Below are 253,937 nucleotides of genomic sequence, written 5' to 3'. Positions count from 1 at the left end.
TAGTCTTTATCATGTTTTCGAATTAATTAATTTTATTGTACACACCTGCGCAATCTAGTAAATGGATCTCAACCGGCAAGAGCCGCTGCAAGTGTGACGATCACATCGCACACCTCGATGATGTTAACGGGTGTTGAATGACATGGAAAAAAAATAAGAAACATACAAATATTTTTGGAGAATTGAAAAAAGAAAGGAAAGAATTATAAGAAAATAAAAGACATCGACGAATAAAAAGTATCAACTTTTATTTCACCTCCACCTTCGACTAATTACATATACGCGAGTTCTACGTACGCGGCGTATAACAAGTACGCGTACAAAATTTTGAAATACATGCGTATCCATTTATTAATAAAATTGTTCTAAGAAATCTATTGATATTACATGAGAGTCAATAATCAGCTGTGACTAATGTCTGCGTACACATATCTATCACGTGTGTTTTTTTTTTAAACAAACTTTACACGACGATATAAAATACATAAATATGTGTATAGGTAACACAACGTGTTGAAATTGAAAAAATATTTTTTCGTTACGAGGAAATTTGTAGCATCGTTGTCGACTGTGTAATAACGCCAACACTCGTACATGTCCGCAGTATATGTATACACATGTGTACAGCTAACCTATACGAATTTACTCAATTTGGAACATGTTTTAGCTGTTATATTATCGCTGATTTCCCCTGAGTCATGTTTGCGTGTAAAGCAAAAAAAAAAGAGGAAAAAAATTGAAAAAACAAATTTAGAATATTGGAGTGCATATATATACGTTATCGCGGTATGTATATTTAACGAAACTCGTGATGGGCGCGCTATACCCGCGTGTCATATACGTATAATGTATATAATATACATATAATCGAATCGCGACTGACAAGATTACAGAGGACATATAATACGCGAAACGCGATCGAATGAACTCTGATAAATAAATAATCAGACGAAAAACAACGGGAATACTTTGGTCGCGAAGCGATACAAAAATCGGCGTTTCAAGTACGGCAAGTCGCAGGTGAGAGAAGGGAAAACCTCGGGCGATCCCCTCGAACGGGCTTCCGCATCGAATGCACTGTATACATGACCATATACATTCGCGCACACGGAGTACGTCGTACAAGCGTCGCTATTATCGTTTGGTCGCGCATGCACGAGCATCGGTGACGCGTCGCGGGATAATAAGATGAAGTCGTGCAACGGCGAACTTTGTATACGTTACACCGTAGATACTCGGCATTACCGTATAGTATACGTTTATAAATACAATGATATTATAGACTCCGCATGAAAGCGAACGCCAAAGTCAGGCCGCACCTTCGCCTCGTCTCGAGTCCGGGTGACACCGCGACCGCAACTATACGGGCGTAGCGAAGCTGCGCGTATCTCGCACCTCATGCCCCCCCATTACGGTTGCGTTACTGCAGCAACGAACGCCGTTACAAGGCGTGCGAATATCGCGAATAATCAACGACTCTTGTATTACGCCAAGTGTGTTCGGGTATACAACGTACCTACGTACAACGCGTCTACTCGCTACTTACATCGGCAGATGTGCGCAACGTCGTGCATACGAGCGTAGTAGCGATCGAGAGAAATATATAGCAAAGCGTGGCTCGCGCTGCACGTGCGAGCGAGTGCTTTACGGGCATGTATTCGGGGTGTAAATGTGTACGGGGGGGGTCGAGGGGGGTCGTGGGGGGTCGAGGGGGGCGGGGGGCGTCGGTCGGTATGCGTTGGAAAAGGGAAAGGGGGTCCGGTCACGCCGCGCATTCGACGAGAATGTGTTTATTGGTTAATTGCATCATTCTTGTCAAGAGTCCGACTGCCAACTGGCTCGGTCGTCAATTGATTCTTGGTATTGCGTATACGTGTGCAGCGGGAGAGGAGGGGGGGAGGGGGTACCAGCTCGTTCCCGCGCATGTATCCGTATTGTACCTACCGCGGATCCGTGTAGACTGCACCTTTTGGATCGCGGGTTAAATGTACGTGCGCATCTTTATACTATATGTATATATGTAGTAGGTATTTAGCGGTATGTGTATATATGTCGTCGGTTCGCACGCCGTTCCACAATGGCACCACTGCCGTTTACGGTGCGGATCACACGTGTATAATCTTAAGAAGTTATCAGCCGAGACCGGAGAGTAACGTACGGCACACATCCCCATTTACGTATTGTATACGTATATGTGGAACGTACTCATATAGGTATACGTTCTTTGAGCGGCTGTGAGATGAGCATCGGTAAACGATAATTAATATACTGGTTTTGTACTTAAGCAGGGCGCGGGTCCCGCTGCCAAGACGTCTTTACAACATTGCTACGTTTTCTCGATTATTATACATATTGAACTTTTCTGAGCGTACGGCAAGCGCTCGGAAACATCGTTCGCGCGTACGTCGAGATATACGTGTGTGTGCGCGTATACGTAAGGTAGGTATGCATACGAGCGGAGCGTCTATAAACTTGAATTTACCATCATCGACGTATGTTACAAAGCTTATTATATACCGCCGAAGGGAAATCTATACGGGGAAACTTTGGCGCGATATAAATAAACAAGATACTTTAACGCCCAACGTCGATAAACAAATGTCGTAACACGTGCAGGTACAACACCGCGTATACATGAATATACACATATGTACATAGTCGGAGGGAAATCTACACGTTACACGTACGTACGGTACATACGTGTATATGTAATCTTCTGGGACACGCGTATTACACGTAAAATGTGTACAGCTACACGGATGAAATGGAGAAAAAACTTTTTGCACCGGTACGTGTGTATATTGTACGTATACGTATGTACGGTGGGAAATATATATTCGCGTGTATATCCGTGAGTCGAGAAACTTTTGGCGCATCGCCGGCGTTTCCTATGCTGCCCCCGCGCGCTGTGTACGGGAAGGTCGGAGGGTTTGAAAAGAATGTTTCTAATGAGTAAAGGTGGAGGTGGCGGTGTACGGTGTAAGGGATGTATACGGAGTGAAACGCGCGTTACATATATCCATCGAAAATGGCGGACGGGGAGATTGGGTGTATCCCACACCGTATGTATATGTATATATATATATATATATTCCAAAAAGCGTATGTACACATTTGCGCGTTATATATACATATAGGTATATAGGTACATATAGATGTATGTATCTATATCCGTTCGGCGGGTAGGATGTACCCATCTGGATGTGCACACAAGAGAAGGGGCGGTTTTGTGTACCCATCCCGGGGCGCGTATATCCAGCCATCCAGACATCACCGGTTCGGTATATATATCGGAACTTACAAACCCGCAGCGGAGTGTAAGAGTCCGCGGATATAGCTGCAAGTTTTTATACACCTTGAAGACGCGGAGAGGCAGGTCTCCGACGGCGTATTTTCTCCTCCTTTCTTCCTACTCCCTTTCGTCTCGTTTCGTTCCTCTTCAGCTGCGAGCGGAGCGGCGCGAGGTTCTTTACGAACGCCCGGTCGCACCGCGTGGCGATGCGGAATGCGAAATACGGAATACGGAATACGGCATACGGCATACGAAATACGAAATACGAAATGCGAAATGCGAAACGCGAATGCTCTTCACTGATTTCTTTCTCTAAATATGGCCGCCGTCTTCCCCTGCAAGCGTCGCTCCTATACACGTATTAGAAGCGGTGGTACGTTATACGACCACCAACACCGAGAGAAAATTTCTACTCTCTCGGTCCTCCGTCGCGTTCCCTTACTCGGTCGTCTTCGCCGTAGTCGTCGTCGTCGTCGTCGTCGTCGTCGCGGCGGTAGTCTTAGTCGTCGTCGTTGAATCCACTACTATCCCGCTCGACCAAAGGAAGGAGAAAAAGGTTCTACCTGATTGCCAAGGCATCTTAACCTCGGGCCTCTGCCCGCTGCTTTTCTCGTTGCGGAGCGTTCGCTCCGCGCGGACTTTCCTTCCGTCGACGTTGAAAGGCCTATAAGAACGCGGGAACGAGAGCCGGGGCCAATGTTGAACGTTAAAAAATGCGAGAGACGCCCAGAGCGAACGAATAGGCGTATCGTCGGACAAAAACCCCAATGAAAACGGCGGTATCGTCCGGCTCGAGCCAATGGAGCTCGTCTCTCGGCAACTTGGCAGCCGGTCGTTCGGTCCGCGCGGAGCGATTCCTTTATTATGCTTTATATACCCCCGGTGACTGGCGCGGCCCGTAGCGGCAGCCGAAGAGAGAGAGAGACCCGGGGCAGGTAGGCGTCGTGGCAAAAACATGCACGAAAGGTTTCCGAACCTTCCTGTTCCTGACCCCCGGCCCCCCGGCCCGGGGGCCCCGGGCCCCTCGAGTCCCCGTACCCCGACACCCGACCTCCGCCGGGCACCGGGCAAAGCGAAGCGCGGCCGACGTGGAACCAATTAATACCGAACGAAATGGCCGGGTTCGAGTTACTCGGAACGCGAGGAATTTTTACCAAACACACTCGTTCGCGAAGCGAAACGCGCGCGCCCTCGCCGCCCGCCCGCACGACGATAATATCCCTACGTCGCCGTTGTCGCCGACGCTTCCTTCACCTACTCGTCCCGTTTACCGAAGTTTAGGAACGCCTAACGCGCGACGACGAAAAATACCTCGGAGACTCTGAAAGTCCGAGGGGCAGCGACGACCGAGAGGCAAGGGAGGAGAGGGGAGAAACGAGGGAGCGAAAAAACCGCGGCTGAAAAATTTTGTCAAATACGGAACGAACGTCGAGAGTAGGCGCACTACTCCTCCTCTCCCTCGTATCCGTCGGGTGTTACGGAATATACTCTCAGATTCAGGGATATCGAGCAAAGTGTGGAACGAGAGAGCGCGGGGGAGAGATCAGGCTCCGCGGGGGCCACGAAAAGCCGAGCGTATACACACGGCATTCCGGTCTGGAACTATACGTATATAGTTACGGGGGTCGTTTGGCGAGCGTTAATTAGTCTAAACTAACTAAGTACTATTGTCTCGACTCGCTCGTTTGCGCCATTTCAGTTTACTCGACGTGTTCAACGGGTTTACGTCTGAACAAGTGAACGCGAGCAAATATACGTGTATATATACCTACCTACCTACCTACCTACCTACGTACAAACTACCTACTGGCTGCTGGCGACCGGGTCGTATATTTTCTCGTAGGATGAACGCGTCATTCCATCTCTAGCCCGCTGTATACGCTGTACCGACGCGGTTATACCGCATCATATGTGCGACGAGTTTATTACAGTTTATACGAGTCGAAATTTCGGTGGCGTTACGCGATATTGGTGTGTACACCTAAATTGTATATATACATGCATACACACGTATATGTTTACACGAGCACGCACGCTTGTCTCTCTGTATCGCGCTTTACGTTGTACAGATTCCACACTTCTGTAAATCCAACGTTTTTGGCGGTGGTTAGGTCGTCCCAGATATAGTCATACGTTGATTTAGTCCATATTTCCGTACCTACGTAAACTTTCAGGCGGGATATTGCAGCTGCTGCCGCTGCCGCGATTGTAGGTGTACTCCGGTATACCTGCGTACGTACATCTATAGCGATGAGAGTTCGGTTTAACTGAATAACGGTTGATTGCGTCCAATTATTGGCATTGTATTACCGCTGGTTCAATCCATTAGCGTAAACTCAATTAACAATTATCAATAAATACATCTCTAGCTTATATCCATAAATATCCATGCATTACAAGTCTACGGATATGTAAACGTAAATTTACGTACGTTTACATAGGAAATGAACGTACATGTGTGTGTACGTGTATATGCAACGATGTTTTATAAGAACGTGATCGCGACGCGCGATTAAATACAGATATCCTTACAAATTTTTCCTCTCCTAGACTCAACTAATCCTCTCCGTGTACATATAAAATAATCCAATATGCGCGTCACATTATATGTATCGATATACCTGTCCCCGCGTATTACCGTATAACAACGTGTATACATATAACACACATATAGCACGTCGTACCTACATAATACTTTGCGAGGATATTATTGTAGCTTTTGTTCAATTGTCCGGTAGGTATACATACATATAATGTGATCGGTACGAAGATGGAACGAGAAAAAACGATAGGTATCAAAAGCTAAACGATCGTATGTTCAATTTTTTTTTTCATTCCCATCACCAAATATGTACGCACAAACACACTCGTTACAAAAGTGGATATATAACGTATAGTATATATATATATATATACATATGCGTGTTTTGTACCTTATTTGTTCCGCCTAAAACGCGCATCGGGCATCACTCACCGCGCGTGTTTAAATTATTCGAAATAAAAAGAGAATGAATGAAAAAAAACTGAAAAAAAAGAAATTGAAATTAAAAGGACAAAAATGAAAAAAAAAGGGGAAGGAGAACGCACGTAACGCGTATCGCGTTTTATACATCGCTTTGTATAGGTATATGTACGTGTACGTCGCGAGGCGCGGAAAAGAAGGGCTGTATAGATATAACACGCGGGAGTTCAGAGTTATATTCGTTCACGTGTTACGACACACGGCGTGCATTCATCGCATATAAAAATCTAAACGCATATATCACGAGCGTTGTATCTATACTTAGATATCTGTACCGACGTGTAACCGTAATATACCTGAATTGTATATACGTGTATTACGGACATCGTAGGGTAGGCATGAAACGCTCGGCCGTTTAACGTTATTATACATGTATGCACGTACAGTACAGCCGATGCGGTCGGTAGCTCAAGTTCGAGTTCTGGGTTCAGCCGACGACCCGCGAGTATCCGTAGTTCGCGGTACGACGTAAACTCCCCTCTGCAAATCGTCCTTACGGTATAACAGCGATATACACACCACCCTGTACCCGTGTACACGTGTCTCCTCTACAACGTAGAAATATATACACATACACGTACGTACGTTGGTGTGTGGCGTACACGGTGCCTGTACAGGTATGTAACGTACATCCTGGAAGCGCTGTTCCGTAAGCAGCTTTCGACGCTGTACCGCCAAATGGTGTCTTCTCTCTTAATTATGAACGCCTTGTTTTACGCGATTGCGGCCTTCCCCGCGGTGCTGATGATGCTCCCGTTGCCGCTGCTGCCGCTGCCGCCGCTGCTGCTGCTTCGCGGCGTGTAACGAGGTATTTTTTTTTATAATTTATACAGAGAACTGAATATACCTTACGCTTTATATACCCACCATCTGGGTTAATTGGTATTATATTCATTAAAACGGCGCACAAACAGCGCGGGTCAGATTCTTTAATTTCTTCATTTTTTTTTTTTTCTTTTTTCATTTTTTTTCTTTCCTCCCCTCCTTCGTTATCGTTGTTATTTTTCTTTGCCTTTTTATTATTCCATTAGCTTATAAACATTTTGTTCTTGCCGAGGAGAGGCAGAGTTCCCTTCTCGTTCGACGCCCGCCCAAATTAATTTCATCGGAGAGTTTTCGCCGGTAATTCATCCATCCGACGCCATTAATTTTGGTGTACAATGCTGACGTTTTTCACGTAACAGGTCCCGCCAGACTTTCTTGCGTGTACATCTGATGCAATTACGCGAAACTACTTGATTTTTCGAATGTTATCCGATGCGACGACAACGATAACGAGGGGGATGCGTGACTCGAGCCGCGGAATACCGTGTAAATGATCGGAAAAAGTAATTGAAACGAAAAAAAAAAAAACAAAAAAAAAAAATCGTCGAACGAATGAAAAAAAAAAACGCCCCACACGTGACGATCGACGGAGGTGTGGTGTACAGCCGATGCGATTGTTTCTCGATAAACGTACGACTGCACAAAAGGCTGCAATTTTGCCCGGCGGATTAAATATCACCCCGGCCCGTTGTTAGCCGGATAAGTACACAGAAACGGTGTATTATTTCCCACATGAGACCCTGCGCTAACCATATTAATATAGCTGAATGTGCAGTATAACGATCACCCTGCAGCCCTCTCACCACCGCCAACTTTTTCCCCCAAAGCATGAACGCACATTGTGTGCACGTTGATAGTCTCGAGAGGTCTGGAATGGCAACAAACATTTCTTCTTCAAAGAAACGTGTGTGTGTGTGTCGTATAGTCGTATATATATGTATATATATATAGGTATACGTATTTACCTATTTGTAAAACGAGGGATAGCTAGCAGGATGCATGGTCGCATTAAAGGAAAAAGGCGAGGTACGAAGGAACAAGGAATGGCCTTATATATACGTATCTTGGGGACGACGTATAACTGCTAAATAAATACATACACCAATCGACCTTGCGAAAATTACCGAGAAGACCGAAAACTCTAGCACTGCGGGCAGGCAGGCAAGCAGGCAGGCAGGCAGGCAGGAAGACCAGACCCCCTCGTCATCTCTTTCAGCACATAAGACTTGAAGTGTACGCTCTTCAAACTTCGCTCTTCAAATATATTACTTTTTCTTAAGGGTTTCTCAATTGGGTCTCTGTTTTTCTTTTGCTTACTTCGACGTGTACGTTACGTGTACCTGTACGGGTATGGTGGTTGTTTTTTTTTTACCTTACTTCTTTTCCCACTTTTTCTTACTTCATTTTTAGTAACCCCATTACTTTTTTAACCGACGCCGGTTCGCAGACGTATAGGAAAAAGAGTGTAAAAGCTGCATGCGTCGCTCATTGTACTCCTTCTCTTTTATTATGCATATAAAACGTGGATTCTCGTATCATTGTACACATAGGTATATATACCAGATATACGCTTCTAGAAGCTGCAGTTTGCCGAAAGCATTGTCCAATGCAGCCGTTTGTCATTTTTCTAGCTTATTATAACCACGGTTTTACATTTTACGCATGGAAATAGGGGTACGAGAAATTACAGGGATTGTCGTAACGTGAAGAAACATATCTCCGCCGATATATCCTTCGCATCGTGATATTCAACGCCTGGATTTTTTTTTTCTATTTGTATTACTATAGGACTTATATAATCTAATTCAATTACTTATTTATGCATTTTCCAACGGTCGTAACCATGCGGATGTAAAAAAAAAAAAAAAACAACTCTAGCCGGTGTGATAAGTATTTTATAAAACGGTTCGGCGATCGAAATAGTTGTACGTATATATTTGGGAAAATTTCTCCTATTACTCTCTGCATTCGGATCGGGTCTGCAAAATTGATCAAATTTTTTAGACGTGTAAAAAGTTTATCTAACTCGACGAGCGCCAATCATTGTCCGCCACGTCAAACCGAGTGGCTATGATATTTACCATTCGTCATCGTGGATTTTCGGTTCGATGCCGTTAGGATGTGAAAATACAACTGATGCGTGCTAAACGGGATGAAATATGGAATCCCGAGTATCATTATTATACTTCGAATCGACATTTTTCTTCTCGTTGAAGTGATTTGAAATAATCGTACAGCCCACTGACGTACGCTGTGTGATATTGACTACTTTCGAAGCGCAGTTTCGTGAAAATTGACTGGAATTAATTGAGAGAAAAATAAGTTTGCTGCACCCCGGCAAGATCGCATGCAGGAAAAGGTTCTATTTCATATAGAAACCTCGACAGAAATAAGCGACGATAGAAAAGTAGCGGGCAGATATTCATCGGGAAATTGGATACAAGCGAAGGAGCGAGCTTCGATTTAGTTTTCAATTTTCGAGCGTCAAGGTGTCGTGTATAATCGACGATCGAGTAAAATATATATATATATATATATAAGTACCAACTTCCGCCGGCTGCATGTGCAGCGTACCCTTGCGTGACGAGTTTTTCCTCCGAATAACATGCGATGTGCAGAGCGCGGAGTTTCATTTCACACCATTTAAAATACCCGTGTCCGTTCGCAGATGCCCCATTATATCGGATGTGTAGCCTCTTCACTCCGTGCTGTATATTATATCAGCATTTTCAACGGTTACGCAGCAGGCCAATTAGCCGCAGTATTCTGCTTCGAGTTTGATGCCCAACGTCTATTATTACAGATAACTTTGCACCCTCTTCTATTCTGTATTTGGATTGTAACCGGCGACAGCGGAGTGAGAGTTTTTTTTTCGTGATTTTTTTTTTTTTTTTTTTTTTTCTCTCTCCGTTAGATGGGCGGGAGCTTATGGCACAAAGTGGTCCATGACGCAGATTATGATCGCGGTGGGGTTCATCCGTCAGTAAAAGTTGAGGGTGCGGAGAATTGTCGGGAGAATGTATGGGGATTATATACGTATGCGTGTACGTGTATTGTGTACATCAGCGGGGTAAATAGATCGGTCCAAAAAAGTTAATACAGATATCAGCGCGAATATATTCCTGCATTCGGACTGAGTGAATAAAAAAATCATTGTTTGCCTAGCGAAATCGTTTCACTGACAATGAATCAATTAGTATACATAACTGCGTGCGTTTGGTAACTAAAACGTGGTTTTATCCGCGGTTGATAATTCATCATCCCATGTACTTTACGGACGAAAATATAGTATTGTTCTGTTGAATGTGTGAAAATATGGAGAGTTTTGCTGTCTTGGCTAAACTCGCCGATAAAAATTGAAAAAAAAAAAAACAATGATATCGTAAAAAATAATTCAACAGCAGTTTTCTTTTTCACAGCGGACGAAGCTTTATTGTCGAATTTACGATATTTGGATTCATCTCTTTTTTTTTGTCCTCTCTTGTTCAACGAACGATTCTGTTATTTACCCGTCAACAATTTTATTTCACCTCCAAAACAAGTGCGGTACGGCAAAATTGATGTACGCGATATAGATGCGCGTAATGTGTTTTCGAATCTGGTAACACTTTGCGCGACGTTGTTAATTTTTGCTCATCATTCATTTTATCGTACATTGTGAATAATTGTGGACATAAGAGAATGCGGTTGTATTCATCATTGGAGCAAGAAATATCCGTTGTTAATTGTCCTTGTTAAACTGCGCACTTGAAATCGAGCCAACTTGCTTTGTTCCGGTGCGCTAAACTGCAGATAGCACGTATTTTTCGGTGCGAGACTGCATTTGACGTTGTGTGCACAACAGTCTCATCGTCTGATTTTTATGTTTGTACTCGCGCAGCGTCGGTATTGTTTAATTTTTTTGTTTTTTAATTTTATTTTTCACAGTAAATCGAGGAATCGTTACACCCCAGAGCACCCGAGGGCTGAAAAAGCCCTCGCCTTACTTTTTTTCTATTTTTTTTTTTTTTCTCTCCACTGGTTGCCCCTGTATTGACGCAATTTTTTTTTTAAGAGAAACGTTACGTACGTCACCGCGCTTTTTTGAAATCACCGCCATCAAAAACGGTGCCATCACGTGACGTGCGCCACCAGGTTCAATTTGCCAGTGCGCCGCCCTGCCATGATGTCAGTTTCTCCTGGATACTTGCCGTCGAGTCAGTCTAGAACAGTTTCAAGCCTCCATTTTGTATCAATGTTCCAGTACGTTGTTACATTTCTACTGATTGTAGTTATCATAACGGTCCAATGTGCCCCTATAAATTACAGTTCGCACAACTGTGTCCTGCGAGTCAAGAAGATTAATAATTCCGACGTGAATAGTCGCATTGTACATTGATATTTTCTTATTGTTGCTGATTGCGAACACTTGCTGTCGACTGTCAAATACTTGAGAACGATTTGCCATACCATCTATCGAAATTTGCGACGGTTGTTTTCTATCGGATCGGAAATCAATATTCGATTCGAAATAAGATGAATTTGTTCGAGCTGGTTTCATCAGGGGGAATGGTACGGTAAAATTCATTAACGTAATCTAGGGAGGAGAAACATAATCTCACTCGCTATTGCTCAGAAGTTGGATAAAGTGGTGAAATAATGGCAAAACTGATCTATATTTCCGCAGCGGTGTCACAAACATCAGCATTTGACCGATAGCAGACATAGGATCGTAGACTCCACCGGAAAGCAAGCAGAGCGTCTTATCTATTGTTTGTTACTATCTCGATTAAACTACTACCCCACTTAGTGAGGAGACCCTGTACGGTCATGTCTTTTTGTCGTAAGTATTGTGCGATTTTTCATTTTAGTATTGCTTCAGGCTTCAGTCTGCCCAGGCATAGCAACAATTTTCTCAACTTTCATTGTGATCTGTTTCCTTCATGCAAATTGATGGTTTGAAATATATCATGTGGAGACAATCAGTTTTGAACACTCGCATTGTGTAACGAGTAAACAAGTATCTTATCGTCATAAAAGAAATACTGGAATAGTTTTACAGCATCAATTATTAATGCATGTGCATTCGTATACAATAGGGTGGGTTGAAAATTTTTTTTTTTCATTTTCTTAGCATGGGGGCAAAATTTGTACCTTATAAAAAAAGAAAATTGTTTCCACCCAATGATTACTCGATCGATTGCATGAGTAGATGATTTTGGCTCTCAGATTTGGATTCCTGAGCTGATTATACGTGAGATTACTCTTGAAGAACCAAAAAAACATTCGATTTTTGAGCAAATTATAAATCATTGTTTTAATTGAGTTTAATATACTTTTCTTACGTATTTTGACCTCAGGAATCCGAATCTGAAAGAAAAATTCATCTATCTCTCAAATTGACCGAGTTATCGCCAATTTTCAGCTTTTTGGGGCCGAAAATAAAAAATTGATTTTTTCATCTATCTTATTGTAAATTTAGCTCAGGAATCCGAATCCGAAAGAAAAATTGATCTATCTGCAAAAATGACTGAGTATTCCCCATTTTTTCGCATTTTTTGGCATAAATTTGAGGATATCTCGAAGGGAAAAAATCGTAGCTCAATTTGGACAACGGATTCGTGTTCCGGAGGTCAAAATACATAAGAAAAGTGTAATACAATCAATTTTAAAAAATAAAAATTTTTGGCCAAAATTTGAGATTTTTCCAAGGGGTACCCCTTACGATTTTTTCAGATTTTGGCCAAAAAATTTTATTTTTTAAAATTGATTGTATGGCACTTTTCTTATGTATTTTGACCTCCGGAACACGAATCCGTCGTCCAAATTGAGCTACGATTTTTTCCCTTCAAGATATCTCCATTTTTATGGTAAAAAATGCGAAAAAATGGGGATAACTCGGTCATTTTTGCAGATAGATCAATTTTTCTTTCGGATTCGAATTCCTGAGCTCAAATTACATTAATATAGACTAAGAAATCAATTTTTTATTTTTGACCTCAAAAAGCTGAAAATTGGCGATAACTCGGTCAATTTTAGAAATGGATCAAGTTTTCTTTCAGATTCGGATTCCTGAGATCAAAATACGTAAGAAAAGCATATTAAACCCAATTAAAAAAATTATTTATATTTTGCTCAAAAATCGAATGTTTTTTTGGTTCTTCAAGAGTAATCTCACGTATAATCAGCTCAGGAATCCAAATCTGAAAGCCAAAATCACAGAACAGGGACAGAATTTGTTTGAATCGGGATCATGCGTCAAGTGAGTCCATCTCATAAATTCGCTGATTTTTGAAAACCAAGCACACTTGCTTCAAGTGACGATAAGCAGGTCAAAATATGTAACTTACGTTGATAGAAATGTATAGTTCACCGCTAAATTGAAGCTGTGAGGAGTCAGCTCTAGTTTCAATCGATATAATTATCAAAAAGTATTGCTGTGTATGGAAATGCTTCATCGGCATTAAAATAGCTATCTAAAAATAAACATCAGTCACGACTCTGCTGTATTCCAACACATTTCGTCTATATAATTTTCTGCAGGCTACTCAATGATATGATATCTTTACAACAAAATTTGTTTCAGATAAGAGATACTCTTGTACTTGATATTTGGTGAAAAAATACATAACATTATGTCATCCGTAATTATCGTTCTTGGATGCGATAAAGACCAGAGGAGGAATTCAGAAAATATTGCACGACGGCTGAATTGGTGCAAAAAATGTGGTGTGGTGTGGAAAATATGCACCAGATAAGCTGCTCATATGTGCTCTGATAGCAGCGTGATCATAAACTCGGAATAATTAAATTGCGACCGAAGCAATATTAATTACACTAATGATGTGGGACAAAGCAGATAAGAACGTTGGAACTGAGAAACGTAAGAGATTAATTGATGACCAAAGTGCCATATACTATCTGCCAACGCAAAAAGTGCGATGTTACTTTCGTGTGTTATTAGAATCCTCTTCAATACTTGAGCCAGGAAATCAATTGACAATCGTTGAATCTTGTAACTCTTCTAATTAAAAGGAATATCATTGTTGATACACCTCCAGTATAGATAAAAGACTTACAACAACGAGTCAGATACTCCTGGATTGAACGTTCTAATAGCGCCCTAAAAGTAAAATTGCAGAACAGACAAGAACTCGAAAAGTGTTATCTTTTCGATACGAAAATGTAGATTTGCCAAAAGATCTGCTCAGACAAAAATTTCACATCCAATTCATTCGCAGCACCAACGAGTGAAAAATCTTTTTATTTTCCCGATAATAAATATTCTGCTATCTTTGGTTAATTCATCTAACAATAATATTATTTATCCTTTGATGTTTATTGCCTTTGAAAGTCTCTACGAAGTTATTTGAAATCTAGCCATAAATTTGTTGCCAATTACAAGTCGCGGTGATACGGTGGAAAAAAACAGCAGAAGTATCTCAGTGTTTGCTGAACCTCACAAATAGATCCATTATTTATCTATTTAATCATCTTCTAACAGGTTATTTTCTTATTTTTCAGACAAAAGATAACCGACACTACTAGAGCAAGGCTAGATTTTGAAGGCAAACGTCATCGAATGAAGGAAGGAATCGCAGTCAGGAGATATAGAGACGCATAATCGGATCAAGTGCAACGCGCTATTGCTTACGTCAAAAACATCAAGAAAGTTGTATACGATAACGAGAAAGTTTACGACACGCACCCCCAACCTGACAAGTAAATGTTATTTGAATTTTGTAAAGCTCTTCCGTCAAAATTTATTCAAGGGAAAGTTGTCGGCGAATGGCGTGCTACTGGTGAATTGTATTCAGCTTCGGAACATAAATGAAACAAGACGTTATCGGAATCTGAAATATTCATATTCCTGTAGAGCTAGCAGTCCGCATCGTCTTTCTTTGAATTATCTTCTCTCCAATCTCCGAGCACTTCTATTTTAAAGGTTGTAGCATGAATCGTGGTACGGTAACCCCTGCTTGGATCTGCGGATTTGACTCGCCGATTTCTCCGCCCGCGCCGTTAGTGGAGTCATATAAATTCAGCGTATTATTACCTTCACTCGACTAGACGCAATATACCTGTAGAATAGAACGTAAACTCATTCTATTCGCAAAATTTTTAACCTTTAGGGAGGTATGTTTGATACATGAGCCAAAGGAACTTATTTCGACCGACTTCAGAATATTTGGAGTCCAGCGATTGGTCGAACGCGCATAAAAGTATGAGCTCATTCTATTCGCAAATTGTTTAGCCATTAGAAATCTTCGATTTACAATTTATGCAAGGGTAACATCTTTATCACGCCCGTAGAAGAGTAGACGTCCACCGATTGGACGGCGAACGCCAATAAGAGTATAAACTCATTCAATTCCTAGAATTGCAGCCTTTGGGGAGGGGATATTCGATACATATGTCAAAGGAACTTATTTCATTCGACTCCAGAAATATTTGGATTCCAGTGATTGGTCGAATGCGCATAAAAGTGTAAGCTCTTGCTATTCGCAAATTGTTTAGCCATTAGGAATCTCCGCTTTACAATGTATGCAAGGGTAGACGTCCAGCGATTGGACGGCGAACACCACACGAATATAAAGTCATTCAATTCTTAGAATTTGCAGCCTTTGAGGAGGGATATTTGATACATATGTCAAAGGAACTATGATTTCATTCGACTCCAGAATATTTGGAATCCAGCGATTGGTCGAACGCACATAAAAGTACAAGTTCATTCTATTCGCAAATTGTTTAGCCATTAGGAATCTCCGATTTACAATGTATGCAAGAGGAACTGATATCTCACGCCCGTAGAAGGGTAGACGTCCAGCGATTGGACGGCGAACACCACACGAATATAAAGTCATTCAATTCTTAGAATTTGCAGCCTTTGAGGAGGGATATTTGATACATATGTCAAAGGAACTATGATTTCATTCGACTCCAGAATATTTGGAATCCAGCGATTGGTCGAACGCACATAAAAGTACAAGTTCATTCTATTCGCAAATTGTTTAGCCATTAGGAATCTCCGATTTACAATGTATGCAAGAGGAACTGATATCTCACGCCCGTAGAAGGGTAGACGTCCAGCGATTGGACGGCGAACGCCAATCAGAGTATGAACTCATTCAATTCCTAGAATTTGCAGCCTTTGAGGAGGGATATTTGATACATATGTCAAAGGAACTATGATTTCATTCGACTTCAGAATATTTGGAATCCAGCGATTGGTCGAACGCACATAAAAGTACAAGCTCATTCTATTCGCAAATTGTTTAGCCATTAGGAATCTCCGATTTACAATGTATGCAAGAGGAACTGATATCTCACGCTCGTAGAAGGGTAGACGTCCAGCGATTGGACGGCGAACGCCAATAAGAGTATGAACTCCTTCGATTCCTAGAATTTTCAACCTTTGGGGAGGGATCTTTGATACATATGTTAAAGTACTAATATTTCATTCGACTTCAGAATATTTGGATTCCAGTGATTGGTCGAACGCACATAAAAGTACAAGCTCATTCTATTCGCAAATTGTTTAGCCATTAGGAATCTCCGCTTTACAATGTTGTAAGGGTAGGCGTCCAGCGATTGGATGACGAACACCAATAAGAATTGAAACTCATGCAATTCCCAGAATTTTTCGCCTTTAGGAAGGGATCTCTGATACATATAATATGTCAAAGGAACTTATTTCATTCGACTGCAGAATATTCGGAGTCCAGCGTTTGGTCAGACGCACATAACGGATTATAACTTCATGAGCTAATTGTTTATGTATGATTAATAAATTCTAAATTATACGGGATTTGATGTTAATTCTTGTCAATATGTACTCGTATGCACCTTTCAAGCTCTGTAACTTGAAAACTATTGGTCGTAGAACTAAAACTTGTTGTAACTTTTTTATAGCAAATTTAATGCCTTACAAAAGCCTGATAGGCATTTTCAGCAAAAAAAAATTGTTTGATACCGAAAAATCGTGTGGAAACCCAAAAAAAAAATTTCTCCCATCATTCAAACAGAAAATTGAACTTTTGGATGAGGGAATTCAATCATCCCGACGTTCTTTTAATGCTCACCAGCATTGAGGACTGTAAAATGTAAGGTCATTCGTCGTATTCCCATAATTATAAAGTTACGAGCATTTCTATAAGGCCAATCTTTGTCAAATGAGCCGCCGAGTGTGTTCGGAAAATTGAGACGAGCAAAGTGGCTACATTATTATGATTTCAACTGCAGAAGTTCAGACCTCGAGAAAAAGAAATTCCATACAGCCTGAAACATCTGCAAAGGTATTTCTATTCACTTCATAACTATACGTGCGGCACTTGAAATTATTGAATAGAATTCATTGTTCATTGTTCCCTCGTAATTTTCTCGTCTTATTATCACCTCCGTTACCAGTTTTCAGAGTTTATACAATGGGATTTTTGTTGTGGTCCTGGTCGCTTTGCGGCGAAACTTTCTAACGATGCTCTTCGGTACATTCGAGTGAGACCGCAACTGTTGCAGTTGCCTGATGTCTCCTGCTAAGATACAGAGACTCTGCCCTGCCGATAGCGGATGAAATAACGCATCCAATTCCATTGCTATGTGTCGAAGCACAGCTAAAAATCTTCCGTGGTGTCGGAGAGTCGCAAAATTTTTCGGATATCATCGGTATACGTACACCGCGAAAAACTAAAAAAAAAAAAGTAAAATTCATCAATCTGCCAACAATATCAACCATTGGTTTTTTGTAACTATTTTTCAAACCGTATCGTGTGCAGCAACTTGTTACGAGTAATGGAAGTCCATGACGAAGACAATCTTTCTATTCTGCAGATTCGGACCACGATTGGAATCTGAGATAGGGAAATCTTTCGTAAGCCTGACAAAATTCGCGATAAGAACTCATGTGTCGAATTCTCCAACAAACGAGCACATAATCGTGATTTGCGATACCCAGTCAAGAAGTTCGCTCTGTACGCGGGAATGGACCGATTCCCCCCAAATTTGAGCGAGTCATCGAGACAGTCAACGATCTGGTTCTTTTTACACGAGCTTATTCATTATATAAGATTCGAATTCGCCTGGTAGTTGAGTGACACTGGTGATCTCTCGTACCTGCAGGTAACAGCCTACATTTCTCGTTTTATTTTTCATCTTGCGCGCATGCGTCCTACCTTTCTTGGCTCCTATACCTTGTGTTCGTGACGGTAGTTTTGTGTGTGCGCTCTGCGAGTGGGTTCCGCTCAGAGCGGTTGGTTTGGTTGAACGTTTCAGTCTGTCCAACGACTCGTCATCGTTCGGTGTTGTATCGTCACGGTGGGCACAGGTGCCTTGTGCATTTACCTGTGTATACGTCGTATCGCCTTTGCCCAGGGGCTTTCCTGTTATTCCGATCCACGCGAAATAGATCATTTTTCGATCGTTTTGCTGTATATATGTACTTGACACGTAACCGAGGGTATAAAAGTTAGGATTTTTTTTTTTTTTTTTTCTCTTGTGTGTGCTCAAGGAGGTGTTCGCTAAGGTGGTTATTATTGTTGGTTATTAGATTTGTTTGTTTCAACTGAAAATAATATAAAAAAAAAAAAAAACAAAAAAAAAAACCTCGGTCAGTTTTGGATTGTAAAAGGATTACCACACAAAGTTACCTGAACGCCAACGAAACGACATCGGCTCAAGGTGAGTTTAAACGCGTGGTATATATTTTTTTTTTCTCGATTCTATATCTTCCTGTTTTTTTTTCTTTCTTTTAAATAATTTTCATACAAGTCAGACACGCCTATTTGTTGTAACGTTGAAAGAGTCCCGCTGTTTTTCGTCGAATGTTACGTGTGTAGCTTGTGGTATTTGATCATTAAACATTTCTATACATAGTTGTTTCCTTCAGCCAATAGATAACGTTTTTATTTCGCGGTGTATCAACTTCCAGATTCACGCAATGTGCGTATGTAGGTATGTATGTATTCGGTAAACTGTGAAATTCGCAACGCGCAGGGTTTTAAATCTGGTTCGCCTGTTGTTCTTTAAAATTTAAAGGTAAAAAGTTGATGAGCTCATAGGCCGCTACGTCATTCGACCGGTGATCACTCCAACTCTTTATTTCTTTATTTTCCTCCAAAATTATGCCAAGTCGCGCATAGAGGGGCAAATTCTAGTCATACTTTCGAATGCGATATCGATGATAATATAACGTAAATTTCAAATAGCGAATGATCATTACCCTCACAACGTTAGATAAACAGGTCGCGTGGTGTTCGGAGCATCGTCCGTTAAAATTATCGGTCTTCATCACTTTCTATTTATCATTGTTGAATGAAAACCTTGCTGCGAAATATAATTGCAATTGACCGGCAAACGGAAAATTATCAACTTTTCAATTCCTATTGTACCATTCCTTCAACTGCATGGATTCTCTATCGTTTAACGTCGTGACCTAGAGGTGCGTATTCGGTGTTATGATCGGCGTCAACGTACAACGTGGTTGTTTTTCTTCTTACATTTAAAAAAAAAAATTTTTTTTTATCGTGAACCAAGCAGTTTTTACTTCATTCAATTGCGCTGACATACACTGCAGTGCACGTGCGAGTAACGAGACACGGGAACATTATGATAGTAGTCAGCGCTGTAGGACTCGATTACGTATTTTTATTACTTTTTGACTTCTCCCTGACCTACTTCGAGTTAATTATACACGCGTAGGTATTCGCGGACCTTTTCTTTGAACTTCTGATACAAATGAATTGTGTTTTTTTTTTTAAAACCTAAATCCAGAGTTAACTATCAAATTAGACTGTGTGTATAAACAAATTTTCCACGGTCGATACCTAAACGATGTTTATATCTCACCGGATGATCTAGCCTCACCTGGATCTATACATAGAGGTATACCTCATCAGCTATGCCATGCCATCAATTAGCCTTCCATCGAGTCGATATATGGAAATTTTATCCAAAGATCGATCGTCGAGGCAGACATTTCTGCAATAACGTTTTACGAGCGAAGTGGAGAACATGCAGTGAGAGAGTTCAATTCTCGAGTAGGTAATTCCGTAGAATCGTGACTTTATTCGCGAAGCGCGAAGCCTCGCGATGTACAAATTTCAGACTAGCAAAACAAAATTTACCACGATGACTCAGGCGCGCGGACTTTGAGAGAGAACCGAAAGATCGTTCGCCCACGCGAAAAAATTTCCAACCGAGTCGAGTGTTAATCTTTATTTTAAATACCGCGAGTACGTAACTTCGTCCCACTGTATGTTGATGTGAAAAGTTATCATGTCATAAGCAATAACACGTATTACGGTTCGTTTCTAATCTACATCGAGAAAGGTTCGTCCACATGGCATGTGCTTTCGGATCCTTATCGAAATTTCTTGGGGGTGAAAATCGAGGCAGTCTGACAAAAAGTAAAACCTCACTGATAATCATGCACATTAGAGTGGCGTCATCTTTTCGCTTTTTTTTTTTTTACTGTAAATAATACCGTTTTCTTTTCATTCAGTTTTTGCAGACAGAACGAAATTCTAGAAAGCTCGTTATGATAAATAAGGATCATTGAATCGTCAACTTAGACTGCTGCATAAATTTAAAAGGCGTGTGAAACTTGGCATTGCCCAGGTAGAAATTTAATCTTGGCAGAAGCTAACCGCGATCTAGTTATGCTAGTTCTTATCTTGGTGCGGCATAGCTTAACTATACTGCTGCAAGCTCGGTTTGTAACGCTCATTTTAGCTAGCAGCAGGTTGAATTACTTATCTTGGGCCAACCTTCGTAATTTAGCTAGTACCAATATGATCAATTCAGGTTGTAGCAGGCTTCGGGATTTTTAGAGGTAAACGTGAAATAAATTGCAGTATTAACAATCCACTATACAGTTATCATTTATGTTATTAACGTTTATTATCAAAATATACTGAAGAATATTATGGTGGAGTAACAAGTAATAAATTATGGGTATTATATAACTGCAATAAACTTTTAAACTGTGAAGAAAATGTCTTATTCGCTTATATCACTTTTTTCGTCAATCTTCTCTTTTCTGGTCCGATTTATTCTGTAACCTTCCCAATCTTTTGAATTGGTAAAGACTGTTCCTAGTGCGGCATAGACTTTCGATTCGACTGCATTTATCCGGGATGTTAAAGTTTCTGCAGGTCAAAGTAAAATTGTTTAAAGTTTATAGACACTTTCAAAAGCGAAATATCTAAAGAAAAGACATAACGCAGAAGTTGTATCAATTACAGTTACTTTGTAAAAATGAAAATATTACAATAATTACAAAAACATTTAAGAAAGAACCACATGGAAAAATGAATCAGACCGGTCGGAAATCATTGAACTTAACCTCTAAATTATTGTTACGAATTACAAGTCAAGAATAATGAACTATCAAACTTTTCTCCACTAGTAATTATAACAGAGTGAATATTATTTTTACTTACCAGTTTAAATTTGGTCGTTAATCACGTTCAACGAAGAATATCCACAATATAAATATGAATATGAAGTAAACAAACACAGAAAACGTGCGTAACATACCCATCGCTTGCGCATTCGCTTCGCGCAAATTAGCATAGCATAGATACACACCGTATATAACAATGGAAAATTTATAATTGCGATATAATTGTATGGTTCATATAGAAGATCTATACGTGTATGACGGTATTAACCAATACCGTCCTAACCAACAAAAATACAAATTTGAGTCTTTAACGTTATTTTATCATTTTAACATTCACTGGATACGTTCATCATATAATAATTCGATTTTTTTCAAAATGTTGGCTAAGACGTTATTGCTTAGTATCATCCATATACCTTTATAAATCGAATCATATAAAATAAAATTGAAAAAGATAAATACGTGAGATGCGTACGTATACTACTTTTATCGATGAACCACGTGTGTACTGAACATTTTAAACATATACATATATGTCACTGTAAGCCTAACCCCACTTTTCGCAAAAGTAAAGCTATCACGTATACTTAGGTCGCGGCTAGGTACAATGCAAAGGTAATAACCAAGCAACATATCTCGAAATCCTGAACTGCAATTGTACCTAGCAGCAACCTAAAGCCAATGTCGCAGTACGAACCTCGCAAGCCAATATTAAATGAGGCTAGCGGCTAGGCTGAAACTTATTCTGCCAAGATAACTTTCTACCTGGGTGATTTCGACAAACATTCGGTACAGTTATATGGAAATTTGAAGAGATCCGCAGGAGCGTTGCGATCTCGCGAATCCAGAAGTAGGTCCTGCTTCTATGAACACCATTATGCATGAAACCTATACAAATTTATACAACGGTGAAATTCACGCCGTCGCGCGATTACCCCATCTATATAGAGCAAATATCCGAATCGCGTGACATTTTCGCGGTCATCTTTTATTGGGCTCTTTTTAATTCGACGTGAAAATAATCCAGTCGATGCGACGAGTCTTCATTTCAGAGCGATAAAATTTTTATCCAATTTCGAATTCGCTTTGTTCGATTTTTGAAGGGAAAAGAAAAATTATCGCTGTTTTTTTTTCTTGCCACATACGAACGAGATCTTATCGCCTGTGTAAGCTGCGTACAATGATTACGGTTTGTCACGTTCTTTTGTTCCGTTCTTTGACTCCACTGCAAGCCATATTGTAGTACAGCGTACCTTTCGAAACGTGCGCACGTTTGTCTTCATTTATACAAAGCAATTGTTCGATCGATAATATTTTTGTTTTGTTGAATAAATTTTATTGTTCTAAAAATATATACTCGTCATATCATTGCACACACTTGCCAGTGGTGCGTAGAACTCGAACAATATAATACCCAAAGCCATTTGCAATGAGTATCCGTATGAACATCGTCTCTCCATAATATTCGATGGAATTAATCATCGTTCGCGCACAACTCGATGTCAATGAAACCCGATGCGTAACGGGCACCCGTTGCGATTAGTCTATAACCATATGCGACACGATATCGACGACCGTATTGCATTACGAAAACAATTAGTCGCGAGCTACGCCTCCTGCACCGTTGCACCCACACGAGAAAGTTATCCCAGTGTCCGCCGATAGATAGATAGATAGATACTCTTCGCTTTGATACTAACTGTCCTTTATACCCACGTCTTACAGTTGAATGTAACTATGGGTAGAACGCGACGTACGTATACCTACTTACATAGGTATGCGAGTCGAGATTCTTCTTTGCGACGTGCTTAAAATTATCCTCCAGTAAATATCTCTCAAAAATCTAATGCTTCGATACTTCACGTTGAAAGCGAACGACGCAATTCCTCCGGTTGTTCAGGGAGATATTTGTGAAAATCAATAAAACGAAATGTCTTTTTTTGATCCTTATTCGCACGAAGACTGCAAAGTTTTTGATGGCAATTACTTTCTTCGTCAAGGATCAGAATACAACGTGTTAATATGGAAACACTTTTGCTCTCCCCGTTAAATTTTACCTCCCACGGTGGTATTTTCTAAAATAATTACGTATACGCTAATTAACTCTGTGCGCGGTAGCAAAATAATATTTATTCAATTAAGTTTATTGCGGATGTGCGGAGTTATGACGGACTCCTCGACATATGTACATCTAGATATACATATATAAAAGCGTGAGAATCGCAAGGAACTCGGGTTCAAAGTCGAGAATGTATAAACGGATGGAAATTTAGATACATAGATAATTGAACAAAGGTATGAGGGGACTAGAACTTAAGCCTAAGCCCTACCTGATTCGACCATGTCGGGATTTTTCCTACCTGCACCTCTGCCATTGTATGTACATAATATCCTTTATGGTCGGATCGGTATAGCTGGTGGCTCGATGTAGCCGGTGTGGCAGGTTGAAACTCCGAAGAAATTTATTAAATTCTTATACCGCCGAATGAATGGTAGACGTAGTTGATGAAATGAAAACGTGACTTACACACCCCGTTAATTTCGTGATCCGACTACTACGTCTCGTCCATCACAGATTCAAAGAGAGATTTCATCGTGCGCCAGCGCTGCAGTTCGTAAACCAATGTAGTGTCCAGGGCATTAGAGTTCTCCGTGTGTATGGGAATATTTTATGTACAACACCAAACCCACACATCGGTGAATAACTGCACCACGTATCTGACACACCGCGGAAATCGTCGAAGCTCGATACAATGACGGTGAGCAGGTGATTTGCATTCCGTTCCTATAGTTTTCGTTGCGCATGGAGAAATTTCCGGAACCGGTACTCCATTCAGACCGATACACGGTGGACGTACCTACTATATTTTTTTGTCAATCCGGCGAACAGCTAAAAGTATACTTTCTACTCTGCCCTTTGGTGATGCATATTTCAACGAAACAGCTTGAACGACCCTTGCAAAGATACGCGGAAAACGGACGTTGTTCGACATCGCGTATTATAGGGTCATTCAGCTCGTGGCGCACGAGAACAAATACTTAACGATTCCCTTCCTCCTTTCGTATGCGGAATTCTTGCTGATTCCGAGACACCGTACGAATTCATCCATTTCGGTGGGCATATACGTGTGTACATATCACCGTCAGAGACGTGTGAGGCTTTCGACCTCCCGCCTGCAAAGAATTTATGCTTACCTACTTTCCGGTTGTAAAATAATTTTTATTCCCTGTTTCTCTTCCCTATTTGTCTTCATTGCGTAACGATCTTACAAGCTGTCTTCGACCGTGTTTAGAACTCTTTAACTGCCTTACGTACGCCCAGCTATAACAACGTCACTCGTCAGCGTCAGCGTCTGCAGCTAGCTAGCAGAGGCCACTACACCACCCTACCTACACCCGTGCCGTGCACCGTAGTCGTGGGTTAAACAGGTTCTTAACTCGCTTACGACGATCACAGGAAATCTCTGACCCACTGTACTATATTTGTCCTCACTCTGAACTGTCTTGAAATTAAGGTTTTGTTACTTTCGTACGGCTTCTCATTTTTTCCTCTCATTTTTCTTCGGGCATAACTTTTCTTTTTTTTTTTACCGGCTTACAGTTTCGTCGTCAGTTCGCTGCAGTTGCAGAAACTTGTTCGTTTCTCAAGAATTCGGATCGTCTTTTGATGGGTTTGGAATTGCTCGCAGGCGAATCATATACATAGATGGGATACAGATGACGATGTTTTACCCGATGACACGAGCACGAGAATCAATTTTAATCCCAATGTACGAAACACTGGAAATTACGTGCAAACCCATTACGTGTACAAGGTGTAGGTATTACGTCCGTGTTCAATTGTTTCGTAGAGCAGCTAGACGTTTTAAAACTTCTGCATAACGGGTCGGCAACGTTCAGTTCCGCCTAGAACCCACCTCGTGCAATGTACTTCGGAGACGACGGGTCCTTATTATATACTGTTAGATAGACTCGCACCTTAGAAAATCTCGGAGGAAAGTACAATTACTGAAAAACGCTTCGACATCATTCAATTTCACTTGCTAGATGTAAGAATCTGCACGTCGGCATCGGATAAGAAGAATCCTGTTTTCGGTGCTAAATTTTCGTCCACTTTCACGACTAGGTACAAATCGCGTGTAAGTAAAGGCCGACGTCAATTCCCGATGGAAGTTTTTCCACTCTCGACAGTTCAGCTCGCCAGTCTCACGCTGATTTAACGAATTGTTTCGGTATTTTCGACCATAAATGACGTGGGACCGAGGTAATTATTCATTAGGATACGGTAGGCTTTCTCTTTCTCCGAAGGTAACGGTACTGCTAAAATCCTTCCTAACGTCGGGTTACCTGCTCAAAGATCCAACGTAATTTCGGAAAACTAATTTCACCTTCAAATTGCGCCGTATGAATTTTTACCATCGGCTACGTAGCTGTCAAATTAGATTGGCGTACAGGTGAGCATATACCTCACGCACGTGATATCGGCGGTGTCGGGTGGGAGGCACCCGTACAATAACTTCCGGCTGTTCGACGGTCACGTGCAATTGAGAAATTTGTCCACCTTAAGCTGCCACGTGGCTTAGCGGGCATCTGCAGTCAGCTGATTCGACACGTTGTAAATAATTCTGTTTTATCGAATTAACCGGTGTATAGGTATTCCGGATCGAGCAGTCTGCAACGGATAGAGACGTAGGAACGTCTGCCCGAAATCCTGTGATCCGCATTAGAATGATTAAATTCTCCGTCAGCTCGACACGGTAGAAGCTTTCGCACTCCAGCGTTCGTCAATCAATCGCGACGCGGAACATTTTGAACCCGAGAGGTCTTCGAACGTCGGACGCGGTGAAATTTTTCGCCGACTAAAATCGATTATTATCGTAGGGCGATTCAAAGGGTAAGAGAATTTTTCAGATCTCGCAGCGTCATCGTGAATCTAATTTTAAACGTCGAGCTTTGTAAGTCGTCGCAGTGAATTGTTCACGAAATGTATTATGATCGGAAATAAAAAAAAAAACGTCCTAGAAAATGGGCAGGAGAAAAAAACCTCCGAAACTCCAACAACATAGGCGAAAATACTCTAATAGCTAATAATTGAATGAGGTTGTTAAATTTTTGGTCGGAGTCCTCGCGAAGATGATAAAAATCAGGGGTATACTTTTTCGTCTGCGTTATTATAGCGAGAAAGCATTGCATAATTATTGTCCAAAATGACGTGGATCGCGGAATATGATGCGCAGATAAAAAATTTGCGTGTTACAAACGGTGGTTGCAAACGCACGACCCACTTTTTGCGATGAGTCTAATTGATCGTGCGTCTCTGGCTATTAATTAGAATTCGCGAAGCGGACCCGGTTTTCTTTCCTCCGGTAGGTATATAGGGTCGTTCAGGTGGATAAGCGGATTAGTCATCGTTCATCACTTTTAATAGGCGCCGCGGTTTTACATCGTATTCTCGTAATTGTTCCCACAGTATAACGTAGAAGAAAAAACGAATTCATCTCATTGCTGCAAAACGAGGTATAGGTACACAGGTATATACGTATCAGAGAACGTGAAATATGGTCCGCTCTCCCTTTCATACGGTATTCGTATTATATACCTTGGTTTCCACGTGTGTTTCTATTCGGTGACGTGAGTCTAAATCACCATTTTTTTCTCACGAAAAGTTACGAAGTCAGGTAGTGAAATTTATTCCAACGATCTAATTAAGCCCCGTTTTCGAGAGGATCGAGGGGGGAACTTAACACGACTTCAAAGTCTTTGGATTTCTGTAGTGTCTCTAGATTATACTCGAGAAGATCGTCGAACAGACCGAACAAAGTTGACTTTTTATCGTCATTACTTTACCCTCTGCGAACATGGCACACGGTAGCGATAAATTGGTCTCGTCGCCGCTCGCAACCGGTGGTCATAATGATGACGATTGGCTTTGTCACGCAAAGTGTCGCGCGTCTATACGAATTACCTAACGCGTCTGTATTCGTAAAAACTTGCCCTGTACGCATTTCAAGGATTCCCCGTGCGCTTCGAAAAAAGTTCGCGTCCGATTCGACCCCCGAGAAATCACGTCCGCATTTCATCGCAATCGTTTGCTCACAATTTCGGGATAGCAGAATTGAAATTCCAAATCCTGGAACGAGTGCAGACGGCATTCGCGGTTGTACGAAACAGAAAACTGTAGCTACATATACATATACGTAGATCAGTCGGTCGCATCGATCGGTGTTATCCCCGACTTTGTTTCTTTCATAGAAAAGCTGCCTCGTTACACAGAGCCGTTTAATCTCCTGGCTTATGCGACATAAACGGATCCGAGGAGTTCACTAGTTCACGCGTTCGCGAGAATAGAGGGGATCAGGTGAGACCACAACCCTGCGGTATAAGGCAGGTGAACGACGATTAGGGCCATCGCGGTGCCCTCGTAACGCTGCACGCTCGAAAATAGAACGACAATTTTTATATCGCACATCATCTGAAAATCTCATTTGAAACTTTCAACTCTAAATTAGCTCAATTGGTAGTCGAGTCTGTTGATTATTACGTTGAAAAGCGTTGGTTGTCTCATTGTCAGTATTTCATAGACGTTGGGTTTCGCCGCCGATGTTGCCCTCGTTGTCGCCACATGAAACGTGAATAACGATCACGGCAACGCGTTGCCTTTGTTTGTTCCAAATACTTGCGCGATCGGTGTGATGCATTATTTCAACGTGAAAATAAATTTCGTCATCGTCGATTGTCTCGAACAAAAAATCACGCGGTGTCGTTTTAAGGACGCGCGATATACAAATACGAAGCTTTGTTTTGTGAAGTTTTTCTTCGTCAATGGATCGGGAGAGTGAATTCTTTTTTTTTTTTTTTCTTTGTCCAAAGTAAAGAAGAACGTGGTCGCTTCTTTTTACTTGTTACACAGCCGCGCAGAGGTAGACGGAAATGATTTACAAGCGGGTACCACCTCGATTCACAATTCATGCTCCATGCCACGCACGATCGCTCGTAACTCGAAGTAGTGGTAGTACAGTGTCATCTTCTCGTACGAAGTGTTTGTGTACCTGTTTCTCCTATACCTGCATAGGTATACAGTGTAATACATTTCTTATAGTATATATACTTTATATCGTGCGTAGGCGGATCTTGGCCGCGTTGTACCGCTACCGCATTTTCACTCCAATAAATAAATATCAGCCCGTATATATATTCCCAACTGTTCTCCCCATCGCTATACCCGACTCTCGACTCTTTCTCCCCGAAGCGCGCCATTCGGTACGGTATACTTGTAAATAAATTCCCACAAGTTCACGTCGAAGAACACGCGCGTCGGAATGCCTCGGTAATAGATCTGGGAGGGAGGTGACACATTTATGGACTCGCTATCACCGGAATGAATTTATCTCGCGTAGAGGGATAAAAAAAAAAAAAAAAAAAAAAAAACCTCAGGTAGCCAACGTGCGATGTTACCAGGATCGGAATAAAACGACTTCTCAACGGGAAACGCCTCGCTACGATCACACGGAACGAAGAGAACTTTATAAATCCATTGTGCAACGCTCAAAGTGCAGCACAATCTATAGTTACAAGTCTATTTAGCTACGGTGACAAGTATAGCCGAGGTCGTTGTATTTGCACCTATACGTAGGTACAGACTGCAGGGTACATATAGAAACTATAAATTGAAGCAGAGCGAAAATATCTTTAAATTGCGGCTACGTATCGCCCCGCTATATGGATACAACGCAGGCTATGCGCGCTCTTTCAAACGTCATGTTCGAACAGACGTGTGTAACTTCGAAGGCTCGGGCATGTCCTTATTGTTATAGGGTGACTTATGGGTCCTACCGCAAAGAAGTTATCCATCTTTCGTGTGTGCTCAACGTATGTACCATGAGAATACCGACAACCTGAGCAAACATCTCATAAGCACACAACACACTACCACGCTTCATTTATATTCAGGTATATGATCTATACTTCGATACCCATACGCGTCGCGGCGTTAGGCGAGGCTCGCAGAGACGGATAAAGGTGAGATCGAAGTGGTGGACTGTCGCTAACTCCATTCCCTCGTGTATGCGCGTAGATGAGGTATACATCATCTCGATCCACATCCAAATATTTAACGGTGAACTGTACCATACCGACCCTCGCGAATCGTATATAGCCACGTAAATGGTTAACTCTGACGGAGGCAAATTTCGAATGACGTCATTTTCTTCTCTCCTTGAGGCGATGTACATACATATATATATAACGGATCGTCGAATCCGGGTGTCGAGGTTTTATTCAACTGGATATACTGCAAGTCCGCATGACGAATCGGAACAATTAATCATCGCACGTGTACCGATATAGGTACTCCCACAGCATCGGTTTCGACATTCGTCCGGTTTACCAAAAAAGAAGAAACGATCCTCGTGCGCCGCTCGACGAATAAGCGTCTCGTGACGAGTAATTACCGCGATCCTATAAATTGGAACGCTGCAGCTTCGTTAAACGTAGATATAATGTCAGTTATTACCGTTGTCCTTAGAAATGTTCTGTTGCTATACTTACTATAGCTGCACAGGCACCGTAACTCGATATAGGAAAGCTCGCGAGGCGATCGGTATGACCATGTGACAACTTCCGGTTCCGGTTAGTTATTTACTATCGTCGGATTATACCGACTCGCAATCAGGCACGAATCGCACGGTGTGTCCACGCGTGTGTTCTAATTACCAACGACATTTATGTGCACGGAATCAACCCTCGCATCGCGCCCTTTCTTATCGCTTATTTCATCGGATCGTACCTACGTACGTACCCATTAGTTGAGCGCGTCAGAGGTTGTCACTGACCCACAAATTTGTTTTAACCGTTTGTTAGTGGGTCAGGGTGGTTGCGAATGAGAGCAATCGCCACGATGGTGCGGGGAACAAATTGGGGAACGGATAAACAAAATTCAGAGCTGTCTGCCAATTAGGTAGACTGGGCATATATCTGATTTGTAAAAATCTTTATTTTTGCAATTAGCTTTTTCAACAATTAACCGGTACGAGGGTGTTCATATCACATTATGAGATATGCATGTGAATCTCGTGTCGTGAATATTATCTAAACTTTCCCTCTGTCGAGTACTTTCTATCCCAACTTCTTATATGGTTGGATTATAGAGTACAGTACAGAGATCAAATGTTACTGAAAAGTTTGCCGACAATGAGCACTCTTCCTAAGTTTAGAACGAACCAAAAAAAAAAAAAAGAAAAAATTACAATGCACTCCAGTTTTGTGAGAGAACTCCTATGCGGGCTCGACGTTAAAACCGAAAATTGTATTCGATTACTTTCACTCGAAATTAATTATAAACTTTCTGGAGAACTGAAATTATACGGCACATTTAAAAAACCAAATTTGCTTCTGAGGTGAAAACTGAATGTATCCCACGTGGTTAAAATTTCATCCGAATACGACGAGGTACTTGAAAATTATTTCAAACTTTATGGGAGACGGGTGAAAACCTCATAGTTTTTTTTTCGTTTCAAAGTCGTTATAACTACCCGGCCCAAATTTTAGAGCAAAAAAAAAATATATCTCCGAGTAAGATTCGCCTCTCTGTTCGACGACGCGAAGAACGATGTACGCTTCAATGACGCGCGTAGAGGGTTGAAAGTCACGCGAGGTATACCAAAGAAGGTTCACACCGCGTCCTTTCGCCCAATTAATTTCACTAATGTCTTACGCAAAGGGCTCCTCGCTATCATTGCGTCATAGTCGCGTCGACTTCTCGGTTCGTCGTCGGCTGGTTTAAATTTAAAAAAAACTTGGCCTCCGACCAAAACTCTCCGCGAGTATGTATATCGCAAGTGCAGCAGCGCGAAGACTCCTCATCCGACTTCGTAGGTACCGAATACGCGCGGAGACCCCAACTGACGACCAATGGTTCGTCTGACCGCACAGGGCGATCTTGCAAACGGCTGCGAACAAAACTATTATTAGACAAGATTTACTTCGAATTTAGAAAGCTCGATCTATTTTTTGGGAAACGCATTTTGGACTCGATCGAACACACGGAACGTAAAAAAAGCTGGATTCCTCGGGCTCGAATCACACGCGTTTTACACTTCTATATCGATGGAGGTGTCTGCTAGGATTCTACCGCGTCTAATTCAGACCGGGACGTACGTCGGGCGTCAATGAATGACTCGCTAAATATAATTGCCAGTCGAGTTATACTCTCGGACTGATTTACAATTAGTGGAAATAGTGGCACGTACAGCAGAAAATACAGTACGTCGAGTGTTGTTACCTGCACGGGTGAATCTAACTACTACTACTACTACTTTCGAGTGTATCTTTCGCTAACAATAAGTTTGCTCATCGACTGTCTACAGCGACTCTACTTGGACTCGGGAATCTGCGGTGGTGGAACGCAGCCAGACGAGAAATCGATAACGAGTGAACGACGCTACGCTTTAATTTAATACAAGCCTAATTCGATGTGGATTTTTAATTAATTCGTACAGGTCTGCGGTTTGGAAATTCTTCGCCAGATCTATCAAGGTTCATCTCATTTGTAGTCCGCTGGCTGTGAAACGGGTCGTGACGCGCGAGGGTGAAGTAAATTGATTTTTCATAATCATGATTGAAAGAAATTATCGGAGATCATGTTGATTTATTTACGTGTCATGTATTTGGCTCGATTGGAGAGATCGTGGACGAATCGAGGTATAATAACTTCGTTACGATCCGCGATTTTCGCGACAAACAACGAGTCACGTGTGGACGCTTTGTAACTAGTATCGTAGCGTTACATTTTCTAGGTAACAACGCGACGAAGCTGGGAATTCTATAGATAGAATTGCGCGTAACTCCTGCCAATTACTAAGCTGCTCTTGGCATTGGCTCTGGCATTGCCAACGCGAACGTTTCCTGCTTCCAATTTACTTCCACTTCGCGGTTGTTAACGCTATTAAACCAGTGGTCGATCCAGTTCGAGTGCAGGCTATACGCCGTATCTACAGCTCCGCCGGCCTATAGCCGGATATTCGTTCGAGGGCTCTAATTCAATTGATAGCTGGCCGGCCATCGTGTGGACCCTTGTTCGTTGAACTTCGCGGATCCGTCCGCCACTTCTACGCTCTAATTAATATTATTCAAACTCTCGAACTGTCAGCTTCAAAAAACCCCCCCCATGAAAATCGTACAGCGAGAAAATCATTGTCGATTTTGCTTTGGAATCTTTCTTCCGAATCTTGAATCTCGAGCGCGAAATGCATGAGGGTCATATTTTCCATTCCCACCGTGACTTTATCGCGTTTGACAGGGGTGTGCCGATACGTCGAAGCCCCGATTATCTGCTCGGTGAATCGGTATGGCACAGGTATACGGTATATGTAAGTAATGCAATAAAATAATAAAATCGGCTCGGGAATACAACGATCTCGAAACGTGTGCTCGTGACCATAAAACAAGCCCACGCGAACAATTATTATTGAGGCTGCACATTCTCTAACTGGAATCGAATACGATTTTACTTTTCATTTGTACACGATGTAGGTATGTAGCTTATTATACCTGACACACGGAACGCGAAACAGCATCTCGTATATTGTTCGAACGAAACATGGAGACGAGAAGTAAGAACGCTGTGAAATTCATCCGAAATCAGAGTGCGACTAATATCGCCGAGGTCGACGTTCGGTACAATCGGTGCAGTTTCGCTCCAAATTGGCCATGTTTTTTTTTTCTTCTTTTCTTATTTCTTCAACTGTACGAACTTTTCTCTTTTTGCGTACAAGGGAAAGCCTTTTGTCCGTTGCTCGTGAGTTTTTCGTAGCAATGATCGGCTCTGCACGAGTGATATTCGTGCTTGGTAACGCTGACTGTATCCTATAACTGCAGAATCGTTGAGCGATGACTTTCACTGGGTCCGGAGACAGACGGACGGACGGACAGCTTTGTACGTAATGGGTCGGTTTGAAAACCACCACCGAATCGACTTTTGGATCGTTATTACAGTTACGTACATCGTATAAGCCCGTGGTACAAGCGTAAAGTAGTAAATGTCACCGCCGGTGTTACCCACTCGGCGGTCGTGCCGTTAGCTGCAGGATTACGGGACTCGTAGACCATGGAATAGATTTTCTTAGAAAGGTGAACGGTCGAGTCCACGTCACCTTATTATGGTTCTCAGTAGAGTTCACGGTTTTCTTCCTCGTGGGTTTAATTTTTCATTCTTTTACACAACCGTTTACTCGGGGTGTACATCGTATATGTATAATGTGGAGCTATTGCTACGTTGGAAGCTCTTGCGGGCCAACTTAAGTCACCTACTTTTCCGCTCAAACGCCCATGAACTTCTTCGACTAATCAAAGCAGCGATGAATTTATCGACGAGTCTGAACTTTCCAACAGAAGCAGATTGTTATTGTATATATGCAAGTGTTGCCTCTAATAAGCATTACAGTTGTACATCACCCTCGTATCGCTTCCATTTTCGCGTAGCCTCGAAGTTGTGAACTCGTAACATCTAATTACAAGTTTATTATACCCCAATGAACGGCATCATCGGCAGCCAATTAATGAACTCGTGTATTAATTAAAACGACCCGCGTCCCCCGCTACATCAGCCGTATTTAATATTGCTAGTTAATATTTGACTCGCTGTTTACGTTCTCGTTTACAATCCACTTTAATTAATTCGGAATTCTTTTAATATTTTACTCTACTCTTCCGTACGGTCCGGAAATAGCTGAGAAATTGGTCAAACTTTTAAATTCCCTCACACTATACGCCGACTTTTCCTACACTCCGAGTTTGATACAATCTCTCTCTCTCTCTCTCTCTCTCTCTCTCTCTCGATGATCTGCCCGATCCTCGAATACCCGTTTTACCGCATCCAACACTCTCACCTCTCGAGCTCCGTGCATCAGACATTCACACCGTGCATTCACTCGGAGTGACTCATTCGCATTCTGGTGGGCTTACCGCGGCGCAAGTTCGTCCCGGCTTACGGTTACCCGCGGCAGTGCGGTAGTTTTCAGGTCGACATCATCCCGGTCGCATTGGCTTATTCTTACGTTAGTTAGAAATATCTCGGCGACGTTGCACGGCGCGGCATCGCGACCATACCTTTCCATTCGGCATTAGGCAAATATAGGATGAGAGAGACTCGCGGTTAGAGGCTATTTCACACGTTGTTGCCCCGATCTTATAGCCCAGACGGAATCCAACGTCGATTCGCACGGTATTATCTCCGTTCGTACCTCTTCCGTTCCATCCACACCCCGGAGGTACAGCCGGGAGCAAAGATCCGAAATTTTCCCAAAAGTTGTATTATTATTCGCGAACGACCGTCGTCTTCGTTGTACGTACGTACATCATATATCTTGACCTGAACTCGTTGGACTCGGTGCGGGGCGCGTGGTTTCGCCGGATAATAATTCCCTCGCCCTTGTTCCTGCGAAGCCATCGACGTTCGACATTCGAAGCGCCTTCGGAGTGATTTAGGACTTTGGGGAATCGCGCGCCGCGTTGCCTCGCTCGAAGGAATGCGGCTGAGGGCTTCTCACGGTCGAATGTGCGCCGCCACCATATCGACATGGTATACACCTACTCCCCGTTCGCCTTACCCAGCCTTTCTGCCACCCGTTACTAGTCATAGTTATTACGCTATTCTTCGTTTCCGTCCCTACGTTCTCATGCCAAGGTCCCACCGGCGTCGCTATACTCGTTTCACGTAACGCGTAGGGTATAATTATAACGCGTATATGGTAATTTCTGGTCTGTGACGCTTACGGAGTCATCTGACCATGCGACGGTGCATCCAGTACTTACAGCCCGCGTGCCAGCTAACATCATCGCGTACATGCATGTATACCTATGTTCGCCAGCGACGTGCGATTCGCTCTTCCGACCTTGGGAAAATCCCCTTTTCGACTACTTACTTGTTAGTCTTATGTGTATCTTATCTTATAGGTCTCGTGTTTTAATTCATTATCATTTAATGCTGCCGCAGCGCGACTCGTTTTGACAGTGTCATGCGGAATTATACCAGTTTCGAAAATTATTTAATCGCTGGGTAGAGCGCCGTTAATTTCACGTGTGACCTCCCACTGTACCGTTCGAATTGTTGTTTTCGGTCGGAGATATACTACGATAAATTATTACAAAGCACGACCGGGTAATCAGACGGCTGATAATCACCACATGTGTCAGCGGTTAAGTAATCGAAATTGAAGCAGCGAAACCGGTAGCCGAGAGTCCGAAGCGAGATCTGCTTGGTTCGTGAATGAATTTTGTACGTTATACGTATTCGCATTGTAATAAGTTCGACCGAGATTATATGCGAAACACGGGGAAAGTCTGGAATCCGGTGAATGCGCAGGAAACAGGTGATTAGTAATTAGAAATCAACTCGCGGTCGAAAGTGTGTTCGTTCCCTGACAACGACGCCGCGACGACGCTACATTTTCACCATTGTATTGTAAACGTATAGCCGCGGTCTCCTGCGGTTCGAGGTAATTTTCACGTGTGACTCAAATCCACGACGAATCCCTTCGGAGTTCTCAGCTACGAAAATTTCGGGAGAATTTGATCGAGCGACTGCTTTTTTTTTTTGTCACCTAATTTTTGGCTCGACGTGTATTTTCACACGGACAGTCGAACATCCTGAATCGGTGAAGAGCGAAATAAATTTTCGGACCCGTATACTCGGTCATTTGTGAGAAATTGTAACCTGAGCTCGTATAAGTCGACGGATCTATATAGTTCGCCACCGCGACTCGCTCGCTCGCTATCTTCAATCGCTGCTCGATTCTTTACTCTACCTGCGGATGTATATCGTAAGTTTTTTTTGCTTCGATATTAGGTATACCGCGTCTGGAGTCGGCCGAAAAAATCGTTACTCTAAACCAAAAGTCGACTGCGGTCGTGACGCGGTGAGAAATTCACGAATCACGTTCACTGTTATCGATCCGATCCTCCAATTTTGTAACGACGTGTATCGGTCGTGACGATCGACGGTAGAAGGGAAAAAAATTCGATCGATCCGAATTCGTAATTAGCGAGAAATGTTTCCGCGAGATTTTGCCGTGCCGGTTAGAGTATCGTTTTGCACAGAGCTTGCGCGATATTGCAGTGTAACGGAAAATTGGCTTTCCTTTGAAACTGGCGTCTGATAAATCTGTGATGAGGACGCTCTGAGCGCCAGTGGAATGAAGGGCCTCGGTCTCGAGAGGACGAGAGAAAAGAAAAAGAAAACGAAAACGAGCAGACGAGGGGTACGTCCCGTCCGCCCATGTTTTATTCACCACCTTTCTTATCTCTCCTCGTTTCTCGTTACATGGGAAAATCTCGAAATTCCGACGAGTGGCCCAACATATGCGATGACGAATAAAAAATCTGTACACGCTCGTACACCTGTGTAGTACGTATATCGTACCGATAAATATTATTCTCTACTAGCTGGACTGTTTGAAAATTTTTGTGAAACCTTACTCGTAACGCGACACGCGAAAAAGATCTCGGAGAAAGACAGGCAGAGGTCAGAGGTCGCGAAAGCAGCGGAATACGGCGATCGCGACGAGGGTTGCCTGGGTACGATTCGTGGACACGTGACGACGCATGTACACACGTACTTACATACGTACGTATCGATGTATGTGCAGTACATACGTGTTAACGATGTAAGACGTGCGCTCCGATAATGATGCGAAACGTGCAGATAACAGTTTGACACGTCGGAGACAGGTACATACGTACGTTGGTGTGGATTGTGACGTGCTCCAGATATACCTATTTTTTGATCAATTTTTTCAATTTACTCGCCCACCGTTGAAATTTGACGAGAATCAGTTTTACGATAACCTCGATACCGCTGTGCAAATAATATCGATCCATTTTTGTTCGATTTTCTATTATTTCGCCGTGTGTATCGATGAATAAATTTTCTAGGTATAAGGTATACTTATACTCGGAGCTACATCGACCCCCACGCGGCGAATGAATTCTCGTTCGCCGCGTTCCTTCATTGTTTCTCGAAAGTACATAAAGTACTCGTAGCGTGCGGTTAGCACCTACCCGTGGTGTAGGTATACGTCGCGTTTCGAGTTCCCCGGACGCTTGAAATTCTCATCGCTGGCAAAAGGCCTGAACCGTTCACCAAGTGCAGCTGCGTCTGTTCGTCGAGTTCCGACATGATTGGCTTCTCTTTCTTCCCATATTTCTTTTCTTACTTTCCCCCCCTCCCCCCCCTTACGTTGCTCGTCAAATACCCAACGTATATATAATATCCTCATTCTTCTCCACTACACGATCCTGACGACTTCCTGCGCTTATACGTTTCTCGGACTGCCAGGGAAATGGGCATCGCGTCCCTGCACTACGTACGCCCGGTCACGCGTCGATGCGACTTCGGAATCTTCTTTGCATCTGTTCACGGACTCGGATCACGATAAATGGCCTTGATTCCGTTGATATTACTCGAGAATTGTTTGAAATTTTTAACTTTCATCAGACGATCTCTTCTATATATATATGCTTACTTTTTACATACACTTGTTTCTATTTTCTAACAAGTCTTACTAATTTTATCATACATGCACATCTGTTGCACAGACCGTCTGAAATTTTACAATTATAATTACAAGCTTATAATTATAGTTGATGAATATATTTTTTAATTTTTTTTTTTTCTCTGATCAGGAAGCACCCATTCTCTGTCACTGTATATCTGTAAATAATCTGTCAATCGGCGAGCCTCGGCTAATGAAAAAAATTTCGGCTGATTCGCGTCTGCAGGATAACCCTCTTCGAGTATGGTGAGCTCCCGGTCCCAATCGAGTACGTCAGCTGTGGATTCCAGGAGCGAACTTCCCTACAGGAACTACTATTCAACGAGCGAACTTCCGGGGGAGGGGGGTGCGGGCACCAACAGCGGACCGGCATCCCTTTCCATGTCCGTTGATATTCACAACCTGGAGAGATCGTCTTCGACTCCCGTGGTACGACCTTGTCCGCCGAGTCCGGATCCCGAGGGGCCTCCGGACGACGTTGTTCTCGGTGCCATCGGCAAAAGCGACCCCGAGGAGGAGGAGGAAAGCTACGAGGGCTTCGGATACGGGGACGGAGACTCGCCGGGAAGTTCCGCACCCTCGCCAACGAGGTCCAATCCCCCACGGTAAAAGAAAATCGACAGTTCAAAATTCACTTCACTCGCACGCACCTTTTGACTCGCGTACGTCACCTTCCCCGATAATCCATTGCCATTGCCACGTACTCCTACGGACGACGCCCCTTGTCTCCAGTCTGACTCGAGTCTTACTTATTTGTTAGTCTTTGCTACGATGTATTTTGACACCGGAAACGGTGAGAAGCCGTACCAAATATGTGAGATGTGCGTAGACGTAATCGTTTCGCTTGGGTAACCAGAACATGGGATTAATGTGTTGTAGACCTTTTCGTTAGTATGGCTAACAATAAGCTCACTTAGCGGGGGATTTGGTACGGTTGGTAAAAAAATATGGAAGAGACGTATTCCCGAGATTTGATTAAAGATAAAAAAAGATAACAACCGGGGGGGGGAGTCGCGGTCGAATGTCCGGGTAGGTAATAAAATCGATCTCCATGTATTTCTGGACTACAGTGACCAAGAATCGCATATCAATTTGAACTCCGTAGCTTCAATCATAATTCACTCGATACCATCGAAATACAATCAAATCGACGAAGCTCGATAGGATCCACGGAAGACCTTGGTCCACCCGCGTCACGGCCTTGTGTACGACCGCCTCTTATTTCCGTAGTAAACAGAAGGTATAGATATAACATTGCTAACGTGACGTGGACAGGTAATATACGAGTATAAGAAAACATGGAAGTTGGACACACGCGTAATCAGACCGACCGGAACAATCCTAATGGGTCTTTGGCACAGCAAGATCATAGTTGGAAACTGCAACTTGGACCGTTGCGCAGGTGGCCTCCAGGGACGAATAAACTTTTATTCAGTCGACGTGCTTGAAGCACAGAACAGGTACAATGCGGCAATGGGTCTTATCGCACTTGACGAGCGTGAGAAACGCCAGAGCAACGCGAAGAATAATATCTATCGCTTATACATATGATTATGGTGTACGCATGAGTATATATACATATACATATTTCCATCCGTCTATATGTACGTAAAGAATACGTGTACACGTGGGTATATGTGCACGGGTATTTACCTGTAATGTATTATCGCGAATACTGGGACGTATATTATACGAGTGCAAATATCCGCTTATGTAATACCTGTAACGGTCTTAGAATATACTTCACGGGAAAAGGCGGTCATGCAAGACACGGGATACAGGTGCCGCGGAAATGCTCTACGAATCAATTTCGCATACCTTTCTTGAGGTTCTCATACGCGCAAAACGGTTCAATGGAGTTTCAAGTTTATCGAATTTCAACCGCGTGTACGTTGAAAAAAAAGAAGAGACCGATTAATTGCATCGCGGTGCGACGTTCGTTTTTTGAAATACATACCTGTACTCCGCGCAAGATGAATCGTGATTAAACAGCCCACGTTCGTTGCAACGTTTTTTTTTTTCGATTTTTTTTTTTCTCCAAATCTAATCGCTCCGTCCGCAGTCCCATGGATCCGAATCTAGTTTTATAATAGAATGAAGTGCGTGGGGCGGTTTCGTGTCGCAGGTTCAGTGGCAAGGATTACTCGGAAACACACATCATCTCTAAGGGACGTGATCGGAATTTTAGATTCCGAAGAAAAAGAGAATTGCAATACGCTAAAATTTGAATTTATTGTGCTGTGGAGTTCAGCTATCTACTACGTAGGTGTAACCTTTACGAAGTTTTCTATGGGAGACGTTATTCGACGCTTGGAAAAATAAATCTCTACATTTATGCGCACATGCTTTTCACTCGATGCAGCGTTTCTGTCATTTTTTCGCTTTCGTTTCAACGCAATCCTGCGACGATACGTGCGTAATGTGGTTTTGAAATACGACTGAAAAGAATTTCTTCACCGTTCGATTGTGTGGGTATTAATTTTTTTCTCACAGTATTGATCGTTTCCAAACATTGGGAATGATAAATTTGGTCCAGTATTCGAGGTCACTTGGCAACAGACGAAAAAACTAAACAAAAACAGTTTTACGCTCGCGATTCAAATTTTTTCCGCTCAAGATAGATCGAACGTTCGACCGCTTTCAATTTCATCTTTTATCCTTGAAAAGGCATTGAAACGGCATAAAAGTTGGTATTACATCGTACCGTCGTCCATGTCTAATCGTCCCAACGCGCCAGTTTTGTGATACAGATATACCGGAGTAGCTCAGCGGTCTGAAAGAAAAAAAAGAACCGGTGCTTCTGAAAGCCAAGTGTCGTTGCAAATTAATTCACCGTGTTGATGAGATAAGGCGTTGCTTTTCCGAATGCTTCGTTTAGTTTCATTGCGAAAAGAAAAAAAAAACAAAGTCGTCCCGTTCTTCCAGTACATTCTTCAGCATTCTTGAGCAATGAGTATTTAAATAAGAGAAAACAAAAATATAACAAAATCGAGAATGCTAGCTAGATGGAAAATTTTTTGCAACGAGATAAGAACGGCAGAGGCATGTACCGCCGTGTACGTCGTTATACTCAACGAGTATAAGGAAAATTCAACCTGTTCAGTTCGTAACGATATGTTTTTTTTTTTTTCCATTCTGTTCCAACTCAGAGACGCAAGAAGTCCTCCATGCAACATTGGCAGGAACTCTTGGCTGAGGACGTCGTTGAGACGAACTCCACCTAGGTGAGCAATCATGAGCACTCATTTTTTTGTCTTTAAATCGTGACCTTAGTCTGGAAAAATTTTACGCCAACTTTTCAATTTTTTTTCATTCAGTAGTTTGACCGTAGAATATACATATATTTATGATCGATATACGTACGGCAAAAAATGAACACAATAACACCGAATTCCTCATTTTTACTTCGCCGGAGTTGAGTGAGGGAATTTATCTGGTGTGTATTGATTGTAAATCAAGTTTATTGCCGTTAGTAGCGCAGAGGCATGGGGAGATAAAATCTAAGACGTAATTGATTTCCAGCCATATGCAGGAAGAAGGCCTACCGAATAGGCGCTGGGGCTCCTTCAGACAGTAAGGAACACATATACTCAATATACCTTTGATCCCGTAGAGAATCTCGGAACTCCCTTTTTACTGCCTTTATAACCCCGTACAATTTTACCAGCGTAACCTTATACGCGTATTTATACACCCTACTAAACCCGGCTCAACGACTTGCTCTCTCCGACGTTTTGTTGTGACGAGAAATTAATGAAATCACGATCTGATTACTACGATCGTATTTTGTACGATCGTAAATGTACATGCTTACCAGCTGCTTCATACCCATAAATCCTAACGCCCTACGAGCGATCGTTTTCAAATCGACTGTCAAAATTTTTCTCCATCATATTTTTGTTTCAATCGCGATAGGTAACCGGTGTCGATGACCGCACCGCGGATCACAATTTGCGATTTATTCAGTTTTACTATTCCGTCATCCAGTTGTTGTCTATGATAAATTTATGCTTTTTCTGCGAAGAAGTTATTCTTACGATAGAAATAGGTCAATTATAACTGAGGGGAAGGAATTTGATCGATCGGAACACTTTTGAATTATGAAATTATACACCTTTCAGGCAGTTCCGTGGCATGTAGTATCGCGGTAGCCCTAAAATACTATATTGCTATGTACTATTTTTGTACCGCACTGTTGTATAATTTAATTAGCCGGTCGCTCTTCTAGCCTTTGATTGCTTTTTCTTTTTCTTTGAAGTTTTATTTGGTTTTTTTTTTTTTCTGGTTCTATTTAAAAAAAAACCGCGTTGTATCGCAACCAGGAGCACGATGCGCATGCATTATAATTAATCACGCGTTGCATCGGTGTATTTCATGAATACATGTGTAAAATAATATCGATTTAAAACCGAGTGTTCGTATTAACGTGGTAATGCTGTTTTATGCGTTGGGTGTATAATATATGTATAGAAATATGTAATCAGGTATTACTGACATGCGGCAGCAGCCCGATGTCGAATGATTCTCACGTTACATGATACGCTATTACCGAATGTAAAATTGCTGCAGACAGTAATAATTTATAAAGTATACTATTCATACACTGATAAATTTTAATTGTCAGCATAATTAACGGGGACGTATATATAAGTCAATTGCAAAATCGATGAAATTCCTCCCTTTTGCTTTCGAACATGATTCAATAATCCGATATGTTGAAATAAAAGTTGATCGTATCTCGATATATATAAATTTTTTTTTTGTTTCGAAATTGAGTAGAGGCGTCAGTTTTTTTTTTATGATTCAGAAAATTTCTTTCGCAAATACCATAGCTGCACGCGTAATGACACGTATGGTAAAATTTTTATTACGATGTGAAAAGAAATGTAATTATTTCTGGCCCACTGTGCATCTGTTCCACTCGTATTATAGATACAACTAATTAACTAACGCATGCAACACTTTTACGAGCAGCTTAAATTAATTAACGATTAACATTCGAGCGCCTAGTTACCGAGAAAGGTATAATACCGAAGATTAAACGTCCCGTTTAGCAAACGAGTTCGCAGCCATTTTTCATAAATATTCATATCAGTAATAACAGATATGTATCTACATTATCGAACGCATCCCCTTTGTTTTAGAATCAGAAAAAGTTGTCGATTCGGTAACTCCTCTGTATGAAACAGATATAGGCAGACTCGCAGATAATATTAACATATATAATGCTTTCTAGGAGCAGTAAGCAAATGCAAGTGTCTAATTGCTGATGAGATTACTTTTATTAACTCAGTATTTGTAACGTTTATTTTTCTAAGAGTGATTAATACGCAAATTCTTCGTTCAGTTTTTTTGCTGAACCATTTTCTCTTATACGGTAATTTTCATTTTAATTATGGTTTTTGTTTTCAGTTCTGGGAACAAGAGGCTCAGCTCCAACGCTCAGGCCAGGTGAGAGCAAAAAACAGGGTAACTCGTATGCGTAACGCGATGCAATTTAAAAGTAATAAAATAAAATAGGTAACATCGGTCCATCGCTTCTTTCCTAAAGCATTTCATTTTGCAAGGGTTCAAAAATTCCCCGGTAGATACGAATAATCTATTCTCCTTTTTCAACAAATCTTACTCCTTCGTACGAAGCTGTAGCTTTTTTCGATGGGAAAGTGATGAAAATCGAATGAAAAATAATTTCTTAAATAATACCAGTTCGATCGAAGCCTCTGTGAACTTGTTTTTTACACACACAGTGGCTCCGATAAAATGCATATGTGTTTACATCCGAATCAGGTTAAAGATATTCCGATTTCTTCGTCATAGAACATAGGGGCTCCGATGGATCGATCGCATGCTGAAAAATATATACGCGTTCGCATCTGCCATGTGTAATATTATTTCATCCGTACGGGGGCCGCCATAGCGCTCGTCTATTAACCCACTAACAATAATAGCCGCCACTGTACAGTTTATTATTTATGTGATATTGATTCGCGTGCGGTATACTATAAACGTTGGTCAGTCGGCTTGGTCAATGCTCTACTTGCTGCCTGCTACTGTCGGAGTCGGCTTCTGCTGCCCGGTACTCCAGTTCTCTTGCTTTCTATAATTCAGCGGTCTATAAATATACGGGGAACTCTGTGTGTTAACAGTGAATATATTTATGGGAGTATTCGAGACACGCTATGGGCCCGTACGCGCGATAGTTTTATAAAATTTTCGGAAAAACTCATCGAAATTTATAACGTTATTTTAAATGGGATATTTTCTTTGCATGTACGGTATTCGATTTGAAATTCGACGTTCGTGCATCGCGAGCCCGCATAATCCTCGGCTACCGACTGCGGTAAAACAGATAGATTACTCACCTGAGTTGATACCAACAGCGCAGTCTGCGGTGAATGGCGTGAAACAACCGTTGTTACAATTTATTTATTTATAAGTTTTTTTTCTTTGTTGCTTCCGATGGTAACTAACCGATGACGAACCCAGAGTTACCGATAGTCGACCGACTGATTCGACTTCTGTTGAAATCAATATTCGGCCTTATCATTTTTCGGGATGCGCGAAATACGAATTGCGTTAATCCGCCAAGTTGTTAGGTGATGAGAACCAACTCTTTGCGTCAAAAATCTAATTACATTAGTAGTTTTACTCTTCTTTCAGTCAACTATTTCGAAGCAGTAGTTTCAACAGTTCTGGTAGAGGATCGACATGCGATACGGCGGATGAAATTTATAGCGACGTATCTTTGGAAGATGACTTCCTAGGTCTCAGTCACAAGGTGAGTAATTGCCATTTTTACGAATAAGGTGTGGATGAAAATTATTCATCGAATTCGATATCCGAATGAAAGATATTCTAAAAATGGCATGACAGTCTAGCCTTCCTAGGTAAGCGCCTATGGAAAAAATGTAATTCGTTTCCCTTGTGAAAAATAATCCAATTTGCGGAGACGAATATTGTGTCCTGTTACGCTACGCTACCATTATCATCACACCCTAGAGAATTTCACGCTATCTTCGGTCAGACTGAAAGCGATTTAAGTTACATTTGGTATATCCCACCGAAGCGTGAAAGCGACGTAGATTTTTTTTTGCGATATGGGCACTGCAGTTAATCCGCAAAGTGTATTCCATTCTTGCAACGGATACGAGGGTCAACGTACCGAGGTGTTTATGGTAAACGGCAAAGAAAGGATCAAACACTGCCCTGGATATGCACACCGACGTTTAATATTTATTATTTAACATTCGCAACAACGTTCAGGCGTCGAGGTTGCGTTGTATGTACGATAGCTGCGAGGAGAGCTGCAGCTGAAGAAATCGTCTAATTAACGGCGCATCGATCGAGAGTAGAAAAATGTAAATGCGACATACTTTTAATAAGTGGCTTGTACAAACGCGGACATAAGCTTCGACCTCCTAGCGTCGCCGACGGTTTGGAATGAGGAGATTATTCCCCTCGACTGTCATGGTCATCGACGTCCGTAAGAGACGTGAGGGAATGTAATGTTGTTCCGACAGAAAACGATCGGGACGACTTTTACCGGACTCACATGATGCTGCACCGACGAAGACTGCTTTCCTTTCGGATTGCGTTCGGTCTGTATTTCGTTCCAAGATACACGCCTCGCTCGTACCTTTCGATTCGCCAATTTTTCATTCAATACGCACGTCGAAACGTTCGTGTCTGCAACACACCCGGCGAACACTTCTCGACAAAATCATTTTCGATTCCATCGTACGAGAATTTTTAATTTCTCGAGCACTTTATTGGCGTTACGAACGTACAGTCTTGTCTACCTGAGCTCTGCCCACGCGTCGGATATACCCGAATAACCCGTGTGTCGGATTATCATACGTACTCGAAACGATAAAAGCAATCAAGAGCTGCGATCCGTGTGAGCCGCGTAAAGCATCGGACTACTCTATCCAGTCCTCTGAGTCTTTGGGCGGTTCTCGGTAATCTCAGTTGGTACCGGTCACTCGACTGGGACGGACGACTTGCAACCGTTCTTTCACCGTCGACGCACGTGGATTATATTGGATTTTCAAAGGTGCAAAACCGGTGGGACTTCACCGGAACAGTCCAAGCCAACGTCGAGAGGAATGTGCGAAGGAATTTCAATTCGACGATAAACGCGAGTTTCGGTGAGATCGACGTCGATGGAATCGCATCGAAATCGGCGAACGATTGGTGCTTCGTTTCAGTGGTACAAATGTGTAGTCGTTCGAAGTACGGTGCGGTGCCTTGGTGCGTGACGTTGAACGACGAGCACTCCGTCTCCCATCGGACCGGAGACTTGGACAAAGGAAGTTTGAGATTTCAGAGCGATGAACCAGCCTGGCGCAATTCGAAATAGTAAAAGCGCAATGTGCCAGTGAGTGAAATAGAATAGCCGCGATTTACGTTCAAGGGTTGGTAAGCACAGTTAATTGACGAAATTGAGGAATCCGTACCGATGTTCCCGTTTCGAGATGCTCCAATGAAAAAATGAACGTGGCTACAGATATCCGCGGTTCAACCCGTTTGTAAAACCCGCGAAAGGAACAATATTTTTTACGACCAATTAACTATTGTACGTTAATTGTTAGAAACACTCGGGGCTAATTAGTCTGCACGTGCTGGTAATTTCGGTCTCAATCTCCTCACTGTATCGTTACAAGCGAGTTTCAAACGTTTACCAAATTCTTGGCTGTTATTGATTATCGCACGAAAGTATGAACTGCATTTATATGAGACAATTATCTTTTCGCTCATGCAACTACTTTTTAAACTGCTTCGTTTAACGTTGAAATAAATTCAACCTTTGCATAGACGAAATTCAAAGAAATGAAACGCCTAATATTACGGAGCGAAGATTACTGTAATGTTTGCGATCTGCTAATTGGAGTAGGTGAGCGAAGAACTGATAAGATTACAGCGTGCGTCAATAATTCGATCAGTTCTCTATATACACACCAGGGTGTTTCATTTTTAGGCGATATTTTTTCTCTCTCTTTTCCTACCCGAAAATCTGATACTTCGTCGAAGAAAAGGAATATCCTTGTTGGAAAAAACATTCCAAATGCATCAGTGGCTTTGCTCATCCAAAAATTCGATATCAATCTATGATATTATACACGAAGACGTTTAGTTAGTTGTTCTGCGTGTTCACTCGTCTGTTCTCCGCAAACTTCACGTAGCTACGGTTTAATAGCCTTAAAATAATCGTGGCACCATCTATTTTACGCGTGCTCCAAAATTGTTCGTTATGAAATTGTCTCGAGAAAAAACAACCCGGTCGTAGAAGTAACGCGGTTATATGGGATCAAGTCCGGGCAAATGTTGCTGTCAGTTTTCTCGATCAACAGGAACACAGCCGAGTTACAACAACCCACCCCATCGACCCCGTACGCCTCATTATACCCCCGTCCATCCACCACCGCGACAGGATCGTCAGCCATGTCCAAATTTTCCCACCTATCCGACTCACTGTCCGAACGATCGATTCCAAGATAGTAAAAAACATACACATGGCTCGACGATATTCACCAGCATTGTAATAATCGTGATCATCGCCTGCGTCTACTTTTACTATCACTACGTGCTGCCCAGAGATCCTTTCGGCAGCAACAGCCGCCCTCCTCTTCGCGGGGTTCAAACCACGACCGTTACCCACTCGACGCGATCGTCCAGGGTAAGAAATCCTTCTTAAATTGAATCGGGAGTTGACCGGAGTCTATAATTTCAACTTCCTTGGAAGTGTGCATCGTTGCCGATAACTAAAAGACCGGAAACGTCCGCATAAATTACCTTTTGTCATTCGACATTTCCGGCCCTAAACGAAATTAAATCTGAGTCGACAAGTCCTTAAATCTCGTCCATAGGGATATGGCGCGCCTGTGGATGAGGTCGACGAGGACGAAGACGACGATGACACCGTCGCTGACGATTCCTCCGGGTATGTGAGCTTCGATCCTTCCTCGCGAAACAGATCCCAACTTCCATCGGTAAGGAATCCCATCGAATTCGAACCGAAATCTTTCCCCTGAAAAACATTTACTCGCAATCTTGGCTCGGCTTGACTCGGCTGGGGTTTCTCCGTGATAAAATTTACGATAAATCTTTATCTTTATCCTCGCGCAGTACAGAATCCGAAAAGATACGAGAGCGAACCAGTCGACGCAACCTTACGTCCGTTTCCCGCGATTGACGATCGATTCCCCCACGAGAAGTCGGAGTTATTCTTCGGAGGATGAAAATATTTCCGATCACACGAGTAGGACGAACCCGAACTCGAACAGTGCGAATCGTTCGACGACTAGAAACTCTTCGACCTGAGGAGCGATTTTTGGCCGATCGGTTATCGGCGTCGGACTTCGGCTTCCAATTAATCAACGGATATTATCCATTCTACGCGGAATAATTTGTGCAGCGGAATGCTTTCTGAACTCTTCGAATAACGTTCTCCCGATCGCACTGGTCGCGATGGTTTCTGTTGCAGTATCTGGGTCATCGCTCGCACGGGAAACTCACACGCAGCCAATCACCCAGATAACATTTTCTGAACGTCGCTTTTCGAATCCAAATTATGTGGGAATGGACAATTTCTTCGAATGCTGAGGCGGCGAATGATTGCGTTCACTTACAAAATGAAACTTGGTTGGATTTCTCACTGTTTTTCTTTTATATTTCAACGTGTATTCAACCGAGTTTATACGGAACAGATTATTGTATCTACAGATCGCTTACTTATTCTTAGCGGTCATCGGGCACGGAAGAAAATATTTACATCCCGCATCGCTCAAAAAAATCGTATAAAGTTATAACACATCGGCAAAATTATCCGCAAATATATGTAACGCAGTAAAAACCAAACGCAGATATTTGTTCCTTTTTATTTCGAAATCGCGAACGTACCAACTGCTAAAAACTTTTCGTGGGTAATTACCTCACGAGTGACGCGTTGAATCACGTTGGTTGTGTAGTACATCCGACGTAATTACAGAAATAACGACGGACGTTGAATTCGAGGAGTGAAAATATCGACGAAAGAAGGGCTTAAGTTTGTTTTTCGAATTTGTCAGTTGAAACTCCCAGCAAGTGGCCGGGATCATCTCGAGTCGATGATGAAAGGCAGCAATTATCTTCACCGTAAACCCACCCGTTCTTTGTCTCGTTAATTTTCGTATAATTAACATTCGCTTACGGTCGTCATTTCGAGATGGTTCGTTTCAACGAGCGTAACGAAGTGCCGAGTTATCCAGAATCCCGTGATATCTAATTACGAAGGCGATGTTGCGGAGCAGCGAGTAGCAGGCCAAGCGGGTCACCTTAACAATTAAAGAGACGAGCGTAGTTGAACGCGAAATAAAAAGCGACCGCTAAAACAACCGAGAATTGTATACGACGAGAAAAATTTTCTCTTTCGATTATTCCTACAAATTTGACAATTCGCGCGTGATAAATTTTCAAGCACCAATATTCGCCGCCGGATAAATCGAATCCGCGCAAATTCAGATCCTGATTTTTTTTCATTTCCTTCGTACCCCTCGCATTTCTTTCGAGTTCAAGAGGCCGTCTGAAATTTCCGAGGCGAACGGGGCGCCGAAATCGTTCGCGAAGCACGCGGATTATGGCCTGCAAAATGCAGCAGGAAGGTTTAATAAATTGGAGCGGATGGCCTTTCCTCAGTTTTCTCATTTTACTGGGCAGCGTTGGATACACGGCGTGGACGATGTACAAGGAACGCGCTGGCGAGTCCTAGAGAAGGAGAGGCGAAGAGAATTTCCAGCGGATGAAAAAATCGAAGAAAAAAAAAAACAACATAACGTGAGAAGCTTTAAGTAACAGTAAAAACATACCTGATGAGCCGCCACTCTTCGATTAGTCGCATCTGAAATCTCCGTGTAACGTACGCTATAAGATTATTAGGACGTATACGATGCTAAGTCATTTCTGCATCTAGGACATGGACGTCATTTGCGATTTGATTTGCAGGTTCAAGGCAATAAGTTCTAGAAATTAGAGCGCAAATGCGAATTATTAGCGACTCGTACCTGCGCATCTTATTTCTCAATCGAATTGTCGTTTTCACTCCTATATTCGTGGACTCGTACGGAGTGAGCGTAGGGCGTTTAGTAAAAAAAAAAGGGGGAAAAATTCAACCGGTTCGCAGCGCGATCGCGTCTGTGCAAATGACAAATACCTATACAATTATTTACCTAAACGCGCCTGCAATCCACAGCGACGTATCAATTGCCGTCAAGCCGACGGTAAATATCTCGCAAATGTTTACCCTGTAAAAAAAAAATCGATTGGCTAACGTTATTGCATCGTTTGACGATATCGAAAATTGAATATAACCGCACCCCGATTATTGTGCAATGATTCTATCGGACATGACGTCCCGCCAATATATTTTCAACATCCACTACGCACCAGTTCGGAGCTGACTTCTCCGAACGCTTTGAAATTGTATATTTTCATACTCCCGTTGTGCGAATGTGTCTACGGCGTATACGTACACGTATAATTTATAATCACTCGAATTTAGTGCTGGTATATCGGAGCGCACAGGATACATGACTCATTGGGCACGCACTCGGCAATCGGAGGGTCAACAAGGGTCGACCGACCTGCAGTAGACCAGCCGCGATCATCATCCGCGGGAAAAGTTCTCAGTTACGTCTGCGTGCTAGCGAGGCTCGTACTACACCGTATACCGCGAACGGGTGCCCTAACGATTGTTATTGTATCGTTCGCGAGTCGCTTGGTGAAATATTCTTCGAAATTTAGGGGCATATTTTATCGTACCTACAACCTACAACCTATTCGTTTACGCCCTTGCGGTTTATCGTACCTACGCAACGCTGTAATCGTGTCCGATAAACGTCGCGCGCACCCCGACCGAGGGAGTGGGCGCGTCCGTAGGCAGCTCGGTAGCTATTTGAATTTGAAAAAAAAAAAAAAAATAGAAAAATAGAAAAAAAACACAGGAGAATAGAAAAAAATTATTTAAAGAAAGTTATACGGGTGCGGAGCGCGAACACGTGCAGTGTTTCACATCTTATATGTTACAGCGGGACACGTGAACGTACGTATTGTAAGGCGGGGTACGATGCAAATATTATTCCGGGTGGTGTTCGGTTTGCCCGATAACTGTGCAGAAATTGTTCCGCCCTGAAATAATTCGCTAATCGTCGTCCGAAGAAGAAAAGGAAATAACCATTTCGTTCGACAAACGTCGTATACGTTCGATAAGCCGTTGATCGATCGGTTTTTTCTTCTTACATCTTTCATTTTCTATTGTACGAAAAATAATTGCCAACTGTTCAAGAAGTCAGTCTTAAGGTGATCTTCAAAATATCGTATCCTCTGAAAAAGGTTACACTCTATCTCCGCATTTTTTATTTTCGTTTTACTTGTTTTCCTCGATCAAAGTCATCCGGATCTTCAACGCCCATCTTTTTTCATTCGACTTGTGCAGCGGCTCAAACAACGCGGCTATTTAATCGTCGTTGTAACGGAACACGTGCAGACGGAGCGAGAACTATGCAGGGATTGATTCATCAGCGGAATATTATTACGTCGTATAAAACCAGCTGAAATATATGGGGAATTTCACGTGATTTCGACGAATCGAAAAAAAAGTCACCCTCTTCGAATTCGTTGTGAATTATAACGAAATAAATTTACGAACGGTTCGTTGGTAACGTAGCAACGGCGTTGATCGCGATAAATAATAAAGTGCAAGACTTATAGTTGATATGGAATAATAATGGCGCTTGAGAGAGCTTGCGGCATAAATAGCCTTTGGTCGACACAACGCAACGTAGGATATACGTACGTAACGTACGTACGTACGTATAGGTACGTATCTCTACGTATGTTGGTAAGTCCAACGCGACTCCGAGCAGAAAGGTTTCAGTATCGAAGTCGCGAGCGTCGCGGCTCCGCGGTGTCGAGTGCGGCGTGTACGCGTATTTTAAAAGTCAAAGTACTTTGTCAGTCTAGCAACGCGTGACAACGGATCGTTGGAGAAAATTTCCAGTTCGAATTAACGAACGCGCATTTTATTTTTTCTTTTTTTTTTTTTTTTTCTCAAATCACATCGCATCGGTATACAAAATACGATCGATAAGCGACGCAAAAATCCGCTATACATGTTTTCAAAATTCATCGCCGACAAATTTCGGAAGAAAAAAAAGACAAGATAAAATTAGGTCAGTGTGCGAAGAATAATGTGCAGGATAACGCTGATGCGACCGAAGAAATGAATGGCGGATGATTTTTAGAAAACTTGAGATATTTTGATTCTTTCGTACCATCGCTGAACTTACAGCGACCATATTTTTTTAGATCGCATGGAGCTTTGTATCGCGGTATGAAATTTCTCGAGTGCCATGGCGTCTCAGTTTTCTTGGTCGTTGGTTCGCAGTGATTCCTGAGCTATTTTCGTTACCACGCGTAACTTCCTTCATGCGGTGAATCCGCGAACGCGCGTCACCGCGTTGCGATCAACCATCGCGGCGGACTTGTATTATACGTATATCGTTATTCGCGATCCAACGACTTGAATAAATTTATTGTCAAAAGGTGTAATACATTGGACTATCCATGTACACATAATACGTGATATATACCACCGTATGATAAACTGTGCGCAAGCGCTAATTATTGTCATAACACACATCGCAGCTGCTCCCGATGTTGCTACCGTTGTGCCTGACTCGCTGTAGGAATATCGTTTTGTTGTCTACGGAAGAAAATAAAAATAAAAAATAAATACACCCAGTTCCGCGGTACGCAGGTATATAACCAGGGGTGGGGGGGGGGGGGGGGGAGGGGGGAAAAAATAAGCTACGTACCAGCGAGTTAAAGAACTCCGAGGAATGTCTTATACGGGTTCGAAATATCGATGTGCTGCAGAGTAAGCATCGCTTGCTCACTAGGTGTAACTACTCGCGTAACGCCTGATGTACAAAGAGTGTATATTATTGCGAAACGTCAACGCGGTAGAGCTGACCTCAACTGAAAGGAAAAAAAAAAAAAAAAAAATTTGTAATTCCAGAAGCTTTAATTGCACTCGTAAATATCGTAATCATTGTAAAATTGCACCACTCATCCGACGCGTTGTAATTAAAGAGACGCCCATACGCGTTCGGTTATCAGAATTCACGAGCTTCTGTGAATTGCACATTCCACGAACGACGTGCGATTCATTTCTCCCCCCGCCCCCCCTCCTTGTTTTTTTTTTTCTTTTTTTCGTCGTCAAATCGCACCGTAAACGTAACGCGTATAGTACGCAAGTTTTATTTCGTATATTTATAGACTGGAATTACGAGGTATAAAATTAATTGTTGACTTCACCCGACGATATCAATTATTCACCATACAGGCGTGTATCGAGTTGAATATCGACCGGTTCGTTACCTTATCCCCGAAATTTGAATAAAATTAAACAGGATTTTTTTTGCTCTCTATTTCTTTCACACACGCTTTAACCAGAGCAGTGTTCCCATTTTTCTATATATTTGAAGGTGACATCGCTTATGCTTTCAGATAAGAGTCACTGCATAGCTTAACTTGAGCTGGGCTCTTCGATTGTTTCTTATAGATAAATCGAACGGATATCGGTCACACCGGAGAATATATTTTATATCGTAATACAGAAACTCGTTGATACCAATTTATGTGGTGCTTCGCTTCGATTCACGTGACAATTGTGCTGCGGCGTGTACGCTTGTACCGTGGTACAAATTTCTACCCAACGTCCCAACGAGTGGAAGAAAAACTTTCGATAAAAATCAAGTCGAAGATAATAAAACAATTTTTCGAAATTACACAACGCCTGAACAAGTGAAAATAAAGGAACGAAAAGGAAGACGGTTTTATTTGCGCGTGTGCGTGCGTGCGGGTTTGTGGCGGTGAATAAGAGGAAGAAATTAATAATATATCGACCACAATCACGCGAGCCGTACGTCTCGGAGGAATCACACGGTGTCGCATTGCGAGGGAGCGTCGTCTTCGTCGTCGTCCCTGCCATGCGGTGGTGGGGCGCAACGTTATCGAGTTGTGTAAAAAAAAATGACTGAACCGAGTCCAGACGATTAGAATAGGGAGGGTGGTGCGGCAGCGTCTGAGAGGAGATTGGATGTACCGACGAAAGTGGAGAATATTGCCTGGAAGAGGAAAAATATTTTTATTTTTTTTTTTTGTAAAGAGATACAGCGGCGATGAACGCCGTTGCGGTTCCCGTCGATCTGCAGGAATCGGAGCTTGAGAGCCTCGAGAATCGAAGACGTCGCGGAATGTCCGTCGACCGCGCTGCGGGGGCGGGTGCGGGTCTTGAGTACGATATGTGGGAGGGTCAGTTTCAATTTCTCGGACCCAACGGAGCCCTCATGGCGACCAGTCCCGTTGGACAAAATTTCGGAAGACATTTATTCGACGAAGATTCACCCTTGAACTCGCCAACCGAAGGCTACAAAGTATCGAACGTCAATCAGTGGTGCGATCATCTCAACGATCACGTAAGAATTCATCTTCAATGATCCGCACCGAAACACGACCGTATACCCTCATTCCCCATGGATTATTTTCGCTTTTTTTTCTTGTCATTTCATTTTCTGTCCGTTCATCGTTCAGGTGAAGTTCAGAGGAATTTCAAAAGCTTGAAAGCTACGGCGAACAACATTCACACGTGACGCGTTCGCTTCGTCTATCTAATTTTAGAACGTTTTATGCAAATCTATGTGTAGACGTTTTCAGTTTGTTTCATCGCTGATAGGACACAATATTTCATCTCCCAAAAATTTCAGATAATTTCAAATAAAATCTAGGGGGCGTATGAACATGGCGGTTCAACATTCTTCGTTTTACGACACATTCCCAAGCCACGGATGATTTGAGGCTTTCACTTGCTTTTAGATAAAATCCAGAAGGTCACCTCGAAATTTTTCCCTTCCTACCAGCTGTCGTTTACCTGTATTCGACATCAATGCGTGACATGTACTCGTACGATGGCAGTTATACTTGACCAAAATTAGATTAGATAGATGATTTCGTGAGAGAGGCCATGTTGTTAACTTGGCAGCAAAGTGTGTGTGGCACTTTTCCAAAAGGATGATCAAAAATAGTCGATTCACAAATGTCCGCCATCTCTCCAACGGACTATTCGAAAAAGTATTGTATATTATAATGTTCCGACGATTGTTCCAAAAGCCCCTGGCATTTGTTAACGAAGTACATACTTTTATTCACAGACGAATATTATTTATAAAAATATACACACTATACGTAAATATTGTACCTAGGAGAGCTGACTGCAGCCACATTTTCCACACATAATATACGAAAATAGATGCACTGCGGTAGAAAACAGTTTTCGAGACACCGCAGCTCAGAACTATTACGTACCGTCTCGGTAATTCGTAAAATATTTCTCTATATTTTTATCGTCACCAGGTTCAATTACTTCAAGAGAAAATGGACGCTTTGTCGGACACCCGTAACGCTGGAGAAGAAAGATACGCCAGGGCGAAACAGGAAAATGCAACCCTTCAAGCTAGGGTACTCATGCTTGAAGAAGCGCAACGTGACGCGGAGACCAGGGCCGAAGAAAGACTCCAGGTGAGAAATGAAGTGGAACAACAGATCTAAAAATAATATCTCTGATCTAATTTTGTAGAAAATTTATTTCTCACGTGGATTGCGATAAGAAATTTTTGTGACTCGAAGTGTAGGGTTCGGCCAGGTTTTTCGAATGTAGATTTTACGAATTATTAACCGAAAGCAATAGAGATTTGGAGTAGATTTCTGTCATGGTTGAGAATCAGCTTTATTTCTTGGTTTAGCGAAACCTGTAATACTTGAAAACTGGAAACTAAACCTACCAACAAATCCGCTTCATCCAAATCTGGCTTGGAAAGTGAACTTAAAAAAAAAATTTAATCGCATTCATTTGTAACCTATTTTAAATCGTTTGCCCCCCTTAGCGGACTGTGTCCTAATTTTAATCGGATTATATGGGATGACATGAGCCATTATACAAAACTCTATCCATCCTAACGTGCACGCATGTAATACGTTATTATATACGTAACGTTCTACACGCGATGCGAAATTAGATTTAAAGTATAACGTGTATTATCAGGATATGCCGAAGAAATTAGGGGGGGTTCCAACATACTATACTGCTTCTTTGTGAAACCATAGAGGTATACACATGGTTGTAAAGACCGTATTTTAATAGACACCCGATATAAATTAGAAGTGGACAAACTTTTCAGTTTTTTTTTTTTACAATGATAAGGAAATTGTGCCTTGTGAAAAGCTTTGGCTTTAGGTAGAACGGGATGTGTGAACTGATTTTGCGTCGAATATCTAGATTATGATTTTTTATTAGAGACGACAAGTTTTATATCAGTAGCATAATTCATGACAAAGCGATTTGCAGCTGACCTCGTTTGTCCACGGATTGCTCAGAAGACTAACCAACTACGCTACGTTCTCTGTATAATAGAATTTTGTCGTGACGTTAGACACCTCTTTTTTCGATCGCATTTATCTGACGACGTTGAAGGTTCAACTTTTTCAACGAAAGGGTTAACGGCTTCGCTCGGTACTCGACTTGAAGAGAATTTTCAGAAGTTACGCGTAGCGCTGATTCCAAAGAAATTTTCGTGCTTATTATCGTACCGAGTCAAAGCCGAAATGATTCAGTTCGGATCTGCATTTTATCGTGTCATTCCTCGAAGAAAATTCCCGATCTCTGCCAAGAAATTATGAATCAGATCCGGTTTCAGTTTAGATGTGACAATTATTTGATTTCCAACAGTACTCGGTAATGACTTTTGCGCTTCATCTGAACCAGATAATAAAATTAAATCAATATAAATTATTCCAGTGAATTTTATAAAGTAAGCGAACTGTGTGATTTTGTTTCACCCATATAGGCCGAACAGCGAAGACACAGAGAGTGGGCCGGACGTTTGGAGCGCGAGCGTCAGTTGCAGCTTGAAAATTATGCGATAAGATTGCAGGCCGCCGAAGTTGAGAGCACGAATCTCCGGGACGAATCCGTTCGGTTACGAGAGCAGCTGGAGAAAGCACGCGCGGACAGGACCAGTCTTCAGGAAGCGGTGGAAGATGCGCGCCGAGATGCTCAGGAGGCCCAAGAAGCCGAACGAAAAGCCATCGCGAGAGCGAACGAAGCTCAATCCCTTTTAGAGGCAGCCCGCGAAGAACTAATCGCCAGGACAGAGGACCAAAATCGACTCGAGGAGCTCGTCCAGGAGGTGACGCGACTCAGAGCTAGAAACAAAAGTGAGTCCGCAATGCTACACGTTTTATCGTCGGACCAAATGCAACCGGCTCAACGTGGGCAGATAAACCATTTCTCAAAAATTCCTATACGCTGCAGTCGCGTTGTTTCGTCGATTGGTTGTGGGCTGCTAAAACCTGATCCGCGCCCACGGGTGTCGCGGCTGAATTACATCGTCGTTTGACCGAGCACACGTTCCGCGAGTCTCATTCGTTACTTCGCAAGACGGACTTATATCTGATCTATTGTTTTATATTATATTATACGAATTGAAATTTATGTGACGAGGATCGTTTTTCGGCAATACCATGCTGTCTTTCATCATCGCCGGACCTACTCGATTCCAACTTTATTTGGAACGAGGACGAAGTACTTCGTTGAGTTTCGTGCGTTTGGTCCGCATTCCCCGGAGGAAGACTCGCATTCTGATATAATGATTTTTTCTAATCACCCCAAAGGCCTGGAAGAATGTCGCGACGAACTTCAGGCGGCGGCAGCCCTGCAGGTCGGTCGTGAACTTTTGATGCTGAATCCCTGTACCAGGGAGAATCTCAACGCCGAAGCAAGCCTGGCGGCTGAACTACGGGAAGGGATGAGTCAAGATCAGGTAATTCAATGCCCTTGCCGTTGCTCTTGCTCTTGCTCTTGCTTTTGCTATTGCCACGGCCCTAATTCTATTTGTCATTGCCCCGCCCTTGGCCCAAATTGCAAAGAACTATCGTCGAAGAACCGCATTTACAAGAGTAGCGGGATCGTTGACCCGCTTTTTTTTAATAACCCTCGTACACCATTTATCCACGCTGGCCTTAGCCTTGGATCTGATTCGAAACGAAAGAAAAACGGAACACCAAAATGGAAGAATTTCCATTCTCTGATTGAGTCTCGGAATAATTTTCCGAAAACCGTAGCATCTAGGGTTACGATAATCGGTACAAAGCCAGAAAGGAACGATAAAGCAGTTTGTCTTTATCAGTCCGCTGACTCCATCAGTCTGTTCCGATATGAACCGTATGAGTTTCACATAGAATTTTCTCTTCAAGGGGCTTTTAAAGTTCTCCTAGATTTATACCAGACGTTTCAAAATCCAGTTATGTGATTTTTCTTCAATTACGGACACGTTCTTTATCGAATATGTTGTAAATATAAAACTGGTAAAAATTCATTTAAATGAAATTGAGATATTTTGATCAGGTAGCTGTTATTCCGAAAGCCATCCATAATTTTTTTTTAGGAAAATCCTCGACGAACGAATTAAAAGATTAAGCTGCTTTTGTGATTAGTCAGTAGCGCTTAGTTTCATTCATTAATCCAAATCGAGTTAGTTTAATGAGCTAATAAGAATAACTCTAATCGTGAAATCGTCTCTGAGTCTGAGTTAATCAATTTCCATCTAATTGAATTATAATGAATCATCGAAATGTTCAATCTACTGTTCGGGCGATCTTGAATTCCTCATAAATACCAGTTATAAATCATGCATTTTGGTCAACCGTTATTGCGCTTCATTCCCTGAAAATTTGAAAGATCGATCAACAATATTCAATCGGTGTGATATTCGACAACGTGGACTTTGAACTCTTGTGATAAAAAAACGCCAAAGCCCCTTCGGAACGGGAACATATTTTCACCATGATAATTGACCGGATAGTTCTTTGCAATTACCAGACGCAAGGCTTTTCAAATATTTCCTTTTCAAACTTCATATGACATAAGTATATACACCAAGCTTATAACGCTATAGTTCATAAGATGGATATACGCCGCTTTTATTGGGAATGGGAAAAGGAACTGCTAGCCGTAGATCACTGGGGACAAATATTTTCAAATACCTTTTGCGGGTAATGGTAGTTGCTGAAAATTCGCTATCCGTATGTAGGTATACGTAGTTACAAACCCTGCGAATCTGCAGTAGGGACTCGCTCGACATCTCGTTGCTAAAATAGTTCCATTAATCGAACAAAATTGTGTGCACCCACTATTTAATTATAAGTTTTGATGACAAATATCTTCTTTCGAAGATAAAAAAAATTGATTAATAAAAAAAAACAAAATAGATATATAAACTGTCGGATTCGTATATGTATGTGATAGAATACGATGTAGGGTCATTCAATTGTGAAAAAATTATCAAATTTTTTGTAACATTTATTTAACATTTTTTTTTTTTTTGTAACTCGATACGGCAAATTAAATTTTTTATATTTATGATTCTTTTACTTGATTTTGTTATACACTTTCGATCGTGAGCCGTCATGTATATGTTCGTGTTTGTCATCGTTGTTACCTCCGATTCAGATCCAAAATTTTACCATCATTTCCAAATCACGTGAAAGAGAACGTCTGTATTATACTGCAGTGTTATCGGTTGTAGTTTCTTTTTTTTTTTTCGATTAATTTATCTAAGATTCTTTGAACATTTTTATTTTTTGGGTTTATTTCTGCACTTTTGCATCTGGATGATTTGGTAACCCATATTGAGCTTTTGCTTTTCATAACCCTGTTAAAAAAAATATTCAAATATTATATTTTGAACCCGTATGGTTCCTCCATCGTAGAACGAGTACGACAACTCACTTCCTTTTGGATTTTATAGTTGTTGTTTGTAGTTTGCCTAAAAAATAAACCCCTTCCCTCACCCACCCAACACATTTTGAGTGTAATCAGTTACTCCGTAGCTGAATTAATTCTTTCCTCCAAAATGCGCGTTTGACATGAGCATATGTTCTTTCACCTGCGATCCTTCTGTATCATTACCTCATAAACGTTGCGTTATAATTCGCCGTATAGATATACCTGTGTTGGATTCTATGAATTATGTTCGATTTATTTGTTTCCTTGTTTCATACAGACGGACGGACAGTCGCACGCTGAACAAGGCGAGCCCTGCACTGTTTCCGAGGTAAAATTAATTTTTACAAATAACGTCATACTAAAAACCTTCAACGTATTTCCGATACCTGCTTGTCATTAGCACGAGTCGATGACAAAGAAAAACCTCATCAAATTATTTCTCGTATTCTTTGCCGTTTGGTTAAATTGATTTTCATCAACGGTTTCAGTGACTGTCGAATCAAGAATGTACAAGTATATCGTGTTGTTTCATCGCTTTGATTTATTTCAGTTGTTTTTCAGGAAAGAACTGTTTCTTTCCATTAAAAAATTTTGATCAATTGCCACGTCTTTTAGGAATTTGTACAGGGATGTAAATTTTGGATCGATCGACGATCCTAAATAATCCAGATTTTTCAGTGGTACCGGATACGAAGCCTGTTGCATGTCTGCGCCCTCTGAACCCAACGCTCAAAAATCATGAAAAAATCTTCCCTCACTATTCCTCCAAATTCCCTGAATGAAATTAATTGTTGTCCTTGGTTTACCATAATTATAATTACACGATGTATTCACGCACTAATCTCTAATACGAACAAAGCTTTCAATTTTTCTCGATGTAAATACGCACTATACAATAAACGAACTGGAATTTCGTCTGAAAATAATTCAAAGACAAAATCGTCAATTTTTTTTGTTCTTTCATAAATAACCGGTGGTCGACGGACATTACAATCTACTAATGGCCTGATTGCTGACACTAATGCTGAATTGGTTACTGAATAATTGTTTGAAGTTATAAAGTATAATGAACATATTTCAATTTTAGGGTACTTAACTGCAGTGACTAACAAAAAAAAAAACTTTGTATCTTCGACTTTTTTTTCTAAATGAACCAATGTAATAATTTTCAGATGAAACAGGCCCTAAAAGAGCAGCAGGAAGTAAATGCCCAACTGAGAGCGTATATCGATGGAATATTATTAAATATTGTTGAAAATTATCCGCAATTGTTAGAAGTTAAGCACTAGCGCGTCTCCTAGTCCCTATACCATTTGCCCATTCATCTCATCTCATCTCATTTCCACTCCCGACAAAAGAAAAAAAACATCCCCTACCGCCGATCTGATCCCTCGAAAATCCTACATCTTTAAACTTTAATTAAAGTATAATTTATGTAATTTATTTGATCGCGTGAATTCGTAGCTAAGATATTATCCCATATAAATGAATGTTTCGAGCGTGATATCCGTCCACACGAGCGCGGAATATACCGAATTGTCATAATTAAAACTGTAAGATGATTTGAGGAAAAAAAAAAAACCAGAGAAATAGTGAGAATATATAAATATATTATGTACATGCAACCTACTTCCATTTATTTTTGCGATTATTGAAATATGTACGTACATACTTTTGTATTTGTACATCTGAAATCTATACACGGTGATATACGTTAATTGAACTTTGATCGAACGAAAAATGATTGGATCACATTATAAGTAACGATAGTAATAGCGATAATAAAATAATAATCCAAAACTTTTGCCCTGTTATAAGAATTATAGAGGAAATTCTTTTTATATGCATGTTATGAAAATCTAATGTTATTGTATGTGTATAATGTATAGTTATCAATGAAGAGGTATATGCCACCAATAATTAAATATCTTTTTATATCGCCGCGTTAATTTTTATTTCGATTTAACCGAAGGACTGACGAAACCTCCGTATAGTTTTATCGTAAATAAAAAGAAGAACAAATTTTCAATAATTGAACCGTCACGTTTAAAATACTATGCAGAACCCAGAACACTATCTATTTTACATGGATGAATAACTAAACATATACATATGTGTCTATATGTAACTGTGATTAGACAGGGTTTTCGTGTGCGGCTACGATCATCATCTTACTATAGCACGTTACTTAATGTCAATAATTTAGTGAATATAGTTTATGGTGTATTAAAGTTAGTATTAATAACGTTACGAATATATTTTCTTATCATCCGCATCGTTTCCTCGTATTGAAAGTAAAAAAATAATAAGAAAAAAAAATAAGAACGTAAGTTGAATGCAAAAGATAGAATAAAAATTTAAATACGTATGCTGCAGTATCCTGTGTAAAATTAAGAGAAAAAAAAAAATTATTTGAAACATTATTCGCAGCATGTGATAAATGATTTCAATTCAATCTGCAGTTGTATAAATTGCCATACCGAAATTAATTTTTTATTTTCAAATCTTTTAATTGTCAAATTACCAGCATCTCTCCAGCCCTGTTCAGATTTACTTGTTATGAATAGGTTTCAAAAAATATTTTCGATGAATTGGGAATGATGCAATTAGATATAAATTATATATTAACGGAATGCGATGATTGACTGAAGAAATAACGAGTTCATAAAGAATTGTTATACATATGTATAAATGAATAATATATCATCGTAATATTATCATCCATACGATTTTGTAAATAATATTTTGAATCGTTGAACAAAACTACGGCTCAAATACGACGGAAATTTTAATTATAAATAATCATTGATTGACGATATAGATATAGCGTTAGACCCCCACGTATATAATAATCAACGTTTGAATGTGAAATTTCTCGGTATGATGTATAATCAAAGTCAAACTTCCCTTGTTATTTGTTAGATAATCTTATTTGGTACAGCACCTCATCCGTATATATTATATATTAAACACAACCGTCGATCAAACACTTAAACTCTTGCAGCTTAGTGATCCGGATTCTTGAAACAAACACCTGGAATTCAAGATCCGATCGTATGAAAGATAAATTGAAAATTTTTAATAACTGATCCATACAATTTGTTTTACCTGTATTACTTTTTTTATTTGGAATACCGTTTCCAACGTTGAATCGTTAAATTTGTCAATATCGGAATTTATCCGTGTGTATAATATTGGCTATGCCATTGTGTCTATCAATGATTCTGATGTTTCGATCTGCCAAGTTTCTTTTCCTTTCCTTTTTTTTCAATAATAAAAAACGTAAATGATGTCACAAGTACGATCTTCGAACTTTTTCCGTTACCTTCTTCCGAATTCCTCGCTTAATTAAAATATCTGCCAAAGCGTCTTCAATTTTTATTTTTCAACGTAATTCACGAGTGAGTAGCTCACGGATGATTGACGGCAGAATGACTTTATTTGCAAAATGTTGCCTTGAAGATGGCATCGGAAAAAGTATAATGGTTTTCTAAAAAAAAAAGTACATCGATATAAGGGTTCGAACGAGGTTTAAAATGAAGCCCTTCTCCGTATGCATACTTGTGCTAGAAACCGTATCAAATAATTCGAATTAAATTCATCGGATTTTAAAAGAAATTGAATTATCGAGGTGATTAAATGATGGTTACGTTTACAATATAAACGTCAACTTTTATTGAATCGTATTGCTTTATCTATTAATAATATGGCCATTAAATTTAGTGTTAATGATAATAATAATGATGGTAATTATAATAATATGATAATAATAATGATAATCATATTGATGATAATCATAGGTCGTATCACGAGTACACCTAGACCTACACCTATGCACGTAAGTATTTCTATATTAGAGAATATTTCACATTAATACACTATAAATAACATTTCTATTTAGACGAATTAATGGAAAACAATATGGTGTAGATAATTCGTTGGAATACCGCAGAACTAAAGGAAGCAGAATTAGAGGACTTCAATGATCAGTAAGGAAGGCATGCAGAATCTAATCGGTAATGTCGGTAATAAATCTTTATAAATGTTTAATCCTATATAAATATATATATGAATTTTATATTGCAAATAATTAATTATACGATTTTACGTACAACATATGTATCTCATAGACCTGAAAAAAGCTCGAAACGCCACAAAAGTTTGTATAATGTGAATAGATATATGATTTACATACGATGTACATATACTAGTGGTATATAAATATATATCTACGTACGAATCATTCATCTATAATTTATACGCGTGTAAATAAATATTACACACATGAACCAGAGAAAAAAATACGATGTAAGAAGACTATAATATCGTGAAAAATGTCAATTACATGTGTACGCATATACAATATATATACATATGTAACATACGTATGTGTATACTTAAATCATTTTATTTTATATATGTATACTAGGGTGGGTTGAAAAAAAATTTTTTTTTCTTATTTTCTTAGCATGGGGGCAGAATTTGTACCTTATAAAAAAAAGAAAATTTTTCACATGGGGAAAAAATTTTTCACTTGATTCGAATTTCTCGGTCTACCAGAGAGCCCTAGCTTACAATTAGCTGGAGTCAGGTAGCCACGGGCGCGCGGTTTGTTTTGAGGCGTCACCTCTGCTCAGCCCCGAAGGTGACGTCTCACAACAAAACGTTACGCTGCTGGCTACCTGACTCCAGCAAAGCTCGGGCTCCCCGGCTCAACTTCAATTTTAAATCAAAAAAAGAGCATGTCATTTTTTGATTTTATACGTGAATTACAAAAATGATAGGAAAAAAATTTTGAACAGTGAACGAGTAAAAAACAATCACAATCGACAATTTTTAGATATTTTCTATGATTTTTGACCAAAAAAAAAATTTTATTGCTGAAAGTACCCCACTTGATTAGTTATTTATTCAAAAAACGAGTGGGTTACCTCAAAATATCAAGTAAAAAATTTTTTCCCCATTTGAAAAATTTTCTTTTTTAGCCCCCGTGCTAAGGAAGTACAAAAAAAAAAAATTTCGACCCACCCTAATGTATATCATATATTTTTGTACGAACACGTCATCATTTAAAATCGATAGGGTGACCTTTTTCGACAGTATCAAACCTACAGCATATTATGCATATTGTATATGCGGCAAAATTAAGTCAACTTACACACAAAATTTTTGCACACTGTAAAACTGTGAGAGGAATTAATAATTGTATGATGTGAGAGAATGAAATATCATTATTCTTCATTTTTCTACTTTGCTTGTGTAAATGCAAAGCGACGAGTCACCCGAAACGATCGATCTCACCGTATAGGTAAGTTGTACGCGTCCGTTGAAAACTACACGGCTTTAATTTTATATTTAAACTCCACTGATTTTCCATCCGCAGGAATTCCGTACGCGGGACCGTATATACCCTGCGGCAAACATGTGGGAGTTTTGAAGTGTTAAAAAAATAATAAAGCATCTCGTGCACATTTATGATTGAAGGCTATCGGTACGAAATAGAACTTCGACAACTCGGTTAATGCGCCTTGTACGTGTCCTTATTTTGGTACCCGGTTACGTATCCCGATTGATCGGGGAGGTCTTTGCGTCCTGCGATGCCTTTTCCTTTGCCACTTTCGTCGAAACGCTGCTTGTGCGAACCCGTGTACTTACTTACGTCCGTCAAACGGTCCACCGTCGACGCCGCTTTACCAGCCTGCGAAAAAATTCAATTTTATTATCAAATAACGCATGAAATCATCGCTCGAAACGAGGACCTCAAGGATACTTCGTTTCGTTACTTCATTTCGCTAGATGTATTCTGCACACACCCTTCGGATGAAAAAAATGTCCGGAAGTCACGAGGTAACCGCGTGTTATATGTTGCTATGAATCTGTTAAACTTGTTTTTCCAGACAAAAAGGATATCGCATTGCTACGATACAACAGTTGTACGGAATCACGCGACCCATCGTACAGATTGCGATGTAATGAAATTTTCTGGTCGTTACAAGAGAAGGAACTTTCGTTCCACGTTATTCTAACTCGGGAACAATGAACTTGCGAACCTCTTTTATCATGCAATTCGGCGGCTACTATACGATTAAGAATTATCACTGACTCAACTGCCGAATCGTTTCGCAGGTTTGCTCGTCTGCGGCGAATAACGTGCCAACTAGACGCTTCAGGACTGAAGGGTGTAGCTGATAGATTTATTCATAATTGTGTCAATCGATTGATTCGACGTAACAGTTTGTTCTTAATTCATGCAACGATATTATCAATCCCCAGTCTGCCGGTATACTTCAAATATAATGACGACGGTCTGCTTTTTTTCAGAACTTTCGATGAAGTAAAGTTTATCCTCGCAGCACGAAAATACATCAGGTCTGCTTCACGATAAAATCTGCCCTATTTCGTAATACTTGCGTGAGTTACCGATACACCGAGTCTACAAAAGTCAACACTCCAACTTATTTCTTACGTTTTTTCTTTCAACAACCTTCGCTTGTTTCGCACTTACGAACGTTGTTGCGCTTACTAATTATTCTCCCAATATACAGGTATACCTAGTGCGCATAGAAATGTTTTACTTGGACACATTCATGCAGTCTAAGCGACTCCATGTATTATTCATGTACATAGTTTCAAGCGATACACATGTAAATCCAGCATTTTTTATGCTCGCCTTCGCCTAGTAACGCGCTATTATTTGCTGTCTAAACATTGCTGAAAAAGTAAACCTGAATTTCTCCAGCGTCTTCGATCTCAAGGCACGTGAAACTTGGACGTTGAAAAATTGCGCAATCAAATGTAGCTGCGCTTGGTATGATAATGGATATGATTTACCTGAAGCGATCTTACGATCGACTGTCATGTTACGACGTATAAATCAAACTACCGCGACGCTCTACGAATGAAAATTGATTCTGACGATGATGATAATTGCTACCTACCGCATGCGATGAGACTCCAGGTGCTCCGCAATTCGCCATTTTATTTTTGAGCTCCTCAAGATCCACCTTTTTGTTTTTGGCCAGGTCCTCAAGGTACGCCTTGTACTGCTCTAGCCCTAGCTTCACAGACCTGAAATCAATGATCGATACAAAATTTAGAAATCAAAAAAAATCCACAAGTTTTCTCCGCATCCACATCCCTCAATAAATACCCACTTATGTTTCTTGAAGTATATCCCTGTGTCTGTGGTGGTGATTTTTTTCCCATCGATAACTTTCGCCTGCTTCATCCATTTGTCGCTTTGGCTTAATGTTATCTGTTTCCCGTCACTTTTCGGGTCACCAAATTTGGAAAAGGCCTTGAAACTTGCTGGAAACGATCCAGTCCCAGCTGCTGGGCTCGCGGGACTCGCTGGTCCCGAATTTTCGGTACCTTCGGGCCCGGCTTCGATTTTCAAAGCTGCCAAACTTTCGCTCGGGGGCGGAGCTGCCGCCGCAGGTGCACCGTTCTGACCATTTTCCGCCATCGTATACCCTCTGCAATTGATTCAACGCCGAATTAAAAATAAATATGACAAATTTATTAAAATCTCCTGCGCTACAATGAAATGTAAAGTACAACGCTGATCTCTGGCGCACTTGTTGGTTGAACAGTTTTTGTAGTTTCTCTAGAATAGCAATCTACTTTATCAAATTTCTTACAAGATAAGAAACGTGGGAGATCGCGCAACGGCTTTTGATCGACTGATCGAAGGATTGAAACCGGCGTCTATGAATTTCATTGCATGACAACAAGATAGTCGGGTATACCTGTTACGGGCTAATGAGATCCCGAAAAACTTTTTAATCAACTCTGAGACTACCTAGAAGTGGGCGAGTTACTGTACAACATATTAGCGATCTTTCAACACTCCCAAAGTTGGAGAAAAATAGTGTATACCCTTCGCATCAGTAGAATGAGTATATAGAAAGAAGTTTTAAAAGATATGAAAAACTAAATCAGCCAATTATAGAGTGCAGAACGTCTCTGACGATATGAAACGAACGAAAAAAGGGATCAATAGCTAGAAGGGGGTTGGAGGTCACGGGCTGATAGTCGCTTCACAAAATAGACGTGGTTCAATCCCGGGACTCGAGTCTGACCTCGGGTCGTCGTTTGACCTCGATGATGGATACGTGTCTCAATTTACTCGCGTGTTTAACAATAAGAAAGAAAAACTGATGAGAAAAGGTAGACGAATAAGAAGATAGGTACACATTGCGTTCCACGTGCAACAGCTCGGCGCGCATGATAAGGGGGTTTAATAGCTTCTCGTCACGTATACATCCCGCCTGTTGCATCGTCATATATTAATAGCTCTGTGTTAATCAAACAAGTGATGTTCGCAAGGTTACCTATACTTAATCACGGTTCTGATTTGATTGAGAATAATATACGTATATATTTCGCCCGTCGTCACGCTGCAAATTGGGCCAAGTCGCGTGACGTTTAATGGGATTCCAGAGGCGCATCGCGAATTGTTTCACCCTAATAGAAACGTACGTATATGGATGAATTGCCATACTATATACCATGCATCAGATACAGAAGCGCGTTCGATTACCGGTTTAATATCGCGTGCCACAATTTTGAAAGCTGTTCGAACGAGATTAAATTGAACTGGGTTAGGATATCATACGATTAAGTTAGGTCACGGCTGAAAATATTCGCACATATATTCCAGCACCTCGCCCTACTTGGAAACATTTAATTCCACCTCTATTTATAAACTGAAAATTGACTCTAGATGGAGGGAAGAATTCGTGTACGGGCACGATTATTTTTGTACTTTTAGTACCGTCACAGGCGTGGCAACTACTTTGCTTTCGCTAATTATACAATTAACAAAGTAAGTACAATGGCTAATGTGCTGTCACGAGATACAGGAAACGATCCTCATTATTTCTTTCCGTGTTCGTTAGGTGTTAAACAACAAAAAGAAAATGGACAAATAAAGATTAGCATTCGAAACGAGCAATTAGCAAGGTTTTCTCAAGTCCCGCAACGCCCTTGAATTCTCTGTCGGTTGACTAAAAATTTTATTTTCCTCTTTTGATGTAGCAACGTAGATTTTACTGACGTAATAACTCATCTTGCATAATTCTCACATCTAGTCACTGACCATATAACCATGTAACTCAATACTGAACGTGTAGCGAGTTGCAAGCAATGCAGCGAATTTCTATAATCACCGGGAGAAGTGAATGAATATTTTTTACTTAACATAATCGAACCTGAAAGGGGATTTAGAGGGCTAGTTTCGCTCAAGTATTGTATATCAAATACCTATATATACATTATCAATATACCTATGTATATAATATGTTCTTTTTTCCTGGTGTATATTGATAACGCGAGGTTTTATCACCGATAAGATTACCGGTAAAAGTACCAGGTATAAAATTTGATGTAAATATGCGATAGAAACTGATAAATGATCAATTATGATTATAATACAAGTCTGACCATTATCATGCGTGGCATAAAACGACGGGGAAAAGTATAATGCGGATGGAATTTTTGCATTCATCCGCAGTGCTAACAAACTAACTATAAGTAAACGAATTTCCGTTATAATCCAACGCGCAGGTTGAGGTCGCTCGTACATTCATAATGCGTTCGCGGTCATGTGTCAAATGACGTTCTCGCGGCTTTCGGGTCAATTACGCAATGTGGGAAATAGTTTAAGGCTTAATCTCATAATCACGGTCATGGTGGGCGCTCAAACCACAATTAATAGTTACGCAATTCCTCTTCGTCGTAAATTATAAACTAACTTCAATTCGCTAATCGATTGATTTTTTGTCTTCCCAATTGTCAGCTCGATTCTTTTTCATTCCTATAAATATACCCGTCGTATTGTTAAAAAAGTCAAAATAATAATAATCCTATATACGTCTGTATAGATTATAATTCGCTTCTTGCGTGCGACTCTGGTCATGATCTATATCCGAAAGATACGATTATCACGCGGATATGAGAAATTTCATTCCTTTCCCTTCGTCGGCTGCCGTTTAATTATCCATTGATAGGGACGTGACGCGGCGCGAAGATCACCGAGCATGAACAAAATAGGGGATGATGTCATGAGTCCTTGGTGCTGCTCGCTGAAGATATAATACGACCGATATACTCAAGGACTTCGTTTTTAAGAACCTTTAAAAGAATTATACATGTATATTTTCTTGAAGTTTTTTCGACTCATTATAAATATGCAATTAATTGGAAGCAGCTTTCGGTTGGTCCTCAAGGGTCAGGGATATAAATTTATGTTCTGATCGCGCGTCGTATATCTGCCCATGAATAAAAGATGCGAAAAATTTGCCTGAGGTCTATACCGCGTTCACCGGTTTGCGAATAATTATACTCTTAGCTGCCGTATGGTGATCCTGAGTGACCGCGAGTAAGAAAAATGAAAAAAAAAAAAAATCTACGTCGATCAGAGTTATTTCATACCTATAAATAGGCAACGCTAGTTTCGGATTGTGTCATCGGTAGATATGGAACCGGAAAAGAGAAGTTTTTGTTCACCGCTGCACGGCGGTGCTCGTCTAGCTCCCGGGTTTAATGGAAGTCTGGCGAACAATTAACAACTCCTCCACACGCAACGAAGGCATCAACCCTATCAAATCTTGACCAATCGCTCACGCGTGCATAAAATAAAATACCGAGCTAAGCTATACTCTGTCGAGTTTGTTCCCTTTTCATCATGCATAGGGTACTCCAAACGAAACTACAAAAAAAAAAAAAAAAGGCTTGCCGCGAGACTGTTAAATACGAATGGTCCTCGCTGCAATTCGCTAATTGGCACAACATAGAAAGCATAATGGGTACATGATATTTTCCCGCTCCCGGTGATCCGCTCGAACGAATATTCATGCATAAAACATGCTCTCCTGTGATTTACAAACAGCGGTTGAGGAACCATCAAAACATCGTAGTATTACTACCACGGTCGAAAAGTGGGTTCGAATTATGAAAGTGGTTTGGAAAGGCCACGCGCTCCCCTAACTGTAAGGGGTGAAGGAGAGGGCGCATGTGCCATATTGATCAGGTTCTCCTCATCCATGTGCTCAAGTTGGACGATGGTATTGCTCGAACGTCTGGGTATGTGAGAATTTATTACAAGAGCTGAATCTCTGCACGGAAGAGAGAAAACGTTACGCAGACGCACGCGGACGTTTCACATTTACGCAGACGCTCTGGTCGATGGACGCTTATGTTGCAGGGTGAAAAAATGCGAAAAATTTTGGGGAAAATTGATCACCCGAGTGTAAATGAAATGGGAGATGATCATAACTGCGTGACAAATATAATCTCCCATTGATCGTTGAAATGGAATACCGTGGTGGGTTATCGTCGAGCTTTTATATTTTCCCACTTCTCAACTTTAAGATAATTTCTGCAGGTACGCGAGAAACCGCGATGTAAATAAACAAGGTAAAGGTCGATAAAACCTGTTGACGATTGATTCTCCTCTATGCACTGACAATGAGATACCAGCAGGCCTTCCGTGTTATAATGTAGTTACGTACATCTTTCAATTATCATCTCACTCGTAATCGACGCCGAGGACAACAAAACTTGATGGTGTAATCATCACGATCTTGTCTCCAAAATCTTTCGCAACTTGACGACTTTTTGCAGATGAATAATAATCAACTATCAATTTGATTCGTTAATAATTTTCGAATGAAAGAGTCCGTTTGTCATTGTACAAAAAATAACTTTTACATCCTCGAGTTGCGTATCAATTTAGCGCCAGAGATTACGTGGCTCGGACCCAACCGAGTGTTGCTCGCATCTCGTTTTGGCTGTGCGTCAAAATAACGATGAGAAGACACCGTGGCGGATATAAAACGTCGAATTCATTGCTAATGACGCACTTCGTAAGTAAATGCAGAGGTGAAGATATGTAGTTTTGAAAATAATGTAAAACTAGGAGGAACCGATACAGACGATCGTCCGGAAGATGCGAAGTTCGAAGATTATACCCGAGGTCACCCACAAACTCACTTTTTTTTTTAGCTGATTTGACGTTACTGCTGCAGTTTTCGATAAATATACGTGAACGGAAAATTTTCCAATTACCAAAGTCCTAAATTCAGAATTGCCGCGTCGCGCTTGCGATTCCGTCTGGGAAGAGACTGATCCGCACCCGTTCGTAGAATTGCGGCCGTCACCCCCACTGCCCCAACATCATCGCCGCCCCCACTAGCCCTGGTTGCTCCCTGCTTCTCGTTTGCAAACTTGGACGCAATTTGTCCGGATTTAAAAAAATTGGGCATCCCATCTTTTTCTTCGATTCACATGACAATAAGGGTGACTTTTTACAAATTTTTTCCCAAACAGATTTAATCTAAGGTTCTGAAATCCGAACAGAAAAATCGACGCCCGTCATCGTGGAAAGATAAAGATTTCGTCTTATCAGGGGATTCTAAACTTTTTTGCGTATTGTGACTTCGAGGTACAATTAATGGTAGAACTTTCTTTACTATGCCTGAGATACTCTGATATTGCCAATTTATGATAGCGCATTGACTGAAAACTTGTGAAAAACTTCAAAATTCACAACTATTCACACACGCGACCTAATGAAATTTGAACAGATGCTCAAAGGATCGATGTTTCGGTCAGGTGGATCTCACCTAGGATGTCCCCCATACGTAGATATGAGTGTATCACACTTCATAGGTTTTCATTTGCAACTACAAATTAGTTGTTACCACTTATTTTATGAATGTGCAGAAGAAACAAAGCGAGAATATGTTTTTCGTCTCATTAATGTAATTAAAAATGTTTACCCCAAATGTATGAAATTATTAATGCAATAGTACGTTTCTCAATTTGGTATCAAGATCATGGATGAGTCAGCCGAATGATGTGCACTATAGGTAAGAGAATCGATCTTGTCGGAATAGAATACCTATTTTCGTTGAAAGCCAAACCATTTAGCAGGGGTAAAAAATACGAAATTATTGAAAGGTGCTCATTGCCAATAACGATCTCGGTAATTGACTGATTGTGAGGTAAGTTCCAGGTTGAAATTCAAAAAACAAAAAATTCATTAGATATTTTACTCGTTCTTCATCGGTAAGAATATACATGAAAATGTCAGCGTCTGTATAAATCGTGTAGAAATAACCTGGCAGCACTTTAGCGGGTTTTCAGTGCGTAAAATAGGACGCTCAAGGGTTGATCTCGGACACTCACTAATTATTTTTGGCACCTGAAACGCCCGCTGTAAAATTCTGCAATCACTTCTTGAGTTGAATTCAATTTATTCCTCAACTGTTCGATGACCAGATCCCATAATCATTTCATTTTTCTGAATGCGAAATGCGCAGTATAGTTTTCTATTTTTTCGAACTGAGCCCACTTATTTACGAGATAAATTCTGGATTAAAATTGAACGTACTTTACATCTGATCATCTGACCTGAGCGAGGTATTGATGGAAAATTCTTCTGCGTAAGAAAAGTTGTAACGCGACACACGGTGAATTATACCTCAACTTTGATAAAACATAAGCTAAACCTTTTCCTTTTTAGAGTACAACAATCATATTCATTCAGTAACTTATTGAATTCTGCGGCTGAAATTATGAATCCGTTCTAATCAGTCTAATAAATGTTATTTTGAGTTAGTCTACACTTGAAAATGGTGCGTTTTATTGATAATCATAAACATAGTTTAGGTATAAACTGTAACAACGATAATCATTGGGTGATCATATAAATTAACTAACAATGTGTTGGTGCTAATAAAAATAATCACTTGCTTTCCACAGTTGAATCTTTTACTATATTAGCGGTCAGCAAGTTGCCTTTTTCTCGTAATTTTCTGTCTAGAATTTGCTGTTTTCTCTCCTCTTCATCTTTTTGTAGCTGTTCATGTCTTTTTACTGCAAAATCAACTTCATCTGTTAATTGAAGAATCTTAGCCTGTAAAATGATAAACCAGGTTCTAAACACATACAACTCTGATTATAATCATCACTCTACCAAGCTAAATGTTTGATATTGTCTACTATGATTAGTGTGCTCACCGCATACTCTCGTTGCTTTTCAATGCGAGTCTTGTGTCTCACGCCTATTGGCGTTGGCCGACCGTCTTTATATGAATAATCGGGTAAATTTGTTAGGGGCCCGTACACATTAGGATTTGCAGTGAGTCCTTGTCTGCAATAAATGAATTCAAAATCATGTTTAACAATGACCATTATTCTAATTGATACTGTTGCACTCAATCATACCTTTGTCTCCATTTCTGGTCCATTTGTAGAGATGAAGATGTTTGCACATTTCTCATGCACAGTCGAATCAAATTCCCTTGTTCTGAAATGTACAATGTACGAAAATTTTGCAGATGTTTTTCAAAATAATACAAGCAGCAAATCACAAATAGGAAAGATAACCTAAAGATCTGAACCTCGATTGGCAAGAATTCCAATACGCACCTAAGCTATGACTGGATCTAACGAAAGTCTTAACTAACAGAGCCATTTCGAGCGAGTATGCACTGATCTCTGCTAGATCTTCGATGCCGCTAATTATTACTAGCAAAATTCAAGGTAATATTCAGCTGAAAAATAATCGAACCCGCACGTATGATCCATCCAAACATTCATGAGAGTATGTAGCTTATTAGGCTGTACCCACAGAGGGTACGTGTAGGTTGGTAGGCATAGAGGATCCCTAGGTAGGCAGCGTTGACTAGTTCAAAGACTGTTTGACGATGCTTTTCTTCGATTATAGGAGTGATTAGGCAGCAATTTCCTATCATAAAAAACCATAATTATGGTATAGTTTTAATTGATTTATGACAAATTATGATTGTTGAATTGAATGTCGCTTCACATTATCAATATTCGAACCCAAGGTGATCCTTTTTTTTCTAAAAGACCGTATTCAGAATGTTCTCTACTAAAATTTAGTGATTTCAAAAGAAAAGAATTGTACTATTAATAGTAAGCAATGCCGACCAATAATCGTATTTCTGCTTAAATCGAAGTATTAATTTTATCATTTAAATTGTCCATGTTATCAGAATGTATACGTATAGGTAGCTGATAGGCATCCAAATTCGCAATTCCTCCATGCGCTGTTACGCGGATTGATCTTTCGGTGTTAGATTTCGTCGCGCAGTTTTCACAATTTACTCTGCTCGGTTTTTCCGATGCCCCCGCATTTCCTGATCTGAAATATCGTGTGGTGGTACAGTCACATCCCGGGTAGTTCATAATTTCACCTGGTCACGCGTCAATGCCAGAAATGGCTGGAAGTTTCGTAACCCAGTGTAGCAGACGCGCGCTTACTTTTACATAAAAATATAAATTTGTTTAAAAACTCCCACACGTCAAATGGCGACCTGAAATTATCAAAACCTAATAGTTAAGAATACATTTACTTTTTAACAAGCCATGGTCTCGGTGATGCAGCCGTATATGGTGAGTATCTGAACAGTTTTATTTTCCGAGGAAGGAACCGGCCTAGAATCTGACGTTTTCCCTGTCCCACCTTTCCATTCTGTTGCCATTTATCTTCGGTTCTTTTAATGATATTTCTAGGACGTTGAGAGTTCTAGAAGCTACATCGACGAGTTATATTCCCCTGATCGCCAGAAATGCTTAGAGGCTATAATGTGAGTACTACAGGCCGCCCCTTTTAAAGGATCGCGCTAACCTCAAACCCTCCCATCGCTAAATGAAATCCCTGATGTAACCACACTCCAGCAAAACATTCACCACCCAGGACTCATCCATTTTCACTCATTGTAAATACCATTACATATAAACTCAATGTACTCAATCAAGTATTTCTAATAATCATGTATGCCATCTCATTTCCACTAGCGATAGAAACCTCTCAAGTTGTGCTGACACACAAATCATTGTTATAAACACCAGAAGCATGCACAAATTCTGTTACTTCCTTGCATAGATACTCCGAACTACCAACTAGAATCTACAACCAATTGAGTTGATAAATAAATCTTTCTTCAATTTCTACCAGCTGCCTTAAAAACTCTGTAATTGGAAGCAACCGACAAAAAGGTTCGGTAATTGCACAGGGTGTGGTACCAAGGCTGTTGCAGTTGTTGAGTGATACGACTGGAGGAGTTGGAGAGTGTGTTCGTATTCAATCCGCTGTTACATTGGGTTCATTAGCTAAAGGGACAGATCAGCATGTTAGAGCCCTTATCGAACTTGGTGTCGTCCCACCATTACTTCAGGTACTGCTGGCCAGTGCCAGCTCTTCTAACGAAGCAGACAGCGAATCCCAAAGCTCACTCGTAGAAGCCTGTCTCCGTTGTTTACGGACTGTTTTTCACCACACAGCGGCACCTGTCCATGCCATCTATCAAGATCCTGGATTAGTTCCACGTCTGCTGGCTCTTGCTGCAAAATCTGTTACCAATCAAGTCTGCGTTGCTACCATTTTAACTGCTGCTTGCAAGGTACCAAGAATCATTACTCTGGTCGGTTCATGATCACATTGACAATATTTTGTTGGCCAGCCCATTAAGCAAGAAAGTCGTGGTGTTTAATGAATATTCATTGCTTAATGTTAATTTTATGCATAACCTACATTGACGAATAAGTATTTATACTCATCACATGTTAAATTCATTTTTGTATACTGTGATAGCAGACAGCTGAAGAACAAAATGCTCTGTCACGTGGCGGAGCAGTTAGTGCTCTTGCTGCACAGCTGGACTCCCCACTTGCAGATGTGCAGCTCCCAGCCCTGGCCTGCCTTGCCAATATGTGCTACCAAAATCATTCTGTGTCAGCACTGGTTGCTGCAGCCACCACCAACAACTCTCAAGGCAGGTCAGTTCTTTCATGGATTAACACATTTAGTAATTCTTATAACATTTGTTTCTATCATATATAATAATAAATGTCCTACAGTTCTCTTACTCTGAAAAATATTTTTCATACTCGATGGAGAAAGTATTATCAATGGCAATGAAAATAAGTGATGCCCTATGTAAAAGTTTATGTGCATGAATTTACATCACGATTTGTATTGTTTGACCTAAAATAGACGTCTCAATTATTGGGTAAACCTAGTTTGTGCTGTTTCTAACTTTTTGTACCTATTTGATATAGAGGCGTGCCTGTTGCCCTGGGTCAGTTGATGGGTCGCGAAAGAAGTCCACTTGTTCAACTGGAGGCAGCAAGATGTGTTGCGTATATGCATAGAGCTGGTGCTTTGTCTTCAACAGATCCACGAGTAGTATACAGAGCATTGCCCTGCTTGGTGAGACTTTGCCATCGTGAAAGACCACCAAGAGAAAGAGTAGCTGCAGCGGAAACACTTGCGTACCTGACCGAGGTCGACATAGATCTACAGCGGTTGGCATCAATTAGCAATCACCTTATACCAACCCTAGCAGAACTCCTCAGGCCGCATCCCCAGGTATGCAGTATTCAATATTATATACCTTAGTACTAGTAAACGGTGTAATGTGTGAATCTTCCAAAATTTATGTGATCCAACAACATATGTAATCTTCTCAATGTTTAATTTTCAATGTGCGATGTTTGAATATTTCACTACTCAGAGAAATATTCCGTGATTATCTAAGGGAATCAAACTTCAATTGCTCATTTCAGGTGTCTGATGCAACGCTTTCACAAGACATGCGTCAGGCAGCATTCAGAGCATTTGCATCTCTAGGGGCTAATGATGAAGACATTCGTAAGAGGATCATTGAAACAGAAAACTTGATGGAACAAGTAGTCGGAGGGCTTCAAGATCCAGGGGGACCTCGAGTGCGATTGGCTGCAGTTCGATGCCTGCATTCTCTGTCGAGGAGTGTGCAACAGCTGCGTACTACCTTCCAAGACCACGCAGTATGGCGTCCTTTGATGCAACTGTTACATGGAGCAGACAGAGGATTAGAGGGTACGAATCCTAACAACAATAGATGTATATTATATGGAAAGAGTGCCAGTATTGATAATGCGGATGGTTCTATCACGGAAACCTGTTCTCTAGTAGCGCATATATGTTCACATTGGCCACCCAACCTCCGAGATCAATGAGATACATTTTGATCCTTGGACACTAAATTTAACTTAATCGCAATTATTGAACGTTGAAGACGAAGTCCAATTCATATATGTTTCTTAAAGCTCAGTGAGAAAATCGTTAACAAGTTGGTGACATGGTGCTCGAGTCGCGCCATCATCTCAACAGGGATCTGGTGTACTGCACTTTATTCCAAACCGTATTGTTTTGGTACCCGTGGCACTTCGTTGTATGACCTCTATTCTACCATTAGGTAGGGGATTAGAAGGCGAAGAAGACTTGCTAACTGTGGCCTCGAGCACTTTGTGCAACCTGCTATTGGAGTTCAGCCCAAGTAAGGAGCCTATTCTCGAATCAGGTGGAGTGGAGTTGTTATGTTCATTGACGAGGCGGCCTGATCCCGCGCTACGCCTAAACGGTATTTGGGCCTTGATGAATGTGGCTTTCCAGGCAGAACAGCGTGTCAAATCGCAAATCCTCTCATGTCTTGGCACTGATCAAATATTTCGCCTTCTTGCCGATCCGGAATTGGCTGTCTTAATGAAAACACTCGGCCTATTACGAAATCTCCTCTCAACCAAGGCACACATTGATCGCATTATGGCAGAACATGCTGCTCATGTGATGCAAGCTGTTATTCTGGTATTGGAAGATCCTGAACACCCAGCTGACGTCAAGGAGCAAGCTCTTTGTATTTTAGCCAACGTTGCAGATGGGGATCGTGCACGAGACCATATTATGGCAAACGATGACGTCTTAAAAAAACTTATGGATTACATGGTTCGTTATCACTTTACCTGTCTATTGATTATTTTGATTATGTACACTCAACCGAGAATACAAGTATCCTATGTCAGATTTGGGTCATATTTTATTTCGTGATATTTATAAATTGGCAATTAATGTACTCAAAGATCAATATTTGACCTGTTTGAAAAAAACAAATTGCTTCATACTGATAATAATGTCTGAACTTGAAGCAATAAGCCAACAGTTCACTTGACAATCTGACTAAAATAATTCTAATAGGTCATCAAGTTCAACCAATTAACACGGATGTCACCATTTCCTAATTTCTGCAGATGCACAGCAACGTGAAGCTGCAAGTTGCAGCAATCTTTTGTGTATGTAATCTGGTGTGGAGGGAAGAGCCTGGGGCTACACAGCGCCAGGCACGTCTACGCGAACTCGGCCTTTACCGTATCTTACAACAATTACGCCACACTAAGGACTCGCAGCTGTTTGAAAAGTAAACTTTTTTAGTAATCTATCAATCACTGTTTCTGTATAAATATTTGATGTAGAATGATTTTTGATTTGAAAATGATAATTATTCTTTGAACAGTGAAGGTCGAATACACGTTTTCAGGACTTCACTACAAACACAAGCTCCGCATTCTGGATCTTGGAAACGATTTTTCCACTACGATTATTTTTCTCGTTTTATCTCACTCTTCCATCGAGTTTATCTTTGATATGATTTCCTTGTAATGTAAACACTGAATGTAACTGAAGGGACTTGATTATTTGTTTAATTCTGTTCCAGAGTGAAAGCTGCCATGTCTCAGTTCACCGACGCTTGAGCTTACAATCGTCTGACCCAGTAACATTACCATTTACAACAGTTTTTTAGTTATTATCCTGCGAATTTATTAACAACAATCAGGGTCACCGTAAGCTCAAATCTGAACCCAAACCCATGCTGTGATCGTCCTTGTACCCTTATGCTCCCTTTTTCTTAGATTAGGTGCTGGAGATGGTGAAATATCTCGTTTTAAACCCGAACTCTGAGTAATATGTTGTTTTCCTATTTATTTCTGCACAATGATGAGAATGTTTAAATCATTTGAAAATATTATGAATTTGTTTACCGTTATATTTATGTATTCAATGAAAGGAAAGTAACACATGATTGTCTACATCTCGTGTTTGTAAAATAGGAGATTATGAAATGGATCGCTTGGTTGCGCACGACACAAAAATCTGATTATATTACATTTTGCGATGCAGCTATCTCAACATTACCTGGTACACACCTCGAATTGTTGAGGATCGTTATAGACGGGATCGTGAACATGATTACATTGTCTAGAATAATTTTATTGTGATGGATGCACCCTCTCGTATTGGATTTGACAGAGGATCAGTACAGCATAGGGAAAGTTAAAAAAATTTGTAATTAAACTAAACTAATTTAAAATCATAGCAAAATGGTCTCTCATACTTATAAAAGCCCTTTCAAACAATAAATTCCTGTAAAAACTAGGTATATCATTATTACAAAGCAATTATAATTAAGCTCAAAGAAATCTGAGGATACATCGTTAGTATATAACATAATTATCTTTGGTAGGAATGACTTTTAGGTAGAAATTCTTGAAGTGACTTCATAGTACATGATACACTCGAGATTGAATTTCTGCCATTCTCTTACAAACTGCTAATTTGTATGACGGAATGTTCTTAAAATACGATAAATACTTTGATAAGTACAAATAGACATACATACATACAACTATGTATAATTATTTTTGCTTAAAAGTTATATTTCGTTTTGATGTTTTTTTGATAATCAGTAATGGTGAATAATTTGGGACTTTCAAACGAAAAATATATGAATTTAAGGGTAATAACTGACTAGGTAACGTAATAACAGCCAGATCAATCTATGAGATAATGGCATCACTGTCGTTATGAGAAAATTGGACATGACTTTGTCACACAATAATTCATAGTAAAGATTCTCTTTTAAAACTTCAGGTTAAGCAGGTGCATTGCCATCACTGATGAGGCTGTCCATTGCATTGTTAGCAAGTGGGTCTAGCTCTGCAAACAAATCCAGCCAGGAGTTAGCAGCTTTGCTAGATTTGTTTTTGCTAGTCTGAAAAGATAAAATCTACACCTTTAGATTATACAAAAACCCTGATAGTTGATTCAGTTTCTCACCTTATTGTCGCTTGTGCTACTGACAGGTTCTTTATGATGTGTGCCAAAAGTAGCAGCTCCCAAACTCTGCTTCAAAATTCCAGGAGGTAAAAAAGTATCTCCCGACATCATATCCCAATCAGCATTACCAACGACAGCAGGGCCAGTGTTTAAAATCTCTTCAAACAAAGCATCTGTTTCCGAAGTCAATAAATCGAGAGGATGTTGCGACTGCTGTTGTTGAGGATTAAGAAGCGGTGAAGTCGTAAAATCAAAGCCCCCACCACCAATAAATGAGTCCATTGCTAGGTCCAATTGAGTAAGACTTTCGTCCAGTTTTACTTGATCTATTGGTGGATTTGACTTTCTCGGAACTTGCGAATCATCAGCTGTGTTGCATTGAGGATTCATTGTATCTAGAAGATCATAAAATTCCGTGTTTGGAGCCTTGTTCCAGAAACTTGCAAGCTCTTCGTCTTTGCTCGCTCCTTGGCTGGTAAGATTCAACTGTGCCATTTTCAATTGTGTATCGTTGGTCAAATTATCTGAATCTTCACCAATATCCAGCAATTTCTCATCACTATCATTGTTACTGCTTACTTGACTAACTGTTTTGTCTTCAGTTGGTTTAACTTCTTGCGCTTCTTCGATGTTGTCATGATAATCAGACTCAAAAAATACCAACCTGGCATAAAACCATACAAAGTTGTATTTCATTGGTAAGAATATTCAGAAGTTTAATCTGATACGATTCTACTTACTTGTCCTTGTCATCCAGGTCATTGGTACCGCCTGTTTCTTGTGCTAACTTACTTGAAGTTTCTGCAAGTTCTTTGACCACCATAAAATCATAATGTTGATATCCTTTAAAGCTGTTGGCTATAGTTAAATAAGCTTGGGCAGATTTTTTGGTGAAATTCAAGAGGGTGCTCTGGTACAAGACTAGAGCGTGACTGAACATATTGCATCTGGCTGCTGCAAGTAAATCAACCTTCTGCAGGCAATCCAAAGCCAAGTGATCAAAAGCAGATTTACCCCTGTTCGAATACAATTTTGTTACTAAGATTATCGAATGTCTATATGTTATAGTACATAATTTCAAAACAAACTCAGATTAAATACCTTCGAACTCTAGTTTGAACCTTTCTGAATCGCTCGAGTTGCTTAAAAGTGTCTGGGTCAAGTTCCTGAGAAACATTTTTCATCCAGGACAACGCAGCACGATATTCGGTGCGAGCTTTTTCCATAGACTGAACATTCTGTAAAGTATCCTCTATTGCTCTTTGTCGAAAAGTCTCCACCTCTTGGTACAATCTGACTAATGGTGCTCTAAGAGCAAGCCTCTGTTGACCTGAATATGACAATGATTTTCCAACGGCTGACATCATCTTTCCAGCTCTAGTTTTATCCTGTTTACCGGCTTCTTTCAAAAAGCGGCCCATCGCGTTTTCCTCCTGTGCCAAGTCTGTACAAAATATTAGACTATTGAGTGAACTTTGCTTCATCCGATATTGATAAATTAATTGAATCATGCGGTGTTTATCAGTCAATAAGCACTCGTATCTTGCCATACATATATCAATGCATATTTATGACACGGAATCACAACTCACTGCACAATCGTTCTTGATATTTGTCAATTATTCTTTGTAGGTGCGAGCAAGACTCCTGGATACTTCGAAATAACTCTAACTTTGAATCCAGTTCCGCGTCAGAGGCTACAATGCATTCATCTTCTTTTTTACCAAGCTTCTGGGATAGAGCCTGTTTTGTGACCCAATATTGGTGCTGCATTTTAGTTATAGCAGAATCATCAGGTAAGTCGGCTCTTTGGACCCAGCGGTCAAAGGCACTGCCCGACATTCCGGAGGCTCCCCTGTCACTTAGGTCGCAATAAAAATTATGAATTAGACACGAACAACAGCCAGTACTTGAAGTGAAATTAAGGCAAGAATTGTAGATACGGAATGCATATTATATTGGATTTTCAACTTTGTGATCAAAGTTTACATCAATCATAATAAAACCCGCAATTCTCTTGGGAGTCCCCGAGTCTTCAACAAAATGCTCATGTGAGTTAATGCGAAACAAAGTGTCGTTCATTCTTGTCAAAATCAAGCAATAGATCCGAAAGCCGTATATGGTTTCCGGGTAATCTTATGCAAATGGCAGATAGTACGTGTACTAATCTTATAAAGGCTGCCTAGAAATCATTGGGTGGTAAATTAATTCACTTACTATGCGTTCATGGTCAACTATTTTGAGGTAAAATAAACAAAACTTGAAATAATATTTTGGTCAAAAGCCGATTAAATTTGACATTTCACGTGCTCGACGTCTGCTAACTTGACGTCTCTATACACACCACAGTCAGCAGCCATTTACCACGCATCCGCGCTTTACGGTCCAAACCATAGACATATGGCCCAAACCGTACAAATAGTTCCGAAAACATTCGTAGTCCACGATCTACCCTGATTTAAAGGGCAGCTAGGTTAGTTTTTTCGTGGTCCTACGATGGACTATAGAATGTAACAAGGTTGAAAAGTATCATTCTTGAAGTAATTTAAATTTTACTTTATTTTTTTGGTTCTTTGTGCTCCAGCTCCGGGGCACGATAAATTTGCTCAAGACCGAAAATACATTACGGATTATTATACAACAAGCTAGTCGGGTAAAAATGATGTACTTTCATCTTACTGATTTCAAAAACAGACGATTATTCTAATTATTGATTTCCCATATTATTTAGATTACTTCATTAATGCACTTTGTGTTACGGGGATGTAATTGTACTAATCTTACTTTTTACCATTAAGATCATACAAGATTTCAATTATTTCAGTCCATATATGAGTGGACTTATTCTCAGGGCATGACAACTTTGGTTTTTGGAGTTGGATTTGGGATATTTCTTATACTGATTCTTTGGCTATCGGCGGGATTGATTTGCTTGATATCATTACGAACCCAGAAAAAAGTTGGGTTCATAGCACTAGGTGTTGTAGGAATAATCACAATTGCATTAATCAGTATCCCAAGAAGTTCCGAAAACTCAGGCATCAATACCAACAAGGTATAAATATTAATCACAGATTTATTAACTTTTAAAAGAGACCTATCCTATTCATTCCCAAAGTATATTCTCATTTCCACCATTTCCCTTGTGAATTAGAAATTTATATAAAACACTTTTTTCAGCCCTATGATCAACTGTTTATTTGGCGGACGCTACTAACAGTTTTGTTGGCTGGTTCAGCTTTTATTGTATTGTTGGCATACATCAAATTTGAATTGATGACACCGGTCAAAGCTGTCAGACTTAGGAGTTGGATTTTGTAAGCAAGAGTCTAGTTGAAATATTCAATGACCTATCTATTGCTATTACAGTTCTGCTTATAAATAGTACATAAAGCTGCGTTGACTATTTAGAAAAATTATTCCTTAAGACTTTTGAATTCTCTTTACAATTGTAACAAAAGCCATATTATTTTAAGAAACATTAATCTATAGAATTTATACACGTATTTGTACTAAAAACCAAGTCCCAGTATAGCTTCAAACATTGTTATACTGTTGAAACCTGTGACTGATACCTTATCCTTGATCAAAACGTGAATTTTATTTCTTACAATTAAATCAAATTAGTGTCAGATCTTTGCTCTAATCCAAACTTAACACTTACTGTAAATCTATAGCTATACAGAATCTGGAAGCTCACCATTTGAAGCTCTTGAAATCAAGCTTCAAGGTTCGTTGTAATATAGCCAAATTAGCATAACAATGCTGCGTGTTTTAAGGAACTCAGTGCAGCTCTCCTCGCGTGGAATTTCCCTGCTAAGCTCCAGCAATAAGAAATTCGAAATTAACGATAATACCGAGTTTATAGAGAAAGTCATGAATAGCACAGTTCCTGTGATAGTTAATTTCCATGCCGAATGGTGTGATCCGTGTAAAATTCTAACGCCTAAACTTGAACAAATAGTGGGACCAATGGAAGACTTAAACCTGGCTGTAGTAGATGTCGAGTCTAATCCAGAGCTAGTTCATACTTTCGAAGTAAAGGCTGTACCAGCGGTCATTGCAGTCTCTAATGGCTTAGTAGTGCACAAATTTATTGGTTTGATGCCAGCTGATTCAATAGAAAGTTTAATTCAAAAACTGAGGGCAGGTGCTGAAATTGGTACACCTGATAAGAGTACTTAATTCGTAATCATCTTTAACTACCTATAAAAAATCTTTTGAAATATTTAATTTTTCTTGTACAATAGAATTGACCTAACATCTCTGATCTAATCTTGAGTTATAAACCTGTTTGAAATTGTTGGACTTTTTCAACAATCTAAATCTGTGGTTTCAAAACTTGAAATCATAATTTCGGTAGATAATGCATCATTACATTTTCTGTTGATAGATTAAGATGATGGATGTACTTAACACACTCTTGCCTTTCGAATGAACTTTAAACTATACTATGTGAAGTAAAATAAATTCAGAATAATGCAATTTCAATAAAACTTGTGTAGAGTTAATTGTATAAAATACTCAAATATTTTCTGACAACTTCCATGTAAACGAAAAATCTGCACTACTGAATCTTAAGATTTCACATTTAGATAATGTATATTCAACATCGAACTGCTCATGCACACTCTAATAAATATACCTTTGATCGTTCAGATTATAATGAAATTCAACCGAATCATTGTAAAATTGATGGGGTAATAAATAAGTATGTGTGCTAGGAATCTTCGCATTAATTGGTCGTTATCTAAAAATTAAGTTTCCTATACCCCACACCCACATTACTTCATCTTGGATCATATGTTTGAATTTATAAAACCTGGGTTATGAATTTTCGTTCCACCCGGTATATTCGAAATTCATAAATTGGATTCTTTGGTAATTGACTGATAAGAATTTGCGACAACAATTAGTAAATCAGTCAACTAATCATTGCTTAGTTGTTGAAGCTCAATATTCTACTGTTGTAATGTTATTCCAATACCTGACTATGATTTTTTTTTCAACTTAGATGATCCAGAAAGTGAAATAGATTTTTGTTGCACTTTAATTTTTCAGTTCAGAATAATTCAGCAGAACCTTAAAGGAGTGGGATTAGTAATGCACCATAAGACTTAATATCAGCGTAAACAATTTATTAACAATTTGGAGAAGGTTCTATTGAAACACAAATTATTTGCATTTATACATCACATCTCTTTTGAATATTTTGTAAACTTTTAATAAAAATATGTCCACAAAAAGAGACAATCACACAATTTTAGCTATTTACATTATTTAATTCTCGATTCTTATTTATCACCTAAACAAAAAGGTGACATAATGTAGAAAAACATGACAGATTTCATACATATTGTGAAATGGGTAGATGCAATCGCTTCTTGCCTAGAATAAACTAAAATCATTTTGCACGTGAGCAATATTTAGAATTTGATTCTTAAAAAACAGCGACTACTATTACAGTGATCGATTTAAAATAGAACAAAAACGTTAGAGTATTCTGAACAATATGAAACACTTTCTGCTTATGTTGTTCAGTAATTATTCTAGCACAAGCAAAATCCATTTACCTGAAAATTTTGATAGGATAACTATATCATAAATATGGTACAATAATTTGGTATACGTTTTACATTTTTGTGGTTTATATGAGCAGTATTCTTGCAAACCGATACTGAAAAAAAATAGCAAAAGTACCAAACAGACATAAATCAAGAGAAGAAAATGTGACGGATTTCCTTATTTTCTGTGATATTAACTATTTTAGCTTATTCACCGATCACAAGCTCTGATTGCAAGGTTTTAATTATTTAGAAATGTCAGTCATTGCCGAGTGGAGCGATGGTGTTACATTTGAATATTACAACCATCTTCTGTCAGTTGACAAACAATTACGATGGAGGATAATGAATACATTTCACATGACAACGCGATTTTTTTACTGCAACAAAAGTGAGTGTGCTCTTGAACATCTTCTTTTTGATAGATAAGGAAAAGTAGTCAAATTGCAACCTTGTGAGTTATTTTTATTCACCTTACTCATTGATTTGTCTAAGGTATGAACAGAATGATTGGTAAGATACCATTGATAACGATTCCTGCGTTTCCGCATGAATCTTCAACTGAGAAGATTTCTACAACAGTGCGATTCATATTTCAATATACTTGACTTTTACTTCTATTTTTAGCAAAATAAAATCATTTGCTTGAACATTTTTACATACCTACGTTAAATTTGTGATAACCGTTTCTAATTCGATGTAATGAATATTCGCCAATATTCTAAAGTCTGTCTGAACGACGCATTACCTGTAATGTATGAAGTTCTGGAAAGTGTTGTTCAAGTTCTGAATTACTGCAGATGAAATCTCCGAACTATAGAATAATGCCTATAGGCATTAGTCAGTAGTAGTTTTTGTGCAATGATTTTTCATTTTACAGAAATCACACATGCCACCGCAGTGACAATTTGAATGCAATAGCTTTTAAATTCAAACAATTGCGGAATATTTACTAGACGAATAATATATTTTACATGAAAAAAGCACTCAAAAATAGAAGTGCGGTAACAGCAACTAAAGAGACGAACGATACAATTTGAATTGTACTGTTCAGAGCTAGGATAAATTTTTCAGATAACTGTAAAATATTAAAGAAGAATATAAGCTGAATTCGATCTTTGAAACATGATATTAAGTAATAAGTCTTACACAAATAACGTAGCTATGCTTTTGATGTAAGTATTCCGTGACTTATTTAGCAATGGCGATGTATGTGACTATGTTTAAGAATATCGTAATAGGAAATCCCGTGATAAATTATAAGCTAAAAAGTTACCGAAATATCTTAGAATTCTATTCACACTTCAGCACCCAAGTCTTGTACACCCTGTTCAGCCACAGGGACATATTTGTCATCGATTTTGACCAGTAATATAACTTTATCAACGTGCGATCGTCTGTTAGGATCACGATGATTTGGTGACCAGCGATGAACAACGCAGCCTTCCATCCCCCGCTCGGGAACCCAGTGCTGCCATCCTGATCGGCCACCTTGTTGTCTCATCCGTTCATCTGGCCATATAACGTCGATTCTTCGACCCAAATTTATTGCGTCGTACACTTGGTTTGGGTCAATAATCTGCATTTATAGGTATGCATTAAACATGATAATCAAACGCAATATTATTATTTATCAATTCGTATATGCCAACGGAACACTCACTCGAACCCTTTGGAAGACTTCATCCTTTTCTTGTTTGTTTGTAAAACTGGTTTCACATTTAGATTCTGCTTTGATATCCCCACTGCTCAGTAAGCCAGCTAAACTAGCTAATGTCGAGCTTGTTGGCTTTCCTACCGATGCTAAGGAACCACGGTTGCCACCAAGTGAGCCTGTATTTGCTCGGCCGAGCGAACCGCGACCTGCAGAGCCACCGATTTGACAACTTGAATCCATCGACTGAGAACCAGATGTGTTGTGACCAGATTGATTATAACCTGGTGATAATATACAGAAATTTCTTTACTAAATAATTTTGCAAAACCAACAGCAATATGAAGATTTAGCCCAGTGTAGGTGACTAAGTAATAATATTACAAGAAATTCACTGGTATTCAGGTAATATACATTACAAACCGGAATGTATGTTGTATTGAGTCATGGCATAAACTCCTTCGTTGCCAAATCCACCATCATCTTGGGATCCGGTACCACCAGAAGAACATCCTTGTCCACATCTCCGTCTTATCCTGAAAAGAAATTCAACATGAGTGATCGAGATTAGTTTTGCTGGACAAAAAGGGTAAAGTACATACCTTCGCCATAATTTAAGTACGTTGCTTTTTATGGTACCTAAACTTAATGGCCCCCCTAGTATTGAACACAGCTGGTCATTGGTTTCAGCATAACTGGTCATCAATGGCGATACATAAATTGGATAACCAATCGGTTGGTCACAAGAACTGTTAATTATGTTACGTAAGGCCTGCTTCGCATTCTGTATCGATCCACGTTCAGGATTTCGATTTCTTAAATAAACAAGCTCTTGTTGCTGGCCGGCCCAAAGTCCACGGACGCACTCTCGATTCATTTTTATAACACGGAAACTGAGGTACCGTTTATTTAGCATTATCACTTTATATTCATCTATTCCATCATCCAAGACATGCCTGGAATATCATATTAACAGGTCAATCATGCCAGTAATAGCAAAGAGATTCATGTCAAGGTAATGGGAAATTTTTTATATTTCTGATCATAAATTTCTAGTAATTTTAGGCATAGTTATCGTTCGAATTTCCAAATTACCTGAGAGCCAGAAGGCTTGGCGCACCACCAAGTACTGCATTCCTCCATAGCGGATCAGCCTCGTGACTAATAACAAGTCCTCGATCATGGCCTTCGATTGCCTCGTATAAGGCTGCTGTCTCCTCGTATTCTTCAGAGCTCATGAAGTGATCTTGGTGTAACTTTAGGGCCATTCTAACTCCCTTTGCTACTACACCACGTAGGAGCTCGACATCCCGTAGAACCCATTCGTCACGAACTGAAGTTATCCGGAAGTCTCCTGTGGAAAATACATGATTATAACGAGGTGAAACACAGATAAAATACAAAAGTTTACGTGAAATTCAGTATGTACCTTTAAATAAAGCATGCAATCCATACAGGAAAAATTCAACACTAGATACAGTGTTATGAGATGCTGCGCCTAATGCACGGCGCCCTAAGAGGCTTAAGGCAAGACACAGCGACACTAGGCACGAATCTCTTGATCTCTCCAGTAACTATAAAATGTAAATAATGAAGGTAACAATGATGCTACTCCACTGTAAATTACTACAATACAGAATGTGTTCCAGAATTAGAGTTATAAATTACCTTATCACGTTTGGTGGCACAAAATTGAATCCAATCTAAAAAGATATTGCAGAAACTGCTTCGAGTAATACCACTACCACGAAAATCAAAATCTTCGTCAATGTTCATGTTGAAAACTGGATCAAGGTCGACAAAGTATTTTTCCAATGTCGGTTTCAGAGCGTCAATGATGTCGGGATTTTCAAGCCACTGCATTAACTTACTCGATTTAATCGCATAGAAAATAATACTTTTTACATAATAGGTAACAAGAACTTTGCGAAAGTCAAACACTTGCAGCATGGAAACAGCAGAGTTATCAGATATGGAATAGCCCTCCAGTACATACTTTGCGCTGGCAACTTCCCATGCAAGCCAACGTTGACTAAATGCTGCATTAACACTCAACACATTAGAAAGATGACCCATTTCACAACAACAACAATTATCATTGTCTTCGATACCCTCTGATATTGCTTCGACCTGAAAGTAACAAATGACAATAAATTGTATTGTGAACTGCATCAAATTAAAGTTCAAGCAGCCTTTTGAATTGCAAAAAAAAAAGAAAGACTACACTTACCTCTCGTTGTTGGCAGTAAGTCCCTCGAAATTCTAGTCCTCTCAATTGAAATGTGACTAAACCATTGCCTAACTGGACGATGTGAACCAGACAATTCAAATAGTCAGAAGCAAGTAGAAAACAGTCACCTTGGGTAATTCCACCCCAACGTCCTAGTGCTAAATCTCCGTACAAACTATGCTGTAGGGATCTTGTCAGTTGTTCGTAGAATATGGAATTCAAATTGTTATCATCAGCTCCCAAGTTGCGTTCCAAATGTGAAGACATCCGAGTATTTGAATGATCAACTCTCCTAGTTTTGTAGTCTCGCTCCCAGAATTTAACAGGCCGCACGTATGAAGAAATGAATATTGCACTTCCCAGCAGAGGGTTTAGCGGTGTGCTCAAGATAGCAGATATTCCAGCTTGTAGAAACAACATTGCAGAATGTGGCACAGAAAAAGGTTGTGCAAAAGCATGAAATGCGCTGCCCCAGGTGATCTGCCATGGTGCGATGTAAGTGATGACAAATCGTATTTTCAACAAAAGTTCATACACTTTAGAGAATACAATTCCCATTACGAAGTAGTCAATAAGAAACGTCTCACCAATATCTCGAAAATCAAATTTAAAGAGCAAAACCGTAAAGACGAGTACGAGATAACGAGTAGAAGGATCGGAATATGCTGAACGTAGCGCTTTCATTCCACAAATAACTACGATTAGAGAGCCTATACTTTCACCAAATTTTTTGACAATATTTGGTGAACATTCTGTCAATGCACCTAAAAATACAACTGGGTATAAAATATTTCTCTCAACAAAGCACAAACAAACAGAAACTTTTTCGAACCACATAATTTTTGCAGGCTCTTTCACCTCAAACTGTGCATATTCATGACTGCGCAATACAGGTTTTGCCAAACAAAGCCAAGGCAACTGTTTCCTAAGTTGAGGTAGGATATAATGAAGCAGAAACCCCAGGCAACTTGTTATACCCCACAGAACTGGATTCAATTCTGGTTGCAAGGCAGTGAAAACTGTCGAACTATGGATCGCGAAGGAGAGAACCCCAAGAACAGTACATACTATCAAATCATTTTTCAGTCTAGTATTAACTGTTGACCGTAACTTTTCAGGTAAAGGATCGATCAACTCTGAATCAGAAATTTGTTCGCTCACTTTTATTTTGACGTCTTTTTTTGTTCCCATGGATCGAATTTTGATATCTCTGTACTTGGAACTTAAATCATCTTTGCGTGACGTATTTTCTATTATCTTAGCTTCTCTCTCTTCTAGGTACAACTCTGGTGGCCATAAATTCATTTTGAGTATATCCCAGACTACGCTTGGATCAGAGGAGGATCTACTCAAGTGATATGAGGCTGCAACTAGTAGACTAACAAATATAGAGAACAAAATATGCTGAGATGATTTAGGTTCGGTCAAGGCCCCATAAGCAAAACCATACAAGATCAAAACTGTAAGTATACTACGACCGAGACAATAGAGAGACGAAATGAGGCCAGTTGTTGCATTTCCTCCAAATACATGAATGTCAACGTGCTCACAAAGGTACATTAAGAATGTGTTGATTTGTGGAAATAATCCTAATGAAAATACAATGGGAAAACACAAAAGAAAAATGAGCAAAACATTTCTGATTTGTAAGACAACTGCACAATTGGACACTAGCATTCCATACACACGGAAATCAGAATCTGGAAAATTTTCCAAAGATTCTGTGAGTACCAAAACTAAACCTGTACAAATGATGAAATATACAGGTCTTGAAAATGCAACAATACGATTGAAACCATGAGTTGGTGAGGCAGCGTCTGGTTGAACAGATTTCAATAAAGAATACTGACATCCAGCTATAACGATACAAAATATAAATGCAAAAATATCTCGAAAATATTCACGCTGCAAAAGCGAAAGTCCCAAGCTAGCAACAGCCACTGCTAAAATTGTAGACACGAGGGTTTCAAAGATGGTTAAATTTCTGTCCAACAAAGCTAGTAAAGCCAATCGATCAAAATGTACTTTGATGTGAGGTAATTTTCCTATCTTCCATTTGTAATAATGCTTTGATTCTTTGGCTTTAGCGTCACTTGGTATAATGTCCAAGCCGTCGATGAACCTATTCCAAGATAAGCTAGTATTTGTTTCAGCTTCTTGATGTGCCGGTAACGCTAAGACTGGTTCGGCAGGATACGCGTTTAAATGGACACGTGAAATGATCCTTTGGCGCCTATCTCTCAACGCGTCTGTTAATATATGCCGAAATGGGTCTGTTTCAGAGCTATCAAGTACGTATTGATTGGATCCTGTTGTACTCGAAGATACCAAATTTGAAGAAACCACATTTTGTGTCTTTGTTTGGTTGGTTACAGGGCTTGATAACACAGGTGGTGTATCAATAATCACAGTGAGTCCAGCTGAATTTAGAGATAAACTGCTGTAGCTATTGCTCAACGAATTAGTCAAGTCCCAATTCGCATCGTAATGTAGATTTTGGTTCAGTTGTTGGCGTAGTAGGGTGTTTAGAAGCTTGCCATTACCACTTGATGGAATCTGAGAAGTATTGGCTATTCCAGTTCCTTTTTCATCAAACGTATATGTTAACCACCGACCGTTTTCATCGCGAAAACAATGAACTGCACCTTCAGTAGTATCGTTGTGACTCGTAGCCAAATGACAATTATTATTCGAAATCACACTGGCTAAGGCAGTTAAAGGTACTGAATTATCCTCGCGTAAGTTGCTTCTGGGCCCTCTATGCGTTCTATTTGATCGTTTTAGACGTCTATGCCGAGATCGCGAATTTCTTCTTAATTCTTGGTTTCGACTTAATCTCAAATCTGAGAGGGTACCAGATTGTCCTGGTAAGTCCCTGCCGGTACTAAGTAAAGCTGCCAATAACGGAGGCGCTGGACTTGGAAGCAATGTACTCAATTCGTTATTCGAGCCACTGGTTTGTTCGAATTTTCTTTCTCGCTCTCTTCTGACTTCCAACGTCCGCTTGGGTTTGATGACAGGAGGGGCAGCATCTTGTAGGAGTTCTGCGTTGGGCTCAACGGGTATTTTTGCACGGCTCTGCTTTGGAATGGCTCCTTGATGACGTTTACAATCGACTTCAACCTGAGATAGCAGCTTCTTTTTGACCTCATTTTCGATGCTCAATGTAGTCGTACTAGATGAGCCTGAGTCTAGTTCCTTTCCATGTAAATCTGCAACGTATATTGTCATGCATGAAAACATTGAAATATGATAATATTCAGCCGGTCAATATAGGATTTCTAAAATCTGTTGAGCGTTGAAATAATAAATGTGAAATAGATGCAACACTGCAGTCAATATGTTAAACTGTACACTAATAAGGGTACAAGTAGATTAAGGCAAACATAAATCATCGAATACAGATACATGAGTCTTTTCCATTTTATGCATTTTTGTAGTCACTTTTACTGCATTCTACTGTTCTACTTCTCACACACAATTGTGAGAGGCGGTTACAATTCGTCTGGAAGTCGTTACAAATGCGGACATGGTGGTACACAATCCTAAATAGTAAAATTAACTGGATAAAATTAAAGACTCAAACTACAATAAGATTCTGGACGCTAGGTCGGTATATCATTATCACCATTCACAGTTTCAATTGAGTATTTGAAATAAATTGATTATAGCATACAGATTACGAATTACTATATTAATGTACCTCAGCGATGCATGTTTTGTTGAATGCTTATTTCGGAATAATGTTTTGACTACTGTGTACGAGAAGGAAATATTATTGCATACTACGACACAAACGCGGAATGCAAATTGACTTACAATCAGTGCTAGCCGTCTGTAGGCTCTCTGAAGTGTCCGTATCGTCGGATCGAGTAAACATCCAAAACGCTGGCGGCGTATATTAAAAAAAAATATATAATACTAAAAATATTACTTGGCGTACTGAATGATTTCTTGATGACAAGTTTTTGATAAATCTGGATGGGTGATATTATAATTTTAATGAATAATCTCTAAATTCTCATTACATAAGTAGGTCTATCGTTTGTTACAATTAATTTAGTTGCGATATGATCATTTGATTACAAGGACTATTGTTCTTAGAACTGTAGTGAGTTTTCAAGCTGAGATCAAAAGCAGTGAAAATCTTCTAAAATAAACCTTGACTTTGCAAAGATAATAAAAAAAAAAAACATTGAGTAATAACATTGCTTCAATATAGTGACGTGACAGGTGGTGGAGGTTTGATGTTAGTTTTATCTTGAATAGTTCTTAGCAGCTACATGTTACTCGAGTGGCCTTAGGGAGGAGTAAACTCACCACTTTGACTCTGCGATGGCTCTACCTCGGAGTCGGTATGTTCAAAAAGCCAATCGAAACCAGAACTTGTGGAATTCAAGGGGTCCTCAACATTTTTACACTTGCCTTGATGTTTTTCTCTATGCCTTTCACCATCGGATAACTCGCGACTACTCTGACTGGTGTTACTGAATCTTCTTTTATCGTTAGCATTGGCATCCTCCAACAAGGCATCACGTGAATTTGCAGAGTCATTATCAATTGCCGTATCCCCGTTAAATCTGAACAACAATATTAATAAATATTTCAGCTAATTGCAGTATTAGTTGTGCTTTATGCAAATATTACATAAAGTATATTCTCAACCAGCTGAATTAGTTCAATCACGTATGGAAAACCCAAAACAATTCGAAGATCATCCCCTACTCGTTTCTATATTTCGTATCTATCTTGTTGTTACACAAGTATCAGATGGATTCGCAGTTAGTTTTAGATATCCATGAAATATTACCTTGCAAAGCGCTCCTCGAATCCACTAGTGCTAAGACTTCTATCCCTATTAGAACCTCCAGCAACGTTTTCATTGGTTTGTCGCACGAGCAGTGGACTGTATGAATCTCGGCGATTAAATCCTCCAGAATTTTCAATAGGAAATTGTTCATCACTTTGTTCGGCGATTGGATATACGATTTCCGAACCGTAACTCAAATATGGTAGCAGTTGTAGTTGGTTCCGCTTCAAAGTATATGATGGTAAAACCTGAGACAGATTTCACAGTTTAATGATCTGCATTGAATCTCTTTTTCGCACAATGCACGTAGTAAACAAACCATTTTTGTGTTTATGGTTTCAAGGCTCTGTGGATGAAGTGGAAGGTTATTGTCGTCATTAGAACTGGTATTTTTACTGGTGGCACCAATAACCTCCAAGCTTTGTGGATGTACAAGAGGTTGATGCGGCTTTTTGGGAATCACCTAAAAAAATCCAATTAATCTTAACCTTGATCCCTGTGATATTTTCATCCCTGACTTTTGAATTATTTTACAATTTAATGGGTTGGATGAAACTTTGGATCTTCGCACAACCATATTCATTGAAATTCATAAATAGCTATGCAAGAATAAACGAAAAAAGGATAGTGGCAAGGTGGCACCATTACACTCAACCCAGACATACGTACTTCCAATGATTGGGGATGTGACGGAATCTTATTCTTTTCGTTGTCTTCTTTTTTCGATATCATTTCCAAGCTTTGAGGGTGATCAGCGGTTAAATGTGTTTCCAGAGGAATAGAGTTAGAATTAAGTCTCCGCACACTCTGATTTGATTTCCAGTAAGGAAAATCATCTCCATGTTGTTCCAACTCGAGTGAAGTAGTCTGTTTGATTTGGCTTTCAGAGCCAGTTTTACCCAAGTTCCCTTTGTTTGGATGACGACTGAGAGAATCTTTTGCAGCATAACGGGAAAGCTTACGGGAACCAGTTTGATCTTCCTCTGCAATAACGACACACTTTTGTCGCATCAAACGGCATTCTGTAAGTAAGATCGTGGTGTAACAACTCATTTTTACACCACATGCTATCACTTACTTTCAAGAGAAATCGCAAATATATTATGCCAGTAATATTTATATGATGATGTAAACCAACTACTATAGACCATTCAATCGTCATAAAAATATTTTACTCACCACTCAATCTTTTTCTAAGTCGGTCATGATCTTGAGTGGAGAATAACTCAGCCTTGTGTACATTAATATTTGTAACAGTTGCCTTACTGAGTTGCTGAGCTTCCTCGGAACTTTCCGAACTATTTTTCCGATGTATTTCAACTTTTAAATCGATTGTGGAACTAGGTTTATCCCGATTATAATCCGATGTGATGCTATCTGCATCCGCATTTGGGGCATTTGGCTCAATGTAAGAATTGCGAGATGAACATTCAACAGGTGGTGTGTCAGTTTTGCCTAACAAAGAAATTTTAAAATCACTTGACTAAATTATAAAATGGCAAAAATCGTTTGCCACTTTGGATTAGCTATAATTAAACATTTCTAAAATCTAATGCACTTACCATTTAGGACCTGTAGTTCTATACCCAAATCAGCTTGATCCTGTGGTGTTTCCCGACGTTTATTCTGTGATGCTCGTTTCTTTTCACTCTCAGATTTCAGCTGACTAACGCTTTGGCCAGGTTCCTCTAAACATTCTGTAGTATCGTACACACAGTGTAAAGCGTGATTTACACATTTTATTGTTCCAAATAAGGCGACTATTGATGAAGAATATGCCAACCATACGTACAATGTGGGAGGAAAATACTGCAAATATAACAAATGTTCATAATCATTCTAAAGTTTGGCAAACATACTGACAACTTAAGATATTATCAGCCATGGCAAAGTAAGTAATGAGTAAACGATGATCGAAATATTCGTCCAGAGAAAACTGAGGTTTAATATCTTTTTTCTACGTATTCTATAGTACTTTACGCATAGTACTTGAGCTAACATTTTGGGATGTTTTTTTTTGGCCCCCCCCCCCCATAGAAGCAGATTAGAGTAGTTAAAATCAAGCTAACCTGTGTAGAACCATACTATCTACAGAATCTATTTTGAAAATTTAGTTGCGACTTTCTTTAAAATACTGGTATCTTATTACTCAGAAATATTAATAAAGTGAATATGTTGCACCCAAAAATAACGTATGAGACAAGATATTATTGTTTTGATTCGATTGGTAAGTCGGAATTTGGTTTGAGAAGGAGACGTACGATAGCATGATTGAATGATAAACATTTGGAACAACTTACTAAATATATGGTAAATGGTAGGCAGAGAAGCAGCAACCAAATATAAAGGTGGAAGGTATTTGAAAATACGTCAAGATGCGGGTCATAGAACCAACCGCCTGTCAGGCTCGCCCAGACGCCCTGTCGAAGGATTTCTAACGTTTGTGAACCCATCCCAGCAATAACAATTCTCTTTCACCATCTTCTCATTTCCTTATTAACTACTTATGCTATCACTCTTCACATGCAACACCTCTACACTTCCGATAACGTGGAAAACGACATTGTAATTCCGTACTTTACAACATCCACAAGTTTACTTTAAAGCACAGACTCTAATCTCATATCTAATTGACTCATCGCCATCTTCGAGTTTGGATTTAACTTTGGTAAGGATCATCCATGAAATGTATCTCATGAGATGTACGATGCACCATCGATGCAAGAATGGACGACAACCCTATGAAGACCCAACAATAGATGGAACCAACAATCTGAAAACAAAATCAACTCGGTGCAAATATGACACATCAACAATAGTCGCATCACGAATTTCCATTGAAATTTTGACAGCTCCTGTCAATTTTGAATAATGTATCAGTCATTTAACGGCATAATTTCAAATAGAAAGGACCTTCTTGTAGTTCCACCCTTGTAGATGACATTAAGCGGGAAGTTGATGAAGCAACCTTCTTCAATACTTCCCGATTTCGATGAGTTGACGAACATCGGGCGAGTAGTACCGTAGCACGTCAGTCGTCAACGATGGGACCATCAAATTAAACATGGCGCCCGCTAGGTTATTGTCGTGAGTGATAATTTATTTTCTGGTGTTAATGTGAAAATTTCACAGGTTTTCCGTGCCGATGCGGAGCGCGGCGTGTGCGGGAAGGCGTCCCGGCCTCGTACGCCCCGATTTAAATGTAACCCGTCATTCAAAAGCCGATAAATAATATAAATGAAATTGCATAAACAGTGGGTTGTGGGTATACACACCCTGACGCGAGGTCCCTCGAGTATATCTCGGCTTTATGGGTTTCTTCTACAATTGTGACGTAGTTATTAGTTTGATATTGACTCTAGTTCGCTTTTACAAACAAATACTGTGGCTGCTTGGTGAAAATTTTATATTTAAAGATGAAAGTGCCGAGCTTTGGTACAGTGTTTTCTTCTATGGGATAAGAGCCACCATCGGCTGCTCGCAGTTCACTTTGGTAAATATCTTTTTTCCCCACTTCATTTTTAACCCTCATTCTAACTTTCATTTTCATCACGTCACAAAATTACCAATTCTGGTTTTTTTTCACATCAAATATGGAGGTGGATCTATCCCGGAATTGAGGCATCACTATTAATATGCAAATGATCATCATACGTAATTATTATAAATCAATGAGGTCTCAAGATTCTAAAAGTACTTCACTGGTTTGACTAGTTGCAGAACAGTAGAACATTTCAGCAATAATGCATATGATCACTCATTTTTTTTATCGAAAATTACTTATAAGTATACCAAATCCAAATGAAATCATGTCAATAATGGATTATATATTGACAGAACCAGAGGTTTTAAAACCTGTCAAAATTCAAAGCTACTGTACTAATTGCTGATGTTTGTCAATTCCACACCATGGTCTCCTCGATTCCTTACAAATTAATTATCGAACTACCAGTTACTTTGCATACGAAATTATTATTAGGTTTTAACTATCACTCTACCACATTAACTATTTTACTAGTTCATGTAAATCCATAATACAATGATAAACAAACCACCTTAATTTTTTCCTCAAGTCTATAGTTCTTAGTCTAACCTTATGTTTGAATCCAATCACTTCAATAATCCGGACTTCAATCAACTGATACTACTGCTTACAGTCGCTGATAGTACTCCTACTACTTGGACCAATTATTTTGTCTCTTGGTGCAATTCTATTCAAAATGATGCTTGATTTGATTTTACCACATAATATATCTATTCAATTTACACGTGCTGAAGCATCTCTAAGCTTGATGTATATGAATATCGTATTGCACTGTTTCAAATGTTAATTTGGGAATAACAAGTACAGAAGACATAAATAAATCTGTCTTCTATCTTTTCTAGAACATGTGAAATCATAACCGCCTGAGTATTGCAGCACATTAAATTGCTTATGAATAATCAGGGTATTTCATCAGTCCTAACAGAGAAATTTCTGAAGCTATCGATATTTTTATGTAAAGAATCATAGCGGAAAGGCTCGTGCCTTATGCCGCCTGCCGGGCTTTCGGCACGAGGTTTGTCTACTTTGATGGACCACGGACATCCGGACGCTCGTCATCAGAGCGAGCGATTTTCACATTATCCGGAGAATGGCTCCATACGCTACCAGACTCAAAGCAATACCAATTCACCAAGATATCAGCAGACTAACAGAAGCACCAATCACTGGACTAGGTAATGTAAGATGCTACAAACGCATATTAATCAGCATGTTTGGAGCCTGAAATAATTCATCCTGCTTGATTCCATCATCTTGTACAATTTCTGAAGTAGTACATATATTTCTCATCTATATTAATAGTAGTCATGAAATCTTTTCGATAATTCATTTATGTATTCATATTTTTTTTCATCTAATTTCAATATATTCTGAAGTCTTCAAACTAGTATAATCCTTCAAACTAGTATGATTATTGAAGTTAACAGAGGACAAAATTGTTGTTATAATAGCCACGGGTATCCGTACGCACGCGCTTCAAACAATAACATGTCGGACAGCAGCGTTTCTGACACACACAGTGGTGGAACGGCTAGAACCGTATCGCAGCAGACGAGTCCATCTCATGGGACATATTCTTCATCACAATCTCGAAATGATAATAGCTCTAATATTTTCACCGCTCTATTTGATTATGTTGCTCAGGGTGAAGATGAGCTAACACTTCAGAGAGGTGAAACGGTTGAGGTAAATCTACTGCACCATTTTACTCGTCACCCATATGCATACATAGTTACCTTAAGTAACATCATTTTGTTTGTTTCCTACTATTTTTCTCTTGAGAATACGTGATAAACTTCTTTGATTACTAGATCATTAATCTTAAATTTGCTAGATAAAATTAGTGTTACATGGGGTGATTTTATTTTTTGGAACCAGTTATGGAATTCTATGTAAAAGGCACATGCTTAGTATATGCTGTTATTGAATCCCTTTAGGTTCTATCAAAGGATTCCAAAATTTCTGGCGATGAAGGATGGTGGACTGGTAAAATTCACGGAAAAGTCGGAATATTTCCGGCAAACTTTGTCGCTAAAGCGGAAAGTATTGATAAAGTTTCATCAGTGATTGACAAAGTTCAGCCAGTAGAAATAGACTTTGACGAACTACAACTAGAAGAAGTAATAGGTGTTGGAGGCTTTGGCAAGGTGTATAGGTGAGTACCCCCACATTTAAAGTGACCTGTAAGAAGGTTCTGGAAACCTTACAGTTGAATCATTTTCTTTTAGCCTTAGTATATTAAGTTTGATAATGCAACTGATCCCATTGATGGTATTTGACTATTCCAACGATAAAAATCCTAATATCTTACAGAGGATACTGGCAAAAACATGAAGTAGCTGTCAAGGCAGCTCGCCAAGATCCTGATGAAGAGCCCAGCGTAACATTAGCTAATGTGAGGCAGGAGGCAAAATTATTTTGGCTTTTAAAACATGAAAATATTGTGTCACTTGAAGGAGTTTGCTTAAAAATGCCCAACATGTGTCTGGTAATGGAATATGCAAGAGGAGGGAGTCTGAATAGGGTTCTTAGCGGTAGAAAAATTCGACCTGATGTTTTAGTCGACTGGGCGATACAGATTGCTCGTGGGATGGATTATTTACACAATAAAGCTCCAATCAGCTTAATTCACAGAGACTTAAAAAGTTCAAACGGTTTGTAATGATTATCCTGAATCTGACATTGCTCTTGACTGATTTAATAATAATTTGATTTTTGGTATCTAATGTAGTATTGTTGAGCGAGCCAATTGAAAATGATGATCTTCAGTATAAAACGCTAAAAATCACCGACTTTGGCTTGGCAAGGGAGGTCTACAAAACTACACGTATGTCAGCAGCTGGTACTTACGCCTGGATGGCACCAGAGGTCATAAGAGAGAGTACATTCAGTAAGGCCAGCGATGTTTGGAGGTAGGTAACATTAAACCGACTTACACACCAGGTCTGCTTCTTTAATTTTTTCCTACTAGGATTGCCTAATGACAGCGAAATGGAATTGCGCTGCACGTACAAATTCTTTGTAAAAAAAAATACATCAGATCAATAAATATTTAAATTTGTTTTTTGTCTTCACCTTAAGAATGGTGAATTTGTGACAATCTTTGTATCTTAACTTAACTCAAAATTCAAAAAGTCAGCAAACCGAACGTAGAAAAATATTTAGATGTTTTATTTTTGTTATCAAATGATGATAGCAAACTAATTTTTTTGCCGCTATTATCCCAGTTATCATAACTGCGAGTTTTTTGTTACAGCTATGGTGTATTATTGTGGGAGCTTCTTACCGGAGAAACACCTTACAAGGGTATCGATGCTTTGGCAATAGCATATGGTGTAGCTATTAATAAGTTAACTTTGCCTATCGCCACAACATGTCCACAACCTTGGCGAGTCCTCATGGAAGGTAAGAAATTACTTATTAGATTTGAAATTTTATTGTATCAAGAAAATTTTTCACCAGGTTATAGTAGATAGACGAGTCATTATGAAAGTTATATCGAAGAATTGAATTCACAGCTTGCTGGGCATCGGACAGCCACGAGAGGCCTTGTTTTTCGGAAATTTTAGTAGCTCTTGACGAAGTGCGCAGTGCATTTGCGGAAACACCACACGAGTCTTTCCACACAATGCAAGAAAACTGGCGTGTTGAGATAGAGGAGGTTCTTCACGGACTGCGCATGAAGGAGAAGGTAATTAACTGATATGCTAACTATATCTCTAGGATTCCAATCTCATTCCTGAAATACCCAGCTTCATTTTTATGCAAGTCAAGATATCGCATATGACGATCAATCTTCTGTCTTATCTCATCTGTTACTTATAATTCAACTGCATCCGTAAATTTGCATAAGTAAGTGTTTTAACAAATAAAGATGAGTGATTTGTCAGAAGCAAATTGAATAAAAGTATCAGACTACTAATTACATGCATGCACCAACGCGTGAAATAAGTTTCACTGTTTTATGCAGTAATCCGTATCATTAATCATATCTCATTTTCATTAAACGCTATGCGAAGGTATGTCGGTCTCTAGAAGAGGTAAGAGTATCTATATTCTAATGTGTTTCATGTATCCAATAATGATACATTGGTCAAATCATCAAACAACTTTTTACTAGTTTGAATTCTTTTTCTTTTAAATGTTAGTTTTCCTGTGATACGAAATCGGGCAGATTCTTTTTTTTACAAATATTTTAAGACGATTTTACCAGTCATGTTGATTGGATACACCATCGAAATAGTACTTAAAAACATATTCACTCGTCTCAGGAATTGCGCTGTAGAGAAGAAGAGTTGTCAAAAGCACAAGTGCAACAACGGCAACACGAAGAAAATTTGCGACAACGAGAGCAAGAACTGGAAGCTCGTGAGATAGAGTTACTAGGACGTGAATTGACTGTTATGATCATACAGCAACAAAATACCCCCACGCCAAATAAAAGGCTGGGCAAATTTAAGAAATCCCGATTAAAATTAAATAAGAAAGAACCAGGTTCCAACATCAGCTTTCCATCTGGTAAGTACCCTTTATTAATATTACCATGGTGCCTTATAAATTGTTCATAGTGGTATTTGTGTTGATACATTTTTTTAAATTAATATTCGTTCTAACCCAGCAATTAATTGTTTGCAATGTACCGCCAAAAAAAAGTCAACTCAAATTGAGCTATTTTTGTAAATCATAATTTGTCACAAACTCCTCCTTCATGAAACAACGTTTCTCATTATTTGAACCAAAAAACTTGTACAGTAAATGCTCGAAAGTCTAGACTTGAGAAAAAGCCTGCACATTTGAGTTTCTGTTCCCCAGATTTTCGCCACACCATAACCGTTCAACATACAGCTTTGGATCGGGGCAAAAATCGGAACCCTTCGAGACCCAACAGTCCTCCTGGATCACCAAGTATTCCAAGACTTAGAGCAATTGCCTGTAAGTTGATATAAAATATAATCAGATAGAGAAAGAGTGCTTAATACTAGCAAAAATGAAACCATGAATTGAAACTTTTCAATATCATGGATAATTCCAAACGCTACCTACTTTTAACCTTTTTTTTTGCCCTCGTATTGATAGTGCCGCATACTATCTCGAAAAAGTATCGTATAATATTTACCAATAGAGAGCTCAGAATCTCGAAACTAATGAGAAACTTTTTATGTTTGGATCCGATATATTTTATAATTCGCAGACAATTTGTGTTTCACGTATAAAAAATGTCTTATCAGATATAACTGGATTCAACTCATTCAGCAATTCGAGTTGCTTGTAGATGAACCATAATATTTCCCATATTAAACGATAGTCGAATTATGTGAAGAGCATTCCATATCACTGAGAAAATAGTTTGAAAAGTCAAAGTTATACAATAATGTACATACTGAGTGAGTTATTATTATAACTTACTTACAAGCACTTACTTGGTGAATAACATTTTTTGTACAATGTATGATTGTACACTGTATCGTATGCAATATGAAACGAATAAAAATACAAGAAAATCATGGGAAACGTATTTCAGTGATTGTAATTTTTGGTAATTCACTAAAAATTGTGTAAAAGTCAAGATTCCGGATTATATTTTACATACACAATTTTACATCTCAAATACCTTTTTAGCGTATGTTATATCTTAATATTCAATTTGCTGTTCAGATAGTCGAACAGTTTTTGATTTGTATCTGGTAATCAGATAAGGTAGGATGTGATAATCATTACATTATAAAATTTGTATGTATAATATTGACGTTCCCTTTATAACTTATTTATTTGATTATTCGATTCTTCTTTGTTTTTATTCATTCAGTTTTAGTGTTTAGCACTCTTTACTCTATTATAGTCATAGCATGATTTATGAAACGCAGTTCAAATGAATATTCAATTACCACGAGTATTATCCAAGCTGATGCTTGGCCGATGTTTCATAATTTGCGAAAAAAATAATGCATCAAAGTACTTAACGGATCATGTACACAAAATAAGTTATTAGTAACTTTGCAGTTCACGACTTTACTTAAATATTGGGTCTAAGTAAAAAAACATTTCTGTCTATGAAAGCTATACTCAGTTATAGAGTACCCATGAGAAAGTTGTAATTGATAGACGTTTATTCTTACTTCTCAAGTTCGACAACAAGTGAAAATTTGAATTATGACATTGAAGAGTCACCTTATTTTGAAGTCATATGATTAATTTGAATTATTCTTTGTTTCTTAGGATTGGCAATTAGCGTACTTATCATTTGCGAATATTGCATGACCTTTTGTTTTGCTTTGTTAAGAGATCTATTTGCATTGCAATTTAGTAATTTCTTTTACTGCGTGTTGCGTTAATTTACAATTTGATTTGACACATTTTTTATGATATTTCAAAGTATGAAAAGATGAAATACATCGATGTACATTTGTGCAGTGAGTAGTTAGCAAAGTAGTTAGTAGTCTTTTGTGTTTTTTGTTCTTCCTATGTAGTACCAGCAGACGGTATCAAAGGCAAAACTTGGGGTCCGTCCACATTGCACCAGCGTGAACGTGGAGCCATAATTACTCAGCCCCCAAATCCTGCTTCACCTGGTGATAAGCGATGGTCTCGGTCTGCGCCCGATCTTGAAAAAGCTCCACTTCGTACCGCTCTGTTGGCAAGTGCGCAGCGGTCACCTCTTCTACAGGAAATAGGTAACACCACATCCCGAAAATTGTACTCATCGGTCAATAATCTGGTTGATACACGATCCAGGTGTAGTACAAGCGCTAATCTCGAAAACATCGATGGCTTTACCACAACACTTGATCATTCTAATGAAGATCCAAATTTTTCGTCTGACTCACATGGCACTACTAAAGTATCTTTTAACATTTGTAATAACGAGAATTACTGCAATTTTGACAAACAGACTGACAATTCCATAAATTTAATGGATATATCTAAACTTAATCAACAAACTCAGTTTGCCGATGAACAGTCACCAGTTTCGAATGCACGTGGTAATAGTTCTTGCATGAATTCTGAGGAAAAATTTAGAATTTGTAAAAATCAGAAATGTTCAACAGTTGATTCTGATTATACCGTACAATCTTCTAACTTCGTGCACTGTGTAGCTTCATCACTGGTAGGCACTGCGAGAAGGGTGAAAAATAAGAAAAGAGATAGAAGTAAATCGAAAGAAAAACGTCGAGATAGTTCAGAATCCCGATTAAATTCGCTAGCTGAATTTTTCAGATCCCCATCAGGATCCAGAAAAAGTTCATTAAACTCTCCATTATCTTCTGAGAGGAAAAATTCTATTGCTATTAAAATAAGTGATGTAGATGGTTGCGAATCGAGTCCAGAAAACTCCGTTGGAAAACCGTTAAAACATAAATCGCGAAATTCTAAAAGTCCCTTAAGAGTTTTCAGTAAAATCAAAGCATGGGGAAGTCGTGACGCATTAGATGATCGGCCAATGGCCAAAGTTGAGTACAATGTACTAGAAAATGCCATACATATTCCGGGTTTCGATAGCCGTGATACAGAACGTGATCAATATCTCCCCAGATTTTTAGCTGCGCATTCACGAGAAGGTATTGATTTTGAAAACCTTGAATCAGAATTATGTAATTTGGATTCAGAACATTCAAATGACAGTTCGAAATCCAAAATTTCTGCACAATTTTTGGATGAGTTTGAGCGGAATGAGCCAAGATCTTCTATCGACAGCTCAAAGAGTAAATGTAGTTTAACGTCAAAATATAGTGGACAATATTCAGATCGTGATCTTGATAACGATTCGTTAAAGATGAATTTAAAATCCAAGAGCAATGAATTTCTACTAGACTTTGGCGAAAACTCTACAAGTACAGGTCGGCAACCTATATTCCTTCAAGATTATGGTCGACAACCTTCGGATCCCAATTACCGTCTTAATGAAAGTTCTACCGGTTCATTCAAAATCATGAGTATTTCGAGGCGAAGTTCTGACGGCGCAAGCTCTGTCAGTTCTATATCGTCCAGCATTCTGGCAACGGATAAGTTTTTTCGAAAAAACAAATAATACTAAACATAATAGTTTATATAACAGGTTGCTTTACATTATGCAAACTTGGAATATAAGTAAGCTTACTGAATGAAATAGTTTTTTTTATTTTTTTTTTTTTTCAATAATTTATAAAGGTTTAACATTATGTAACGTAAATTAAGAACACACAAAATATACAACATAGACTTATATAGTGCATTCAATTTCAAACGGTGTGGGCAATACGAAAATAATTTAGTTTCAAAAAATATAAAATTCCACACTTACTCAATTCTTACGGTTTAATCGTTACAACATATTCTCTTCAACTGACAATAGGCAAAAGTCAATTGCGATGTTGGTCAAACTTTTAAACTTATACATGCTTCACCCAAGCACAAGTCCAATAGTTCTAGAGATTGAAATTTCAATTACAGATACATATATATATATATGTGTATATATATATATATACTATACATATATTTTTTTTTATATGAATAGATATTGATTTGTATACTGAAACTTATACATAGGATAACATTTAAAACTTGCAACAGCCCTGATTCAGATATAAGTAATCAATTCTGTTTCAATCTTATAATATCAGATTGTCTTGATGTTAAACATCATTTCACATGGACTATCGTATGAGTATTTCTTTGGATGTGATTGGTACAATAGCTGGAACCAAGTCTTGCACTATTGACTGGTAATTCAATCAGTCAAGCTGTCAATTCCAGCTATCCCAAACTCCTGTTCTTTGAGTTTAATGAATTTTAATAATTTGATAAAATGAAGATATTTTGACGAAATCAATTGAATTCTACAACATTAAAGTATCTTTTAATAATTAGCATATTATTCGCAGTTTAGGACTAGAAACTTTACAATAAAATAGCAAATAATAATTATCCATTAGGAATACTGTGTCATGAATTAGACTTTCACAAAGTAGATATTTATTCCAAAAATAATACCACTAATTTTCATGAAATGCAAAACATTCCTGTTTAAAATCTATGAGGATTACAAGCCAATTGGTATTCCTGAAAAATTACGAATTAAAATTTTAAACACAGCATTTTGGCGCTACAGAAAAAGTAAAGTTTAATGATGCATACACCAACTTTAATTTCAGTTAATTGTTGGCGCGTCAGTTGTTTTAGTAAGGCAGTCTATTTGTAAATATCACGTTTTATTACAAAGAAATATAATTTATCTTTCAAGAGAGACATGTTTTATTGAGCATCCAAGTAACGCTCAAAAATCAGTTAATGCAAGTAAATACAAATGGTGTTCTTTTTTCCAACGGTAGTGCATGCTCACAATAGTTACTGTTTCGTCTGAGTTTTCATTTAAATTCTCCCATACAATCATAGGCCTAAAAATGGCTGATGTGATAATTTGTAAATTCATTCGCACAGTATTAAGTAGTGAGTTGATAATTTTATTTATTTATCAAAATTGTTGGTAGTGGCTAGCCAATGGTGGTGTAATTTATTTCAACTAGATCTTGGAGTATAATAATTATCGGTGACCAAGCAACATATAATCTTATTCAATTGTGTTACCTGTTCATTCTTTGGAAAGGGGCCACACTAAAATTAAGGATTATTTACAGTATGCGAACAATAGTTTGACAGACTGCTCCTTAAAATCAGATCACATTATAATTATTTCAGTCACCTTCAAAAATCGTCCACAATGATGACAATAGTCTAACAGGTTGCTCAAATTTCTGGTCAAGAAAGACTTTCACGTTACATTTTCATTTATCATACCACAGTATAAATTTTTTGAATTTAAACTTCTTTTCTTACAGATAGAATTCATTAAGTTATGATGTTTTATCTTAATATTTAAATGATGCAGATCTGGATCGAACTGTATCAGTTATTCTCCTACGACATTTTCCAATTCAAATAAGTGACTATAATTCTTTGAACTGTAGGACAAGGCGGTTCATAGCCTCTAGTACACAAATTAATATTGGTAACTGTTAATATATTTCTAGTATCACCACTCTAGATGTTATATTAAATTGAAATTTGACCAGATTCTTTCAAATATTTGATTTGCTACTTGTGAATTATGCTCATCTGCTAATTTAGTTGACCAATTCAGAGTATTAGATGCAAAAGACATAGAGAACATCCTGATAATCATACATCCAGATTCAAACTATGAATTCAGGATGATATTCCGTGTTTAAGTGGCGTTCTACATCTGGGTTTCGAAAGTTCTTAATAAAGAATGACCGAATTCTTTCTGGTGTTGGTTCTTCTCAGTCACAATAATTTAGAGTATATAACACTCTAACAATCATATTTAACAGATCGCTATATGATTAAAACGTGAAAAATCTTCCTCTAAAATTTTATACTCAACAATCGAAACTCTGTACCTGAGAATCAGAGTCCCTGATTCAATGAACCAAATCTACTGACTAAAACTACCTATAAGTTTGGACTATTCGTTCCAATAACATTTTACCGTATATCACAGTATTGATTTGATGAGTACATACTATTGGAAATTTTTGCTTCCGTTGCTGAATTGAACAACAATGATCCAGTACTAGCTAATTAAGGCTCGTCGTATCATGTAGTAGCTGCACTGATTTGTTGAATGCCAGAGGTTTGCTAATGACTCTCAGGTTCAGCAGTAAGATAAATTTTTACCATCGCGTTAAGGTATTCACATTACTTCAGATCATACAGCGAATCTCATGAGTTTTTTCTTAGATGCAACATGTATTTGTATTGGCACATCGTATTTCCATATGCACCACATGAACTGCCGAAACCTTGCGCACGATATAATAGGCACTTACATGCAAAAGACACATCTGTATTTAGCTATAAAATTTTTTCAATAAAATCTTTTCAGTTGTACACAGATTTTGTTTTAGTTTTTTTTTTTTACGCTCGGTATACTCTAATACTGTTAGCTTTGGTTGTAAATAGTATCACTTTTGTTCGAAGATTCTCTATGCTTTGACACATTTTTACTGAGTTGTTGTCTTTTTAATGTCTAAATCACATCTTGAACAAATGTATCATCTGCAAACATTGTGAGGAAGTAACTATCGCTCGACTCAAAAGCTTAATTTGAAATAGTTAAAACTTGATCATATTTTAGGAGACTGAGAAAGCTATGCTTTGTTATTTACTGATTATCACTTCTAACAAGTTATAACCAGGGTCATATGGCAGCACTATTTATAAACATATACTCGTAGAAAGAGAAATTATACTATTTCACTTTTTTATTTATTCTTTTATACTCAATTATCTAAGTTTGCAAAGTACTGGCTCTAGTCATTCGAAGCAATGTAAGAGTAGTAATTTAACCGAGCGTAAAAAAAGACATACCCTGCATGTACCCCATGGGCTCCTAACTTTTAACTTCACTTGGTTTTGGTCCTATCCCTCCTGAAATATCCTATATTGTTTGCCCAATTCTACGAACAATTTAATGTCAACGGACAAATTATTATTCTATTGTAAATTGCAAGATTCATTTTACAAATGACTGTGTGTAATGGAATCAGTGATACAACTTGTTAGTTAGTCATTGCCTCTGAGCAAATATCAAAATTAATCATTAATGATTTTGAGTTTCTGATCAGGAGATCAGACCTTATTAAATTTCATGATTAGCCAATTTTTCAGAAAATGTTGATACTCCAAGTTGTTGTTTCAAGTAAATCAGTGTTACTGGTTATTGAACATTTATGTGTTGATTACAAAAACCCAGGTCTTATCTGGCAATAGTGTCTTGCAAGATTTGTGATGAATATAATGAATAGCACAATTTATTATCGGTCATACAATAGCGACCGTGGCAAACACTGTTACTTATAGATTGTGCCGTCTTCAGTTAATTTGTTGTCTTCGTGGCTTGTGGTTAGTATAGCATGTTTTAACATATTATGCTTAGTAAGAGAATGTAAACTGTCACTATGATATGCTTCATGTTGTAAGTAGAATGCTTTTGTATTTAGTTGGGATTTAGATGCATTAATGGTGAAAAATTCTATTGTTGTGTTGCGTGTGAACTAAACTTATCCCTTATACTTCTAAGTGTTTGTCTACAATACATAAAATTATAATCATTTAGACAACGAAAAAACAGGCTGTCTGAAACTAACATTTAGTATTATAGGAGCTATTTAACTATAGTTGAATGGCTGGTACCACACATGTAGTCAGTTATTTGTCCACTCAATTGTGAAATCATTCAAAAGCTATTGATGTAAACTAAAAACCAATTCAGAAATGGCTTCCAACAGAAATCATGGATGTTATTTATAAATTTCATCCTTTGTTTAGTTTTATGACTAATATTTGGTTTGTACAAAGCCTATAGCTTTCGTAAACTGATTATGATTTATTTTCATGTGGCATCTAAGGTATGAAGTTTGAAGACAAGATTAGCAAAAGAATGTGCCCTAATTTCCTGTGACAATGCATTAAGCATTCATTGACAGCTGAACAAAAGTTGACTGGGATTATGATTGCTAATTATTATTGAATATCATGGAAAATCATTCTGACTTATGAAGATTCTTTTCTTGTTATGAAATTCAGCAAACCGAATGTTAATATTTCATTAAACAGTAGGTGACCTGATTTGAAGAGAATAGAACTCAAAAACTAGAAATGAAACAACAATTTTGCAAGAAATCTGTAGCCTCCTATTATGACAAGATTTAGGTACATTGTCTTCGAAATAAGTTTTTGTCTGTGACAAAATCGATGAAATTTACTCACCCTGTCACATCAATAGGATAATCTTCAAATCAAAGTAGTAATTCTAACTGCTTAGAATATTTTGATCTCAATATTGTTATTAGCATGAAAACACGGATTCTCTTTCATTATTCTACAGTTATTACAATTTGTCTTTACAACTAAGTTTATGAATAGTATAAGCAGAATGCATTACTTACGTACTCTTAAGCTGTATAGTATAAACTAGCAATGTCAGTGATTCATTAGTGTGAAAAACGGTTTCAGATTGAGCTGGGGTCATTATTGATTGTGTTTTATATAATATTTAAATCTTACAATAACTAATGTACAACCCGGCAGTTAATATTGCTGAATCCGCAATTGTACGAATCCTTAGAAGGGTCAAATGACTGTGGATATTGTAAATAGCAGCAACTGGTTGGAGTGCTTGAATTGTTTGTAACTTAAACTGCTTTGTTGAGAGGGTACATTTAACTGCATACTAATACAATGTTTATGTTATGATTCTAACAAACCTGCCTAATGAGATAGACTGAATTTTGGAACTGATAAAGTATGAAAAGCATGTCCTCTTGCAAGAATATATGAGTAGTTTTCGTTGTAATTCTAATGTTTCCTTGCTACAACCAATGCATTGTTTCACATACTCAATTATTTTTTAAGACTTTATTCTGCATATTACATCAAAGAGAATACAACTTATGCGCGAAGTTTCAATTGTGATTGAGTATTATTATTTTGATTATTTTTGGTGAAATCATTACTATTGCGATAAGAATACTCTTGTATTAGACCGGTATATCACAAGTAGACTAAATTCAAAATTATGTATGCTACAAAATATTATCAGAAGATATCAATATCTCTTGACGGTGTTTGCATAAATAATTATATTTTCCATATTGTTCAAGATCATTCTTTGAGATTTAAGGGTTGGAGCATTGCTATCAATGCTTTCTGCCTCATAATGATAGTTTAATGTTTGGCTGGAAATGTTCACATGTTGTGCCACCAGCATTAGATATAAATTCATAGATATTACATAAAAATGTGTCCATTTCTTATTAGTAGAATACTTCACACGAACAACCTAAGATCGTTAAGGATAATAATAACAAAATGACATAATCATTACAAATTTATGCGGGAATATACATGATACAGTATAGATTGCATACATCTCTTACAAGATACGACCTTTACAGCTAATCACAATATAATTCCTAATGTTATGAGAAACTGCCATTATTTCCTAAGACTGCAATTCTTTTTATAGACTACACAGCATTGCCTACCGAACTTCCGAACGACTGGATGACTTCAGATTATCCCATTAAACCTGGCCTTACTGGGCCCTACATTATGCCAATGCCGGTTCCTATGCCTACACTGTACAACGGGGAAGTAAAGAAACCTAAATTAAGTATTATCGAACTGGTTTTATATAACATCGCTGCTATGCTTGCTGGTGTAGCAACAGGATATGACGTAAGAATGTCAAATGTGTCTCCAATTCACCCTAAATTACAACCGAAGCCCAGCAACTGCGAAGACGAACAATCCAGATGGTGGTTTCAAGCAGATAATGGTTCAGATCAAAATTCTGCTTACTTGGGTCCTGATTACGAATTTAGTTCAACCAGTGGCTATCCTCATAATACGTATCATGGACCGGCACGACACTACAGGTCAGTATTTCACTACTTGATCATTTGAGTCAAGTAAAAAAGTGTTCACATGGGTTTCCCATAAGTTCTTATCATTTTCTGTGTCAGGTTGTGTATTGTGCATATGTGTAGAGCTCTCTGGTATTGTTGAATGTTATTAATAATTCAGTTTGAAAGTACATAACAAATGTGGTGATCTGCTATCGTTGTCACAGCTCACCTTTACATTGTTCTAAATATATTTCAGGCCGTTCCTGAGTAATATGGGAGGTATACCACCTGGCCTGCCTTCAAACGTGATGCCCGATAAACCATTGCGCTTTACGGATTCTCCACAACATTATGCAACATCAGCCAATACCAATGCACCAACGCCTAGTCCTCGAAGAAAAAGTTCTAGTACAAGTAACGATGATACCTACTCTCCAGAAATTGGCAGAATCGATCGAATTGAACGAGTGCCAACCATATTCATGGGAAATATTGCAGCAATACCAGATTATGGTCCACCTGTTTATGCTGTAGTCCCGACTGAGTACTATAGACCTTCTGAGTCTCCATATTTTGTACATTCGGATTATCAGTGAGTTAATAAATATGTAGCAATAGCTTCGCATTGTTCAAAATATTGCAGATTCTCTTAGCAACGAAGAGTTAATTTTTGGCTCAGTAATACTGATTATCTCAGAATTTCTAATTATTCTAGCAAATTTTTTGTTGTTCAATTATGTGAACGGGAATTTATTCGTTATGAACATATTCTGTTATAGCGATAGAATGCTGGAGTGTCCAGAATTTCCGCACGCATACGATAATCCCAGCAGCATAAGTAGTCCTGCTCGACCTACACCAAGACTTCCACCATATACTCATCATCGTACATCATCTAACGTCTCAAATGCAAGTACGTCTAGCCAAAGTAACGTTAATCCAACATTTCGTCTTGAAGATGAAGCTGATTACTCCCTGTATTCGCCAAGCCATTATTATCAACGATCTTCAAACGCTATGTCTAGTATTTCTAGCTACAATTCAAATATTTTAAATCACGACTACAATAATGTCTACCTAACCAGACAAAATTCACACGAGTCAAATCCAAATTCAAGTGAAAGACCTAGTAATTTGGAGGTCGTTGGAAGACTTCGGTCTAGTCTGAAACGATCAAACTACTCCTACACTTCGCCGAACAAGAACCCGAGTAAAAATAATTCAGGATCTGGTACTCCAACCAATCCTACACCACCAGACTCCCTAACTTCTGAGGATTCTAGTTACGTTTCAGCGAAAGACAGCCAAATTTCAATCAGTAGGGTCAGATTTTCACCAGTTACATTTGCAAGAGATAATGTTACCAGAGATCATAGAGAAACGCTGTTGGACATACCAGTTCATGGCCAAAGTCAAGATATCACAGTACCATTGCAAGCCAACCGAAGGCTCAGTCGAAGCCGTAAACCAAGCATTTCAGAATTAGAACGGGAATTTTTATCATAGCATTGGCTTATTTAAAGAGTACCGAGTGAACAATAAGCTATCACTGCTGCTCTTGGTTGTTCGAAATTGGCGAGCCTATGATCATTTGTTAGTGGTGGAAGGGTTGTGAGCAAGATACAATGTCAGACTTTCTTCGTATATAAATCTCCCAGTCTTCAACTGAAGGTAATTCCATGTATTCGTAAACCAGCAACTTGAGTATCGAGCAGCAGGAGATCAAATGTATTCAAGTAACATATTTCATGCAAAATACAATCAAAAACATTGATTCTCAACATTTTGCAGGTAAAGTAGTTTCGAATTATATGAATTGCGATAACTACTGCTTGCAACCATTTCACGGTGACACAATACTTAAATACCTGTATTCTGAACTCATAGTGCCATAATGTGATGAAAATACATTATAGGTGTAAGAGCTGGAATATGGATTAAACACTGCCCTTTGTAAGAAAATATTTATGCAAAGTCTTCTTGTATAGTGTCATTTTATGGTAAATACTTGATATATGAATCATATAATGCAATACTTATGTTCATTGCTTGAAATGAATAATGATCGCTGTAGAATAACTAAGAATTGTTTTGCATCAGTGTTTGAATATGGCAGTTAGTATATGATGTGTGTCAGATGATAGTGGGCTCAACATTTTTTATGTACTTTGATAATATTGATAAAAGCTGATTTTATGAAAACATTCTCGCCACCGTTACGAAATTATGGGTTTCAAATTTTATAATATTGCAAGATGTAGCTTCTTGAAAATTTCAAGCTATCTTATACTATTTTTGAGTTCTATAAATATGCAACGTCGTGTTTTCACTGACATTCCAGAATTTTGGCATAATTTTTACTTGTTAAATGCTCTGGTAATTTCAGCAATTTATTGAACGCAACTACTCACGTCATTCCGGATATCAAAATACCTTAATTATACAAACTCGCTTTTGTACTTTATCAGCGAGGTTTCAAGCATATTTTGAGATTAGCTATAATTTTAATGAGAATGTTTGGAAATTCATTGACAAATAATCTAACTTCTCGTAACAACGATCAGCATCATTCCTTATGCAATTTCTCCAGAACTCATTGTTATTTATTTCTGATTCATGAATTTATTTATAGCCGATTGTTTATGGCTATTATCCCTATCTTATATCAATAAGTGTCATCAAAAAAATTATTAGGTTCAATTCAGGCAACAAATTTTAATCTTTTCCTTTAGCAAATCCGAGTAAACGTTTATCTCTTATTACTATCTGTTCACTCATTTTTTGATACATGTGCCACAGGACGAACATACATTTGATTACACAGATACTTGTCGATTTACGATGATGGTCCATGAAGTACATGTCATTACATATACTCATGGTAATCTGCTAGGTTTGTCCAATTGTGGAAAATTTCACAAAACACTTTGAACATGCTTACTTTATAGTCAAGGACTTTTGTACTGTTGGTTGTACAAATCTGTGTACAGTTTAGACTTCCAAATCAAGTGTTGGATGTGTGATAAGACCTAGAACATATTATAGCACTTTATTGATAAAAAACTGCATTGTTACATGAATCGTTCTGGCGTAAATATGATAAAACCTAAGAGTCGTTGGATAGTTTGCTTTTAGAATAACTTGACTCAAAAAATGATAAAAGTTTGTTCCAAGCAAAAATTGCCTTATTGATATCAGAAACTATATCGATCCGACGACTAAGAAGACTGTTATTTAATTATTGGCTGGGATATAATTATGCGTGATGTGGCATGCACAGATTATGTCACATTCTGATCTACGTATGTATATATATGTATGTAAACATATGCCATTAACACAATCATCATTTTTACAAGTCAAATTGAATCGTTCATATGTAGTTCTTGACATTGATTCATGCTAGTTACATTGTCCATTGAAACACATCTTTCGCTTGGTCTGAAGTACTCAAGAGTTTTGATGTTAGTTTCATGCACATCAATCTTCATCGATTTTTCGCAAGTTTATATCGATACAAAGTACGATGAATTTAATCAACATATAAGTCATACTTTTTCATTAGCAGTTGACGCAATGCATGTTGTATATAATCAATAGTATTGAAGTTGTAAATATAAATATTTGAATAGTTAGAAATAAAATTACAATTCGTACATTCCCTGTAGAAGTGAAGGGAGTACTAACCTTCGTTAATTAATACGTACTTGGTGGAAAATAATTTTCATTTTCAACTAATCATTGTTGATTTGAAAGTAGAGACCAATCAAAAGCCCTACACAATATTTGGCAATATTCTGCACTGCATTTCGTTTAAATCAAAATCTATTTTATTTTATTTTTCTCCATACATGTTATACGAATTCTACAACTATATGGAATATTATAGTGTATGATTAAATTACGAATTTAGTAATCAAGCTATTTTCTTTCTCATTTGAATTTGAATAATTCGAAGTGTGATGAAAGGTGAACATCAGTATTGTTATAGGATATGCTGCAATGTATATAGTTCTTAAGAATAAATTATCAATATAGAGGCCAAGTTCTTCGGGAAGATTGTGCATTGTATAATCTGTTTAATGATTTCAAGTCAAAAATTACAATGATCTTTCAACGCAGGTGAATTTTTGAAATAATGGCTTCAGTTTCAGAAGCTTGGTATTTTTACTACTTCAAAAATTTCGACCTCTAAATTCATCAAATAATTCATATATTAACTGAACTTGCTGAATATATGAGTATAGTTCAGTCTTGCAAATGACCACAATATAACGACTGGATTGATTCTTCTAAACATTTTTGAAATACTTATTCAATCTAATTTATGTATATTAGAAATTCTGGCATCAAACGCAAAGTATTTGACCCTATCTAAGCATCTCTGCTGTTTTTCGTTCATCAGTCACATTTGATTATTGACAATACATTTGATCTCAGTGAGGCTTGTGGATGTTACCCACTATTTGCTTCTCTAGCAATATATTAACACATTGTGCTTGCGTTCATAAGTTGTAGTAAATCATGAATTTATAGTACTATACATACATTCATTGTTAGCTGCTTATAATATGTGTATGTAAGTTGTATCTTATTTCAATATTAACCAAATTATAGTTATCTCATTGGCAGCTAATGTAGGTGAACTTCAATCAATCCAGTTGTCACAGGTATTTTGGACTCGGTATTGGTGAATGTAATGAAAATTGAATTCTTGAAGAACAGTTTGTCTGTACTGCGTAAAAATATTCTGCGGTGCTAAAAATGGCGTACTTAATTTGTCTTAGTAACTTAAAAATTCAAAATGCTTCCAAGAAACACTTGAATTATTGAAAAAAAATTTCTATAATTGATTGCTAATGATAATAACATAAAGAATAATAATAATTTAATTACAAATAATACTCGGCAGCTATGAACGTGGTAATTGTGTAATGGCGCTCGTTCGCCGAACGTGCTAGTCTAAGCTATATTTATTTTTTATATTACAATTCATTTAGTTTTGTGAGTAATTATATTAATCGCATATTCAATTGAATTCAATCATAATGGCTTAGTTTTAAGGTATTTTACAAATGTATGGATGGAAAGTGCTGAATGTTAGTGCAATAGAGACAAGAATCAAGAGAATAGGAACACCATCAGATGTATCAGTTGGAAAACTTTTTTTCACCTATTTTCCCTGAAGTAACAGAGTAGGGTATTGCACTGGTACTTTGAACGATTTTTATGATATATTACAAATTATCTCCTATTCCAGATTTTTCGTAACGTTCAGCACTTCCAACAGCACTGTACTTATATTCTACCATGTAGATAATTTCAGAAATAACTTATTTTCAAACTACATTCCTTTTGGTATTGTAACTGATACAATATTAAAATGAAACATAGTGATATGAAGCCTATACATATGTATATTGAAAATACCATCTTCAGTTGCAGAGCATCTGATAAATTGTATACAAATTATTAATGCTTACTTGGACATCAATTGAAAGCTTGATGGTCAATGTCTATAATGACTGTACATATATAGAATTCTAATTATTTTGGTCAGCTGTAACCAGAAAAACCATGATGTATACTGTTTGTGATGCTCTGCTCATTGTTAGTCTTTGGATATTGTGGCCATTCCCCTATAGAATCAGTCCACTGTGTATCATAAGTGATTTGAAATGATTCAATATGTATCAATTAGAGGACAAGAATCGTAACAAGTGGAAATATCTGATATTTACCACACAACAAATGGCTATTATTATTAAAACAATAAAATTTAGCCTTGAAGCTTAGATGACACTTCCATTGTACTGAAACAACATTTCCTATCATCCATCTTATAGCAGTGGAGATTCTAGTTCTAATTCAGGAATGGAAAAATGACAGTATAAAGAAAACTATATTATTTACAGAAGGTGTATTGGCTTTTTACAAAGCCAAACGTTTCCAGAAAATGCACTTATAGTGATGGTAATTTGTGTAGTCTGAAACTTTTTTGTACAGCAATATGAGCATAGTCAGCTACATGAACAGTAGCAACCAATTAGCCTAATATATTTACATCGCTACCTTCTAACTTTCAACTTTTGGTTTTCTTTTTTTCATAGAGAAATTACCTCTCTGCATTTTAAGATAGAGATGATAGCACTTGCCACTGTTGTTACATTAATGGAAATATCGAATCACTTAAAGCATGCATTCTGATTGAGTCATATCTTAAATCTATTCTTATAGACTGCAAGTGTGAATAATCATGTCATATTACAATCTTACATTTGTTTTACAGATTGAAAATATAGTCTGCAAATATTTTCTCTCTTCTACTATGACAGAAAGCAAGAAAACCCTATTGATTTCAGGTTTTGAAAGACTGGGCAGTCATGTTACCATTGATTTGAAATGGATAGAAAGGAAATTGCTTAGTAAGGACAAGGCACAGATGTAAAATCTAATATTGGCTAATCAATGCTGCTGATTTTAACTCATGACTCATGTATTCTTGATGTAAAATAAAATATTAGGGTATTCTTGAACAAAAAGTAGTGAATTGCGTTACAGCATTTGCACTGTTTCAAATTTATCTCTAGTTTAAGAGCTTGTTTAGAATTTGAACAATGTGATAATATTCGTGTGTTGTGCAAATCAGTTCCAAATTTACAGATTATTGTTTTTCAAATGGAAATGAAAACCATGAAATAATTTAAATACCAATGAGATTCTACAAATAGTACATTGGAAAAAGAAAATTATAATGTGTCCTTATTTTGTACAAACAAGATTATAAGATTTTACTAAGCTTTTATGCGATGTCTCATAGTGTTAATATTTTGATCCGAGTGCTGTGAGATATTGAAGAAATAGTTCCCTTGGATTTTCATACATAATATTCAAACGAATTGTTAATTCTGAAATTTTTTCCGTACTGTATTAGAAAAAAGAACACTACAGATAACAGAACGTACGCAACGCTGTCTGATCTGCACTAAAAATTAATGTATTTTTCCAAGTATTGTACATTACATTATAAATATAAATACTTAATTATACAAATTATAAATAGCAACCTCAATATATTATAATTATTAATTATGGTAATAATAAAACATCTCGTCATCCTGTAGGTGACGTGCGCATTATGAATAAACAATTTGAAATAATATTTAAATGCTAGCGTTAATCCACTAGAATTCTCAATCAAATTAGTGATTGTTCCAGTGGATCACCAATGACGGTAACTATCCAATCAACGCTAACCAAAGTAGTAACCAACAAAGAACAAACCAACCTAGCTGTCAACATGGTAGCTATCAAGTGACTTTACCGCGAACAGATTTTCCTACTTAACTCTATACAAGCGGTTTACATCGATTAACACGGTATCATTTTCACGTAATAATTCCCACATCATCACGATACATTCGCATATCAACAAAAATAATCACGTCGAAAACGCATAATAATTTCAAGTGGAATGAGTCGCATACTAATTTTATGCATGTGATCACACATTTATTTTGCAGTATGCTGTCATAATAGTAAAATAACAGCGTCATTGTTCTTTAATCTGACAGTACTTTGTTAACACTCGAACACTGCTAGAAGAGGTATAATTTACGGTATTGCTATGAAAATACGCTGTCCATGAGATAAACAAAATTTTGTAGTGATATTAACCATTCTTTCGTCAATTGTGTTTTAGTTTAGTTAATTTTCGCAATATTCAGTTCAATTTGTTCATAGATGGAACCACAAAAAAACAAGGTGCCCAAAAGAGTAATTCACTGTTCAGATGGAACAGTAGAAGAATTTTCTTCAGAAGATGAAAGAGATTCCCCAAAATCACAGGATGGATTGCCAGTTGTCAATCCTGTAAGCCTATTTGATTAAATATTAATTTTATAAAGCTGATATTTTGTCAAATGAACCATTGTAGCCACCTCTTGCTACATTGGGTTATTCGCATTTTTTACCCAATTCCTCTCCTTGTCATCAACAAAAATGTCTTCAAATCTAGTTCGCATAGATGCCCCATTGAAAATTGCTTCAATCGTTTTTGTAATTTGTCCTTGTTTTCAGAAAACACTGAGCTGGTTTCCTTGGATGTGGTATCAAACTACGTGGGTCGGTAGCAAGACACTGAGTGCTTGCGATTACGTAGGAGAATCTTTAGCAAGTTTCTTTGGTATAACTGATTCAAAATACCAGTTTGAAATTAGAGAATATGATAGAATGAAAGCCAGAGAGGCTGAGCTGCAAAAAAAAGAAGACTTAGAGATGGGGGGCTGGAGAGAAGAAAACCGCAATAATCTTGTCGACCAAAATACCTCACCTGAACAGGTACAGAACCATCAGAGATTTTGATTGCTAGAAAGGTTTCGACGATCTCGAATATTTCCTTAGAGACTTTTCATTCAATAACAAAGCTTTGCTGGTATATTTTATACAATCAAATTCAGTTTGTTCCCATTTTACAACTTGCACTCTACAATAATCATTTTTAATTTATGCAAGAATTTGACTAACTCACATCTTATAGCTTCTGTTTTCACAGTGGTAGTCTTTAAATTATTTAATCTGTTCCATTTAATGAAAGGTTGAATTTGATGAAATTTTAACTTACTGTTGACACAATAGCTTGAAGTGTATGCACAGCATATGGAATTGGTATATCATGTGAAAATATTCCTACTTCCTAAGATAAAAAATAGTTTAAGGAAGTAATTTCACCTAAATATTCCAAATCATTAACCTGCAATGCCTTCTTGTGCAGTGTTCAAAAGATCTGAAATTCTTAGTCGGTAACATTTGGGCCTTCAAAATGAGAACGTCCCATTTATTGCATGACTCTTAGGGACTAACATATTTGTCGAATATTACTAGGGCTGAACGAATATTCTTGCAAAAGAAAGTTAGTAGGCAGTGATATACAACTTAGCACAAAATTGATTGGTGATTACAGAGATTCCTAAATGTTACGTATTCAGCACGCATCTATTATGAAACTAAAGAAATGTGTACTATAGAAAACCTCTTGAATGTCAAGATTTCGAGATTGGCGACCTTCTAGCGGTAGGCACGTAAATATTACTGACAAATTAAGAATTTCCTTCATTGAACTTTTTGAGCCTTGAAAAGTGCCTTCATAAAAGTATCCTTAGTCTCTCGTTCATGTGGTAGTAGTTATGCACATTATGGCCTTTGATGATAACGGCCATCATTCGCTTGGCCGTATAATTAGGCTTATGCCTACTTTGATATTTGAAAATGCCATTATATTATACAAACCTTATACTATCTAGCCCCTACTAGCTGATCTGCCTCAAAAAGGCAGAAATAAGCTAATGTTTTTGGATCGCGAAGATGATTCTGGACATATTTCATATGCAACCTCAGCATATAAGATTCAGCAGGATAATAAAATAACTATATGTGGCGATTAAAACAATGTTACTTGAGCCAAGCATTTGTAACGTGACTTCGAGTACAATTTGATGATAGTATTATCAAACATTGAAATATTTATTTTAGCATAGAAATAACGTTTGCATTTGTTCAGAATTTTTTCGGAATTGTATATGCTAAAAGGAAGCTAAATGACGTTTGTGAATCACGTGGTCAAATAAATGACACTTGAGTTGTATTGAAAAAGTTTTATTATCTCTCATATCTTCATTTCAAATACATACTCAGTTTAGGAAGTATTGGATTGATCATTTATCATCATTAGCTATTACCATGAATAATACTTTGAGAAATGCTGAATACTAGTGAAAACGGCAGACAAAGTATCATAGTCCCTTGTTATTTGTCACTTGAGGAGTTATAATAATTAACTGAAGATTACTAAAATGATGTCAAGGTCTAGTATACTTTGAACTTTAATATAGGAATGTTAAAAATCGTAACCATCTACTCCTTAAAAATTTGATCAGAATGCTTCGTACTAGAATCATAACACATGGCTTCAGCAAACAAAAGAGATTATGAAATTTGAATCATTAGAACAGAGTCAATGACATGTTCAAATAGTTAGAGAACATTGTTATTCATGGAAATTTTTAATCGCGATTTTGATGTTTAGTGTACGTATTAATCACTAGTATATAAGTCCAAGCTTAATTCAATCATTGTATCCAGTACTGCTCTCTCACTTATCCATCAGTAGACCAGAATAATATCAGTTTACGATTCTGGTACAAATCTATGTAATGAGGCTGTTAATACTAGCAAAGAACTCTGAAGCCCTTGAGGTAAGTGCCTTTGTAACCAGGCACCCTTATATTGCTCAATGTGTGCTAAAAGTTTGTTTGCTATATCAGTCCTAAAGGTAGGAGGCAAATTACAGACTCCAAGATTAATTACAGCAAGTCCCATATTACTGTTTGGGTTAACACCGACACCAATAAGAGTTCTCCCAATGCGACAAGCAGTCAGCATCAAGTCAGCAGTTAATTGGAGTTCTTGAATTTCCATAGATGCAAATTTCGATGTCAGATTCACTTCATACAAGGAATGCGCGATTCGTTTGATTTGCTTGGTGACTTTCTGAAAAATTGTTATGTTCTAGTTGAATACTTCAGAAACCAGCTGGGTAATATTCATTTATATACTCGAGACTGCAAGCATACCACAAACAAATCTGCCGAAAGATTGTCGAGAGTGACATTATCTGGGTCAGTTAATAGTCGATAAAGTGTGGACCCACGATTGTCTGGTATTTGCTTCAAATCCATTGCTGCCTGATTCTTGCTGAGAGTCAGCACCAACGTATCTACACGCCCCAACTCCAGAACAGCGTTACCAACTTTTCCTTCTGAATCCCAGAAGACGTGAATGTCAAGTAACTTTGCCAGTGTCACTTGTCTGTTGGAATGTGACTTATTAATTATAAATGTCTCCACATTCTAGTGAAAGCTTTTCTGGCTCCATCTCTACTGGGTAAGTTTTGATAATTATGCTGGCTTGATAGTGAATTTGCGTGTGTCAAAAACATCTGATGATTTTGTCCTACTGAGTCTTAACGAAATATTCATATACGGGACACTAAAATAAGTTAGCTAACCAGAACTGCTACCTGGAGGTATTGGCGACTTCAGGAGTATCACAGTTCTCAAAATGTAACGAATCAAAGTCACTGGAAGGATTCCATGCAAAGCCAGCTCCGATCAAGAATCCTACCCAAGCAAAAGGGTGGGGAGTCAAATGATGACTACCAGACCAATGAGCTACAATAATGCCAATTGAATTCTGTTGCAGTGCGGTTTTCAGTGCATTTCTCGTGTTGGCGTACGTTGATGCAGGGCATCCTGCTAAGCTGTTATAACTTGCAGTCCCAGAACTCGGTAGAACATTGCCACCAGCATTTCGAAAAACCTCTGTCCACTCGGAAAAATCATAGTCTGCCTAAAATGACCATAAATCAGAGAAAATTATGTGATTTGTTTTTATATTTAACAAGCTGTACCAACTAGCCAAACAGCATCTCAAAAGCTTTATCACCTGGAAGCCATATTCCACTAAGATAACGTTGCTCGGAACGTTACGTAATTCAGGTTTAGAATGTAGTCCATTTGAACATAGTAATAACGTTGCATCAGAATTTAGATTCAAAATATGCCAGAGTTCTTGCAGACAGGAGTAGGATTTAAACACTTCAGACATATCCGTTTCCACAGTTTCATTTGCTGATAAACTCGAATCTAAATTTTCCAATTGAACCAATAAACTAGCCAATCTAGGGCCAACATGGACATAACTTAAACTTGGAAAGGTCGCAAGTAATTCCTGAAAGATTGGCCACATTTGAGGCAGGTGTCTTTGACTTACGTTCGAGTCAACATCTATGGCAGGCACTAATTCCAGATGTCGATCTCTGTAAAATTCAAGAACTGAGTAGGTGAAGAGTCCTAAAAAAATGTCCATTGATCGAAACATTTGCATCTACCATTGCTTTCGTTTAAAAAAATAATGAAAACTCTGATGAGTAAGATTATATTTTACCTGCAGTATCGATCCAGTGTGACCATTTCTGATCTGGTATAACATAGCTGCCAGTCACAGCTCGGTGCTAATCTAGAATACAGATGCAAGTGTGATACCTTGAAAGCGGACCATAGATCGATCATATGTAGTAAGTATTCCAGATTAGGTATTCTGCCTCTTGGTGAGATGTCCAATAATACACCTCTGTGTTTAAATCTCGGTTCATCCTTAATGAGAACTGCATCAATTTCGCATATTTCGGAGTTCTTATGGGTTTTACACAATCTTAGTATTTGAACAAAAGTACAGACTGCGTAATGTAAACCTGCCAAACTCCCCGCAGTTACTTTGATTACATTTTGAGATATTAACAGCTGGTAGCTATCACTGACATTAAACAAGTTTTTGTTAACTAAGCATTCTATCTGTTGATCGGAATATAATTTTCCAGATCTTGGCTGTACTTCGCCGATTTTCACATCATGGCCCAGCTCCAATAGAATGGACCTGCTAATCTCCCACACATCTAATATTTTGTGTATTGATTCACTTCCTTGTATTATAGAAATGAATAACTCTTTGCCAGCGATAAATGGAGTAGAATCAATGAGTTCTATGATAGTTTTAGGCTGAGGCCAAAGGAGATTATATATCCCACTTTTTTCACCCACACTCTTAACTGGGCTATCACTCCCAGTCTCTCGATTCGTCCCTTCAAATATTTGGTCAAATGATTTATTATTGGAATCTATGGAAAGTTGACTCAAGTTTGATGACTTTGAAACTTTGCGACCGCCATAGTTTTGTCCCATGAATGTAGTAGTATTATGCATTGCATCACTTTCATTGGATGCTGTAATCGGTAGATATTTTTGTAACAAAGACTGCAACGGTGGTTTTCCAATTGACAAATCGTACGGAGTCTTTCCGGCAAATGTTCTGTAATTTTGTCATTATTATTTAAAAAAATTCATTATTCTGATAGATTAAAAATCTTATATATATAATATTTTGACCCTTTAATAGCACAGGTGAGCGGATTAGCGCCAGCGTGTAGCAACACCTGACAAATTGTGAGATCTCCACGATTTACTGCATCATGTAAAGGTGTGGCTCCACAGCCATTTTCTGAATTCACTTCTGCACCCCTATCTGGATTCGTAGTTGAGAGCATTACTATGACACTCAATGAGTGTTCAATATTTTAAACTTCAACACAAGGAGTTCAAACACAGATCCTTGCAAATGTAGAAGTATTATTTACACTATGTCTTGCTTTAATCTGATAAACAATATACCTATCAAGCACGTGATTACGTCTTTATTTCCATAGCAAGCAGCCCAATGAAGCGGAGTATTCTTACTCCCTTCCGAATCCCAGGAATTTATATTTATACCTGCAGCCAGCAATTGTACAACCCTCCCAAGCCTGTGAGTGAATGAATAAATATTTTTTTACAATTGTATCCATACTATAGAAATTTTTGTGATGCAGTTTCTATATACTCAAATAAAATTATTATCAAACTCACTCAGATGCCGCAGTAGCTCTCAATAGATCATCAACATATATACGGCGTATAGCATCAGAAGATGCAACATCAACAGCATTGTAGCCCTGAGAATTTTGTATTGCTGGGTCAGCACCACAGCTCAACAGAGTTCGCACAACGTCTACCTGATTTATCTGATAATGAGAACAAAAGATACACGCAATGACAATTTTGCTACACAAGTCATTGCAATTAGACCTTCACATGAACGTCTGCTTTGTCTGTACCTTTGAAGCATATAAAAGAAAGGTTCCATCTTCTATGAGAGGTTGATTCAGAATCTTCTCCTTGGTGAGGCTATCTCCTGTGTTTCCATTTTCACCTGAATGAAAGTTGATAATTAAAAGCTGACTATAATTCTCTGACAAGTCGTAAACTGTGAAGTCGTAAACACAAAATTACTGGTGAATGATATTGTAACAAGGTTATAACGTACATGCGTCTAATAACGATCGGATAATGTCAGTACGGCCGTGCTCGATTGCCGTGCGAATATTTTCGCATATATCTTGCATTTCTATTGAAAATTTTGCATTATTGTTCGATATCTGATTTAAAAATTATATCGGATAACAATTTGTGTAGAGCTACGTAGACGGAAGATCAAGCTGACAGCCAGCCATGGGGTAAATATTTCCTAAGGAGGGTAAGTAAGCTTGAGTGGGCTTGGAGGCATAGACGTTCCCTACGATTACCGACCGAACGTCATAAAAATTGAAAAAAAAATGATTAAACGATCAATTTGCTCGTAAGCGAATTAGTGAGGAAATGAAAACAGGGAATATCCATTATAGTGGTTTAATTTCTTTCAAAGCATTTAACAATCATTTCTCAATCCACTTCGTCGGGTCTAACAGGATGTGTCAAAGGAATAACAGATTTTTTCTTAACGTCCCGTGATAACGCCTTTCGCATGTCTGCAACAGAAATATTTAGTAACATTTATTCATCTAATCGGGGCAAAAAAGTCAATTTGAGTTTCAACAGTCCGTCTAAAGAGATTATTAATTATTAATGGGAAGTATATTATTATCACTACGAGCTCTATGATTTTTATAGCTGTCTAAGGATGCTAGCAAATATTTAATTTACCATAAGCGTCTTCGTCTGGATCTCCACTGTAATATTCCAAAACAGTTCTATAAACAATATAGCCCAATTGTTGGTACATTTTTATCGCCACTTTATTGCTAACCCTCACAAAAAGATCAACAAAATATGCTTGCTTCCTGGAACATAAAATTACATATTGCTAATCTTATATCTCACAGGTTTTTAATATAAGGAATGATATGAGGTATCTAAATTTTGAAACAAGTCAACAAATGACTAATTGATGACAGGGAATAGCTTGGTTCTTGTGAAATAAGGAAATGGTAAATCGTACTTTTTGTAGAGTTTGTTATCGTAATAACTGATCGCTCTTGTGACTATATTGAGATACTCACTTTTCTGATACTTCTTCAAGAAATTTCATGAGTGTGGCTGCCAGCCCTAGTCTTCGATGATCTGGAGAAACTGTCAAAGCTGTTACGTGGCCATGCCAATTTTCACAATGACCCTCCGCTTTTCCCATAACTGCAAACGTCCTACAGAAGTAACGAATCCAACACTAATACTATTAATATACTACTTAGTCAAACTTGACTCTTTTCAATTGTTACCCAAATGAAAAATTAAATACCCTGTTAAATACTGAATTACATTTTTTTTCGTAGTGCCTAATCTTAGACCCAAGCATTTATGAACCATTACAGTGAAATAAATTCCACAAACTCTAAGACTCCGGATTAAGTGAATGAAATTATGAATGTGCACTTACTGTAGCCCATAATTTCGCCAGATGGAGATTCAGCAACTTGGAAATATTCAGGCCAGTGGGCAAGGTATTGCATGTAGAACGATAATCCATACTGTAATATGACTGTTGAGGATTTATACATACTCATGGATACAAGTATTGAGACATCAGTGTCCATTATCAAGAATTATTTCATGCCTTGTACGTCCAATGAGACATATATGGAATGGCTTATGCCAAAACTGTAATAATTAGTGTTTTGAAAGGATACCGTTTCAGTGAGTGGGTCTAAGTTCCTGTTCCGAATCAGATATAAAAAAAATATTAAAAGCCATGAATCAGTTTATCAAACTATGCAGAGACATATTTGGGTTTTGCCACAGAACATAATGGGAGTCCTAGGGTTGTATAAATAAATAATCCATGTGCGTTGAAAGATTGAGTATTTAAATCGAGGCACCCATTATAATAAAAGATAGAAATAATAAAACAGTTGATCGATAAATCCCATATGATGGTTATAACTGTTTTTAGGTTATCTTCAGATATACTTACACATTGTTAAATTTGAACATGTCATCACATGTGAACGGCCTCAGGATTGACATTTTTTATTGGTATTTGCTTAATGATTATATCGTGAAACACCGGGCGGAATTATGTCAATGATTCAAGAGAAGTTTTGAACGATAGTTCTGTTGTTGTAATCCGACCTTGATCTGACACGATCCAACCATCTGAGGTAAAGTATGTACAATAAGTATTTATTGGCTTTTTATCAGCTGATGATACATAGCCACGTAGCGAGGCGTGAGGAGTTTTCTGCGAAGAGTACAATATTTATTCGTCACATAGCGTCCCCTGCTGGATGCGTAAAAAGTTCCGGTATACCTTAACCTCAAAACAATTGGTCGCCAAGATACAATTCGTAATTGAAATTCGATTCTGATCGTTGAAGATTTTTGTGAATAATGTTTCGAGCTATACGTGTAGCTTCCCTCGTAAGAAATTATGTTACCCAAGCGCAAGAAATAGGAAATCTCGTCAAGGTTTGTCAAACGAGTAAATGATATAAGATGTTTCGATTAATAATTGACTTATGTATGGATATGTATAGGTTACTCTCCAATCGCTATAAATCCCATGCGACTTCTGTGCTATGCATATAAGTAGCTATTTCTATTTTAATATCGGATTCTGACCAATTGACTTACCATCACTATTGTATTTTTCAATTCTTATCATCCTAATGTGACTGAAGTAAAATTGCGTCAGATTATTGTAGTCAATGTACAGAGTTTCATTTGTCATGAATTTTTTCAGGGAAATAAGGTGGTTGTTTTTATGAAAGGTGTACCAGAAGAACCGCGATGTGGTTTCAGCAATGCAGTTGTACAGATTCTACGGATGCATGGAGTTCAATATAACGCACATGACGTGTTGGCCGATGAGGAGCTTCGTCAAGGTAAAAAACCATGTAGCTGTGAATTTTTATTTCATTGTGCTTCAAAATCGTTGTGCAATTGTTGTTATGAGTATAATTAGCAATAATTATTGGTTCCCATCAATGTTGCAATTCGTGTCTAAGATTCATGTAACTCTGGTTCTCATGTCAAAATTTGCTAGTAACTATATTTTCATGTGTTTATTTCTATCAGATAATCAACTTATGAGCTAGGATAAAATTCTTGCATTAACATTAAAAGCAGATAATCATACGACAGTTACGAATTAGCTTTAAGAACATTTGTGATAGCTTGCGATTACTGTGCATATTACTTATTCTGTAAAAATCTGAAACTTCAGTTCCAATGATTCAGATGTCTACGTATTATCTAACAGATTTGTCAAATTTTAAGCTCATTGTTACGCTTGGGCTTATCGACATGTGATATTATTCATAACTTTATAGGTATGAACTGTCAGCTATGTATGTTGTTAGACCTCTGCATATTTTTCCAGGTGTGAAAGAATTCTCTAATTGGCCGACGATACCACAGGTCTTCATAAATGGTGAATTCGTAGGGGGGTGTGACATAATGCTTCAAATGCATCAAAACGGGGAGTTAATTGAGGAATTGAAAAAAGTCGGGATAAACAGTCTGCTTTTAGAGAAGTCCAAGGAAGCTGAAAATCCAAAAAAGTAAATGTAGAGTGTGAGTATCTGTAAATAACCACCACATTTATGTTACTGTTGAATTTATTTTGTACCTAGTCAGTTGCTGTTATAATAAAATAGATAATATCCGCTGCATCATCCGTGGTAACATTCCAAATAATAGCGTTAAACACGTTATCCGTATATGCGCACTCGAAACGTATTCATACAATTTTTGTTTAATTCATCGTATTGACATCAAAACCCCTATAATTTCGAGTTTATTCATCTTACATGAAAAATTAACTTATGAAGTTATAATCCATTGGAAAATCAACTTGGAGAGGGATATTTGATACATAAGTAAAAGTAACTAATATTTCGTTCGACTCCAGAATATTTGGAATCCAGCGATTGGTCGAACGCACATAAAAGTATAAGCTCATTCTATTCGCAAATTGTTTAGCCATTAGGAATCTCCGATTTACAATGTATGCAAGAGGAACTGATATCTCACGCCCGTAGAAGGGTAGACGTCCAGCGATTGGACGGCGAACGCCAATAAGAGTATGAACTCATTCAATTCCTAGAATTTTCAACCTTTGGGGAGGGATCTTTGATACATATGCTAAAGTAACTAATATTTCATTCGACTTCGGAATATTTGGATTCCAGTGATTGGTCGAACGCACATAAAAGTACAAGCTCATTCTATTCGCAAATTGTTTAGCCATTAGGAATCTCCGATGTACAATGTATGCAAGGGTAAACGTCTAGCGATTGGACGGCGAACGCCAATAAGAATATGAACTCATTCAATTCCCAGAATTTGCAGCCTTTAGGGAGGGATCTTTGATACATATGTTGAAGTACTAATATTTCATTCGACTTCAGAATATTTGGAGTCCAGTGATTGGTCGAACGCACATAATAGATAATTAGTTGATTTTCAAATAGATTATAACTTCATAAGTTAATTTTTTATGTAAGATGAATGAATTCGAAATTATAGGGGTTTTGATGTCAATTTTTATCAATATGTACTCGTATGCACCTTTCAAGCTCTGTTACTTGAAAACTATTGGTTGCACAGCTGAAACATATTGTAACTTTTTTGCAGCGAATTCAATGCCCTACGAAAGCCTTATAGTCATTTCCCGCAAAAAAATTGTTTAATACCGAAGAATCGAATGGAAATCCAAACAAAATTTTTCCTGCGTTATATAAACGGGAAATGGGATTTTTGTATGAGTGAAGCCACTAATTCACTTAGATTTTTTTTCCAACAGGGATATTCCTCTTTTTCTACCAAGTATCAGATTTTCGGGTAGGAGAAGAGAAATAAAAAATATCGCCTAAAAATGAAACACCCTAATATACATATATAGTGATTGGAACTGAAATTTCACGTTTTCAAGTTTTAGATTGCATCTAACTTTCTGCTTCTCTCATCACTTTCGAATTCCCGATCGTATGTGACATAGGTGAATAAGTATAATTGGATCCGCGGCTTCGAAACAAACACATCATTGACGTTGTATTTAGGTATGTGTGCCAGAAGATTTGAACGGTAATCGAAAAACTGCGCCACATCAACCGAACAAATCACGAAATAATTCCAATGAAAAATCGTCGTCTTAAATAAGGTTGAAATATCAGATTATCCCTCACAAATTGAACTCTACATATCGTACAGATTTTCAGAAAACTCCAACCCAGTTATTTTTACTGATGATCTTTTGACATAGACGTGCGGAAATTATGGCATAAAGTGTTACTCGTAGATACATACATATGTATCTACTTTCCACATCTTCAAAGTGTGGATGTGTCTTTCCACCGAAATAAATGTCTACGAGGTCTGCAACGAGATGGTAATTATAATTGAGCTAATAACGAATTAAGAATTTCGTGCACGTTCATCTTCCTGACGGAATATGCTATAGCGATGTGGCGTAAAAGGAAAAATGATCATTTGTGACGCGTTTGATGCCCGATCGCGCATCAGCAGTAGAATTTTTCAATCCACACTGCCAATCAAAATCGCCTTCATTGAGTAAGACGATGACATTCTGTTTTAATTGATTACCGACGACAGCGATGCCATCATCATCATCATTATCATCATCAGTGGTCAGTAAAATCCTCAAAGGATCGGTCGAGTCAAAGTCGGTTACGTCCGGACTCTGATGACTCCACGTATCGACGATGAGGGAAGCGGGCGGGCGCGGATAGAGCATGGCGTGCGCCGAGGTCGAACAGAAACGGAGTAGTGGGAGTTATAAGTACGACCACTGAAATGTATTCAGTGAGTACAACGAAGCGCGCGAGCCATGCCCCCCATAAGCACCAGTCAGGGCCGTACATGCCCGTATTGATACCACAGCTTATTCTAGCTAAGCCTTTGATCGCTCTATCTCCGACGACACGTTCCGTGATTACTCGACTGCATTCATAATTCGGTTCACTCGTGTTTACCCTTAATCGCTGTAGAATGAACGATACAGATCGATGATCGATGAATACAGTCGGAATTGGTACGATTAGCCCGTTTTTTTGGGTAGAGAAACAAGCCAAGACCAACTCGGATTCAGAAAAGTCCTAAACCAGCGAGCTCCTCTATATGTATATCCCAGCAGCTGAGAAAGCACCGGCAGCAGTTCTAAGCCCAGTGGCTTAAGCCGTAAAAACGTAGTAGCGCGCAGTGTTCGACAAAGATCAGCCAATAATAACGCTACTTTGCGCTACTACACGCTCTACGGTACGTGCATGTCATATGTAGACGTATCTATGCGCAACGCTAGTCTCCATCACACTCAGCGGTGCAAGCCGCGACTCACCTCTTAGATTCGAGCGTGGTAGTACTATGAGATTCACTAGCATATAACGATATGTGTATACGTATATGCACGCTCACATATAGGGCATTCCATGTTAGATCGACCCGGTTCTAATCCTCGCTATTTCTTCTTTCCTCTTTTTCAGGTGGCAGGTAACTCCGTAGACACCAGAAAAATGTTCTTTTATATCAATTTTTCTAGCGCAACGAAAGTTCTATACGTATATCAGCGTTATTAGGTTACTCCAGAATTGACTAATTTCAGGAGATTGATAAAAAAGAATCCGCAAACTGTGCTGCATTCTGTTCCATTGGAAATGAGGCGTGATTTTGCACATAGGTTTCAGGCGCTTGAAATATTTATTATACTATAGACTCAATGTTGATCTCTTTTTTAAATACCCCATGGCTGTTATAATACTTTTTGGGAATTGTAAAAACCATATTAACATTGTTTAATTACTAATAGATACTTCAATGTGACAAGAAACCAGCCAATGTATATAGAAATGAGCGATGCACCTTAATTTACATCGATTTAAAATCTTTTTTATTTCTCGAAAATTAATCAAGATCCCCGGGATCAAAATAATGGCCGTTTTCGAGAAACGCTTCCTCGGAGATTTAAAGATATAAGAAAATAAAAAATATACCAATCGTATATTAATCAACAAATACATTTTCACCTATGACCTGAAAAGAACGGAAAGAAAGGAAAAAAAACCATCGAGGGTATGAGGACCTGATCAAGTCGACATGGTATGTTCTGTACGTATAGTTATACGGTACGCCGTTCGCTCACGTGTCAACGCTGCGCACGAGCCTGAATCGGTAAAACGGGGGATCGGGGAAGGCGAATAGCGGAGAAGGCGTCCCGTAGGTTGTGTCGGCGCTCTGCGAAGAAGAGGTGGGGAAAATGCGGAGGACCGCGGAGAGCGAAGCGTCGCGTCGTCGGTACGTTTGGTAGAGCATCGAGCCAGCGTTGAAGGGTATAGGGGGAGGGGGTTAGCGCGAGCGAGATAGAGGGGGCGACGTGTAGCGGCGTTTGGAATGATAGGGGAAATCAGTTGCCGTACAAAATCCACTGCGGGCACACGTGCGCGTTGATGTCATTGGTTTATCACCGTTGTACGTCAGAAAGGAAATCGTGTCTACCGTGTGACGTCGATCACCTTCGAAGTATCCACACGACGAACAACATTGACAGATAATAGCAACGACGAATAATAATATCGGAAACTTGAAGGCAAAAGTAAATACGAAAATCGATCAATTAGCAATTATGTGAAATCCTTGTTGCACATTTGATCGAGTAGAAAAATCATAGATAGATTTCTCTGATCATCGTATCATTTTATTAAAAATCAAGTTTACAGTAAGATTAATATTAAATCTACATAATCGAGCTAAATTACGCATAGATTATAATCCAACTGCTTTCGATAGGCGTATTTCGAGGCGGGCTCAACACTTGACTCGCCTATAATCTTTACACATATTACACTTTACCTATAATCATATATCACGATATATAAACGTTATTCGTACATAGTTGTAACAAGAGAAGAAAGATAATTCATACCAGGTATACGGACAGTTTTCGGAGGGTATACAGTTAATACCGATTGACGCGCAGCTTCTGATAAATAAGTCCAGTTCTATATATATTCATAAAAACTTTACTGCGATAATCACCACGAGGAGGCAGAGCCAATCAAGAGAGATTCAATTATTCCTATTGGCGCCGACTCCACCGGAAGAATGCTCGACTTCGAACAACAGACCAATCAGGTTCAAGCTTTGGCTTCGCTTGATCAAGACTGGCACCTGCTTGAGGGTAAGTGTACGACCTTGATTTAATTGTTTATCAATTCAGAATTTATCTCATTCATCCGAATCTCGTAGTCAAACGAATTACACCCGATCGAAATATTTTGGTTTCTCCTGCGCATCGCGAACAACGAATTTTTAATCTACCGACAAAGAGCGTTTCATCATCCCGTCTTTCTTCGCGACGACCTGGAGATAGGTAAACCTGATTAAAAAATTGCGTTTCCACGATCGTCGGATGCGATCGATGGTGGAACGGTGAATCCTGTAAATATGTGGACAAACATTTACCGTTAACACTCCAATGGCTCCTGATTCTCCTTCTTGACGGACCCCGAATCATTTTCATCACTTCACGTCCGTATCACCGACTGTGGAGTTTGCGTTTTTCCCCGGCTTTTGATTTCGCCTGTGGCCGGGACACATGGGGAAAGGAGGTGACTTTCTCACATGCTCGAGCTTGTCACGATACGACAGACTTACCGGATGCAGAATCAGTAGTTGTCACCGCTACGTCACCGAGTAACTACTGTCATTTCGCTTACTATAGAGATACGTACAAATAGGAGAGCGCAGTAGTCGGCACGCATCGGTTTTGTCAACAATAACAGCAGCGATTTGTACGCTGAAGAGGAGACGCGTGCGACTATTTTATGTGTCTTACGTCGCTCTGTTAATGGCGAAATATTATTGTCTGCAAAATATTTTTCTCAATGCTTTTGAAGCGGAGACAACGGTGTCCGGATCTTTGGCGCATAATTTCAGCCACTTAGCGCACCGCGGAGGTAAAATTTGTTTTTCAAATTTATCCTGATGTACCGAGTATTAATTAAGCTACACCGGTAAAGCAGTGAACAACGTAATTTGCGATCTCCGCAAGCTTCGCTACGTACACGTTTAACACGTGAAATCAAAACGCTTTATTTTGATCAAGTCAGAGTTTTTACCAGATAAACTCTCCGACTTAACACATTGAACGAACATCCGGGGACGACGACTCGATCCAACGATGAATTTTGGCGTGCGGAACGCCAATCGTTTTTTATTTTATCGATATGCAGAATATTGCTGAATAATTATTTCAGTAAATTGAGTCAGCGGAACTATAAATCAAACCACTTGAACACCTCAATCCTCGTGAGAGCAGAAGTATTAGAATCGAACGCAACAGCTATACGTTACTACGATTATCTAAATTGGAAAATGAACGAAAAATCATTTTCGAGATTATAAAAAATATTCTGTACAAATGATTTGAAATAATATATCGATTTTTTTTTTCGTTTCAATATTTTCATACGTTCCGATAACATTGTATATTCTCGGATAGTCATGTACATTATAATATCCCTGCATCGATGATAATTCTCTTCGTGATTTAATTGATGACAAGATGTAACGGATCATTTTTTATCCGGAAGGCTATTATATCATTCGAAACCTCAATAACCGAATTTCGTAATCGTTGTTTCGTAACGTTTTGAAAATTATTCGTTATCACTCCCGATCATATAGAAAGAATTGAGGGGGAAATGTATATAATTAATGTTAATTGTAATGGAAGGGGTAGGGGGTATATTCACTGTATTTATACGAGTTATGACCTGTGTGTTTATAATTATATTGCAATTGTCAATTGGTATATTACACCTATATCTCCCCCGTTGTTCTGTATGCTTAGAATTCGCAGGGCCAATGTCCACCGATCTCTTGTTCGGGATAAGAGACCGCGGTATTACATATCTGAATTTAATACGTGGAAACTTTGAAAGATGCGTTGAATAAACGGGTATACATACAACAACGTAATGACGAAGTGAAACGAAAAATCTTTACAATTGGCAACCGTATACTTCGTGTTGGGAATTCAATTATAATTATCGTACTTGTTGGTATGCGTCTGTACGTCGTCAATGTAGCGTAATCCAGATCGCACAAATATCCGATGTGAAATCTCCGTAATCATAAACACAAACTTATTCAAAATGGCATTCAGCCCCTTTCATAAAACGGCTTGCACCGACCGTGTACTTGACCTTTTTTTTTCTCGTCAAGACTTATGGATTTTTCAACAAAGTACAAATGAATTCTTCATTTCTTCAAACGATACGCTCATGTACCGAGAAACTGTATCGCACCGAATTGTTTAATTTCATTTAGCGGCCCCGGCTGGGGTATCTCAATAATTATTTAAATAACCGAAACATTTCTGGGTACACGGGACTAACAATGTTTTTTTCTTAGTCATCGTATACTTATACATATACGGTTCCGTGAATCCAACTATTATACGCTAAGTCTTCCGATTAAACAAAATTATAATATTACGCCTTTTGACGGAAGGGCACCAAGAATGTGCCGCGTGCGTCGTCTCTAGTTTACACGTGGCTAGAACGTGTCTGGCAAGAAAAAAATATCTAGATATACACACACGTACACATGTACTCCGTATGCATAATACTCACTATTCATACACGCACGCACTCGCGATATACTACACACCGTATTATGATTGCTATAATTCCACCTGCGTCAAGGACTGCATTCGATATTCAATAATATATAACACACAATATAATACAATCAACCAGAATCTGAACGTTTCGAGATTTTTTTCGCTTCTTTATTATCAAATTTCTCCAATTACGATATCGCAAGTATGAACGACGACAATACGTATCTAATGTAAATGGCGGCATGTGCATCTTTTTCAAATACTAGATCCGGTCGCATCATTTTTTTCCATATTTATTCATGCTCGTCATCTACACTTGTGAATAAAGAAATATCGCGAAACGAAACGTGAAAGCTTGAAAACAGGGAGACCAGGATTGCGGAAAATCCCGGATGTTAATCGTTCGGTTATTTCCTTAGTTGTTCACGAATATACCTACCTACGCAATATACGTATATTATGACGTTTGATCAGTTCGGTTATACGGTTTTATTTTCTTGGTCGAGTTTACCGGATGAACTTTAATTTTATGAATTCGTATATTTCTTATTCGCCGACTTGTTGTCCATCAGCTGTGTGTAAGATATAACGCTCTATAAAATATTTGGCGGTTGTATATTAATGTACGATTTTATATGAGTTTCTCATTTTGTCCGCGATTGGAAACCTTGTACTTTTCTCATTTTCCCGTCATATATACAAACGTCGGACCATTGTTTAAACGCATCTCCAAATATGAGAAGTATTTTTTTCCCATTGCACGTCGGTGGAAAGGTCCATTTTCAGGGCAATGGTACGAAGGCAATGGCCCAATTGACATCCAGGGACGTAGAGAGCCTAAGGTCGCGCCTCCTCCTCCCCTCCCCTCTTCTCTCCCTTCCCCGTCCCAAACTTTATATCAAGGACCCGGAGTTCATTCACTTTAAAAACGCTCAAAACCACGCGGACATTTTTCTTAGATTGTCGTCATTCCCAAAAACAAATCACGATTCGTCGTTATCGCTCTGAATTCTTTTTTTTTGCACACTCGCATTCACACGACATCTGTGTCAGACCCGGAAAATATGCAGTTCTTATATCCCATTCGGTATGGAAATTCAACTTCACGATTATCAGGTTCCAAAAATTAGATCAGAAGTCCTTGCTATTTCGTGGCAACGTAGTATAACGGAGAAAAACAAAAAAATTAAACTGAAGTACGAGCGCACGTGGCGCAATATATACTTAATTTTGAGGAACATTGGAACGAGCTTATCGCTCGCTTATCTTTGTCTACATAAAATCATTTTACAGTAACAAAGAAAAAAAAAAAAAAGAGAGAAAAATAAATAAATAACATATTACTATAAATAAATAAACAACATACACCGCATAGCTTTGTGAGTCAATTGTACAACGAAGGCCTCATCTCTCGTGACGCAATAGAAAGTAGAACTACAAGGCTGCTCGGTACACCTATATACATATATATATCCATAGATTTTTATAAATATATAACAATATTATTCGGAGAGAAAATTATCATTCTTTTGACATACTGCGTGACGCGGAAAAAGTAAAATCAATTTTACAACGGCATTTTTTACGTCAAATAGTGATCGTAGTCACTGCAGGTTTATAGACCGAACATTATACCCACAGAGGTGTGTAACTGTACGTACAGTGCGTATAACATGTATTCGATTGCAAGTATGGAAGTGTGCGAATATTCTTCAACCCTGCAGCTCGATTCGTGAATGCGGGTGACGAAACGTTGCATGGAATTAGATATTTTTTAACCTTCACGTACCTTATCAAGCACATACACCTTCTGGTAATAACGCATCGCATGTATTGCAAGCTGCGTTTTCTATTTGCCTTTCATATCTTCTTAACTACATACACGTGTACCGTGTAGGTAGGTATATATACGTACGAACACGAGTTTCAAGTCTCAATTTCTGCCTGTAAAGTTATTCTTTTACCAAGCAGTTGGAAAATCCAACGGTTAATTACCTATAGTTTGTATAATACGAAGTAAAATCTGACCGGCCATTTTGCGATTGTAAAATTATTAATTAACTGTATAATACCAATAACGACATACGCTCGTAGACTATACAGTGTAACCGTTTGCAGGTGCGAGAGATTATCGATTAGTGCGTAATTGCCTCCGCGACGATTCTTACACACGTGATTTTCATATACGATTGATAATACAACGTGTATGAGAAAGTAGAGTTAACCCGAAACCTCGCCACTATGCGGTTTATCGCGAGGTGAACATTTTTTTCGCAACTTTTTAATACGCTGCAGCGAGAGAGAGAAAAGGAAGAAAAGAAATATTCAAGGATGCCAAAGATTAATATCAGGTGAAGTTTCCGCCCTCTTGAGCAGAGAAAAAAAGATGAAGAAAGTGGAAAAATTTACACCCCTGTTTTGTTATCCCTCTATTTAGTCCGGGAACCATCTCTTCAGTTCGTATACTTTCGCAAGTTTTATTCACCCCGCTATACCGTTCCACTGTGTATGTTATAACGTTTAACCCTTCGACATTTTTGGCCCTTGGATTGAAAATTTTTGTACAACAGCTCGGTGTCTTATCAACAAAAACACTTGCGGGGTGTTTTTTTTTTTTTTTTGCATTGCACCGAGTAGTCGTTATCCTACCTGCTGTATAGACTTCGGTTGTGTAGATTCGCGACGATGAACGAGCATTATTTTATGGTATTGTGTATACCTATGGATACAGTTGAAGGTATGTGTATACTATAGTCGACACGATGGGAGCAGGTTTTGTACCTGGGAAACAGCCGTTCTAACTGTAATAACGCGACGCGTAGTTCTCGTTCGTTCCTCGTCTGAGCAAAGCTACTTTCCCTTTATACAATTAACGCTGCACCCGAGCGGTAGCGAAGGAATGGTTTTTAACAGATTTTTAAACTAGATCTCTGTACCGCCCGGATTATTATAGACGCGTCGATGTTCATTTAACGGATCATCATCTGCGTTATCGATCGTCGATTGACTGCGATCCCGCGATATGTATACATATATCAGTCGCTATGACGTTACGTCTTTCCTTATTATCCGGACAATATGTGGAATTGAATCGTTAAATTTATTCTCTCCTTCGCCCCCTGCCGCCATCCCGAATGGAATGCAAGTACGCTCGTGAAACCAGGGAAAATTCCACACATAAAAAAAAAGAATTGTTCGATTTTTGAGGAACGAAAAACCAAGGAAATTCTCCTCGAGATACAACTTTTATTTTTTTTATATGCGTCCGACGTACCCGTTAATCGTAATCGTGAGATAATAATTTTTTACAAACGACATCGGTAATAAGATTTTTGTTGTTTTTTTGCTTTTATATATACGTATATTTGAACAAAATATTTCCTCCGAGTGTACGTGGAGTTGTAGTCGAATAGCTTAAGGTGCTTCGTGGGTATAAATATTGATTTCTGGTTATACGACGACGTTCACTGATAACTATACTCAGTCATGTTGGTATATGGGCCGGTCGGTCGTCGCTAAAATGTGATGGTAGAGAGAGGGAGCGCGCGCGGTTTGCTTGCCTATACTGCAACAGAAGAAGATGACGGAGTTTAGAAGGGATGGCGCTAGAAATAACGAGAAGGGGGATGATATCCGCGAGCAATACGGTGGGATAATTTCTAAACAATTTAACGTTTCAATGATATATCTCTACGGTACCACGAGCACTTGAAAAACACGGTGTTCTAATAAATGGGAATGAGGTAACTTGTCGATTTCCCTTTTAATTCAACCGAAAGTAGGTTTCTGGGTCACGACGCGAAATACACACGTATACACGTACGTGTACGCACACAACCGCGCATATATTGCCGATGTGTGCACCGTACACACTATCTCACACTCGGCGGAATTTTAAAAGGGATATTTAGTTATACGGCGATTACGCATCTACTGCGTATACGTATACGCGCACTGTAGCGAAAAAATAAACTACATTCAAAACACCCACCGACTGTACGATATATATATATATATACATATATGTTCATGCACACATTATACGCACACAGATATATCTTAGTTCCAACTTTTTTCGTTTACTGTGTTTTTCTCACACTCGATTCATTGGATAATATTTTACACCTGCACTGCGCTTTCTTTATCCGTCGATTCAGTTGTATAATTCGATATACCCAATTACTCACCGTAACGTAATTTTTTATTTATTTATCTCAGGAATAATTTTCATCGATAGTATAATTATTTCAACATTTATTTTACAAAGTTCTCGATAACGCGACCCCCTTGTATATGTACACTCTAGTTGAGAGAGAGAGAAAAAAAAAAAAAAAACAGAAATGAATAGAAGGAAAAGAGTTGATTCAATTTTTTGATTACGAGAAATAAATTGAAATTAAAATTAATAAGAAGCCGAGTAAGTTGTCTTCATTTCCTGATTCAAGTTCCGGTCTACTACGCATATAGTTTGTGGGGATCACAAGGTAAATGATAAAACGTTGATCGTTACGAATAAGTTATGCGCGTCTAAAAAAACGAGAGAAGTGAAAAAACGAGATATCTGATGGACCTTCCTTATTTTCATCGGAGGAAACGCGAATACAGTATACAGAGTTATCCGTCGACAACATTTCGTTTCTTATACAATTAGATATGATACGTTTCATATCTCAGTTTCCCCTCTATCGCTTATTCATTAAAATTCTCTTCATCTGCTTTACCCGCGTTGCTAAGCAGACTGATGTCTTGACTCAAGAAGCACGTATAATCACAACTATACGATGATAAAGAGATGGAGATAAATTTATGGCGAGAAAAACAATGAGAGAGAGAGAGAGAGAGAGAGAGAGAAAGTGAAACAGTAAGTTGGAACGACATCGCCTTGAGCGGATGAGAACAAAACTAGAGGCCGAAAAAAGAAAAAAAAAAATTAAACAAAAAGTAGGGAAAAAAAATGTCAAACGCAGATAAGAACGAACGCATATAGCTCGGTGCATGGATGTATTTTTTCGGTATATAGTACATTAGATCTTGTCGGCGTGCATTACGTCCACTCGATATTATTGTACATTGTGTTGTACGTAAGTACGTACGTATTCGGACTCTATCGCACATCCGGTGTGGAAGATTCGATCGCCGCAGAACCCGCGTGTTTTTGGTTTTTGGTAATATATTTTATCACGGTTGAGACCGTACGGAGTTTTCTTAGTTTTCGTAAATTAAGTGACGGTCGAGAAACATACGCGCAGCTCGATATAACTTATCGCCGGCCCGAAAGCCATGCAGTCATGTTTAAATTTTCATCTAGGCTCGCGTTCGCATACACGCATGATTTTCGTACCTCTGGGTTCGACGTGTCCCTCCGTTGTCCACGTATTCTCATGTATATTTTTATTTATAATAAAACCCGCTCGAATTTCAAGACCTCGGTTTATCTCGATCGTAGGCGTTTCAATATAACTATACAAACTTTATAAAAATCACACGTATACGCGTCTCATTGTATTGCGATATACTTATATATAGTTAAATTTCGATATGCAATTCGTCTCTCCGGTATGTATATATGCGTACATAGGTGATTCAATTTGTACTTACAATTACACGTATTACTTACTCTTGCCTATACGTTTATAATTCACCGTACGCCCTAGTACCGTATAATTACATGTACGGGCTTATACGTGTATGCGCGCATTACACGCGTTATATATGTATGTATATGTACGCTACGCTATGCTACATTTTATCTTTCGTTAATAATCGTTATCGCGCTCATTCCTTGGAACCTTCGTGCCCGCTGTCGCCACGCTGGTTACAATAATACGAGCGATTATACGCTCTTTTTCTTTAATCGTTGCACGCGGTGGCGATGATGGTTACCCTTAAATATGTAAGACGCATATCCCGATATAATCGCCGCTGACATCGTGCCGTCCGGAAATCCCGTTAAAAAAAGATATTCGATTAAAAAATATATTGCACGAAGTGCGCGAAATAAATGAAAAAAAAAGGAGAAGGAAAACAAAATCTGCGCTACAAGTATACTGTCGGAATTTGTATTCGCGGTTTTAACTTGTGACGAAAAATATATCTATGAGAATAATCACGCATCAACGAATATTAAGGTCATACAGAACTATACAAGAGTGTGATAATAATCGGTGCGAAATATTATCGATCATTCGTTTTATTTATAGCAGAGTTTAACCGGTGCCCCCGTACCAGATGTAATGCTACAATTTGCCTTAAATTTCCATACACGATATACTTCGTTCTTACGCACACTTGCGCGTACACGCGCGCGCGCGCTCGTGTGCGTACGCGGTTTTTTAGTACACGCATGAGTATGTTCACGAGTGTAACGCGTACACACGTGTACACATACATCCGTCGAGTTACACACAGAACAAGAGGCGCGGATCATACAAATGTCGCGGCGCGTGACCAGAGACGCGACGGGGTCACCCGCTATATGATACTAAACTACCGCGACATCCATCGGCGCTCGATAGAAATCGCGGGATTATTCCCGAACCTGTAGATTATTATTTATTATTCGTACGAATTTTGAAAATTTTTCCCTTTTCTTTTTTTTTTGTTTGCAATCTTTTTGTCTTCTACCTCCATTTTTTTTTTTTTTTGTTTTTTCTTTTTCACCACCGCGTACAGACGTGTATTACGCTATTACGGCGTTACCACATATTAGTTCTTACGTATATTATATCCTATATACCGACATCGCATCGCGGTTGCATCGTCTCTCGGCCATCGGACAGACCTCGGTGCTTTGTTCGACGACAGGTTCGTGTTTCGTCTGCCGATGCGTGTGTGTTGTACGCGTCTAGAGAAAATATATACACGTGTGTGTGTTGATACGTCGATGGCGTATGTATGTATGTATGTATGTATATCGGACCGGTTCAAGGAGTATCCGAGTTGAACCGACGATGATTTTATTGCTCGACGAGATTACGATGTACCGAATTATTGAATAAACAAACAAAAAAAAACAACAAAACTCACTCTCGCTGATTAAAATTTCTCTCGGAAATCATACACGGTAGACTTTATATACGGGCGGGTAACGTCGCGACTCATGTGAAAATTTTTTCGTTCCGACTGGCTTTTATCGCGGCGAAAGTTCAGTCATCTGGCGAAGACTCACGCGAAATCGAAAAATCGAGCGATTCTCGCCACTGTGTACGTATGGATTTTGTAAGTTTTTTTTTTTTTTCTTTTTATTCGAACGATATCAATACGGAACAATTCAATGTACAGACATCGCGCGTGTGATATCGTAGTCGAGGATATCGAGCGTCGAGAGATGTTAAGGACGATGGCACCGTTTATCGGGCATCCTAAGCATCCGAAACTCCGCTATCTATAGTCGGACAGCTGCGCCGAGGAAGGTGAACGACTAACCAGAAGGCAAAAACCTCTACACATAGAAAAACTCACGATGAAGTACGTGCACACGTGCGTACGGTATGTGTATACGTTGGTGGTAAGCGCCGCGCGGTCGTCGGCACACGCGTACATATCGTCGTCGTCGTCGTCGTCGTCGTCGAAAAGTTAAGATTTCTCCAGGCGCACGGTGCAGCAGCGGCAGCAGCGGCAGCGACAGCGGCAGCGGCAGCAGGTATATAATCTACTTTTATCTATAAGAGAAACAGAAACACACAACGCTTGTTCGCGGTCACAGAAAAGAGGCGTGTTGTACGTACGTTGTGTGTCGCTTCGTTGCCATTGCCGTGTTCGCTGCTCGACCTACGTGCGTGTGCCTCTTTGTGTTCTCTTGCGCCTGTCGCTGGGTCTGCCACGCTGACTTTCCGTGACGAAAATGACTGCCGTCCTACGACTTATACGACTACGACTACGACTACGACACTACGACTATCGCTACGACTGTTAACTACGACGCGTGCACGACGTTTTGGACACCGACCGCGAGCGGTTAGCCCGCAGTCATTTTCTCCGGGGTCCTTTTTTTTTCTCAACTTTCGTATTCGTTTTTCGAAACTCGGGGCAATAATATCGTTACCCTAGTATCGATTAATCGTAAGAGCGTGTGATCTCTGTAACGGAGTTGATAGAAAAAAATATTCACTTTTTGAAACCGATGGCGGTATATTATACAACTGAATAGAAATTCGAAAAATTGGATGATCAGAGAAAGAACATTCCAGCGCGATAAGTACATATATGTATACATGGGTATGGATACGTGTTCGCCGTCACCCGGATTTACGCTATAATCCTGAGTATATACCAAACGACGAGCGAGAGTATAGCGGGAATAAGAGAGAATATAACGCTTTATGAGAGGCTATATTATATCACGGTATCACATTTAACATCGCATAAACAAACTGAGCGTGTGTAATTATTATTACCGCCACTGTGGGACGCATATAAAGCATATGGTTCCGTGGTTTTCAATCCGCATATACACGGATTATACCTACTCTATAATACCCGATGATCTTCAAATCCAGTAAAAAGAAGACTCCTTTAATACCTGGAACTACCCCTTGTACATTACAATACGCTAACTGCACTTTATAGTTGCGCCGCTTGATGTAGCGGTGGTGTGCTGCGGGTGCCGCATGCCACCTACTCAGGGCAACCTGAATTTTTAAAATTATTTCAACGATCCACCGCAAGATATCACATACAAGCGGAGGATAAAACACACACACGCACACACGTATTATATTCTCCTATACCTACATACGAATACATGCTATGTATCGCACGTACATATTTATAACATATATATAGGCATATATGAGATACCTACCGGTTGGCGCCGGACGAACGGACGGACAAAAAAAACTAAAAGCTTCAACCGTTTACCCCCGCGCGTTCACGCTCGCGCCACAAAATACATCTATGTCTATGTGTGACGTATGTACGTAGGTAAAACGTACGGTTATATGTATTAAGCATGTGTGCACAAAACGCATCTTAGTGGGAGTCCGGAGACGAAGATTGAGGGAAAAAAAAATAAGTTTCGAACGATCCTGCGGGCTTCGATTTATCGTAGAAAAAGCGCTTTATCCGAGTCATCAATCGCGGATCGAAATAACTCGCTAATTCGTTCCGATATATGTACATGAATTTCGTCGTTATTACCGTAACAGGTATACATATATACCTGTAATCTAAGTACTCGCGTGTGTGCGTGTCGTCGCGGTGTCAGCGTCGCCTAGATTCTGTGTGCAACTTTTGTCCGCCCTTGTGTGTGTGCGTGTGTGTGTGTGCGCGCGTGTATCCGTGCGACGTTCCGGTGTGGACCAAGGTGCGCATGACGCACAGCCATCTGATTTTCGTCTATACCGTAAGCTCCGCAATACCCTGCAGTTCACTTTACGCCGTTTCGCTGCGTCTAGCCGCGCGCCGACGTACGCCATGCCCATCGCCTGATGCCCGCCCGCTCCACCTCCCCTCCACCTTTTCAACTCCCGACGACGACGACGACGACGACGACGACGACGACGACCATCGTAGATTGCTTATGCCTGTTATGCCCATACACACGAATGCTGTGCTCCGATGCTATACCATCGTAAGCGTCTATCCCGGACTACGACGTATACATATACGGGCCATTCCGCGGCAATGCGAGATCGCATTGGGAGCGTCACCTTTTTTACCATTATTAAAAAAAATCAATTACCCCTTCGCTATGATTCGCCGTTAAATATTCAAACGTTGCGTATTTCTTTTCGATTTGGATGCGTACGCGACAAAAATGATCAATAGCATTTTCCGGACTCTTTTTTTTCGTCGTACCTGAAAACTATTGAGAATAGAAAATGAAGAGGGAGAATCGCGTCATTGGCGAGTGGCAGAATTTTCTTAAGTTCACGGTGGAATGCCCCATATACACCAGACCATGAGTATTATAGAGCTCACACGTGTAGCTTAGCCGAAACTGAACTTAACCGCCTCCGATTATGCGTGTATATTATATATATGTATATGTAGTCGATGTACGTATATGGATATATGTTATGTATGCGCGCATATGTTTATAATATGGAGGACGATGTACACACGCGTATCTTACCTAACGTGCGTGCGCGCGCGCGTGTATCGGTGGTAAGTGAGGAGGCACACTTTACGGTGGGTTTGTGATGTGAACACGTATGCAGATACGTACGTAGGTATAGGAAACGCACGGCGTCGTCGTCGTCGCGACGCTAGGTTTCACGCGATACCGGGATCTGTTGTAGGCGTCATTATAACAGCTATACATGTATACATGTACGCGTAAGTCTTATCACAGATATTATACAGCTTCGAACACCTTTCTGAAGGGCTTTTAGTTCCTCCGTAGATTTAGAAAAAAAAATTTCTTTTCAACCGTCGTCGTAGAGAATGTTCTCGTATATGTAGTATATGAGAGAGAAAATGCAGTGGTTAAAATCACAAGTATATATATCACCCTAGCGCGTATCTGATTCTTTATCGCGGCGTCGTTGAATCGATAGATTTTTATCTCAAAAACGATTTAAGAAAAATCAAAGAATCGGACACTCGTTCGTATTTATCACATTATATACCCTACCGCGTGATTGAAAATTATATTTACGACCTCTATGACGTTTTACCGCGTTTGCTTCATTTTATTTTATCTCTTCACCGATCGGATTATACGTAGAGACACGATTACGAGTGATCGACTCGACCTGGCGCGAGTTTATTCATCTTGCGTAATCGAACGACATTCTAATCGTCGGAAAATTATTTGACGACGCTCATTGTCAGCCTATTCTTCTCATCGAATCACACCGCGCCTCATGCCGCTCCCGGTATATATCTATTGTTTTTCTCTACTCTGCGGTTCGTTTTGAAAAGAGGGGAAAAAAAAGAGGAGGAAAAAATTTATCCAAATTTCATCGATTCGGCTAGCACGTTGAAATATCGGAGACTCCCGCGTCACTCCGCGATGCCTCGTGTATGTCACACTACGCGCATTTATGCCCCTGGCACTCGTCGTCCCTGACGTCCCCGTCGCCGTACTCACGTATGATTTACTCGACGAGGTCGAGTTGTTGTCCGTTAGTTTCTCAGTCTCTTGCTCTTTCTTCGGTTCAACCGTAGCTGTTGCGGTGTATACTGCGTGGAAGGAAGGACACGTTGTTACGTTCGTCTAGATGCGGCGAAGACCTAGCGATTTTCGTACACACCTGCGAGGGTTTTAATTTTTTTTTTTATTTATATTTTGCAGGGAAATATTGGAATCGCCTACGATCAATGTTATTTGGAAATTTGGAAGTTTCAGTAAAATTACAGGGTCATCTCATGGCGAACTCGTCCGTCCATTTTCAGACGTTTTGACCAATCGACTTCGAATTCGAGGTGAAAAACAGTTTTGAATTTCTCAATTTTCACCTACCGCTAGAAAATTTCAAAGCACTCGACAAAAGTCGTCGGAAATACGGAATTCCCACGTTTTCCCAGGGAAACTTTCCGAATCGGATATTCGCAGGTTTAACCGAAAAATGTTCTAAATTCGATTTCGCAACTCGGGCTAATTAATTTGTTCCGAAATCTAGTTTAGGTATAGAATCTGGTGACTTTTGCTCTATCCGCGCAACGGGATTACGTTCTTTCCAATGTCATTTCTGGACTCGTGATGTACAAAACAGCGTTCCAATTATTTTCATCGGTCTTAGAAATAAAAAATCGATTTATAGGTCAAGCAGTCTCTGCGGGAAATCGTTGGAATTTGTATAAGAGATGCGGTCATTAAATTTCGTTTAGTAGAACTTCATGCGAGCGTCGTTTGTAATACATATAATGTGTAAACTATGGAGTTGAAATTTCCGTACGTCTACGCGGACAATAATGTATCAGAAGTGATCAATTCCTTTTTTTTTTTTTGGTTCTTTTCTCATTAGAAATGAGAGAAATTTCATTATACCTAACCCTACAAGCGCGCAATCTGCAATGAGATTGATGAGAATCGCGGTGACGTTTGATTCTAAAAAATTCATTGCGTTTTCTATTCCCGTATTTTCGAATCGCTTCGCAATTCCTTTGCGGACGATTCGAATTATTTCGTCTCGTGGAACCATAATCGAGCATCACTTGATGGAACACATTCGTACAGATTCAATATTATATCGTATACATCGATATATGCGGATGATTACTTGAGTTTCTTTCGTTATTATGAATTGTAATGTGTACAGTACACGTATTTAGTGTGGCATCAATTCTGTACGGTTTTCATGATATTTTCTTTGGAGTAACGGGAATTCTCCGTAACCATGCAGACTACACTCTACGGTATAATAATGCTGCCGGTGCAGAGAGTTCCTTGCCGCGGAGGGACAACGATCGCGCTAAAGCTACACGAGAACCACCGTTCTCCGTGTGTGCGTTATACTCACGCATACGTGCACCTACACCGATTCGCATACCTTTTTACATCCGTGTGTACACTTATCTGCCTCCACGTGCTAAACACCCCCTACGATAAGACTATGTGCAATCGCACGACAATTGGAATACTAAAATTACCTGCCGAGTGAAATTTAGGTATGCCAGGAAAAAAGAATCCAAACTCGAAAATGGTCACCCGTTAATATTCTCACGATACACCGTCCCCGATCGATACTTTTTGTTTTTTTTTTTTTTGTTTTTTTTTTTGACGTCGCGAATCGCGATTGAGGTACATCCACATCTGAACCAAAGCAGAATATATATATATCGATCGATTCCAGCGTTACAATAAAGTGCAGAGCGCAAAGCAATTGAACGATCATCATTGTAATGTATGAATTGATAATTTTCAAATCGAAGCCACTCCGCGTAGAAACCGAACATAACCACCGCCAGCCTGCGCCCATAGGTATCCCTGCGCGTTCTCAGGTACACGTATACTATATGGTATAAAGTAATAGCGCAGGGAGAGGAAAAGGGAAAAACGCATCAGGATCGTGTAACACACAAGCGCGTTTGCGCGCATAGGTATATATATGCCGCAGTGTACGATATATTATACGCACACCTATGCGTACACAACTATATCATAAGCGTAGTCTGCAACGAGGGCATAAGAAAGGAACCAGCTGTTTCCTGCAGTGACGTCATACAGGTGCTGAGCGGGGGACAGGTGGACAAAGCTCTCGCACTCTTGCGCCTCCTGCCTCTCGCCAGCTCTCCCTGCATTGCGTACGTGCGTGTATCTCTCGTACGTACGCCGTACAGTATATCCGAATTAACTTACCCAGTGTTTATATGCCGCACGTCGCTGCGGTCCGACGTCGATCTCCTTTTTTTCAATTTCTCTCATCTTCGTACGTGCTCATATTTTCCGATAATTAAATAAATCGACTCGAGTCATACAGCGAACATACGAGTACGTATCGGATCGTGCCATGGCTTGCGATTAATTGCTGAAAATATCATCGATACGTTTATCTCAAAATAATTAACACGGAGAAGAAATGGGGAACATATGACGCGATTCCAATAAGGACTAGAACGTTTTCACGAATAACAAGATCCGCAGATATCTGCGTGCATTTGCTTTTCTTTCCTCCTCAGATTCTCTTCTATTTCGCTTCTAGTTTGACACGCGCGCGTTACACCTGGGCGAAAATTTTCGCGCTTTGCGGATAATATCATTCGTATATTACGTAACGTACGCGACACACGTAAACCTACGTTATACTTGCACTCGTGTACATACGTATACGTATAATATTTATTACGGAGTTTTTGGCATTAAATACGACGTTAAAATATCTCTTGAGGATAAATCGATTTGAAACCGACGAACCGAGCGCTAGCGGAGTTTTGGAAAGTGAGCTGTGTGTCGAGACCTTTAGTGATTTAAGCGGCATCGATCTGTGCGATGTAAGGGGCGGATTCTGCACTGGTATGGAGGGATATACACCGGTGTGTATACACGTGCACACGCACCTACCGCCGTGTACACACGTATACCAGGTACTAGTTATACCCACGCGGCCAGAGTGAATCGCTCGAAAAATACGGGCGACGCAACAAAGGTTTTACGTATATGTATATGCGTACCGCGCTATGTAACCGGGGAAATACTCAAATATATATATGTATATATAACGCGCGTACCCATGTACACGTATGTTAGTGTATACATATATACGGTTTGTAAGGAAATGACACATGGAACAATTAACGAAGAAATTGCGTAAATTGAGTGAGCGATTCACTTTGTGACATATCAATACAAAATCAGGTGTATATATATATATAACTTTAAATCTATGTCCATATTTGTACACCTGTGTTCACATGCACGCGTGTTAACACAGTGTAGCTGGTGACATAGCGTCTGCACCGGTTACAATTCTAATCAACAAAAAATAAAGAAAACCAAAATCGATAATTTCTCAACGATTGTCGTATCAGATTTGTGTATGGTTGGGTACGTATGTACACCTTGATAGATCTTCTCATTATCGCCATTATCGTATTGACTAGATAGACAAGTGATATAATATTTATAAGATTTTTCACCGATAATTATCCCGACTGACGTGCTCTCGTATGCATGTGTATCGTATACATATATATTCTCCGATAAATCGCACGCGAATATTTTGTGCAAAGTGGAAGGTGTAACTATATAAGGATTTACATCCGACATAGATCATCCACTGTACGTACGATATACGAAGGTAATTTAATATAGATTAGATAATCGGCTGATTTATAGTACAGTGTGTACAACGGTATGTATCGGTGTTATATATATACACAAGTTATTTGTGCTACTCTATATCGCGATGTCAAAAATATACGATAAGTCGGTTGGTTATTGATTTCAACCTACATCTGTGTAGACACAGGTAGATGGATAGGAGAATACGCCGTGGTACGCGTACACGGTGTAGATGACACGGAACGGCCTCAGGGCAGAAACCGTTTGAAAACGTGTAGAAAAATCATCTGAAATCTGGAAATTATGTGTTATAGCCGGTGAAAACTGCAGCAGCAGCAGCGGCGGCGCTCTTATAAGGATATAACTAGTGAAACCGAGCCGATATATACTCTCGACGTTGCACCTTGTCTCCCCTCCGCGTCTTATCTCCGAAGGTTTTCACTTTTATTTCTTTTTACTCGGATTCGGTGTGGAGTGGAGAAAAAAGAAAACAAAAACAAAAGGAAAAAGAAAAAAAGGGGTGAAAAATTGCGCGTCAACGCAAGTCGCGTATTACAATAAGAATTTGTATACCCTTATCATCGTTGCGTATAGCCTTGCACTTGTAGATCTTCGAATTTCAAATTGAACCGCAAAAATCAGTGCTTCGATGTACAGGAGAAAAATAAAACGACGTGCAAGGGTTCGCTAGACGGGCAAAAAATATTTGGAGGTCGCTCGACGGGGCTTCGAAAGTTTTATTTTTCGCGAAAAATGGTGAGATCTTTTTTTTTTGTCTGTTGGTTTTTCTTTTTCGCGCTCTTTTTTTTTTTTTTTTTTTTTTGTATATATACGGTTAATTCGTAAACGCGCGTGGGCGAATTATTCGCAGGAGTGTATCGATCCTCATTTTTCGCCGAAAGGTCGTCGAGTCGCGATATAATCGTATGGGAAATTTTCATTTGTTGTCTCGTGTCGGACTTTTTTTGGTGGTTCTTCGTATATCGCATCGTCGAAACTTATTAAGGTGAATCGATATCGAGCACGGACGCGTGTTGGCCTCCGCAGCAGCCCGACGCGACGGTGTGCGGTTATACCCGTATTGTACATCTAGACGCCCTGTGAAAGATTTAAAAGAGACGCTCCGCACGCACCGTATATACGCCGTACGGTCGCGGGTCGCACGCAACGTAAACTCATTCTTAGGTGTAGGTACGTGTATATAATGCGTGCACCTCGGATACGTATATAGGTAGGTAGGTACGTACCACGAAAGTTACGCCGTTCGAGGGCGCACGCGAGCACGCATTATCGCTTTTATTAAATTTTGGTATTGTTGGCCCAGCTTTGGCTAAGCAAGTTCGTCGTGTTACAGGTACGCATATATACGCGTGTATACCTATACCATAGGAGGGGCAGGTCGATGTCTGTGCCAACAGACCTGCGAGTGACCGTGACACTAAAATAAACGTAAAATAGAACAATTTTAATAGGTGTGTGCATACCTAGGTACACCTCTCATCTGTACAGAGAGACTTATATACGAATAACGAGGTGTATGTAGGTGTATTTATTTATTTATTTGTTCACATAGATGTGTAAGACATACCCGTATATATGCACAAGTGATTCTTTATCTATCCGAATAACCGTGTACATGCTGTACATAATGTACGGAATGTCGTATATAGGTACGCTTAAGTCCTTATTTGCGACAGTCGTTTTTTATTGCAGAGATGCGGGGAATATCATCAACGAATTTTTATAACTAGTTTTTTATATCACAGATAACTCTGGGAAGTTCAAAGTTTACACGGTGAAGAATTTTCAAGTTTTTCACCATAACGTACTTTTCTAATTAACCATGAACTATTAACTCGGACTGCGCTAATTTTTTTTCATTTTTCATTTTTTCTCTTCGTTCTTGACGCGAGTCCGACTTCCCCGTTCGTCTCGCATATAACACGGGGCGAACAATTTTCGGGATTTTCAAAATCCACGCGACGGTATTCGAGCTCTCGTGATCGGGCTGAAATGAACATAACTGGCCCCCTCCTTCCCCCGGCTCGGGTGTTGCTCCGGGGTATTATTTGGTGCATCGGATCATCGGGCGGATCCAACACACTCGCGCTCGTCGTACGCGTCCGTATACGCGTGCGGAATTGTGTGCCGCGTTGCACGCATACAGAGAGACCTAGAAAAAGAGAAAAGGAAAAACTGAAATCGGTGCGCGCGGCCGGTGATCTCAGAATTTTTAGCGCCGGTGAGCGTATAATGCTACACCAGAACAACCGCGCGCGGTCGAAAGCTCTGCGGAATACGTGTGTACGGTGCGCTATACCTATATAAAGTGGTCGCATAGCAGTTTAAAACTGAGAAACGTCGTCGACGCTTCTATCCTCCGTGGCAAGGTACCTTCACACCGAATAAATCGTCTGTACATTAGACCGGTTTGACATAAAAATGTTGAAATCTACTATTTTCTCGCTAATCGAGATTTTTTTCTTCGGCCTTTTTCGTTACTTTTTTCCTTTTTTTTTTATTTTTTTATTTTTTTTTTTTCACCGCGAGTCTAGAAACCGGATTCAAACGATCCGAAGTACGAACTTACGTTCCAGATGTCAGTTGGTATCGTTTAAACTAGCGCTCCAGAGTCGCGATAGGTTACACATCGGTATCGGTTTTTTCTCCACCTTGAAGAAATTCTTGAAGAAATTCATGCAAGATATAGTCAAAAAAAAAAAAAAAAAGAATCGCATCGTCTAGAATCTTCGCAACAAGATTTATCCTCTCACGATGCGTAGAGAGACCACTGTACCTCGAATCCACCGATGATGATCACGGGCGATACCTTTTTATCTTATCTTTTCAACTGGGTCGCGCGAACCTCCAGTATCATCATTATCGGACAATGTAAATAGTCAAAAGTGTACGTGCGAAACGACGACGATTGTCTCGCCCTTAAAACCTGCAGAGAGGAGAAGAAAGAAAAGGGATCGCCGAGTGAACGGACAGCGAAGATCGACTGCGATATACATGAGTAAATACGTTAAACGTTCCTCGAAATCCATACCGCGCGATCCAAAAACGTTTCACGCGATTAATCCGATCGGGCGAGCGGCTCGCGGGTAGACTCTACACACTCCTCGGTGTTCCGGTCTCGGTATTTCCCGCCTTCGTATAATTCCGAGTACACAGACAATACGCGAACGGATGCGACGGAGGAGTCCTCAGCGGCTACTACGTATCACCCGGTATAGACACTTGGCGCGCGCGCCGGCGCACTACCGAACGTCTGGTTGTGATGCGGCGTCGACGGTGTGAACAACGATGCTCAACGCACAAGGGCCGTCGCCCCGGTGCTGCCTGCAGCTCGACCAGGTGGCCTTTGGCGCGGCATGCCATGCCATGCCATGCCATGACATCGCATCGCACGCTGTGCCACGGTACAGCTCGCACCGTACACGTTCAATGAGTATTTGTATAGGTGCGCGTAACTACGTCGCTATCCGTCGCATGTCCCCGTGAATTTCAAATTTATATATATAGGGCATTCCGTAGCAACTGGACCAGATTCTCCCTACCCTCGTTCTTGGTTTCTTTTTTTAAGAAAAATTCAAAAAATCACTCGCTTCCCCTTGGATCGTCCGGTGAGCAACCATTCCAAAATTTATTGGACTTCGACGGAGTCCTGAGACTGAAATTACTCAGATGTGTAACTTACATCAATCTACATCCCTTCGGTCCTAAATGCTTTGACATAATTCTTTTCTTTTTGCCAAACGAACAGAATTGATAGTGAAATTCACCGGTTACCGAAAATCGGGGTCTCCGAGGTGTAGGCCGAATTTCAGTTTGAAAATAAAATCGTTCCAGGATCAGAAGCTGATCGAGTCGATGTGGAATGTCCTGTATATGTGTGCATTATGTGGACACCGTCGCTCCCGCTGTTGCTGCTGCCGCTGAACTATATACTCAAGGATTTGTGCGTATAGAGGTGTATGAGCTGAAGCTGTGAACGTATACGTAGTGTCCGCTGATATACGGATATGGATGCAGGATGCGTGTCCTCGTATATTGGAATAGTTGCCCCTGTGTGTATGCACCGGCTGCGTCGCGTCCCTCAGGTATACAAGGTACGCTTTGTATATAAGTATGTATATTGCTTGGTAACGAGGGCGGCGTTGACCCTCTCGATCCTAAAGATCGGCGATCGCACAGGATATCGGTAAGGACCTCCATTTAAAGTACCATAAACGCCGTGTGAAAGCGTCTTAACGCCTGACACACGCGGATATATATTCAGGGTTCGGATATTCCGAAGGTATATTTGTATTCAAATATACGACGACGACGACTGGCCGCGAACGACCGCGGTGTGTGTAACGACGCGGAGTTTGTTGCAAAGTTTTTTTGTTTTTTTTTTGTTTTTGAAAAAAAAAACTGCTTTTCCCCATGAAAGTAATGACGGAAGTCGGTGCGCCCCGGGTCTCCTTGATTCCGCAGAGAATTAGGATTAACCTTTCCACGTTTTATGGGGAGTTTTGAAGGGCTTCGGGAACACATGTTGTGTCCACTCTTCTACGGACTCGTCGGAAGAGAACGTTACACGGGGTTTTCGAATATACAGCAGTAAAATATGAAGAATGTATAATCTATTGTACGGGCAGAGTACCGCGCGCGGTGCGTAAAAATTTATCTTAAAAATTTTCACGAATCGATACATGTACGAGATAGCGATAAGTTTCTGAGCATATGGTGAAATGTAGGAAATGATCTGGCAATTTTTCATTCAAGTTTTCGACTCGCAAGATTAGATTGCAGCGTTGACGAAACGCCAGATGTGGATCGATTCGAAGCTCGACGATATTGCCGAAGTAAATATAACGGAAGTCAGATCGCGAGGTGTCCGTGTGTAGTTATAATGCGAAAGCGGTATGAACGCAGCCGGTTCAGAATGCGAGGGTTTTTCAAGATTCGTCTCAGCATCCGCGGTTCCCTGCAGTCGAACGGGAGGTTTTACGAAATTGCGACGATCCGCGGGCGGCTGAGAGTTATCGTTGAAAAATGCCTGATAAACTCGCTCGTTGCGTAACGCCTTGTAAATATACACGCGGATATATTATACTGTACTCGGCTAATGTACGACGAAAAAGCCCGTCGGGTGCTTCAGCGGCGAGTCAAGGTCGAAATGACAACGTCCAGCATATCTCATAGACACGCGCTTTGTCGATCGCGTTGCATAATACGTGAAAGGTACGTATACCTGTAATGCATTGCCTATACTTCTACTACTTGTTCTCTAATTATCGGTATGCCGTAAAAAAGACGAGGTATATACGCGGGTAGCCGTATACGGTCGATTAGCAAATGACCAAATTCCGCGCTCTAAAATCTCTTCCCATAAAATTGACTATTATATTTGCGTCTTACGCGACTTTCCCATCTTGCCTTATAGACGACCATTTTTTACCGATTCGAATACCGTGAAAAACCAGCGGAGTGTTGTGGCAACCGTTACCGGCGGACATGTCGCTGGCCGTGCTATAGTAGGTTGTATAGTGGGATAGTCGTGACGTCAAACGCGTCACGGCAGTACCGCGCTATGCACGTTCTAAAAACGTTTGATTATCAACCTCGTCGACGAACAAGCTGCCTCGGGATATCGAGCGCCGAGAACCAGAAGGACGCAACCGACACTTTCGGTTCTGGACCGTTGCATACGCGCTGTGATAAGGGCGTATCCCTCAAAAGTCAAGCTCTGATCGACGAGCTATAGAAAATTGCGTCAGCCGGATGTTCGATCTCGTCTCGAAATTTTTCAGCAATTTCGACGAATTCCAACCTTTCGTACTGCCAACGGAAGCGATTCCCTAAAAATCGGTTTTACCGAATCCAAGGGGATTCGAAAATTCAATTTCTGGCAATTCTCTTTAAGCTCGCATCCTTCCGGTAAAACGAAAGTCTTAAATGTTTCCAAATAGGCACTATAGGCACCATTTACGTGTGTTCAATCATTAACGTAATTTTGATGGTTTTGATCTGGTTCACTTCCTTGTGAATCAGGCAATTCCGGTTCATGATCCTTGATGTCATTTCGTCGTACAATATCCACCGTGTGGTAGGAATGAAAAAATTTTCCTCGTGTAACATGTTTCATTTCTTGATTATTTTTCTATTTTCTTTCAATATTTCATCATGTCCTTTTCGCGCCTCTATGGGACTATATAGAATACCAATTTATTACTATAAAGGTATATATATATATATACATATAATGTACCCGTGGATGTTAGGAATGGTACAGGTAGGCATGTGAATACCGTGCGCACTGCAGAATGGAATGACAGTTGAAATATTAATCCATAGTCGTCCGGAAAATGCGGGCGACGTCAAAACTTGGGAGGACATAGTAGTTCCCTTGCAAGTGAGCTCGACGTTTTCGGCACGGTTATCCGCGCGCACGACGTACAATTTCTCTTCACTTTTCCTACCATCGAACCTCCTCCGCGCTACCTCTCTTCTCCCTTTGTCCCAAACCTCCTCTTCCTCCTTTCCCTACTCGAGTCCGTGACGTCAGCCACACCGTTTGCCGAAGAGACTATTTCTAAATCGGTGTTGCCACGCGTTTGTATCTTACCTTATTCTCTTCGGCTAGCTCATCGTGTACGGCATAAATCTAACTACGTACACCAGCGAGTTCGATTTCGACGTTATTTACATCGCGAGATATCGCTGGAAACTGTCGGAATCAAACTCGCTAAGCCTACGCATACGAAACAACGTTGATATTGGATCTTATCGCTCGAACATTAGCTCAATCTTAAACAAAGTTAAGTGGGCATATAGCCCGTTAGTAACGAAGCTCCCGACGCTAACCGCTAGATGACTGCGATTCGTTTCTTTTTTTTTTCTTTTTTCAAGATTCTTCTTCATCTCTCGTTTTTCTTTGTTTTCAGCGCGCGGGATAGATTCGAGCGTCGTCTAGTTTGCGAATCATTCTCCACTTCGTTTCATCGTATAGTGTAATTTGATTTATTTTTTTTTCTCTCTCTCTCTCTCTCGACGTGTAATTGTTGTTCCCTTTGAAACGTTCTGATATTTCCCTTCCGTCCAGAGTCGCTATAGGTTGGCACGCAATTTTTCCGCATAAAGAGCTCGCGCTGAGCACGGTAGAAGCGATGAATTTGTACTCGCAGGAGCTTTAAAATATCGTAAACCAGAATCGCGTACAACATTCACACGACTTTATACGAAGTATTCCGAGTGTTTCCGAGATGGTTGTGACGTCATCACACCTCTCAGCTGTTATGTTGGCTGTGGAACAGCTTCGAAGTCGTCACGTTCACCGTCGTTGCATGCATACATGCTGTATCAGAATTATCAACATCATTATTATGAGTATAATTATTATCGCTTTCGTATTATTATCCTTATCAACGAAAAAAAGCGAGAGGATAATTATTAACGATTCAATAGAGTCGTGTTCGGAACGTTTGAAAATTGAAAGAAAAATGGGCATTCCTTGGAAGTTGATAACAAATTTTCTCCGACAGTTATCGGCACCTGATGAGTCGAAATAAAATATCACTCTTCTTTCGCGAACTCGACGGCGTTCGAAGTCCGATAAATACGAAATATTACACAGGTCGGCGAGGTTTAAATTTCGTCGGTTTTCTAAAATTACGCACGTCGATGGCACGGTTAACGACCATCTTTTTTAAGGCGCAATTTTTTTCACCGGTGCAATAACAAAAACAAGGAGATGAAATTTATTTTGAAAAAAACGACGCTGCGCGTGTTTCGAAAAATTTGTTATGCTTCCTCTCATATACCTATATATACAGATATGTATACGAATGCGCAATCTTTGTATTAAATAAATATTGTGGCGATTTGGAAGGCGAATGCATATCTCCTTCTCGTTGTCTTTCTCCTTCCGTCTCGTGTCCATTACGCGGGATTACAAATACGCACGCGCCCCGAGTCGCACAGCTTTCGAGCGACCTATAGGTATATATATATATTACGGGTATACCGGATAATACGAGCCATGGTTGTTGTCACGTCGGTCGACACTTGTCACTAAATTATAAAATTATTCAAAACCCGACCAACACTCCTTCGGTGTATATAACACGTCAACTGCACGTCGAAATGTCTTCTGCGTATTTCGCCTATATATCATATACGCGTACGTCATACCATGCGATTGAGTGAGGATAATTGTATTTAGTACCCGGTATACAGTAATACGAATACTCGTAAATCGACCGCACAATTAGCTATCGTATCCGCGTGGTAAATTTGAAATTTTGTTGGAGAACGTAATCGCAATTTTATTGTGCATCGGAAAATTGTAATCGAGCCTAATCGATATGGTTTCGATGTGGTTATGCATACGTAGTTGTAGAAATGCGCGAATGTTGAATATTATACATACACACACGATCAATCCGTACTCTTATCGCAGTTTTAGAAGCTCGTTGTTGATATACGTTGATAATAATATCGGTTAGATTATAACATCAAGTTCTACACTGCGGTGCACCGATATACACAATGGTTTCTCTCTCACTTTTGGTGAACGACGACGTTATATTATATACGTATAATAAATACCCCATCGCCGTGTGTTATACAATATGAGGACGCACGCGAGTACGGATACCGGTGTGTATTAGTATTAGGCGTACACGTACGTACATCCAGAGAGTACACCGGCAGACGCGTACAGTGTACACTCTCCTTCGGGCATCGATTAGAAGCGCCCCCTTAAACTCTAATCACTTCCGTCCGCGCGCGTTTACACGCAAAGCTCTAGCGGCTAGAGCACATACATACATACATACATACATGATGCGCACATATAGAGAGGCGTCTAGAGTTGTTACCGGGCGACCGGAGTTGCTCGCTTCGGTTTCGGTTTCCTGCAACAGAACTAGGCGTAGCTTATCCATTATTTTCCAAATATCGCCGCAGTCCTTACTAATGCGCGCGACGCGCCCGGTAGGGATCCTCCGAAGGATGCGGCCTGCAGCCGCCCGCAGGTAAATTCGGTCAGACAGACTCGGTCTACCGAGTATAACGTCATTCGTTTGGACAGGGTCAAACGAAAATTATTGTACGGGTGCTGCGGGAGAGCGGGAGAGCGGGAGGAACCACCGCAGCCAGAAGTGAATCAAAACTGAAGAGAAAAAGAATAAAGAATCGGAGAGGGAGGCGGAGGAGAATGAGAGAGAAAATATAGAGGAGGAGAGAAAGAAACGGCTGCGAAAGATCCGCTGGAAATTTTTAAAGGACCGAACGAAACCTTGAGCCACGCGGGAACAAGGGATAAAGAGGGCACGGGACGATATGGGGAGAAAACGGGGCGAACGCCCTTCTCGCGCCGTGTATGGCTCTCTATATGTGGGTACGTATGTATGTACAGCGATACGTATAGCCTTGTTATATGTAGAATGGAGTTGGCCGAAGATCCCCGCCAACCCATCGGCGACGGTAACCAACCCCTTGTGGAACCGTGAGGGAGGGGAGCGTTCCAGACCGACGACGAGCGAGAGGACTTGCGTCGTCGGGTCGGTACAATATACGTGTGACTACGATAGTTTTCGATTGCGGTGTAAATATAGTATAGTAAGTTAACGCATATAATGCGTGATATGGTTTTAGTTACCATATACATATACACACGAGGTATACTACTCGGGTGAAATCGTAACATGGCGCGAGTTATTCGAGCGATGCATTCTTTTTACGATAAGATAAGCTTGGAGATTTATCATTGTAGGCCGATTAGTGACCTTTTCAAGACGCCTCTCAGACCCATTTTCAATATAACGAAGGCTCCTCCGTCGTGCGCCGCGATGTTCGTACTCGTCTTTATTTTAACGATATGGATGCGTTTTCGAACGACGAACTCGAAACGCGACGCTCAACCAAAAATTTCTCTCATCGTTTTTACGCGTTGGTAAAGTTTTTACAAATATAACGCCCGTGCGTACGTCGTGTATACATATACATATATACATATATCCCCCGATGCAGGTATACTAATACTCGAACATCGACCGACCTGTCCAACTTCTATGCGCGCTTCTGCCTTGGCATACCTAAGCGAGGGTTCAAATTCCCTAGGTATGACTAAGGACGTAACTGCTCGGACTCTTTTCCCACATTGTACCTACCTACACATTGACTCCTACCAGGATTACTCATCCGAATACATTGTTTTCATTGTACCCTTAACCCCTCCTACGTACACCGATACACAGAGAAAATTATTATTATACATATACCTCGTTAACACGGGTTCCACGTAATTCATATTGTAATAATATTTTTCGCTTCGAAGGGTAAACAAAGTTTTGCGCAAAGTCCGGATCAAAGGAATCGAACTCATTGATCGGGCGATGGTTAGATTTCTAGAATTCCGAGGATATAACAACCCCTTTTTACTGTTCCCGTAATGAGAGACTGCACCCTGCGTAAGTGCCGCGCTCAACGCTGCACAACGGTATATTATACAGATGATTGTCGCATATGAACTACCGGTATATAACCCAAATCAGCTGAAATAACCCGTAAAGCTACACGCGCGGTCCTTGGCATTTAAACTGTTGCTGCTTTTAGCGGTACGCTGGTGCAGTTTCTTCTATAATTAGCAACGGTATTATTTTTACTATTTTAGTCTTACGACGCGCTATAGGTTTTTCTACCAAACGTACGTAAGAGTTCGACAGTTGCAGAGAGAACTTAAACGCCGGACTTCACGAAGACTTCGCTTACGTACGCAACTTTTACGCCGTGCGCCTACTTACGCACGGTGCATCGAGGCGGCACGATCTATTAATTTCACTCGTTAATTTCTACGAGAAATCTGTCCCCGCATATCGTTCGAACAGCGACGTGTAAACCTACTTATACGCGAGGGGTTGATACAATCGAGATAATCATCGTCCTCCCCCCCCCCCCCCGTTTACCCCGTCAAGTTACGATTTCACCCTTTTCACCGTAAAATAGGTTTTTCCTACATTTTTTTCCACATGCAAACGTTGATTATTTGCAGAATTTTTGCGAAAGCGTGTACCATATACATACTCTAACGCTTACACACAGGATTTGTCTATAATCCATACATCTGTTTATTTATTTATTTGTTATTTATTTTTTTTTCCTTCAATATTTAAAATACGACGTGTCGTACGTGTGTGAAAACGTACGACACGTGCACGTATACAGAGCCGACGTTTCCTTGTGGAGTGAAAAATTTGTCGCGTGACTCTCTGAAAATACTGGCAATAGAGCGAAACACATGGTGTGTACCCTAAGAGCGCGCGCCGCGCCTGACCCCCGATACACTCGTGTCACGTAGGCATCGCCCGCCATCTTGACACCTCAACTGGAAAATCGCCGAAACTTCAAAAATCCCCTGCGCCCCTTCGAACAGGTATTTAAGAGCCGACACTTTGGGGACGGGGTCGCACGTACCCGCGACTAAATACCCGAGCTACTTGTTTCTGTTTTGAAATTGAAAAGCGGACGGAAGTGGCGTTCGTTATGACGGATACGAGACATTCGAAATTCAACTGAGAATCACTGTATCCCCGAACCCTCCTCCTCCCCCCCCCCCCCCCCCCCCCCCCCCCGTATCTGCTATCTGACGCATGAATAATCCGTCCAAGCAAAAGAATCCGTTAACAAGCCTCTTTTATTTAAATTGTACGAGTACGTAATATGTCAGTTTTGTATTAATTCTCTCAACAATTTCTCTTGCGTTTAACCTACATTATTCGAACTGCACCGAGTTATTTCGTATACACGTCGTTTACCTTCTCTCAACCACGCACCAACAATATTAATTTGTATTCGGGTTGAAAAATTAGCAACTCTTGCGATAATAACGCGTACACCTATTCGCAATGTTGGTCTACTTCCTTTTTTCCATTTCTGGTGCGTTTGCAGTAAGAATAAGAACAGAAACTTGTATTTCATAATTCGATTAATATTATTAGAGCTATTTTTGATTTCACCGCATCGACAATGAAACGACGTAATTGATGTAACGAAAATTTTCAATTTTTTTTTTCCACATCTGAAATCCGAAACTGTTGACTTTTTACGCGAAAAATATAAGAGAGAAATAATTGTCGAAGTATATATAATGCCTACACGTGTGAGTCAACGCGATTAAGTTCGCTCGTGAAAAATGACGTTTCTGCGTAAAATAATTTCATCAATATTTACGTCGTTATGAAATAACGCGAGCGAACTATACAATCGAACAGATGATAAACCATGGGATAAATAGACCATTCTCAGATGAAATTACTACGTCTATCTATCCGTAATATATATATTAGGAGAAAAGAGGAAAGAGAAGAACAACAAATCAATCGATCTCCATGAAATAAAATTTCGGGGATGCGGTGTGCATGGTATATAGATTGAAAGAGAAATTATCCGTCTATTTATAAACGAATCTCTATGACTATTAAACTTCATTGAGAACCTTTGAAGTCGTCGATGAAAAGAGAGAGAGAGGGAGAGACGAAGACAAAGACGTGGGTTTGCGGGGCCTGAGGGAGGGAGAGAGGGGGAGGGGGTGGGGGGGAGGGGGGAGGGGGAGAACGATAGCGAGAGAGTGCGTCGTCGAAAGTGGAGGGGAGTCTGACATCTACGAGGGTCGCGACGAGTAATAGCCAATGGAGGAGGGCATGAGACATGTTTTCCAGCATTCACGAAACTCATACGGTATACCTTATATACCTTATACGCACCACCACCAACCAACGGCAGGAACAGCAAACTCCAGTCGAAATCAGATCGATAGATATATTGTTACACCCGCACCCGGTATAGATAGGTAAAACTACGTATCGCGTTCATTTAAAAGAATTACAATAATCGAACAGATTTCGTCTAGTCTAGGCTATAACATATCTCGGTCATCCACCTCCGCCTCATATTCGCATATATATATATACTCTGCGTTTCACATGTGTATACGGACATACGTATACACCCGTGAAGCATTTCTTTATTGTATATTATACAAGCGATACGCATCTTCTACTACTAGAAATCTGTGCTACGTGTTTAAAAACTTCAAGCGAAGCTAGTCGATTCCGATTACTCTTAGGCGTATAGTGCAGTTTTAAAAATTGTATATAATATCGTCGGAATTCACCTTGTGTATAAGTACCACCGTATAACTATTGCTGTATAAAACGTATTTTAGTTCAACCAGCCAGAGCAACTCTGGCGAAAACTGATTAGCTTGCTCTCTGGTTAATAAGCAGGCAGATCGAGAACGAGGAGAGGCATATATATATATATATATATATATATATACGTATACCGATGTATATATATATATATACCATCTAGAAGCACACGCGTCCACGAGTGAGACGGTTAAATATGAAACCGTTCGGAACGAGGAGGAAGAAAGGTTTGGAGGCGAGAACAAAAGGCTGCCTGCGAGTACATGTGGATTGGAGAAGGACGAACGGTGATGGCGAGCGAGTGCGCGTGACAAGGACGCGAGGGGAGCAAGGAGCTTTTTTCTTCTTTAGGTAAAATAAATGACAGGAGCTGTACCGTTTTTTGCGGAGAGATGAAATTTTATGGATATATTCGCCGAGCTGTTGCTTATCCGAGTTCAAAATCTTGACTTTTCATCTCTTAAGGCCGCGGCGTTGTTAATTATTTTTTCCACCGACATTCCGGAGAGAGGAGAGGGTACGAGACCGGGGACGGGTGACATGTGGCAGTTGCGCTGAATATGGATTGAAGAAAAGTTTGAAAAGTCACCATCAAACCCCCGCCACCAACGAGGATCGGGATGCGAGGTTTATATTGTTTGTACGAATTCGTCCTATTCTTTCTTCTATTTCACGTAATTTCACTCGATGCACGGTCAACGATTCGCTAGAATTTTAAACGTTAATCCTTGAGCGTTCTTGAGAAAAAGGCAATTGTTTGAAAGGACAAAGTGGGGGAAACCCGCGCTTAAGGGGAAACTTACAACTCTGACGTAGTGGTTCGGCGGGGGCTATCGCATCATCGCAGCACCACAGTCAGTCGCAATCTGTCCTCGGTTAAGTTCGGTCGATCCCGTCCGAACTGCTGCTGTTACTGCCACTGCTACCCGCTACTACTGGCTTCGTTTAAAGTAAATTAATTAAAACCATTATTATATCTAAACGACTCGAACGAGAGCGCGTATTATGTGGCAAGAATAGTGTGACAAGTGATGACATCATTAGTTCGTTCTTATTTCGTTTGAACATATTCGATGAAAAGAGAAATAAACCAGAAGAAAGGGGATCAAAAAACATAATCGAACAAAAAAAAAAAACAAAACAAAATACAGACTTTATTTCACAAACCGTATAATACACACGGAGGACAAAGCAAGTGTTTATATATCTCGACTGCATCTGTGAAACTCAATTAAACACAGCTATCAACTTCGGCCGAGTACTTGAGGTAAAGAAATTTCACTTACGTCACGTTAATACACATGTACGTATACATATGTACACGCATACATATATATATATATTACATATATATCGTGATGTTAGGCAATCTTGATTTATAGGGAATTATCTTGATTACGTACTCGCTATAATCTTTCAAAATTATACATGTATATATATATATATACATATATATAATATTTTTTATATATTTTTAAATGTATTCCCAACGTCGTGATCGCTTTCGCTGATCTGCGTGGTGCAATTTTATTAATCGTTCTTTCTCTGGTTTGCCAACTCGCCTTTACGGCCTGACGAATACAAAATCCTTCGCAAAACGCATTACGCTCCTCCATACCTATGAAGCCGCGCGACAGTTCATTCTTCGTATCACGGACTCGCGAGGCGCAACGTCAACAAGCGATAAAAATAACCGTGTAAAAATAACTTTATATTTATCACAGGTAATCAATTTTCATGCAATTTGTCTAGAACTTCGGCCCCTCGACCCCCGCCGCTTTATTTTTTTACCCCCCCTCCCCCCCCCCCCCCTTTTTTTTTTTTCTCTGCTCAATATTATTCATTTTCTAAACACTCCGTAACGACCGCAGAGATATCTGCTCTGGTGTCTAGGTTACAATACCACTTATACCTAAGTATATCTTTTTACCCGGTGGTGGTCTATATTATAAACTCCTACTCGTCACCATTCACCACTCTGCAGGCATGGAGATAAATTCCTAAGTGTGCAATACGATTTACTTTTGAGACGATTTATGTCGCAAGTGCAAAAAGTTCAGACCGAGCTATAGTAACAAAAATGTGAAAGTTGAAAGGCAGCGGAGGAATGATATGTGCATGTACATACATATACGTATACATATATGTATGTTGGTATACTTTTAATGCACGCGCGTGTGTAAAACGCTATATCCGTGCATGCACACTGTACAACAGAGTACCACAAGATTACAATTTTGTACTATACTACTCGCGTATTTATTTATTTGTGGTGTTTTTTTTTTTTTGTTGTTGTTCATCTTTTAACTTTTTCTGGCATTCGCGTACGAAAGTATGAAAAGTGAGAAAGCAAATCCCCGCAGGTATATAACGATCTACAACTATAATATCGCGCAATACTGCAGCTTACTTTACTTTACTCTCCTACTCGTAACGACCTACCCATACCTGCATCCTTTATAACTTCGATTATAACAATTTGGCAGTACGCTAAAGGGTCGGTGGTGGTGTACCGTACACCTAGTTTCGGTGGAATAACCGTGGGATTAAAAGTAATCAAACGAGTGAAGCTTATCCTCGTGGGTCGTGGGATTAGTAGCATGCAAAGTTTATTAACGCGTCTCCGCGCCTTCTGCGGTCCCGAATCTCTTTTGTTTGCAAAAAAAATAAAAATAAATAAATAAATAAATGAATAAAAACGTTGAAAAACCAAACTACAGACAGCTGTTGGCGTAAATCGTAGTAACATCGGCGCTGATACGGTCGTATCGCAATGTTATTGCAGATTGTTATAACTACTGCGGAGCAACAGAGTGCACTGTAATAATACATAATGCGGTTGGTGGGCAGCGCCTTACGAGCAACTAGAAGGCTAGAGGTTCCAACACTCGGTCACTACTCAAGCCCATATTTAAATTTAACGCACTGATCTCATTCCTTGGTGAATCTGCTTTCGAAAATAGCGCAAACTCACAACGAGAGTAAGAAGAAGGTACGTACGTACAACACGGGACGGTACGATACCGAACCAACTCGGTTTTCTTATACATGTATGTATACTTACATTACTTGCGAGATTAGTTAGTTGGTTCGTCGTCGTCGTTGTCGACGATCAGGCGTCACCGGAATGCGTAGGATGCCTTGAAAACATTTAACACACGTACGGAAAAAACACGTACGTAACGTCAAGGCATGACACTTCTCTCTTTCATTTCTTCACCTTTATCTCCTTATCGCTGCAGTGGTCTGTGACGATTCGGTTAAAATTAAAATATCATCGCAATTTCTCACCTATAATAATAATAACGAGATACCTATTTACGTGCGTCGAAAGAACGTAAAGGTTTTTATTAGTTACCTAAATCGTTCGTGTATCTTCTTTGTATTCATTTATCGATTAGTTTAATAATCGCGACAATATTTTCAAGAATTGTTGTTCGTATCGTATCAGTAAAACCGAATGAATCCCTAATGAACTGACGCTTGTCATATACGTATGTATGTAATAGGGATTTTCCAATATGTATTCATTATTCAGAAATGCGTCATACGGAATGTGCGAAGTTATATTTCGCCTATAGAAACATCGAATAATTAAACGTTGCAATACGCCGGGCCAGAGTTAGTTTTTCCAAATGAATTTTCGCTATGATATTACATTATCTGTGAGTCTCGGATAATTATGATTGTTCGGACTAATTTTTTTCGGATCCATTGCGATGCTGTATTTCATATTTCCCACGTTGAATTTTTTTTTTTTTTGTTATTGATAATTTTTTCTATCGTCATGAACCGCGATCTCCTGACATTTTACTACTCGCGTACGACGTGTATGCGAATTAGCGAGAAGTATAAGAAAATACAGCGAGAAAATCGGATCACGAAACAACGCGTCAGACAACGACGACAACGACCCGACGACGATGTTTCGGTATACCCTCTCGACCGACAGCTGAAAAGTCGCGACGTCGCCGTGACGTCACGGCACCTACCTTCCCAAGCTGGTGTGTGATCGAAGCTCTGCCGAAAGGCGGCTACTGAGGTGGTCGTTGGTGGTGGGGTTAACATCTGCTCTTAGCATGATTGCCATGTATTGATGCGAGCCTGGCTTACGGAACGATATGTATACCGTGTGTGTATCTTGAAGCAAAAAAAATTATTACCCCGACTTTATACCAGCCGAATTGAAAAAGATGCAGGTACTGGATTATTTTTCAAACTCTGATATTTATTCGAAAATAGTTAATTTCTTATTTATTTTATGTGCACACACATTTATGTACTCTCCATTTCTTCGTGCGTGTATACAGGGGCCGGTGCACAACCATTCATTGTTTTCAACGATATTATTTATTTATTTATATCTATTTTTTTTTTTGTGCAACGGTCTACGGGATGAAAATGGGTTTTGTACGTACATATATGGTAATACAAAGATCCGAGGTATCGTTTCTTGTTTATGACGACGTTATTCATTACATATTGTGTACACCGGACGCTGTCCTTATCTTGGCATTTTCTGTCGTCACTTATATATATTTATATGGATGGTCATCGCCACGTCATTTATATACATTACAATTACGTTGAAATTAGCAAAAGTTAACCGAAATTAATCGCGTCGAGGTCACTCGTGTCGTCGTTTACCAAAAATGTTGTGCACCGTATACAGCCGAATGGAATTTCAAACGAACAAATTGAGTGCGCTTCATTTTCACCGATAATCGGTTGATTGAATTCACTGCATTTAACACGATTCGAAGGGATCTCTCGTTTTGAACGTAACGAAAAAGAAGAAGAAAAAAAAAAATTGCGATGGAATATATACATATACATATATATATATATATATGCACATTATAATAATAAAAAACGTTGGAAAAAATGAAGTCTTCGCTTATTGCGGCTCGGGAGAAAGTCGTCGGAATAGTCACGGCCTATTTAACAGCAGAGCGGGGTCTGCAACTCTACTCGAGTCAAGTCCGCTCTCTAAATATCAAGAAAATCAAGAAAATAGTTTCTAATGGAATTTTGAGATTGTCTCGCGTTCGTTTCATTTCCCTCTGCCGCTGCTGCCGCTGCTGCTGCTGCTGTACCTACCTTTGGTACATGCATAGAGTACAACGAACGAACTCTTCATCCCCCTTTCTACCCCTCGCGTTCGTTTCTCTCTAACCAACGCAACGCAACGCCGCCGCCACCCCCCTTCCGTACCCCCAAAAAGACAAATCGTTACCTGACTAGAATATCTGCGGGTCGGTGTTTTACTCTAGGGTGGGCGAGTGCTGGTGGCGGGGCTTCACGTTTCAATCAATACTATAGATCGAAAATGAAAACTTGTTGTAATCGAGCTCGCATTTCTACGTTATAATGTAGTCGTGAAAATCTAAATTCATCATCAACTGCGCTGACTCGCATATACTCGGTGTCGTCGTACGATCAAGCCGCGGGATAAAAACGGCTTCATTTACCGAGTTGAAAAAAAAAAAAAACATCCAACAAACAGTAGAGAAAAATCTTTCAATTTCGTTTGAACTTTCGCATGTGTATACCGTCCAAATCTGAATCGCACAATAATAAAGTTTCGCACATTCGATAGCGATAAATTTTCATTTCGTCACGTGTGCGCGTGAAAAAAAAAAATAGAAAAAATCAAGTGCGTTACATTTTTTACGCAAAGAGGTGGTGTATACCGTAGATGCGACAATCAAATACGCGAGCTAAACTTATAACGGGTCGGAGCGGTGCGCGCAAACGGTACCGCGTCCCACATGGAAACAAGTCTTACTAGGCATATAAACGTATACAGGTACACGTATAATGTGACGAGTCAAGTGCTCCTCGTCGTCGTCGTCGTCGCGGTCGTTGTTGTCGGGAGTTCTGCATTGTAAGCGTTCAATTTCTAATTTTATAAATTCCATGCCCCGCGAACGAACGCGCGAACGTCGGTGCCCGCGGATTCTCCGCGCAACGCGATGCGTCTCTCGCGGTGTATACGTTGCGCTGCTGCGCTGCCGATGGCTCACAAATTCGAACGAATGGATACGTACGAAGAAACGAACGGCGAAGAAGAAAGTCGCTCGATGAACAAATAAAAAAACTAAGCGACGATGATAAAATAATCGCCACACCGTGTGGACCACTATTCGCAATTTGCGATATTATTACTATATACGCCAAAGATACGGCCTTGTCCGATGTCCTTGCCCCGAGCAGTTCCTTGTGGATACATAAGCCGAACGTATAGAGAGTATAGGAAAAACTCAAGGGAACTGGCTTAACCAACTAAATGACTGACGTGTTATAAATTTTATATACATTAATATATATATATATATTTATATGGACTAAGATAGCGTGTAGTCGGAATTTGAGATCACACAGAAAATCCAACGGGACACACGACAAATTTACGTGTACGCTGATACATATGACTTTATATACAACCGGATACGTGGTCTCTCTCGCCTGTCACAACTAGCGTTAAGCTTGTTTCTCGTATCGCTACGTTGCTGAAATTTGCCGGCATAAATTAGCAATATTATCAATTCCGTTTTTTTTTTCCTCTCCTATCTTTATCTTTTTTCCAAGTTTCAACAACTCGCATAGTACATCGGGCTGAACAACCTTCCGCGGAATCAACAAAATGTGCAACATTTATTTCTTTTTCTTTAGATTTTTCTTTTTCGAAAAAATCTCCAAAGTTCCGAATTTTTTCCACGACTCTCTCTCCCCCTCGTTTTTCGTTTGGTTATTCTCTCGGCTCGGACAGATGCATATATACGAACGAACAAACGGGTAGATGAGATGACGGGGAGAAATACACGTATACCCAGATAAAAAGAGATGGCGAGAGAGAGAGAGAGAGAGAGAGAGAGAGCTGAATTGTCCTAGACGATAGGCAAGCACGAAGCGAGCAGAGGCAGAGGCAGGCACTGGAGTCTTTGTAGGTACTCTCTCGCTATAGTTTGTGCCGTGCACTATGCTACTGTACTCGGACTATTTCCGTTAGTTAGTCTATCTTCCCCACTATAGTTATAACGTATACCAGCGGAGTTTTATTTTATTTTATTTTATTTTTTTCAATCCCACCGGCGCGGCGGTATGCTCCGTTATACATGTATATTGTACGTATAGTTATATATAGCGCACGAAATAAGTAATATTAAGAAACATGTCCTTGAGTCTTGTGCAGGTTTGTTTATTGCGAGAATCGCGTTCAACTTATGCTCCAAGAGGAAAATGAAAAAATAAATTCTATAAAGTAAAATGGCAATTGACAGAAATTGAGTATCACCTTAACTCGATGTTACTTTATACTTTAATTGTATCGGGAAATATTGAGTACGAATTTTAGGTGAAATCTGAAATGTCCGATTCTAGATTCAGAACTATATCTATGCAGGAACGAAAGCGCAGCAACGCCATATAATATAGTAATAGTATCAGAAGATCAACTCGTTGGACTTTCGTTTTTCGAATATATATACCATAGATGGTGGTATACGTATGAGCATACCTATACAAATATATCTTAGTTTCAGAAAATTATTTAATTTGTCGCACGTGGAAACTTTGCAGTTGTGCGTGTGGGTGTACGTATTTTGTGTCATATGCGCGTATACATATGTATAATGCAGCCTTGCGGATAAGTGGTTTTTTATAACTCGATATATTTCGTTCTACCGAATTATGCGATTGGATGTACAGGTGACATTTTTTTTCAACTAACAGCTAGCATTCGTTTGAACGCGAGTTGTCAACTACTGTGTGCTTAACTGTAAACTATTCGGTAATTCTTTTTGCCCGGTATACATTCCATCCAAGGTCTTTTGGTGGCGCTCGTGACCAACGAGGATCCTACCAAGTAGTTACTTTCCATTTCGATTTGCGCAACACATAACGCTCCTCGGCACAACACTTCCTTACCAAAACGTATGCTTGTGCAGTAGAAGCATTATTCTCTCCAGACTCATTCTCCTCCCACTATTCGTACTCGATATTTCATTTATTTTCCCCCACCCCACGCAAACTTCCGCTTTTTTTCAAATCGTTGGACCTAAATTCTAACATTAAATGTATTCAGTTTTAGTCTTATATAATTTTACATTGTGAAGTTGTTGAAATTTTATTTGAAGAAAAGAAAAAATTGCCACTTTTGTTTATCCAAGATTTCAATGAAATTGATAATATTTCAATATTAATTGTTAAATTTACTTTTTATACATTATTACAAGTATAATAGACGACGGTAGACTTCGTGTCAGATATATACATACAGATTTGCACAAGTGAACGTCATCACTAGAGTACCGCTAACTTTGCAGCGGTTAGGTAACGTGTCTCAGCATTTTTCGCTCGCAGAGAAAGTTAACCACTGTCCGATCTCTAGTTTTAATGGTAGCCTTGGGATCTAGGCGATGCATAAAACTCCGATAAATAGACGCGTAGGTAAATTAACAAAGATTATATCTTCTAAGGGAGGAGTCGTCCCCTATATAGCTGTGGGAGCCCTAAGTAACAATTGTGCATAATTCGATATTTTGTATGCGTCGATCATTATCCGCTAATGTTATCAAAAGTTTTAACCTCTGCGTATTTCCTTTTACAACCTGTGTGTTTCATTTATTCGGTCGTAGGTCGATATTTACATTTATTTCTAATATTTACACAGTATACGGATGCGTAGCGATCTTTAAAAAACCGGTTGAATTCTTCCGGAAAATGGCTCGTTTTGTTGAATCGATTTTCAAATAGTGCAGGATGAGACTTTCGGATGAAACGGCGTATCGCACCAACTAAAATATACCTTATGCGCATTAACCTCGGTTTAAGAGCAAAGACCCTTTTTTCTAAGAGCCAACTAGCTAATGCTATACTCGTATGTATACGTGATCTATTTTTGACCAACGAGGGTCGCAACACTTTTGGGCATAGCTGCGACATGGGGAAGTCACTTCCGACTTCTCGTGACGTCACATCCTCCGGCAGTAACTAAATGAGCTGAATACCGTTAAAAAATCATCTCCGACACTTAAACACTCGCGAGGGCGTCGCACCCCATGAAACCTCTTATTTATCTCTTCGGAATAAGACCATGTGGTCGGAGTTTGAAATCCCCCAGAAAATATCTGTCTTAAACTTTGTTTTTTGTATTTCTTCTTTCTTACTTTCTCTCTTGTATTTGCGTAGAACAAAATTGTGTTGAACTAACGAAAATTCTTGATTTTCTTTGTTACAGACGCGAAAATGAGACTTGAAGAAGATTTAGTAATTCGAAGAAGTCGTCCAACAATGATATCCGCAAAATATCGAGCCAGGGAGGAACGTCGTCGTCTGTTGAAGATTTCGGCTGGAAAACTGCGGCGCATCGAAGATCCGGAAGCTTCGCTCTGTCGTTCGGTATTGATAAATAACGCAGTCAGGAGATTACAAAGAGAAAACCGTGACGAGAAGTCGAGGAGTTATGGGTTGTCGGTAACCTACCTCGACGATTCAAAGGAAAATAGTTTGAATGGAAGTATGAACGTGGATAATACGGAAAATGATTTACTACAAAGGAAAAGATTGGGTGACGAAACTTTGGACGATGATTCAAGTCCTAAAAAACAACGGCACGACGATCTAGATTTCCAGGATGTCTTTAGCGAATTTTACATCTTATCACCAACTCCAAGGCTCCTTTCCCACATCGATGACGTCGTTATGCCTCATTCGGATAGCTCTGACGCTGCTAACGCAATGGATGTCGTTGAAAATCGTCTAAACATGGATTCGCTAAATTCAACCAAAAGCCGACTAAATCCATCAGATAGCGGTCTATTCTTGAACGATATTGCCGAAAGTTCTTTAAGCTGCAGTGAAAATCCATTGAGGACATCGGACAGTCGGTTGTATTCAACGGAATCTGGCATGATGGATGTTACGGATGGTCAAGACGTTTGCGACGCCGAGAGGATTTCTGAATTTTCGAGGTTCTCAGACTCAACTAAAACTCTCGAAGAACGACTTGTTGACTTTCAATCCCTGGACGAACACTATGATTTGTCAAAATTCGAACGAAATAACAATCAAAGCTGCGGACGAGCCTTCCATGATATTCAAACTTTTCATAGTCTCGTACCAGGATTAGAAACATAGAGCAAATTTATACAAAGATAATAATCAGATGTATTCAAAACTGTATATCTGTATACAAGGTTTATACGAGAGAGATTCTTTCGCTTACGACTATTATCATATGTTTTTCTTTTCGTTTTTCATTTCCCATTGTACAGTTATTTTTTTCACTCAGTTCTTTCTTTCGTTGTTCAAAGATTTTTTTCGTTAGCTCAAAATCCAGTTCTATTTTATTTTCAATGCCATTAGTCAAATTTATATATACGTTAGGATATCAAAAAAAAAAAAAGAAGGAAAACGCGCACAAATAAACACAAATTCAGATTGTCTCTGCATCAGATGGTTTGGGATTTATTGTTGATATTCGTGTTGTTTATGTTAAAACGAGACAGAATCACTGGAATGAGTGAAAATTTTTTTTGAGCAAAACTAATGAGAAAATAGAAAGAGCAGAGGTGACTAGTTTTCTTTTATCCTCATCGTAAGCTTTGGCAAGGGTACCCCTCTGGTATAAACAGTTGTAGGTGTATATCTCTATACATATTGTTTGTATATATATAAAAAAAAAAATACTTTTTTAAAATCACGTTGACACAAAAAGAAAATTGTATATAAGTTAAAAAGAGCGAATGACAAAAATGAGATGAATGCAAGATGAACGATCAGGCGAATTTAAGAAGAAATGACGCGTACATACATATATATAACATTGCTTTTTAATTTCAAATTTTTTGAAATTAATATTATGTCGTATAGATTTAGGTTTATATTTTAATATTGTTGTCTGTATTGTTCCATTACTTTTAGCGTCAATAATTATTTCTTGTAAGGAGCATTTTACTCTTAGTAAAAATTATAGCAGAGTAACTAAAACGAATTGCTTCGGTTGTTTTCTTTACTATTTTTAGAACAATTTGATTATTCAAATTTATTATAATTGTTCCTTTTTGTTATTTTTTTCTTGTATGGTTTTTTTCTCGCTTTTTGGTGCCTCTACTCTGTGTCCATTTGACAATATCAGATGATGTACACCTAGCTCGTGCGAAAGGACGTATTCCTATAGATATTCCGATATCTATGTTCAAAAAAAATTCGACATCTTATATTTATCATCACATATTTTGTACTTAACCGTTAAAGATTATTCAAAAAACTAAAGAATATATACGAATGTGGCAGTTCTGGTATGAATATACATATGTGTGTGTTTATACATATATACACATAAGACACATTTATCCACACAATTTTCTCGTACATTGAATGCTGCGATTATTATCATTATTATTGCTATTGATATCATTTTATTACTATGTTTAATAATATTTCTATAATTACGATTATTACCATTTATCATTATGATCATTATTATTATCACGTCATCGTCGTACTCTCTGTCATTGTCCAAATGAATGTTTTCAACTTTCAACAAAAGTACAGAGGGGAAAAATCATATATATGCACCAATATTTCCTTTAATCATTATAATTTTTCATTGGGGTACTCTAACAGTAAGAATAATTCATGGCCGAAATTATAAAATCATTTTTTTTGTTGTTCAAGTTGAAAATGTTATTGCGTTAATGTTTTTTTGTTTCGTTGAATCGATTTCTCCCAAACCAAATTTTTGATCAATCTGAATTTTGATATCGACCAAAATGAGCTGCAGTTATCTAAAGTAGAATTCCAAGCTTCCATATAGTGCCCAGGCTGTGGTTGGCATGGTTTTTGGTAAAGCCAAGTTTCGTTTGAATGAAAACAGATATAAAAGAAAAGAAAAGAACAAACAAAATTTAAATTTTGTAGAATTATATGAAAACAAACAAACGTGGCCCAATATTATGTAAATAGCTATATTAGCCCATATGTTAAGTAGTTATGTATGAAATTTTCGTACGTTGTGTAAGTTATAGAACTAGTTACATAAAATCAGTTACCAATTATACGAAAAAATGCGAATAAATCTATAAACATAAAAAACAAACAAGATTTGGTATTTTCTCTACGTCTAGCAAGCTATTGGCATTAGTATCCTGTTCGTCTAATGTATATATACCCTATTTGGTTTTTAATAAGCTGAACCGATTCGAATGTTCAGAGTAAATAATATAAGTGGCAAAAAATTGGCGGAATTATTATAATTAGTATTTTCAACACTGAAAGCTCCCGCTCTCTATCGGAGAGACAATATACTACACGTTCGTCAGTGTGAGCGGTGTAAACCGCAAGCTTCGCTATTTTTACGTGAGCTTCACATTTTGTATGGTAGCGTGCGTGCTTGCTACTTGAATCTACCATCTATACCTACTCAAAGCTTGAATCACAGGAACTAGAAATTGATGAATAAAAAGTAGCTGAAAGATGGCGGCGCTCAAAGAAGTTGTGTCATTATATCAAACTTTAAAACACGAATGGACGAAAAAACCATGCAATTTACAACAATGTGGTCAACTGTTGAACAAATTAAAGGTACGAAAAGGATTCTGAATTATGTGCAGCTAATCACTTCATTGAAATCTCGTGGATGGCTAACCTAACCTCTCTTAGAATATGTCAAAGTGTACAATCATCCTTTTTTGATAAATTGGGAGATTTATATTAAACAATTTATAATTTAGTGTTCCCATAGAGTAAGTTACTAGTTACTTTTGGGAACGTAAAAATCAGTCTATAATTACGTCAAATCAATTTGCGTTCAATTTAGATTGGGTTGACGCAGTTGATGTTCCTACCAACATCGAACAGCAGCGCATCACAGAAGGAGCTTCTGATTGCTCGTAAGTTGAATTCATTGAAAGAATCCGACATTACCGTATATCTTACCATATCTGTAATGATTAGTCAAAGCCCAAATGTTGACAAATCGTTTTTATTCCACGATAGGTGATATCCTTGAGATTGGAGCACAATGGAGTATTGCCACTGAAGATATACCATCATTTGAGCGTTACATGGCACAATTAAAATGTTATTATTTTGACTACAAGCTTGAGTTGCCAGAATCTGCGTACAAATATCAACTTTTAGGATTGAATCTTCTCTTCCTATTGTCACAAAATAGAGTAGCAGAATTTCACACAGAATTGGAACTTTTACCTTCTGATCAAATACAATCTGATGTTTACATAAGGCACCCGCTCAGTTTGGAACAGTATTTGATGGAAGGATCTTACAACAAGATATTTCTTGCCAAAGGAAACGTACCTGCAGCATCTTACAACTTTTTCATTGACATTTTATTGAACACAATCCGTGATGAAATTGGAGCTTGTATGGAAAATGCGTACGACAAAATATCTCTGAAAGATGCTCTCAGGATGTTGAACTTAACTACTGAAAAAGAAATAAAGGCATTTGGGACAAAGAAGAATTGGAATCTGGGTAAAGATGGGTACTTTCACTTTGGTTTACCGAATGAAAAGAAATCCGAGGAACCCATTCCTAGCTCGGATTTGGCAACTTTAGCGATAGACTATGCAAGAGAATTGGAAATGATTGTGTGAATCTGATAATTATCAAAAACTTTATTGAAGGATTATTGCTATACTTAATGTACTTTGAAATTTGTATTAAAAACTATTAAAAAAATGACGGATGAAAGAGGTACAGAAAATAGAACTACACTTGGAAATTTTGTTTTCTGCATTCGTTACGAGAATAGCGAGGGCGCTGTGGGCGAATTCTATCCATTATTTCCGGAAGAAGGGAACACAGATGTGAACGGCGTTTTCAATGTTCGATTATCTACACGCTAGCTAGCGCCACGATGGCCACAATTCTGAAGAAATGGGGAGCAATTTATGAGGCCACGGCTGAAACTAAAATGGCAATGCATGGCAAATAGAGACCCGCATCAGTGTATACTGATCTGATTCTTATTTATAAACATGTACATACATACATGCATGAATGAGATTACAGTATCATAAAAATTTATTAGCCTCAATCCTAGCGACACACCAAGCTTTTGATCATTTCTGTAGTCTTCAGATAGTCTGATTCACCTAAAATAAAGCCTCAACGAAAACATTATGGCCGGAATTTGTCTGCGCCATGACTGAAAGTTTTCTAATATGTGACGACTTGTACGTAGTTATGACAGGGAATATCTGTGTGCGGGTTTAGTGGCGTACGTCATTTGGAAAGCGCGTTGGTAGCAAACGCTTGTGATATACTAGGCATTACTTGAGTCTGCAACAATTACAATTTCGTTTGATATTCTGAGGGGTATGGATATGGATGAGTGTTCTGGAGGAGACTCTGTGGAGGAGGAAGAAGAAGAGGATGAGGATTCGACAAGATCTAATAGCAGCAGCAGTAGTAGCACCAGCAGTACTGCTGATACTGGAGATGACAGCGCTGAAGAGCAGTGTACTAGTGCCTCCGACAGTCAGACCTCCACAGGAGATAATGAAAATTCCGAAGACACCGTGGTGCGTGGTACACTTTTGTACTTCTTAGTTCAAGAGTAGCAGGCTTGAAGTTAGCAAAATATATTGCATATCACTTAACATCTTCTCAAGTTTGATATCAACGTCAAACATGAAGCGAGTACATGTCGCAGCAACTGTACCGATTCTCAGTTTATTTGATGTAAACCATAATACACCTGTTTACATTGTAATGTTTGAAGCACGCATGCTACGACTTAGTTTAAAAATAGAAAATTCGGCTTGATATTAGCTAATTGGCAATGCGTTGTGCAACTGATGTTATAATCTAGAAAATAACAATCGTATGTACATGTTATAATCTAGACAGTGACTCTTTCACTGAATTTAATTCATATTGTACCAACTTCATTATTAGACTTAAGAGTAAAGCAGTCATCATTATCACAATTTAATCCAATAAGATGGTGTTAAAATTATTGATCTAATGTACAAAGAATATAACTTACTTGAACTGGTATTTCGTTGATATCCTAACATGTATATTATTGCAGAGGTGGGAAACATGCGTTGCCATGGGTACACGAGTAAAGCTTCCACAAGGACTCTGTGAGCATCTCACAATATTTCAAGAATTATTTGACTATTCTCGAATCTGGAACGAGAATTTAAGTGAGACCGATAGAGAATGTTTATCTCGGTTTTTACCTACCTTTCCTGAGGACTGTGATCAAGATGCAGAGCTTGAGAAAACTTTACACATGCTGTTCAATAGAGAAAATTCGCGGTAAGATCATAAGTGTGTGTAAAGTCATTTCAGTGTTTGCATTATTTGCAAGGGTTCTCTCAGTATAATCTCATAAATCACTGGTTAATTGTTGTTTCAGGTTTGGCGTTGCAGCTCTGGATGCATTCCATAATCATTTGTCTGCTGGTCACTACAGACCTGATATAAGAAGAATGCGTAGTTTAGTACGAAAAGCACAACAAAGACGATTAGTGTATGAAGAACGAAAAAGGTCTTATGATTTAGCTGGGCAATTGCTCAAATCAAGAGAATCCCTTTTATCAAACGCTTATAAGCAAGGGTTCAGTCAACCAACACATCGGATATCTAAATTCCACTGGCATAAACCACGCCCTGCAATGGGTAAGTAATTACCTATTTTCATTTTTCATAAAGTTCATAAAATGTCATCATTCCCAGTTCCATGTAATATGCCTTTTTCTGGGAGTAATTTAATTTGCTCAATATCTCAGCCACAATGATAATCAATAATCTCTTAGTTGAGGAAAGAACAAGGCAGCGATACTTGGAAGAATTGAGTGCTTTAAGGGCAGAACTTGGAGTAAATATGAGAGCCACAATTGAAAGTTCCTCAGAAGATGAGGAGCATTATTCTCAACAACAGTTAATCAATAACAAGAAAAAGAAGAAACGTCTAGCAATGGCATTCCAAGGAACGCCTCCAAAAGTTTTCCAATCAAACCATGATGAAGATGCTGTTAGACCTGTGTCATCTACTTTCCATCAATCAAAGATAGGATTTTCTATAGAAAATCATAGTTTGTCACTGCTCGGCTATGAGCAATCAGATGATGCCTATCGATCCATGTTAGCTGATCACAAAAAGAGGCGAGCACGGCGAGATGTGAGTGAAAATTTTTCGCTATTTCTTCTTCAATTAGATCGAACCGTATAGGCAATTGAAATTCATGCTCATGTAATTACTTCTCAGTTAAATTTATGTTATAAAATATAGATAATCCATTCTTTTAGAACCATCCAGAGTTGAATACACAGGGAATCTCCTTAGCTGAATTATCCAGGCGAGCCCAAATTGGACACAAGCATAAACTACCGTTAAACAATGCCATACGTCCAGTGATTGTCAAGAAACGTATTAAACTTGAACAACCCTCTTGTCCACCCTCATCTATGAAATCTGCTCACAATAATTCTGTGAAACCAGAGAGTGACAACAGTGATCATTCTCACACAATAGATAATGATCATCGGCAAATTATGACTATGGATGCAGGCACTGCTTTAAATTCCGTTAAAGCTGAACCCATTGACACCTATGAAACACAACAGCTGCCTACCAAGAAAAAAATTTTCGTCAATTCGTACGTATTTATTCGAAGCTACTGATAAAATGATGTTGTGATTCAAATTCAATAACTTACTCAATTCAGGAGTCCGGGATTATCGAATGCCAGTGGTTCTATAGCAATGTCTATATCTGATGTAAAGACCGAGACAGAGGATCTCGACTATGACTCAGAGATTAAAACGGAGGTTAACATCAGAACTGGTGATGAGGTACAGAAAAAAAATTCAAGTATCCCTGCACGTAATTATCAGTATGATTTGTGGTGCTTTCATTTACAACTTTATATTACATTTGATACTCGTTTACATTCCCTACATCTTCAGAGCGTATGAAATTGTTATCTGTCACAGAGAGAAACCGAGGATGACGAAGAGGATGACAAAAAACAGCTAAATTTAGATGGCATTGATATGATGCAGATACCAATTCAACTAGATAATGGGATTGATCTTTTGGATGATGTCAAGTAAGTGCGTCAAATTGCAAACTTTACTCAATCGTCAGATGAGAAAATGCTTGATTCATTTCTTTAGGTGTGGCAGTGATGTTACTCAAGAAGGAGAAGGGAGAGAGGGCGATCTGATGCAGGAAACACATTCCTGTTTCTTTTCTCTTCTTAGGGATGCATTTGTATCAAAGGGGGAATATCGAATGAGTACAGCAGAGATGAGGGATGCAGTAATGCAATGGCAAGGCAATCCGATCTCTCCTCTCAACGACTGGTACACTATCACATAATACTATTATAAATGACCACAAGTCAAAGAAGCCGAGTCCAGAAAGACAAAGCTGATTCATTAGAAACTAATGCTTATACAATGCTATGTCCTCAGAATTCAACAGGTGTTAACTTATTCATTTCGATTACAGGTATTCTTTGGCCCCTTCTTGGCCTGCCCTTGTTCCTCTTGCTCTTGGGTTTCTCGCTGGAGAGCTGGTCTACTCTTCACAAGAGACAGATCACCAACAAGAACAAGAGCTTGTCCCATATTTGGAGAACAAAGGAAGAGGCGTATATGCGTGGATAGGTGCTGGAAGAGATTCAGATTCTCGTTTGGCAACCTATTGTGCACGTTTCCTTGCCCACAGGTGCTGATTACTTACTGAACTTTATTTTTTCAATATTTTTTGCTAGCCAATAGCTGAAGAAAAGATGCTTGACATAAAACTGCAATTAAATTTGCTAAATATTTTCACAGAGACTCGTTAGGTCCTCCGGTGCACTCTACGAGCAGTACTGCCATTGCTGCTAAACAACAAGTGCTGCAGCAACAACAACAACAGCCTGCAAACAGCAGCAATAGTAGTTGCAGAGGTGGAAGTCCTGCTATAGAAACTTCAGGCATCGGAGACGGGTCTATGGGAGCCATGGGCGAATGGGAACCACCTAGAGCGTTATGGCCAACAGAGTGGAAGGTCCGTCCCTCGACTGCTGAAGAGCGGGAAGAGTTCAGGAGGCAGGAACAACTGCGATATGCAACGCCACACAAAGCATTTACATACCGCATGCATGGCTATGCATCAGTCGTTGGTCCAGTGAAAGGAATCTATCAACATAATGTTGGTATGTCATCAACCATTTGTATTTGCAGCTTCGAGTGAAGAAGCATGGATTGTAACAATACAGGTTATTTGTTCGTCCTGCTGAATACCTTCAATAACTCGGTTGTATGTTAAACATGCTGGCTACTTGATGAAGCTCTCAACCTAATTTAGGTAATATCGTTTCATTATAGCTTCTGGATTAAACAAACCTCGGGGTCATTCATTACTAGTAGCGGATCGACCGAACTTTGTTACAATACTCGCACTAGTGAGAGATGCAACGGCTAGATTACCAAATGGCGAAGGGACCCGTGCGGATATTTGTCAACTGCTCAAGGACTCGCAATATATTAGAGACCAAGGTGATCATGCCGACGGTGGTCATGATAAGGAGGGCTATTTACACTCTGTTGTATCAGGCGCCCTTGACAGGCTTCACTATGAAGCTGATCCCTGTGTTAGGTATTACCCCAGACGCAAGGAATGGCTTTATTTACATCGAGCCCGATCTGAATCTGAATTTGGTTAGTATGTTAGTTCAGTCCATTGAATTATGCAGGTAACCAACGCGCCAATGCCAGGTTTTTTAATTTCATTTTTATGTACACGAACAGAAATGTACCACCAGCAACTGCAAGGTGTGGCAAAAAATAAGAAAAATATTGGAGGAACATCTCGCAATAAATCAGCTAATCCTATTAGTAAGCCGGTCAATGGAAGTAAGGAGCAGCCTCTAAACAAGGAAACTACTCCTAAAAGAGAAAAGAAAATTTCAACTCCACAGCCTGGTCTTACGAGGTAATTATGCTCCTTCCAATTCTTTTGCAATAACTTGTGAAGCTATTAGAATTTCCGAAATATAGATATTGCGTATAAGTGTGTAGTGAACGTTTGATGTTAATATTGCAGAAAGGAAAGTCGCAAAGCTGAAGAAATGATCGTTGATTCAAACGATCAACCTGTACCTGCAGTTGTCCCTGCTGCCTCAACTTCTTTGAATAGTCCTGCTACTGTAGCCACTGTATCCGTGAATACAACCCCCGATCCACCGATAGAGAGGGAAAAATTGGTGACGGTTGAAGTAAAACCACAATTAAGCGTGCCACCACAGATGAAGAAAATTGTTACCAGCAAACCTATTGCCGTCACTAAAACTCACATGACAAATGCTTCTCAGAGTTTGTTACAATCAAATCAACACTTTTCACATCATCAGATTCAAGTATCCACATCTGCTGGTCTACAAACTATTCGACTCTCTGGTCATTCCGTACTTCACACACAAGCGTCTACTGGGTTACCTGTTTCGACAAATGCTAATAGCAGTACAAACTCTAATGTGACGACCATACTACCTGGAACGAAGGTATCGCAACAGTTGCAACAACAAACAACAAGTTCTAATCAAACAGGTAAAAGCATTTTGCAAGCTGTTAAACAACAGCAACAGCTACAACTGCAACAGCAGCAACAGTCGCAACAGCAACAAGCAATGCCACAGCAACAACAACAGACGGTACAAGCACAATCACAGCAACAGCCACCACAAATCCAACAGTTACAACAACAACAACAGCCGCAGCAACATGTTCTACCTGGAAAAACCCTGCTCGCTTCTCAAATCAAACTTGTTAGTTCAGGTCAAATTAAATCGCTTTTGACCGGACATGGATTACAGGGACAAACAATATTTATCAAACAATCTGCATCTCCGGCAACTCAACAACAGTTACAGCAGCAACAATTAAAGGTCGGTAGTCTTAGTTGTGAAGTGCTTTGATAAAGTCGTATGTTAGGAAGATTAAATTTTTGTTTGTAAAATGGAAGATTTGTTACTAATACGTTTTGCTTGATTACAACAGCAACAGCAACAACAGCAGCTCCAACAGCGTCTTGTAAATAGTCAGCAGCAACAATCCTCTGGAATGCAACGTATAATTGCCCAAATTGGTGGTAAACCAATAGCTGTGCAAATACAACAGTCGCCGCATCAGCAACAGCAGCAACAGCAAAAAATACTCGCTAAAGTTCTCACAAGTGCTGGCGGTGGACAATTAATCTCTGTTGAAAGCTTACTAGCTCAAAAAGGATTAAAATTAGCTACTGCCACGAGCCATACAGGCCCCATAACTCAAGTAAACAAACAAGGAAAACAAGTGATACAAACACAGTATCAGGTTAGTTCCGTTTCATTCTGCTATTTTACCACGTTGGCAAATATCAGAGCTTTTATGAGCAGTTGTCTCAATCTGATTTCAGGTCGTATCGCAAGCACAGGGAGTTGCAGGTCAGTCAAAAGTGATCGTAAGTTCTCAGCAGCAACAACAGCAACCGCAAACAGTACGAATGGTGGCTGCCCAACTTGCTGGGAAACCAATCATGTTGGCTAGCAGTAGTAAAGGTGTAACTGTCGCTGGTGGAGCAACAGGGGTGGTGTTGAGTAAACAACAACAGCAGCAACAACCTATCATATTGCCAAGCCAGTTGCTAAACATCAAAACGTTGCACGGATTAAAAGTAATTCCTGCACCTGCTGGGCTTAAGACAGGTGCTGTCTACGCACGTGTTATTGCTCCTTCTGTGCAAACTTCGACTGCTAATCAACAAACGCAGCAACAGCAGCAGCAACAACCTGCTGCGCGAAATTCGTATGGCACACCAAGACAAGAATAATTATTTTCGGTTTTTGCTGGTTATTTCTACAATCTTAGTGAATATTATAGGAATTAATAGTAATATAAATAGTAATGAAGTGTCAGACCGGAACGCAAAGGATGTAGATTGTGCATATTTACTTTATCCAAAAGTATAAATTAATGATCTTCACTCTCCTTATAGACACCTATTGCGGATTGGTACTTGCCACGCTGAAGTGTAGAATGTGAAGAGGTCAATATTCGAATTATTTATAGATTGATTTTAATATTCATATGTAAGTTAAATTTATCTAAACACTATTGTGGTAACGTTGTGACTGGTGAGTCCCTGAAGTTAACTAATTCCTATAAATCAAATACTGAATTCATAGGTGGAAAGTTAAACCGTGTACATATCGTATAAAATCTCCCAATTACAACTATTCGCTTGAAACTACATTTGAAATCTGCTGATTCTTCATCCCAGGTTAGCTGCCGTTTACGGCAGGAAGAGTGGAAATATCTCCGTAAGAGGTGCTTACATTTTTTTTCTGAACTACCATGTAATAAGTTTTTGTAGAGCTAATTATACTATTTTTGAGTGATAGGAGAGGTAGAGTACAAAAAACAATAATGCTGCATTGGTGTTAAAACTGTTTATTGATTTAACGTATTTTGTTTTTCCAAGACAAAAATTGTTTAATGATGAGCAGCAGCCTTCCTCATTTGGACCAGAATGTTACCAAGTTCCTCACGCTTCCTCTTAGCACGGATGTGAGTACCCAACTGAAGAGAACACACATGGTAAAATAGACAAACTTGTCAAATCTAAAGTTATTACTGTGAGACCTAGGGTTTTGTCTGATCATCAAATCAAAACAATTGCTATGATTTGTGAAACTAGGTAATTATCAAAGACCAAAATAATCAATGGAACAACTCACCCTCCTCTTCAGGAACTTCAGAGCTCGCTTATCTTTTGAGACCTTCAGCAATTCCATAGCACGCTTCTCATATGGAGCATGTCCGGTTACTTCACGAATCAAGTCCCGCACAAATTTGCTGTGCTTGGTTTGACGCTGCATATCAAAAATATAAACCATTAGATCAAATGTGACAGTGTGTGATAGATGGAAACTAGGGATATACCGAGTTCAATTTTAAGGAATAAATTTCATCAGTACTAATTTGGTATGTATTCAATGATAAAAATTCGAGAACGTTTCATGCTCTCTGGAAAAACTTCAATGCGACACGGCACTAATTATATTAGAGGTTATATACAGACAAATTTGACACTTACCCCCTTGAGTCTAGCCGGGCGGATGGTAACGGTTTTCTCTTTTTCTGATTTGTTTTTAGCAACACGAATTTTTGCAGTTTTGTGGCCCTTGTTCAGGCCCACAGCCAATTCGTACCTAGGTGCCATCCTGTTATAAAAACACAAACACCAGTGGTTATGTTTTCGCTGACATAAAGTAATAATCCTAGTATAATTATATGGAAAAGATATACGTTCAGGGGAATTGCTGCATGATTATTAAAAACTAATATGCATGATAATGTGATTGATGTAATCTGATTCACAAGATATTCCGAGATTCCAAATTCAACGCACCTTAGCGATAGAGCGACTCACGCTGAAAGAAATGGTAGGCCGGAAGTATCGTGAAACTTCGTTCTTCGGATCCTGATATGAGCCAATTGAGTGCGTCGTATACGGTCCCTTATTCGAAAGCGGCAAATTTAATTTGAATTTTGTGAAATCCATTTTATTTAGAAAATATTTAATATTTATTTTCCGATACAAAATTCGCTGAATATAACATCAAGGATTTGTTCAGCGTTTACAAAGCCCGTAATTAAACCAAGTTCTCGCATAGCATACCGAATTTCTTGTGCCGCTAAAACGATGTCAAAATCGTCGGCTACAATGAGTTCAAAGTAATTATGCAAATGTTGTGAACAATTTGCTAGATGAATTCTATGTCTGGCTTGGCTGATGGTAGGATTTTCACGGGAGGGGTTGCCGCATCTGTAATGAAAATGTAGTGCTTAGTTTGACACTAATTACCTGATTCGTTGACTTAAGCATAAAAGAATAGTTTTCTTTGTTGATGGAGAAAATTTAGGAGTTTTGGCAACAAAAGAACTTTGCCTTGGTATTCTCTAATGGTCGTTTGATCCCGACTTTATAATAACAAATATAAACTCACAGATGGTTCAGGTGAGCTTGGATGCGTTTCGTAAATTCTTGGAATCCCTCTTCTGTAGCACATGAAATACCGATAAATCTATGCTCCTTCAAGAGAGCTTGTCTTTGATCAGAATCCAGAAGATCCAGTTTATTCATAACCACCATACAATTTTCGCGCAATTTCCCATTTGCAAGTAGAATTTCCCCCAACCCAAGGTTCTCAATGTAATCTTCCAGAAACTCTTCATACTTTTTTCCAATTTGTATGTACGTAGCCGAATCAGCCAGCAGGATGATAAAGTCAGCTCCTTGCGCATAGGTCTTAGCTCTGTGTATACCTTCTATTTCTACAACATCTTTTGCATCTTTTCTCAAACCAGCAGTATCTGCTAGTACTACTGGATACCCAGAGATGTTCAAATTCAGCTCAACAATGTCTCTTGTTGTCCCAGCAATAGAAGTGACTATTGCAGCATCTCGCTGGACAAGATAATTCAATAGACTACTTTTCCCAACGTTTGGTTCCCCAACTATTACAGTTCTCACACCTTGACGCAAAATCTCCCCTTTTCTGCTGTCCGATAGATGACTTTGTATTTCATCACTTAGAATTTTCAAAAGATTATTACATTTTACCATAACATCTGGTTCGATGTTGTCATCTTCACTGAAATCAATATATGCTTCTATATGTGCTACACACTGCAGCAGAGTCTTTCTCCACTTATTGTAGAGCCTGCTTAGATTCCCTTCAACTTGTAGAAATGCCTGTTTTCTCTGTAACTCAGTTTCCGCATGAATTAAATCAGCAAGTCCTTCAATTTCGGTGAGATCTAGCTTATTGTTGTAGAAAGCTCGCCTTGTGAATTCGCCTGGCAAAGCATGATTGAATTTCAACTTTGACAAAGCTGTTGTCAAAGCTGCTAGTATAGCTGAACCACCGTGTACTTGAAATTCCACACTGTCCTCTCCAGTAAATGAATTTGGCCCTAATCAGAATCGGTTTGAAATAGTATTTTCAAAATTAGTTGGATGTTGTTACAGTCACTGAGTCCGGTAACTATATGTTTTATACTCTGGTGATGTATTCAAGGGTGTAATATTCAAATTCATGGAAATGCCTACCTGGGAACCAAAGACATAAACCTTTGTCGATAACTTCTCCTGTGTCTGGATCACATATATTCCGAAGTAAAGCTTTTCTAGGTTCAGGTTTTACAATATTGACCATTCTCTTTAAGGCTTCAATAGCCTGCAATCCTGATATCCTTATTACTGCAACTCCACATTTTCCCTGTCCTTCAACAGCAGGATGTACAAATTATTTTTTCTATGAATTAGACATGATAAAAATTAATTTTTTCGATTTTTTTTTACTAATTTAACTTTTGAAATATCAGTTCTAATTTTACGACATTCGTTAATGGAGAACGATGATTCGAAAACGACTTTGACCTGATTACTTAGCTACCAATTCAAATACTAGTGCGATAAATCTGCGCAAAATTATTACGGAACGTTGTAAATTCCGGCACAATAATTAAACAGCTATTATTCAGAATTACAGGCTTTGCGAAAAACTTGACGTATTCCTAGTAGTAAATCTATCATGTTACATAAATATTTCAATTTTAACCAGATGATAGGGCGAATATTGTCGAATTTCCATGCCATCGTCTGCTGAAAAAAACTCCGGCAGTCTCTGGCGAAATCATGATACGGGGGGCTGAGATTCGTGCAAGCATCTTTCTGATCAAGAATTTCAAGTATTCTGGTGCTTTCAGGATTTATATACGTTGACTGTGATGCTTTGAACACTGCAAAGTATTTTGTGAGTATTGTTATCCTCGAAAAACCTCAGATATGATGTTTAAATCAAAAAAAGTCTTGAAGATCATAGTACTACCAAAACTGACATGGTGGTACATTAACAAAGATTGATTATAGCCATGTTACCGATTCGATCAATTGTTCTCTACTCGCTCACCCTCTCGTCATCAATATCGTAATTGGATTTTTTTCTCCAGTTTTACAGTAAAGGACAGTAGTACTTAATTATGGTTTAGGTTATCCCTCATTTTTCCAGAGCCATTTGTCATACATGAGTTTTATAGTATCTTCCATTGGTTAGTAGTGGAACTTGTAAACTAATCCGATATTTTCTTGCAGGACTTAAACTGGCGGCAAAACTTGAATATGACCCAGTTTGTAAATAGACCTTACTGATTTTTGAATCAAATATTATTTATGACCTTGAGTTCAACCTTTGAGTGTATAATTTTTAATATTATGACTATGACGGAAAAACAATTAATAACAAGTAGAGAAGTACAAAAGAGGTGCAGCGGATGGGTGGAATCTCAGCAAGAACTTTTATATTCTGAAGACAATGTTTTAAAAAGAAAACTAGAAACTGAACCAGAAGAGTTTTTTGATACTGATTCTGAATTTGACTCAGTCTCAGAATGTGGAACAAAAAGGCGCAGAGTGGGAAAACAAATAAAGGATGAAATTTTGAATTTACTCTGCGAATGGAAAGATTGTTTATTTGATAGCAATTCCATGGAAATTTTTATCAAGCATGTTGCTAATCATATTCCACAACTCAAAATCAAAACTGTAGAAAAGGAAGAAGAAGTTTATGTCTGTTCATGGCAAGGATGTTCCTTCGAATCCAGTGCTTCTGAGGATATTACTAAGCACGTTAATTATCACGCATACCATACCAAGTTGAAATGTATTGGATCCAATGTCAGGGGAAGAATAAAACTACCGGTAAACATAATTCCGTGATTGTATTTGCACACTAATTATCTATTGATATAAACAGCTGTGTTTCAACTTGTGCGAATGTTTTTGCTAAACAAGGCAAACGCAATTATTAATTCTCGATTCGAATAGTTATTCAACCTGCCTAATAGTAAAAAATTATTGTACAGCTATGACGGCTTGCTGCAATTGCATGAAAAACGCGCAAAACCTTTTGGTTGATGATGTTTCATCTGAATTCACGTAAGAATATGTTTGCAGAAATGTTACCAAGATCAACGTTTGAAGAATGTGATCGAACTAACTTGCTCTCAGATCTGCCAATGGGGGACATGCTCAAAAACCATCAACAATTATCAGGCTTACCTGTGGCACATTATAACACACATAGAAACTAATCCTCGTGGAAATAATGTAGAAGGAGGAGTAAAGTGTGAGTGGATTGGATGTAACGGAAGATATAAAAGCTTGTACAAGCTTCGAGAACATATGAGATGCCACACAAAAGAAAAGACACTTGCCTGCCCTGATTGCGGCGCTACATTTGCATCAAACACCAAATTTTACGATCACTGCAAACGACAAATTCCTTTGGACTGTAAGTAGAAATGTTATGCGAAAATTTGACTGAATTATTTTCAATCCAAATATTATTTGATCAATCACGAATTCTGTTCGCCTAAATAGACAAAGTGCACTAATTTAGTGACAAAACTATATTGTCTTACAGTACAAGGCTTCCAATGCTCCTACTGCAACAAATTTTATCCAACTGAAAGTATACTGAGAAATCATATGCACTTTCACGTATTTCATTATAAATGCACGATGTGTGATATGAGTTGTGAATCACCGGCTGGTTTGGCGAAACATATTCGATATCGCCACATATCGAGTAGAGCCTTTAAATGTCAGCTTTGTTCCCATGCTGCTAAATCCGAACAAGACCTAGACTCCCACATGGCAGTTCATACCCGAGGGCCAAATTTCGTTTGTACAGTGGACGGCTGCTCCTATGGTTGCAAGAATTCGTACATGATTGAGAGGTTGGTACCTCGTGTAATGCCCAGTCATTTGTATCTGAATTTTATTTCCGTCATAGAACATTAAAATTATAGCTTCCTAATGGAAAATTATCCATATACTTATGTAAAATTATTCAGCTCTGAACTTGCTTTCTTATTACAGACACATGGAACGAGTTCATTCACAATTTATCAGACTCTATTGTTGCCACGAGTGTCCAGTGAAATACCAAAAAAGCTATAGACTCACAAAGCATTTGATAGAAGCACACCATTTACGTTGGCCCAATGGACATAAGCGCTTTCGGTATCAGAAAGATGAGGATGGTTGCTATCGGTTGCAAGTTGTACGGTATGAAACACTGGATGAAGAAACTGCCGAGCCTACAGCGGAAACTAAACCACTACCTCTAAAAGAGAAAAATTATCAATTAGAATTAACAACATCTTCACCGCTACCGACGTTGAAGGTACAGTTTTTTTAAATTCTGTAATTAGTTTCTTACACCTTGTATTCTTTATATCAAGGCTGGTGCGTGTGCATCGACTTTATCTACAAATTGCACATGACTGTTTAGATATCTGAAGAAGAAGAAAATAAATGTGATTCTAATAAACCGCTGGTGTCAGGATCTGAAACTGTGAGGAAGTGTGGCAAGTCAATGCCAGTTATTTCGAATATTCTTATATGGATTGATGATGTAGATGCTGATGGAAATATCATCAAAAGTAAAGTTATCGAGACTCAGGAAACAAACGAATTGCCACCATCTGAAGAACCGCCGATTATTATAAAATAAATGTTACCGCTTGTCTTAGATTGTCCAAGCAATAACTTGATCACACCAAAGCATTTTGTGTCAAGTCCTGAGAATGAATAAATTTCTAGCAAACTTAAATACGAGGGGATGTTATTTTAATTTTCAAGTAATGCTATTGATAATTTGGGCATCTTTGCGGAATATTAATATGTGGTATTGGTAACTTAATGACTTTTCAGAAACATCAGACTCCTCTCTCTGCAGTCTCTAGTTATTTTCGTCCTTCAAATTCGAATAATCATCGAAAACCAGTCGCACGGACGATTTGGATAAAAGCAAATCTGGATATTAGGAATTTGTTGATATTAGCGATCTCAACCATCTGAACAAATCTGTGGTCAACAATTTGAACCCAAACAACATGATTGTGAAAGTAGCGTGAGCGCGAGAGTAGATAGGAGTTCGGTTTGTGTCACAAATTACTGTCAGCTAACGTTTATCCGTGATCTATAGCATTGCTACCAAATTGCCACCAATTGCCACAGCTACTGCTGTGCAGACGACTGTTGGAAAAAGTCGGTTGTGGGAGGGGGTTGTATGAATAGTTGTGGTCTTGTGATGACTTAAATTGAATCGAAAAATTGGTAACGATGAACGTCTTCTCTGCATTAAAACTATACGTAACTAAGATGACCGAAGAAAGCGGTCCTGGTATGAAAGTTCTTTTGATGGATAAGCAAACGGTAACAAAATATATCATTTTTAGGTTAGATTTATCTGTCAAACTGACAATACAAAAAGTAGATTGAAATCCTGCTTCAATAAATGTATATGGTAGCAATATAATTTTTTGCAGCCAGAAGACAATACTATTTTTTAACAATAAATTTATAGATGGCAACAAAGAATGGTTTAATGATTTTTTAAACATTATGCTATTTTCAGACGAGCATTGTCAGTATTGTTTACAGCAAGTCTGAAATACTTCAAAAAGAAGTTTACTTATTCGAACGAATAGACAGCGGATCTCAGACAGAAGGAATAAAACATTTAAAATGTATTGTCTTCCTGAGGCCAACTGCAGAAAATATTACTCTGCTATGTCGTGAGCTTCGATATCCAAAGTACGGAGTTTATTACATCTGTGAGTAATCAGTTGCTGGTCATAACATCAAATTTGAATGTGTGAACCAGCAAGGTCATATGCAGCAGATAAAATATGAAATGTGTATTTGAAGTTACGATTGAAAGTTATATGAAATTAACAGGACTCTCATTTCACTAGTTGAATTATCAGCTGGTTAATGTTTAATATTCACTTGGCAAAAAGTAACACATAAACCACTCATTATTTCGTTTTTGAAGATTTTAGTAACATCATTGCAAAGGCTGATATAAAGACCTTGGCTGAAAGTGATGAGCAAGAAGTAGTGAGAGAGGTTCATGAATTTTATGCTGATTACTTGGCACTGAATCCACATTTGTTTTCTTTTGGAATAAACATTTGCTCACGAGGTAATTCCTATGATCACATATTTCATCCTATTAGAGCGTTAATGTTGCAGTGCTCTGTTATTCAATATAATCGTAGAAGCTCTGGAAAATTAAACATTCTTCTATAAGAAAGTTCTGTGATTGAAACATCTTACAACTTTCACAGATTTGCGATGGATTTCAACTCAGTTGCAGCGTACAGCTCAGGGTATAATATCTGTCCTGTTAGCACTCAGAAAATGCCCATATATTAGATATCAGAACAGTTCCGAAATGTCTAAGATCCTTGCAGAGAAGATTAGAGAAACATTCAGTAAAGAGTCAAACTTATTTGACTTTAGACAAGAACTTAATCCATTGTTGTTAATTGTTGATAGACGGGATGACCCGGTTACACCGTTACTGAATCAGTGGACCTATCAGGCTATGGTTCACGAATTATTAACCATTAATAATAATAGGGTAGATTTGTCACATGTGAAGGGGATATCCAAAGAATTAGCCGAGGTCGTTCTTAGTGCAGAGCATGACGAATTTTATGCAAAGGTAGGTAAACTCATATTGCTTCAATAACTTGAGTTGAAAGCTGTTGATAATATCATAAATTGCATGTACCTTGTATATTTTACTCTAATAAATTTTTCTCTTCCATAGAACTTATACCTAAATTTCGGTGAAATTGGGCAAACGATAAAAGCACTGATGGATGATTTTCAAAAAAAAGCAAAGAAGAATCAAAAACTGGACAGTATAGCAGATATAAAAAACTTTGTTGAAATGTATCCGCAATTCAAAAAGATATCAGGCACTGTTTCAAAACACGTTACAGTAGTCGGAGAACTTTCTTCCCTTGTGGGGAAACATAATTTACTTGAGGTGTCAGAACTGGAGCAAGAACTCAGCTGTCAAAGTGAACACTCTACACAGGTATGTGGTGATGGCCAGTTCATGTGATTTTTCAAAAGTAATGGAATTCCAAAGCACATTTCAGTGTAATTGATTTTTAATTTGTAGTTACAAAAAATAAAAAAGCTCATCAACGATCCAAAAGTAAGGGATGTAGATGTTACGCGACTGGTTATGCTGTATGCTCTTCATTATGAAAAGCACACTAACAATGACATTACTGGCTTGTTAGATATGTTGAAAAAGAGAGGTGTTCCAGAGACACAGACCAAGGTTAAGTAATTAAATCTTATTCCAGTTTTAGAATTGTTTATAAACTTTCGAGCATGCTTCTTAACACTTGTCAACTTTCATACTTTCCAGTTGGTCTATAACATATTGGAATACAGCGGAGTCCATGCTAGGCAAAGTAATTTATTCGATCATGAAGGAGTTTCTAAAATCACAAAAAAACTATTCAAGGGACTAAGCGGCGTGGATAATATATATACGCAACACAAACCCCTTTTGGTTGAAACATTGGAAGATTTACTAAGAGGAAGATTAAGCACTCAAACATTCCCCTACCTCGGAAACATGGTCATGTCAAAAAGGTATATTTCTTTGCTAGCTCGTGTTTGTTGATGAAAATGATTCTTGATTAAACTTTAGGAAAATCACAATTGAAATGCCCAAGGCATTGCATTCGAATGATTTTTATTTAACTTTGCAGGCCTCAAGAAATCATAATATTCATCGTAGGTGGTGCAACCTACGAAGAGAGTCTTGCTGTGTACAATTTGAACAAACAGAATCCAGGAACGAAAATTATTTTAGGTGGAACGACAATTCACAATTTTGAATCTTTCACAGAGGAAGTACAAAGTGCTACAAATAGTATAACAAGAAGGTACAGAAACAGGAACAACTAAGTAAGAATCAACCACTACTATAATCTAAATATTTATTTCTGATACTTTTCGCCGTCGTTATATTTGCGTTAGAGAAAATGTATCTTGAATTTCCAATACATACTAGTTAACGATGGTAATCTCTTCAATCTTGCATCGAATGAAAGTCAGTGAGTGAAGTGGAATATTTGTTGAGCATTTGTTGTTGTAATCTCACATGCTAACCATTGACAACAAAAAGATAATGAGTACTTACAATTAGTTAACAGTAATTCCCATTTACAGTAATTCTATAGTATCTTCAAAGTTTGAATCACAGATTCAACTGACTTTCTACACGCGTATCAATTTAAAATAAATTTCATTTATTAAAATCCTCAAATTTGTATCTCGTTATCTTTGCACACAGTAAAATTCATATTCAGATGCAAATGTTATTCATCCTCATTTCGAGCATCCAGCATATAATCTGTCGGGCCCTCTAGCATCTGATTATCCTCTAATTTTACCTTAAACAAAAAAATTTTAATGAAAATTTTATCCGAACGGCTTTATTTGTGTCTGCAAAACACCAAGAATTCAACCACAAAAGTTGGACTACAACTGAGGTGAACAAGTGAACATCAAACCCAAAATTTGTTTTTTATTAACATTTTTATGGATTTCAATATCTTTTCAGCCGTGATCAGTAGAAAGTTGCAGTATGTTCAATCTTATAATATGACGTAATTACATACCCGAATACCAGTGTTCCTTATTCGATAGAAATCTATTAAGGGACCATAACATTTTCATATTTGAACGGGTTTTCTGTGAGGAACCTAGTACTTTCACCCAAAATTTCATTCTACTTGGTATCTGTGGCAAGGGATCTCCAGGGTTTCAAAGTGCATTAAATAGATCCATCTAACCATTTAAGTATATCTGAACCTACGCTCACAAATCCTTCATTTGAGCCCTGGTGATCCTTTGCAGTCATTTTAAATCCCAACAAGAACATGATTTCCTACAGCTGAACAATGTGTTCAATATGTAGTAAAAGTGTGAGGTAAGAAAAAATAAAATTAATTAACATTTTTGGACAAGAATAACTTATGCATGGGAAACTAAACAGAATTCAGTTCTCTTTTAGTAACCATGCACTCGGTAGGCACGGATGGAACCAATGTAGGTAAGTGTGATTGAGTTTTGGAAGTGAAATTATTTGGGATGAAGGATTTGTGACGGTATTAGAAAACGTTCCCTGCAGCATCTAAAACTGAATATCGGCAAAATGATAATACTACTCACGTAGCTTTTTTTTCTTAATATACTTAAGAAATTTTCTGCGCCTCAATAAATAGACTAGTACCTATAAATGAGTTACATGATTTTTTGACGCTGATGCTACAAGGATACTTAAAAAAATCAAAAATAATTTTCAGCTCACCTCAACAATGCCAATTGAAAAAGCATAACCAACCATAGCCAAGGTAGCGAAGATCCCAGCCAAAACTTGATTTCTCCTTCTATTTGGAAATTCAGTCTCAGAATCCCTATGCAATTTTTTAGCATTCTCTTCAGCTTTTTTTTTTTCATATTCCTGACCCACATTATCAAAGTATCTTTGTGATATGCGGGTTACAAATTTGACTAGATTCGTGCAAGCTTTGAGATGGTTCTGTAGAGCTGAATTTGGCAATGGAATTTTTAGCAGTGGGGCGAGATAGGAATAGATTATTGCATCTAGTGAAGTAGGATGAGAACCGAAGAAAAAATCACTTTCTCCTAGTCTGGTTGATAACAAAGTCATACACTTCTGTGCCTCTGAATATACCTGGAATTTGGGTCAAGTCTGTGTTATTTGAATTGCGCACTCACATTACAATCGAATCAAATTTAAAAGTCTTATTAAATTAGTGATTTTTGCCATTAGATTGCCTGGAGACCAATATTTTATTTGTTGATGTATTTACCCCATTTTCTATAACACTAATTTCATCTTCCGTGGGGTACAGAGACTCCATCATTGCTTTAGCTTGCCTTTCGTATCTTCCAGGGTAATAAAAATTCAATGGAAATGGTAGTGCTTTGGCATACCACGGTCGTATGAATTCGTTATAATTTCCTACATCCACCCACCTAAAATTGAAATAAACACTCAAGAATTCTAAATACAGGACTAGATAGACTTTTTTCGGGCCTGATGAGTAATTTAGTGTTCAACATAGTAATAAAAAATAATCGATTTGTTCGAAGGTAGCGTGATTTTACCAAATATACTGTAATGCTGGGTAAATTTTTTCTTTAACCATGGTATCGTATGCTACCACCTCTGCACATTGTTTAGGTGTTAGTTTGCAATCAGCTGTGTAATTCCGCTGTCGCAAAAATGCTTTTATGTCCTTCACAGAGTCTATGATCTCATTTCCGCATCGAAGAACAGGTAACACACCATTTGGTGTTCGAAAAGGATTACTAGTAGGATTTATTTTGAGTGGTACTCCACTGAATTTTGCATAGGCCTGTAGAATAAATTACATGAGATGTTTTATGTCATTATAAAGTGCATCGTGCCATAAAATTATATGACTTTTTTTGACTGATGTTTCAATAACATGTTTTGAAACATTGCCTTGATGTAATATCGTAACTAAAGTTTACAGTTTCATGGATTAGATCAACTTGCTTATAGGTACGCAATAATGGTTATTAATTTATAATGTCACGTCAAATCAATATCGTCAATCGACCTGATGCAATCGCGTAACGCTTGAGTTGATTGTGAAATACTTGGTTGAAAATCAAAATTTCTGACACGACAACAATAGCTTATGAGATTTGGTAATACATGGATGTCATATGATCCTGTTGATAAAAGTGTACTAAAAAGTATAGATGAGTTTTATGTTAAAAAGTTAACGCCGACTTATTCAGTTACCATAACCTGAACGTTATTCTCAAAAACGTACCAGTGCATTAAGACAATAAATATCCACAGATGGAAGGCCCCAATCTCCTTTCCAGACGTCTAATTGAAATGATTCACTCATATTGAATTCCAAAAATAATAGACGTAATAATTGGATTTATAGTTATTGAAATAAATCTTTTATCAGTCACACATGATCGTCCAATTGTAAACAATTGAACATGCTATCGAGACGACGTGCGTGTGCGTGCATCGTCCCCTTCTTCAGTCAACGAAGGCGATCTTCGCCAATCGGGGAAAAAGCCTTTCTTCCGCGATCAGGTTTGAAGCACAAAATTTTGACTTGAATTAGTGCGTTTTAAATGATGAAAATTAAATATTCCTTACGGATAATGTCCGATTGATCGTACTGATTAGTTTTTTTGAACATGTGGCTTACGAACTTACCGGGTAAAATATAAATTTTACTTGCGATGGGTAGTGATCCCTTGACCAACAATGATAATTGCACCAGACAATTGTTGACGGAAAAAATAACAATTACAGATTACCTTCTTGGTAATAACCTTTAAGGTTTATTGTTGTAGCTCACGCATATGTATTGTATATACATGTTTTTACTAGATACCAATGGGTATTATAGACACTCCATATGAATAACTATTTTGAAACATAATTGGATCCATTTTGGAGGTATTTTTCAGAGGCACAATCGATTCTTTATAATAAATATTTCCTAGACATTAAGAAATTTTTATCTTTTGACACTGAGTTTTTCATATAATTATATTGTTCAATTTTTAATTAAAATTATCAGCCAATAATTTAAGATTGATTGACCTCTGAAAGATGGTCTGTTCAAATTAAGTTTCAAAACTTATTTACTAATCAAACACACGCTGATACCTGTAGAGACTGCGCATTACAAATCTGATAAATTGTTGTATAGTTTTCTACAAGCTTTTTTACGAATACTCTTATTATTAATAGAAACTCACGTATTCCAAAATATCGTAGTAGAAAATCACAGAAAGGTAAAAATACGATTTCTGATCGACAGCAAACTGTAAAAATGGAGGACATCAACTGAATTGGAATGCAGCACAGCATGAATGAAAAATCAAAAGAATATTCAATAACATCAAAACAAATAGCTAATCAAATTGGCACAGTCAAGACTAATGAGAAGCTAAGAGAAGTATTTTAAAGAATGAAGGCCAAGTTCTGACTTGAAAATAATTCGGAATTTTTACTTCATGTGAACAGTGCCCGAAATTTTTGTACAGAATAGTAAAATATAGTCACGCTTACAATTATAATATTCAAAATTCAGAGGGGAATTCAAAAGCAAATTAAATGAATTTCAGATGAAATTTGATCTTATTGAATTGTAGAGAGCAATAATTGATTCCGGATCTAATAACTTGAAATAGTAGCAGAAGATAAATAGCAACGCCAGATTACAGACAGAGCTTTCGTTTATCGTCGAACTGAAAGATTTTTCGTCCCTCAGCTTTTAATGTACAATATTATCATGTTCATCAATTTTGTAAAATAAGAAGGCTGTCATTGTTATAAAAGTCTCGCTAATATGTAATGCGCACAGATATAATGAGTTATTTTATCTCAGAAATGAAGACACGCTTATGACTAAAAGATTACATCTAATTTTTATATTGTACACTCTTGGCTGCCGTTGCTTATTATTAATATTATTAAAAAATTAGACTATTTGGTGTGTCAATTGCACGCAACATCATGACTGTGTATGGTAATTGGTAAACATTTTTATACAAATGTGATCACGATTGAATAACTGTGTTCTAATAATAACGGTATCAACTAAAGAGCCATCAGCTATGATATAATTCATTTCAATGATTCTGTATTTGTTATAAAAAAGTAGAGAATACTACTGGAGATTGCATGTTTTCTAAAAGAGACGAATCAACAGCATGGCAGAGAATGCTACTTACGTGAACGTCAAATCACAGTACTTGAAATCAGTATAAAATCAACAAAACTTTCGTTTTTGCAACAACAGATTCAGTTACGCGAGATCAGTTGACCACTCGTAGTTTACTTCATTAATACTAAGTTTTATTATTACATTAGTAACATAAATAAATTATTAATCATTTGCTCTGCAGAACTAGTGTGATGTAACGTAACTTATAAAAATTAACAATAAATACTTGATGATCTCAAATTTCGAAAACGAGTCTACATACTAAGAGGCTCCTCCTGCCAGAGATCAAACAATCTGCCTACAGTTTATAAATTCAATCTTTAGCATGCGATTAGATGTATTTTAGCATTTGTTTTCCACAACAAAAGTCAATTTATGCGTGATTTCTGTCTCTGGGAGCGAATTTATTGAATCCAGGTTACAATTGTGCAAAATAAATGCATATACCTACTTTGAATAAAAGTAATTATTCAAAAATCAATGGTTTTACCTGGATGAGGGAAACCGCAAGATCTATTCTATACAGACTTTGATAGTACGTAGTAGAAGTAAAGATGGAAATCAATCAATGGATGGTCAAGATGTAGAAAAAAATTCCTGCAGCCGTTGTACAGTTCTACGGTCAAGAGCACAAAGATCAAAGTCAAATGTTTTCTTGGTAATTTCATACTGTCCTGTTTCTGCAATCACTTGAACGACCCTTTGTAGTTCGTGATTGTCCTGCAACGTCATGATTTTTTGTTGCAAATCCTTTAATTGAGATACATAGTCTTCTGAGAAAACAAGAGGATCGCCAGTGTCCACTTCTGCCAACGTATTATTTGTGGAGTCTGGAGCTACTTGCTCTGTTTCTCCATCCTCATCTTTCATAGTGTCCTCATCTCCTTCATCGTCCTTAATTTTTGGTGGTTGCATGGCTTCCGTGTCCATGGCAACTGGTGACTGGCTGGAGGAAACTGGTTCAAGTGGCAAAGAGGGAGACCGAGCTCTTTCTTTATCCCTTTTTGGCCCTTTTTCTGCTGGCTCTTCATCTCCTTTACTACCACTTCTCCTCTTACGTTTCCTACCTTCCTTTTCCTCAGCTTTACTACTTTTCGACTTATCCTTTTTTATTTTTTCAGTCTTCTCTTTTCTAACAGCTGGAGGAGGTGGAGACGTAGGTCGCAATATTTCGGTTGGTGGCGGAGGCGTTGGTGGAGAGTCTTTTTTTACAATCGATTGTTTCGTCTCAGATGGTGGGTCCTCATCGGGTGAAGGGGCAGAATCACTGCTATCTCTATCCGGAATTTCCGTCGAAAGCGTGGTAGGTGGTGGAATACTGACATTATTTGGCTTTTCAGCTCCACTTTTTGATCTATCCTTTTTTTCCTTCTTTTCCCTTTCTTTACTACCATCTCCCCTATCTTTCTTGTCTCTCTTCTTGTGTTTGTGCTTTTGTTTTTCCCTATCACCTTTCCCATCTTTATTTTTTTCTAACTTGTCAACTTTATCTGGTTTCTCGACTTTTATAGCTTTTTCGTCTTTGAGTTTTTCAATTTCTTTTGATGCTTTTGGGGATTTTCTAATTTCTTTCGATGGTCTGTTCTCCTGGGTCTTCTCTTTTTCTAGTTTTTCCTGCTTCTCTACTTGTTTTTCAACTTTTTCTACCTTTTCCAACCTCTCTTGTTTTAAATCTGGTTTATCTACTTTATCGTTGTACTTACTATTCTCTTTGGACTTGTCTCTATCTCTCTCTTTGTGCTTGTCTTTTTTTTCTTTTTCCCTGTCTTCTTTGTGCTTCTTCTTGTCCTTCTTTTTTTCACTTTTGGTAGTTCCATCCAATAATACTTTAGACTTATCTCTTTCCTTATCCTTTTCTCTATCCTTCTCTCTTTCATGCGACGACTTCTTAGCCTCTTTTTCTCTGGGCTTTGGGGAAAGTGGTCGCTTTGGCGGCGGGGGCAGAGAAGGACTAGGTGGCTTCTTTGGAGGTAGAGGTGAAGAAACCCTCTTAGTCCCAGGACTCGAGTGACTACTCTTTATCGCAGGACTCTGCGGTCTCTTAGACTTTTCCTTGCTTCTCTCTCGTTCTCTTAAATGGTCTTTATCCTTTTTCTCCACTTTTTTCTCTTCTCCACTTTTGTCTCGCTTTCCTTCTTTATGAGGACTGTGTTTTACTTTAGAAGTCTTCTCGGACTTGTCTGCCTTCTCTGGAACAATAGCAGCTTTAACAGCCATGCCTTTATCCATGAGTGAAGCTCTTTTATTTTCTGGAGAAACTTTTGCCGTTTTAATTGGTTCCCCAAATAAATCGGCAAACGAGTTTGAAGTTCTAGGTTCGGGAGGGCGGTGCTTCTTTCCATCGGTTCCACTCAATTTCGGTTTACCAATCATGGCGAGTGTAGATTTGGATTCCCCCTTATCTGAAGCACCTTCGTGGTTGGAAACGACGATCTGGAAGATATAGTACATTGCATTTAGAATGATCCAACACTTAGATTTAACTATCTTATATTTATACCAACTCGAATTTGAATTAATACAATGTTACTTACAGCTCCTCCTTTCAGAAGTTTTCTTCGGAAATCATCAGAGGGATTAGGAAAAAGTTCGTCATGTCGAATGACGTTGTTGATGGCAGGACCACTCGGCTGCAAGTGAAGGTCGTAGGATATTTGAAATTTCTTTGGTTCATCCTTGTTTCTCAAGTATACATGAATCGGAATAACAAAACCTGCGTATCCCGACTCTTTAACAGTGTACGGTGGTTCTTTGATAACTCGTTTGGGTTTGGGAAATGTTTCGTGTAATGTGAAGACGACTTTTTCAATGTATTGATGAATGTCGGCGTTATCAACTCCTCGTAAGAACACTTCCCAATCATGGGTATAGCCTTCTGGAGTAGTTCTTACACGTAAAACCGACGTGTGGCCGCATTCCAGGGTCACCCGCACTGCCATTCTCCACTAGGGGAGTTTTTGATTAGCTTTTACCCAGGCAATTTCAATAAGCAAGCCCTCTAGGTGACCCCACGTCGAGATCAGTCGGCCCATTACATTACAAACTTAATTACAGTCGATTATTCTTTATCGTTAATTAGCTGATCTCAATCGGCATTTACCTATATCGAATTTATTAGATAATAAACACGCATTTTATAGTGTACCAACTAATTTGTTTCAGCGAAAATGACGAGGTGCGGTGGTAGCTACATTGCTTGAAACGTCAAATTGTCTATTAAAAGTTGATTATCGTAAATCGACGTGTATACATTTATTCCTAATGAATTCATTAGTAACATCCCGCACATTAAAACTCATGAAAATCGCATGATATTTCACGCCAAATTGATTGCGATTGTCAACAGGTAAACCGTACACCAGTGAAAGTAGTCGCCATCATTGTCGTGGTTGTGAATTTGTGATATTTCTGAACCAAAAAAAAAGTATCCAACCGCCATCTGCCGGATAGCTGTATGCCATTTGTTGACTGTGGACAAAACAAGGTGCATGAAAATCTAGCGAGTTCTTCTCCCAAACACTGCTCCATAGAGAGATGCATTTCGCAGTTTCCTATGTTTCGGTTTTAAAATTCTTCTGCTAGTTCTGCAGTTGAATGACACAAGTGTGTTGTAAATGTAGCCGGTTTTAATCTTTATTATCAAATGCGTTTACGGCGAAATTGATGTATCAAATGAAATAGAAATGTTCAAAAGGCTTTCAGTAAAATTTATTAAATTCGGGAAGACTCCGAGCGCACGATACGGCATTCCGTTTGTATTGTTCGTCGTAGGTGGGTCTTTTGGGCTTCAGAAGTTCACCGAGATAAAGTAAGCTTTTTGTGGTATTTAATCAGATCAAGAAAGTATGTCAACTCTTCATTGAAATCAAGTGATAGGCAGCTGTAAATACCAATGATTACCAAACTTTGTTATCACAGATTCAAATATGCAAACACTGGAGTACTGATACATGAGGAGGCAAAAAAGGCTGGTATCGAAATGAAAAAACCTGAGGAAGTAACTCTAGAAGCAGTATACGATTCTGTCAAAGATGTCAGTATATTTAAACTCTCATCTATGTAACTAAATGATAATTTCACATTATGGGTTTATTCATCATGCATTTATAATGTTGAAAGCTCAAAATATGGTTGATGATTTTTCAGATCGATATTGAAAATTGGAAAAATGTCAGAGGACCGAGGCCTTGGGAAGAATGATAACTAGGAATGTGAGAATATAATCAATCTGAGATGCCAATAGTACATTTGTCATTTATTCCAACAATACTTGGTACAGTGCTGCTTCACAGAATAGGTATGTTGTGTCAATTTAAAAAAATAAAATGAAATGCAGATATTTATCTAGGGTAGCTTAATAGGCTACAAAAATATAGGAATATATGTTTACGATGCACACATGTTATATATGTATATACATATAACTGTTGTTGCGTTGAATGTATTATGAATTTTGCATTTGAATGTGATCAAATATAGCCAATACTAAATTTTTTACGTCATTCGATTTCCACGGGGGATGATATAATTAATGAAAAAAAGTCCAGTCAAAAATGATTCATACCATTTCCAATAAATTTCACTACAAAAATCGTTCAACGGTGAACAAAAAATGGATATTATCAATGAGACAGAGTTACTATTATGCCGAGTGACCCCAAATTAATTAGCAATTTTGCTGATCCATACAAGTCTATATTAAACAGGAGAACGTAACTGTTTTTGTATTCTGATAATATGCGGAAAGATGACCCAGAGTCTCAAGCTCCTTTGAAGTGTATAAGTAATACGAGCAAGTTCTTGATTGTGTGATGTTGCCATTTGATTAGTTTACCACAAAATACAACAGTTATGCCGATCAATATTTTCAAATCCTTGCAATTGACATGCCGCTTATCAGTCTCAACTGTGTCGACCGCTTGGATTATGGACGAGCATTTCTTGCTACAGAATTCAAGAAATTATGAGGATTTATTCGTTATTCGTACTTTAATTTCAAAAGTTTCTTGTTTTGTATTAATCTGACCGACAATGAATGTTTATTCCCGACTCAACCGTTAAGACAACTTTTTTTTACCTGGAAGGCGGGACTAAAGTTGAATCTCATTCCTTACTATACTTTTCTCCCGTATTTTACGAAGAAACGTAAATTTGCAGAACGAAAAGCGGTCTTCACAGTTTAGTCGGGAATAAAGTCCCATATGCAATGCAGGAATAAAACTAATCATTCCATCGGACTTACTGCCCTCCCGAAAATTTTGCTCGGGTAGTACAGTCGTCCGCGGGAATAAACTGCAGCTTTATTCCCTTGTTGCATAATGTACTATTTGATGTGTAACTTTGAATTTTGTACCACAAAGGAACATAACATGTACACAATTGGTCGATTTCAATAACGGTATTATTGGGTGATCATACAGAAGATTTAATGAGAAAAAAAGAGAAAAAAAATATGCTTTATCTATCCCAATAGACAATACGCATACAACACAGACATCGTTCTCAGAGTACTTGCACATACATTAGATAAATTAAAATTGTTTTGATTAATCGGCAACAGGTGTACAAATTCAGAATCATTCGATTTTTATTGAAGTGTGATAGACCTGCTGGTCAAAGCGTGTACGCCAACATAGTCATATCAAAGTACACAAGAGACAGACTAATTAATGTGAGGTACGTATGATATTATATTGCAATGAAAATGGTACACAATTTTCATGGAAGAGAGTTTCTGTTTGTATTTCGATCATAAAAGCCAAAAATATATCTGAAATCTCAGTTAGAGATGAAAGAAAATTGCATATCATGTACAAATTTCCTGCTGATTACTCAGCCCTAATATTAAATATGTAAAATTATTCCTAGATTTAAACTACACACTGAAGTTGGTGATTCTAATCATTAAAAACTGTGCTTACATTAGACAATTTCTCAAATTCTCAATTTTTTAAATTCTTGTCTTCAAGGTGTATATGCAAGAGTTCTATTGCGCTTCGTTAATTACATTACTCGCATGTTATTTTTGAGCTTCTGCTCTAAATGGTACACAAATCATATTTTAATACAAACTGTAATACCAAGTGAATAATAGTAACTAATGCACGCACTCTGATGCACATTCAATAGAAGCATTGCCGAGTGAAAAAAATTTACTTTCATATTGATTTGATGGTCTGATGTCTGTTGTTACTGTGGAACTCAATCATGGTTGGGTATTATGGATAATTTGAATATTTATTGAATTATATGCCCAACTCATACGATTTAAGGAAATATTCAATTTTTGAATCATACTTCGCTTTTGATGTAGGCTTGGACCCCAGCAATTAAACCAGGAGAGTAACGAAAAATGATGTCATTTAATTATGGCTCTAAAATGCCACGGTAAATCAAATGTCTCTATACTATTTTTTCTTCCAATTCATTTAATTATAAGTTTTCATGTAGAAGTAAAGTACTGATAAATTCGAAAAGCACTTCCGTTTAATTGAAATGTACAACATATTTCGTAATTGCTCATTACTATAAGAAGAATAAGGCGAATGAAATACCAGTTTCAATTTCTGAAAATCTTAGACTTGTAAATCGTATTTTCAATTGTCTATCAACTACCACCGCCATTATGAATACAAGACATGCACCGTTTTTGTTACAAAACGAGTCAAATAACAATGAGTTATTCGTGATGCGGAATTCTTCCAAAAGTCGATTTTCTATCGTGAATGTTGATATTACAGTAACTAAAAAAAAGATTGGTAATTTGAAATTGATTAACGGTCGGTATAGCGAGACAAAAATCTTCATCATCTCCGATTTTACACGTAGCATATTACAATTGTTTTGAGAATCAAAAAGGTCACATTACCTACGAGGCACCAGCATCTGCGCTATCGTCATCCCATTCATCAGCTAGATTATCAGCTTGAATATTTTCTCGCTGATCATCCTCCTTTGTTGTTTCGATTTCCCCTGCATCCACTTGCTGTTCTTCCATTATTATTAATGAACCGTCCAATTGTTGAGGCTCTTGGCTTTGCTCATTTGATTGATCCTCTTGATATTCAAGAATTTCTGTTTCCTCCTCCACATACTGCACCACTTCTTCACTCTGGTCGTCATTTCCTTCTTCAATGACTGAGTGTTCTTCTCTTTCTTCTTCTACTTCTTGGACCTCTTCTGCATGTTCAACTTCTTCTGTTCCTTCCATTGCCTCTTCTACCTCTTCAGCTTCACCCAATTCTTCTACCTCCTCTTCAACCTCTTCTACTACCTCTTCCACTATTTCTTCAGTTTCTTGACACATTTCAGAGCCATCATCCACTTGATAATGTTGTTGAGTAACCTCGTCGTTTTCATGGACGTATACAATCATTCCATCCTCATCGCCTTGCATGACAATTTGTTCATTTACAGCAACGTTTAATTGGTGCACCGTCTGTTGATGATCGCCACCTTGTATGTGTTGGTAGGTACTATTGTCAATCAGCATTACCATTTGTTGTTCCTCCCCAACTTCCTGGCCATTGTACGCTAAATTATGTATTTCACCAGAAATATCTAGCGCTGGGACAATGTATTCAGTTTGATCTGTAGTAATGACTTGTTCATGAGCATCACCTACACCTAAGGAAGCTGCGATACCGCTAGCTACGTGACTTAGTGCTTCTGCTTCAGATGAGGGCTCTAGAGTAATTGGAGTCGCTGGAGTAACATCGGTGTTTTTTGTTACATTTTTGTGCACGCAGTCAATGTGCACCTCTAGATTCGTAGCCCGTACAAACAACTTGCCACAATGTGGACAACGATGGGCTTTATCTCTTATTTCTCCACCACTTCCATGGCCTGAATTCATTTCATGAGCAGCAAGTTCAGTTGCATCAGCAAATATTTCGGTGCATTGTGAACATTGTATGCCTTCAGTTGCTGGAGTCTGCTGATGAGAAGCAGGACGATGTTTATGATTGATTTGATGGCGAACGAGTAGATTTTCTGAAAGAGCTACGTATGAGCACGCATGACATTTAGGAAAACTCATACTCTTTGGAGGAGGTACATTATGCTTTGTATAGAGATGATACATTAAGATGTTGCGTTTTGTTGCCTTGTATCCACAGTGTTCACATATTCTAGGATCAAACTTTTCTTCATGAACGTCCTGCATATGCCTTCTGAACATATAATAGCTAGTATACTCCTCTTCGACGTCACATCTATTACATTTCCAAGGACCCGTCTCTCCCCCTTCAGCAGCAATGCTTCCCTTGAGCTCCTCTGTAGTCTCGCCATTTCCTCCGCTACCCATTAGGTGATCGGATTTGAGCACTACATAGGAAACTTTGGTCTTTGTAGGTGCGTTTGTTTCAGCTGATTTTGCTTCTTTTTGCATAATCTTAAGGCGTATGTTTTTGTTATTCCTCACTAGATGAGGGTATTTTTTCAGAACTTCTCGGATAATCTTGGCGTGATTGCTTATTGCATCAGCAGAGTTTGTGGGAGATGACGCACCTTTTGTCTTTTCTAAATTTTCTTTTTCTTCAAGATCAAATCTCACTCGTTTAGCTGGGGATGGGTGAGGTTCTTGTGGACGTAGTATCGATTTAGGGCCTCCCCAATCGTCATCAGAATTATCTGCTCCCGCATCTTCTCCACCATGATTATCTCCGTCTTCATCCTCTGTTGAATCATTTCTATAGCGTCCATCTTCGTCCCTTGAGCGCTTTGATGCAGCTTTATCTCCATCATCACCTTCATCGTTGGAGCTAGGTGCTCTTACAATTGGTTTTGTGTTGTAAGTAATATCGTCAAAGGAGGAAAAAACTCCCAATGCAAAGTCTTCGACTTCCGGAACATCAAATCTAGAGGGACCAGGAGTCGAATCTGAATTTCTTTGATGAAACGATTTCGTTGCGTAACTTCCCATATCGTAACTAGGCATCGGAGTGCTTGGCGCCGAATCTATTTTTCTCTTCCAAATTGGAAGCCTAGATGAAAAAAACAATATGTTCAACAACTGGATTATGGTACAATGGTGAAAAACAAAACCAGAACACGATTTATAAACACATTGTTGACTGACTGCATCAAAATGATCTAAAGCCTCATAAAATCATACTTACTTTCGCCCCGGTAATGGCTGCGCGGGTAAAGTTGGTGTTTGGCTGGTGCTTGTCAAAACCTTTTTAGTTGGGGTAGCTGGTTTTGGAAGAGTCATGATGGGCTGGATGTTTGATTTTGGCTTTGCTGCTGGACTGATTTGTAATTCCGAAGTATTGAATTGTGCATCAAGCAGTTTGGTGAGAACAGCCATGTTCATCTTTTGTGCTGTTCGGTATAAAGCATTTTGTTCCGAAGTCCAATACTCCAATTGACCAGTGTACATGAAACTATAAAAAGATAAACTGTATTCTTACATGCACTGTGCATTTACTTAATACAAATGTTTGCATACTAGAATCGATCAAGACCAGAAATGTTTCTGATATGCACAAAAATGTTCAAATTTTAGCCACTGCAAATAACATCTCTTAACAGGTTTGAGTTACTTATTAATAATGTGCATCTAATACGATTTCAATAGCAGTAATGGCTTGAATGAATCCCTAAAAAATCTACATATCTATCTACAAATCTTCATACCTGATTATAGATTTAACACACTCGTAAGGCATATCTGGTGGCATAACAAGGATGCCATCAAAGTTATCATCTTTTTCTCTCAATTGCCGTTCGAGCTGTGTAAAGTAATCCGTACATGTTGTGATTACTAAGCGATGAGCCTGTTTGAAATAATTGAAGAACCATGAACTATTATAAAAATTCAGCTTTAAAGTTGCAAGCTACTTTGATGGTTGTCATTAACAAAAAGTAGCTATAGTTTTGGGTTTGATATGTGCTTTAGACACATTTCTTTTATTATTATGTATGACAAATATCAATATACCTGTACAGTAATGTCACTGGTTGGAAATCTGATTGTAAGATCGAGTAATTCTTCTTCGAAGTAGAGCTGCTGTAGTCGCTGAAGGAAAAATGTTCCCCAATTATCAACCTTCACTTGTTTCAGCCCCCGTGACGGAAGCGGCTTCGCTTGGTTCACGTTTGACTGCATTATTAGATTGTCTGCAGCACAATTGAAAAGAAATTAAATGTTATTGTCTTGCTACTATTGATGTGTTTACACTTGCAAAATTGTCCAATTCGCACTAAACCAACTGCAGGATATCTTACAAAACCACTAAAGTAGCTTATTTGAGCCATGTTAGTTGACAACAAAAGGAATATTCACTGATATTTCTTATGACTAAGTTGACCTGCAGATCTTGACGGAGGAGTTTTTCTTATAAGATGACTGCATTATTTTTTGAAATTGTAAAATCAAAGAAGAAAGTGATGCTTGCAGCAGGGTGGGATGCTTATCACTAAGGTCGTATGGCTGTGTAGAGATTGAAGCATACTGAAGAGAGGTTGATCAGGGGATAAGTCAATATGTAGGTGAACTTTGTCTGAAACGGACACTAGCGAAAGTTCAATAAGTTGAGTTAATCAAAGGTGAAATCTTTCAGGATTGATTATTATCGAGATAAAAGCTGTAGATAGGTACTAACGATTAACCTAATCTATGGAAAGGTAGAATAGACGAAATAGCGTATATGATGTACAGAATGCAGACGTTGCAGGGCACGAGTGACGAGGGGACGCGTTTGGCGAACCCATTCTTTCACTCCGTCAAGAAGCTCCGGGTTCATTCCGAAACTGCAGATAGAGCATTTAGATTTTCCAGGTGTGGAACGAAGCCGGAACATTCTTTAGCGTTCAAACGCACGTACCTTTTCAACAGGATTGTGGCAATTCTCTGGTCAGCTCCATCTCTTACAAATTTGCTCAGTAGACGATTGATATCAAGCTGTCCAATATTGTAAAGGACTCACAGATGGCGCTATTACAAAACTGTCGCTTGCGTCCTGAAACTTCGAAATAAATTTCCCTCGGATTCTTCTGTTTGTTAAATTAATGATTAATGTGCGACAGATAATTAATAAATCTCAATCTCTGACGAGGTTTAAATTGGTACTCAAATCTTTTCATTAGGAGGAACAAACAGTCACAAGAATGCGCGCATTATCTCCGGCGCCAAAGTGACAAGAAACCGTTTTCTGCGAAACGTCGTTGCGCGCAGGAAATGGTGGATTTTTAGGTCAACGCCACTAAAGGCGCATGCGCGCAAAGCAATTTTTTCCTTGCGTGGATGTGGTGTCGTGTGGATACTACAGTGCCACCACAGTGTAGTGCCACCATAGTGCCACCATGTTCTTATCACTACAGTACGGAAGCCCAGTAGGGACATCTGCTGACTCTGTGCTTCGACGTGTCGGCGTTCCCACTGCTAAGCGTCGATATACGCCATGGGCGTAACCGTACGATACCGACATACCACTGACGTTGACTGTAGTTTTAAACATGCTTTGAATTATTGGTAATAGAGGACGTCTTTGAATGGTAGTCGATCTCCATTCTTCAGTCAACGTCTCCACTTAACTTGTAACTTTAACTGTACCTGATATTAAAGAATTCTAAGACTTGAGATAATCATTTGAAGAATCTCACCTCATTGACGTGTGTAACGCCGTTAAATTAAAAACGGTGATAGCTCGTATCAGAGTCAGTAGAAGTCGCGAGGTACAGCGCGCCTCTACCCGGCTCCTGATTGTCCCGCTCACAATCAGTATGAGTTGGGGAGCTGCGCGGCGACGTCGTATCTATTCGAATCCGACTTCGAATCGTCCTGCTTTTCTCCGTCAAACTCGCTGTGAATTTAACCGTGACTGTGCCTAATAATACCACATTCTGAAACTTGTGATAATCAATCGAAGAATCCAATCTCATTTACGTGTATAACGCCGAAGAATTGAACGCATTGAAAATGGTGATACGTCGTATCAAAGTCAGTGGAAGTCGCAAGGTACAGCGAGCCTCTACACGGCCCCTGATTGGTGCGCTGTAGTCGGCCATTTTGTGGTATAAATACAGAGCCCATACAGAGCTGCGCGGCGACGCCATTCCTACGTCGGACTTCGAATCGTCTGGTTGTCCAGTTCTCCGTGTAACTCGCTGTGAATTTAACTCTACCTAATATTAACGAATTGTGAATCTTGTGATAATCGATCGAAGAATTCTAACTCATTAATGTGTATAACGCGGCTGAAGTGAATGCATTCAAAATGGTGATACATATCAATAGTGACGATACTGGACGCAACAAGTCGAAGCCGGTAGCCATTGTGAATAATTTTTGAATTCTTGCCGCAACTTTAGCATCTCCGCATAATCGGCATGAAGTGCATAATCAGTGCATACAAACATCTGGGAGCATTCGTACCGAATCTCCGCACTTCCTGCCATTAAATTGGTGAGTTGTGGTCTTGTTAATTTTTTCTAAATTTCTCTGCAGCGGAATTTCGTGCCGCTGACGGTCGGGCGCCTTCGGCTTAACTCGTTACGATTCGTTAACCCGTTCAAACTGCTTCGCAACGAGAACTACCGCGTCGCGTAAATATTTTGAATGGGGTTACCATTCTTTTGTTTCCAAACGTTTGATTTTCGTATTTGTTGGCGTCTGTTTTGCTTAGTCGAAGTTTACTGTGCATTAGAGTACCGAATAAAGGTGAAAATATTATTTTTCGCTTAGTTAGGTTAGGTATTATACGACCGCGGTACATGCAATTTTATTCTATTTTCAATTTGATTCAGCACCTCGATATTTATATGTATTTTATTATGCGTTATAGAACTCCGAGCCTGCAGTACACAGTTGAGAAGGATCTCGAATCTTCTTGAAGCGGATCCCTGTTTACTAGACTTCGGAAAAAAAATGGTAAGTCTGAAATTAGATCGTTTTTCCGAATCCTTTGATTTGTGTTGCTGGTGTATACGAAATTTATTATAATAAAAGATTTGATATTCTGTTTTAGCTAACAATGTTCTTGCTAAGTGATCGTCGACCATCAACATAAAGTGGAAAATATCTGTAATTGGAATTTCCCGAAAAAATCCGATAATCACTCCAACCGGATCTCTAATATTCGCCAGACTCAGGAAAAATTGGTGAGTTTGATAGTTGAATATTTTTATGTCATTCTGAAATTTTGAAATTCTTTATACTAATTTTTGAAATTCTTTATTACAGACAATCGTTTTAATTGTATCCAATGTAGTCACCTTGTCAATAGCTGATCATCGACCTTCCACATAAAGTGGGAAATCTCGGTAATTAAAATTTTCCACAACTATTTATTTCCTTTGATTGACAAATTTTTGATCCTCATTATTCATGGTTTTTTCTTTGTCATTTTATAGCATCGTTCTTCGTGGGAGCATCGCATCAATACAACGTTTCTACCTACTACACAGCTATAGCCATCAGGGAGGCAGAGACATCCGGGTAAAATCCAAGACCCCCGAGACCTGGGAACCGGCTCGGGTCCAGTCTTGGTGCTGGCAGCGATGGTGAGTCCCAGCACTCAAAGTTCCTCGACTTCTTTGCGAGCTCACACGATGGTGAACGCTGGCATCGGGTTGTTGTATTTTTTTATCCCATTCCCAATTTGATTATATGGCGTGGCGGTACTCTGAATTTCAATTTTAATAGATCAGGTAATTATAGGGTTGGTTGTTGTTGAGCATAGCGCACATGCACCCTGTAGCGTCAAACATATAAAACTCTGCCTTAAAATTAATCAGTAAACAAATCAATGAATGATCTAGTCAGTCAGTAGGTCAGTTTATTGATTGGCCAATCAGTTATTTAAGTAGTTAATCATTAGTTCGTCAAATATGAACTGTTCAAATGAATCACATCTTTGATAAAGTTAATAAGTGCAAGAGTGCGCAGCTCATAGGCAACGGCAAAGACTGTCGTTCAATTGACTTACGCGTTTTTTAATTATCCTGTAATTTTCGGTGATCGATCTCGTTTCGTCGATCGCTGATCGGTAATAAAATGTCGAGAGAACGATGATCTTTGCCATAGGCTCAGCTTTTTCAGGTACATCAGGAATTGAATTGGATAGCTTTCGCGAAGAGTCAAAATCCATTTAGTCTCAATTTAATGGTCAGCCATCAGCTGAACTAATTTTGAATTTGATTTTTATATTTTTTATCTATTTGCATGCTTGAAATTTCAATTTATTTAACTCAATTTGAAGCCAACTTGAACCCGTCTTTAGGTACCGATAAGTAAATTCACTGGAATTATAACAGGATGTCTAATCATTACAGGATTTTTTTTCCCTTACACACAATTTTCAGCCCTTAACTTTTTCTTGCTTAATGAATATTCATGAGATCAATTAAATTCATTTTCTTAGTGATGATATTTACTCAAGAGTAAATTTACTAAATTCATTCAAAGATCATCGATGTTTTCTGAATTTCGGCCCGTTAACAAACACACCTTTTCTCAAAATTTAAATAAATCACGGCTTCGGCCGGGGCGTGGGCAGCCTTTATATTCTTATACACACAACAGGTCCACAGTAAGTTTTTTGAACGAGATACCACGGCAATGAATGTGAGATGTGAGTGAGATCGAATTCTCGGTGCGCCGGCGCAAGTGTGAATCGGGGTTTTCGTCAGTAAAATCATTTCTTGGATAAATATAGGTGAAAGGCAGGTATAGGTAAATTCATGCATCGCGAATGGTTTCTATTTGGTATATGCAGTGTGTATGCGAGTAATAGTTTTAACCGTTGGGTGGGATGTGGGCTCAACAAAATGGGTAGGCAAGAAATCGGAAGTGCAACTTTTCTTTCCACAGCAATTCCAAGTGATCAATTGAGTAGAGTTTATCAAATTCCATTGCTTAATTTTGAGCAACATTTAACTCTATAATTTTGTAATGAGTCTCTTCACGCGGTCTTTTAGATCTCTTTGCTGAGATCTACTAGATCATTTTCTTTTCAATAATTCACCATCTTAATGAGACAAATTGAATTAAATTAAGTCTTTTTCTTCCCTGTAATATTCGTGGTCACTTGGAATGGGCGAAATGCGTCCGCCTTGCTCTCCGTACCAGCCGTGGTGCATGGAAGTGAGGTGGACGTTGAGCTCGAAGACTTCGCGTCGAAGAGGATCGCCGACCGTCACGCCACAAATTTGTAAACCTTTCTCCTCTCCTTCCCCCCATGTTAATTGGAATAGAAGGATGCGATTAAAAATTGCATTTCTTCGATTTCTATTAGCATAAATATTCCAAGTCTGACGCCGCTCGCGCGGGTATATAGCGCGAGGACGAGGAATCGCATGATCTGTGTTTGTATTTTGTATGTTGTGCCGTCCTTAAGGGTCCTAAGAAATTTATTAAAACAATAACTAGCGTGACTTGCCATCTTGCAAGGCGCTTTAAAAACTTGACTGATATTGGTGGTGGGAATATGTATTGAGAGATTTTCTTTCAGGAATTTAAAGAGAATTAAAAACCCAAGTTCCGTCGCTGCTACTCGTATGCACGCGAACTTGACGCTTAAAATATGCATGGCAACGCTTTATGCGTTTTAAACCCAAAAACCGAAAAATTGTAAGGAATCAATTACTATCGCACCTTTTTGTGCCTAGTACTTGACTTCCACGGGATTATTCGTAAGATACTAATCAAAGTTTTACCTTTCAGATTATTAATATTAATAAAATTTTCTTACAGGTGTTAGGTTTTAGTTTGTAGGGTCATTGCTAATCGGATGTTGTTCACAGGCTGTCTCTGGCTACTAATATGCAGATTGCTTTCTGATTTCAGGAATTCGAACTGCCGAAGGGCTCTCAAAATTCTTCCAGAGTCTCAGTTTCAATTCTAATCAAATGTTGTTCACAGGCTGTCTCTGGCTACTAATATGCAGTTTGCTTCCTGATTTCAGAAATCTGAACGCTTGAAGAATTTTCTTGAATCAAATAAACTGGAATTGATACAAATATTTCCTGGGTCGTAAAAATACACCCCAATCGGTGAATGATCACACAGAATTCATCAGCTGAAGATTAATCGTTTCACTTTATCTTCCAGATTCTTAGTTTTAATACTAATCAGATGTTGTTCACAGGCTGTCTCTGGCTACTAATACAGTTTGATTTCTGGTTTCAGGAATCCAAAGTCTCGGAGAATTCTGAGTTGTTATTTTCCAAATCCTGGATTTTATTGTAATAATAAATGTTGTTCGCAGGCTGTCTCTGGCTAGTAATCCAGTTTGCTTTCTGATTTCAGGAATCAGCACCTCGCATACCTTTTACTTCAATATCTAAATTTGGAAAATCGGACGGTTCCTCATCGCCTCAAAGGGTTTATAACATTTCACATTTCTGTTCTAGAAATCAGGAGAATATGTCTCCGATTACAGAGGTCGTAGCGCATATCAGGATCCAGAAATTTTGGCAGCTAAAATTAGTTTACCTAACATCGATCATTTTTTATCTTTGCAGAAAATTTCACTTTATATACCAATGATATGTCTGTTGTACTTGTTTGTATGTTCCAGATATCGAGTTTAATTAATTAATTGACAAATTCTTTATCTCTTTGCAGAAATCGTACCGTTGCAACTCATATTTCTTACTGTTTCATGCTATTGATTATTTTTTTGATAATGATGTTTAGTAATAAGATGATTGAAAACAATGTTTATCTATTTGTCTGTTGTTTTTCATGTTTCATATTATTTATGTAGTGTTTTATGTACGTACATGTTTTGTGTGTAACTGTGTGTAATTGACTTGCGCAAGTTTTAATTGGCCATATATCCATAAGATTTTTATTCATGCAATGTTCATTTATCTGTGAAATTCATAATGCAAATGCCATGTCTAAATTAAAGACTGCTGTGTATTACCATGTCCTTATTATGATATAAAGTGTCTGTTATATTATTTTTTTTTCTATTTGTATGTTCCAGATTCTACTTTGCCAGATTCGGGAAGCTGAGCTGCTAGTGGTTTGCATAGGGCTCTCGGCACAGTATGTGGAATATGTAATATATTATATATTCTACAAACTGTACTTTTGGCGATCGTTCCACTTGGGAAAAAATCGAAACGAGCCGAGGACGCTACCTCATTTAAGGTGGTTTGGAAACGCGTCATTTCAGGTGGTTCTAATTGTCGATGCTATGGCCCGAAAATTCGGGTCTTATCTCAGAAATAAATTTTTTACTCATAGATGTAACTGAATAATGTAAATTGAAACTTCACAAAATGAAATTATCATTTAGGTTTGTTGAACGTGAAGCAGAAAGTCACCAATTGATTCATACAACTTTGACTCTTACACAAGGATTGTTCCAGAAGTCGATGCTCCCTATTGTAGTGTCTATAAGATTTCTTTTTCAACATTGATTATCTATGAACGTAAAATTTCTTATTGAGTGTGTTTTAGAGTATTTTTTGAGTTATCTGCAAAAACTTTTCTGTTATTTTAGAACTGGAATCAATCATTTATTATCTTCATACTTAATTAAATCCAATACTTTCCCCGTATCCTAGAAAGTCTACGAGCTGAGAACGTTGACTGAAGATTATGAGAGTGATGAGAGGGTGTAAGACAGTATTTTCAAAAAATCCCGCGTGATGAATTATCAGGCACACCGAACAGAGTCAGTTGGGAATGGTGCGCAAGTGCGCAATGAATTCTAGGCGTCTGTCAATGGAGAGTCCTACGTCCTAACCTTGTTCGATCACATTCGTGTGGTAGCAAAGTTGTCAGATACGCAAATACGTTCGTGTATTCGATAAGTGGTTACCGGAATGCCGCCGAAATGTAAATTCCAAGAAGGTGTGTTAATTGTAATCAATCATCTCCCAACAGACGATGGGCAACCGTAAAATATCGTTTACTTTCAGGTGAGAAGGTTCTTTGCTTTCACGGACCTTTGATATACGAAGCTAAATGTCTGAAGTCCTCGGTTACTAAGGAAAAACAGATCAAATACTTGATTCATTATGCAGGTTGGAACAAAAAGTAAGCAATCATCTTTTCTTCGTATCGAAATACTCCCAAAACTCAGAAATAGAGGTTAACCATGAATTGTTTTTCGATTCTACATTGCACCACTTTCCAATCCGTTTATTCACTATGAGCACCAACTGATCCGTTATTTCCATGGTCCACTTCTTTCGAATTCACCAAGTCATTCAGAAAATGAGATCGAAAGCATGTTTCTTGATCGTTTGAAGTTTGAAATATCTACAACACTGGTTACTTGAACAATGTAGTTTTATGTGATTGTTCTACGTATAATGTTATGTAGTGCTGATTTAATACTTGTTCATTACAACATGATATAAAATTTGAGACAAGGCTGATGAGATTTATTCAATGTTTCCATCAGTTGGGATGAATGGGTACCTGAAAGTCGAGTATTGAAGTACAATGAGTCAAATGTACAAAAGCAGCGAGAAGTACAACGTGCTCATTCTACTCAACAGCCTTCTCACAAGGGCAAGAAAGCTGGTACTACGGCCAAGACACAAGGACGTAGGAGTGAAAGTGGCAGGGATAAAGACAATGAAAGTCGAGCAAGTACTCCTGTTGCAATCCCTGAAAAAACGGGAAATCGGACAGTGAAAGGTGTTGGTGGTGGTGCCACACCATCTTCTTCACATGATTCTTCATCTGATGCGCCTCGCAAAAAGCGGAGGTAGTTATTTTTTTCTGCAGTGATTATCGAGATAGAAGTTTACGTTCTAAGCATATTATTTTTGTCAGTATTGAATGATGAATCTTAACGAATGTTAAATGAATCTTTAATTATGCAGTCGCGTTGATCCTTCTGTGGAAACAGAGGAGCAATTTTTGACAAAAGTTGAGGTAAAGGTCAAAATGCCAGATGAACTGAAGCCGTGGCTTGTTGACGATTGGGATGCAATAAGCCGACAACGCAAATTGGCAATTTTACCTGCTAGAAACACAGTAGACCGGATTCTCGATGATTATGTCAAATTCAAAACATCCAGTAAAACTAACAATCCCAATAAGTGCGTATACCGTTTGAAATCGATATCAGAAATCAATTTCATCTCAACGATCTTTGTACAACGTGCACTCGTTGACTATGGTGTTCTTTTTCAGAGAGAGCGCTGTTCTAGAAGTGACCAAAGGGCTGCGTGAATACTTTAATGTGATGCTAGGTACACAATTATTGTACAGATGGGAGCGACAACAATATAGCGAAATAATGGCTGAGAACGTCGATGTTCCTCCCAGTCAAATATATGGATCCTTTCACTTATTGCGATTATTCGGTACATACACCTAATTGATGATTACCATATCTGATCATCTATGGAGATTTGTCATCAATTTTTATGACATTGAAAACAATTTCTTTCAGTAAAACTCGGTAGCATGTTGTCGTACACCCCTCTGGATGAGAGAAGTATTCAACTATTGCTGGCGCATATTCATGACTTTTTGAGGTATCTTCAAAAAAATAGCAGCGACCTTTTCAGTCTCCAAGATTATGGAGCAGCGCCACCCGAATATCACCGTAAATGTAATTAAATCGCAGATTTTTCGAAGTTAATGTTTGAATGACCATGTCAGCAATTTGAGCCGGCATTCTTACATATATTGAAACCTATTAATCATTTTATACATCATCATTCCTATATTCACTCTATGTAGTATCCGTGTAATATTGAATTCTTGTGAAATCACTTTTATTTAATACGTGTCCAATCAGCCACTTTCAGAATGTCATTTTAGTTTTTAAATACACCGCTCCACAAAAATTCTCTTGTCTATCAGGTAAAATAATGCTGTTTTATTCATAAATAGAAAATGATGACACAATACACATGATCGACGGAAAGGATTCCGGAAAAATCTGCTGAAAATGTAGGCGAAAATCATCGGTACGATAATTTCCCATTTTTTTGACGACAGCACATCGCAGCTTAGGGGAGTTCGACATCCGTGTGTGTGGTGGCAGCAGTTGAGTATTTATAGTCAGGTTCAATTGGCTATATAACTTTAAGTTGAAGCCCTCAATAAACTTAATTATTATTCAGTTTCAATTCCAATGGTTGAAAAAACTGGAACCAAGAATCCAGCCACCGCTGTACATTAAGAGTGAAGAACTTGTATGCGTCAGCTATTATTGTATTATGGGAATCAGCCGTTCACGAAACGTCAAGTTAAAAGATTCTCTTCCTAATATCGATTTCAACAAATATGATGACCGAATATCTTCAATCTCAATCCCAACAAACACTGGTTGACAATCCAGCGGGTACAATTGCGATTTTCGATAGAATTAGAGTCAACAACAGCGTGTTATCAGATTTCTTTGTAGAGATCAATGAGTTTATCTTCTTATGGTTGCCATGGTTGCATTTCCATATAAAAATCAGGTCGCAATCGGAATGAAATTAAATACAATGATACGTTGGTCGACCGTTATAAACAGAGGCGTTAAAATATACATTTTCATCAGTCAGTTCTATTTTGAAACTGTGGATCGTGCAGTTGCCTCAGCGACTAACGCGAAGTTAGTTTTTACGGATGGCACGTTGCAAACATGGGTTGGACAGAAACTTGACTCTTTGGATACGTCAAGCGCACTTATTAACACGCGAGAGAATTCACCTATCTCAAAAAAGCTTTACAAACGTAGTAAAAATGTACAAGTCATTTCAAAAACTTGATTCGCTATCGCTATTATAAAATGCGAGATTATTCAGCTGTTCGCTGCTCCATAAACTTGTCGTATTCATAAAGTATTTTGTAAAGACGGTGAATGCTGAATCGCGCGTTACTAAAAATAAATCAAATAACTACACTGGTAAGGTGTCGCCAAGTAATCGTTTCGACAATTCAATCCATCTTAAGCTAGGGACAATCAGCCACCTGATTTTAGCTCTCGATGAAAAATAATTATTATTTTGGTCATTGCTTGTAAATGCATAATTTGGCAATTGATGTAACTGTTTTTGTATTACATGATAATTGTGAGAAATTTGAAAATTGAAAATTTAGCAGAACGTTGTAGCTGCTGCCCTCTGAGCGTTAGGACCTAGATATTATGTTATTCATAGAGCGGATTATTTTAAAAATATACTTCGTTCGAATTCAGGTTCGCTGGCGGTATATAACGTCCACCTAATTCCGCGGCGTTCCTCTATGAGTTTTCGCGTGATAAATCGCTGATTACTTTTCTTCATCTAGCGGATAGACTGGGCGTTATTCGATTAGAAGGATGAACATTAGCTGTTCGATTTTATAATTGCCTCATATTTATGAAGCTGAGCTATGTCAACAGTTTATAATATTCTGCATCGCTGTAACTTGAGTCATCGCACGCGCTTATTGATCGAATACTGTTATAAAGTTCCATATTCATAATTATTAAACAAAATTGACGAGTTATCATTATTTCAACATTCGCAGTTGGAATTCATAACACCTAGCGCATTATGCACTCATCAAACTTCAGCATACAAAGAGCTGATTATTCATTAAATACCTATACCTGAATTAAATCATTTAAACGATGCGTTAAAGGATTGATGAAAATGTGATTGAAATGATGGCTTCTTTCGCGTATGGTAAGTGTATGAGGCCCTGTACGGATGGTCTTCAAATGTTTGACTTTCAGCCTGGTACGTACAACACATGCCGACAAAGGATCGAGATGACTCACAATCAGTAAGCCGCAACTCCTTACGAACACATATAAACAAGTAGGACACTGGCCTTGCGCGGGAACACAACTTTGTTGAGATATTGCTACCTATTATCTACGACGGACAAGGCAAAATTGCATATTCGGCCGATAGACATGAACGACGCCATATGGTGCTGGTCTACTATTTATTATGGTCCTGGCCTTGGTCTCCTTTGTGCGTATGTCGAGCAATAAGCTGCAAATATCAAGGCATCTTCAAAAAAATTCGATTGAAAACCAGGAGATCTAATTACACGGAGATAATCCGGTTGATGGGATGAAAATCATTACAGATCGGCGCGATCGATAAACGTAGGTATAACAGTTTCAATTCACGGTTAATTCTTCGCTGTACAATGTCCAGTTAGTTCTAATTACCCGCAATTCTAAAACGTTACTGTATCAAATCGCTTCGGCTTATAATATTTACGTTCGAAGATGGTATATCCTATCGCGATTTGTTCCAAAGGAGAGTTCGTGAAACTATTCACACGACGGCCAATAGCCAGCTGCGTCAACTATTCATATCGAAGACTAAGCTCTTTTATAAATTATTATTCAAACGATTACAAATCAGCATCTCAATTCCTTTATTTATTTATATTAATTTTTTTGTCTCAACGCTTACATTTTATAGTTACGAAATAAATTTTGATTCTTTGCAATTGTCACCCCGGGCAATGAAATGTGACGAACAGGTGAAATTTTTTTAATTTCGTATCATTTTTTTTATAAACTGCGTCTACATACACCTTTACCATAGATAATACATGCGTAGCTCAAAAAGTATGGATATTTGAATTAAAATTTCGTGAGTGCAAGGATTTCCTACATCTGTAATGTGTGTGTACCTATATCAGGGAACGCACGACCGATCTCAAGAACTTGCCCGAATATGAGTCAAGGCTGACTTCGGGGACCTTACCCACTTTTCCTTATAAGGTGGTCAACTGACCGGCTCATGGTTCACGCCTGCGTACGTAATACGTATGATACTTGGAGAAAAGTTACAGAGCACCCACACAACGAGATGTAACTTGGTATCACCGTGCTTGGTATCAACGGAATCTCATGACCGCACGATAAAGAAGCGATATGATGATCTATGCGTGACACGAGTGATGATAAAGAATTTTCATTCATTGTAAGTTTCTCACAAAATTTCACTCTGCGACGCCGTGATGTTATGCCGGGCATAACGATTATTAAATTATCAGGGGAGTGTTACAGGCTTACGTATATTCGTCTGCGAAACGTGGGAACTCATTTTGGACGTGAAAATTCACCCGGAATTGTTATTTATAAAAAACACTCTCGTGAATGAATTACATCTAATTATTATCTTTTCGATTATTGATTACTCTTGCACGTGCGAATGAATTGAGAAACTATAGCACCGAGGGACCGGATTTCTTCCGGGTGAAAAAATCATCCTGGTTCATTAATTTAAGAGATCTTATACGGTGGCGAAAACGTAGACTTTACTACGTACATTTGAAATGATTGAAGATGCCAGGTGTGAGAACCCGTAGTTTGGATACGTTGTGAATAAGGATTCTGACGTGATTAGGTTCTGATTTTAAATTAATTTGGTCCCGTGAGAATGTTTGAACCTGTACAAAGAAAGCATTTCACTTTTGGTTCCTGACTCCCATGATTCTGACATAATATGCATCAGGGAGATTCGTAAACAGAATCGTTATAGTTTTCAAGCGCGTAAAAATGCAAGGCTCTTATTGTTAGCGGTTCGGCTTATTCCATCCTGCTCTTTTACGCTGTATTATATCTCTATAGGCGTGATCTTCGCTTTGTAATTTTCGCAGAGACGCTTCAGCTCCACCAGTTTTGGTGGGAACAACGAGCTGGGGACCAACCGAAGACGTCTTTGGTCTTTCGTTGCGTTTTGCGGTGCCTGTTTTCGTATACTTCTGAGGAACTCAAACAAGTTTGCAGTTGCCTATAGCAGGGGGTGGTGCTCCGTGTTTTTTGAACCGTCCGCCAGGAGCGCCCTGAAGAAGGGAGTACTTGGAGAGGTTGCTGTACCGCAGTCGTTACTTGACTCGCAACTCTAACACTCGTCAGCCGACGAATCTATGTGAGTATGAAAGTTGTTTCTAGTAGATAATAAACGCCTATAATATTTTGCCCCGGGGAAATACGATATTTGAGTATTACATTTTCTTAGAATCCGATCTGTAGGCGAACATATTTTCACTGTTTTTATTCTCTATTTAAACGTATTAAACTCTTTCGTGCGTGCGCCGGTAGTAATTTCAAACTAGCGTGTCAAATTCGAGTCTGAATTGTTGCCCGCGAAAGTGTATTTGTACAAAGTTTTGCAATAAGAATCCGTTGTCAGTGTTCGAGTGAATAATTGTAATTTAATAGATGAAATTGTATCGCGCGGAGCTCAATTTTATCCGTGTAATTGTCGTACAATCGGTCGAAAAACGAGGGACCGTCAAACTATCAGAATCTAAAAGGAGAGATAAAAACTATTCGCAGTGCAAACTTTCTTAGAAATAACTGATATCTGTTCCAGTGTCATCTTTTTACAGTTGACTTTGAACAGTATGTAGATCTAATTGTTTTTTCTGCGCGTATAATATTTCTATACACATGTTACGTTGGGTAACATGAACATCTGCAATGGAAAGGAGCTCGAGGGAACGTTGATCGGAGTTCAAATGTATACACCCCATTTCGACGTACTAATTTGGATGTAATATGACATTGAATTAATCACATTACGTACGAATGCGCGCGTGTTTTGAAAAATTAACAGCAGTTTGAAGACCAGCGTTTTATAATATCTCAGGAAAACCATATCGTGCTAGTTATATCGTCTCGTGTTTATAATATAAATTATTTTGTTCTCGTTCAAAAACACAGGTGCTCTTTACCGGCGCACCTGCGGTAATCAAACAAGATGAATTAGTCGTATCGGTAATTGGATAGCGAAATGGAAAATCGCTTATCTCTTTCGTTACTCCAGTCGAATGATCCAGATTTGGAGTATATCGTTAAAGAAAGAACGTGCACGATCAGATTGTTTGTGAACAATTATACGGTAACGCAAATATGGTCGCGCTGAAATTCTGGATGATTGGTGCGGTTCCGATGGTAGTAGCGAACGTAACAGGATACCGACGTCGAGACGTCGACGTCGACAAAGCTCGGTCTGCGTAACCCGAAAAGGTCCGCGAAGTCTAACGTTAGCTTCCCCGTACCCCACCACGCCCTTGTGCGTAAAAATAAACCCCTCTCATCTCGTTTCACACTGCGAAGGATTCCAAACGTTCAAAATATTCGCCTATAGATTTTTTTTTTTTTAAAAAAACTATGGAGTCCCAGGAGTTATAGTCTGACGGAGGCGTCGATCGGCAAGACGTCATCGATTTCGCGTTCTCGAAATCGTCAACGACCTCACTCGAAATCAGCTGAATTGTAAGAGGCAGAGTATATAATTCTTATTCATTCGTTTTATACGCGTTGTGATTTTTCCTTTTCAGTACAACAATGATGTGTGCGCGATGCTCGTAGTTTCTTATCGTTGCGTTATAGCTCTAATCTAAATATGATTTACACAAAGTGCAATTCCGCATATCGTATGCCGAGCAAAGAAAGAATCGACTTGACGTTAGCGAGAATTTCGTGGACGATCCCGAACGCGACTCATCATACTTCTATGTATACGTATATCTCCTATATGCTCTGCGGCCTTATCAGGTTGCAGACGAGGAATTCGACGTATTCCTCTCCGCAATTACACGGAAACGGAATGCTCGGAATGTAACCTCGAGTTTGTGAGAGTGACTTATTCTTTAGTTCCTCGATTCTATAGTAGCCTGAGTTCTGACTCAGGCTTATTTCGCATGTACATCATTTCTTTAGGCAGGTGTGTGTTAAAGTGTCGAAGGTAGAAATATATAATTTGAGGGGGTGATCTCTTAGCATATTCCATTCCGTGAACAGTGCGAGTACGAGAAAACACTATAGTCGTGAGATCGGTCGGAAAAAATAGCGTTCGAAAAATACAGGGAGAGATTATGCTCCGATGCAGCAGCCGCATTTACTATAGTGTACATATATAAGTATGCGGGGTAACCCGATAGATGATAACGCTGAACGTCATCATTGTAACAGCGTAGGAATGCAGATCCGGTCCCATTCTGGGGGGCGTGAAGGGGGTTTTCTTGGGCCTCGCGGCTGCGTTCTCCGACTCTCCTTGGCTCTCCTGCAGAAAGCTCTCCTTGGCTCTGTTTACTTACTTTCCATCACGGATAATACGATGACATTGGGAAGAGATTTCATCGCTTCGTTCGCCCCGAAAATATGCCCAATATTCTTAACTGTCGCTAAACAGGTTTCGAGGAACAGATTTTATTCTTTATCGACGCTTTCCAGCAATTAACAAGTCATTTGTTGTTATAGTTAATTGTCAGACGATCGATCTTTTTTAGGTCAGAATGAATACTTTATTTTCCAATTTGTCACCTTGACCTAGGACTTTTGCTGCGCGTGGACCGATCGGATTCCTCATGTTGACTTGACTGGCATCAAGTACAATGGTGCTAAAGAGACGACGATGACGTGATTAAAAAGATAACAATTCGATCATTCGACGTTCTACGTCTACTTTTGATGTCAAAGCGAGTTTCTCAGTGCTATTAATTATGGTAGTTAGTTTTACCGCAGACGCTGTTAACTACCTTCGCGAAGCTCCTCGATACCTTGATGTAGTCAGTTAACGCTGCGAACGTGGTTCGTCGATATCGTTGAGTTTTATCTGTGACGTGAAAAAATAGTCTTGGGACCCTAAGAGTGTAGCTGCTGGTAAATTTTTGAATGCGTTATGGCGGTGTGCTGGGCTGCCCGGGCGTTCACAGCCAAGACCTCCCTCTATAAATAGGATACCTCGTCATTCACTAATTATACCTCGATACACGGTTAGCCGAGGAAATCTTTCGGGGGGGGGGGGATATTTCCGCTCGCTTGGAATCAATTCTTCCGGCCGAAATTCAAAAATTTGCTCCTGAATGTTATATCAACGAACTTTATGCTGATTCTACCGGAGAGCAATGGGGGAGTCATTGTGCAGACGGCGAAGTTTATTTTCCAAGAGTAGACATCGTTTGTCTTCGTCATTTGAACCTCTTGTTTTTCTTTTCCCTTTAGTTTGCCAAAATAGTCTCGGTTTTATTCGTTTTTCGGACACTGCAAGCGCGCTCCAGGTATACAAAAGATGAACAGAAAAAAAAAGAGTTATAAAAAGAAAAGTAATACAAAAGCGTGCGTCTGATAATGGTATTTGACTTGCAGCTTTTTCAATCACTCGTTATCGATATTATTATTCGCAAGTTGATCAAGCGAAGTCCTGCAGACGAATTGGAGGGGCGTGATGATGTAACATTGAAAAAAAATAACATAAAAAAAGACAAAACTGTCGGGCCTCATAATTGCGACAGTTTGCATTATAGCTCTGAGGAATTTTTTCACCTTGTAACAAGTATAAACATTGTCTGCTGCCAAGTATTATGAGTTTGGTATTTACTGCGAGGCGAATATAATGCTACCACTGTAGTTCATCCAGCAGAAGTATAGTGCAGGCAGTTGAATTTATTGGTCCTAAAAATTTATATTTCATCAACTCGCAATTGTATGGACGTACACTTATATTTCCTTTTCTTTCTTTTTTTGTCGCAGAGTTTTCCTCACTCAAAGGTAAAGAGAAAAAGTCGCCGCCATGGACGCGATCAAGAAGAAAATGCAGGGAATGAAGCTGGAGAAGGACAATGCGATGGATCGCGCATTGCTCTGCGAACAGCAGGCTCGCGATGCCAATGCCCGCGCCGAAAAGGTACGTTCGTAAATTCGATACCTGTCAGAAGCACGAGGTACTCTTTCACCCTGTCAAATAGTAAGCTTTGGCGCGTTGGAAATACAGCTGTTCTCCTCGCAAACGGGGGCCCTCCGTTGTCGTTCGAAATATTTTTTTCGCACAATGACTTTTTTTTTACAAATATTCAATGCGAGCGTTTGATAACGAGGTGTTAATTTTTTATTGCAAAATCAGGCCGAAGAGGAGGCTCGTTCCCTGCAAAAGAAGATCCAGACCATCGAGAATGAACTTGACCAGACCCAGGAGGCCCTCATGCAGGTCAACGCCAAGCTGGAAGAGAAGGACAAGGCTCTTCAGAACGTGAGTATTATACTGACTTGATTTCGAATGTTTAACCGTTACCACGTAAATAAAGTAGGTTACTACCGTTTCGAGAATCGCCGGTGACAGCACTGCAAACGAAATTTAATTTTTCCTAGACGCGCGGTGACGTACAGGTGAAAAAATGTTTATGATTTAATCGCTGTCGTCTCGGATGGAACCTTCCCAACGATTTCTTTTTTATTTGCGGTTTTGGTTCGTGCGTACGCGTGACATGTTTCATAATTTGCACACGACGCTCTCCGTAAAGGGATTCTGTGGAATAGCGTTTTGAAAAACTTTGTTATTTGAATACGTGTATTCAATGACTTCCTTTATGCGTTTATAATATTACGCACCTGAATTATTCAATCCAGTGACCAATTGTATCGGGAATTTTTAATTGTAAGCTTGATCAGTTATACCTTCTTGAATAATCTGTATATTTGAATTCATGCATAATTTTGAAAGACGAAGTAAGGAATGCCACTTGAATTATATTGTAATATAATAATAGATCTATTGACGTCGGTGACAATTGTACGAGTACCTGACGACAGAAAAAAAAAAAACAAAGAAAATATGAAACGCCGCAATTCCGCAACGTTCTTGCCTGTACACTCGATAGATTGGAAAAGTGTGAGATATTCATTCTCACCGCCTAACGTAAAGCAGTAAAAATTTCGGCTAGCAACCGATCTAAATATAGATCAATGAGTAAGAACGTCGCTGGTAATGAAACTGTATTATCCGTTCCCACAATTTTCTCGAAGAAGACGTACGTAAAAAAAATGTTCAAATGCGAATAGATCTCCCCTAAGATTTACGCGCCCCGCTGTAGTTATTGTCCTTTTTCAATCGATTGGAAAGCTTGCGCCGGACCGTATTGCCGACCGTAGGCCAATCGTCATGACGCTTCCTCGCAACGCTGGGGGTCGTGTGGCGTCGCTGCCTGCGCTCTAATGTCAAGCTGATAGTTGGCATCTGTCCCGGGTAACGGGCGGGGGGATGAGAATCTCGGAGCTAGTTGATTCTTAGTGCGCGGAGTTACCGCGTCGTTTTAAATAGCGCTCCGCGTTGAGTTGTCAAGTCACGCAGGACAGGAAACATGCAGTCAGTAGTGACAGCCAAGATGGCGGAGAGTGGGTTGTGCGGTAGCAGTGCGTAGTCGATGATTAAGGGGACGACCCTTTGGTACCCGTAGGTTAGGTGTCCTCGTAAACATGCACCAGGGTACATCGTCGACGACGCGGCGTCGCGGTCACCAGCACCACCCTAGACATGCGACGCGACGCCGTCTCGACGCATTCAGTCGTGGACCCGCGCAGTGTGGTCCTGCTGGAATCTCGGCAGATTCAACTGTCGAACTGTCAGTCGAACAGGATAAATCTTACTCCCCTTCTTCTTCTTCTTGCTCTTATTCCGCAAAAGATTCGCGCGTCGGCGAAGGATTCGGAGAAGGCGATGAATCTAGGATTATTCCGATAGATAGCCGTCAGCCAACTCTAAAAAATTCTCCGCAATTAATAGACGACGATAACAACACGCATTCTTCCAACAAGTTAAAGCCCGTTAAAGACGACGAACAGCTGATCGAGTCCAACGCTGTTATTTGCACAGCTGACGACGACGATAAGACACATTCCGAAAACTATGTCGTTAAAAGGCCCGCGCGGTGTGGTCAGGACGACAAATTACTACGAGACGATAACAAGTCGAGATCTGCCAAGTTATACGGTAAAAATTTATCCAATGATAACGATACCGTCGATATCGATACCCTCGGTTCGAAGACTAGCGAAAAATCGACCGCCAATCGACTGCTGGGCGGCAGAAACAATAATAATTCCACCTCGGAGAGAGGCGGTAAGACAAGGCGAGGAAATTCCTCGCCTAGGAATTCTCGGATTGAGGCGAATAGAAGCCCCGAGCCGGAGCACGCGGTCGCGAGGGCTCGGGGTGACGGAAACTCGGACGACGAGACTTCTAACGTCGAAGAAGATCCGGAGCTCGCTGAACTCGCTAAAATGCGATGCCCCAGCGAACGCACCGAGGTACAAGCCGAAAAGGAGGCGAGGAGAAGAAAGAGATGCGCCGATTATCCCGGTCTAGCATTTGGATGTTCGATATTCTCGAGCGACACGATGATGAAGTTCAGCTTGATTAAAAACGAACTACAAAATATCATGGGGAATCAACTGAAAAGGGTTAGTATCGCGAATAGAATTCCGTATATGCATCTCTTCGGAATCCTTCATTCAAATTTTTAATAACACGACGTTCATCCATCATTGCACACGCACATGTAACGTTTATTATTCGACGTTGGTCACGGATCCTGCAGCGACGATTTCTTTTTGCGTTGCCCTGCTTCCTCTTCTTGACCCTCCTTCGCCGAATACCAGACCGTTGGTATTCTAAAAATAATCGACACAGTGAAACGGCAGCCAGACGTCAAAAGGCGAATCGTGTACCGGCGTGATTTTCATCTATCTAACCAGCGGGGGTTGCGTAATCATTGCGCGAATTAATGCTATCCTTTTGAAATATCCCAACACCTACGGAATCTCCAACTATTTGGAACATCGTACGCGCTAAATTAGATCACGTCTCGTATCCCGTTTCGCGAGACACGGGATACGTGAAATATCAGGCAGCAGCAGCAGCAGCAGCAGTGAACCGATGTCGCGTTCATAACTTTGGCAGGGGCCGGATGCCATGTGGTGGCGAATATCATATTATTTGGCACGACCTACTTCTAGCCATTCTTACCAATTTCGTACTAACAAATGCAATGTTTTTTCGCTCTCTCTTTCATTATTCTCTACGTCTTTTCAAAGATTTCGTCGGTACGTTTTAAATATTCCGTTTTGAATATTCAATCGACCAGAAACATCGTTTGGGACTCTCAACCGCGCCAACAAACGCCGTAGAATTTTCGCGATGATACAATACGACCCATCGCTATTTATCAAATCGTCGTTGAGGGGAGTAAAATCGAAACAAAAAAAAAAAAAAGAAGAGATTCCAATCAAACAGAAATTAAATTTGCTACGGCAGATCATCGAAGATTTATCGTTCCTATGTGGAGAATGGTGAGCGCAAGCAGAAAAGCTGCAAATCAAGGGGCTCTTAATCGGAACCTTTAAACTTTGACAGAAGAGACACGTTATCAATTGTCAAAGCGTGCGTACTGAACATTTAATTTATCGTTCGTAAGTTTTCGTAGGTGTTCGGTGAAACTCGAGAAAATTATAACTGTCTACACGCACAATTTGTCCGGTATGCACATGCGTCATGACTATTTTTGACAAGTAATAATTCTGAACCCTGCAGCAGCCGTCTACTCGACTTTATACATTACACATATATCTGGACGATTTCTCATTTTCATTATGAGAAAATAATACCCACAATTAAACATCTTTTAATGTACCACCGCTACTGATAATAAAATTATCAACGCTATCTCTTGGCGGTATTAAAAATGATAATCATTCGGCGGTGAATTTTGTTTTTCATTTTTTTTTTTTATTTCTTCTCTCAAATATCTTCTGTCGAGACACGTAACGCTTTCCATTATGCAACACTCAATTAATATCATCGTTATTATTGTACGTGAAAAATGTACATGACGACGAATGTTATTTTTTCTTCTCGTAATCGTTAATACATAGAAAATCTAATACTTATGAGATTTTCAAATGTATCGTTCCTGTCGTCACCGACGTTCGACTCTCTAGCTGTCATCTCATGAACTGTTATTGAAACTCTCACGCTGTCCACATTACCGTGACATAGAACCACGTCGGGATCCTCTTCTCCCTCCCCTCGGTTCTAATTACGTAATCTGGTAAATCCTGACCTCAAAAACCTTGAGAGCCCTTCGACGCGGCTACTTAATTACGCATGCGAATAGTTATAATAGATATACGAATGCGGTAATTCTCTATCGGCGTTAAATGTTAACGCTTTAATGCAAGTGTATGTGTTATTTATGCACGATATTATTCATCGAGCGGAGAGGCGCGAACGAATACGATAACGAATTATTACGTACTGTAACGAAAGTGGAAGGAATCGAGCACATCTCCATTTACGGCCATACCTCTTGTATACGTACACGGTTAAACTTGAAGGTCGGAGGTCTTACTCATCGACGACTCAAAATCTCCTCGCGCGATTTCTACATCCGACCTATCTCAAGACTGAGGAATTTCTTTTTTAAACAAAAAATTTTTTATACTCGCTTCATTACCACTGTAACATGCCTATCGTTTCTCATTTTCAAATCCGACCAATATCCGTGTGTTGAATCAAAGTTTTCCGCGACGATGAATTACGTTACGAGCGTACGTCGGCTCGGTAATCAATGTCAGCAGACATTTAAAACGTATTCTACAATACGAAAATAAATTGCCGTTTAGTTCAATTAATATATCATACAGGGAACACCTCTCCACCGGTTTAGTGTGTGTTCTATTGGCACTTCTGCCTTGTGAAAATGTGAGTGTATCACGGTGTACATACACAATGTTGTAATCTCAGATGCCGAGTACTACACCTGTAGCTCACCGATGATTCGATGATGTTTAACTTTCGTTATTTAGCGACCCAATTACAATCGGAGTAGGGCCGACCCGCGGTTTCATAGAGATTGTTAAGTTATGTAATAGCCGTTACAGTTTACTCGCTTCGCAGGATACATTTACAATCTGTATACATATTGTCATATTTCCGTACCAAGAGGCAAACAATGCTCAGGTTGTTTGAATGGGCGAGCGTGAAGTACCGGGCGCGGTATTTCCGGGAGTAGACGATACCCCTGCAGCGTCGATCGGCGGAGGAATTGATACCTGAGTATTTATAATGAAAATTTCGATATATCTTATTGAATAAATCGGTTAAACTGGCGTTTACCGAATTTCAAACTCGGCGGGGTTGTCGGTTTTTTTTTCATCCCTTTTTCGAACGTTGAAATTTTTTCTCTCCATCGCATCGAAGGGATGAATCGCGAAGTTTAGGGTTTTCGAGGGGAATTGAGAACTATTTCTTTACGGCGGAAGGCGCATGCGCGGATTGTCCTGACAGCCATCTTGCCGTTGCCATCAGCCAGTGGTCGTGCGACAGTTCCAGACAACGGGAACCACCTTGCGTTTCGAATTCAGATCGTTTTTAGTGAATTAGTTAGTGACAGTAGCTATTATCGCGGGTAAAATATGACGACCCAAGTGCAACAGGGCAGCCTCCTTGACGTGCTCAAGAAGAAAATGCGACAGACCAAAGAAGAAATGGAAAAATACAAGGATGAATGTGAGGAATACCACAAGCGGCTTCAGGTTGAACTGATGCGTCGGGAAGCAGTGAGTTTCGAGTGTTTCCTTTTTTTTTTTTTTTTACTTCTGTTAAAACCACCATTGATTGTTTCAATGTCATCGCTCTGCTCCAGTCTATAAATCTAGTTGTTAAAGTTTTATCAACGCGGAACCGGCGTCTTATGTTAGCTAGAGTTTGTTGAACGCCAGGGAATCGATCCCCGACCACCAGCATGACGTGTGTGTGTCAGAGGCCCCTCGTTGAGTTGGGCTGCGGCCGATGCTGCTACTTGCTACTTCGTCAGGGAGGGGCAAACCACCACTCACCGCATTCTTTTTACAAATTGAACATCGTAATACGGATCTTTTTCCTTACATACACCCGGTACTCGAATCTTATTTAACCATCTAACAGATACCGAAATCGGGATGCCAACGATCGAAATGAAAACCCCCATCCTCCCTCGTATTACGACACCGGCAATTTTCCAACAGACTTGTCAGAAAATTTAGTCAATTTACCGCAATTCGTTCATGTTCACGAGTAAAAATGACCGGATCATCTCTGAAACAGGTGCTCGGAAATTTCGACGTCGAAATTTTATTCTTTTGTCAAAATTTCTAACCCCTCGACCTTTACGAGAAGTTAGCATAACGAGGCAAACACGTGTCTCAAAAGTGGGCACGTCTAATTTATTACACGTTATTATATATTTTTTTCACTGCCATTTTTTTTTTTTTTAAAAACAATGTGGTAATTTCTCGCATGGAGGTGCGATTCATTGCTAGCGATGAATTCGCCGGATCATAATCCAGCGTTACTCTTATCAGTTGTACGGAAGAGATTACGACACACTTTTGAGCCGGTGAAAACTGATACAAAGCTTCTTACTATCTACTCACTAATTTCATAGGATTACGAATATCGTCGTTATATTCGAGGTAGGTTGGCCTCGTTTGTATGCCGAGTATAATTTATTCGCGTTCGTAAACAGTTCTACAACTAATGGTAAAAAACGATGTAGTTTCTAACTTCTGATTAGAGTTTTCCAAATTCTCTTTCTTCTAAACGCTAATGTCTTTCATCTGAGACCGTACAGCGCGCCTACTCGATACGTGTAAACTGCAACGGAAAGGCTGGAATAACCCTGACCTTGGTCAGGGTCTCGGTAACACGAACATTTACCCCTCTAATGCAGAAAGACAGATGCACCCCATATGCGAGACGTCCGGTTTTCTATGGCCGTCTAGGACCCTTTGGACAACAATAACGATTGCTGATTATTTTCGTTATCCTACGCCCTACCGCCCTCGCTTGACCACTGCCCCCCGTCATATTGTATTACTTTGGCTTCTCAGCTGTACCACCTTACAGTAATTCAAGTTCGTCGAAACGACAGCGTACGCATGAAACTCCCGTTCGATCGTGAGGCCGTAAACAAATCCATGGGAACTTTTTATAGTACACGTACACCATCGGGAATAATTCCAGTTCTACTCTAGTTTCACTTGTCAACGTCTACCGTATTTTCATTTTCTTTGCTACGCGTATCGTCGTTTACATGTCCATAAAATATCGGTGTACGTACGTACATGTATGTATAACAAATTCTATAACATAAATTCGACCTTTGTGTCCAGCGTGTTCAGCCCGATAAGCGATGGTTCTTTGGCGTGTGAATGGCTCTATAGCGTATTGCGAAACGAATTCGTTGTTATCTGTCGAGTATTACAGGTATTATTCATCGATATCGATACATTTCATACCAATTTTCATCGTCGATGCGATATCGTTGTCGCATCATCGTGCAGTGGTTTTTCGTTGCGCTAATTTCGTTCGCTCGACGCACCGTTACGCAGGCTATTAATTTTTTTTCTTCTCTTTCGCCACTTTTTTCTTTCCCATGTTATCAACTTCTCACCACTCCACCTTTTTTCCGCTTTATTTTATTTTTCTTCAATTTTATTATACTTTCCCGCGACTGCTGCAGGTCTGCTTGCACGGGATCATCAAAGCCTGTTTTTAATTAAACTTTGCCATAAATTATGAAGTATACATACGTATAATCCGAGTAATTCACGTATACACATGTGTGTGTGCATATACCTATGTATGTATGTATGTACTACATATTACATACCACATAACGCGTCCTTCCGTCGAGTGATGCAACCGTCGCCACTGACTACATATATAGAGCGTTAGGCTACCGGCGGTATAAGTTGGGTAGCAAAAAGTCAAGATTTTCCTTCACCGCAACTCTGCGGTCATTGGACGATACAGATGTGTCTGTTTCTGTACTTGTAACGCTGTTGATCCTTGCAGTCTGCAACTTCATAACGTCTGCGGCATTGAAACTCCGCGCGATCGATGCAGCGACTTCGTTAATGGGAAAAATTACGCAAAACAAAATAAAAATAAAAACGAAACAACAAAAAAAAAATAAAAAATAGTCACCCCCATTATATACACGTGTATACACCGCTGCGGTTATATTACACGTCAGTTTTTAATTACAAATTTCCCTTCATTTGACACTCACTAGTTCATGTATAGGTACGATATATTATGCGTTATCGTAGGATATTTATACACGCGATTATCTTTATTCTCTTTTCACTTATTTTTCTTCTTCAAATTTTCGGCCACGATTTTCTCGCCCCAGGTTTTATTAGACGGGGACTCGTGGTTTATCGTTTGAAAATTGTCGATTATTCTCTCGCGAGCATCCTTACGATTAGGTCGAAATTATTGTACGGTCTTTACAAGCCTAAAACAGGTTTAATTTGGAGAGTTTCTTTCCTAGTTATGGCAGCCCTAAAGCGAATAATTGAGATCATTGCATCGTATAACAAACGAAAGATAAGAGCTGCTGCTTCATTGTTATTATTGTACTTCAAAACCTGTACGGTATCTAAATTGAAGAAATTTAAAAAGGAAATTATCGTTTGAAACCTAAGTTATATTAAGGCAGATTGATCTTTCATTTTATTCAATTTTTCTCGCATTTTTCTCAATTTTCAATTTATTTCGGACAAAGTATGGCATGTAATATGTACATGCCAATATGTATCTGATTTAGATAAGTTTTGCACCGTCTGGTGCGAAATGCATAATTTATAATCTTCGTATAATATAAATCAGGGATCATGGAGTACGTCATTTCCGGGCACTTATAATTAGCTAAGTCATATCCGTGTGCTCGTTCACGCCAAGTTAATTGTAAATACATATATAAATAAATAATGTGTACATATCTATCGTACAATTGTGCAATTTGTGCGTGTCGAGAGTAATACGGCCGTATGTGGTGCGTATAAGATAAGAGGTTACCGCGGCAAGCCCTCGCTTTATCTACCCAATATATCGTATAATTTCTAATTATCGAGCGATAATTGTTCCATTTATTAGCGCCGTTATAATTTTACCCAACTGTTTGAACCTCTTTTCTTTTCGATCTTGTTGTTCTCTCCATGATTTCTGCACAAATTTAATTGAAAAGAAGAGAAAAAAAAAAAAACGCACGCTGCTTGATTCCTGTATATTATAAGTAAGTTATTGTTTCAGTTGGAGAAACTATTTATTTATCTCTCAAGTCGACTATCAGAATCTCGATCAATTGTAATCGTTACATTTGTTATCATTATGTATATATTTTATTTATAAACAATTTCGTTGAACTTTTCAAGGATATCTCACTATTGTGCGAATCTCACTATATGGCGAGATATACGGTATAATAGCGTAGTGGCCCACGATTGAAAATGTTCGGGTTTGTCAATGGCTCAGGTACTCCACATTTCTGAATCACCGACGCACCTGCGACGTGTGACGGTCTGAAAGAAAAAAAAAACAAAACTATTGCCGCACATTTTAGTTTCGTAGTTTTTCTTTATATCATTTTTTCTTTTTTTTTCATTTCTTTCACCGTGTACAAACGGTAAACCACACCTTTTCCAATCAACGTGTACAGTATACGAGTTTAATAGATGTATACTTGGATAAAAATTATCGGTACACGCACTCCTGCCGTACACGCGTATACGCACATTATTTTTATGTATTTACAACGATCCTATGTGTAAGAGTTCCCGCGACGACCGGACGTCCGGACTTTGCATAGATGGGATTGGTCACACTGTCCATCATTTGGTAGATACCATTACAGGTAGATATCTACCTATGCGCTTATGTACTACGTTTAGTTAGTCTCTATGTGTAATATCCCGGGTCACGACAATTACACTTACCTTCAAACATCCCGATAATCAATTTGACATCGTATCCCAAAGCAAACTCTGCGGTGAGACGCTCGCAAATAATTTTTACACTGTTCGATCGATTCGCTTGGCATTTATGCTACGCTATTTTTGGATAGTTTTGTTCTTTTATATCGCGTTATTCTTCTCAACCTCATGTCATTCCTCGATATATTTCTGCACATTTTGTGACACAGCATTGCGGGGTGGTTTTTAAGTTTTCGTACAAATATTAAATGTTGTTTTGCAACGGCGTATCATGCACGTGTCCTTCTAATTTATGTCCTTCGATTCATTATCTGAAAATTTATGTATAAAATGATTCATCAAATTTTCAGACCTATATACCGATCCACATACACGAGTATTTAATTTTATACGAGGCGCAAACGCGGTGGTTTTTCAATAAGAGAAAAAGAAAAATAATTCGTTACTTGTTTTCTTATGATTTTTTTAACGCGTTGAATAATCGAAGGGAATGAAATCTAATGATTTTCTTCAAGGAATGAAAACAAGTATACCGCCATATTATCTATTTTGAAGTTGCGTGCAGCACGTAACGCGCCTCTACCTACTCTCAGAATTTCTGGAATCATGATTATATTTTTATCTTACTGCCTAGATATACGTATGCTACGTAGAAATGCCAAATTTTATCGTCGGTTGTTTAAGATGTATTTATCGAAGATCGATTCAATGTACCAATAGTTTTCAGTTTTCGGCACTCAACGAGTTTCGAGTTACGAATTCTAATAGATGACATTTTTTCATTCGCCACGTTAACGAGGATCGATTGTATTAAAAAGTTGTTCACCAATTAATTTCTGTATCATCGTGTGTTTATTTAATTTATGATCACGCGATTACACTGAAATCTTAATTCTTGTGCAGTGCTGTTGTTATTTATCCGTAATCGTCGAATAACAATTTGCTGCGGGTAAGGGCATCGCAATGATAATGTCAAAAAGAATTGAACTCTGTCCCACAATCTGCTTCGTATTATATGTATATGCGCATAAATAGATCGAATGCATAACTGTAAGTTTATGTGGTTATTCATAAAACTCGATAAATCTGTATCACGGTAGATACATAGTTGTGCAGTATTTAACAGATATATAATTTATGCGAATAAATTATCTCGAAATAAAAATTGATCATTCTTCGCGAAACGTGAAACGCCAAATGAATTGAATAAAAACATTAACGGGCATTTTTATTCATGACTTTTAGGCCGAATCCGAAGTCGCCGCTCTTAACCGTCGCATCCAGCTTTTGGAGGAAGATCTGGAGAGGTCAGAGGAACGTCTTGCAACTGCCACCGCCAAGTTGGCCGAGGCATCTCAAGCAGCCGATGAAAGCGAGCGGTAAGATTATTTTTATGCAGAAATACCTATCTCTAAACACCGAATATACATGATTCTTGACGATGTCTTATAGCAATTTTTTCTCCCATCGGTATTTCGAAAATTCTTTACGTAATATCAGCAAACTGTATCTTTGGGCATAGTTCGGCTTTGGGTGATGCAATTTTTCAATTTTTCTCTCGTTCGATCTAGCGAATAATCGAGCGATTAATATTCGCGAAGTGCAGCCCTTTGATTCACCTAATCGCATCTATGTACGTGCCCAAAGTTCAGTTGAACTTTAACCTGTTGCTGCGCACGCAAAATGCAAAGCGAAAATTCAATCGTATTTATTTTTCGATAAAACACACTTGGTATGATTCTTCATTTTTTTCTTCATCTCGTAATCGATGGTAAATTGATCAGTTCGGATCGTTCCGATACCAAATTCGGCTCGACGAGGATAGAACGAAATGGACATTTTATCATGTCGTTAAACGTTATTACGTACGCGTATGTACGTACGACTGTATAAACTCATCTGCAGGCACCAAAGTCCTTCACTCCGATGATTGCTCACGGTTGGAGATCCTCGCATTTCCTTTAGCAGCCAAGAGCATACGCTGTTGGTTTTTGCTCATTATATTGGCCGGCAATTTCAAACAACCTTGAATGCCCTTGAACGTCGAGCGTCGAGCGTCGAGCGTGTGCCGCTACAGGTTACAGTTAAGCCTGTCTTCAACCTAGGCTGCTGAAGAAAGAATTCGAACCAGAAAGAGTCGCTGTTCGATACGTTCAATAATTCCAACTTACGATTATATTTTATTTGGAAGTTTTTGTTCTATTTTTTTCGTCTTGCAATCTTTAAGCTTCTCACGCTGCGAACGCACATGAAAAAATATGAAAATGCGGTCCAATTAATTTTTTTAACCCGTGTATAAATACCTACTCGTAAGTTTCGATTATTGGATATCTACATTCTGTTTTATATTTACGCTCCAAAGACGAGAGAAAATGCCCGTGGGTATTTGAAATCGGTTAGATGGGATGGACCAACTTTGAGGTCAATTTTGAGGCGTATCTAGAGTCAATATTTGCATCTTTCACGCACGTGACTACCTACCTAGGTTTACCTGATACGAAAATCAAAGTCAAGGTCGTATCACTGAAAGTTCAATGGCATGAGAAAATTCTATTGTGAATTTTCGCTCGAACTATTCGTACCTCTTCCGAAACTTTTGTGAAACCTGAATGTGATAGAACGTTAATCCGGGATTTCAATTCTTCATTTTTCGGAAAGTTCAAGCTTCTCGTAATAAAAATATACACCAACAATCCCAGGTGATGATATCTGAAGAGCATTATTTGTAATTATGCTCAAGTGCACTTCTCTGTCTAGGAGTCTAATTATGAATATAGTATACAAACTAGTGTATATCACTGAATTTTTCTTCCTTCATTTCATCACCGTACTGATGTCATCTCTGATCTCGTTTACGTCACAATTAGAACGTTGAAAGAATGAGCGATATTCCTGTAGGTTACATACCTATATCGGTCTACCACGTACGCATCGTAGGCGATTATTCCGGTACATACGTATCGTACACGTGCACTGAAGTGTACGTGAAATGTGGATACACATACACTTACCCATGTAGAAGCCTCGTACGTTACGCGAATAATTATTATCTATATTCATTTTCATTTTTATTTATTCACTTATTTATTCAATCTTTCTGAGACGTTCGAGGCTGAATTTATACTCATATTTAATACATTGTCACGATTCAATGCGCTCCTGAACGATTTCAGTTTTTTCAATTTCAAAATAACAAATTTTAAAGTTTTGCGGGAAAAAAACTTTTCTTCTATTTCTCAGTACGGTTCGTAAATTTCTAGTACTTCTACAAATATCTTATCTTTTGAATTTGAGAAAAAAAGCAGATTATTTTTTCTACATCATCATCGTACGAGCGTTATTTTATTCAATTTGTCTTTCTTATTGATCAACGTAAGCTCATTCTTTCAATCAAATAAAAATGTAAAAATAAAAAAAAAATTATCAGGATACGGAAGGCACTTGAAAATCGAACCAACATGGAGGACGATCGCGTTTCTTTGTTGGAACAACAACTGGCCCAGGCTAAACTCATTGCTGAAGAGGCTGATAAAAAATACGAAGAGGTGGGTTTGGATACAAAGGAATAACGAAAAATGGAAAATTTTTAGAATACTGATTGCGAGTCGCAACCAAAATGAAAAAAAAATAATACTACCATTGTTTTAAATATCTCTTGAAGTTTGGTGAATATATTTATGCTCCAAGGGCGACAATAGTTGAAACTGATCGACGTGATCGTGGAATAATTATTTTGGTTGCGATATTCCAATCAATCTTCGAACACCTTTCACAGATGCAGTTTCAGAAAGGTGCAGGAAAAGCAGAGCAGATAAAGAAGAATGAGAAAAACCGCACTCTTTACTCACCCCGTTGCCATCGTTTGTTCGACTTATTTTCTTAATCTAAAGAAAATGAGAAAACAAAGACTGATGAAAAATTGTGTAATTTGATTTCCAAAAATCTTTGAAATCGTTAATTTTTTCATTTCTTTTTCTTTCCAATCGATATTTGTAAAGCGCCCGCAAAGTTCTTGAGAACCGCAGTTTGGCCGATGAGGAGCGTATGGACGCCCTTGAAAATCAACTGAAGGAAGCGAGATTCTTAGCTGAAGAAGCTGACAAGAAATACGATGAGGTTCGGGAAGCAATCACTACGCCAATCACTAGTGACTGCAGTGGTGGTTCTTAGCCAATAGTAAAGTGCCTAACCCTAACTCGCCTTGTGTTCGCTGTGTCGTTTTCTATTCACTATATATAATAATATATAGGAATAACGAATGAATACGTGTATATACCAAAGAGGAAACAAAAAAAGTAATATCATAATTCATAATTATTTATGAATTAATCGCGTATATACACATACGAGCTTTAACGTTACCTTATAACCATCGACGACGTCTATATGCGACAAAAGTTGCATATAAAAATCGGAAGAAATATAAAAGCAATGTGAATTATACAAGGTGCAGCTGCAGTTCACGGTTCACGCGTTCCAACGATGAAGAAAATTTCTAATTTTCTTTAAAAAAAATTTCGGTGTAATCATCGTATATATATATTTTACATGTATATATGTGTAGCTATATAGAGAGTTCGATCTCTTCTCAGGTGTAAAACAGCGGTTTTGTCGGGTATAAAATTAACGAAACAAAAAAAAAAAAAAAAAAGAAAGCGCAAAGTTGTTGCGATAAAAAATCAATCAATAAATCTACCGCAGTGTGATCGATAATGAAATTCGTTTGAAGAATCTATAATAATTACAAAAAATCAGTGATAAATTGAAAAAAAAAATTATATGCATAATACATACATATTATAAATCTTTCATAATTATATATAAAGCAAACGCGTCTTTTTTTAATATTTTTTTTTGCTATCCGTTATTCATATTAACTGTTCTTGTTTTCTTTTTCTTGTTTTTATTAAACCAAAATTTGTTCCCTCTTTTAATTGTGACGACGACAGTGTGATATATATATGTTATACATTATGTACGCGCGTAATGATTCGGTACGTCGATTTTAATAAAATTCGTTGATTAATGTAAAGGGAAAATAAAACTAGAGAAAATAATTCAACTAATCTGATCGTTAGATAAATAACGTAATGTTTGAAAACGGTGCTTATACATAATTTTCTCAATTATAAGCATATTATATTTATAAATAGCAATATTGACTAATAAGATAGTATGTCTAACTCAAAATAGCTTATTAAACAAAAAATTAAATAACAACAATTATGATTATAACGATTCGACGAACTACATAATTTTGACTTTGAAAACGTGTTCTCAATAAATCAATTAATTTATGGTTAAACTATCAAACAGGAATATTAACATAGATGATTCATTAACGAAAACTACGTATAAAATACTAATAGCAGCCTAGGGCAAGGTATAGGGGCTTTAAGCCAGCTTTACAATGAATATAATAAAATCCGGAACAACAACAACAACAATAATAATGATAATAACATATGGTTAATGTTTTGATAATAATAATGATAACAGCATAAAAACCGACAAAAATATCTTCTCATACTCTATTACATAGATTTATTAAATTCACCTATTTTCGGCTGGCAAAGTGATGATTTTGGCTGCTCTTACAGATGCAAAGAAAAAAAAAAGTTATATAGGGACGCTAGGAATATACACAAGTTAACGTTATGTAGAGATAAATATATATATATGATATTTTACGAAAGGTTGAGCAAAAAAAAAAAAACATTTCCGAAAAAAAAGTTAGAAGAAAAATTAAAACAATTAAAAAACGAACGAAACAATTTTGATTGTTTTCAAAAAAAAAATTGTGCTTTGAGTGTTGTTCGGGGTAATGTTATGTGGTTGTGTTTTAATTATTTTTTTTGTTTTTTTTCTGTTAATTATTCGTGGTGATTTTTTAATTGTTTCACAAACGTGCGTGACTCAGTTATCATTTTTGAGGATATTAAATATAATTCGGTTAGTTAAAAATTTTGAAGATATTTTGGCGTATAACGATTGATAAATTTTAATCAATGTATCCGCGCAAATTGAGAATGATTACGTTCAGATATGTTCTTTTTATTTTATCTTACATGAAAATTCAGTGCGTTTCATTGATCTTGCCGTTTTTCTCTTTATCGATTATTCGAAAAATGACATTTAATTTATGCTCGAGATCCAGCACTCAATATGGAAGCATTTCTGATAATTGGGCGGAAAAAACAGGCGAGTAGAGAACAATAACGTTGTATGTGTATAGGATATTATTGTTATCATTCTTTGATCAATCAAATTATAACTATAGGTATAGGTATTTATCTAATCGTAATGTTCAGTTGTACGGTAAACCACTGATGCCGAAATTTAAGGGTTCGTTTGTCTGTAAATAGGTTTTTATAATTTGACGGAAAATCAAAATGACCTTTCGTCGTATTAGATGCAAAATATACATATACTCGAGGATCTTAGGTAGGATACACAAAATACAATTTTTTTGTTCCAAGCCAATTAAATTAATTCGTTTCGGGCAAAGAGCAATCTTGGGCCAATTGGACAGTGTCATACGCGCCGTCGTGTGGGATAAAATTCTTTAACGAGATCAGTGATGTTGGTTTTAAACGATGCTGATTGCAGCTCGTATGCCTGCAGAGCGAAATATTATTTACGTATGAACGTGTTTTACTTATGCGCTTATTTATTTATTTCCTAATTTGTTCATTACTTTTTACTTCCGGCGACAAATGCGTGTGGTCGCCGCTCCGCATCCGGAGGGGTTAAACCTTGCATACGTGTACAATAGAGTCTCTTAGTCGCGGAGGATGCTCCTTTTATCTTATTTTCATTTATTGAATTGTTAATGAATTTTTTTTCTTGTTCTTCTCGTGTTTCTCTCATAATCTGATTGGACGGATATAATGTATCGATAAAAATTGTTATCATGTGTTACGCACGATATACTTATAGCGTGTCGGTTTTCGACCAATAATATAGTTTAAGAAACCTTTTAAGAACTGCTCTGTGTTTGTACGTACATTTGAATCTGCAATACGCGAAGAAGCTCCAAAAGTTCTCCACGCCGTGATTAATCCCACACGAACGACGTGTTTATGGTTTTTTTTTTTACTAACCCACTCTGACTGTATGTTATCATTCATATATCATTCGTATCATCATTTGCTGCAGTAATGCGTGAAATCTATAAATATGATACTAATGTAAATTTAACGAGGATTGAATTTTCTGAGAGATTTCTTGTTATATCGTGACCAAGATTGTTCGGTATGTGTAGGGACGTTCAACTTTATTACAGTAAATATGTAATATGACAAAAAAAGTCTAATTCACGCATATATATAATTACGTTATACATATGTACAGGTGGGTCGTCGTACATCAAGACGAAATCGATGAAGCGAATATTTGAAAATATTTTACGCTTGTTATTGTCGTCGTAACCCTTTATGGCTATTAATTCCGATGTAACATTATTGCTCTTCGATTAATTTGACGAATTCATTTACCCTTGCGATAAGAAAAACTAAAGTTTATCACACAGGTATATTCACACATATTTTATGGCTAAATATGATGTTCGGTAAAAATTCAAAATGTCTCCACATACTTAACTTCTTTTTTCTTTTCTGTTTTTCAAGAGGAATTATATAAGCGATAAGGCATACCGTACGACATGTTCTTATCGCAGGGTAAATTGAGCATGATTAAAAGTCCATTATAATTCTTTTAACTTTCTTTTTTTTCCATCTGTATAATTGATACAGTTTTCGTGTTTTTTTTTTTCATTTACGGTGCTCCCTTAACATATATTGTACGCAATAATCTGAAAAATTTAGGTCTTGCGCTCTACCGATTGGGTTGACAAATTCTGATTTGAGACCGAAGCAGTGTGATCTAACAGCAACCGATTGTTGTACTACCATTTACACGTGTAATATTATTAGCTCAATACTAAACAGGAATGATATACTTTTTGTCCGAACTCCACGTTGTGTATCGATACGGGCGAAATTATATGAAGAAAAATATTTGTCAACTTAAAATCGATATCTTGTCATTCGAATATTTGTGTCTTTCGTATCCGATACGCAATCGTTGATTGTTGGAAATTATAAATTTTCGTGAAAGCTTTATCGTACGAGGGATATATTGTGAATAAAAATGGCCGTTGATCGCACACAGGTCGCCCGTAAATTGGCCATGGTTGAGGCCGATCTTGAGCGTGCTGAGGAACGTGCCGAAGCTGGAGAGTCGTAAGCATCTTAATAGAAAACGAAAAAACAATAAATTAAGAAACTGATTAATAACAATAAACAAAGAGTGTCGGTTGGTCGTTTGTATAACAATACGTATCTAGATGTGAAGTCTGTCTTTTTATTGTTTTGTAGGTTGTCTGGTAATTTCGATTCCGTTGGTAGGTTCTATAAATGGCACGTAAAAATGATAGATTTCCGGATCACCGGATTCATGGTCTTTCGAAGCTTTTTTTCTCTTTTGTTTGGAATAATCTGAACCGAACGATTTCCGACCGTGCCATTTATGCTCCCTCTCTGCGAAATCGAAAATATTTGTTAATCGCTCGTCCGAGTCTTACGGTCATAATGTAACGCTGATGGAAGAGTGGATCGAAAGCTGACGAAGAAGGAGCGTCCCCGCCCGAAGCAGATTCGGAATTTTGCTTTTATCGTTATCATTGATTAGCCGTTATTATTTTATTGCTTAACACTAAGTCCTGCACGAGGTTTTATAAATACTCGTTTTGAAAAATATTTGTTTGGCATGACACGTGTGGCTGTTTGATATAGGTTGCCAGGAAGCTAGTCATGATGGAACAGGATCTCGAGCGTGCTGAGGAAAAAGCCGAAATTTCCGAATCGTGAGTAGAAAGTTTAGCTGGCATGAAGATTGGGTGTTGCTTTTTATCTCATATAAAAATTTGTCCCCGAACGTAAATTGTAGATTATTTTTTTTTTTTTTTATTTTTATTCGTTCTTTCTCTTTTCAACAAATTCAAATTCGGATAAATTCGAACGAACCACCTTGACGTATTAGATCAATGAATGTTAAATTATGATCATAGATCGAGTTGCAGACTTGAGTTCTACTGCATAGTAAGTCATCTACATACAAGATTTTTGACTCACATCCGCGTCCAGGTGGTTTTGTCGTACCCGTTCAACGATATTGACGATGTATTGATTGATTTTCAAAACTTATTCGATGTATCAATTTACAGGAAGATCGTCGAGTTGGAGGAGGAACTTCGCGTCGTTGGCAACAACTTGAAGTCCCTTGAAGTCTCTGAGGAGAAGGTAAAATTATCAGATTCATAGCAAATAAAGATAGGAAATATCTTTCTCAAATTCTCTTCACCTTTACAAGATATGTTATTGAAGTTGTCCTATTTTTTGGATTCGAGTACAATACGATTGAATTATAAAAGCCTCTTCCACGTGATCATAAAACTTTTAACTCCTATTATCTAGGGAGTCGAGTGTACCTATTTACTTTTCCATATGATACGAGCGTGATTTATTTGATTTCAATCAGGACAAGGTCGAGTATCTCTGACGTTATTAAGCTACTGACTTTTGCGTGGAAATAATTTAGTCACATATTTCAAGAAATCGTGTTCATTTAAAAGTTCTATTCAAATTTTTCACGTCGCCTGAGTTTATCATCTGAATGAAAAATAGAAGAAATAAGTACGAAATTAATAGTTCTTACGTGTATAAATATAGGCAAACCAACGCGAGGAGGAGTACAAAAACCAGATTAAGACCCTGACCACCCGTCTAAAGGAGGTACACTTTCGAGAGTGTCTTGAATTTTCAGTTTTACGTGGATTTTAACGAATGATTATACGTTTAACACCGTGTTCTATGATTTGAGATGAAAGAATAACTCGATATTTAATACCAAGGCTGCGAAATACGTTTGAGGAGTACCTATTTTATTCTTTTCCGGCGTATCAAATGATCGCCTTTTTTAAAACTCTTCTCTAGCGTGTCTCGTGGTATTGTCGTTGCTGAGCATATACAATTAGAGAAAATTAACGGAAACCATTGGAAGTAATCAGGCATGATTATTTCTTGGAAAAGCATGTCACCGATAAATGAAATTCGATAAATTAACCAAAGTTTGTTGCTTTTCTGTGTGTTTTAACTAAAAACCAGGCGACGCAGAGGGAGGAAACGTTCGAAGGACAAGTTAAGATCTTGGACAGCCAATTGAAGGAGGTGAGCATTGGGAAATATCTTTTTTCAGGACACTCGCATACTGTATGGGGTGGCGGTGGTGGTGAACAATTTGGACATATACCGTTTTCTATTCCGTATCAATGTCTGTAACGAGACAGCTGATAACTCGCGCGATAATATCGTGTGTCGTCTAATGCATAAACACTATAACGTGTCAAATCCAACTCAGCCCATAAAACACACCTTTGCTTACCCATGTACTACTTTGACGAACGACGCACGAAATCACACGTAAGAATTTTTACCATCAATTCTTTTATTGACCGATCATTTCGTCTATTGTATCTTTTTATCTTCAAACATTTTACATCATACTACATCGTTCGCTTCACGCATACATCATCGCAGGTAACAAATTTAAGATGTTGATTGAATATCGAATACTTGAATTTCAGACTAATGTTTGTGATTTGATAAAATTAACGATTCTCTTATGCGACGTTCAAATTCAGTTCATGTCCTAGCTTCGAAAAGTAGGCTGTGCTCAAATAAGATCTGTTCTTCCATCTGCATTAATATTGTCTTGAATTTGAACGTTGACAGAAGCATTTTATCCTGAGTTTAAACAATTTTTATTCACGTTGTTTCCTTTCCTATTCCTTAGGCTGAGGCTCGTGCTGAGTTCGCCGAGAGGTCCGTGCAAAAGTTGCAGAAGGAGGTCGACAGGCTCGAGGGTTTGTATTCATTTTTTCACTTTTCTCGTCCATTCGGTTCCTCCCGAAATTGAAATGAACAAACAATTAAATCTCGTAAAGGAATCCAGCCGTTCAAAACCGGACCATCATCTTAGTCTGGTCCTGGTATCTTGTTCGAACTATTTTTTTATGTATTTTTTTTCTCTTAACCATAATCTTGTAGACACACATACGTATGTTTACAACTTGCATATGCGCGAGTATTTGTGGTACACACGATGGTTTATTTCTCCTGTCGTGTTTGCTACTTCAGATTTAGACTTGTTTTCCTTTGGTTACAAATTTGAGCACCGCGCTCTTCGTTGTCCATTAATATTAATTCGTAGTAATTTGAACACCTTGAAATTGTCGAATATTTTCCTATAAATCGTGAAAATCAAATAAGTGTGCTGTTGTTAAACTAAGTTTTCAGGCTTGAGAACTAATCCGAGAGCAAAAAATAAAATTGATATATTTATAAATAATCACCAGTTTTAGCGACCGTTAAGGTGTGGCTGATTTAATATCGACGCTGTTGTTTCTGTGAGATTTTTATGTGTTACTGATTATTTAACAAATAACAATTTACAGACGACCTCGTTGCCGAAAGGGAGAAAAATAAATTGCTGCAAGAAGAGATGGAGGCAACACTGCATGACATCCAGAACATGTAGAACATGTCGCTGCGGATAAATACGCGCTTGTTTGGTGCACGCCTAACATAACATATACAAAAGAGAGATAAAAAAAGAAAAAAAAAAAACAAACAAACAGAAGAAATGCAATGTCCTTAAGTTAGGGTTAGGCCCCATCGTTAGAGCAGGAAAAAGACAGATGACGATATTTTCATCACACATTTTTACCATCGAGTTTATAGAAATCTAATTCCCATCTTTAGCCTATTGAATTCTCCTTTCAATTTCGCGTTATTACACACATTCCGTTAGGATACAATATTAACATAACGCGATAGTAATATTTATAGTAATAATAATTGCTGGTGAGAATTCGATACGTTTTTAATTTCACATCCGAATAACTATTCGTCTTCCCTCGTGCGGAATATATCAGCATATTTTTTCTTTTTTTGTTCGTAGATCGTAAAAAGAAAGATAAGGATTTTCTATTCCTACTGTCTATTCCTCCCTACATCTTGATAAATCGTTGCTTGTATTTTGTTTTGTTGTTTTGGAATGTAATTGGTACAATTGAAAACAAGCAGTAGTAACGAAGACTGAGGAAGGTTGGGTAGTCGTGTCTCCATTACAGCAATATGCGTAGAGGTAGATTCTAATTAGTGTTTATCTGTCGGTTCCAGTATTTTGTATTTTTTTTTTTTCAATTTTTTTTTTCTTTGCATCCTAATAGAGCTGCGTCCCAGTCTGCCTTGCTTCCGCGGTTTAATTTGGATCGGAAATTATTGTAATCAGTACGTTATTAAAGTCTATCGATCCATCGATCGGTTGTTCATTTATCGCATAAACATTTATTCATGAATTCTAGTGCGACAATCGTTCAATCACGTTTGCCTGTATATACTATTATCTATTTTTTTCCTTACCTATAAAATTAAAAGTAACGAAATATAGAAGAAAAAGTAAACAATGAAAAGAAAGATAGATTTAATTTAATGAAATAAATGAACGTTCTTCGACGCACTGGAAAATACGCGCGGAATTTTTCTAGGATTGATAATTAATATTTATACATACTTATATACGAGTTCATCAAACAATTCTGCAGGATTCGATATCCCCGTGTATGAGGGTTTATTTTGCGCTTCTAGCGCACACCGGATCCTGTAACTGAAGATCCTGTGAACGCTTGAGGCTTATCAAAAGAAAATCGAGTTCAATGTAGTAGATGCATGATTAAAATTCATTTAATCATCATTTTTTAATCCTGACAATTTACATCAGTACCGGGAGAAATAATTTCTGTGGGTAGCCACTTCCGGGAAGAGTTAAACCACCTTTTGCTCCATCATAATATCTGATAATCTGTTTCGACTTCTGTCATTTTTGTTCTCTTGTGCACAGTTTTGAAGGATTCTAAAAAATTAATTTACCTACGTTCACTTTTTGAATAACAATGGATTTTCTACATTTAGCATTACGCACATTTATTTTTGGTAGGTACAATAGAAATTTCAGTATTATTACGATTAAAACATTTCAAAAACATCTCGTGTCCCTCGCTTAAATTTTCACTGTATTTTCTAACCGGAAATTACTATAGAAATCACTTGTAAACTCACAATATATCGACGAAGTGGCTACTCACGCGTTAATTTTGCCATCGAAAAAGAAAAGAATCGGTAGAAAAAAAAGAAAAATTGCACAATATATTCCTACGTCCTATTATATTGATAAACCCATCTTTGAAAATGCTGAAAACAATACTTGAGTTATTAGTCTATTAATTTACTTAATATTAATTGAAAATGATAATAACACTAATATTATTGTAATAATTATTATATTGCTATTATTATAAATCTGTTTATAATATATATTTTCATTTTGAAAAACTGAGTGTTTTGTTTTGTTGTTACGATTTTATTTTATTATTTGACTAATATCTGTAATTTTTATTCATACCATTATTCATTTAGAGCACTGATTATTAGACGTATGTAGTTATTACAGTCGTTAGTCATTACGTTGTAGTAATTAATTTTTTTTTACAAATGCATGAAAGTGTTCGTTACGTGGCAAAAAAGTGGATTAGAATCCAAAGCCATGGCTAGTAAGTATCGATTTTTCGTTTTTTTCTCCGCTTAACACATTGTTTTGAACCTTATTTTTTCATCTCGTTCTTGAATCCTCTTCCTGATATCCTCTTATTACACGCTTGTTCTCGTCGATAAATTACGTGAAAATAGGAGACTTCGTGACAAATTACTTGAAATATCGATTTCAGGTTCTGATTATGCGCAGAAAATAGATTTTCTTCCCATCCTTCCATGTTCCTCATTATAATTCTATCAGCTGCTATGAATTACGCTAAAAATGCTTGCAGACGAAATGGTGGTGGAGAAGGAGAAATACAAAGAGATCGGCGACGGGCTGGACTTGGCGTTCGAAGAGCTCTACGGAGTTTAGGGTCGCCGCTGATTGCCTAAATAACGCTTCTGAATCTTTTTTTTTTTTTTTTTCAAGCTTCGCTTGCTTACTCACATTTTGCGTAAGTGAACGCTGCTTTTCTATAACCCTATCGCTTTTGGCAATTTTGCTTTCCTCTAATTCAAATTTTTTTGCCTCATTATTTCATCGCTTTGATCTTGTAGAGTTTAAGTGACGGAGAATATCTTCAAAAATAACCCTTGAACCATGTAATTTTTTGCTTTTCTACATCACGTACCCTTGGCGGATTCGTCGATGTATGAAAAAAACCAAATGGATGAATAATTTATTAATGCCTGGTTGGATATTTTTGGAGATATATCAATGTTGGGGTACATTCTTCGCTAGCTGAGGTGATGGGTGCTTATAAATTTTCAAATTTCCTTACAGACGAACTCGTCCACGAGAAGGAGAAGTACAAATACATCTGCGACGACCTGGACCTCACCTTCACCGAATTGGTCGGTTAAACCAGCTATATTTGTTTCCAACCTTCACACGAAAATCAAAAAAATCACCAACCAACGTTAAATCACACACACACAAAACACAACTGTCTATTATACGTCAATTTACAATTACTTGTATTATTATATAATTAAAATTAATATATTATAAACACGTTGTTCCAAGTTGGGTATATTATTTTATTTTCAATCAATTTATTACATGTTTGTGAAGATTGTTTAACAGAAATTAACCATCTGCATCGTACCAGACCTGCCTTTGACGATCTCGAATCTAAGTTTTCTGATCCTCCGATACAACGATAATCCTAACTGTCTTCTAATCTAATTTTCCAGTTTAATCGGCTGACCGATCATCCTGATGACGTCGAATAACACATTCTCTGACCATAAGACGCCACAATAATTATCCCTACGTAAAATATCCATGTGAATCCTGTGAAATTTTCATGTGCTTAATACATTCTCAGGTGTGCTCTCCTCGTCGTTAAAAAAGTCCGATGTTTGTTTAATCCGTCCCTAACTATTGATTTTCAAATGTGAATGTTTCCAATAATCTAATGCTGTTCAAATAACATTACTAACATGTCGCTAACATGGTACCAACAAATTTCCCATTACAGACGAGCTGCTCAACGAACAAAGCAGGTTCAAAGCGATCGCCGAAGAATTG

General features: G+C 38.7%; 27 protein-coding genes and 3 long non-coding RNA genes across 83 annotated transcripts; 17 read left to right on the top strand and 13 right to left on the bottom strand.

Annotated features, from left to right (window-relative positions):
* Positions 1 to 11,159: 11,159 nt before the first annotated feature.
* LOC125499704 lies at positions 11,160 to 14,966 on the top strand. Its single transcript, XR_007276667.1, has 4 exons — positions 11,160 to 11,690; positions 11,806 to 11,961; positions 13,705 to 14,001; positions 14,643 to 14,966. It is a non-coding gene; the product is annotated as an uncharacterized LOC125499704 (long non-coding RNA).
* Positions 14,967 to 18,330: 3,364 nt separating this feature from the next.
* Positions 18,331 to 63,238, top strand: LOC105685215 (rab11 family-interacting protein 4). 5 transcript variants are annotated; one of them, XM_012399117.3, is made up of 11 exons: positions 18,331 to 18,791; positions 38,290 to 38,668; positions 41,213 to 41,287; positions 41,586 to 41,636; positions 43,476 to 43,514; positions 44,724 to 44,841; positions 55,512 to 55,676; positions 57,002 to 57,371; positions 57,828 to 57,976; positions 60,218 to 60,268; positions 61,113 to 63,238. In XM_012399117.3, the coding sequence occupies exons 2-11, from the start codon at positions 38,307 to 38,309 to the stop codon at positions 61,227 to 61,229; spliced, it is 1,497 nt and encodes a 498-aa protein (XP_012254540.1). In that variant the 5' UTR covers positions 18,331 to 18,791; positions 38,290 to 38,306; the 3' UTR covers positions 61,230 to 63,238. The 5 variants fall into 5 exon arrangements, with proteins under 5 accessions (XP_012254540.1, XP_012254541.1, XP_012254542.1 ...); XM_012399118.3 differs by lacking the exon at positions 41,586 to 41,636; XM_012399119.3 differs by lacking the exon at positions 60,218 to 60,268.
* On the top strand, positions 46,785 to 48,690 carry LOC105685216. Of its 2 annotated transcripts, none has more exons than XM_020851945.2 (3): positions 46,785 to 47,739; positions 47,930 to 48,052; positions 48,194 to 48,690. In XM_020851945.2, exons 1-3 carry the CDS (start codon positions 47,365 to 47,367, stop codon positions 48,299 to 48,301), a joined length of 606 nt encoding a protein of 201 aa, XP_020707604.2. In that variant the 5' UTR covers positions 46,785 to 47,364; the 3' UTR covers positions 48,302 to 48,690. The 2 variants fall into 2 exon arrangements, with proteins under 2 accessions (XP_020707604.2, XP_012254548.2); XM_012399125.3 differs by having other exon boundaries at positions 48,189 to 48,690.
* On the bottom strand, positions 52,613 to 53,064 carry LOC125499702. The gene is made up of 2 exons (XR_007276665.1): positions 52,913 to 53,064; positions 52,613 to 52,800 (listed from the first exon to the last, which is right to left on the bottom strand). It is a non-coding gene; the product is annotated as an uncharacterized LOC125499702 (long non-coding RNA).
* Positions 63,239 to 65,180: 1,942 nt separating the features above from the next.
* LOC105685279 (tubulin polymerization-promoting protein homolog) lies at positions 65,181 to 72,114 on the bottom strand. 5 transcript variants are annotated; one of them, XM_048648772.1, is made up of 5 exons: positions 71,935 to 72,085; positions 71,300 to 71,301; positions 67,095 to 67,415; positions 66,879 to 67,008; positions 65,181 to 65,638 (listed from the first exon to the last, which is right to left on the bottom strand). In XM_048648772.1, exons 3-5 carry the CDS (start codon positions 67,403 to 67,405, stop codon positions 65,459 to 65,461), a joined length of 621 nt encoding a protein of 206 aa, XP_048504729.1. In that variant the 5' UTR covers positions 67,406 to 67,415; positions 71,300 to 71,301; positions 71,935 to 72,085; the 3' UTR covers positions 65,181 to 65,458. The 5 variants fall into 5 exon arrangements, with proteins under 5 accessions (XP_048504729.1, XP_048504730.1, XP_048504731.1 ...); XM_048648773.1 differs by lacking the exon at positions 71,300 to 71,301 and adding an exon at positions 69,560 to 69,562 and having other exon boundaries at positions 71,935 to 72,075; XM_048648774.1 differs by lacking the exon at positions 71,300 to 71,301 and having other exon boundaries at positions 72,010 to 72,114.
* A 1,452-nt stretch (positions 72,115 to 73,566) lies between these two features.
* On the bottom strand, positions 73,567 to 74,567 carry LOC105685165 (39S ribosomal protein L52, mitochondrial). The gene is made up of 4 exons (XM_012399024.3): positions 74,377 to 74,567; positions 74,173 to 74,254; positions 73,966 to 74,098; positions 73,567 to 73,861 (listed from the first exon to the last, which is right to left on the bottom strand). The coding sequence occupies exons 1-4, from the start codon at positions 74,420 to 74,422 to the stop codon at positions 73,691 to 73,693; spliced, it is 432 nt and encodes a 143-aa protein (XP_012254447.2). The 5' UTR covers positions 74,423 to 74,567; the 3' UTR covers positions 73,567 to 73,690.
* A 151-nt stretch (positions 74,568 to 74,718) lies between these two features.
* On the top strand, positions 74,719 to 80,224 carry LOC105685208 (armadillo repeat-containing protein 8-like). Of its 2 annotated transcripts, none has more exons than XM_012399102.3 (9): positions 74,719 to 75,366; positions 75,487 to 75,560; positions 75,932 to 76,376; positions 76,571 to 76,752; positions 77,035 to 77,344; positions 77,542 to 77,833; positions 78,213 to 78,739; positions 79,042 to 79,208; positions 79,506 to 80,224. In XM_012399102.3, the coding sequence occupies exons 1-9, from the start codon at positions 75,340 to 75,342 to the stop codon at positions 79,540 to 79,542; spliced, it is 2,061 nt and encodes a 686-aa protein (XP_012254525.2). In that variant the 5' UTR covers positions 74,719 to 75,339; the 3' UTR covers positions 79,543 to 80,224. The 2 variants fall into 2 exon arrangements, with proteins under 2 accessions (XP_012254525.2, XP_012254524.2); XM_012399101.3 differs by having other exon boundaries at positions 76,568 to 76,752.
* LOC105685209 (islet cell autoantigen 1-like protein) lies at positions 80,039 to 83,264 on the bottom strand. 2 transcript variants are annotated; one of them, XM_012399103.3, is made up of 6 exons: positions 83,123 to 83,264; positions 82,498 to 82,766; positions 82,007 to 82,349; positions 81,646 to 81,921; positions 80,906 to 81,569; positions 80,039 to 80,855 (listed from the first exon to the last, which is right to left on the bottom strand). In XM_012399103.3, exons 1-6 carry the CDS (start codon positions 83,131 to 83,133, stop codon positions 80,721 to 80,723), a joined length of 1,698 nt encoding a protein of 565 aa, XP_012254526.2. In that variant the 5' UTR covers positions 83,134 to 83,264; the 3' UTR covers positions 80,039 to 80,720. The 2 variants fall into 2 exon arrangements, with proteins under 2 accessions (XP_012254526.2, XP_012254527.2); XM_012399104.3 differs by having other exon boundaries at positions 80,039 to 80,840.
* On the top strand, positions 82,941 to 85,632 carry LOC105685211 (thioredoxin, mitochondrial). Of its 5 annotated transcripts, none has more exons than XM_048648778.1 (3): positions 82,941 to 82,956; positions 83,730 to 83,960; positions 84,086 to 85,632. In XM_048648778.1, exon 3 carries the CDS (start codon positions 84,668 to 84,670, stop codon positions 85,088 to 85,090), a length of 423 nt encoding a protein of 140 aa, XP_048504735.1. In that variant the 5' UTR covers positions 82,941 to 82,956; positions 83,730 to 83,960; positions 84,086 to 84,667; the 3' UTR covers positions 85,091 to 85,632. The 5 variants fall into 5 exon arrangements, with proteins under 5 accessions (XP_048504735.1, XP_012254531.2, XP_020707615.2 ...); XM_012399108.4 differs by lacking the exon at positions 82,941 to 82,956 and adding an exon at positions 83,240 to 83,378; XM_020851956.3 differs by lacking the exon at positions 82,941 to 82,956 and adding an exon at positions 83,264 to 83,378 and having other exon boundaries at positions 83,757 to 83,960.
* LOC112694780 (transmembrane protein 218-like) lies at positions 83,760 to 84,226 on the top strand. The gene is made up of 2 exons (XM_025747114.2): positions 83,760 to 83,960; positions 84,086 to 84,226. The coding sequence occupies exons 1-2, from the start codon at positions 83,760 to 83,762 to the stop codon at positions 84,224 to 84,226; spliced, it is 342 nt and encodes a 113-aa protein (XP_025602899.2).
* Positions 85,633 to 86,028: 396 nt separating the features above from the next.
* On the bottom strand, positions 86,029 to 97,813 carry LOC105685207 (pecanex-like protein 1). 5 transcript variants are annotated; one of them, XM_012399097.3, is made up of 16 exons: positions 97,464 to 97,811; positions 96,726 to 96,972; positions 96,343 to 96,618; positions 95,833 to 96,185; positions 95,483 to 95,626; positions 95,164 to 95,411; positions 94,674 to 94,933; positions 94,173 to 94,241; positions 90,354 to 93,565; positions 89,792 to 90,253; positions 89,553 to 89,697; positions 89,219 to 89,477; positions 88,726 to 89,079; positions 88,547 to 88,659; positions 88,133 to 88,407; positions 86,029 to 88,048 (listed from the first exon to the last, which is right to left on the bottom strand). In XM_012399097.3, exons 1-16 carry the CDS (start codon positions 97,614 to 97,616, stop codon positions 87,767 to 87,769), a joined length of 6,852 nt encoding a protein of 2,283 aa, XP_012254520.2. In that variant the 5' UTR covers positions 97,617 to 97,811; the 3' UTR covers positions 86,029 to 87,766. The 5 variants fall into 5 exon arrangements, with proteins under 5 accessions (XP_012254520.2, XP_025602906.2, XP_025602905.2 ...); XM_025747121.2 differs by having other exon boundaries at positions 88,547 to 89,079; positions 95,833 to 96,146; positions 97,464 to 97,813; XM_025747120.2 differs by having other exon boundaries at positions 88,547 to 89,079; positions 97,464 to 97,812.
* A 402-nt stretch (positions 97,814 to 98,215) lies between these two features.
* LOC105685212 (mitogen-activated protein kinase kinase kinase 11-like) lies at positions 98,216 to 120,277 on the top strand. Of its 3 annotated transcripts, XM_020851962.2 has the most exons (15): positions 98,216 to 98,656; positions 99,669 to 99,882; positions 100,159 to 100,393; positions 100,645 to 100,862; positions 101,021 to 101,361; positions 101,439 to 101,619; positions 101,964 to 102,112; positions 102,226 to 102,398; positions 102,727 to 102,747; positions 102,979 to 103,225; positions 103,520 to 103,639; positions 105,175 to 105,378; positions 112,734 to 113,145; positions 113,372 to 113,707; positions 113,895 to 120,277. In XM_020851962.2, the coding sequence occupies exons 2-15, from the start codon at positions 99,695 to 99,697 to the stop codon at positions 114,619 to 114,621; spliced, it is 3,552 nt and encodes a 1,183-aa protein (XP_020707621.1). In that variant the 5' UTR covers positions 98,216 to 98,656; positions 99,669 to 99,694; the 3' UTR covers positions 114,622 to 120,277. The 3 variants fall into 3 exon arrangements, with proteins under 3 accessions (XP_020707621.1, XP_012254533.1, XP_048504717.1); XM_012399110.3 differs by lacking the exon at positions 102,727 to 102,747 and having other exon boundaries at positions 98,217 to 98,656; XM_048648760.1 differs by lacking the exon at positions 98,216 to 98,656 and having other exon boundaries at positions 99,750 to 99,887.
* Positions 120,278 to 123,822, top strand: LOC105685214 (protein FAM177A1-like). 6 transcript variants are annotated; one of them, XM_012399113.3, is made up of 5 exons: positions 120,356 to 120,494; positions 120,639 to 120,722; positions 120,859 to 120,987; positions 121,195 to 121,455; positions 123,686 to 123,822. In XM_012399113.3, the coding sequence occupies exons 3-5, from the start codon at positions 120,859 to 120,861 to the stop codon at positions 123,779 to 123,781; spliced, it is 486 nt and encodes a 161-aa protein (XP_012254536.2). In that variant the 5' UTR covers positions 120,356 to 120,494; positions 120,639 to 120,722; the 3' UTR covers positions 123,782 to 123,822. The 6 variants fall into 6 exon arrangements, with proteins under 6 accessions (XP_012254535.2, XP_048504732.1, XP_012254536.2 ...); XM_048648777.1 differs by having other exon boundaries at positions 120,639 to 120,734; XM_012399112.3 differs by lacking the exon at positions 120,639 to 120,722 and having other exon boundaries at positions 120,278 to 120,418.
* Positions 122,754 to 127,305, bottom strand: LOC105685213. The gene is made up of 10 exons (XM_012399111.3): positions 127,090 to 127,305; positions 126,881 to 126,975; positions 126,633 to 126,787; positions 126,399 to 126,529; positions 126,117 to 126,252; positions 125,119 to 126,039; positions 124,618 to 124,990; positions 124,193 to 124,521; positions 123,747 to 123,981; positions 122,754 to 123,663 (listed from the first exon to the last, which is right to left on the bottom strand). Exons 1-10 carry the CDS (start codon positions 127,166 to 127,168, stop codon positions 123,301 to 123,303), a joined length of 2,817 nt encoding a protein of 938 aa, XP_012254534.2. The 5' UTR covers positions 127,169 to 127,305; the 3' UTR covers positions 122,754 to 123,300.
* Positions 127,306 to 127,437: 132 nt separating this feature from the next.
* On the bottom strand, positions 127,438 to 129,204 carry LOC105685160 (N-alpha-acetyltransferase 20). The gene is made up of 6 exons (XM_012399018.3): positions 129,010 to 129,204; positions 128,726 to 128,750; positions 128,476 to 128,566; positions 128,102 to 128,231; positions 127,746 to 127,882; positions 127,438 to 127,570 (listed from the first exon to the last, which is right to left on the bottom strand). Exons 1-6 carry the CDS (start codon positions 129,060 to 129,062, stop codon positions 127,485 to 127,487), a joined length of 522 nt encoding a protein of 173 aa, XP_012254441.1. The 5' UTR covers positions 129,063 to 129,204; the 3' UTR covers positions 127,438 to 127,484.
* Positions 129,205 to 129,324: 120 nt separating this feature from the next.
* On the top strand, positions 129,325 to 130,708 carry LOC105685167 (glutaredoxin-related protein 5, mitochondrial). The gene is made up of 3 exons (XM_012399027.3): positions 129,325 to 129,503; positions 129,778 to 129,919; positions 130,417 to 130,708. The coding sequence occupies exons 1-3, from the start codon at positions 129,426 to 129,428 to the stop codon at positions 130,599 to 130,601; spliced, it is 405 nt and encodes a 134-aa protein (XP_012254450.1). The 5' UTR covers positions 129,325 to 129,425; the 3' UTR covers positions 130,602 to 130,708.
* Positions 130,709 to 134,447: 3,739 nt separating this feature from the next.
* LOC105685148 lies at positions 134,448 to 177,652 on the top strand. Of its 5 annotated transcripts, none has more exons than XM_012399002.3 (2): positions 134,448 to 135,228; positions 174,791 to 177,652. In XM_012399002.3, exons 1-2 carry the CDS (start codon positions 135,153 to 135,155, stop codon positions 175,687 to 175,689), a joined length of 975 nt encoding a protein of 324 aa, XP_012254425.2. In that variant the 5' UTR covers positions 134,448 to 135,152; the 3' UTR covers positions 175,690 to 177,652. The 5 variants fall into 5 exon arrangements, with proteins under 5 accessions (XP_012254425.2, XP_048504727.1, XP_048504728.1 ...); XM_048648770.1 differs by lacking the exon at positions 134,448 to 135,228 and adding an exon at positions 156,369 to 156,459; XM_048648771.1 differs by lacking the exon at positions 134,448 to 135,228 and adding an exon at positions 161,537 to 161,738.
* On the bottom strand, positions 139,766 to 150,917 carry LOC125499703. Its single transcript, XR_007276666.1, has 3 exons — positions 145,404 to 150,917; positions 145,138 to 145,337; positions 139,766 to 141,241 (listed from the first exon to the last, which is right to left on the bottom strand). It is a non-coding gene; the product is annotated as an uncharacterized LOC125499703 (long non-coding RNA).
* A 324-nt stretch (positions 177,653 to 177,976) lies between the features above and the next one.
* On the top strand, positions 177,977 to 179,286 carry LOC105685157 (26S proteasome non-ATPase regulatory subunit 8). The gene is made up of 3 exons (XM_012399014.3): positions 177,977 to 178,137; positions 178,373 to 178,445; positions 178,552 to 179,286. Exons 1-3 carry the CDS (start codon positions 178,030 to 178,032, stop codon positions 179,169 to 179,171), a joined length of 801 nt encoding a protein of 266 aa, XP_012254437.1. The 5' UTR covers positions 177,977 to 178,029; the 3' UTR covers positions 179,172 to 179,286.
* Positions 179,287 to 179,434: 148 nt separating this feature from the next.
* LOC105685243 (nuclear factor related to kappa-B-binding protein) lies at positions 179,435 to 186,814 on the top strand. The gene is made up of 15 exons (XM_012399186.3): positions 179,435 to 180,101; positions 180,614 to 180,846; positions 180,947 to 181,209; positions 181,347 to 181,711; positions 181,840 to 182,189; positions 182,259 to 182,385; positions 182,527 to 182,642; positions 182,710 to 182,898; positions 183,047 to 183,265; positions 183,376 to 183,740; positions 183,913 to 184,245; positions 184,336 to 184,519; positions 184,631 to 185,471; positions 185,584 to 185,898; positions 185,981 to 186,814. The coding sequence occupies exons 1-15, from the start codon at positions 179,898 to 179,900 to the stop codon at positions 186,392 to 186,394; spliced, it is 4,518 nt and encodes a 1,505-aa protein (XP_012254609.2). The 5' UTR covers positions 179,435 to 179,897; the 3' UTR covers positions 186,395 to 186,814.
* A 184-nt stretch (positions 186,815 to 186,998) lies between these two features.
* Positions 186,999 to 188,108, bottom strand: LOC105685244 (60S ribosomal protein L36). The gene is made up of 4 exons (XM_012399187.3): positions 187,976 to 188,108; positions 187,661 to 187,787; positions 187,302 to 187,436; positions 186,999 to 187,143 (listed from the first exon to the last, which is right to left on the bottom strand). The coding sequence occupies exons 2-4, from the start codon at positions 187,784 to 187,786 to the stop codon at positions 187,057 to 187,059; spliced, it is 348 nt and encodes a 115-aa protein (XP_012254610.1). The 5' UTR covers position 187,787; positions 187,976 to 188,108; the 3' UTR covers positions 186,999 to 187,056.
* A 25-nt stretch (positions 188,109 to 188,133) lies between these two features.
* LOC105685146 (tRNA modification GTPase GTPBP3, mitochondrial) lies at positions 188,134 to 190,717 on the bottom strand. 4 transcript variants are annotated; one of them, XM_012399001.3, is made up of 5 exons: positions 190,511 to 190,717; positions 190,191 to 190,371; positions 189,680 to 189,853; positions 188,574 to 189,543; positions 188,134 to 188,392 (listed from the first exon to the last, which is right to left on the bottom strand). In XM_012399001.3, the coding sequence occupies exons 2-5, from the start codon at positions 190,297 to 190,299 to the stop codon at positions 188,152 to 188,154; spliced, it is 1,494 nt and encodes a 497-aa protein (XP_012254424.2). In that variant the 5' UTR covers positions 190,300 to 190,371; positions 190,511 to 190,717; the 3' UTR covers positions 188,134 to 188,151. The 4 variants fall into 4 exon arrangements, with proteins under 4 accessions (XP_012254424.2, XP_048504723.1, XP_048504724.1 ...); XM_048648766.1 differs by having other exon boundaries at positions 190,542 to 190,717; XM_048648767.1 differs by lacking the exon at positions 190,191 to 190,371.
* On the top strand, positions 190,065 to 193,247 carry LOC105685145 (histone H4 transcription factor). The gene is made up of 6 exons (XM_012398999.4): positions 190,065 to 190,385; positions 190,724 to 191,329; positions 191,585 to 191,921; positions 192,054 to 192,369; positions 192,512 to 192,818; positions 192,927 to 193,247. The coding sequence occupies exons 2-6, from the start codon at positions 190,802 to 190,804 to the stop codon at positions 193,146 to 193,148; spliced, it is 1,710 nt and encodes a 569-aa protein (XP_012254422.2). The 5' UTR covers positions 190,065 to 190,385; positions 190,724 to 190,801; the 3' UTR covers positions 193,149 to 193,247.
* A 146-nt stretch (positions 193,248 to 193,393) lies between these two features.
* On the top strand, positions 193,394 to 196,539 carry LOC105685273 (vacuolar protein sorting-associated protein 45). The gene is made up of 8 exons (XM_012399241.3): positions 193,394 to 193,852; positions 194,055 to 194,253; positions 194,475 to 194,624; positions 194,770 to 195,149; positions 195,258 to 195,530; positions 195,618 to 195,782; positions 195,873 to 196,102; positions 196,222 to 196,539. Exons 1-8 carry the CDS (start codon positions 193,760 to 193,762, stop codon positions 196,418 to 196,420), a joined length of 1,689 nt encoding a protein of 562 aa, XP_012254664.2. The 5' UTR covers positions 193,394 to 193,759; the 3' UTR covers positions 196,421 to 196,539.
* On the bottom strand, positions 196,436 to 199,713 carry LOC105685274 (metaxin-1). Of its 2 annotated transcripts, XM_012399242.3 has the most exons (6): positions 199,351 to 199,713; positions 198,653 to 198,903; positions 198,355 to 198,520; positions 197,829 to 198,215; positions 197,690 to 197,750; positions 196,436 to 196,908 (listed from the first exon to the last, which is right to left on the bottom strand). In XM_012399242.3, exons 1-6 carry the CDS (start codon positions 199,429 to 199,431, stop codon positions 196,892 to 196,894), a joined length of 963 nt encoding a protein of 320 aa, XP_012254665.2. In that variant the 5' UTR covers positions 199,432 to 199,713; the 3' UTR covers positions 196,436 to 196,891. The 2 variants fall into 2 exon arrangements, with proteins under 2 accessions (XP_012254665.2, XP_012254666.2); XM_012399243.3 differs by lacking the exon at positions 197,690 to 197,750.
* A 149-nt stretch (positions 199,714 to 199,862) lies between these two features.
* On the bottom strand, positions 199,863 to 204,685 carry LOC105685270 (protein AF-9). The gene is made up of 2 exons (XM_012399237.3): positions 203,814 to 204,685; positions 199,863 to 203,712 (listed from the first exon to the last, which is right to left on the bottom strand). Exons 1-2 carry the CDS (start codon positions 204,216 to 204,218, stop codon positions 201,856 to 201,858), a joined length of 2,262 nt encoding a protein of 753 aa, XP_012254660.2. The 5' UTR covers positions 204,219 to 204,685; the 3' UTR covers positions 199,863 to 201,855.
* Positions 204,686 to 204,824: 139 nt separating this feature from the next.
* LOC105685247 (cytochrome c oxidase assembly protein COX16 homolog, mitochondrial) lies at positions 204,825 to 205,772 on the top strand. The gene is made up of 3 exons (XM_012399193.3): positions 204,825 to 205,087; positions 205,198 to 205,312; positions 205,426 to 205,772. Exons 1-3 carry the CDS (start codon positions 204,963 to 204,965, stop codon positions 205,477 to 205,479), a joined length of 294 nt encoding a protein of 97 aa, XP_012254616.1. The 5' UTR covers positions 204,825 to 204,962; the 3' UTR covers positions 205,480 to 205,772.
* On the bottom strand, positions 205,514 to 212,455 carry LOC105685246 (centrosome-associated zinc finger protein CP190). Of its 5 annotated transcripts, XM_048648762.1 has the most exons (6): positions 211,941 to 212,101; positions 211,223 to 211,401; positions 210,919 to 211,058; positions 210,399 to 210,665; positions 208,148 to 210,263; positions 205,514 to 208,022 (listed from the first exon to the last, which is right to left on the bottom strand). In XM_048648762.1, exons 1-5 carry the CDS (start codon positions 211,993 to 211,995, stop codon positions 208,148 to 208,150), a joined length of 2,757 nt encoding a protein of 918 aa, XP_048504719.1. In that variant the 5' UTR covers positions 211,996 to 212,101; the 3' UTR covers positions 205,514 to 208,022. The 5 variants fall into 5 exon arrangements, with proteins under 5 accessions (XP_048504719.1, XP_012254612.2, XP_012254613.2 ...); XM_012399189.3 differs by lacking the exon at positions 211,941 to 212,101 and adding an exon at positions 212,109 to 212,455 and having other exon boundaries at positions 205,514 to 210,263; XM_012399190.3 differs by having other exon boundaries at positions 205,514 to 210,263; positions 211,887 to 212,022.
* Positions 212,456 to 218,384: 5,929 nt separating this feature from the next.
* On the top strand, positions 218,385 to 224,944 carry LOC105692428 (mortality factor 4-like protein 1). Of its 3 annotated transcripts, none has more exons than XM_048658974.1 (7): positions 218,385 to 219,091; positions 219,160 to 219,277; positions 219,648 to 219,956; positions 220,075 to 220,293; positions 220,388 to 220,560; positions 220,650 to 220,811; positions 224,807 to 224,944. In XM_048658974.1, coding segments are annotated over exons 1-7 (1,011 nt in total). In that variant the 5' UTR covers positions 218,385 to 219,063; the 3' UTR covers positions 224,809 to 224,944. The 3 variants fall into 3 exon arrangements, with proteins under 3 accessions (XP_048514931.1, XP_048514927.1, XP_025601855.2); XM_048658970.1 differs by lacking the exon at positions 224,807 to 224,944 and adding an exon at positions 221,096 to 221,334; XM_025746070.2 differs by lacking the exon at positions 224,807 to 224,944 and having other exon boundaries at positions 218,386 to 219,091; positions 220,650 to 221,049.
* Positions 224,939 to 253,416, top strand: LOC105692435 (tropomyosin Per a 7.0102). Of its 14 annotated transcripts, none has more exons than XM_012411640.3 (10): positions 224,939 to 225,078; positions 228,690 to 228,843; positions 229,060 to 229,185; positions 239,994 to 240,127; positions 242,747 to 242,864; positions 246,921 to 246,991; positions 247,975 to 248,050; positions 248,480 to 248,542; positions 249,603 to 249,672; positions 253,188 to 253,416. In XM_012411640.3, exons 2-10 carry the CDS (start codon positions 228,730 to 228,732, stop codon positions 253,265 to 253,267), a joined length of 852 nt encoding a protein of 283 aa, XP_012267063.1. In that variant the 5' UTR covers positions 224,939 to 225,078; positions 228,690 to 228,729; the 3' UTR covers positions 253,268 to 253,416. The 14 variants fall into 14 exon arrangements, with proteins under 14 accessions (XP_012267063.1, XP_048514891.1, XP_012267062.1 ...); XM_048658934.1 differs by lacking the exon at positions 253,188 to 253,416 and adding an exon at positions 250,264 to 252,202; XM_012411639.3 differs by lacking the exons at positions 242,747 to 242,864; positions 246,921 to 246,991; positions 248,480 to 248,542; positions 253,188 to 253,416 and adding exons at positions 242,176 to 242,293; positions 247,544 to 247,614; positions 248,915 to 248,977; positions 250,264 to 252,202.
* Positions 253,417 to 253,937: the final 521 nt, after the last annotated feature.

This window comes from Athalia rosae, chromosome 1 (genome assembly GCF_917208135.1).
Source record: "Athalia rosae chromosome 1, iyAthRosa1.1, whole genome shotgun sequence".
Lineage (NCBI taxonomy): Eukaryota > Metazoa > Arthropoda > Insecta > Hymenoptera > Athaliidae > Athalia > Athalia rosae.
The sequence above is the reverse complement of the archived record's forward strand: the minus strand, read 5'-3'. Positions and strand labels throughout refer to the sequence as shown.

Excerpts from the sequence above, each read along its gene's own strand:
- LOC105685157 (XM_012399014.3), top strand. The coding sequence starts at position 178,030 with ATGGCGGCGCTCAAAGAAGTTGTGTCATTATATCAAACTTTAAAACAC. Across the intron at positions 178,138-178,372 it reads AACTGTTGAACAAATTAAAG|ATTGGGTTGACGCAGTTGAT; the intron begins GTACGAAAAGGA and ends CGTTCAATTTAG. Across the intron at positions 178,446-178,551 it reads GAAGGAGCTTCTGATTGCTC|GTGATATCCTTGAGATTGGA; the intron begins GTAAGTTGAATT and ends ATTCCACGATAG.
- LOC105685243 (XM_012399186.3), top strand. The coding sequence starts at position 179,898 with ATGGATATGGATGAGTGTTCTGGAGGAGACTCTGTGGAGGAGGAAGAA. Across the intron at positions 182,190-182,258 it reads AAAAAAATTTTCGTCAATTC|GAGTCCGGGATTATCGAATG; the intron begins GTACGTATTTAT and ends TACTCAATTCAG. Across the intron at positions 185,472-185,583 it reads TACAGCAGCAACAATTAAAG|CAACAGCAACAACAGCAGCT; the intron begins GTCGGTAGTCTT and ends TGATTACAACAG.
- LOC105692435 (XM_020856098.2), top strand. The coding sequence starts at position 230,409 with ATGCACCAGGGTACATCGTCGACGACGCGGCGTCGCGGTCACCAGCAC. Across the intron at positions 242,294-247,543 it reads CTGATAAAAAATACGAAGAG|GTTGCCAGGAAGCTAGTCAT; the intron begins GTGGGTTTGGAT and ends TGTTTGATATAG. Across the intron at positions 248,978-249,602 it reads TGGACAGCCAATTGAAGGAG|GCTGAGGCTCGTGCTGAGTT; the intron begins GTGAGCATTGGG and ends CCTATTCCTTAG.
- LOC105685207 (XM_025747120.2), bottom strand. The coding sequence starts at position 97,616 with ATGGGTTCACAAACGTTAGAAATCCTTCGACAGGGCGTCTGGGCGAGC. Across the intron at positions 93,566-94,172 it reads ACAGACGGCTAGCACTGATT|ATTTACATGGAAAGGAACTA; the intron begins GTAAGTCAATTT and ends TATACGTTGCAG. Across the intron at positions 88,049-88,132 it reads AAGTCTTCCAAAGGGTTCGA|ATTATTGACCCAAACCAAGT; the intron begins GTGAGTGTTCCG and ends CTATAAATGCAG.
- LOC105685145 (XM_012398999.4), top strand. The coding sequence starts at position 190,802 with ATGACCTTGAGTTCAACCTTTGAGTGTATAATTTTTAATATTATGACT. Across the intron at positions 191,330-191,584 it reads GGGGAAGAATAAAACTACCG|AAATGTTACCAAGATCAACG; the intron begins GTAAACATAATT and ends ATATGTTTGCAG. Across the intron at positions 192,819-192,926 it reads CACCGCTACCGACGTTGAAG|ATATCTGAAGAAGAAGAAAA; the intron begins GTACAGTTTTTT and ends ATGACTGTTTAG.
- LOC105685212 (XM_020851962.2), top strand. The coding sequence starts at position 99,695 with ATGCCGCCTGCCGGGCTTTCGGCACGAGGTTTGTCTACTTTGATGGAC. Across the intron at positions 101,362-101,438 it reads AGACTTAAAAAGTTCAAACG|TATTGTTGAGCGAGCCAATT; the intron begins GTTTGTAATGAT and ends TATCTAATGTAG. Across the intron at positions 103,226-103,519 it reads CAACATCAGCTTTCCATCTG|ATTTTCGCCACACCATAACC; the intron begins GTAAGTACCCTT and ends TCTGTTCCCCAG.
- LOC105685213 (XM_012399111.3), bottom strand. The coding sequence starts at position 127,168 with ATGCAAGATATATGCGAAAATATTCGCACGGCAATCGAGCACGGCCGT. Across the intron at positions 126,788-126,880 it reads TTCTTTTATATGCTTCAAAG|ATAAATCAGGTAGACGTTGT; the intron begins GTACAGACAAAG and ends TCTCATTATCAG. Across the intron at positions 123,982-124,192 it reads GAAGTCGCCAATACCTCCAG|ACAAGTGACACTGGCAAAGT; the intron begins GTAGCAGTTCTG and ends ACATTCCAACAG.
- LOC105685274 (XM_012399242.3), bottom strand. The coding sequence starts at position 199,431 with ATGAGTGAATCATTTCAATTAGACGTCTGGAAAGGAGATTGGGGCCTT. Across the intron at positions 198,521-198,652 it reads CCAGCATTACAGTATATTTG|GTGGGTGGATGTAGGAAATT; the intron begins GTAAAATCACGC and ends TTTCAATTTTAG. Across the intron at positions 197,751-197,828 it reads TTTCAATTGGCATTGTTGAG|GTACTAGTCTATTTATTGAG; the intron begins GTGAGCTGAAAA and ends ACTCATTTATAG.
- LOC105685214 (XM_012399112.3), top strand. The coding sequence starts at position 120,344 with ATGACGGTAACTATCCAATCAACGCTAACCAAAGTAGTAACCAACAAA. Across the intron at positions 120,419-120,858 it reads CCAACCTAGCTGTCAACATG|ATGGAACCACAAAAAAACAA; the intron begins GTAGCTATCAAG and ends ATTTGTTCATAG. Across the intron at positions 120,988-121,194 it reads GATTGCCAGTTGTCAATCCT|AAAACACTGAGCTGGTTTCC; the intron begins GTAAGCCTATTT and ends CCTTGTTTTCAG.
- LOC105685244 (XM_012399187.3), bottom strand. The coding sequence starts at position 187,786 with ATGGCACCTAGGTACGAATTGGCTGTGGGCCTGAACAAGGGCCACAAA. Across the intron at positions 187,437-187,660 it reads GCCCGGCTAGACTCAAGGGG|CGTCAAACCAAGCACAGCAA; the intron begins GTAAGTGTCAAA and ends TTTGATATGCAG. Across the intron at positions 187,144-187,301 it reads TGAAGTTCCTGAAGAGGAGG|TTGGGTACTCACATCCGTGC; the intron begins GTGAGTTGTTCC and ends TGTTCTCTTCAG.
- LOC105685167 (XM_012399027.3), top strand. The coding sequence starts at position 129,426 with ATGTTTCGAGCTATACGTGTAGCTTCCCTCGTAAGAAATTATGTTACC. Across the intron at positions 129,504-129,777 it reads AAATAGGAAATCTCGTCAAG|GGAAATAAGGTGGTTGTTTT; the intron begins GTTTGTCAAACG and ends GAATTTTTTCAG. Across the intron at positions 129,920-130,416 it reads CGATGAGGAGCTTCGTCAAG|GTGTGAAAGAATTCTCTAAT; the intron begins GTAAAAAACCAT and ends ATATTTTTCCAG.
- LOC105685211 (XM_048648778.1), top strand. The coding sequence starts at position 84,668 with ATGCTGCGTGTTTTAAGGAACTCAGTGCAGCTCTCCTCGCGTGGAATT.
- LOC105685148 (XM_048648769.1), top strand. The coding sequence starts at position 169,646 with ATGCGAGCCTGGCTTACGGAACGATATGTATACCGTGTGTGTATCTTG. Across the intron at positions 169,749-174,790 it reads CCGAATTGAAAAAGATGCAG|ACGCGAAAATGAGACTTGAA; the intron begins GTACTGGATTAT and ends TCTTTGTTACAG.
- LOC105685216 (XM_012399125.3), top strand. The coding sequence starts at position 47,365 with ATGGGATCAAGTCCGGGCAAATGTTGCTGTCAGTTTTCTCGATCAACA. Across the intron at positions 47,740-47,929 it reads ACTCGACGCGATCGTCCAGG|GGATATGGCGCGCCTGTGGA; the intron begins GTAAGAAATCCT and ends TCTCGTCCATAG. Across the intron at positions 48,053-48,188 it reads ACAGATCCCAACTTCCATCG|TACAGAATCCGAAAAGATAC; the intron begins GTAAGGAATCCC and ends ATCCTCGCGCAG.
- LOC105685270 (XM_012399237.3), bottom strand. The coding sequence starts at position 204,218 with ATGGCAGTGCGGGTGACCCTGGAATGCGGCCACACGTCGGTTTTACGT. Across the intron at positions 203,713-203,813 it reads AACTTCTGAAAGGAGGAGCT|ATCGTCGTTTCCAACCACGA; the intron begins GTAAGTAACATT and ends TATATCTTCCAG.
- LOC105685279 (XM_020851952.2), bottom strand. The coding sequence starts at position 67,660 with ATGAAATTCATAGACGCCGGTTTCAATCCTTCGATCAGTCGATCAAAA. Across the intron at positions 67,416-67,580 it reads TCTCCCACGTTTCTTATCTT|AGGGTATACGATGGCGGAAA; the intron begins GTAAGAAATTTG and ends AATCAATTGCAG. Across the intron at positions 65,639-66,878 it reads CTGGAGTCTCATCGCATGCG|GCTGGTAAAGCGGCGTCGAC; the intron begins GTAGGTAGCAAT and ends ATTTTTTCGCAG.
- LOC112694780 (XM_025747114.2), top strand. The coding sequence starts at position 83,760 with ATGACAACTTTGGTTTTTGGAGTTGGATTTGGGATATTTCTTATACTG. Across the intron at positions 83,961-84,085 it reads CAGGCATCAATACCAACAAG|CCCTATGATCAACTGTTTAT; the intron begins GTATAAATATTA and ends CACTTTTTTCAG.
- LOC105685165 (XM_012399024.3), bottom strand. The coding sequence starts at position 74,422 with ATGGCTCTGTTAGTTAAGACTTTCGTTAGATCCAGTCATAGCTTAG. Across the intron at positions 74,099-74,172 it reads GACCAGAAATGGAGACAAAG|ACAAGGACTCACTGCAAATC; the intron begins GTATGATTGAGT and ends CATTTATTGCAG. Across the intron at positions 73,862-73,965 it reads AAAAGCAACGAGAGTATGCG|GCTAAGATTCTTCAATTAAC; the intron begins GTGAGCACACTA and ends ATCATTTTACAG.
- LOC105692428 (XM_025746070.2), top strand. The coding sequence starts at position 219,064 with ATGCCGCCGAAATGTAAATTCCAAGAAG. Across the intron at positions 219,957-220,074 it reads GCGCCTCGCAAAAAGCGGAG|TCGCGTTGATCCTTCTGTGG; the intron begins GTAGTTATTTTT and ends TTAATTATGCAG. Across the intron at positions 220,561-220,649 it reads TCACTTATTGCGATTATTCG|TAAAACTCGGTAGCATGTTG; the intron begins GTACATACACCT and ends AATTTCTTTCAG.
- LOC105685215 (XM_012399117.3), top strand. The coding sequence starts at position 38,307 with ATGGTGAGCTCCCGGTCCCAATCGAGTACGTCAGCTGTGGATTCCAGG. Across the intron at positions 57,372-57,827 it reads ACTCAGAGCTAGAAACAAAA|GCCTGGAAGAATGTCGCGAC; the intron begins GTGAGTCCGCAA and ends ATCACCCCAAAG. Across the intron at positions 57,977-60,217 it reads AAGGGATGAGTCAAGATCAG|ACGGACGGACAGTCGCACGC; the intron begins GTAATTCAATGC and ends TGTTTCATACAG.
- LOC105685273 (XM_012399241.3), top strand. The coding sequence starts at position 193,760 with ATGAACGTCTTCTCTGCATTAAAACTATACGTAACTAAGATGACCGAA. Across the intron at positions 193,853-194,054 it reads TTTTGATGGATAAGCAAACG|ACGAGCATTGTCAGTATTGT; the intron begins GTAACAAAATAT and ends TGCTATTTTCAG. Across the intron at positions 195,531-195,617 it reads AAAGTGAACACTCTACACAG|TTACAAAAAATAAAAAAGCT; the intron begins GTATGTGGTGAT and ends TTTAATTTGTAG.
- LOC105685246 (XM_048648762.1), bottom strand. The coding sequence starts at position 211,995 with ATGGGTTCGCCAAACGCGTCCCCTCGTCACTCGTGCCCTGCAACGTCT. Across the intron at positions 211,402-211,940 it reads CCCTGCAACGTCTGCATTCT|ACAATCTAATAATGCAGTCA; the intron begins GTACATCATATA and ends ATTGTGCTGCAG. Across the intron at positions 210,666-210,918 it reads TGTGTTAAATCTATAATCAG|TTTCATGTACACTGGTCAAT; the intron begins GTATGAAGATTT and ends ATCTTTTTATAG.
- LOC105685209 (XM_012399103.3), bottom strand. Across the intron at positions 81,570-81,645 it reads GACCTGGATGACAAGGACAA|GTTGGTATTTTTTGAGTCTG; the intron begins GTAAGTAGAATC and ends GTTTTATGCCAG. Across the intron at positions 80,856-80,905 it reads GTAGCACAAGCGACAATAAG|ATTTTATCTTTTCAGACTAG; the intron begins GTGAGAAACTGA and ends CTAAAGGTGTAG.
- LOC105685247 (XM_012399193.3), top strand. The coding sequence starts at position 204,963 with ATGTTCAAAAGGCTTTCAGTAAAATTTATTAAATTCGGGAAGACTCCG. Across the intron at positions 205,088-205,197 it reads CAGAAGTTCACCGAGATAAA|ATTCAAATATGCAAACACTG; the intron begins GTAAGCTTTTTG and ends TTGTTATCACAG. Across the intron at positions 205,313-205,425 it reads TATACGATTCTGTCAAAGAT|ATCGATATTGAAAATTGGAA; the intron begins GTCAGTATATTT and ends ATGATTTTTCAG.
- LOC105685160 (XM_012399018.3), bottom strand. The coding sequence starts at position 129,062 with ATGTCAATCCTGAGGCCGTTCACATGTGATGACATGTTCAAATTTAAC. Across the intron at positions 128,751-129,009 it reads ATGTTCAAATTTAACAATGT|GAACTTAGACCCACTCACTG; the intron begins GTAAGTATATCT and ends GATTCGGAACAG. Across the intron at positions 128,567-128,725 it reads TAGACCCACTCACTGAAACG|TATGGATTATCGTTCTACAT; the intron begins GTATCCTTTCAA and ends GTCATATTACAG.
- LOC105685208 (XM_012399101.3), top strand. The coding sequence starts at position 75,340 with ATGGTCTCGGTGATGCAGCCGTATATG. Across the intron at positions 75,561-75,931 it reads AAATGCTTAGAGGCTATAAT|CTGCCTTAAAAACTCTGTAA; the intron begins GTGAGTACTACA and ends AATTTCTACCAG. Across the intron at positions 78,740-79,041 it reads AAAAACTTATGGATTACATG|ATGCACAGCAACGTGAAGCT; the intron begins GTTCGTTATCAC and ends TAATTTCTGCAG.
- LOC105685146 (XM_012399001.3), bottom strand. The coding sequence starts at position 190,299 with ATGCTTGCACGAATCTCAGCCCCCCGTATCATGATTTCGCCAGAGACT. Across the intron at positions 189,854-190,190 it reads AATATTCGCCCTATCATCTG|GACAGGGAAAATGTGGAGTT; the intron begins GTTAAAATTGAA and ends CTGCTGTTGAAG. Across the intron at positions 188,393-188,573 it reads CAAGCTCACCTGAACCATCT|ATGCGGCAACCCCTCCCGTG; the intron begins GTGAGTTTATAT and ends TTTTCATTACAG.